Source organism: Mesocricetus auratus, unplaced genomic scaffold, assembly GCF_017639785.1.
Source record: "Mesocricetus auratus isolate SY011 unplaced genomic scaffold, BCM_Maur_2.0 Super-Scaffold_100004, whole genome shotgun sequence".
NCBI lineage: Eukaryota > Metazoa > Chordata > Mammalia > Rodentia > Cricetidae > Mesocricetus > Mesocricetus auratus.
Genome location: NW_024429189.1, coordinates 5,870,496 through 6,147,984, shown reverse-complemented (window position 1 = coordinate 6,147,984; position 277,489 = coordinate 5,870,496). Strand labels below are relative to the sequence as shown.

The 277,489-nt window shown below is 52.7% G+C and overlaps 10 protein-coding genes, 1 long non-coding RNA gene and 1 pseudogene across 42 annotated transcripts in view; 4 read left to right on the top strand and 8 right to left on the bottom strand.

The window, feature by feature from the left end:
- Window positions 1-412: 412 nt before the first annotated feature.
- Window positions 413-51,498, bottom strand: Ccdc187 (coiled-coil domain containing 187). Of its 8 annotated transcripts, none has more exons than XM_040745213.1 (26): window positions 51,138-51,498; window positions 50,250-50,755; window positions 45,542-45,640; window positions 43,960-44,052; window positions 37,484-37,600; window positions 35,834-37,008; window positions 35,286-35,380; window positions 28,135-28,706; window positions 27,739-27,880; window positions 24,749-24,861; window positions 19,915-20,012; window positions 19,494-19,607; window positions 18,915-19,054; window positions 18,725-18,798; window positions 13,866-13,972; window positions 13,286-13,479; window positions 12,036-12,117; window positions 11,228-11,374; window positions 10,808-10,938; window positions 8,936-9,078; window positions 7,368-7,456; window positions 7,084-7,153; window positions 5,002-5,132; window positions 4,598-4,692; window positions 4,115-4,191; window positions 413-3,669 (listed from the first exon to the last, which is right to left on the bottom strand). In XM_040745213.1, exons 1-26 carry the CDS (start codon window positions 51,278-51,280, stop codon window positions 1,676-1,678), a joined length of 6,741 nt encoding a protein of 2,246 aa, XP_040601147.1. In that variant the 5' UTR covers window positions 51,281-51,498; the 3' UTR covers window positions 413-1,675. The 8 variants fall into 8 exon arrangements, with proteins under 8 accessions (XP_040601147.1, XP_040601148.1, XP_040601149.1 ...); XM_040745214.1 differs by having other exon boundaries at window positions 413-3,666; XM_040745215.1 differs by having other exon boundaries at window positions 4,613-4,692.
- LOC121140143 lies at window positions 45,925-48,374 on the top strand (annotated as a pseudogene).
- A 20,396-nt stretch (window positions 51,499-71,894) lies between the features above and the next one.
- Gpsm1 (G protein signaling modulator 1) lies at window positions 71,895-98,336 on the top strand. Of its 5 annotated transcripts, XM_005083657.4 has the most exons (14): window positions 71,895-72,035; window positions 79,008-79,229; window positions 80,213-80,348; window positions 80,555-80,697; window positions 81,085-81,208; window positions 81,465-81,580; window positions 82,065-82,220; window positions 83,044-83,152; window positions 84,048-84,171; window positions 89,507-89,577; window positions 90,231-90,410; window positions 94,729-94,885; window positions 95,315-95,526; window positions 96,919-98,336. In XM_005083657.4, exons 1-14 carry the CDS (start codon window positions 71,968-71,970, stop codon window positions 97,126-97,128), a joined length of 2,028 nt encoding a protein of 675 aa, XP_005083714.1. In that variant the 5' UTR covers window positions 71,895-71,967; the 3' UTR covers window positions 97,129-98,336. The 5 variants fall into 5 exon arrangements, with proteins under 5 accessions (XP_005083714.1, XP_040601138.1, XP_012978782.1 ...); XM_040745204.1 differs by lacking the exons at window positions 71,895-72,035; window positions 79,008-79,229 and having other exon boundaries at window positions 80,290-80,348; window positions 80,555-80,701; XM_013123328.3 differs by lacking the exons at window positions 71,895-72,035; window positions 79,008-79,229; window positions 80,213-80,348; ... (4 more) ...; window positions 83,044-83,152; window positions 84,048-84,171 and adding an exon at window positions 86,208-86,423.
- Window positions 98,337-100,309: 1,973 nt separating this feature from the next.
- Window positions 100,310-102,213, bottom strand: Dnlz (DNL-type zinc finger). 2 transcript variants are annotated; one of them, XM_005083655.4, is made up of 3 exons: window positions 101,834-102,156; window positions 101,356-101,495; window positions 100,310-100,570 (listed from the first exon to the last, which is right to left on the bottom strand). In XM_005083655.4, the coding sequence occupies exons 1-3, from the start codon at window positions 102,059-102,061 to the stop codon at window positions 100,417-100,419; spliced, it is 522 nt and encodes a 173-aa protein (XP_005083712.1). In that variant the 5' UTR covers window positions 102,062-102,156; the 3' UTR covers window positions 100,310-100,416. The 2 variants fall into 2 exon arrangements, with proteins under 2 accessions (XP_005083712.1, XP_021090750.1); XM_021235091.2 differs by having other exon boundaries at window positions 100,427-100,570; window positions 101,340-101,495; window positions 101,834-102,213.
- A 26-nt stretch (window positions 102,214-102,239) lies between these two features.
- Card9 (caspase recruitment domain family member 9) lies at window positions 102,240-113,016 on the bottom strand. 9 transcript variants are annotated; one of them, XM_021235088.2, is made up of 13 exons: window positions 111,814-113,011; window positions 110,281-110,551; window positions 109,668-109,805; window positions 108,607-108,911; window positions 108,351-108,530; window positions 108,090-108,233; window positions 107,632-107,757; window positions 106,051-106,242; window positions 105,353-105,394; window positions 104,882-104,930; window positions 103,491-103,564; window positions 102,542-102,621; window positions 102,240-102,466 (listed from the first exon to the last, which is right to left on the bottom strand). In XM_021235088.2, the coding sequence occupies exons 2-13, from the start codon at window positions 110,462-110,464 to the stop codon at window positions 102,367-102,369; spliced, it is 1,614 nt and encodes a 537-aa protein (XP_021090747.1). In that variant the 5' UTR covers window positions 110,465-110,551; window positions 111,814-113,011; the 3' UTR covers window positions 102,240-102,366. The 9 variants fall into 9 exon arrangements, with proteins under 9 accessions (XP_021090747.1, XP_040601144.1, XP_040601143.1 ...); XM_040745210.1 differs by having other exon boundaries at window positions 108,090-108,530; window positions 111,814-113,013; XM_040745209.1 differs by having other exon boundaries at window positions 102,240-102,684; window positions 111,814-113,013.
- Window positions 113,017-113,807: 791 nt separating this feature from the next.
- Snapc4 (small nuclear RNA activating complex polypeptide 4) lies at window positions 113,808-133,489 on the bottom strand. Of its 4 annotated transcripts, none has more exons than XM_013123318.3 (23): window positions 133,364-133,489; window positions 130,892-131,030; window positions 130,424-130,473; window positions 129,265-129,432; window positions 129,045-129,170; window positions 128,476-128,554; window positions 127,920-128,001; window positions 126,830-126,934; window positions 126,682-126,754; window positions 126,181-126,345; window positions 124,834-124,981; window positions 124,482-124,588; window positions 124,235-124,329; window positions 121,920-122,014; window positions 120,690-120,769; window positions 120,074-120,433; window positions 119,003-119,324; window positions 118,648-118,718; window positions 118,296-118,406; window positions 117,531-117,558; window positions 115,711-117,164; window positions 114,698-114,819; window positions 113,808-114,064 (listed from the first exon to the last, which is right to left on the bottom strand). In XM_013123318.3, the coding sequence occupies exons 2-22, from the start codon at window positions 131,019-131,021 to the stop codon at window positions 114,706-114,708; spliced, it is 3,963 nt and encodes a 1,320-aa protein (XP_012978772.1). In that variant the 5' UTR covers window positions 131,022-131,030; window positions 133,364-133,489; the 3' UTR covers window positions 113,808-114,064; window positions 114,698-114,705. The 4 variants fall into 4 exon arrangements, with proteins under 4 accessions (XP_012978772.1, XP_012978771.1, XP_040601135.1 ...); XM_013123317.3 differs by having other exon boundaries at window positions 130,892-131,034; window positions 133,364-133,485; XM_040745201.1 differs by lacking the exon at window positions 133,364-133,489 and adding an exon at window positions 133,224-133,342 and having other exon boundaries at window positions 130,892-131,034.
- Window positions 133,490-135,094: 1,605 nt separating this feature from the next.
- On the bottom strand, window positions 135,095-141,994 carry Entr1 (endosome associated trafficking regulator 1). Of its 4 annotated transcripts, XM_005083650.4 has the most exons (10): window positions 141,817-141,994; window positions 141,584-141,733; window positions 141,155-141,223; window positions 140,304-140,419; window positions 139,651-140,061; window positions 138,823-138,896; window positions 138,324-138,435; window positions 137,910-137,972; window positions 137,574-137,713; window positions 135,095-136,064 (listed from the first exon to the last, which is right to left on the bottom strand). In XM_005083650.4, exons 1-10 carry the CDS (start codon window positions 141,884-141,886, stop codon window positions 135,968-135,970), a joined length of 1,302 nt encoding a protein of 433 aa, XP_005083707.1. In that variant the 5' UTR covers window positions 141,887-141,994; the 3' UTR covers window positions 135,095-135,967. The 4 variants fall into 4 exon arrangements, with proteins under 4 accessions (XP_005083707.1, XP_040601134.1, XP_005083709.1 ...); XM_040745200.1 differs by lacking the exon at window positions 141,155-141,223; XM_005083652.4 differs by lacking the exon at window positions 141,584-141,733 and having other exon boundaries at window positions 141,817-141,993.
- Pmpca (peptidase, mitochondrial processing subunit alpha) lies at window positions 141,991-149,499 on the top strand. 2 transcript variants are annotated; one of them, XM_005083649.4, is made up of 13 exons: window positions 141,991-142,100; window positions 142,767-142,969; window positions 143,361-143,440; window positions 143,611-143,693; window positions 144,111-144,205; window positions 144,888-144,988; window positions 145,323-145,586; window positions 145,819-145,911; window positions 145,988-146,106; window positions 146,220-146,310; window positions 146,455-146,517; window positions 147,888-148,032; window positions 149,194-149,499. In XM_005083649.4, exons 1-13 carry the CDS (start codon window positions 142,033-142,035, stop codon window positions 149,361-149,363), a joined length of 1,575 nt encoding a protein of 524 aa, XP_005083706.1. In that variant the 5' UTR covers window positions 141,991-142,032; the 3' UTR covers window positions 149,364-149,499. The 2 variants fall into 2 exon arrangements, with proteins under 2 accessions (XP_005083706.1, XP_012978796.1); XM_013123342.3 differs by lacking the exons at window positions 141,991-142,100; window positions 142,767-142,969 and having other exon boundaries at window positions 143,385-143,440; window positions 144,113-144,205.
- A 1,224-nt stretch (window positions 149,500-150,723) lies between these two features.
- Inpp5e (inositol polyphosphate-5-phosphatase E) lies at window positions 150,724-163,332 on the bottom strand. The gene is made up of 10 exons (XM_040745199.1): window positions 161,747-163,332; window positions 156,541-156,664; window positions 156,003-156,100; window positions 155,214-155,338; window positions 154,662-154,781; window positions 154,269-154,376; window positions 153,613-153,774; window positions 153,432-153,547; window positions 152,742-152,878; window positions 150,724-152,272 (listed from the first exon to the last, which is right to left on the bottom strand). The coding sequence occupies exons 1-10, from the start codon at window positions 162,541-162,543 to the stop codon at window positions 152,140-152,142; spliced, it is 1,920 nt and encodes a 639-aa protein (XP_040601133.1). The 5' UTR covers window positions 162,544-163,332; the 3' UTR covers window positions 150,724-152,139.
- A 187-nt stretch (window positions 163,333-163,519) lies between these two features.
- On the bottom strand, window positions 163,520-200,232 carry Sec16a (SEC16 homolog A, endoplasmic reticulum export factor). 5 transcript variants are annotated; one of them, XM_013123301.3, is made up of 32 exons: window positions 200,080-200,231; window positions 194,133-196,693; window positions 192,999-193,436; window positions 190,380-190,516; window positions 187,522-187,619; window positions 186,097-186,220; window positions 184,903-185,101; window positions 184,588-184,762; window positions 183,921-184,063; window positions 183,376-183,437; window positions 183,128-183,266; window positions 182,500-182,745; window positions 180,993-181,090; window positions 180,640-180,721; window positions 180,336-180,453; window positions 180,054-180,165; window positions 179,786-179,891; window positions 178,686-178,826; window positions 177,732-177,845; window positions 177,336-177,519; window positions 175,722-175,967; window positions 175,094-175,176; window positions 172,991-173,143; window positions 170,867-170,944; window positions 170,375-170,431; window positions 170,121-170,232; window positions 169,672-169,809; window positions 169,365-169,429; window positions 168,710-168,784; window positions 167,929-167,988; window positions 166,921-166,998; window positions 163,520-165,073 (listed from the first exon to the last, which is right to left on the bottom strand). In XM_013123301.3, exons 2-32 carry the CDS (start codon window positions 196,623-196,625, stop codon window positions 165,005-165,007), a joined length of 6,423 nt encoding a protein of 2,140 aa, XP_012978755.1. In that variant the 5' UTR covers window positions 196,626-196,693; window positions 200,080-200,231; the 3' UTR covers window positions 163,520-165,004. The 5 variants fall into 5 exon arrangements, with proteins under 5 accessions (XP_012978755.1, XP_012978752.1, XP_005083704.1 ...); XM_013123298.3 differs by having other exon boundaries at window positions 192,999-196,693; XM_005083647.4 differs by lacking the exon at window positions 167,929-167,988 and having other exon boundaries at window positions 192,999-196,693.
- Window positions 200,233-211,229: 10,997 nt separating this feature from the next.
- On the bottom strand, window positions 211,230-258,927 carry Notch1 (notch receptor 1). Its single transcript, XM_005083646.4, is given in 36 exon segments — window positions 211,230-213,870; window positions 213,872-214,069; window positions 214,071-214,355; window positions 215,485-215,582; window positions 215,680-215,827; window positions 217,276-217,571; window positions 218,776-218,941; window positions 219,035-219,122; window positions 219,341-219,557; window positions 220,457-220,605; window positions 221,765-222,166; window positions 222,372-222,943; window positions 223,784-223,896; window positions 223,981-224,238; window positions 224,435-224,567; window positions 225,008-225,192; window positions 225,325-225,478; window positions 226,279-226,480; window positions 227,047-227,275; window positions 227,934-228,086; window positions 228,364-228,483; window positions 230,230-230,343; window positions 230,536-230,681; window positions 231,148-231,340; window positions 232,079-232,189; window positions 232,268-232,501; window positions 232,792-232,905; window positions 233,644-233,757; window positions 234,023-234,208; window positions 234,310-234,465; window positions 235,066-235,299; window positions 235,797-235,919; window positions 238,735-239,073; window positions 239,636-239,898; window positions 256,995-257,073; window positions 258,619-258,927. Coding segments are annotated over 36 exon segments (7,599 nt in total). The 5' UTR covers window positions 258,680-258,927; the 3' UTR covers window positions 211,230-212,904.
- Window positions 258,928-271,790: 12,863 nt separating this feature from the next.
- Window positions 271,791-277,489, top strand: part of LOC121140327 — a 6,361-nt gene continuing 662 nt past the window's right edge. The window contains exons 1-2 of the long non-coding RNA XR_005877104.1: window positions 271,791-271,991; window positions 277,001-277,489. The exon at window positions 277,001-277,489 is cut by the window's right edge and continues 662 nt beyond it. This is a non-coding gene — a long non-coding RNA (uncharacterized LOC121140327). The remainder of the gene's footprint in view (window positions 271,992-277,000) is intronic.

Sequence of the window (277,489 nt, the reverse complement as noted above, 5' to 3'; positions counted from 1 at the left end):
GCTTTTATGTGAGAAATTTCCCACGATCACTGAACTAATCACCAACTCATTGACCCAGCCTTTTCCTGGAGCATAAACCAACGTCATTGGCACAGACTATTCATAAGCATAGTTTGTTTTTTAAGATTTATTTATTATGAATATAACATCCTGCCTCCTTGTACATCTGCAGGCCAGAAGAGGGCACCAGATCTCATTACGGATGGTTGTGAGCCACCATGTGGTTGCTGGGAATTGAACTCAGGACCACTGGAAGAGCAGTCAGTGCTCTTAACCTCTGAGCCATCTCTCCAGCCCCATAAGCATAGTTTTTAAGGATTAAAATGAGATGAGGAAGACTGAGGGAAAGAAGGGGAGTGGGGGAGTGAGGGAGAAAGAGCAGGGTGGAGGATGGATATAGTCAAGCACATGATGCACTTGGCAGACATTGTCTTTATGAGATCCAGCAAGATAGTGAATATACATCAATAAACAGGAAATTAAAACAAAGTTAGTAAAGGATTGGTGATGGATTAGATATGCATACCCATGTATATACAAATATGCATACACTGCATATTTGTGCACACATACCGATTTAAGACACAGAAAGCAAATTCTAGGAGTTCCAACCATGTATGTGAGCCCCATCCCATGAGATCCTGCTCAAGCCCGATTCAAAAAACAGATTCAAAACTGCTTCTTCTGGAAGATTTCGGGGTTTGTATAAAAGCCACAAACTTTTGGGGTGTGTGACAGCTCATGTCTATAATCCTAGTACTTGGGAGGCTGAGGCAGAGATATTTACGTGAGTTCAAAGCTAACCTGGGTTATAGAGCAAAACCCAGTCACACACAAGCATGTACACACAGTGACCCTTCCCTGGGGCACCGAAGACAAGGAGACAGAAAGCTGCACAAATAAGATGCATCAGGACACTGCCACCTGCACGGGGCATCCAGACAGAGGACTCTGTGTGGCTTCCAGCACAAGATCTTAGAATCCCTAAAGACAGCCCGTTCCTGGTCACTCAGGGTCCCAGAAAATCCTCTGAGGAGCTAAGAAAGCAGAGAAGTTTTCACTGTTGTCTGAGGTTGCTAGGGGCTGGGGTTACTAAGGGTTACTAGGAGTGAATAGCAGGCAACCTTTCTCCATCAGGAACACACCAGAGTCCATTGAGGGAGGTGAAGGTGACGCCTGACCCAAGTCACTGCTTTAGTGGCCTGTCCTCACCCTTACACCCCCCCCAAATTGTTCTGTTCTCCTGGGGGACTGACTACAGGAGCCCATCCCCGGCTCCTCATCTCCACGGGATGAACAAATGTCCCTCAGTCACAAGCAATCTGTTGGAAACAGAGACATAGCAAGATCCAGACAGGACTGAAGAGATAGCTCAGTTGATTAAGCACTTGCAAGTATGAGGACTTACAATCAGTTCCCAGAACCTATGTTCAAAAAACAACAAATTGGACACAGACGGCTCAGCCTGTAAAGGCTCTTGCCATACAAACCTCATGAGCTGAGTTTGATCCCTAGAACCCACTGCAGAAGGAACCAATTCCCCAAAGTTGTCCTGTAACCTCTGCACAGGGACCATGGCATGTGCACACACACACACACACACACACACACACACACACACACACACACACACACGTCAGGTATCTGTGAGTTCCTATCATTTCGGAGCACACTCCTAGGGGCTGTCTTCAGGGGCCAGCCCTGAAAGTGCAGCCAGAGAGTCACACAGGATCCTCCTGCTAAGCTGGGTAGACACCATATCCACTGGCCCAGCATCTCTTGTCCCTGAAAAATCAGCACAGGCACCAGAGGTAGGGTCAAAAGCCCAGTTTCTCCTACAGAGCTGCTGCCTGTCCAACAAACCCTGGAGCTTGTGCCGGCCCTGTGTCCAGCAGCTCTGGCCTTCCCTCTCCTTCTCACTAGCGTGCTTGAGGGATCCAGCCACCAAGGGCACTGGGTCTGGGGGTGGGCTTTCAGAGGGTGTACCCCAGGAGGGTGACGATGTGGCTGCCCTTCTGTCTATGAGGTGTTCTATTCCTTGCCGGTGCTCTGCATCCTCCAAACACTGCCTTGCTTCCCAGGGTCCACTTTGACTGCCTGGGGCGTCCTCAAGATTCTCTCTGGTCACACAAGCCACTGGGGGTGGACTCAGGGGTTGGGTGGACAGTCTTGGGGATGTCTCAGGAGCACAATTACTCAAGGGAGATGTTGAACTTGAGTCATTCAGGCTTTCATCTTGCCCAGATGCTCCTACACAGTGCCCTGACTCCTGGGGCCCCAGGGAAAGGGCTTCCTCCAGAGCCCCCTCAGATAGGGAGGACATGTCCTCAGCGGTAATGGACAGATCCTCTCCTAGAGTGTCCAGTGAGTCACCTGGAAACATGACCTCCTCAGGTGGGGAAGGGAAGTCTTCTGAGCTGGGGCTGGGCTCGTTGATGTCACTCTTTGCTTGCGGAGTAGGTGGTGGTAGAGGGAGTTGAGTGTCCCCGCAGATAGAGGACGGAAGGTCCCTACTGCCGTAAGATAGCTCCTCATCCACGGGGGACAGTATTTCAGTCAGGAAGCCATCTACGTACGAGGGACTGGCTACCTCTGTGACAAGGGGAGTTGTGTCCTCAGAAGGAACATTCAGGGTCATAGGGGCCCTAGGATCAGGCAAGGCCTGTAAGGGCTTCCTTTCTATGGATGGACTAGTATCAACATCCCGGGGTTCCTCCTGGCAGCCAGCTGAGGCCTCAGGAGGCATGTTTCCTTTACTTAGACCTGCCCTTTCAGTGGTGGGAGTGTCCACAGGAAAGGACAGTGGCAGAGTTGGGTCACTGGTAGAAGGGTTCTGGGGTGGGAGCATTGCAGAGGTGGTCACAGGGGACATCTGCCCGGTTTTCCCTGTGTTCAATGTACCCGTCAGGCTCCTGCTGGATCTGGAAGGGTCTTGTTCTTCCCCAGGCCCCAGGGAGGGAAGAGTGGTACAGGGGCCTCCACTGCCTCCCGTGTCCAATGAACCATTTGCAGGCAAGGAGCTCCCCGAGGGTGGCCCAACACCAGGACTAGGTTCTTCAAGAGTCTCCTCATTGTTCTCATCCCAAATTTGGCTGGAGGACTCTGACAACTCTGACCCCAGTCTTGGAGATGGGACACGTGGGAATGACGACGGCCAGCCTGCCTGAAGGAAGTCGTACCCTGGCTCTGAGCCTGGTGCCACAGCTGCGTCCTCGGAGAAGCCACTCAGGAGTCTGGCCCCACCGTCTCCCAGTCTCTGCAGGGTCACTTGACCTACATCCCCAGAAACACCCTCCAGCTGAGGGAGTCCCTGGTGGAGGCCCCAGAATGAAGGCAGGCCAGGCTCCTCCCAGGAGTCATGAGCAGAAAGCTCCCTAGACCAACCGGGGTCTGCATGCAGGGAGGCTTCAGCTTCCCCGTTAGACAGGGATGCGGAACTGCTAGAAAGCTGGACGAGGGTGGCTGTGGCTCTCTGAAACTCCTGGAGAGACGGACAGGAAAGGCCATTTGATGAGCCCGCCGAGGGGGTGAGGGAGAAGGCAGGGGCTTCCGAGGACCCAGAACAGCCACTAGAAGCAAACTCAGAACACGCGTCCACGGCAGGCTGGGACAGAGGACTGTTTAGGTGCCAGGCAGGCCACGCTTCTTCCTCACTGGCCACAGGAGCTGCTGAGATGGATTGAATTAGGGAGTGGCTCACAGCTGCCGCACCCTACATGGTAGACTATCCCAGAAGCCGCCCCCAAACTGGAAAGATGTTCCAACAGAAGACATTAACGGGGTGATGACACCAGTTACAGCTGGTACAGTGTGCTTAGTCCTTTGATAACCCCTAGGTTATTGCAGACTTGTGGGTCACATGTGGCTGTGTGTCTGGACTGAGCCTACACCACCTCAGCTGTTGTTAGATCTGGTGGTTGGCTCTCTTTGGCTTGTTTTGAAGTTTTAGACTCAGCCTGCAGCCCCAGGGGAAGGGGTCACCCAAGGCAGTGTGGAGGACAGGGCAATGTGCCTTCAGAAAAGCCTCACTTTGGTATAAGAACTGGTTTTGGATAGTCTCTAAGTGAAGACTTAATGGCCTTTGAATGACCTTGGGGTGGGGTGGGAGCCTCACCTGGGGAAGCAGCCTCCTGGTCAGCTTCCGGGTGGGTGGAGGGGATGTCTAGGTTCTCCTGTGGACAAGCTTCTCTCCTGCAAGCACATGGTGAAGGAGTCTGGCCTTCCAGATGCCCTTGCCCTGGGGCTCACAGCCAACGACCCCCATGTCACACTCTTATGAACAGTCCTGCCAGTCACCCACCATTACAAGTGACCACTGTTACACAGGGTTCCTTGGGACACGGTGGGGGATGGGGAGAGGCATCTGACCACCTGGATCAGGTAGCAGATGGGGACACTTCCAGACACCTGTGTCCCCCAGTGGCATTTTGGCCCTGCATTGGGCAACAACTTTGATACCAAGAGGGAGTCAGAGCTAGTGGTGTACAACTGGGCGCAGTCTAGGAGGGGTGAGGGAAGGGTCTAGGCACTGAGAAGTCCCGGATACTGACTGAGACTGTCTCCGTTCCTCAGCGCTTATCCCACCCACGCTCCACACCTCTGCTGCTCTGACCTCCAGTGTGCCTCTTCCTGGGGTTCCTCCCTGGGGCTTCTGGAAACAGCCAGCCCTTGACTTGTTCTGTTCTCAGCTACCTGCAAGAAACACATTAGAAAAGTAAGATATCTATTAGAGCCCCTCCCACCTCCTCCGCTGGGAATCACAGACTGTGCTTTCAGAGACTCATTCAAGGACCCCAAAGATGCCAATCATCAAACACTTCCTCTCACCCCGGAAAGACTTTCTTTCTGCCCAAGCATTGAATATGAGGTGAAACCTGTGGAACCTGCAACTTGCAGAACCATATGAACGGCCTGGAATGCCCTCTGAGTCCTCATCTGGAGGCCGCACAGCAGGCCAATGCCCCCATAGCCTGCAGACAGCACATGGCTGCACCAACTCACTCTGGCTTCCTCGGGACAAGGACCATCTCCGCTTAGGGACTGCCCACACTGTCCATGCAAGCTCCAAGCATGAAGGTCTGTAGGCTGCCTCTCCATTGCCCAGGCTGCACTGGGCTTGTTCTGTAGGTGGCCTGTGGGACAAACAGACTGTGAATGCTGGCGTGTACAGGTGTGGTGGGGTGGGGGTGGGGTGGGGAGCAGTGGTTCCCAGGAAAAATATCTGAAAGTCCAAAGTGGATGCAAGACTTGGCTGTGACATTTGATTCGTGTGAGGACCTAAAAGATGGGATTATATGTTTCCCAAATTATCCTGTTGGATAGTCAGTGATATGAAGTCCTGAGAGAGGGGGAAAAAGTCATTTTAATTCATAGCCCTATTGTCAGGTTGATGGCACACACCTTTAGCACAAGTGCTTGGGAGGTAGAGGCATGCTGATCTCTGTGGGTTCCAGGCCAACCTGGTTTGCATAGCGAGACCCTTGTCTCAGAAAACAAACAAAATCTGCACAGCCCCCTTTCCCTCCTTTGGGGACTTGCCACCAGTGGCTGGGAAGCCTTGCAGAGCTGTTCCTTTCCTTGTCACAGCACTTTGCTGAGGTCCCCTACACTGTGAGGGGCACTGGCACTAGGGAAGGCTGGCCTTGGACATGGCGTGGTCCTCCATAGCAAGCTAAAAGACTAGCCAAGGGAGCACAAAGCAGGGCACAGCAGCCGGGTTACACCTCCATATTCCTAGGTCTGAGTCCGGCATGGACCCTGGTAGTAGACTGTTGGGATCCTGAGGCCCAAGGCCACAGAGATGTGGTGCCTTAATCTGCCATCCAGAGCCTGAAATGAAGGCTGAGGTGGCAGGGCCACTGCAGGAAGGACCTTGGACTTCTCTAATGGCCACGCTGGGGTACTCCCAAGAACCTCGAGGAGCCATCTTCTGACTAGGGAGCACCAAGAACTGGGCCAGACAGGTGCATCCTGGACCATCACTAGCAAACTGCGCCATCTCGGTCCAAGTGCTTCAGTTCTCGGGCCCCAGCCTCTTCCCCTGCAGGATGAGCATGCTCATCTCAAGAGATGACAGGGTCCCTCTGAGTGTGGTGTGAGCACTGGCTGGCTTCAGTATATGTCAGCTAGTACACACATGGCCACAGCGTGCAGTCACAGAGAGTGACATGAATGGTGAGGGGTATCAGGCCTAACAAATGTCCACAGAGCCCTGAACAACAGCCAACAGAGGCATGACTCCAGCAGAATGGAAGGCTATGGAAATGGGCTCTGCCTGCCCCCTGCTCACCATCACCCTTGGACCCCTGGGAACCCCATTGGTCCCAGCTCTCCTGGGTAGTCCCAGCACACTGGGAAGGCCTTGCTCCTTCCTACCCTGACGAACGTGGAATTCACTTTCTCCAGCCCCAGATGTGAAGAATGCCTTGGTATCTGACAAGACTTGGCATCCCTCCTGCTTCTAAGGGTAGATGTTGAGCAAGGAATGCAGAGGTGGAGCTTCGGTGGAGCTTCTGAACCCAGGACTGTGACCCAGGGGTGGGGAACTCAGAGGTAGCATCAACCCACCAAGAGCCAGCCAGGTCATGCCAGTCCCTCAATGTCAGCCCCAGGGCAGCCCACAGAGTAAGAAGTAAATTCCCCCACCCCCTGAAAATCAGGGGTTCTGCCCTCAGAGAGGCCTCAGGGCCAACTGCATGGATCAGAAGAATCTGATATGTGTCAAACTGTGGTGTCCACTAATGAGGATGCTTCTGTCGGTGCTGATTTCTAGGCTCTCAGAAATGTCTAGATAAACCAAGCTGCAGCTGAAATGGCCAGACCAAGTATTGTCTTTAATGTCCCCAGAGGAGCGGACGAATCATCTCCTACAGGCAATGGAGTCGGCCAGTCTTCTAGCCATGAAGAAGTCTGTGGTCATGGCAGGGGGCCATGAACATCCATCCTCTTCTACTTTCCCTGGGGACCTCCCTGTCCCTGCTTGACCGCTGGACACCAGCCTTGGACAGGGTCCACTGGATGTGGGGGAAACTCCTGGAAAGATCCACAGAGGGATGGCACACAGACTGTTTCCGGGGATATTACCTGGAGGAGGCAGTTCCTTAGCCTCCAGTGGCTTCAACTGAGAGCCTGGGCTATCATCTTTCTTGATGACCTGTGTCAACAAGAGAGAAGGAGACATATACCAAAGAGTACAGGAGCCACCTGGGGACAGAATTCCAAGGACTAGGATGACCAGGGGCCACCAGCACCACGGGAACTAGTACACGGGCACCTAGGAATCCCGACCAGGATCAAGTTGGCAGAATGGTAGGGAGGTTCCCCAAGCCAGCAGGACTCGGGAAAGGGGCTTGCCAAAAGTTGCATACAGGGAAGGCTGGATGTTTCTGGTGTTCAGGGTCCAGGGAACTTGAATGCAGCAGACCGGGGGAAGAGACACAAGGCTGTTTCCCAGGCTCTGAAAGACACAATTGCTGGGGTCACTCACACTGACCAGCCTGTGTAGAACCCGACACTTAGGAGGCATCTCAAAGTTGGCTTCTTTGGAGGTGAGGGTTCCTACTGCTGTCCCCTCTCTAAGGACCAGAGTTCCACATAGCCCCGAGCCCCCACACTGCTCCCAACACTCTCTCCTCCGCATCTGCCTCATGTTCTGGTCATAATGATGTCTGGTCCTCTGTCCCTGTGCCCAGACCTCTTCAGCATCCCCAACTGGAGTGTCTGAGGGGGGCCAGCTCCATCCTGTGTCCCCCAGACTGTGTGCCTAGGTAGTCTGGGGTCTACAAACACTGTGCTCAAGCCATAACCTGCAAACCCGGGCATGAGCTCACATTTGTAAGACAGCCCTTGCAGACATAATTAAGAATCTCTAGACAAGCTCATCTTAGAGTTGGGCAGGTTCTAACTCTAAAACAGATGGGGGCTGGGCGGTGGTGGCGCACGCCTTTAATCCCAGCACTTGGGAGGCAGAGGCAGGTGGATCTCTGAGTTCGAGGCTGGGCTGGACCGATAGCCTCCAAAACAATACAGAGAAACCCTGTCTCGTAAAAACCAAAAACCAAAACAAAACAAAACAAAAAAAAAAACAGATGGGAGAGGAATTGGACACGGGGGAAAAGAGACAGGCACAGGGAGGCAGAGACTGGAGACAACCTTAGATCTGGGGACGTTTGGAGCCAAAAGGAGCTAGAAGAACCCTGCCCTGGAGTCTTTGGAGAGTATATAGATTTCTCGTTTCTGGTCTTCAAAATGCGAGAGCGTACATTTGTTTGAGCTATCCAGTTTACAGAACTCTATTGTGTGGCAGCCTCCAGAAATGAATACGTCATTGATCTCATCATAGGGAGGAGACTGAGGTAAAGGAGGGGAGGAAGATGGTGGAGGAAGAATGGAGCCCAGGCTGACTGGGCTGATGGAGGCAGAGAGTGCTGAAGGCAGCACCCTCATCTCCTGGATTCTTCCTGGTGGGACACAGAGCAAAGATGCCAGGCCGTGGTGAGATGGGGACAGCCAGGAATCACGTTAGACTGCTTTCTGCTAATGTTTCTTGCCTGGCAGCGGGGGGACATGGCCAGGCCTTGCTCCTCTAACAGGTTTGTGTTCTGGTCTGCCTGTGCACAGTCCCAGGCCTGCACAGAGTGGCAGGTCACATTAGCTCTGAGCAACTGCACCTGCCAGGAGCCCTCTGCAGCCTGTCTGGTCAGTTCCCCGGGGTGCCCTATGTCTCCAAGTGTTTCCAGGGGCAGGCCTCCTGCAACTCTGCTGCAGCTCAGATGTGCCCAGGGAGGCCTGGGTAGCCCAGGTCACACACCGGTCTGGTAGCCTGGTATGCGGGACTGTCTCACCCCAAGCTTAAAGCTGTCCCCATAGAAGTCTGCGGCCAACTGATCGAGTGATTGGTTTTTTTTGGCTGGTCATTGCCACTGCCCTGAACTACCTTGGCTGTCAGGTCCACTCCTCACAGGTAGGTGTCCAGTCCCAGGTGTGACAATTGCCCACTTCACCCTCGGAGGCTGCAGGTGCTCATCTGCAACTGAAGTCGTCTGGGGAGGGGTCACTTCCTTTTGCTCAGGGGAGAGGCTGCAGGACAATACACGGTAAAACAGATGTGAATGGACACCCAGCTGTTCCGCCCATCACTGACCACAACACTCAGCAGGCCCTTATCCCCAGAACTACCTTGAGCTACATACAGGGCCAGCTGTGGCCAGTGGCCAAGCAGAAGACAGGGTCCTGGCCCCTCTTCACTCAGCAGCTTCCCAAGCAGGGCCTGTGCCTCAGATAGAGCAGTTGCTATGGGACATGGGTGGGGGCCTAGAAGCTTCTTCTGACCCTTTACCTTGTTGGTTGGGCCCACCACCATGTGGGTACCTCTTAGTACGCTGGGGAAACTCTAGAGGTTCAAAAGGCAGGGCTATGTCTGGGGCAGCTTCTGAGTCCTAGCACTTTTGCTAACAGCAAGTGCTCTGGGTCAGTTCATGGCCAGGGACAGGCATGCTACCCTGACCCAACCTTCACTGTGCTGACAGGCACACAGAGGAGGGCACCGAGGGACTGTTCTTGCCAATGCTGGTGAGAGGTCCCAGAGAAAGCTCTAGAAGATTCCCTCTCTTGCAGACCAGCCTGAAGCAGATGATTCATAAAGGTGGGCTCATTCAATACCCACCCCCACTCTCAAGATGGAGGGAGGGAGCCCAGGAACTAATAGCTAGGGTCTGGGTGATAGTGGGCGCCTGGGGGAGAGGGGACTGCCAGGATGAGAACCACCTCCAGATCATCACCCCCCTAAAGTGCTGCTAAGTGTTTTCTGTTGTGGAATGTTTATTTAACCACGTAAAGGCGTGTCACATTTGTTTATGCGGTATTTGTCTAATGATGCACAGATGTGTCGCTTTTGTTTATGCTGCATTGTTAATGCTTTGCCTGCCTAAGGCATCTGATTGGTCTAATAAAAAAAGCTGAATTGTCACTGGCTAGGCAGTAGAGGGATAGGTGGGGCTGGTGGGCAGAGAGAAGAGGATGGAAGGAGAAAGAAAGGGAGACACACCAGCCAGCCAGCTGCTAGCCAGACACAGAGGAAGCGGGAAAAGCAGGACCTACAGAATGAAAGAAAGGTAAAAAGCCCCGAGGCAGAACATAGATGAAGAGAAGCAGGTTAAATTAAGTTATAAGAGCTAGGAGGACAAGCATAAGAAAAGGCCAAGCGTCCATAGCTAACAATAAGTATCCGTGTCATGATTTGGGGCAATGATCTGAGAAAGCCTGCTCACAGTTTCCAGCATGGGGAAGCCAGGGCAGTCCTGATGGGAAAAGCCCTGCTGCTGCTGCTGCTGCTGCTGCTTCCAGCAGTTTGTGAACAAGGGACACCCTTCACATCCCTCATCTGAGCATGGGCAGGAACCTTACTCCCTTTCACTGCAAAAGGCCTTAGCGGCCAGGACTCAGAGAGAGCCCAGTTGCTGCTGGCCATAGAACAACCCCTATAGTAGTCTCAGAGGCTGCCATGGTCACACACATGTTTTCTGCTGCCCTAAGTCAGGCTGTTTGTGTACTGTCACTGCATACCCCACAGAAGTGCTCTAGGAAACTCCATGTGCCCATATCCCTCAGCCGCAGAGCCAGTAACCGGCTGCTGTTTGCCTTCCCTGGGGCTCAGGGTGGGCCTGGTCCTCCCATGCCCTTCTGTCCTCCCGTCCTCCTGGGAGCAGCTGAGTGAAATGAAATTGCCCAGCAGAAAGTAAATACATGAAAGGCTTCTTGTGGCAAGCGCCAGGGGCAGCTCCCCTCACTCAAACCCTCACCCACTCACTTTGCAGCTTCGGCGCTCTCAGAGATTTCCTGGGGATGGTAGCCTTGGGGGCTTCCAGGTCTGTGTCCCTCTATTTTCTGATTTGTGTCTGAGACCCCGCCCCGAGTGACCTTGATGCTGGGGCTGGAACTCTAGGAAAAACAGCACAGGGCAAGCCTGGTTTGACCACATTCAGCTAGTCCCCTCTTCAAAACAGCAGGAGGCTGGTGCACAAGGCTGTGGCCACCGCAGGACAGTCTCAGCCCTGTGGACAGCATACTCCCTCAGGAGTGGACAGCTGCTGGAGCAAGCTGTCCTGTCCCTTATCAGCCTACTGACGGGGCTAGCAGACAAAAGACAGAGCTGGCATTTCTGCCCAAAGTTGCCCAGAATGACAGGTGTGACACAGAGGGGCCAGGTGAAGACGCTGGGAGTGCCCACCTGCAGCAGCCGGGTTCGAGCCTGGAGCTCCTGCTGCAAGTGGGCCACAGACCTCTGCACATCGAGGACACACTGCTGATGCTGCAGGAGCTGCTTCCTGCCATGGTGCAGCGACAAGGACACCTTCCTCAGGGACTGGATTTCCCTCTGAAGTTCCAGAGGACAAGTAGCTTAGCCAGGAGAGGACATCCAGGGGTCTCTGCCTCTCATGCTGCCTGGCCTCCTGTCCCCTCCACAGGCCTTTTGCCTGGCCCTCCCTGCTCAGCCTCTTAGCTACTGATTTCCTCTGAGTTTGGTCAGGTGGCACCAGCAGGATGCAGGAGGGAAGCTGGGGTACTTATGTACCAATTGACTTCCATATGGAGTGTTTCCCCCTCCCCGCCTCTCTCTCCCTCCCTCCTCCCTCTCTCTCTCCCTCCCTCCCTCCCTCCCTCCCTCCCTCCCTCTCTCTCTCTTTCTCTCTCTGTGTTGGTCACTGCTTCTATAACACTGCTTTATTATAAAAAGCTCCCCCCAAGACCTAGGAAGCAGGCACTGCTGATCAGTGGGGACTTGAAGCTCCCAGAGGCTAAGCTACTTGTTGAGGGCCACAGATAGCAGGAGGCTAAGCTTGGTTTACATCCAGGGCCCTGTGCCACCCCAGACTGTAGTCCTCTGATCATGGGCTCTTCCAGGCACCATACGGTTCTAAGCGTCACTGAGGGGTGGAAAGAACTCAAGGATGTTCTGTGGCACAGGGGTGTTCTGGTCCCCCAACTGGAAGGGCTGCAGGCCTGTTCCTGTGTGACCATTCCTTGCCCATGCCTACCCGTTCCTTCTCAAGTCTGCTGAGGGCTTGTTGTTGCTTTTCCCGCAGAGTAGCCTGTGCTGCTCCACGCCCCACAAGACACCTAGGGGAGGGAAAAAGCCACATAGAGCTTTGAGAGTCTACTAAGATAGAGAGGAAGAGGCACAAAGCAGGGTCAGGACAGTCCCAGCAGCCAGATACACCTGGACACCCCCACAGAGCAGAGTCTGGGGGCCCCGGGGTGGGGCTGGGCTGCCACTCCTCCCTCCCACCACCCACATTTATGATTGTCTTATGGTCTAGGCCTCGAAGGCCTGAGATGGCAGAGTCTCCCGCCTGCAGACCACATCCAGGCAAAGGGTTCTCCGCTGACACCGAGGACTAATCCACCCTTAGCATGTCATGCCCAGGCCGGTATTGGGCTATGAATAGAGACACCCTTGGAGGCCGGCCTGAGCTGTCTCCACGTACACGGCTCACTTATGTGGAAGTCCTATATCTAAGAAGTCACACTAAGGTGTTGGGGAAGTCCTATGTCAATAAAGCACTGTTGAGCCAATAGGAATCTAGATAGGTGGAACTAGGAGTCCAGGAGAACTCTGGGAAGGAGAAACACAGAGAGTTGAGATGTAACGCCATGGGGTAGGAAGCCTGGAAACTTCTCCGGTAAGAGACATACTTAGATTAACAATTATGGGGTAATTACTTAAGTCAGAGCTAGCCAGTAAGAAACAAGCAAGGCCAACAGCTTCATAATTAATATAGCCTCCTGTGTGTTTAGTTGGGACTGATGCGGCTCTAGAACCAGGCTGGCAGGAAGGCTTCTCTCAAGGAAAAAGCCTCCCTTTACACTAAGGAAAGTTCTCAACATTTATAATAGCAAAAAGTTGGACACACACTAAGGGTCTGTGATTGGGGACAGGACAAGGGAATGCTGATGACCTGCACCACGTGCTGGCAGTTACACGGTGACGTGAGGCTTTCTTGCAGGCAACAGCATGTGAGGCACAAACCCCCAGCAACACCTGGGACACACTGGACACACTGCAGACATCACAGAGGCAGGGACAGTGGCTGTTTGTTTGTTTGTTTATTTGTTTGTGTTTGGGGTGTGGTTTTGTCTGGGACACTTTACTGTCTTACCTAAATATCTACAAATGCCTATCACAGCCTAGATCACTACAGCCATCTTCCTCCGTCTGTGCCCGGGCGTGGTGGGGGGGGGCACACCTACAGGGGTGGAGCAGAGCCAGCCACAAGCATGAGCTCACCCAATCTGATGCTCCAGGCAGGTCAACTCCGCACGGGCTTTTTCCTCCAGCGCCAACTCGCGCAGTCGGAGCACAGCAGTCTGGTGCTGTGCACGCAGCTCTTCGTCCCTCAGACTCTGCTCCAGCATCGCCATAGTGAAGCGGTGGAAGGTTCTGGACCTTTCTGTTCCTGGCTCTGGTCTTGTTATGCTCCACTGCAGAGACAGACCAGCCCAGTCTTGTCACTACTGGATCCTCTCAAGGGCTGGGAGCTTCCTGACTGTAAGCTCTTGTAGGGCAGGCAGAGTCCTCACCATCCTGGACTCATGCCCACCCCAAGCTAGGCAGGACACTTGTTTATACCCTGCAGAGTTTTAGCAAGGTAGGCTGGGCTGTGTATTGTGTATTGTGCCTAAAAATCCCTGTTGTCACGCAGGCCCTCAGCTATCACCCAGGGTGGGAGGGACTAGCTAGGGTGGCTACCAGCTGCCAGGATGGACAATGGGATGGCAGAGTGACCCTCCCAAGACCAGGGCCAGTATGGACACACTACCCACCACCAGTATCATGTAGCCTTAAAACCAAGCCGCATTCTTCGTACCTTGTAGGCAGGTCTGTCTGAAGGGTAGAACTTGGCGAGAGCCACCTGGGAGTGAGCTGGGTCCTGCTGCTCTGGCTCCGAGAGAGAAAGCAGGCCTTGACTGGGTCCTGAGGGAACCAGTGACATGTGCTTAGGGCTTTTCCTGCAGGAGGGCCTCACAAATGAAGTATGTCTGAGGCAGGAAAGGCTCACACTCCACCTCTGACACAGCCTCACACCAGATCTCAAGACAATGCTGAAAGGGCCTGGTGGCTTCTTGTTTCCTAAACTGAGGTTCTGAAATGGGACCCACAGTTGTACACAGGACCAGACCAAACATAAGGTGCTCAAGATAACAGCCCTTACTCTGGAAGAAGGAGACCCTGAGGCCAGATGGGGAAAGGATGTCCTGAGTCAGGCACCCAGCAGGGACAGGAACATAGAGCCCAGACTCCTGGCTAACCTAGCTCCCTTGCTGCTGTCCCCTGTCCACCGCCCTGATATGATGGGTTTCATAGAGTAGGCCCACTACCCTCTGGACAGACTTTCCCTGTGTAACAGCCCTGACTGTCCTAGAACTCACTCTGTTCAAGGCGGGCCTTGAGCTCAAAAAGATCTGCCCACCTCTACCTCTCAAGTGCTTGGATCAAAGGCATATGCCACCACGCCTGGCCCAAGAAGGCTTTTTTAGTTAAAAATAATTAAAGAATATTTTTTGACATCCCACCAAAAAAGGACAAAAGGAACTAGACTCACCACCGTATCTGAAAGTGTGTGTTTTACACAGACAGACATACATTCTCACACATATGAAAGAGCATTTTTGAGACACTTGATACCAACAAGGAGGTTAGACCAACAATGACAACATCCCAAGAGACCAAGGCTTCAGCACAGGGAGGACAAGCTGGGGTAGGCAGACCCCCAGCAGAGGAGACAGAACTGAGTCTGGGAGACAGCTAGGGTTGATGGAATGGTATGTTAGAGAGGAAGCCACAGAGAGAACCCCATGGTTCTAGTACTAAACATCTCTGATTTGCAAGTGAGAACTTATGGTTTAGCACAGGTTAAAAAGCATTCACTGGGCTGGAGAGATGGCTCAGCGGTTAAGAACACTGGCTGCTCTTCCAGAGAGGTCCTGAGTTCAATTCTCAGCACTACTTCTAACACTCCTCATTTTTCTGGGAAAATCTGTATTTCTGGCTGACATCATTCCTGTGTCCCTCACCTGATTTTTGAGATACACATCTACCAGTAACAAAAACAAAAGGAAACTCATTTATATATTCAAGAACATCTTCACTCTGGTTTTTGTTTCTTACATACTCTTCCCTGGTCATAGCATTTGAGTACACTTATTTTTTAAATAGGGTTTTACTATGTAGCCCTGACTGGCCTCCTGAACATAACACCAGTAGCACGACACTGAGATTGACAATTAATAAATGGGACCTCCTGAAACTGAGAAGCTTCTGTAAGGCAAAAGACACAGTCAGCAAGTGGCAGCCTACAGAATGGGAAAAGACATTCACCAACCCCACATCTGGCAGAGGGCTGATTTCCAAAATATACAAAGAACTCAAGAAGCTAGTCACCAAAACACCAAATAACCCAATTACAATGTGGGGTACAGGGCTGGAGAGATGACTCAGAGGTTAAGAGCACTCGCTGCTCTTCTAGAGGTCCTGAGTTCGATTTCCAGCAACCACATGGTGGCTCACAACCATCTGCAATGAGATCTGGTGTCATCTTCTGACCTGCAGGAATATATGCAGGCAGAACACTGTATACATAATAAACAAATCTTTTTTAAAAAGTGGGGTACAGAACTAAATAGAGAATTCTCAATAGAGGAATCTAAAATGGCTGAAAGACTCATAAGAAAGTGCTCACCATCCTTAGCCATCAGGGAAATGCAAATCAAAACAACTCTGAGATACCAAAGTATTCTTACTCCTGTCAGAATAGCTAAAATCAAAAACACCAATGACAGTTTATGCTGGAGAGGATGTGGAGAAAGGGGAACACTCCTCCACTGCTGGTGGGAGTGCAAACTCATATAGCCACTTTGGAAATCAATATGGCGGTTCCTCAGGAAAATGGGAATCAGTCTACCACAAGATCCAGCAATTCCACTCTTAGGCATATACCCAAAAGATGCACATTCATACAACAAGGACATCTGTTCAATCATGTTCATAGCAGCACTATTTGTAATAGCCAGAACATGAAAGCAACCTAGATGCCCCTCAACTGAAGAATGGATGGAGGAAATGTGGTACATCTACACAATAGATTACTACTCAGCAGAAAAAAAAACAGTGGAGTCTTGAAACTCCCAGGCACATGGATGGAACTAGAAGAATCCATCCTGAGTGAGGCAACCCAGTCACAAAAAGACAAACATGGTATGTACACACTCATATATGGATTTTAGACATAGAACCAAGGATTACCAGCCTACAATCCACACCACCAGAGAAACTGGGAAACAAGGGGGACCCTAAGAGAAACATACATGATCTCCAGGAGAAGGGGAAAGGGACAAGATCTCCTGAACTAATTGGGACCATGGGGGGAGGGGAGAGGGAGTTAGGAGAAAGAGAAGGGGAGAAGAGGAGGAAAGAGAAGGACATGAGGGAGCAGGAAGATAGACTCAGGGGAAGAATAGAGGAGAGCAAGAAAAGAGATACCATACTAGAGGGAGCCATTATAGGTTTAAAGAGAAATCTGGCACAAAGGAAATGTGCAGAGATCTACAAGGTTGACCCCAACTAACAATCTAAGCAATAATGGAGAGGCTACATTAAATGCCCTTCCCCGATAATGAGATTGATGACTATCTTATATGCCATGCTAGAGCCTTCATCCAGTAGCTGATGGAAGCAGAGGCAGACACCCATAGCTAAACGCTGAACTGAACTCCTGGAATCCAGTTGCAGAGAGGGAGGAGTGATGAGCAAAGGGGTCAAGACCAGGCTGGAGAAACCCACAGAAACAGCTGACCTGAACAAGGAGGAGCTCATGAACCCCAGACTAACAGCTGGGAAACCAACATAGGACTGTTCCAGACCCCCTGAACATGGATGTCAGTTTGGAGGTCTTAGCAATCTATGGGGCCTCTAGTAGTGGATCAGTATTTATCCTTAGTACACAAATGGACTTTGAGAGCCCACTCCACATAGAGGGATACTCTCTCAGCCTAGGCACACTGGGGAGGGTCTAGCCCCTGCTCCAAATGATATGACAGGCTTTGAAGATCCCCCATGGAAGGCCTCACCCTCCCTGGGGAGCAGAAAGGGGGATGGGATAGGGGTCAGTGGGAGGCAGCTGAGGAGAGGAGTAAGAGGGAACTGGGATTGACATGTAAAACAAGTTTGTTTCTAATTTAAATTTTTTAAAAAAGTAGAAAAACAGAAACAGTGGCTATATAGTAGGACCCTGTCTAGAAAAACAAAGGGGGGGAGTTTAATCTAGGCAGGGGGGCAAAGGGGGTTATGGGGAGGATACACATATAACCTCAGCACTTGGGAAGCTGAAGTGGAATGGCTCTTAGGAGTTAGAGGTCAGCTTGGGTTACAGGGCTCCCGGCCAGTCTGGGTTACAGAGTGAGACTCTGTATCAAGAAATCAGACCAAAATTTAACCCAAAATTGGGAGGCAGAAAAAGAAAATAAAAGATAGCTGGAACAAGAAAAATGAGCATCAAAGTGAATAACTTAAACCTAATTCTGAGGGTAAGCCCATCCCCTAGGAACAGGGTAAGCAACTCAATTAGAAGGCAGAGGCTGGACTTAACAGGAGCGTCATATTGTCCACAAGTAACACTCCTCAAATGCAAAGACACAAACAGAAAGGAAGAGTGTGGCGAGGGCCATGCTCTTTTTTTCTAGTCACAGGAAAGCTGTGCAAATGTCAACGGAGGTTTTGGAGGTGATGTGCATGCCCTGCCCTCCAAATTCAATCCCTGGCATAGCATAAACCAGGCACAATGGTGCCCATTTATAGCCCCAGCACTTGGGAGGCATAGGCAGGAGGGTCAGACATTTCAGGTAACCTTCAGTTACAGGTGAGTTCCAGGCCAGACTAGGAGACCCTAGGTGAGATGCTAGCATAGAAATCCCCCGGCCCCCCCAAACTAAACTTACATACAAAGTGGACTCCAGGACAAAACTCATTGCAGAAATGTCCCATATCAAAAGGGTCAATTCATCAAGAGCTCATTGGAAATCCTAAATATTTATGTGTCACAGCACTAATCGAACTGCCCAGGGCTCTAGACAAGCCCACAAGCTGACATTTCAGTAGTGCACCCACCCCCACCTCAACCCCCACCCCCTCCCCCCACCCCCACCCCTGCAATAGGTAGATAGGAGGCAGAAAAGCCACAAGCATGGAGTAGATCTGACCAATTCTGTCACCAACTGGTCTACCTGGCATTGCGGAATGTTCCACCCAACAGAGCATGTGGCATATCCCAGCAAAAGCTTGAATGGGGAGATAATAAAAACTCTACAAATGTACTTTATGAGCCGGGCGTTGGTGGCACACGCCTTTAATCCCAGCACTCGGGAGGCAGAGGCAGGCGGATCTCTGTGAGTTTGAGGCCAGCCTGGCCTACAGAGCGAGTTCCAGGACAGCCTCCAAAGCCACAGAGAAACCCTGTCTCGAAAAACCAAAATAAACAAAACAAACAAAAAAAAACAAATGTACTTTATGACCACCAGAAATGGACAGAGGGGCCAAGCTTTCCAGGGAAACGGCCGCATCAGGCTGGGGGTGAATCTGTAGGCTGGTGTGACTAGCTCCTTGAGGCTTTCCACCACTGCCCTTATCCCTGTTCAACCCCTAACCTGCCAGCACATCACATAGGACACTCACCTGCAGAAGATGCCCTTGCTTCCTCAGGAGGCTCCAAGGACCCCGTGCTGTCTCTCTGCGGGGAGGGTGGTGATCTGAAGGGTCAGGAAAACCACCAGAGGCCACTGTCATTGCCAGCACCTGAAACCTGGATTTAAGCCTGCCCTCCTCTACCCTGTGGAGTCCCATCTGGCCCCAGCCTTGGCCTCACCTGGATCTGGTTGTCATTGTGTTAAGAGAGAGTGTGTTTGGCTCTAGGCCACCACACATCTGCTGCTGTTCCAGCCTCGAAGCCTTTTCTGGCTTTTGCTGGGCTTCGGGTTTCTCCATCTTCTGCTGTGAGGAAACAGTCTGATGTTGCAGAGAGTGAGAGAGGAGGTTTCACAGCTGGGTCCCAGGGTCGGGCAAGAGAGACATACTGGGGTTTGTATATCTCACACGCCACAGGTCATAAGCTTTGGGCTCCAACAGAGACCCTGCTGCTCATCCTAACAGGCCCCAGATCGGGATGAGTGCAAGGTAAACACCCCAATCCGTGACCCAGCTCTGGAACCAGCCATGGGCACCTCAATGTAGGTATCCCCAGGACATAAGTGACCAAAGCATCCGATCCCTTCAAACAAGTCCACAGCCCCCAGTTTACGTGGCTCTGCGCTCCCTCCTAGACTGGTGAAGCCCTCCGTATCCATGGGGAGACACCCACTTTAGAAGGGTCAGGCTGGGTGGGGGGAAGGGACACAGGGCAGGGGTGGCACACCCATTCACGCCCGAGAAGGGGCGTCCCTCTGACCTTCAGCTGGTGTTTGAAGAGAAGTGCATCCAGTGTCATCTGCATCTCCCATACCTCATGCTCTGCCTGCTGCCGCAGAAGGGCGAGCGCCTGCTCCTGCTTCTGCTGGTCCAGCTGTCATGAGAACCCACACCCGGGGTTCACCTGTGTCTTGCTGGCAACAGACTCTGAGGATCACCCTGGTAGCTCCCATGCCTGGGCAGGGCCTGTCCCTTTTAGCAACCAGCTACTCTTTCTATTGGGGCTTCCCTATCCAGACTGAGGGACAGGGGTAAGGGCTGCTTCTCAACCCTGGGTTCTGTGTGTTTGGAGCCTTCTATTCAGCACTGGGGGCAGAGCCTGCTCACAGCTAATCTCCAAACAGAAGAAGCCTAAAGGGGACACAGCTGTCACTGGCCTGCTGTCATAGGGCAGGACATACCTTCAGTGATTCGAGAAAGCTCAAGGATTTCAGCTGGAAATTGGTCAGGTGCCCTTCATGCAGGCCTCCAGAATGTGGCCCCTTGGGCTCCTGCTGACCTGCAGACCACGGAGGAGGGCACCTGAGCGGCAGATAGGCTCTGAGCCTCTCTCCTGGTTGAGCCTCAGCACTCACAGCTTCTTGGCCTGCAAGGAAACTGAGGCCAGAGGCCGGGAGGGAAGGCCCGCAACACAAGCACTGTGCTGGTATCCAACCCTTCAAGAACGACCCCTTCCCTGCAGCCCTTCGGGAGAGCATGGCTGCCACGTGGCTGGCTAACCTCCCTCAAGTTCACTCTGGCTACCATTCATTCCAGAAGCAAAAATCAAGTTAGTATAGGTGATAGGGCCCACCAGACAGACCCAGGTCCCAGTCTCAGATCTGATCTGCACTTTCTAGATGACCCTGAACAAATGACTGGCCAACCAGAGCCTCTGGGGAACCCGGCTTCCCCAGCCTGAAAGCCACTATTGTTGCCCATGGCGTTTAGGTGGGTATGCGCTACAGTGAGGTGAGTTGAGGGTGCTTCTTGGAATTCTGGGGTGCTCCCCTTCAGTTACAAAGTCCCCAAGGGTAGCTGAGGGGGCTTCTTTTCTTTCTGATGGCTCCCCAGAGCCAAGGCTCTGCACACTGTTGGTGTTCCCTGCTCTGTGGGGAAGAGGAGAATCCAGGGCTTGGCTGTGTCTCCCTCTTGACCCATCCTCTACCTTAACCTCAGCCTCATTTCTTCTAAGAGTTAGCTGTTGGAGGAAGGCTCATGATGTTTGGCTTGGACCATCTAGCCTGGATGAGAGGGCCTTCCTGACGGCCCTTGATGGCCCTCGGCCACCGACTGGTCATGAAACAGAATGGCAGTCCTCTGCCTAAGAAGAGCCGTCTTTCCTGGCAGACTACACATCATCATGGACAGAGAAGCTCAGGGACTTGGAGTGGGAGCAGATGTAAAGCTGTGACAGCAGCTACACAGTCCTGGGCATTACCAATGACAAAAAAAAATTCTGGGGGTAGCAGGTTGCAGCCTTAGGACATACACTGAGCACTTGGGTACTCTTGGGGGGCCCCATATAATTGGGCACAACTCTTGGGTTGACTGAGTTCCTTTGCAGGAAAAGAGGGCTTCACTGCTATGTCCAGGCTCTCAAGAAGACTGAGGACAGAGCAGATGTCAGTGCTCCGCCACCTTCCACACACACTAAAGACTGAAGCCTCAGGCCTCTAAGCAGGTGCCAGCCCCCGTCACCCTTCCACAGACTCTAAAGATCGAAGCCCAAAGCTTCTAAGCCTTGCATCTGAGGGGGTAGCTCCTGGTCCTCTTGGCCATGTCAGTGCCCCCAAAGGTCACAGCTGCATGTCCCTGTGACCCAGAAGAAAACTAGGTCAGCCCCCAGCTGGGATCACCATATACAGAGAACGACCCTGCCTTAATCCCTAACTCCTCTCAAAAAACAGGGAAAAGCCCCTGGAATTCAGCACCCTCCAAAGCCAGCACTGTGAACCCAGTGAGCTGACCTCATGAGAGCCCGGCGGCTGCAGCCTGTAGGTAGGAAGGATGATGAATGCAGAGTGCTTAGACTGTGGGGTTCCTCTGCCCCCAGGGGAGACCTGCTAAGCCAGAGAGTAGAGCTTTGCTTCCAGAGAAGCAGCAGAAGGCACAGTTGGTGTTTAACTTTGCACATTTAGAGGAGAAAAATGGGGACCCAAGTTTGACCTTAAAACCCTTGTATTAAAAAAGAAAAAAAAAACCTGGGTGTGGTGGCACTCCCACGTAATCCCAATGTTTCAGTGAGGAAGAGAAGCAAAGCCTGGGCTCACCAGACAGACAGCCTAACCTGTGTTCCAGGCTCCAGCCAGAGAGAGACTCTGTCTCAAAAACAAGGTGGGGGTGTTGCCTTCTGGCCTCTACATATGTATGCTCAAGTGCACACGCACGCGTGCGCCCGCGCGCGCACGTGTACACACACACACACACACACACACACACACAGTGCATAAAAAGCTAACTCTTGGGGGGAGGGCACGGGAGGAGGGGAGGGAATGGGAAAGGGACCTGGAACTGACTTGTGAAGCAACCTCGTTTCTTATCTAAATTTAAACTGGAAAATAAAAGAAAAAGAAAAAAGAAAAAAAAAAGCTAACTCTTCTGTTCCGCCTCATCACAGGCCCAAGTCTTGACCGTCACATACGTCTGACAGCTTCCACACATCCCTCATTAACAAACATTCCACCGAGCAGGGACGTCTAGGTACTGAAGTCCAGAAAGTTTTGCTGGACTGCGGGGCTTGTATACACTAGTGGCTAGAATTGAAGGTCTCGCTCTCATTGCTGTTTCTGTGACCGACCAACACTTCTGCTCAGGGAATGGCAAATGGGACTGAGGGATAAGACAGGGCAACCCCCCCCCAACACACACACACTTGTAAGGAAAGAGCCACACCCTTGGGGGAGATGGCCATCTTGTGACCAGGAATTACTCTTGACTCTCACACAACAGCAGACCCTGCTTAGTCTGGAGGAAGAGAGTGTATAAACCCAGCCAGGGGTGGCCAGAGCCCAGGGAGTCTCGCTGACTCTCTCTGGACTACACTTTCTGCGGAGAGATAGGACTTTCCTCTGGTTTAAATGCTCCTTCTCAAATTCATGTAGACATTTAGTAGCCATGGTAACAGGGTTAGAAGGTAAGGCTTCTAAATGGTGAAGGCTTGTCCCTAGAGTGGCAAAGTCTAACCACTAAAGCCAGGAATGGACTTATTATAAAAGGAAGGGCTGGTGTGTGAGGATAGTGCATTAGGTGTTTGCCTTGGGTTCCATCTCCGGTACCCCATAAGCAGGCTCTGGTGGCACAAACCTGTAATCCCATCTCTTGGGAAAGAGACAGGAGAAGCAGAGGTTCAAGGCTATCCTTAGCTACACAGTGGGTTAAGTAAAGGCTATCCTTAGCTACACCTTCTGAACTATGAGCCCACACCTCCCTGTCCATCCTAAGTTCAGGCTGTTAGAGCAGCCACTCAGAAACAGGCTGGAGATCCATGTAATACTGTCAACTTGGCAGGCTCTGGAATCATCCAGGAGACAAGCCTCTCGGCAAATCTGTGGATTTATCCAGAGTAGACTGAAGTGAAATCTGTGGGTCACAACATCCCACGGGCTCAGGTTCTGCACCGAACACCAGCATCCGTACCCTTTGCTTCCTCCCTGCCGATGCTATGTGGTCTGCTGCCTCGATTTCCACTAGGGCTTAATTCTAGTCCAGGCAAGTAACTGAAAAACCAACCAGGGCTGGCCAGGGATCTCCACAAATGCACTTCCTGCCCCTCATCTCCTGGTGCCCCTAAAATGTAGATTTTGCTGGGATAGAGGCTTGAGCTCTGATCGATGTCAAGTATGAAGTCACACTTAGTCAGTGTGGCAGGAGTAAAAGGTTCATGGACCACTGAGGTTTTGCTGTAGTCCTGGAGCCTAGGAGAGTTGGCAGCTGTTGCCTGAATCCCCCTAAGGGAGAAAGGTCGTGCCCTGTCCCACCCCCCAGAGGCCAGGAGCCTCTACCTGCTGGATCTCACATGGTATAGAGCTGGTGGCCCCACAACACACTCTCCTCTCTCTCTCTCTCTCTCTCTCTCTCTCTCTCTCTCTCTCTCTCTCTCTCTCTCTCTCTCTCTCTCTCTCTCTCTCTCCCTCTCCGTCTCCCTCTCCCCCCCCCTCAGCTCATACATAAGTGCTAACTCACACCTACCAGGTATGTCCAAGGCTCTGAGCCCAGTCTGAGACATTTCCCACCCACCTGGCTGGCTCTACCCTGCTGGGAAAGCCTTGATGCCTGTCCTACAATCCTCTGGGGCTACTCAGTCTGACTAAGGGTCCTGAGCAGAGCTAAGGCTCACATTTACTCTTAATGTTTCTCCAAGCCAGGCGTGATCACTTTATTGTTGCTGTTTGGTTTGGTTTCATTGTGCAGTACTGGGGTTCGAACCCACAGCCTCATATATGCTAGACAAGCACTTTATGTTTGAGCTATATCCCAGCATTGTTACCCTATTTTATGTGTGTGTTTATTTTTGTGTTTTCTTTGTTGTTATTTGTCTGTTTGTTAGCTCTCACAGTGTATCCCAGGCTGCCCTGGAATTTTGTATTTCCCAGGCTGGCCTTGAATGTGTGATTCTCTTCCCTCCTCCTGAGTGCTGGGCTTACGGGTTATCTTACTACCGTATTCAAAACCTGCTTTATGAGGAAAATAAGCAAATAGTAAAGAAATAGTGAACCGAGTCCCAGTCTTGTTCAAACATGGTACCTATCTCCTTGCCATGCTGGGCAGGAAGCTTCTCCCCACAGCCTACAGACTCCTAGCAGGATGTACCCCCGAGGGCAGGTAGGCTCCCCCAAAGAATCTGTGACTTCTGTGGTCAGCAAGAGAATGCCTCATACCCTCTCTAGGTGCCCGCTCTTCAGCCCTGAGTGCCCTTAGCTGAAACCTAGGAACAAGGACACTTAAGTATCAAAGAAAAGGCAGAACCTGGGCTGACAGGCATAAGGAAGGAAAGCAGAGTGTCACCACTGGGCTACAGCTATTCTGGAGACCAGCGATGACATACATCATGACAGGCGCAACAGGAGCGGAGTAGGCGGCGGGGGCTGGAGAGCCTCAAAACACTTTAATACTGACACGTGGCTGCCGTCCACATAGAAAAAGGCCTCTGCCCTGCAAGACCAAGCTCAAGCTAGGCAGTGGAAGAGGCCCATGGGAGGACCCCCTGGCCACCCGACCAGCCAGCCCAGGGCCTATCTGCGGGCTCGCCCTTACCGCAGCTATGGGTGGTCCAGGGCGTTACCAAGCCTGCCTTTTTGGCTTCTGGCATCTTCTCCTGGCAAAGGGAGTCACAGGCGGGGGCTGGTGCTGCTGGCACCCCAAGTGAGCTAGAAGACAATGAGTATATGATGAGTGAAGTCAGCATCAGGATGGGGGGAAAGGGGTGAAAAGTACCGTAACTCAGCAGGAATCTGGGCTCCCACAGCCTCCAGCAGCCCTAAGATCCAGGCAGTGTGGTTAGGAGACAGACCTGAGGGCTTAAGGTCTGGCTCCATTAGCCAAGCATAGCCACAATACAATGTGTGCATACATGAGTGCATGCGTGTGTGCGCGTACGTGCATGTGTGTGCTAGTTCCATCATCACCATTTCTGAGGTGGGCTCCCAGCCCCATGTGCCAATGCAGCTACCCTCGGTCGACCTTGTCGGGTGATTGAGGACACCACCCACAAGGCTATGTGGGATGAGATGACACTCCACAATCCCACCTCAATGCACCGCGACTCTGCATTGCAGCTGTGCCTGTGATGCAGAGCTGGGCCATCAGGGGAGAGGCAGAGCCCCAACTAAGGACTCTAATTCTCTATACTCCACATGGTCCCAGGCAGCTGCCTCCCTGAGACAGACGGGAAAGGCCTCTACCCAGGTCAAAGCAGCCGCCAGTGGGCAGCGAGCTGCCTGGTCCAGGTGGGTGCGCAGCAGCTGCAGGGATTAGAAGGCTTTGAAGCACAGAGGGCGAGGATGCAAATTGGCTGGTGTGGGCGGTGAGCACAGCCTCAGCTCATTCAGCCGGCTCTCCCCGAGGCGCCATCTGTTCCTGGACAGAGCGGCCTGGACTCCACCTGAATCACCAGGAATATCACCCATGCCTGGGTCCAGCAGCCCTCGGGGCCCACAGGTCTGTCTCCAGCCTTCTTCAGGTCAGGGGCTGGGCAGGGCTAGGCTATGGTATGGCCACACCCAACCCCTGCCTGGAGCTAAGGTCTTTCTGAACATACGAACATACGTTACGGGAACACAGACACACGAAGAGTTTCCAGGAAGCAGGAGCAATGGGGGCGGAGTTAAGTGTGAAGATAGGTGGGGCCAAGTCCCATGGGTAGCCGGCTAGAACCTGAACCCCTAGTGCCCTGAAAGTGAGAAGACAGTGACTGACGGGCTGTGGTGGAGGAGAGGGTCCCGCCCAGACTCAGCCTGAGAAGTTCAGGCCCTGGATGGTGCACCTGAGGGGAACAGACGGAAAACCACAGGCCTGGAGCAGGAAGGCAGACTTTGATCCTCAAAAGCAAACTGGCAGGACCACCTGGCTGTGGCCTACTACGTAATGGGACCAGCAAGCCTCCTCTCATTAGCAGAGGAAAACCTCAGCACAATGCTGCCCCCTACTGGTCATTATGAGTCAATGACGACACAGGCCTTACAATCCAGGAAACACCAATTCCATCAAAAAGTTCATTAGGAAAAAAAAAAAGTTCATTAGGGGAGGAACGGGTTTCCTGGTGAGGTGGCAGGGAAGGCGTCGGGAAAGAAGTGTCCCAGCTCCAGGAGGAGCAGGGGTCGGGGGCTGGGGAGGTTACGTAGCCTTTCGCTGTAGGTGAATGCGCTCAGCAACCTCTCCTGGGGTGAAGAGGAAGGATGAGCTTGCTCAAGATAAACAGAGCTGAGATTTGATGTAAACATCCCCCCCCCCGCCCCTCCACCCCACTCCCACCCCGGCCCAGAGCTGGGCCAGAAGTGGAGAAGCCACCTGCACACCACAGCTACCTTAACCACAGCCGCCTTCACGGTCTGTTCTCCCTGCTCTGAGTGTGTGGCAACCCCTCTCACCCACGCACAGCCTCTCCTCACATGAGAGGGGCTATCCTCTGAGACAGCTAACCAGCTGCCGAGCGGAAGACAGCTCAGCCTGTGGTTAGCAGTATAACACAGAGCCTGCGCCTGGGGACCACGCCGAGGTCAGAGGTTATTCTGGTGAGCTCTGTCAAAGTATAGACACAGGGCCAGCTGAGTCCTGGTGGCAGGGGCCTCCCAGCCTCCTCCAGAAGGTGCACCCTCTGTTCCGGCCACAACTCCGCAGAAAGGCTGTACAGGCTGCAGTTACCTGCCTAGGGTGCTGCAGTCTAAGGACAGCAGAATGAGGAGGACGTGGTTTGGTCCCTCGGGTGGGTAGCGCACTGCACAAAAAGTCAGGAGGAGGAGGCCTGGGGAGGGGGTGTTGGGGACCACAGAGCTTCTAACGCTGCGGAGGCCCAGGTGAGAGAGAACAGTAGGCAGGCGAGGGAAGATATTTGGGAGGCAGAGCAAGTTTTCAGGAGAGGTGACCAAACATACTTCCAAGCGCTGGAAACAGAAACCATAGCTGCGGATGGAGGAAGCCGTTAGCTTTCTGGTGGGCAATTGCTGAGGGTCAGCTGCAAAGTCCCTACAGGACAAAAGCCTCCTGGGCCCTGCCCAGCCTTGCATTCAGTGGGGGCCACTAAGGGCCCAGTGTGGTGGGGGCAGGATGGGCCCTTCTACGAACAGGAAGGAAACAGGGTGAGATGGGTGGGAGGGTCGCGAAAACTACAGAGGGGACATGGTAAGCTCCTGTGCGGATTGCACTGAGAAAAGGCTGGGGCCAGGGCTAGGGACAAAGAAGATACAGGGATAAGTCCTGAGAAGTCCTGTGACAGTGAACCCAGACAGGCTGATGAACCATGTCCTCAGACAGTCAACCTGGCGGCAGTCAATGAGGAAAAGCTAAGACAAGCATCTCCCACGGACTGTGGGCCAGCGCAAAGGAATGTCTGATGGTGAGCATGCCTCCCTGACCAGCGAGCAGCTGAGGCCAGAGGTAAACCAGATGTGTGAGGAGAACCAGTGTCACTCTTCACCTGGCCTGATGCACCCAGACTCCTGTCTGTGGGCCCTGGGCTAATACCATGACCCTCCACGGGAGATGAGAGAGGCAGACCTAACGGCCACAGCACAACGAACTAGACTCACCTCCTCATGGAGGCACCGAGGGCCTGGAGGGTAGCCATCTCTCTCTGCAGCTTCTTCTCCAGCTCCCGGGCGCCATGACTTGATGAGCCAGCAGGGCAAGGTTGCGTGTGAGACATTGAGACAGGGGCGCTGGAGACGGGACCTGCAGAGAGAGCATGGAGGTCTTTCTGACCTTCTTGCCCCTTGGGAAGGTACGGCGGGCAGGCAGCAGGCTTTGGGAAGAACCTTACCCCTCCCCCAACATGGGATGAGACAAATATGGCCTGTACTACATGTCACTACTCTCATTGTCTGGGTAGCGCCTACCCTGCCCTCCAGAGATGAAAAGGAATGGGGTCCTGTTGCAACCAGCCCAAGGATCACCCAGCAGGCATGACACCCACTGCCCAGCCCCACCTTGGGGCTGGCTCTCAATGTGGGTCCCCAGGTTCACACTCTGCGGCTCCCGGTTGGGTCTCCACGATAGCATCTCACCGTCCTGGAAGTAGGTGCTGGGGAGAAGGGGTTTGGTCTGCACGCCCACCCTGTCCTGGGAAGTTCCTCTGCCTCCATCAGACACTAAACTTCTGAGGTAAGAGGGAGGAGTGAAAGCGGGGGTGACAGGCTCTGTGCTGGGGCCCAAGGGCAGCATGTCCGAGGCCAGGTCACTAGCTGGTTCCGGCGACGTCGACTTGTGCAGCTTGGTGGTAAGGATGTCAATACGCTGCTTGAGGACATCGGCCATGGTCTCCAGTGCCTGCAGCCTGGCTTGCTTGTACTGGAAGTGCAGGAGGCCCGATGGGCCCAGATGCTCAGTATCCTGGGGGTCCATGTAGATGCACAGCCCCCCGGACATGTCCTGGAGCTTCATGGGGCCAGGAGAGGAAGCGGTAGATGGTAGCAGAGGGGCAGCACTCATGCCGTCCCGGGGGCGTCCAGCGTCCTGGGTCTCAGCACGGTTCCATGGTTTGTTCAAACACAGACAGAAGCTGCAGGGAGAGAAGAGGGGTTGGGAACTCAGCCTCAGCAACACGGTGCAAACACATGCGGGTGAAGCAAGGAGAGACAATGAGGACATCTGTGACAGAGCCAGGGTTCACCGCAGACCGGAGGTCAAGGCGAGGACATCATGTGTCATCAGTAGAACGAGGACCAAGTGTGAGGTACAGAGACATGATGTCAGTCCCTGGGGAATAGTCTGGTGAGTCTTCACACATCAAACACCACATTAACACAATCATCAGCAAGGGGTTTTACCAGAAGCATCAAAGGCCTGGGTGTGAACAGATGTCTGCGTACCCTGTTCACCGCAGCAACACTCCAACAAACAAACGAGGTCCATGATCAGATGATGGACCAGCAACGTGAGGCCCATCCACACAACGGGATGCTTCTCAACTTTAAGCAGGAAGAGAGAATGGTCCCTGCTCTACACCAGGAACGAACCCCAGAGACATCAAGCTAAGTGACATTGGTTACAAAAGGACAAGTCTGACAGGATTCCCCACATCTGAGTTCACCTAGGCCATTAGATCCAGAGAGACAGGTGATGCCAGGGGCTGGCAGGGGCTTCTAGGTTGGTGTCAATGGGGACAGAGGATCTACTGGGGAAGAGGAGATTCTGAGGACGGATGGTGGTAATGACTGCACAGTAATAGCAATGTGCCGTGGCTGTGCGACTAAAAACCGTTCAAGTCGGGCATGGCGGTGTATGTCTGCAACCTCAGCACTAGAGGCTGAAGGAGGAGGACTGTGAATCTGAAACGACATAGTGAGAGCCCTCACTGAAAAACAGAACAAATGCTGGTGTGACACTGCACGCCTTTAGTCCCTCCTAGCACGTGGGAAGCAGAGGCAGGATTGTCCCTGTCAGAGTTGTAGGCCAGACTGTAAGATGCTGTCTCCAAACAAATAACAATAAAAAAAGCTAATCAAGCCGGGCAGTGGTGGCGCACGCCTTTAATCCCAGCACTCGGGAGGCAGAGGCAGGCGGATCTCTGTGAGTTCGAGGCCGGGCTGGACCGACAGCCTCCAAAACAATACAGAGAAACCCTGTCTCGTAAAACCAAAAAAAAAAAAAAAAAAAAAAAAAAAGCTAATCAAAACAAACAAAAAGGAAGTTAGGTGGTGGCAAAGGCCTGAAAACAAAAACAAAACAGTTTCTTAGGAGTCTGAGGCTGGAAGAACAAAGTTTCATACTGGCTGGGCAACTTAATGAGACCCTGTCTCTAAATAAAAGGCTGTTTTGGTTTGTTTGTTGTTGTTTTTAAAGGCTGGAAGGGGCTAAATACCTGTAATCCCGGCACTCAGGAGATAGAGGCAGGTGGATCTTTGTTTGAGGCCAGCCAGGGCATAGTAAGACTCTACCACAAATAATAAACAAACAAAAGCTGGGATGTAGCTCAGTGATAGAGGCTTTGCCCAACAGCCGTGAAGCTCTGGGTTCAATTCCCAACACAGAAGACAAGAGGGAGAGTGTGTGAGACACCAGTGGGAAGAAGCTGGTCAATGGGCTATAGCTGAAGTTATTCTTTTTTTTTTTTTTTGGTTTTTATGAGACAGGGTTTCTCTGTATTGTTTTGGAGGCTGTCGGTCCAGCCCAGCCTCGAACTCACAGAGATCCACCTGCCTCTGCCTCCTGAGTGCTGGGATTAAAGGCGTGCGCCACCACCGCCTGGCATAGCTGAAGTTATTCTAACAGCCCTTAGCATACTGGAAAACACCGAAAAACTTGAAAGAAAGGACGCTGAATATGTTTTATCATACAGAAATTATAAATGTTTGGAGATGGATGCATTTAGCCTAATTTAAATATCGTGCAATGTGTGCGTGTATCAAAACACCACATGTACCCCATCCATCCATATGCACAATTTTTATGTTTTTATGTATTAGTCAAGCATAAACTTAAAACAAAATCCAGATGGATTTAGGATTTTTAAAAAATGGTTATCGTTGTAAATGTTATGCTATGTGTATTTTAGCATAGTTTTTAAAGGTAGGAGTAAAAAGGGCCAGCACGCAGTAAAGGGAGACAAGTCTACAGCTTCCACAGTGATGGGGATACCCCTCTAGCCCTGCAGGAAGCTGAAGGGGCCATGCAGGCTGCTGAGGGCTACCCATGGGTACAATAACTCGCTGGACCTGAGTCCTCCTCCATTTGCAACTAGAGGCTGCTTTAGAAGTTCACAGACACAGGCATCTACGCTGCCCTTCAGACATTATATCTCAAGACATGGCCAGGGAAAGACTAGGCAGGATAGAGGGAGGAGTTGGAGAGAGGAGTCAAGAGGAAGGGGAGAGTGTCTGTCCCATCTGGCCAAGAGTATATATAGAGGGGTAGGAGCAGGGACCAAGGAGATCAGCTCAAAGTTCCTCCCAATGCTAATGCCAAAAAAAAAAAAAAAAAAGCCCACCAATGTCCCTAGGGAGCCTAGAGCAGGACATTCCTGGAAGCAACCTCCTGAGGAGAGCTGCCAATCCCTGCGCCTCCTCCTCCTCACCTTCCTATACTGGCCAAGAGGAGTACCTCAGCAGGCAGCCATGGGTACCTTTGCAGGTGACCAGAATGAAGCCAGGCCGGGAGTGGCTGGCAAAAACCAGAGGTGGAGAAGGGAAAGAGCTGTCTCATTTAGGCGGTGAGGGAAGGGAAGGGAGGGAGCAGGGCGGAGGGGGCTGCGGGGGGGGGGCGGGAGGGGAGGAGGAAGGACAGAAGGGCATGTGGAAGGTGTTGATGCCACTGTGGCAAACAGCTTGGAAGCTCCTTAAAGAACTCCAAAGAGAAATACAGTGCACACAACGCCCCCCCGCGCCCCTCCCCACATCTCTGGAGTGGGCCTCTGGGACCCCAGTGCTGGGCCATGTGTTCCCAGTGGGAGCATGTGGGGCACCAGGTGAAGTCCTCTCCCCGGTACCTGGTGCCAATCATAGTCCCAGATGTTGAAACCTTGAAAGAGTAAGTTCTTCCAAGTCTAAAATCCCGATCCTGAAATATTAAAACTCGGAATGTTGAAACCAAAACCCTGGACGCTCATGTCCTGGAAACCTCAGTTTACGGGGGGGGCGTGAGACGGGGGCAAGGCAGGTGTCGTCATTACTGGGATCCATCTGCTCTCCCCGTGACCATGGCTCCTGCATCTTGCAGGAAGAACGCCTAGAATCCTGGGCCCATATCTGTGCCTGCAAGGGGTTCTCCAAAGACCACTATTTGATCCCCAGTGGGCCAGGAGGGGAGACTCTCAGAGGAAATGGATGGGAGCATGTTCCCCAAGAAGGGAGGCCCTGACAGAAAAACAGCGGCTTCCCACCACGGCTCCAGACTTCCAAACACAGTCCAAGGACAGGATGGTATCATGTCCAGAGACGGCCAGTGTACGCCGTCCACGGTCCGCCCTGTGGCCTCTTTGTCCTCAGTCACAAACCCTTCGCATTTTGCTTTATTTTATTTTATTTTATTTTATTTTTTTGGTTCATTTCCCATGTTTGACTTGTCAGTGCTGTCTCTCATTTGCATTTCAACCCCATTCACATCCTCACAGGGCTACAGACGAAAATCGCACAAAGACTTCTAGAGAGTTCTAATCCATCACTTCTTGGCACTTTTTGCCAGTGTGGCTCGGGAAAGAGCACTCTCAACCACCGACTCTGGGTGCACAAGAAACGCCGAAGCCCCCTTGACCTGAGAGATGTCCTTTCTTCTTTTTTTTTGTTTTTGTTTGTTTGTTTGTTTGTTTGTTTGTTTTTGTTTTTACGAGACAGGGTTTCTCTGTATTGTTTTCGAGGCTGTCAGTGCAGCCCAGCCTCAAACTCACAGAGATCCGCCTGCCTCTGCCTCCCGAGTGCTGGGATTAAAGGTGTGCGCCACCACCGCCCGGCTGAGAGATGACCTTTCTATGCACCCGACTTGCTGAAAGATTAAACTGTTGGTACCCACCCTTTTGCTGGCATCTCTCCTCAGAGGAGAGCTTATCCCTCATCCAGATGATTAAGGTGAGAAATCTGGGTGCCCAGTCATGGGGACAGTGCCGTCTCCTGCCCAGTGCGGTCTGACTGCTCATAGCATTTGCCATGAGGAACCCTGAGCAATACTGAAACTGAGAGCCTGTGTTCCGCTTTTCTATTTTATTGTATAGAGTGTCCTCTGAAATGTTCCACTGTGTGTTTATGTCTCTCAAGTAAATCTCCCTTTGAAATGTCAACACATCTCTTCAAGAATTCAATTTTTTTTGAGTGTGTGTGTTTCCAGAATTTAAATCATTCATGGCGGTAATTTTCAAAGTTTTCCTTTGTGGATTTCAGCGTTTAGGGTTATGCCATTCTGGACTGTTGCCTGGTACAAACCACCGGGTATCATCAGGAGACCTAAGGGCAGGTGCTCAAACAAGTGTGTGCGTGCACACCTGTGATCCCAGGAGCATCATTTTGAGCAGTTGAAAATGAGAACAGCCCGAGTCCACAAGCAACGAATGAAGGAAATGTGAAGAGACCCTGGTGCCTGGCAAGCTACAAAAGAAGAAGCCACAGCTTCAGCTTCCCAACAGAGAGCCTGAGGAAAGGACACTCAGACACCATTGATAGAAGAGTCAGAAGCTACGCCGGGCGGTGGTGACGCACGCCTTTAATCCCAGCACTCGGGAGGCAGAGGCAGGCGGATCTCTGTGAGTTCGAGGCCGGGCTGGACCGACAGCCTCCAAAACAATACAGAGAAACCCTGTCTCGTAAAACCAAAAAAAAAAAAAAAAAAAAAAGAGTCAGAAGCTGCCTTCTATCTAAGGCCTGGGGTGGGGGTGGGGTTAGGGTTGGTGTGGAGCAGGGCTGGGGGCAGCAGCTTACAGTGTGGATCTCCTTTAGGGATGCAGGAGGCAGAAAGGGGACATTTGAACATCACCACGCTCCCATTCTGTGCACTTAAAAACAGGTTAGGGGCAGGCAGAGCGTCTCAGTGGGTAAAAGGCTCTTGCCACATAAGCCTGGCAACCTGAGTTCAATCCTTGGAACCCGTGTGAATGTGACCGGGGTGAGCCACATCCACCAAGTTATCGTCTGGCATCTACAGGCCGCTGTGTGGCATGCATCCCACACCTCCACACACACAATAATAACTAAATACATCTATGTATTAAAAATAGCTTGTTCTGAGCAGTGGTGGCACATGCCTTTAATCCCAGCACTTGGGAGGCAGAGGCAGGGGGATCTCTGTGAGTTCGAGGCCAGCCTGGTCTACAGAGCAAGTTCAGGACAACCACAGCTACACAGAAAAACAAACAGAAACCCCCAAACAAAACAACAACAACAACAAAACAAACAAAGAAAATACAATTTAAAAAAAGGTGAGCTGGAGAGATGGCTCAGTGGTTAAGAGCATTGGCTGTTCTTCCCAAGGACCTGGGTTCAAATCCCAGCAGCCACATGGCAGCTCACAACAGTCTGTAACTCCAGTTTCAGGATCCAACATCCTTACACAGGCATACATGTAGGCATATAAATAAATGAACAGAAGAACAAAAAGTTTCCAGCACTTGGGAGGCAGAGGCAGGCAGATCTCTGTGAGTTCAAGGCCAGCTGGGTCTACAAAGTGAGTTCCAGGACAGCCAGGATTGCTACACAGAGAAACCCTGTACATTTGTTAATAAAGCACTGTTGGCCAATAGGAATCTAGATAGGTGGGACTAGGAGTCCAGGAGGATTCTGGGAAGGAGAAACACAAGAGAGTCAACATGTAACGCCATGGAGTAGGAGCCCGGAACTATTCTCCGGTAAGAGACATACTTAGATTAACAATTATGGGGTAATTACTTAAGTCAGAGCTAGCCAGTAAGAAACAAGCAAGGCCAACAGCTTCATAATTAATACAGTGTCTTGTGTGTTATTTGGGGACTACAATGCGGCAGAGCCCAGGCGGCTGGCGGGGGATAAACCAAAGCAGCTAGCAAAGAAAAAGCTTCTCGTAACAAACCCTGTCGTGAAAAACAAAAAAAACAAGAAACAAACAAACAAAAAGGTTGTTCTGTAGAGAGAGCTGAGTCAGTAACATGCCTGTCATATAAGCATGGATTTAATCTCCAGAATCCACATTAAAAAAAAAACCCAGATGTGGTGGTACACATTTATCATCCCAATGCTACGAGAGCAGAGGCAGGAGAATTCCTGGAGCTCACTGGAGGCCAGCCAGACTACTCTAAACAGGAAGACACAGGTCCCAGTGAGAGACCCTGTCTCAAATACCCAAAGTGGATAGCTCCTGAGAACCAAAATCTGAGGTCTGCACACACACAAACACACATCAACCAGTAAAGCTGTGAGCACACAAAGTACATTTTCATGCGTGCACACACATGTACACAATCGGGTCGCTTCTATTCACAGTGACTGTCTCACCTCAGCAAAACATAGCAGTTTCTCTGCTCTGTAAAGCACTGGAGTAGCCAGGGCCAGGAGAAGGAAGGTCCCCAAGCAGCCACACTGTTAAAAGCAATGTGCAGAGGACCACCAGAGTTCACCCTCCTCTCCTCTCCTCTGAGCTCCCTGTGTTTTCGCCCAGGAAGAGCATTCCTGGCCTCCTCACCCACCTGTCTGGCGCCTCTTGATCCCCACGCACCATGCCAGATGTCACCTTGCTCCACTTCTGCAGTGGTGACCCCAGGCTCCCAGGGGCTTCCAGGCCCTAAAGCAGAGAATGACACATAAGGCCCACAACCTCTATTCAGTTCAGAGTTGGGCTCCAGCCCCTGCCTGGGGCTTCAACCTGGACTCTCAGAGCATTTGAAAGCATTAGGGGTGAAGAGGCGAGTAGGTCCCTCTAGCCCTGTCTACCCATGGAGACGGCATGCAGGAACTCCCCCAAACAACTACACAGGAACCAAGTTCAGCTAGGAACATTCCCCAACATCGCCACCACCCCAGTCAGGGACAAAAAACGCCCCATGCCTAGCCTCTTCTCTCTGGCAAGGCCTCTGTCCCAGGTAAATGCTTACTACAAGCTGCCCAGAGCCAATGCCATCCCATCCCCTGGGCCCAGCGGCACCACCCACCCACCTGTTGGTAGGCAGTAAGGCAGGCAGAGCGTAGCAAAGGACCACAGGCTCAAAGGCTTGGCCAGTCCCCGCCCAGCACATACCCCAGACTGTACGGAACTGGGAACAAAGGTGACGATGCCGGGGCTTCTCCGGGAGACCACAGGGGCGGCCTTGCCAAGGATGGCCTCTCGCTGCTTCCGGTACACCTCCTGCAGCCTCCGGTTCCTCAGCTCCAGAGTATGTGTGGCCAAGGCCTTCTGCTCCATGGCCTGCTGCCGCCGGGCCTGGGCCTTCCGACGGATGAAGTCACGCAAGGACTCAGAGCTGTGTGGCCGGCCCAGAGATTGCTGTGTCCTTGCACAGGGTGGGGGCTCCTGTGTGTCCTGCTCCTTGGCTGGTTTGCTAGGAGGGAGGCCCTGGGAAGGCTCTGGCCAAGCTAGCTTGGCTTTTGAGGGAGGTGGGACAGCACTTTGGCCCTTGCTGTAGGGACTAGATCTCTGTGTACAAAAACTACTCCAGGGCTGATGGAGAGCAGGCTGTGGCTTAGCCACAGAGCCCCATGGACTGGACCCAGGAACCTCCCAGTCTTTACAAGCTGTGGAAGTCCCCTGTGGACAAGTCTGACCATCCAGAGCACTCCAGGGTCGCTGTGAGAAGGGGCTTGGCTTTTTAGGGGAGCTCCCAGACGTCTGGAAGGCAGTGTCCTGTCCCTGAGCTTCCCAAGCCCTCTGTGGACAGGCCTTCCAAGCCAGGGCACTCCAGGGCCGCTGTGAGAAGGAACTTGGCTTTTCTGGGGTGCTTCCAGGCTTCTGGAAGGAGGTGTCTTGCCCCTGTGCTGTCCAGGCCCTCTGTGGACAGGACTCCGGCTCAGCCATGGCTTTCCCCCAGTGTTGCCGACTCGTCAAGTTTCCAGCCCTGTCCAAGGAAGAGCACTTCCTCTCTGTTGCAGTGCAAGCACTCTTTGAGAAGGAGCCCTGCATGTCCCAGGTGCTTTGAGGTCCCTGTTGCCTCTTCCCTGCCAGGTTCTGTGGCTTTGGCTTTGATGATGAGAGCTTCCTTGCCACCCTGGAGTGTCTGGCAAGTTCCAGACCAGCCTGGATTTGCTGTCGCAGGTCTTGTAGGATCTCCATGGCACCTTGGATAGTTGCTGACTGATCATGGGAAGCTAAGCTGGGTGTGTGCTCACAAGCCTGCTGGTCACCGCGGGCACAGGTAGGCTTAGACAACCAGGTGTGGGTGGGTAAGTCCCCAACAGCTGCTGCTTTCTTGTCAGAGCCTGCAAAGACGGACAACGAAGGGGTCTGTGGGCTGTAGGAAAGAACAGACCTGCTCCTCCATTCGGGGGGCATCATGGGGCGACCAGGGAGGCCCTGGCCTTGGCCCCACAAACTCCCTCTCAGCCTCAGCCCTCGTGATCAGCACAATGGAGGACAGGTGCTGTTTTTGCGTGAGCCGCCAGCTCCACGTGTGTTGGTGGGGTGCACACAGAGGGGCAGCAGGCGGCCCCCACGGGAGTGGCCACTGCCATCTGCTCTCTTCACAAAAGCCCAAGTAGTACATCTGCTCCCAAAGCTGAGGAGAGCCTCTCTCTTCAGGCTTGTAAAGGTAATTATTCCCAAATTTCCATCTCTGAAGGAAATCTTCAGAGGCTGCCAAGCTACCACCCTCCCGGGCAGCACATGCATTTCCTCTGTGCCCACCCACTAATGCCACAGCGACACACACCAGGCTAAGGCTGAGGCATGAGGTACCTAAGTCCGTGGCAGGGACCTTGCCCTGGAGCCGGGGGAGGGCAGGAGGGGGCCCAAGCAGCCGCCTCACCAGGGCTTGTCCTTTTCTCCAGGCGTACACACCAGCCAACTCAGAATCTTAAATAGAAAACACACAGCTGGACCATGGCCCTCAGACCACTGGCAAGGATTCATACCGGAGACAACTTGGCATACCCTGCAAGAGCTCATAGGGAAACCTCTCACATCCAAACCCCTGTGGGAACAAAACCAGATGTTCAGTCACTATCCACCATGGGCGAGGGGAATCTCCGGGTGTTTGATGATGAACCCCCAGGATCCTGCCCAATAGAGAGGGTAATAAAAACTGCACCAGCAGCTCCACCCATGAGCCATTCAACACAGCCCAGGCATACAGCCCGCACTCGACCAGGGACAATGACAAGGCCGCAGCCTCAGATGACACCTGCAGCTGGCCACTGAGCCAGGAGCTCACGCCAGGGCCACAACGGCGGCAATGTCACAGCACACACCTTAGCTGAGAGATTAATGTGCTCTGAAGTTGATCAGAGGCACAATAGTGGGACTGGGATCAGAGACGGCTTTAGGCCTCCTAAATAGTACAGAAAAGTAAATGACCAGCATAGCTGAGCTTCCCTGGACAGACACTGTCATACGATAAACATGACTAATGGACAATCTCGGATTGCATCTACCAGTGTCAACACTGATTGGTCATCATGACAACCCCTGTCACAGGGCCCCACAACAAACGGAAGCAGGTCTTTCACCGATGCTCATATATATGCCCATTCCCACGTGCTCACAAGGCTCATTCTTACACACTCACAAGCTGTACTGCTCAGTTTCACACAGACTCACATACACTCATGTACAGGCTTACACAGGCTCACATGCTCTATGGAAGACTGTGTAAGAAAACTGTGGATGTGGCAGAGCACAGAACGCTCTTGCTGGCCGGGCAGTGGTGGCGCACGCCTTTAGTCCCAGCATTCGGGAGGCAGAAGCAGGCGGATCTCTGTGAATTCAAGGCCAGCCTGGTCTGCAGAGCGAGTTCCAGGTCAGCCAGGACTGTTACACAGAGAAACCCTGTTTTAAAAAACAACAACAATGTATGTTCTTTCTACAGAGACAATGTGGACATGCCAGGTACAGGTGCTCCCATCATGTCCTTGCTTTCAAGTGCATTTACTTATCGCAGTTTACACAACTCTTTCCAGAAGGCCACCTCCTGGTACAAACATTCTATACTCTGCCCATCCACAGATCACAGTAAGCTCACAGTTTTCTTACATGGGCTGTCATAGTGCTCACACACAGATTCACACGGTCACATGCTTCCACTCACACAGGTTCACAGCTCACATATGTCCACATCCTCATATGCTCACATGCTCACACACAGGCTCATGCGTTCATATATGCTCATTCACATTAGCATACATACTTACATATTCACACATGCTCATGCGCTCACAAATGTGCACGCACCCATTCACATACACGATTACGCACACAAGCACCATAGACACATGCTTTTGACACAAGTGTGCACACTCACATCCACACACAGGCTGTCTCACACGCATGCTCACACAGACACAGACATACTACTCTGAATCTAGCCAGTTCTGCAAAACTCAGACCACACATGCTGTGTTCCTGGTCACTTCACCCACGCTTCTGCTCAAGGTGACACTATCTGAGGCTTGGGATCACATCTCTGTGTGGGCTCAGCCAGGACTTGCCCTGTTTCCTCTGGGCAGTACATCACCTCTCAGACAATCCAGGGCACTGACCCCTGAGGGCAGTCTATGAGTCAAGTCCTTCACAACACTCCTCCCTCCACCGACCTGACAGTTGTGAATTAAATCAGCAATCTGCCATGGTTTAGAAAAGTAAGTCCCTGGGGACTGGAGAGGTGGCTCAGTAGTTAAGAGCACTGACTGCTCTTCTCCAGGCCTGGCTGTGATCCCAGCATCCACATGGCAGCTCACTAACAGCAGTTTCCAAGAAACTGACGCCAGCTTCTGGCTTTCTTGGGTACCAGGCACTCAAGTGGTACCCAGACATACATGTAAGCAGAATACCCATGCACTTAAATTTTTTAAATAATATTTTTTAATTTAAAAACATATTGAAAAGTAGTTAAATCATGATAGTTGTAAAATATTCACCTATCCAGGCCAAAGAAAAACTAAGTTCTATATTGCACAGACTGAGTATTCTCTTCAGCCCAAAAGAACTCTGCTGTGCTGAGCTGCCTCGAGCCACTCCCGATTCTCCAGGCCTGAAACTGCCTTTCCTGGGCGGAGGATGGGCTGAACCCAGCCACACCCTCCATGGGGACTGCTCCAGGTCATGCTTTTTCTAGGCCCCAGCTGAAAGGAATTGGAGATCTAAAGAGCATTTGTGACATCAGACACGAAGATACTAAGTCTGGAGTTTGCCCAGCTGGTTTAGGTCTTGCTTTGGTCCGGTATTTCCTCACTATCTTCTCTTTCCTCCATTTCGGAATGGTAATATATATCCTGTGCCATTGTATGTTGGAAGTATGTGACTTTTCTCTTTGATCTTGACTTTATAGGGGATGATAATTAAGAGATTGCATGAATCTCAGAAGAGACTTTGAACTTTGGACTTTTAAACAGTAAAGTCTGTGATGGACTATGGGGACTTTTGAAGCTGGACTCTTGAATTTTTAAATGCATTTTGCATTATGATATTGTTACAAGCTTATGGGACCCAGAGAGTAGAATGTAGAGGTTTGAATGTAATTGGTTCCTATAAGCTCATAGGGAGTGGCACTTTCAGAAGATGTGGCCTTCTTGGAGTAGGTGTGACCTTGTTGGAGGAAGTGTGTCACAGAGGGTAGGCTCTGAGGCCTCCTATGCTCAATCTATGCCCAGTGTAACAGTTTACTTCCTGTTGCCTGAAGTTGTTCAAGATGTACAACTCTCATCTCCCTCCCCAGAACCATGTCTGATTGCATGCTGCCATGCTCCTCCATGATGGTAATGAACTAAACCTCTGAAACTGTAAAACAGCCCCAACTAAATGTTTTTCCTTTGTAAGAGTTGCTGTGAGCTGGGTGGCGGCGCACGCCTTTAATCCCAGCACTCAGGAGGCAGAGGCAGGAGGATCTCTGTGAGTTCATGGCCAGCCTGGCCTACAGAGTGAGTCCCAGGACAGGCTCCAAAGCTACACAGAGAAACTCTGTCTGGGGGTTGGGGGGAGTTGCTGTGGTCATGGTGTCTCTTTACAGCAAGAGAAACCCTAGTTAAGACAGCACCCCAGGGGGCTGGAGAGATGGCTCTGGGGTTAAGAGCACTGACTGCTCTTCCAGAGGACTCAGAGTCAATTCCCAGCCCTCACATGGCAGCTCACAAGTATTTCTAACTCAAAGATCTGACACCCTCACGCAGACACAGATGCAGGTAAAATACCAATGCACATAAAATAAAATAAATTACATAAAAAGACAGCATCCCCAAATCAGTTTGAAATCAAATGCATCATGAATCCAGGATGTTTCTGGCTGTGTTTATCCATGTTAGGTCACAAAGATTCATAGCAGCCTCAGTTCTGAACACACAGCATACATACTGTACATGACATCATTTCACACAATTCCAGCAAATACAACCTGAAACACCTCAGCTAGATTCCAGATCACTGCATGTCATAGACTGCAATGATTTTACTATACACATAAAGTTTTCTGTTCTTATAGAGACAAAGTGGTTTTATTATTTAAAAAATGCATTTTCCTATGATCATTCCTCAGTATGTAAGTCTCAAATGGATTATATTTGTTAGAGTGTTTGATTTTTTTTCCAAGACAGGATTTCTCGATGTAGTCCTGGAACTCACTCTGTAGACCAGGCTCGCCTCTAACTCAGAGATTCACCTGCCTCTGCCTCTTGAGTACTGGGATTAAAGGTGTGTGCCACCACTGCCCCAAAGAGTATTTGACCTTTAAAATTGCTATTTGAGTTTCTGACTTGAGTTTCACTTGAAAAACAAATCCTTGAGGTGCTGGAGAGACAGGTCAGTGGTTCACAGCACTGGTTGCTCTTCCAGAGAAACCTGGTTTGTTTCTCAGCACTCACATGGTGGTTTACAACTGCCTGCAAATCCAGTTCCAGGGGATCAGCCAACCTCTTCTAGCTTCCAGAGGTACCAGGCACGTACATGATAAATACACATACATGTGGGTAAGACACTCATATGTAGAATAAACTTTAAAAAACCTGCTAAGTGGACTTTGGTTGGAGATTAGAACAGAAGTCCCAACAATTTCTGAAATAGCCTAAACACATTCATTCTTCGCACATACTTATGTGGAAAATCAATCAGCTCTGAAAAGCCTTGAGGAGGCTTTTGTATCCTGCAGTGTCAAATATTCAGGAAAGATTTAATCCTTTGCGCAAAAATGTGCAAATAAAAAAAGCACAGGTATCCCATTAGTATGCAAAAGTGCTTTTTGTCTTAATAGATGGTTGCATAACTGAATGGAGACAGTTTAAGACATTCTGCTGCAGAACAGGACACCAGGCCAAGAAAGCTTAACACTTGGGCCTCGTAGTCCCAGACATGGGGCTAACCCCAGCTGCTGTTCATCAGTTACGATGAAGGGCAAGTGCCTAGACTTCTCCATCTATAAGAGGGGAATGTTCTAGCAGGCAGATGGGAACACAAGCTGGATTCTGCAGCCTCAGGGAGACGTTGTTTAGCGGGGCAGGCCACATCCAGGCTTCAGTAGGGGTGGAGACGGTTGAGCTTCCCGAGAAGGCATCTCAGTCCACCTGGTCATGCGCTGTCTCTGCCAGGCACTGGGCCAGAGGCCCCACGCAGGGAGGACGGCCCCCACTGGCCTCTCACAGTAATCCAGACTCCCCATTAGCCCACCAGAGAAGCCCTGGTCGATAAATGGGTCCTGATGGGCACATTTTTTTCTTCTGCTGAGCAGTTTAATGGCAATTAATTTTTTTACGGGAGGATTTTTAATCTGTGGAAATGGATGGAGTCCCCAAGTGCCCTGTCAAAGCTCCAGACCGACCTAATCTATGATAAAAAATGCAAAGCGAGGTGATATAATCTGAAATTAAATATCGGGCTTCATTTTCCTTTGGCCCGGATGGATGAATATTTTATAACTATTGTGATTTAATTTTTTGTTAACTACAGCAAATTTCTAATTCATCCAATTCCCAAGTCTTGTGGCTCTGACCCCTGAACTCAAACTCATCTCTCCTTAGCCCAGCTGTGGCTTCGTCACTGACAGAAACTAATGGTCACTACCGTCAGGGTGACACAGTGACTGCTATGATGAATGCAGCCGTGGCATGCCCTCTGACCCCGTGTCAGGCAGACGGCAGGTCATTTTTCAAGCCAGCCATTAAAGCAAGACAACAGGAAGCTGGGGGCAAGGCAGACGATGATGCAGAAGATGTCTGTATTTTGTGCACTTTCACGGGTCCTTCCAGATTCTTGTAGTTTCAGGGTTTCTCCCTTTTGGGTAGTGATCTCCCCACCTGGGAAGTCTTAATTAAGTATTGCTGAGCCCAGGCTGGAACAAAGGGCTCAGGCATGGTCTCAAATACACCTGGCTCTCAAGCAGGGAGCCCAGGTCTCTGCCCGTGTGGCCCTGAGCAGGCTGCCAAACCTCCCTTGGCCTCAGTTTCCACATCTACAAAATGGGAGCCAACCTACCTCACTCTCAGCACACCTCAAAGACATCTGAGACCCTTCCTGGCTCCCTTCCAACAGTCTCAAAATACTCAATCTGCCCTTTCTCTGGGGTACATGGATCCAGCTGGATGGAGGGAGTCCTTCAGTTCACCCCCATAAGCCACAGAGGCAGCACCCTGGCTGGGAGGCTGGGTATCTATGAGCATCCAAGCTCAGGGAAGGGGTGCCCTAGATAGAAGCCCATCAGCCCACCTGCCACCCTCAGGGTCACTGACTAGATCCCCTGAGGACCTGCCATAGAGTTGACAGCCACCTAAGTCAGGGTGGAGCACTTGCAGGAAGCTCACAGAGCCCCATCAAGCACGCTTCCACCTACAACCCTGGATCCCAAATCAGGGAAGACACATCTTCTTCCAGCTACCTGCCGAGAAGGGCAGCCAAGCGTCCTCAACGCACCTCAGACAAGAGGAGAGGCGGGGCTTCCACGGTCCCCCATCTTTCCAGCATGTCTCTGCTCTGAAGAGCAATGGGCTGAGAACATTTGGAGTGTGGTCAAACGGCTTGATGTCCGTCCAGCCTGCAGGAGCTTAAAGGACAGCTCACAGGGCCTGGGGAGTTGTGGGCTTCCCCTTCACAGGAGGGACTCTCAGAGCTCAAGGCCCCCAAGCATCCTTGCATGTGGCAGAGCTAGCAGCCAATGTCCCCAACACAGAATCAAGAGCCTTATGTCACCCTCCCCAGCTGCAATTGCAGACTCTGTGATCCCAAGTAGCAAACCTCACCTCTGCCTCTGGCAGTTCTGCGCAGGACAGATGACTTCGGGATCTCTCTTTTGTAAGAAGCACTTCTGATCCTTTTGATGTTTGTCCTTGGAACTGAGAGAGGAGAGGGGAAGAGAGGGAGCAGAGAGCCTTAATCAGACAACCTGCAAGTAGGCAACATGCTCACCCCAAGGAAATCCAGGTACAGCATCTTTGCCCTGGACATGGCTTCTACCAGGGAAGGAAGATGGAGGCCGGAACTAAAGGGTCCAGTCTCTGACTGACAGACATGGTGACATCACTCTGATGGGGGAGAGCCCCTTCAAAGCCCCACAGCAAGTTTATTGACCAACCACAGTGGACTCATCCATTTGGGAGGCTGAAGCAGAGGCCATTTGGAAAGCCAACCTAAGCTATGTAGAGAGGTCCTGTCTAAACAGGAAAGAGGAAGAGGACTAAAAGGGGAAGAGAGAGGAAGAAGAGAGGCAGGGGGAGGAAGGGGAGAGGGGAGGACATGTCCTGTGGGATTCCTGTGATGTGACATGCCCAGGGTAACCAGATCTAGAGATAGGAAGCAGAATAGAAGCCACAGGGTTTCCTGCATCTCCTGGTCCCAGAAGAAGAGGGAAGGAAAGTGTGACACCAGTGAGCCTGGGAGGGCTGTGACTTCTGCATTCTGAACTTGACCAGTAACCACACTCGTGGTATGGAAGAAGAGATGACTTATCTGACAGCTGATAGAGCAGCATTTCACGAAGGCAGAAGAGAATTTAGAGCAAGGCTCGAGAAGGTCCTGTGTGACCTGCCCATCAGGCAGCTTGGGACCCTACCTACATCTGCCGTTGACTCACAAGCACAAGGCAGGGTGTGCCCCTAATACGCCCATGGCTGTGGCTGCTGTCCAGCAGGTGACGACTGGAGTTCTGCCTTTACTCTAGCTTTGCTAGGGATCTGCCTCTCCCCACTTCCTCCTTCCGTGTGAAACCCTCCTATTCTCCTGAGATGGAGAACCTGGAGGCCCCAAATGCCCAGGGTCTACACGATCTGGGGGAGTCCCAAAGCACCTGTGCGCCTATGCCTCCCCTCCTCCCCACCCTCCTCCTACACAACATCCAGCAGCCCCTGAGCCCAACATCCTCAGACAGGGCGGAGGCTCCTGCCCCTCTCCATCCATGCTCCTTTTCTGCTAATCAGAAGAGTGGGCAAAACCCTAGCTGTCGTGATCTGAGTCTTCTGACCCACCACCCATCTCTCAGCACCCCGGAGCCAGGCAAGGCCATCCTGAGCTCTGCCTTCCAGCTATGAAATGGAACAACAAGCCTCAAGGCTGGCAGGGATCGGGAGGTGTAGGTTCAGAAAGGGGCTGGCCTACAAGGCTGTGGGAAGGACCTGGCCTCTGTACAGAGGCTTGCTGTTGCTAGGAGACAGTCACTGCTTTACATCCCTACCTTGATTCCTTCACTCCGAGAGGCAGAGAATGAGAACACAGGCTCCGGAGAATGGCAGGATGTCACCAAATCTCTGAGTGACCCCTGTCTAGCCAGGGTCCTTTCTGACCATAAGTGTCCTTATTAGCCTCAGGGTCCAAGCTAGAGCCACTCACCTGAAGTATGGCGCTGGGGAAACCTTGAGAGCTCCCGTCCCAGGCTGAAAGGTGCCCTGTCTTTGCTTCTATGTTCAGCTGCATGAAGAAGGTCTGACCCTGGAGAAGAAAGGAAAAAGAGCAGAGTGAAATAATTTCCAGAGTGGAGTTACGGTTTAGAGCCTTTAAATTGTTCCTCTGCTCAACACCTCAGGCCAGAAAACACACCTCACAAGGCCATCGCTTTCTTAACTATGAGCAGAGCCATCTCACGGGCAAACTTTCTCCTTTTTGTACAGTCTGGGGTCCAAGCCCAGGGAATGGTGTCACCCATAGTGGGCACCTCAATTAATACAACTGAGATAATCCTGGGGTCAACAAGATGGTTTAGGGGGTAAAACCACATGGCCAAGTAAGTTTGGTAACCTGAGTTCAATCCACAGAACCCTCATAAAGATGGAAAGAGAGAATAATGTCACAAAGTTGCCCTCTGACGTCCACACACTTGCCATGGCACACATGCCCACCACACACATATATCATGCATACACACAAGATTTTGTTTTTAAAGTTCATCTCCCATAAGCCTATTGCCCAGGTGATTGTACATCTCAAGTGATGGGGATGTCCTTCTGTATATATTTTCTATAATTGGTTGATGAATAAATACTGTTTGACCAATAGCCAGGCAGGCAGGAAGCATAGGCGGGGCGACCAGACCAGGAGAAGGCTGGGGAGAGGAAGGCAGAGGGAGGCCACAGAGAGAGGTCGTGTAGCCCCCAGAGGAGTAACAGGTTTGGGCATTCTCCGATAAGCCAAGACCACATGAAAATACATAGATTGACCGGGCAGTGGTGGCACATGCCTTTAATCCCAGCACTCTGGAGGCAGAGGCAGGCGGATCTCTGTGAGTTCAAGACCAGCCTGGTCTACAGATCGAGTTCCAGCACAGCCTCCAAGGCCACAGAGAAACCCTGTCTCGAAAAACTAAAAAAAAAAAAAATAAAGAAAAGAAAATATATACATTAATAGCTATGGGTTAATAATTAAGAGAGAGCTAGCCATTAAGAAGCCAACAGTTTATAAATTAACATAAGTCTTTGTGTGTTTATTTGGAGTTAATCAGCTGCAGGACCAGGCTGGAAAGAAATACCAGCAACACTCAAGTTGACAAGTGACTTTGGCATAAGCTCAGAAGACCAGAGTACTAATATCAATGTAGATAGTAAAGTCTGTGCTCTTGAGGGTCTGGGTCCTGCAAGGAGTTAGACTTGAGGATGTATGTATTGCATGGCAGCAGAGAGCTCAGCTGCATTTTGTCTTCACCCTTGAGACCGTGTATTAAAAGTGATGAATTATTTAATTTCACAGAAGAAATTCCAAGGCAACCCAGTGTTCAGGCTACAGTATGGGTATCGCTAGCTTTTCAGCCAGGTTTACAGTGAGAATCAGAAGCAAGAAGCAGAGAAGGATTGGAAAAGCCTTATGTACAGTTGGAGCTGAGGATCATCTGGATGAAGATTAATTTCAGGAAAGAGCTGCTGGGGCACCCTGCTTGCAGAGGAACACCCAGACATCAGACACCAATGAAACCAAAGTCCAAGTGGGCCCACTTAACTGCTAAGCTGGTAGCAGACCTTAGCATTGTCCATATGATGCTGGTTGTGAGGCACGTAGGTTGTGAGGCACATAGGTTGTGAGGCACGTAGAACTCAGAGATAATGAGCTTGTGGAGGCTCCTGCTGAGATTTTAAAGCAAATCTTGGGAGGCAAGGTCAAGATCCCTGCAAATGTATTGCCCTTGGAAGGGTGGGGCCTGAAGCTCTGGAGGTGGAGTTTAAGCTGCAAAGATGACCCCGGGAAGTTAGAGATTCCAGGGCAAAGAAGACCCCGGGAAGTTAGAGATTCCAGGGCAAAGAAGACCCCAGGAAGTCGTTAGAGATTCTAGGGCAGCAGACTTACTGAGGAAAGCTGCAGGCAGGTAAGCACAGGCAGCCCAGGAACGGGAACGTGGGGGATGCAGCTCATGTCATGTTCCCATGCGCCCCGAATGCTGGACACAAACCTACACACTACAGGGGCTGGGCAGACAGCTCAGCAGCTAAGAACACTTGCTGTTCTTGCAGAAGATACTGGCTTGGTTCCCAGCTCCTCCTCAGGCAGCTCATACTGATGTGTTTACGTGAGCTCATAACTGTTTATATACTCCAAATCCCTCTTTTGGCCTCCATAGGCACCAGACACACATGTAGTGCACATTCAGATACACAGGCAAAGCACTACATACATTTTAAAAAGACTTTTAAGGTGGCTACCATCTCTTTTACAGCATCACGGCTGCCCTCCGCCCTCTGGTGAAGCCCAAAATCGTCAAAAAGCGGACCAGGAAGTTCACCCAGCACCAGTCAGATGGATGTGTCAAAGTTAGACGAAAATGGCGGAAACCCAGAGGTATTGACAACAGGGTTTGGAGGAGATTCAAGGGCCAGATCCCGATGACCAACATTGGTGACCGGAGCAACAAGGAAACGAAGCACGTGGTGCCTGGCGGCTTCCGGAAGTACCCGGTTCACAACGCCAAGAAGCTGGACGTGCTGCTGGTGTGCAACAAATCTTAGAGTGCTGAGATTGCTGACCGCGTTTCCTCCAAGTACAGAGAAGCCATCGTGGAAAGAGCAGCACAGCTGGTCACCAGAACCGCCGATTCCAACGCCAGGCTTTGCAGCGAAGAAAATGAGCAGACAGCTGGTGTGCGTGTATTACTTGCGCTTGAATAAAATCACAAAACTGAAAAAAAAAAGAAACTTTCACCGGGCATTGGTGACACACGCCTTTAAACCCAGCACTCGGGAGGCAGAGGCAGGTGGATCCCTGTGAGTTCAAGACCAGCCTGGTCTATAGAGTGAGCTCCAGGATAGCCTCCAAAGCCACAGAGAAACCCTGCCTCAAAAAAGAAAAACAAAACAAAACAAAACAAAAAAACTTTTAAAAATTTAAGCTATAGAATATATTTTCCCTGATAGTTTCCATCTCAGTTTGGCCTAATACCTCTTTGATGTTTCTCTGTTCTCTTTTGAAATGGACACATTTAGCTCACATCATTGCATCTTGGGAAAACAAAACTTTCTGCCTGGAGTCTCAAAGGAAAATTTGATAGGGCCTTTTAGCAATTCTAGGACCTTTGAGCTTCTTGAAGATAGGCTAAGTGGGTTTTTGCTCTGAGGTAAGCCTTCAGAGTCCAGGGCAGAATGGTATGGTTTTTTGATATTAAAAGGTCTCAAAATCTCCGGTGTTGAAGGCTTGATCCCAAATCGTGACACTACCTGAGGTGACCAGATGCTAATTCTGGGGATGAGTTAATTCATTGATGGGTTTCTAGACAAACAGGCTAGGGGAGCCTGATGGGAGTATGTCTTTGCAGGGAACATCTCATCCCTGGATCCCTTTATCTTTTTCTCTCCGCTTCCTACTTACTGTGCGATGTGCAGACTGGCTCCGCCACGCCCTGGCATCACGTGTGCCGGTTGTGCTGTGCCGCGGCCCTGTACCATGATGCCCTGCCTCACAGAAACAATGGGCAGAGCCCATTGAAACACAGACCAAAGAAAATCCCCCTCTTCCAGGTTCCTTTTCTCAGATACTTTGTCCTCAGAGAGCTGGCCAGGGCAATCTCAGGGGGAAGGCACGCGGGGACTGGTGATGAGTTTTGTTTCTTCCTCTGTATTTAACTTTCAAAAATAATGACTCCTTGAAAGAAAGTCACAGAAGGACAGTCCTGTGGGATCCCATTTCTGTGAGGTGCACACAGTCATCAAACCCATGGACAGGAAGCAGAAGGTAGGTTCCAGGGTCTGGGGAGGGGATGGGGCTGTTGGGGTTGAGTATGAAGGATGGGTCATGTTAGAGAAGGCTGGTGGTGAGGCTGTATAACAAGGAGCGGATGCCTATAGCAAACAGAACACTTTTAAATGGTGAAGATGGGGCTGGCGAGAGGGCTCTGCAGGTAAAGGTGCTTGCTGCCAAGGCGCAAGAGCGTCTTAAGTTCTAGTCCCTGGATGGATGGTGGAAGGAGAGATCCTAACTCCTACAAGCTGTCCTCTGAGACACACACACACACACACACACACACACACACACACACGAATGAAATGAATTTTTTAAACAGTAAGACAACTAATTTTATGTTATGTACTTTACCATGTTTTTTAAAAAACGAGCTACTGCCTTAGAAAAGAGATCCCTCCCCCACTTAGAGAAACCCCTGAGCCGATGCCTAGCTTCCAGCGTCTCTGACAGGAAGATCCAGAAAACACAACCTGTCTGGCTTGTGGGTAGCAGGTGGGCCCTCCGTCCCACACTGACTTTGCTGGTTGCACCTGATGGCGCCAGGATTGTTTAAATGGCCCCCTAGGGCTGCAGAAACAAACAAGGACACCAGGTCTTTTCTACGCCTCCCACGGGCTCTCTGGGTCTGTTTCCCAAGGCCTCATCCCTCTCATCCCCTTACTGACACCACGATGAACTTTCTTCACACTCACTTCAGCTCGGAAGCCCCACCCCAAGCTGCACTGGCATCCCAGACCTCAAACCTCTTTGGGGACTGTAGGAGCATATGACATGTAGCTCCCATGTCTGTCCCTTGTGCCTCAATCACCACAACCTGGCCTGAAACATCACCTTCTTTCCCACAGCCCATGGTCCGCACCAGCTGGGCAAAGCAACCACTGACCTGGGCAAGTAGTCACTGGAAGAGCGTTTGTCACCTTGGGAGTCTTCCGTCGTAGCATTGTCGAGGAGGTCTTATAGAGGCACGAGGCACTAGAGGGCACAGAGGTACCCAGGGAGGCACAGCTAGCCTGCCACTGTGCCTGGGCTCGAATCTTGTCCCTCAACTGCTCCAGACGAGGATTACTCTTCCTGGGCTGACGCTGGGGCCCCAACACCAGGGGTGGCCTTTCTTTCCAGGGCCCATGGAAAGGTGCACATGATTCATGCCCTCCTGAGGAACCCGAGAACCGACCAGATGACACCGAGCTGTTCACATCCTTGGTGTCCAAGCATGGAGACCACATTGGCAGGCTGCAGGCCTTCATGTGGGGGCCTGGCTCCTTGATATAATCAGACCAGGCCACATAGGGAGCTGACCGAAGAGTACCCAGCTTCTGGGGAAGCACAGGACACCTCAGTGTGGCCAGAAGACCGTCCTTGGCTGCATGCGGATGGAATGCTTCTTCCCTTGGAGAGAGCAACAGCACAGCCAATTAGAGCGGAATCTCAGATGGAGTCCTGTAATCCCCAGAACCCTGTCTCCCTGTTTCGACCTCACAGCTTGGGAAAGACAGGAGGGACCAGAAAATGCCCCTACCATGGGGATGCCCTGGCATTCTCCCTCAGACACTACCCGCAACCTTTTAACGTAGGTACCACAATAAATTCAGTTTATGAATGAGAAAACTGAAGTTAGGAGTGGCCAGGTCAACCCCAAAGGCACAAGCAGGTTTTGGCCAGAGACCCACACACTCAACCCACCTCCCACAAAGATGCCGCCCCTGGGGGAAGGTGACCACACAATGAATAACAGTACTGACAGTCCTGTTCAAGCCCACACAAACACTACCTGGCCTTGGTGCTGGCCTCCTGATGGGCCAATCTCCCTGAGGCCTTGAGGGAGTAGAGACCTTCTTGCTGGCTGTCCCTGGGGCAGGTCTGCAGGGTTACCCTTCGGGAGATGGGCAGCATACCCATGGCCGGGGTTGGCATTGCAGCTGAGGCAGGAGGGTATGGATGGCAAGCCACACCACCAGTGGGTCTGGGTCTAAGAATTTAGTCACATGGTAGCCTATAGGTCTACCACCCAGCACCCATCATGGACAGGCTACTGCCTTGCTCTGGGTACTGTCTAGTATGGGTCCTCTGGTCCTCGGGACAGTCATTGAAGGTGGGTAGGGACAATGAGTATTAGCCTTGGGTAGACAATGGCTGTGGGACTTCCAGATGGGGCTGCTTCTCATGGGTGGGAGAGAATTCCAGGTGGCCCATGACAGCATAATAACCCCGTGTCACTGAGTGACAGCCTGAGGTGTCAACCCCTACTTGTGGCACTAGCAGACATCCAGCTATCCCTGACATTGTAGGGGCTGACATTCAACCGAGACTTCTGGAAGTTAATATGGGGGGAAGGATCGAGGTTCTGTGGTTGGTAAACCCTGTGCTTAGCACAGCTCAAAAGACAAAGGACTTGAATCCCAGCGCGAAGCAGGATAACCTTGGACACCAGGGATCACACCCTACCATGAGGACTGTGGGCACCTCACAGGCTCTTTGCTGCCTCACCTCCTCCCTGTTGACTGGGAAGGGAAGGTGTCGACAAGATTAGGAGTCTTACCAGGTCTGGGCCTTTTCTTCCCAAGCGTCCCCAGAGAACAGAAGACTACAGCAGCAAGAAAAATACCCAAAACTTGACTTTTCTTTCCCTTAATGGTGCTGGAGACAGTTCACAGGGATTGTATGTGTTGGGTGAGCCCCTACCACTGAGCCTGAGACTGTTACTAAATGACCTGATGTAGGGATGGGGTCACAAGTCCCTGAAGACAGTGATCCAAGGACGGAATGCCTGATTGTGAGGGGAGGCCACCCACACCAGTTCCTAGGTGCTCCCTCATAGCCAGGACATTGTGGCACAGAACAGACAGGACCCAGAGTTGAGTCCCAGGGCGCTGGACAGACCTGGTGCAAGCTTTTCCAAGAGAAGAGGAATGAGGCAAGATCCTCTGAACAGATGGGGAACACGGTGAGGTGGGGGGAGTGGGAGCTGGGAAGAAGAGAGGGGGAGAAGAGGAAGAAAGAGTATGTCATGGGGGAACAGGAAAGTTGAGTGGGGGGTAGAATAGGGGGAAGAGGGAATCATAGGTTAGAAGACAGATCAGGCGCCAGTGTGACCTCTAGTGATCTAAAGCAGTAGTGGAGAGACCACCTTGAATGCCCATTCCTGATAATGAACTTGATGTCCATAACCATCCTGGAGCCTTCATCCAGTGAGTGATGGAAGCAGAGGCAAACACCCACAGTTAAACACTGAACTGAACCCAAGGAACCCAGTGACAGAGAGAGAGGAGCGATGAGCAAATTGGCAAAGAATGGTCTGGACCCGTGACCGGGGTCTGATATTGCTGTGGGGCTGAGGCAGGGGGATGTGGAGGGTGAACCCTGCCGCATGGGGGCATAGGTCTACTAGTACAGTATGTGTGTGCTCCTCTTGGCAGTAGTAACTACATGGTTCTGCCCTAACTGCCCTGGCCTAGAGTCAGTCCTGCCTGGGCTCATCTGCTGTCGCGGGCAGACCTGGAGCAGACCCCATCCGTATGTTCCTTGACGACATTTGCAAGAGATCAGTGGTCTATGAGCAGACTGCAGGGTGGCATCAAGTAGCTTTAGATGTCTGGAAAACATGTAGGCTTTCTAGACTTTTCCAAAAACGCTCCAAGAGATGGCAGGTACAACTGACTAGAGAGACAATTAGGATTATACCAGACTGGGGCATGCTAGCCCAAGCCAGGACACAAGGAAGCTGGATCATACCAGGGAATGACCACACCACCCTGGGGCCTTAGAGAGCTCTGGTTTAGAATTCTCTGCTCCAGAGAGCCTCCCCAGAAGGTTCCTTGTAGCCTTTGCTATCCTTTCTCCCACCTTACTGCCTGTAAGAGGGTGGGACAGGGGCAGCCAAGCTCTAGAGGGTTGAACCTTTGTTATCTAACAGTTTCTGCCAAGATTGAAGGAAAGCTTTTAAGCTGTGAGGTAAACAACTCAAAATAGCTCCAGGAAGTTCCTGAAACTGACCAGATTTTCTAGGTTCTTTGCTGCCAGAGTAAGCAATAAAAGACTTCTCTCAGAGATGCCAAGCTTCAAAAAACAGCTGCCTGCAAGAAACAGACACCAGCCGAGCAGTCACTTTTAGACCAGTCACTACGAAAGGACACTTGGCAACCTGTTGAGCTGCTTGCAGACTATGTATTGTACTCCAGTTTCTCAGCTTTTGTAAACTCTCATGAGGTGGCCCTTGGTAATGTAGCTGTCTTTGAGTCATTTCTGCTCCTATAAGTAACCCCAGTAAAACTAATTGGCTCACCGAGCTGGACTTGGTGGTATCCCTACTTTGGTCTGTCGTGGGCTCCCTATCTGGGTAATTAGACTTGTGCTATGTCTCCCCAGGAAAAGTTTTGTTGTTTTGTTCTCCTGGAGGCAGAAGGACAGGGTGGTTCTGAGCCCAGGAGAAGTGTTTCGTCACTGGGTTAGGAGCCCTGCTTCCCACCCACAGGAAGCTTCCTCGGGGCTAAGCTGTCTCCACTAACTGGGGTTTGACTTGTCTGGAAGAAACCGCACCATAAACACAACATTAGCCAGAGTGAGTACTTGACTGTTGCTTCAAACTAAGCTATTAAAACAAATGTCTTCTGAGCAGAAAAATAAAACCCTGTAGGCCGGCTCCCACCCACCCTGTGGGAGCAGTGCCACCATCCTGCAGGCCAGGAGCTCCCGCGTCTCCCATGCCACCCTGCAAGTTTGGCACTCTGCCCTTCCTGGTCTCCCTCGGCCTTGGCATACGTCCTTTCTCCCAGACCATGTTCACCCGCGAGGCTTAGCTGCAGCTCCAAATTGGACCACAGGCCAAGGTCACCAGGGTTCCCTCTTCTGATACCCAGTCCACAGCAGGATAAAACTATACTGTTAAAGCAGCTGGCTGGTCAGAACTGCCCTGTGCCTGACTTAGGGTAACTAGGAGCAAGGCTTTGTGGCCTCTGGGTAAACTACAGCCTAGGAAAAGTATCACACGTGCCAGCAGCATCTCAGTCAACCTAGATATTGCAAGGCCTGGAGGTCTGAGCCCCTCATGACCCTGCCTTACTAAGGCATCATTTCCTCTGCCTCCATCCATGTGAAACACTAGCACAGCTCTGAAGGCCACACACATCCCCATCCTTCCTGCACCCCCCTCACTTCCCTTGGGAGGGTGGTCCCTTCCATCCTACTGAGGGCCTGGGTTCCCCACATTGATCCCACATGGGTGCTACTGGCCAGATCCCTTCTGCCTCCCTCAAAGGACAGGGACTCCTCAGGGATGAGCACAGCCTCGCTAGCAGCCAGCACTGGCCATGTCCCTTTTATATAACATCCACAGAGTCCCCTGCAAGGCTTGGGCACTGTGCTGGCCACTGATGGCTTTGACCTTGCATCATTCTTCGACAGTCTTGTGAAGTCTGTAACAGAGGGACCAAGTCACACGTCTAAGGTCCTGACAGAGTCATAGTCCAGGATACCAAATCCTCTCTACAATCCACCAGAACCCTGTGGCCAACAGCAGCAGCAACCACTGGTGGGAGCACGTAGAACTTCACCCAAGATGAAGGGAAGGGGCGGGAGCATCCAGCAGAATGGTCACATGCCTTCTGTGCAGCAGAAGGGGGCTCCCTCCGGTGACCTCAGACAACCAGACAAGTCGTTTAGAGCTCTCAGCCTAGGCAAGCTCCTTAGTAGGGCTCGTGGGATGCCAGCAATGCACAGATTTCAAGGTGCTCACCTGGTTGGGCATAGAATAATAATTAAAAATATGCTAGAGCCCAGACCGGGACACAGTACATTGTCCGGTTCCTCCATGAACCGTGTAGGCACAGCTAAGAGTGACAACTACTCAACAGCATAGCCCAGGAGGCACTGCCCCCAGTCCCCTGCGACTGAAAAGCACACAGGCTTCAGCCTGCAGCATATGCTATGTTTAGGCTATAGTCTGGGTGGGCAGGTGGCAGCGGGTGGGGAGGGGCTTTCTTCTGGAAACCTGCAATGACTCTAATTAACCCCATTGTTTATTTCTCACCACCTCCTCCCAGGAAAAGCAAACCCAGTGCAGTCAGTGAACCGTGAAGGGGAGCAGGGCACCACACCCACCACCCTGGGGGCCCCTAGGGCTTGATACCTCAGAGCACTCCACAGCAACCTCGACTCAAATCTGGCGTCCTCACGTTGGCATGGCACCCAACTGCCAACATGACCGCCCAGACTGCAGCCTGATCAACAACCCCAGCTGCCACAGCCCTACCCTGAGCACACCATAGAGCTGACGGCCAGGAAAAGGAGCGGAGCCTCTGGCTTCTAACAAGAGCACCTTGCTTTCTGCAGGCCAGAGGAGGTCCCAGCTGGCAATAAGGGGCAGATGGCAGGAACACCCTGTGTGTAAAGCACAGTGCTTTTCCGTGACACACAACACGCACATCATATGCACAGCACACACACACACACACACACACACACACCAGCCAACTCTGTGGCTGGGGGTGGGGGTGTTTGATTTGGGTGCACTTCTAAATCGGGTGAGCCTATCTCTCTAGCCCCACAGCCTGTTCCAACACAGACTGCTCTCCAGGGAAGCCAACTGATCTGAGCCCCAGGGGCCAAAGGCCAAAGGCCACACAGAGGTGGCGGATGCAAGGGTGGAAACTAGTCAGTACAATAGCGATGACCTGGGAAGGGTGCCGCCATTCAGGCGGGCAGATGGGAGTGCTGAAAGGGTGGAGATGAAGCCCATAAGTGGCCTGGACACACACGGCTGTCCTCTCCTCAGCGGGGGCTGGCAGGAAATGCAGGCACAGGTGCAAGGAGCGCTCCTGCATCCGCCTCCTGAGCCCAGTCCTGCAAAGCCCCTCTGCTAGGCGACCAAGAACTGTGACACAGCAGCCCCGATAAAGCTTAGGAGACACTATCCCCGCCCACCTAGGAGGTGGGTGACCGAGGACCCACGCCATAGAGTGAAGGCCCACGAGAAGAGACCCCCCCCACCCACTACCAGCACAAGCCTGTTCAACAGGAAGTGAGGGCCTGCCAGCCCTTCCGTTACTGACCCTCTGCCCTGCCTTCACAGCCAACAACAGCAGTCCCTGCTGAACAGGCCACTGGTAGTCCTCAACTGCTGGGGGCGACAGCAGTTCATCAGCAGGCCACCACCGGGGGCTCTCGGACCTACGTCAACATGTCACCAGGCTCTGGCTCCTTGCTAGTAGCCATGAGGGAAGTCCTGTCACCCACGGTCATACAAGAAAGAACAGAGATCCAGTTTCCATATGACTTCCTGGAATCCACAGCTCTGCTCCTGGGGGCTTGCAATAGGCCAGGTCCTAGCCAGGGAACATACTCTGAAAGGAGCCTGTGTGCACCCCTCCCTGACAGGGCCAGAAGGGGTCTGCGAGGCACAGCTCTGGGTTTCCAGACAGTGCTGCCTTAGTCCTCAACACACAAATCCCATCCCTCCAGCGGGACTTTCAGCCAAGTGCCAAGAGCCCTCCAACTGATTAACAATCTAGTTCAGGGGGCTCCCAACAGTGGGGCCTGAGCCCCGTAAGGAGCAGCTTACCGAATGGAGGGCAAGACTGCTCCAAGTTGGGGAAGCTAAGAAGCCTAAGCCGCCTCCTGTCCACCTCTGCCATTCCCCGATGTGGGGTCCTGCCCCTCCCCCCAGAGACCTGAGGAAGACTGGGCAGGGATCTGCTAGCTCCCCCCCCCCCAGGTACTCACTCACTGGAAGGCCAGTTGGGAAGGGCAAAAGCCTAGGGGCAGGAGGGCGGGCGGGTATCTGAGAGCCCAGGGATGAGGCAAGGAGGAAGGCGGACCTGTACAAGGGTTGCCAGAGAAACCCCGACTCCTCCCCCAAATCCCTGTGTAGCACCTGGGAGGCTAGCTCTGCCGCTGCCCCTTGTGGGCTTGTGGGAAGGGCGTATGTTTACACCCGGTGCTCTCAGCCCGGGAGCGAAGGGAAGGAAGGAATGAGAGAGAGAGAGATGAGAGAGAGAAAGAGTTGGGGAAGGAAGGGTTGTGCGCACACCTGAGGCACCCTCCTCCACCCTCACTGCTCCCCCCGCCCCCCAAGGCTGTGGTGATTTTTCTTCAGCCTGGCCCAGAACTTCCCCCAGGTGGTGACGTTGACTAGGCTCACGGTCTGTCCATGTCGCCCGCTGCAGACATACCCCCAGTCCCTGCCTCTGGCAGCAGCAGCCTGGAGACCTGAAAGCCTGCAGGACCCCAGGATGCTAGCCCACAGCTTCTGAACCATGGATTCAGGCAGACTGAGCAGAACAATCAGGCCTGGAGAGAAGCCAAGGCGATCTTTCAGGAGGGTAGACAGACACACAGGGCCCAAGGGCCCAAGACTCCCGTGTCTAGTAACACCAGACTCAAACCCTGCAAAGCCACTTTTGTAGCTGGAGTGGGCATCCTTGGGGCAGTGACAGGAGGCTGTTGGGATGGCAGGCGACTGGGCTCAGGCTTGCCTTGCCACTTTTAGTCTGAACAGGCTGGGCCTTTGAAGTAAAGAAACTACGTTTTCCCCCCCAGGGCTGTGACCTTTGAACTTTCCACCGGGGTGCTAATGTGTAGGGCATAGCTGTTAACTAGACACCCCACCCCCTCCCCTCACCCCCCCCACCCCCGCCTTAGGGCACCAGACAGCAGCCTGATGGTCCTCTCCAGCTGCAACTTCCAATTATGCCAGCAGGTGGAGCCGAAGGGCACAAAGCATCCCTGCCGCCCTCTTTTGTAAAAAGATGTTTACCTCTCATTCAAAGAGCACTCCAGGAAAGAAAAACTAAAATAAACTTTTATCAAGAAATTCCTCTGGGTGTTCATGAAAATATGGTTTGGGGCAAAGGTTGGGAGATGGCCTTTCCCCTGGGATACACAGGACACTCCTTGTCCCCTAGAAGGAACATGGCAGCGAAGGGGGTAGGAACTCAGGGCTTGGCCCCGCAGCCTGCAGCAAGACCACACTCAAGATTGCTTCTGTCCTAGGCAGGCACTCCTGGAAGTGTGGCTTCTGTAGCCTAGAGTTCTAGGGTTCTGGGGACCTGCCAAGGGTCACGTCAGTCATCATTTAAGACCTGGCCCCAATATCTGAGGTTCGTTTCTGCATGTGGACAGGCCTCGGAGTGTGTGCTGGCCCCAGGAGACGGGGTGACGCTGAAGAGACTCTAGCCAGGCTGAGCATGGCAAACATGGCAGGCCTTGCTCTTACCCCATTCCCTCTGTCTTGCTAAAACAGGAGACTGCATTCCTAAAGCTAGCCCCCATTCCTTTATTTGGCCGTTTCCTCATCCTGAGGCTGAACACCAAGGTCCAGCTACCAAAGTATTGAAATCCAGCAGTCGGAAGCCCCCATTGGGGGCTGAAGAGAGCTCAGCAGTGAAGAGCACTGACTCTCTTCCAGAGGACCAGGGTTCTCTTGCCAGCACCCACATGGAAGCTCACAACTATCTGTAACTCCAGTTGCAGGGAATCTGACAATTTTAAACCAGTGTACATAAAATAAAAAATAATTTATTAAGAGAATCCCTTTTGACTTACCTAATTGACATGCCCAATTAAAATTAAGCACCTCGGGGGCTGGAGAGATGGCTCAGAGGTTAAGAGCACTGGCTAGTCTTCCAGAGGTCTTGAGTTCAATTCCCAGCAACCACATGGTGGCTCACAACCATTTATAATGAGATCCCATACCCTCTTCTGGCAAGCATGCCAGAACACTATGCATAATAAATAAATAAATCTTAAAAAAATTAAGCACCTCATCCTAACACAGGGTTTCCTGTTTATAGTTATAAACCACCATTTCCCTATGGACTACATCTGTCTCCTCTCTATCCTTTGCCCCACTCCCCGAAACAAATGCCCCTCCCATCTCCCTTGTTCCCTTCCCCTACCTTGTCCCCTGTTTCCTGTCTTTGTCTCTTATTCTCTGCCTTTTGTCCCTCCGAGGCAAATAAATCTACTTTGTGCTGAGAACTTAGTCTTGGGGTGTCCTGAGCTGATCCCAACCCCTTACAGACACGTGTTGATTGTGCCTTTTAATGACAGAAAAACACCAAGTCAAGTCCTCTGACCTAAAGGCTAGGGACAGAGGCTATGCTGCTGGTTTCTATGTTAGCTGGACACAAGTCAGAATCATCTGCAAAGAGAGAACCTCTGTAAGATCAGGCTGTAGGCAAGCCTGAAGGGCATTTTTTAAAAATGATGATTGATGTTGTGCGGTGGTGGTGCAGCCTTTAATCCCAGCACTCAGGAGGCAGAGGCAGGCGGATCTCTGGGTTCAGGACCAGCCTGTCTACAGATCAAGTTCCAGAATGGTCAGGGCTACACAGAGAAACCCTGGCTGGAAAAAGCCAATAAACAAATGAGTGGATGATTGTTGTGCGAGGGACCAACTCACTGTGGGCAGTGTCATCCCTGGACAAGTGGTCCTGGGTCTAAAAGAAAGAAAAATGAGCAAGCCGTGAGAAGCAAGCCAGTGAGCAGCACCCTCCATGGCCTCAGCATCAGCTCCTGCCTCCAGGTTCCCATCCAGCTCAAGGTCTTGCCTTGCCTTTGCTTAATAGACTGATTCAATGTATGTGAACTAAATAAATCATTTTTCCCCGTTTCTTTTGGTCATGATGTTCCATCACAGCCATAGGAACCTTAACTAAGACAGAGGCCAATCTGTGAGGAGCCCAAATTCCTGAGGGATATCCTGAGTGATCCCTCACCTCTATCATCATGGGTGAAGTCCCCACACTAGCAAACAAGATGGAGGCACCTCTCAGAGGGTTGCCAGGGTACGCTGGGGCTCATCTGCAGTGCACCCAGGCAACCACCTGTCTCACTTCCAGAAGGTAATGGTCTTTACACCATGTTATGTGACAGAACTTTTCCTGAGGAGATGCAACACACACATATCTTCACCCCAGGGTTTTTGTTTTTTGTTTTTTTATTTTTCAAGACAGGGTTTCTCTGTGTAGCTTTGTAGACCAGACTGGCCTTGAACTCACAGATACCCACCTGCCTCTGCCTCCTGAGTGCTGGGATTAAAGGTGTGCATCACCTCTGCCCTTCTGAACCAATGAGTTTTACTGGGGTTACTTATAGGAATATGTGTAAGGGGTTATTTACAGAAGCAGAAATGACTCGCAGACAGCTGTGTCACCAAAGCCCACCCCAGCACAGGTGACTGCCCACAAAAGCTAGGAAACCTGAAATACACTGCACAGTCTTACAGGCAGCTCAGCGGGTTGGAAAGTGACTCAATTGGTTTAAACTTCTTCCAAGCATCTCGACTTGTCTCAAGTCTTTGCAGCTTGGCTAGGTGGAGAGGAACTCTTGCTTATTGCCTACTCTGGCAGGTAGGGGCCTAGTGAATCTGATCGGTTTCAGGGACTTCCTGAAGCTATTTTAAGTTGTCTACCTTTCTGATTAAGGAGTTTCCTACAGGATGGAACATTTCAGTCTAGGAGGAAACTGTTACACAACATGCCAGCTCTGCAGCTGGGCCACTGGATATGTCAGGACAACTCTAGAGCTGCCCCATGGGCATTAATGTCCATATCACAGACACTGGACAGAAAGAATGATACCACACAGACCTTTGCCAAAGTCAGAAGGCTTTGGGTTCAAAATCACAAGGTTATTTCTTTTAAAAAATTTACTTTATGGGGACTGGAGAGATGGCTCAGTGGTTAAGAGCACTGGCTTTTCTTGCAGAGGTCCTGAGTTTAATTCCCAGCAGCCACGTGGTGGCTCACAACTGTCTAAAGGGGCATCTGATGCTGTCTTTTGGCACAAAGGTGTACCGGTAGGTGGAGCACTCATACATTAAATAAGTAAATTTTAAGAAAAGAGTTTTCTTTATGTGTATGAAATGTTTACATGTATACATGCATAACTGTTGGATCCCCAGAAATTGGGTTATGGATGGTTGTGAGCCACCATGTGGGTGATGGAAATAGAACGCAGGTCCTCTGCAGGTACAGCAGTGCTCTTAACCACTGGGCCATCTGTCCAGCCCCCATAAAGTTATTTCCTTTCATTGATAGACAATGCATCCAGACTACTTGATCTCCTAAGTTTTAAAAGAACTCCATCCTGTACCTCCAGAGACTCCATCCAGACTCTCCTGCTCTGGTCCCTATCATTTTCTCCTTGGCCTGGCCTCCTGCCTCCTTGGCTGCATTGTCTCTGACCTGTAGTTGCAGGGACATGGCTGTCCCTGTGGAGAACCAGAAGCCCAACTGGAGCAGACTTAAGCCTGAATCTCACCATCTCTACAGAACAGCCAATGCCTCTTTCCAAACAAACAGAGTCAAGGGACTCCAGGCTCCAAGTTCAGAGTCCAAAGGCTTGCTTTGATTCCAGAACACTTTTCATGCTTGTTGTGTGACTTGAAGGCTTCAATAGAACAAAGATCCCAGGAGTCCATCTTGACAAAAATGAATGAGTTTACTGGGGTTACTTTCAGGAGTGACTTGGAGCAGGTGGACCTCTAAGGAGGCCTATAAAGATAGCCTAGGCCCCACAAGACCATGTGCAGCCTCTGAGGGAGGGAGTGGTAGCTTGAGTCTCAGGTGAGGGTCTAGTGACCCTCCTCTGTCCTTCCACAAGGGAATGTTAGCAGACTCATCACCATAGACCTACTAATTATACTGTTCTGTTGATTTCGTTTCTATGCCTGGGCCAAAGTCTCCTATGGGTCACAACGGCACCACTGCTTCATAAAGGTGAGTCACCAAGCTCGGAAGAAGCAACCACGCTACAGTAGCTATGCTATCCATCTTCATAATGATCGTATGAACTGTCTTCCCCAAGTCTACCATTGTTCTCCAACCCTCCACCCGCCTGCTCTGTGGTCAGAAGGAATAGGTTTCTAAGCCCCCAGGACTGGGGGCTCACGGGGTTTATAACACTACAGAATCTTCTGATTCGATCCACAATGATTTGTAGCCCTCTACCCCAGACACAGAGCTGGTACTTCATGATCTTTCTGCACTCTAGTCATTCTTGAGGTCCCCATACTTCTCTGAAAAAGCTTCATACTTCCTTTTTGCTATGTTTTCTTTCTAGCTGGCCTCTTAAGTTTTTGTGGGACACCTGGTGGCTTCATGAGCATGGATGTTCTTCTGAGGTCTTCTGTCCCATTCTCCATATGTACATTAGTTAGTTTGGCTAGGTATAGAATTCTGACATGAAGGTATTTCATATGACCTTCCAGCTTCTAGGTTGCTTTTGAGAAATCCAAGGCATACATAAATTAAAAGTCCATGAAAGCTGGACTTGGTGGTGCACACTTGTAGCACAAACACTTAGAAGACAAAGCAAGAAGATTGCTGCAAACTCAAAGTCATACTGATCTACATAGCTGGTTCTAGACTACAGAGTAAGACCCATCTCAAAAAGAGTATCCAGGAAAAACTGTGTAAAATTTATACAGGTCGCATGGATGGCAATAATCAGGACATTAGTACCTGTAACAAGTTGTATACATACGATGATGGAGATGAGAGGACTCTAACACATCAGAGGTGATGCTTACCTGCCAAAAGCCACTTTACAAATGCCATACTTAAGGGTAGGGACCAAAGGGTGTAACCCATGAAGTCACAGAGTTGGCTAATAGAGAATGATATTCCTCCATGGGCAGCCTTGGCAGTCGGCTCACTACCCATAGTGGAACCCTGGTCTTTTGAGGAACTGTGGCATCACTGCAGTGAGGGTTTAGGGGGAGCCTACAGAGCCATACCCCACCTAGCCAAATATTAAAATGCAGCCAACGTAGCATGGTTTGGGACAATGGAGACATTAGCTCCCTTCACATCTCTAATCACCAATCCTGCCGTGGTGATTTATTATTTATGATTTACTAAAGCTTGCCTGAGGACAAAGAAAGAAAAGTTAGCCTCAAGCTATAGAGATCAGGCAGTAGTGGTACCTTTAATCTCAGGACTCAGGATTAAGAGGTAGACAGATCTCTGTTAGTTCAAGGCCACCATAGCCTACATAAGAGTGAAGAGTAACAGAGCTAATGTCTTTGATCCCAGCATCTGGGATCACATACCTTTAATCCCAGAACTCATGAGAAGTATTTAAAGCAGGAACAGGATCAGATCAGGCATTCATTCTCCAGCCACAGGGAGGATAGGAAGACATTGAAGTCTCAGGATTCTCCAGCCACACTGAGGAGAGATTACAGTCTGAGGTTTGGTGGAGCTGGGATTGACTTTCATTCTGAGGTAGAATAAAGGCTAGTGACCAGCTGCTTTGCTTTTCTGATCTCCAACTTAAAGTTTGGGCCCCAATATCTGTGTCTGGGTCTTTTATTTTTCACGTTATATCCTGCCCCTGCTAGAGCAGAACAGATTGGAGAGTGAGAGAGAATGCTGCCCAACAGCCGGATCATGTCCTGCTGCCTGATGCTGCCGTGCTGCTCAGGTTGATATGGCTCCAAGGCATCCTGCAAGCTCTGGTGTGTGCTCGGTCCATCTGGCACACTGCTCTCAAAGCACACCACCACTGCAAGCAGCTGGTACATAGAGCCCTCCCAGAGCTAGGCTTCACACTGCTCTCAAAGCACACCACTGCGAGCAGCTGGTACATAGAGCCCTGCCCAGAGCTAGGCTTCACTCTCCTGCCCCAGCTGTGTAGACATTCTTCTGAGTGTCACATCCACAGGCTTCCTCAATGAGCAATGCTGCAGAGCCAGTTGAACAAGAGGCCTCAGTGACACACACACACTAAGAGGGTGGTGGCCTCAGGTGACAGATCTATGCCTAACACTCACTAGCTATGATGGCTGCAAACTCAGAGACCTTGAGGTCCTGTTCCTTAACAATTCCAGAGCTAGTGGTCAGTAGTGTTGCTGGGCCTCCCCTCTCCAGCCGAAGCCACCTGCTATGGTGACAGAGAAGACTGGCATTTTGGCGACCTGCTCACACTGTAGAGTCAGCACAGCTCACACTAGTGACATGCCCTGACCATTTGCAGATTGGCCGAGGTGTCCAGCTTTGAGCATGAGCTGGCACAGGAAAAGAATCACAGCCCGCCAGGCTTCTGTGTGAGTGGCATGTGGACGTACGAATGTAGCAGGAATGGGTTTGTGTCTATTGTGTCTAGCCCCAGATGGAGAATCACAGCCCAGACTCGGGGCCCACATGAGCAATGAAACCTCATACACTGTGATGGTCTGAATGTATCCCTCAAATTGATGTTGCAAGAAAGCCATTAGAAATTAGATCAGGTCCTGAGGGTGTGGTCCCAGTCTGCCAGGGCCAGTGCTCTTATAAAGAAGAGATACCAGGCGACTGGGGAGATGGCTCAGCCTGTGAGCTCTTTCAGCTTTCCACCTACAGGAGGAGCTCATTTTGTCCCATCTCCCATTCTCTTTGGTCTTTGAAAGTACATAGTTTAAATGCGAACCGGACAGTTTATGGGATATAAGTTCAAGGTTAGTTGGACGACAGAGACCCTGCCTCTAAAATGAAAACCAGGGTTGATGGGTGGTGCAGTGGGAGAAGATACTTGCTGCCTAGCCCGAGGTCCCGAGTTCAATACCCTGAATCTAATCGACAGAAGAGAACCAGCTCCCAAAAGTTGTCCTCTGTGTGCTATGGCGCATGCACACACGCACACATGCATGGGTGTGTACACACACACTGTGTACAAGCCTGTGCGTATGTGTAAATGAATGAATGCGAGTTATTAAAAAAAACCTACAAGTGGCCAGACAGTGGTAGTTCACACCTTTAATCCCAGCACTTGGGAGGCAGTGAGTTCAAGGCCTGCCTAATCTACAGATCGAGTTCCAGGACAAGGCTCCAAAGCTACACAGAGAAACCTTGTCTCAGAAAACAAAAGCAAACAAAAATTCTACAAACAATTTGCTGTTATTTCAGTGGTGCTTCCAGGGGTCAGGGTCAACACCTGCATCCAGTCTGGCCTCCCAGAAAGGAAGCAAAGCTCGATAAGCAGGCACGGTGCCCTCAGCCTCAAAGCAGCTCCACTGGGATCCACATTTTAATTGGTTTAGGTCCTGGGGTGTCTTCCCCTGTGATAAGAACAGCCAGCTCTCCCAAGCTGCAGAATCCCACTATAAGCTTTGGTACCTTGGTCCTGCAGGAAGAACATCTTACTTTGTCACTGTGGTAAAGCCACGACCAAGGTAATTAAAAAAAATAAAGTGTTTAACTGGATTCTTTTAGGGTTAGAGTCCTTGGTGGACGGCAGGAACAGCTGAGAGCTCAGATCTTATCTCTGTCTGCAACCAGGATGCCGAGAGGACACTGGGAATGGCAGAAGTCTTTCAAACCCCCAACCCCGCCCCAGGGACACACCTCCTCCAACAAGGGTATCAATCATTCAAACACATGAGCCTATGGGGCCATTCTCATTCCCCAGCACAATGAGGGAAAAACTGAAGATCAAGCCAGCTGGCCAACTTTGACTTTACTTTGAGAACAGGCTGAAGGAGAGCAGCCAGGGGGCCGCTGTGAAAAGAACAGCCAGAAGCTGGCCACCAGGCCTGGGGTGGGAGAATAGACTCCGGAAAGAAACTCTCTGGAGGTAAGATAGGGTACAAGTCCTCTTTCCTGAAGTCAGCTAGTCAGAAAGACATCGTACAGGGACTCTATAAGGCACACGCAAGAGCTGAGACGTTGTCCGTCTCACTTGACTAGGGGAGAGTGTCCACAGCCAGTCGCACACTGGGGCTTGAGTCTTGGAGGTCCAGGGAGGTATAAGAGGCATCCCAGCTACAATCTGAGAACCTTGTCCCCTCGGCTCCTGCCATGCTGGTCCTGCTAACAGTCCTTCACACATCCCTATGGGTCCCCACCAACCGGAGCATGCCACCCTGTTGTACACCCATCCCAAGCTCCCATCTTGTAGCAGAGTGATCCGCATTCCCAAGCAGCTGGAGCTAGAGCTTACATGAGATTAGAGGGGCAGCTGTGAGAGGACCAAGGGCCAGAGTTTTGTGTTCCCAGAATTTTTCCAGGATCCTGGCCAAAAGACTCCTGTTTCTCAGCCTGGTAGCTCTAGAGGTGTCCAGGATCCCTGAGGGTTTTTTGGTCAAGTAACCCTGGCACCACAGATGAGCTGATAGATGAAGCCCACAGGATGGGGTCTGTGGGCGGGGCTGTAGACTAAGCCATGTAAACAGCTGACTTTGTCCCTTCCTCTGGCAGATGGACGACACTGGAGTGGCCTGCCCTTCCTTCTCTGGTGTACGATCCATCCTGAATGCTTCCCAGCCTGTTCTCACGGTGGCACAACCTAGGGTTTCAAACATCCTGGCCAAGACTTGAGAGACAGCGACAGAGACAGAAACACAGAGGATGCCTGGGTTATCCTCACGCCACAGTTGAAAAGTGATCCCAGTTGTGGCACTAATGCTAAGTCCAGGAATCTGGTCCCCCACAGCTCAGGGGCAGAAGAGACAATAGTTTCTACATTCCATACAGGGCACTGTCCAAACAGAAAGATTGGCTCTATGCTGAGTGAGTGTTTGCACGTCAGCCCCGTGCTGGGAGCTGCTGTAGTCTGGAATGTACAGTTCTGTCCCGCAGAGTCAGGTGGAGTCAGCCTCAGATGCCCCCTCAGGGCCTGGCCGTGCAACCTCAGCAGACACCCACAGGAAGTGCAGAAGATGGCCCCTATTATTTTTGTTCAGACTGGTGAATCTTTGTCCATCTCAGCTGCTGTAACAAAATGCCTCAGACTATACAATCTACAAACAACTCAAGTCTACTTCTTACTGTTCCAGAGGCTGAGAAGTCCAAGTTCAAGATGCTGGCAGATTTGGTGTCTGGCGAGAGCTACTCTCTGCTTCCAACATGCTACTTTCTTGCCGTGCTCACGTGCTGAAAGCTGGAGGGTAAAACGCAAATGACGGCTGCTCCCATGAATGCTTCGGTGGGGTGGCTAAGTTCTACTGATGGGGAGAGATCCCTCCTGACTCAGCCGTATCCCATGAGCCCCACCTCTCCCTTTGTTTTTATTGTATGTGTATGGGTGTTTTTGTCTGCGTGTATGTGTGTGCAATGTGTGTGTGGATTGCCCATGGAGACCAAAAGGGGGCATTGGGCCTCTGAAACTGAAGTCATAGGTGGTTGTGAGCTTCCATGTGGGTGCTGAGAACTGAACCAGGCCCTCTGAAAGAACAGCCAGTAATCTTAACTGCTGAGTTCCTTTTTGTTTGTTTTGTTTTTGAGACAGGGTTTCTCTGTAGCTTTTGGAGGCTGTCCTGGTACTCACTTTGTAGACCAGGCTGGCCTCGAACTCACAGAGTTCCAACTGCCTCTGCCTACCAAGTGCTGGGATTAAAGGTGTGTGCCACCACTGCCTGGCTGCTCCAGGTCCTCTTAATACTGTCAAACCAGGTTATACTGATTTGATCCCAACACGGTTAAAAATAACAGCATTGTGTAAGTGAAAAAAATAAAGAAGAAGAATACATATTGGCAGGTGCTACATGACCCAAGTTCTATGCTAGCCAGTTTGGGTGAGTGGACTGAGTGGCACCTCAGAAGACACTCCCTGCATCTGCGAATGTGACGTACTTGGAGAAAGGTGTTTGCAGATGTGATGAAGGATCTCCAGATAAGATCGTCCTGGATTTGGTTGGCCTTGAATGCAAAGGCATAAGTTCTTGCAAGACACAGGGAGAAGAGAAGGCCACATGGAGGGATGGGGCCTGGGAATGTCTGCAGAGCCCCAGACTGTACCTGATGAAGACAGCTTCTGCTCTGAGTCTCTGAAAGGAGCATGCCCTGGGCAAGCACACATTGTGGGGAGCAGGTCCTGCTGCCATCTAGACCTGGGGCATCTAGCCCCAGCACTGTGGAGACCTAAGTATCTATTTTAAGTCACCCAGTTTGTGGTCCTTGACTTCACCAGTCCTGGAGCAACCTGGAGCCTCTTCCTGGTCACATTTAATGAGCACTTACTATCCCTTACATCACCTTCCTAGTGCCCTCCATCTCAAGGTTGGGGGGGCAGAATAAGAGCTGGGTGGTGCATTTGTGGCCACACCCATAGGAGGGCCAGCGAGACTGTGAAGCTCCCTTCCGCAATCCCGCTTCTAGTAGGCTTCAAGTTTACGCTCCACCATGCCACTTCTAGCCTGGGGGATCCAGAGCCTATATAAGGGAAGAACCTACTGGGTTCTGTTTGCTATGGAGGGACCGTCCAGGATTTGTGGGGAGAGCAGATGCACCTTCCTGACTCTGCTGGGTTTAGGCCCCTGTCAAGTCTTTCCCACCGTATACGCAGGACCAGGAGTATCTGAAACACCCCTGTGAGTGCTACTCCCTGGCACCCTCATGTCACGTGTCTGTGAGGCACCGAGAAGCAGCACACGGACAAGACCCAGGGACTCTGAGGAAGCATGGGCCCACTTCCTGCATGCTCCACCTGCTCCTGCAGGCCCCAGGGACAAGCTGGGTGACAAAGCCCGCCACAGTCAGTGAGTGCTCCAGGAATGCTGTGTGACCAGGTGTCTCATGTTGGATGACAGTGGCATTCAGCCTCACGTGGACCTGTAGCTATTTCCCTGTGTGTGTCTGTGTGTATGTCACCTCCCTGAGGCTCTCATGGGTGGGACAGACGGTTTCCTTCTTGGCTCCTATGGGAAAATAACACAGATCAATCCATCTATCTACTTGCTGCTCCAGTCTCCAAGGCTTTGAGGCCTCCAACGGGACATCAGTGGATGATTCTGCCATGGGAGGATGTGTTCTATCAGGACAGCAAAGAGGAATTCACACTCACATCTAAAAAAACCAAGTCTTTTCTCAGACCATTAAACTTACTTGGAGACCAGGGTAAAACCGAGTACAGTCTCTTCAGTCTAACGTTCTCCCAGCTGAGCTATTTCGGCTGTGCTGAGCACAGTCTCTCACGGGTGAATCTGGCTCTCTCCCTCTTCCCTCTCCTTTCTTCTCCTCTTCTGTCTTCCTGTCTCTCTCACACGTCAGTTTGGAGTACGTGGCAGAGGCTGTATAGGTGCCATTGTCCTCAGTTAGACTTGGACTTGGTACCACAGCCAGGGGCCTCTGGGATGGCCGCAGCCCCCTTAAGGCCCTGTAGAAACAGCTCCGCTGGTGTGTGTGGGGGCGGTGGTGAGGAAGCAGCAGGTGGAAGGCAGGCTTATTCAGATCCACTCTTGATCCAGGTGACAGGTCCCGGACAAGGTGAAGTTTAGGCCTGAGAAACCCTAGGCAGCCGACCTGGAATGAGTCACTACTGCCACCTTGTGCATGTCACAGGCCATCAGGTGACCACAGGAAGTCATCTGGTGTGTGAAGGTGACTGGAGCTGACATGAACCCCTCGGCACTCACCTGACATGGGGAGATGACAAAGCCACCCATCATCAAACCCTTGCCCAGCATCAGTAGGATAGCTACTGGTTATTCCCAAATGGGGACTCATTTTCTTCCCTCAAATGTTCCACGGGGAGGAGATACAGCCATTAGGGATGAGGCAGAATTCTCCATTCAGCTGCTCCAGAGACTTTACAGGTAGGGGTAACCAGGTTCCTAGCTGCATCTGGGCAGGGATGCTGTGGCGGTGCAGGGGTGAGAGGGAGGAGCTCTTTGTCACGCTGAACGGATGTGGGAGGGGTACTCAGAGCTGGCAGGAGACAGGCAGAGATGTGTGTTGATACCCCAAGGGTCCTGCCCCCTGGTCCCTTCTTGTCCTTTTCCATGAGTGCCCCCTAGGTTAGGCCTGTTACTTCATCCCTACCCTTGTCACACTCCACCTCAAAAGGCCCCTGATGGGAGAAGCTACCCTGCCTGTGTGGTGAGTGTAGGCCAGGAGTTCCCCAAGTCCAGTACAGTTGCAATGGTTTCCTGATGCCAGCAGTGCGCATTGCATTCAGGAACCATAAGGGCTACCCAGGCTGGGACAGGTTGGCCCCTTTGCGGGTGACAGAACTGAAACTCAGAGAAAGCAGCTTGTTCCTGGTCAGTAGGGACAGAGGTCCAGGTCTTCCTGACACAGAGCCTGAATCCTCAGCCAGTCCGCTTCAGAGAATCCCTGCAAATCTGGGCTTTCACAACCTGTGCCCCCTACCCCTGCCTCAAGGAAGAAGGAAATTCGTCCTTAGTGAGAACGTTGTGGTCCACACACCCCGTCATCTCCAGAACCCTGTAAGACACGTGCGGAGCTCCACAGGGGCTTGTATGGCTGCAGTATGTCTCTAAGGGTGTCCTAAAGCCAGAAGGAGAGATAAGCCCAGCCTGATAGCGTGTGTTCCACTTGCATATGGTGCCCGTTGGGGGCAGCCAGGAAGTGCCTGCAGTCCAAAGCCCTCTCTGTCTGCTAGGGACGAGGCTGGAGACTTCAGCAACTGTGGGTGGTGCCTGGCCAGCCGCAGCAGCAACCCTGCCTGAGCCAAGTGAGAGCAAGGCCTGGCTCCTGTGGTCTTAGGGGGAGGCGTGGGGACAGCAGCAAGCCCGAGCCTCCTCACCCCAGGCACAGATGGTTCTCATTGCTCCTGCTCCTTCTTTCCTAGGAAAACAAACTAGCTCAGGGCCAACAGACCCGTTTTATCTCGTGTTTGTTTTTGTTGCCCTTTTTCTTTGCCTGAAGCCACTGTACGTGGGCTGAGTCTGCAGGGTCTGTTTATGGTGACCTTGGCATGGTGTCCATCTTCAGGCCTGGGGCCAGGGATGTGGAAAAACTGCCAATGACAGCAGCCATTTTCTGCACCCCTGCTCATCCCTGTACCACCGAGGGTCACAGCTACTTTTCCAAGAATATTGGGATTGGGCTGGAGAGGGGAGCAGAGAGCTAAATGAATTCCAGTTGGGCTGGCTGTCCTGAGGCCTTTGGTGTGTGTCCAGATGGTGTCTGTGGCTGGCTGGCAGTTGGCTGGGGTGAAGGCTCTAAGGCCACTCAAGCATGGATAAAAAAAAGATGACCAAGGGCTCCAGACCCTCAGAGTACTGGGGACTCAGGGGAGGGAGATAGGCCCGTGAATGAGTGCCAGGCTTCCAGGTGGGCCTCTGGTGTTCTACCTGTAGGCTTTCCAAACACTTGCAGTCACAGGTACTGGCAACATGAAGGCTGGTGGTGAAAGCCCTAGGAAGGTAGAGACTTCCCAGGGCCCCCACAGCATAGCATGCATCCCCCTCCCCCAAGCCAGGAAGACATGCATTCTCCTTAGCCCTGGGAGCATCGGCATGACCTGTATGCCACAGAAGTGACAGGAAAGGAACAGGATGTGTGTGTGTGTGTGTGTGTGTGTGTGTGTGTGTGTGTGTGTGTGTGTGTGTGTGTGTGTGTGAAAGGGCACCCAGCATTGCCCTCCCTAAGACTAGGACGCTCCCTGCACTGGACCTCAAAGATGGGCCCCGCCCACCCCTCGGAAGGCGGGACCGCCGCAGTGGTGGCCGGTGGGCGCCTGCCCCTCCCCACCCTCTCTCCGCCTGGCGGCGGTGACATCACGGCTCGGGAGGGAGGGGCGGTGGCACCCCAGCACATCACTTCCTCGGCGCCTCGCCGCGGACGCGCGGACAGGCGGACGGACGCGCGGACAGGCGGGCAGATCGGCGGGCGGACGGCCGCAGCGCGGGGCGGTGCTCGTGCTCGGCGCGTCCCCGACTCATGGCGAGCCCAGCCCCGCCCGCGGCCGACGAGCTCCCGGGCCCGGCCGCCAGGCGCCTCTACTCCAGGTAGTTCGAGGACCGGGATGGGAACGGGGACCCGAGCGGCGGGCGCGGGCGGGAGGCTGCCGGCCCAGAACAAAGGCTGCAGCGGTGGCGCGCAACATGGCCGGGGACGCGCCTCCCTAGCTCTGCGCCGGGAGCGGTGGGGACGCGGGGCCCAAAGATCGGCCCCGCGGCCGAGGGGCTGGGGGGCTGGGTTCTGCCGTCAACCTTATCCCTGTGCCAGAGGGGGTTAGGAAGCGGGCACTCCTCCACCGAGCTCCGCGGGCCCCTGTGTAGCCAGGCATGTCAGGGTTCGTTGCCAGGAGTTCTTCTCTCAAGCCCGAGACTGCCATGACCCGATGCTGGGGTGGCGTGGCCACGACCCAGGCTGTCATGATGGGGGCCCTGCCTTCACTAGCTATCCCCAGCCCCAGGCTAGCAGGACCTGGGCTTGGGCCAGGCAGGTGGGTGTGTGCCTCCTTACAAAGGCACTTGCCTTCCAGGCAGGTTCACAGGTCTGTGTTCTGTGCCCACGCCCACTGGGGATGGCAGGATAGCCCTGCCTCTGGTTGCATGTCTCCCCGGTGACTCCTGCCTAATGAGGCTGTTCCCCGTGAGGTGCTGGTTCCAGATGTGGACCGGGTGCTGCCAGTCCATTCTGGCCTCTCGGGCAGAGCTGGGAGGGCCTGAGTGCTGGGCAGGGTCTAGGCAGGGTCTGCAGACTGTCACCGGCCCTAGAGGAAGGCCTGGCTCTCCCTGATTCCCATCTCTTCTAAGCCTTCCCCCAGTATGGGGCCAACCCTGAAGAAAAAATGTCCCAAGTGAGATGGCTTATCAGCTAGCCGGGCCCTGCCCGGTACCCCCAATATCAAAATGAGGGCTGGTGAAGAGAGCTTGCCCTCCCCCTTCTACTCTGCCCCAGCTCAAAGACAGTGTCCCCATTGTGTGGTGTTGAAGATAAAGCCCTAGCCCTATACTCTGCCTCCTGGTTATGGTGCAAGGTAAGAGGTTTGCTGGCAGTTTCTTCCTAGAGTCCCCTGGGAGTAGAGGCTGTGCAGGGTCACATTTACCTCAGGACCAGCCACCTGTGAGAAGGAGGTGTCTGCCAGGCTGTGTGTGTGTGTGTGTGTGTGTGTGTGTGTGTGTGTGTGTGGAGGGAGGGAGGGAGGGAGGGACAATATTCAGAGCGCAGGTCTCCAAGCTGTGTCAGTTGCCCCCAATTCTCCCTGTGGTGACTCACTAGGCAGAATTCAGGCCCCGGGTAGCTCTCACTGGTTAGGGACAGTATTCAGGATACTGGTTGAGGCCCTGAGCTCAACCTGGCACCCATCCAAGCTGAAACCCAAGCTGAGCTCAGAGGGTTGAGCTGAGACCAGATTTAAGCTGAGCAGCCAAGAGCCTTCCCACAGTGCCTTCCAGGAGGCCCCTGGGCTATTTGGTCTCCATCTAGAGGTCGCAGCCAGGCCTGGACTGCCAGTCTTCTGGCTTTGATAGGCTGGGCAGATGTGGAGCGGGAATTAGAAAGGGATCCGAGAAGAAATGTCTCTACATCAGGCTCAGAAACCTGTGGCTACTGGAACTAAGAAGGAGGAAATCCAAGCGTGCCCTGTCCCCACGTGAACCCCAGGGTGCCCAGGGAAGCTTGCATGTCAGCATGGGAGCCAAGAGCTGTGGTGGCTCAGGTACATGGGTGCCTAGGTGAACTGGATCTAAGAACTCCTGTGGCTCTGCTGGGCTGGTACAGGATGTCTTGGTGGGAGACATTCTCTGCACCCTCCACCTTCCCAGGAGCATCCCCGATGTCACAGGCATCTTACTGGGAGGGTTTGGTCCTTATAACATGGGGCTGAGGAGCTGAGAAGAATGACCAGCGTGCCCTGCTCTATCAGCTCCTCATGGAGTCTAGAGAGGGGCTGACTCAGGAAGGCGGGGCACTGAGCAGTAAGTGTAGGGGAGAGTAGGGAAGCTCTCTGTTGAGAACCCCCGGTCCACTGATGAACAAGTAGCCAGTAAGTCCCTGAAAGTCCTCTTCTGGCTTCCCAGCTCCGGGAGGCAAGCAGCTAAGCGCCGAGTGAGCCTGGGAATGGAGGGTTAGCGGGGCGGCACACGCTGGGCGGCCCTAACTAAAAGTGGCCTGGGTATGGCATCCCTGGGTGTGGGCACGGCCTCTGTGGTCCCCCACTCTACAGCCTCTTTCTGTGTCTTTTCCCTCAGCACTGACCCAGACAGGACCTTTCCCCATCCTAGCCCCAGATATCCCTGCGGATCCTTGGATGGGTGCCTTCCCCTCCAGCAGTTTCCTGCTCCCTTCCAGCCTGCCACTTCTTTCTCTCCCCCTGGGCTGTTGTTGAGGGAACGTCAGTTCAGCTCCCTTCTAGGAGATGCTGAACAGAGGGGGGAGCTGGACAGCTGTGAGAAAGGGTCTCTCAAGCCCTTGGCCAGGGACCAGGGCCAGGTGACTGCTCTTTAGTGAAGGAGGCGGGCAAAGATTCAGGTAGCTAGAACTAGAGTGCTAAGGAGCCAGCCGGTTGTGGGTACCAGAGGACACCAGGGGCCTTACGGGGACGGACAGGTGAGATCAGGAGGCCGGAGGGACACGCGCAGAACGTGGCTGGCGCCTCGGGAGTCAGTTGCTGTGTCAGTGACTGGGATGTGCAGACAGTGCCTGGTTTCTGGTTGCTAAGATCTACTGTTCTTGGCATCTTTAAGTGCAACGGCACAGGGCTGTGACCCTTTTAAAGTCGCTCAGTTGATAACTAGCTTGGGTCAGGGTCTCGGTGTGGAGGAGGGTTAGTTGGGGTGGGCAGTGCCATCCTTTTTTGGTGAGGTGAAGGATTATTGTTTACCTGTTCAGCAATAGGTCTGTCTAGCCAGATGGCAAATCCCAGGAAGAAGTTGCTTACTCCCAATATTGGCGTGGTGTGACCAGTGGAGGACGCTAAGCTCCAAACCCCAAATAACTTTGATCTTGAGCCTCGAGGGCAGGGTTTCAGGTAACCCTTGGAGCAGACAGGTCTTTCAGAGGCCTCAGATAACCCAGCATCTGTTTGTTCAGACTGCTGCAGCCCCCGGGGCATATGGACTCCTCGACAGGTGACAGACAGCAGTTCCTTAAGGGCCTGCAGAGGTGATGTGGGGACACAGAGCTTCCAGCTGCTTCTCTGCTCGCTCAGCCACATCAGGCTGGCTGGACCCAAGAGGGCAGGAGAGGGGGAAAAGCGAAGCAGGAATGTCAATGGAAGGAAGGGCGGCCCAAGAGAGCCCCCCTGGGGGTTCCAGGCTGCACCCTGATACTCTTGGCCAAGGTATTCCAGAAGTGGAGCCCCTGTGCATGCAGAGCCCCAGAGCAGAACTGAGTGATCCGGGGCCTAGAGGCCCTCTCTACTCACCCTGGAGTTTCTGTCTCTGCTAAGAGCCCAAAGTGGTCCCAGGGAGAGCATTACCCTGCTGTCCAGTCTCCTGTGACTGCGGCTGTCCCCTCTCATTCTCATCTCTGGGTGCCATGGCCAAGAGGCCTGTAGCTTGGCTGGAGGGCTTCCGGGGTGGTCTAGGGGAAAAGCCTATGAGAGGCCACCTGTACACTGCCCTCAGGCACTGGAATGTGCTCTGCTCTGTGGGCCTCTGTCCATAGGGGGACATTGGAGCTCCCCTCCATTCTTGGGGTCCCTCCCTTTATCCTGGCAGGGCTGAGAAGGTGTCTGCGAAGTTAGAGGAAAATCCCAATTTCCTTGGAAACGACCTCTGCAGACCCTGTGGCCCTGCACCCTGGTTAGGTGTGGGATCTGGAGCTTACCTTGCAGGGTGGGGGGAGGTTGGCAGCAGACAAGAGTCCCACAGGGTGACGAGGACTCCGTGTTCCAGGTTGGTTGAGTTGCCCCTGCCAGCATCCCGTGCAGAACAAACACCAGGGGCTCAAGAAAATAACGAGGCCAAGTATGAACCTTGTCCAGAGTCCTAGCTTTGTCCAGCCGTGGGACAGGCTCTCCTAGCCGGCCTTCTAGGAGGGAGACTCTGGCTTCTGCCAGCCTCTGCCAGCCGCAGGTGGGGAGCAGAGCTAGACGGGGGGTGGGGTGGGGGACATGACGACGACGGGGACGGACTCTCGTGCACTTGTATCTTTCCTTCTTTCACCGCTAATGTTGCCAGCGGCTGCTATGTGCGGACTTGACACTCTTGACATCCCTGGGTCCTGGGTCTGACCCGCATAAAAGTTTGCCAAAGGACTGCCCCCATGCTCTCTGCCCAGCCCCCAAGGAGGACAGAGGGCAGCAGAGGATTACCTTAGGCTCCCCACCCCACCCCCTCCGCCATAAGTGCTCGTCCATCCAGCCTGAGCTGCCCTTGATCCTCTGATCCACGTCATATTGGGGGAAGAGGGCAGCGCTGTTGAAGAGCTTGGGGACCCCTGTTGCCCAGCCTTGGCACTTGAGATTGGCACATCCCCTGGGACCATGGCCAGAGCTCCGTGATGCAGGCTACCACCATGGAGGGCCAGCCTCTGGCCCTGAGCTTGGCCGAGAAGGCTGTGTGCAAGGTGGTCTATGGTGCCCCTCGGCCCCGCCCACTGCTGCTGCCTGTGGGCCTGGAGCTGTGGCTGTATGTGCAGAAGATGCGGAACCTCCAGAGGAAGAGGTGGGGACCAGGCAGGCGCCCGACTTCAGGGCTGGGTGCCTGGGTGGGTCCGGCATGATTTGAGAGTGTCCTGGACCCGGGGAGGGACAGGAACCCGCAGAGAAAAGGGTGTTAGCTGGGCAAGTGACAGGTGTCAGACATGGATGCTTGGCAATACTCAGGGGTGTCTTGTGGGGAGGGGCTGTTTGTGTCATGGCCCAAGTCGATTCCCCATGGTACAAAGTAGCTGCAGTGATGCCCCTTCTAGCGTATTCTCCAGGGCCTCTCCCAAACCTTTGCTTTCTGGATGCCGAGTCTCTGGGATGGGTGGAATGGCAATCCCCCTAGTCAGTATCAGTAGTACCTCCTGTGTAACAGACTCTTGTGCAGTCCTCTAGAAGGGCACAGAGCAACCACGGGGCAGGGACAGCAAGACCTTAATTAAGAAGCCAGAACTTGGCACTGGCCACAGGACAGAAGATGCCTTGTGGCTGGTTACCACAGTAACCAGGCCTCTGTGGCCAACGTGGCATCTGATGACCTTTCCCAGAGGTCGTGGTAAGGTGGATGCCAGGGAGTTCGGCAGGTATGGATGGGAGTCCCTGACATAACAGGGTAGGTGGATAGCCCTTGGGCAAGGCTACCTGGTCTCAAGGTCACATGTCTGTCCCTGACTCCTGAGAGAAGCTGGGGTCCAGCAAGAAGCCCGTTCTCCCTGATACCTAGTGTGTTTGTAATGTCGTGGATACCCCTTTCTGATTATGTCTCTGTTTAAGAACATCAGACTGAGGCCCCTTCAAATGCCATGCCTGGTCCTCAGCCCTGGTGAGAAATGTCTGGACGGTGTGTCTAGAAGGGACAGGTCTCCACAGCCTCCCTATGGCAGACAGACACCGGCACTGAAGCAGAGCCTTAGCCGGCACAGCGTGGGTGTGTGGCGGGCTGACTGGGTGATAGCCAGAGATGCCCTTGTAAGAAAAGCCCAGACTGGAGCACGGTGCCCACCCATCCTGAGAATTCATGTTCCGTTCCCTGGGGAGAGTGGAGGCACCCCAGCTTCTTAGCCCCTGATCTCATGGTATCAGAGGAGAAGGGCACGGCAGCCAGTGGTTGGCTTCTGGAAAAGGAGGGACCTTGCAAGTGGTGCCTGTACTACAGAGAAGAAGTCATCAGTGCTGTGGGCTTTGGGGTACCAGAGGGACTCGACGCCATGGCCTGGTTCCCAGGGTGTTGGTGTGTGGGCACGGGGAGTGTGGGACTTACAGTGCTCTGAGGCCAGGGATGCAGATACATGGGCCAGCTTCTCAGGAGTGCGTTGACTCCACCCTCTATTCACATAGCACTGTTATCTTGGGAAAGTTCAAGATGCCCCGCTTTCTTGATAACACAGGGTACGGTGGATGTGGCCTTGCGGTTGGTGTCAAAGAACCTTTGGTTAAAATGCTTAGCATTTCTGTCCTTGAGTGTCACCCCTTCTCCACATGGCTCTGCATTGTTGACTGATTCTCTCGTGACACAGAGGAGGGGCCAGCATCTTGGGCAACAAAGCACTTGATGTTGGCTTTAAAATTACTAATTAGGCAGGGTGTTGGTGACACATGCCTTTCATCCCAGCACTTGGGAGGCAGAGGCAGGCAAATCTACACAGTGAGTTCCAGGACAGCCAGAGCCGTTACACAGAGAAACCTTCTCTCAACCAAAAAAAAAAAAAAATCAGGCTGGGCAGTGGTGGTGCACACCTTTAATCCCAGCACTTGGGAGGCAGAGACAGGCAGATCTCTGTGAGTTAAAGGCCAGCCTGGTTTACGAAGCAAGTCCCAGGACAGTCAGGACTGTTACACAGAGAAACCCTGTCTTGGAAAAAAACAAAAAAACAAAAGAACAGAAATTAGAGCTGGGCCCAGTGCTACATACCTGTTATTATAGTTTCTGGGAAAGTCAAGGCAAGAGACTTGCTTGGGCCTGGACAGCATAGAGAGACTCTGACTCAAACAGTAGAGAGAAAAGTGAAGCCAGGCGGTGGTGGCCTTTAATCCCAACACGCCAGAAGCAGAGGCAGACGGATCTCTGTGAGTTCCAGGCCAGTCTAGTCTATATAGTGAGTTCCGGGACAGCCAGGGCTGTTATACAGAGAAACCCTGTCTCAAAAAACAAAACAAGAAAAAGAAAAAACCAAAAATCAAAAAAGGTAGGGGCAGAGGTGAGCTGAACGGCTGGGACACTGCTGGGTCCGGTATTTGCTCTGAGACATGAGTCCTCAACAGGCGTGTCTGTGAACACAGCTGTGATGTGGGCCGCGGCTGCCGAGGGCCATTGTCTCTGTGGTGACCCCAGAGGGTCCCAGGGGCGGTGCTCTGATGGCTCTGACACTCCTTCTTTGCCCAGGATGGAGGCCTCCTGTCTGGAGCTGGCCCTGGAAGGTGAGCGTCTGTGCAAGGCAGGGGACTTCAAGGCAGGTGTGGCCTTCTTTGAAGCTGCTGTGCAGGTGGGCACCGAGGACCTGAAGACCCTGAGTGCCATCTACAGCCAGCTGGGCAATGCCTACTTCTATCTGAAGGAGTATGCCCGGGCCCTGCAGTTCCACAAGCATGACCTCCTGCTGGCGCGGTAAGTACTGGTGGATGGAGGCCCAATGGCACTGGCCTGGTGCCCTGCCCGTGGGGGGATGGGAAGATGCAGGGGAAGATGTAGGTGTCTCACACCCAGCATCTTGGAAAGGGGATCTGGGAACACCTTAGAAGTCTATGTTCAAGTCAAGGTGTGTGTGTGTGTGTGTGTGTGTGTGTGTGTGTCTGTGTGTGTCTGTGTGTCTGTGTGTGTCTGTGTGTCTGTGTGTGTCTGTGTGTCTGTGTGTGTGTGTGTGTGTGTGTGTGTCTGTGTGTCTGTGTGTGTGTGTCTGTGTGTGTGTGTCTGTGTGTGTCTGTATGTCTGTGTGTGTGTCTGTGTGTCTGTGTGTGTCTGTCTCCATGTGTTCTGTCTGGCATCCTGCACCTGCCGTTGTGACCCTTTCTCCCTGAGACGATGTCTGTTCCTCCCATAGCTGTTCCTTTTCTGTGGTTTTGACACTGGGCTTACCCCATCCTTGCCTCGCCATCTTCTCTGTTAGGAGTGGCCTTGCCCCCAGGTGCTCCCTGCTGTCCCTGTGAACTCTGACACCTCAGAGGTTTTATGATCTTCCTCCTGCACACACCTTCTCAAATTCCCACCATTCCTGAGTTTCTGCCCTCCCTCATGTCTCCAGTCTTATCCAGCCTCTGACTCTTGGTTCCTACTGTGTCCTGCAGAACCCTTCCCTTGTCCCACATTCAACCCAGCTCCTTATTGAGGCCTCGAAGCCACCTTGACTCCCTAGACGGGGGGGGGCAGAATCCTCCCAGCCCTGCCCATACTGATAACCCTGCTCACCAGGTAGCCTCATCCTGTCCTCAACATTCTGTCCAGATTTGGTGCCAGTGGCCTGAACAAGGGTTCACTGATGGGTGTAAAGCTAGTTCTCCGTTGTCAGTCCTTCTCCAAGGTTTTTTTGGCCCATGCTCAGCTCAGGGCCCAGCTGGACCCCTCCTGGCTCCTCATTCTTTCCTACCTTCTAGGACCATTGGTGACCGCATGGGCGAGGCCAAGGCCAGCGGGAACTTGGGCAACACCCTCAAGGTCTTAGGCCGATTCGATGAGGCCATCGTCTGCTGCCAGCGACACTTGGACATTGCCCAGGAGCAGGGGGACAAGGTGGGTGGTTGGCCCCTTGGATCATCTGCCCTTCCCATCCCTGCTGGGGCTCTTCACCTCAAACATTAGCAGACAGAGCAATGGGCCTGGCCATCTCTGTCTCCCTCAGGGACCCAGCAGGCCAAGGGACTACACAGCCTGCACCTTGGGGTGGGTTTTCCTGGGGCACTGTAGAGCATGCCCCCATACCTCACTGCTGCCCACAGGTTGGGGAGGCAAGAGCGCTGTACAACATTGGAAATGTGTACCACGCCAAGGGCAAGCAGCTGTCCTGGAATGCAGCCCAGGACCCCGGGCACCTGCCGCCTGATGTCCGTGAGACACTTCACAGGGCCTCTGAGTTCTATGAGTGAGTGCGTGGGGTGGGCGGGCATCGCAGGGTGAGGACTGGTGGGACCGGGGCTTGTCTGAATGCCCCTGCAATCCACAGTCACTTCTTGAACCAACATTGCCAGGCAAGGCACTGGGCAGGATCCAGACAAAAAGCATCCCCACATGCATCCAGTCCTAACGTTTTATGGCCACCCTTCCTCTCCCACACACCTGTCGGGGACTGGTAGGTTTTGACCGGATGCCACTCTGAGGCTCAGGTGTCACTGGAGCCAAGGGAACCCATTCTGAGCCACCCTGTACCCTAGGAGAACCACTCAGTACTTTCCATCCTGGGAGGGGGGGGGTGTAAGCCACTTTCCTGGTGCTGGGAAGGACATTGCTCAGACAGACTTGGTCCCCCTAGGAGGAACCTGTCCCTGGTGAAGGAACTGGGCGATCGGGCAGCCCAGGGCAGGGCCTATGGCAACCTGGGTAACACCCACTACTTACTGGGAAACTTCACTGAAGCTACAACCTTCCACAAAGAGGTGAGCTGGGCCTGGGTGCTGGGGCAGGGACGCTACAACAGGAAACCCTAGGGTCATCCCTCATTGTCCTGAACAGCAGGGCAGCTGGAGTGCCCCGCTGATCTCCCAGCTCCTACTGTATTTGGTCCTGGGGTTCCCATCTGATCTCTTGGACACTCAGACACCAAACCAACGTTGCGGGCAGGGAGGCATCCCTGACTGTGTGTCTAGGGTTCTTGGGCTATGTGATCATCTCTGGACTTGGGTCTGTCTGCAGCGCCTGGCCATCGCCAAGGAGTTTGGAGACAAGGCGGCTGAGAGGAGGGCCTACAGCAACTTGGGCAATGCCCACATATTCTTGGGGCGCTTTGATGTGGCTGCTGAACATTACAAGTAAGTCCCGGGTGCTGTGGATAGCAGGCCACATAGAGTGCCCATCCATCCCAGAAGGCAGCCCTGGGGTGGGTGGGTGGGGTGGGGGCTCACTGATAACTTAGCATTCCCAGGAGCCAGCTGGGGACCTTGGCTGCCCTGAAAAAGGCCAGTGCGTGAAGCTCATGCGTGTCCCCAGCCTGTGCTCCCTGGGGAGAGTGGTGGCCACTGGACGGCACTGAGTTTCCAGGGCCCGATCTGGTGTTGGGCCTACATGCCCATCTCATGGTTCTGAGCTGCGGACACTCAGTCTCGAAACCCCTGTGAAGTGTCATCAGCTCGGAGTGGCCAGTGGCCTCCCAGCTCCTTATCCAGAGGGAACCCATGCACCCACATGCGTCCGGTGCTGTGAACGAAATGCGATGGCCGCCCGAAGAGATGCTTCCCTGAGGAGGGAGGAAGGCACCGCCACCCCCTTAGGGACCGACTTTCTCCCTCTGCACAGGAAGACGCTGCAGCTGTCCCGGCAGCTCAGGGACCAGGCAGTGGAAGCCCAGGCCTGCTACAGCCTGGGCAACACCTACACGCTGCTGCAGGACTATGAGCGCGCCGCTGAGTACCACCTGCGGCATCTGGCCATTGCCCAAGAGCTGGCTGACAGGTGCGTGGGAGCAGGCTGGGACTGGCCCGCAGGGACAGCCTGAGTGTGCATCCCTGCCCCCCTGCTGACTGCAGCATGCTCAGAGCAGCCTCCCACCCAGGCCCTCAGCCCATCCCTCCCTGGGGAACCATTTAAGCAAATAGGTAGGTGCAAGGCCTGAAGACGCTCTTGCAGGACCCGGGGTGGAGGAACATTTTTCCACCACTCAAACCTGTATCCTTCTTCCCGTGGCAACATAAATCCCATGGCCTCCAACTCTGGAATAGCCTTCCATGCAGATCTGCTGCAGCTGGCAAGGTCTCATAGCCACAGGCCTGGGGGCAGCTATAGTGGGGGGTATTCTCCAAGAGCTGCCCTATCCCCGGGGCTTTCTGTCTCAGGGAGGGGTAAATAATGGAGGTGTCCTGGAACTAGATAGAGATAGTAGCCATACAGCAATGGGAACAGCCGAATGTCTCGCAAAATGAACAGTTCATGGCTTACTTGGGACCTGGGCGAGGGAACCTGGAGCAAGCTGCAGGGGGATATTACCTTGCTGGCCACTAGGGGGCGATCCAGCCTTTGAGCAACAACCTGAGGGCCCAATGGACACCTCCACTGGCCCCAGGGTAAACTGGTCACAGACTCAAGTTTATCAAGTTAATTCCTTCGAAAAGAAAGGAAAAAAAAGTGCAGCTGGTTGGCGCTTCTCCTTAAAGGGCCCCCCCAGTGGCAGAGGAGTCGCTGTGCTGTGGAACCTTGTGTAGCAGGGTTGGGAAAGGGTCAGGGACTTGGGGCAACATGTGATCCTGGAAAGCAGGTGTAACTGTCTAACCTTCCACAGGGTGGGAGAGGGCCGGGCGTGCTGGAGCCTGGGGAACGCCTATGTGTCCATGGGGAGCCCGGCACAAGCCTTGACCTTTGCCAAGAAACACCTGCAGATCTCTCAGGAGGTGAGCGGGGCCCACTCCCCTAGGCCTCTGCTGGGGCCTCAGCAGGCTGCCGTCTCCTTGGGCTGCCCCTGTTGGCTTTCCTGAACACTGGGCCCCTGAGAGAAGAATTCCCACTCGTGTGTTCGGGGGGTCAGTGGGTCCATGGGGAAGCAAGGATCTGTTTTCCACCCTTGGAGTGTTGGTGTCCCCTGTGTGGATTCCATCCTCCAACCCCTAATATAATTGGGCCAAGCAGGATTACGGGGGCTGCTGAGAGTAACCTCCTGGAGGTGGACCAGGGAGGCGGAGGTTCTATGTCCAGGAACTCCCTGGACACATCCCTGGGAAGCTGGGTCTCCTCTTTGTTCAGCCCCTCCCTACCTAAGGGTGGGCCCCAAGTCCCCACGGTATCGCAAGGAGCTTCATGGGTGCCCAGGTTCAGGTGGGGTGATAGGATGGCCCAGAGCAGAAGAGATCCCTCCATGGACCCCACACCCCCGTGAGTGTAAGCAGAGATCTCCAAATGAGCTTTGTGGTTCCCTGTGTTCCTCAAATTGGGCTTGCACTGAAGAGGGTCCCACTGGGGGAACCCGAGGCTGGCAGGGCCTAAGAGATGACTGGGCCCCTAGGGTCCAGACAGGCATAGCCCAGGGCAAGGACAAGCTGACCATTCAGAGCATGTCTCCCAAGACCCTGAGCACTTCTGGGTTGGACTATAGGCCATCCGGAACATCTAGGCATAGACCCTCCAGTCAGCTTCTGGCAGTGGGGACTGGCTCTCTAAGAAGTCCAAGGCTCTGAAGTCAGCTCAGGCTGCCCAGCAGGCCAAGGCTGGTGTGCTGGAGCCCGGTCACCAACACTGAAGAGAGCGTGGTCCCAGGCCTCCTGCCTATCTTCCCACCTCTGCTTGCTTCAGATCGGAGACCGAAACGGGGAGCTCACGGCCCGCATGAATATTGCTCAGCTGCAGCTGGCACTGGGCCGGCTGACTAGCCCAGCAGCAGCAGAGAAGCCAGATCTGGCTGGCTATGAAGCACAAGGTGAGTTCCGGTTCCGAGGGCTGGGGTCTGCTTCCTCGCGGGCTCTGGCTTCAGCCTAAGGTACATACAGTCAGAGCAGCGTCTGAGCAGGGACGTGGCAAGAGAGAAACTCGGGAAGTGACACAGGGTTAGATCAATAAGGCTGACTCTTGGTTCAGGACACACAGTAGGTCTGCCAGAAAGGGAGGCACTGACAGCTGCTCAGTAAAGGAAGAGGCTGTACGTCATCTGGGCACCCACTCTTCCCACCCCTGTTGGCCCGGGGGAACTCACAGGGGTGGTAGGGAGACAGGTGGACACAGAGCTGTGTTGCACTGTGATATGGGGAGAGACAGAGTGTCCACAGTTCTGGGGCACAAAATGGACCTCACTGGGGCAAATCGGGGATCAGGGGTATTTTAGTTGTTACTGTTCTGTTGCTGTGAAGAAACACCATGGCTGAGGCAAATCTTACGGAAAAAAAGCATGTGACTGGGAGCTTGCTTACACTTTCAGAGGCTTACAAGAGCATGGTGGCAGGCAGGCGCGTGTGGTGCTGGGGTGGCCGCTAAGTGTACACATCTGATCCAAATGTTGCAGGCAGAGAGAAAATATCTGTCTCTGTCTGTCTGTCTGTCTGTCTGTCTGTCTGTCTCTCTCTCTCTCTCTCTCTCTCTCTCTCTCTCAATATCTCTGTGTGTGTGTGTGTGTGTGTGTGTGTGTGTGTGTGTGTGTGTGTGTGTGTGTGTGTTTTGAGACAGGGTTTCTCTGTGAGGCATTGGCTGCCCTGGAGCTTTCCCTATAGACCAGGCTGGCCTCGAACTCACAGAAATCCGCCTGCCTCTGCCTCCCAAGTACTGGGATTAAAGGTGTGCGCCACCACTGCCCAGCTGGCATGGGCTTTTGAAACCTCAAAGCCCACTCAAAGTGACACACCTTCAATAAGGCCACACCTATTAGTCCTTCCTAAATATTTCTACTACCTAGGGACCAAGCATACAAACGTGAGCGTATGCGGGCTATTCCCCTTCAAGCCATCACACGGGGCATCTGAAAGATGTGGGGCCGAAATGATAGTCAGTACCCCGGAACACCAATGGCAGCAGGATGGTGGCCAGTTCTGCACTCTGCCTGAGACAGTGAGGACCCATGGTCACCTAGAGCCCCTCCCTCCCTGACCCTGGTGGCCCCCCAGGGCTGATAGCAAGAAGTCAGGAAATGGCTCCTTCCCAAGCAGCCAGCAGTCAGCGTGTCTATCATTATGCACTATAGGAGGGGCTCTGGAGGCTGGAGGGAGCCGGTCCGTGCCTGCCTGGAGTACTAATCAGGCAAAGCCACGTCGGTGACCTCATTCAGACCGGTGATTGCCCCATGCAGGTCAGACACACATAGTGAGTGAAAGGACGGAATGTTCCCCACAACGCAAATACGTTAATACGCACAAAGGAGGGACAGGGTGTATGCAGGGTGTATGCTGAGGTGCCTTCTGGAGGCTTATAGGGCTTTAGGGTGGGGGGCAAGCCCCGGCAGGGAGCCAGCTGCCCCTGCTTCTTGAGTTTGCTAGGAATGGAGCCCCAGCTATTCATGGGTGCTTCCCCAGGGGCACCCACCGACTCCAGCCTCTCAGGACACCCAGAAGGGATATTTGCTACCACGAGAGCCCCTGGTGCCTCAAACCTGAGATTTTTCAGCATGACCTGGCCTGGAAATAAGGCTGGGAACAGAAGAGAGGAGCAAAGGCTTCTGGGACCCTCAGTCATTCCGTGTGGCAGGGGACGTGGTGGTGAATGGTGTGTGATGGAATTGTACAGTGTGGGCCCATGGCTGGGGCTTTCCAGGGTAGATAGCTCTGTATAGAGCTCTTAGCACAGCCCCCAGCCTATGTACCCTGAGCAGGGCTGGCCGGCTTCTGGAAAGATTCCCGCAGAGGCAGCCAGCTCCTGGTCCAGACTCTTTCTTCCTCCTCCAAGCTGAGTGAAAAGGGGGGCAAGTCACGAGTGAATGGCTAGGGACAAGGCAGCTCTGTCCTCCCCACGTTGGCCTCTCTGCCCTGCCCTGCAAGCCAGACCCTTCCCAGCTGGGGCCCCCGGAAGTCTCCTCCCCACAGGGCTACTTGCGGCTAACGGCCGGGCCCTGGACACTAGAGAAGAGTCTATGCTCCAACGAGGACATCGGGGAGAGGAATCTGGGGCCCTGAAGTCCTGGGATGCAGCTGCTGAAGGCAGGCCGGCACTGTGAGAGTCTGGGTGTCCCTGAGGGAGACCCCCACTCAGGTGAGCAAGGAATAAGCGGGGTGAGGACGCCAACAGAGAGCTAGACTCAGCTGAGACGCTTGAGAAGGGCTGGCCCTGTCTCCTGTAAACTGACCAGGAGCTAGGCACGTACATACCCAGTGGTTCTAGTTCAGGGGGCTGAGTGGGCTCCCCAAAGGGCACAGACCCAGCAGGGTTGGGCATAGGTGACCTCCTGGGCCTGGGGAATTCATTCTGCTAGGGCTGGAGGGAAGACACAGCCCGGGGAGACGTGGCCTTTACTTGTTAGACTCAGTCTGGTGTGGTATTTACATGTGGGTGTGGCCTGTGGGACTGAAGGACAAGGCATTCATTGTGGGCTTGCAGAAGTGGAGTGATTTGAGTGGGCCACGGGGGGGGGGCGGGGTATGCATTTGGGCTTTGGGCAGTGATTGGTGTGTGTTTTGAACATTGTAGGTGTGATGATGGCCATTGGGCTGGAGGCAGGGAAAGTTTTTCTCTCCTGACTTGACGGGTGTAAACAAGGGACTCCTGCGTAGAAAATAGACCCCTTTACCTTTCCTTGGTGGCGCCTTCTCAGCCAGCAAAGCAGCAGCCGCAGACTGTCCTAGTCAGTGGGGGCAGAGCCCTGCCAGCTTTTCCCTTGCTCAGTGCCTCTGGTTGTGTAGCCGTCTGAGACCCTTACGGCATACTTGGCTATTGTGTCCATGCCATCCAGAACGCAGTGGTATGGGCAGCATGCAGGCAGCGTTTCTGTTTGCCCTTCTGGTGAGCATGCAAGGAGGAAGGGAGGCTAGCCGGGATGCCTGCCAGGCTTGAGGGGCCCGGACTGCCCATGCACACAGTGACATAGTAGAAGCCCTCTGCTCTTGATGGTCTGTAGCCCCCTCTGGGCCCAGCACTGTGCACAGGACAGCTCGCTTTGGGAAATGCGCCGGAGGCCCTTCGCTTCTGGGCCAGGGGTATGCTTTATGCTTGGTGGGTGTCTGAGGGGCAGTGCAGGCTGCCGGCTCTAGCCTTGGCTGTCTACCGTATAGTCCTGTGCCTCAGTGCCCGATCTGGGAGGCAGATAGCAGTAGTGACAGCCAGGCAAATGGCCAGAGTGCTGAATCTGCTGTGCAGATGTGTCTGTAGCTGCTGGGGGCCATGGGGGAGGGCCTTATGGACCCACAGACCCGGTAGACAGCAAGCAGGCCTCTAGCCAGGGCTCGCTGTGTTTCTGGCATGGAGAAGGGCTGACGCGGGTCCACCTGGAAGGTAAAACTACCAGGAGCAGCCACCATGGGCTGGGAATATGGGGTGCTTCCCATTGTAGGGAGGGCTGGGACAAGGAACACACCTAGGTTTGGATCGCTTTCCCTCCGACATAGAGGTCGGGGGCCTTCACAAGACAGCGACTGTCCACCTTGGATCGGTAGGCATGCTGGAGAAGTTTCTAGACCTTGTAGTAGGTGGGGTGAACAGGAAGCTGAAGGAGGGGTTAGGATCTGAGGTCTTAGTGGAAGAGGCTCAGCCAAGGAGGCATGGTCATTAGCAGTGACCGGACCTGACCTTTTTGACTCCAGACAGAAGATTCATTTAACTGGGGCCAGCTGCAGGCTGTGGTTCAGAAGGACTGCCTAGTCTCTGCCACAAGCGTGGATCCACCCATGCAGTGTCACAGTAGAGGGCCCTCTCTGCTCTTCAGAGGACTCATCCCGGTAGTCCTGTGAGGACACACGGCCACCCAGATGTCTCCGTGCCGTCTGCTCATTGTGTGTTCCTTAGGCTTTCTCTCCTAACCTGGGCACGTTGCTGCTGCTGCACCTGTAACTGAATGTGCAGGGGCTGCTTGTGGCTGTGAGGAGCTTGTGTTGAGGGCAGGAGAGACAGCAGGCAGGGCCCTCCTGGGTGCTCAGAGCCTCTCCTCTGTGTGTGTGTGTGTGTGTGTGTGTGTGTGTGTGTGTGTGTGTGTGTGTGTGTATTTGTTTGTGACCTCCCTGTTGCCCTCCCCCCCACCTTACATCCCTCTGGGGGGCTTTTCCTGCCAGGATGTTTTATTTCTGAACCACTCGAGAGCTGGACATGAGGCTGTCTCCCTAAAAGTCCCAGCTTGGACAGGGAATGGAGTCGCCCATGCCCTTCTGATGGCCTTCCCTGTCTCACTGGGCATTTGATAACTCTGCTCTCACTGAGGGCCGGCTGGTGGCAGCTAAAGGCCTCGTGCTGGAGGCCTGCTTGCCTTCACTAATGCCCACTTCTCCCCATCACTTTTGTTTTGGAGACTGTGGCTCAGGATGGCCTCACACTCACTGTGTAGTCAATGACGGCCTTGAATTTGCTGCTCTTGTGAGTGCAGTACTGACCACCCATGATGCAACAGTGGATAGGCCAGAGGGTACTGACCAGTTCCCACACCTGTCCACCGCTGGCGTTCACTCAATAACCCCCCGCAGCAGGACTGACCTGAGCCTATTCCAGCCTGGCTGGTCCACAGTGAGCCCCAGGGACCCAGAGGCTCCTCCTTGCCTCATCCCCATTTACATGCAGGTAAGATAGGGAGATCAGAGCTGGGTGTTGGTGGTGCACGCCTTTAATCCCAGCACTCAGGAGGCAGAGACAGGCGGATCTCTGTGAGTTCGAGGCCAGCCTGGTCTACAAAGCTACACAGAGAAACCCTGACTCAAAAAAAAATTAAATAAATAAAAAGACAGGGAGATCCGGTGTGGCTTCTTGGAAGGGATGCTATGGAATACAGGGCTGCCTTCCAGGAAGAAGGAACAGTACTAGCTAAGTCAGTGGCAAGCACAGGGCATGGCTTGGCAGAGAATCTTCCGTATGTTGGGGGTGGGGCGGACGGAGACACCGAAGCTTCCTCTGCTGCATCCTTCTCAGGGTCAGGTCTGCCCTTAAGCCTTGCCTGTGTTGCCTGATGCCCACAGCCTAGTTAGGAGACTCAGTGGATACTCAGACACTGACCTTCCCTGCCCAGGAGGGGATTTATGAAGTCTGGCCCCGGGGGGCAGTGCTGCTGCATCTTTGGTCTCCCAGGTCCCTTGCTTGGCTAGTGACCTCAAAGCTCAGGGTCGGCACTGGGCTGATGCGTGGCCTGTGATCTCTCCCAGGAGCTAGACCCAAGAGGACACAGAGACTGAGTGCTGAGACCTGGGACCTGCTGCGGCTCCCCCTGGACCGGGTGAGCTGGGATTTGGGCTGGAGGCGGAGGGACGGAGGAACAGATGGCATTGGAGACATGGTCAGCATGTGGGCTCTGGGTTAATGAGCCCGGTGCTCAGTGTTTGCTGAGCTGTCGGCACCCTCTTTGGGTCCTGTGCCCTGGGAGATAAATGTCCCTTCCCCAGCAGCCTGAGGCCCTACACGAGCCCATTTGTCATATCATTGCCCCTTGAGGTGTCCCAGATCTACCCACTGGCATGAGCTTTCCCTGGGTGGCATGTCCTGGGTCCTGTCTGCTCCTTGCCACTCGACTGACTCTGAGGGGTGAACAGCTATTATTGGAGACACTGATGGGTTTTGGCGAACCCCAAATCTGGGGATATTGGTTTGGGTACTATATGGCCCACTGTAGCCTGGTCTCTCTGATCTTCTAGTAGTAAATAGCCTTTGGGGCATAACATGGGTTCAAGGTCAGGGACACCAGGGATCACCTCTGTTGCCTAGCATTAGAAGGCTGTCTGTTCTGTGCCCTCCCTACTTCCTGTTCCATCCCTCAGAGACTGAGTACCTACTGTGTGCATCCATAAAGGTGGGCAGCTGGGTCAACTACTGAGAGGAGACTTTGGTTTCAAATTGCCCTAGCTCATGTCCAACCTGCCTTCCCCTCTCCAGGAGCAGAATGGAGACACCCACCACACAGGGGACTGGAGGGGGCCAGGCAGGGACTCACTCCCCCTCCCCATGAGGAGCAGGAAGTACCAGGAAGGGGCAGATGCCACAGAGAGGAGACCGCGGGAGGGCAGCCACTCTCCGCTGGACAGCGCTGATGTGAGGGTACAGGTGCCTCGTACGGTAGGTGCCTCCTGAGTCGAGGGACAATTGTGAACCCTGAGTCCTCCCTTCCCTCTCTCTGCCCATCCAGCCTGGTAGCCTGGGGTGGGGGCGTCAAGGCTGAGCTGGTTACTCAGGGAGGCAGCGCTGTAAGCTACTGGGCCTCCATCTGGCACTCAGTGGGGTACAGAGCTCATAACTGCACATTGGGGAGCCCCCGTGAGCAGTCTAGGTCAGCCTTCCTGCAGACAGGCTCTGTCTCTGGGCCTCAGTTTCCACCTTTGTCACCAGTCTTCAGATGAGCTCCCCCTGTGTCACAGGCCCCTTCTTTGCCTCTCTGGGCCCCTCAAGACCTGGCTGTACAAGCTAAAGGAGCTGGGCTACACAGCCTACTCCAAGAATGCATTCTGTACCACAGCAGTGACCTTAGAATCTCCGGAGTCCCTGGGCACAGGCCCAGACTCGGGAATCCCAGGCAGGGGCTCCAGTTTAGGAGATCTGCCTCGAGCCCAAGAAGTGGTACAGCCTGCAACCCCTCAGTGTGTCTCAAGAGTCGAAGAGGCCTCCTGGGGAGTCTCCTAAGTTGCAGAATGGTGGCCCTGAGCTGAGTGCTGTGAGAGGTGACTGGAGATGATGGGATGGCCCCAAGCTTGCCCATGGGACAGGTCCCAAGGGAGACTTTAGCACTGGGGACAGTTCAGTGTGGGCATGTGCCCCGTCCCTGGTCTTGGGGAGTGGCGTGATGTGGGGGCCCAGTTGTGCATAACTGTAGAGCCAGGTGTGGAAGGGACAGCAGGGAGGCGCCTGCCACCTGCTCTCTGGGCTTAGCATCCTGATCAAAGCTAGACTGGAGGCCTGGTAGGGGCTGGTGTGGCCCGGCAGGGACCCACAGCACAGCCTGGATGCTCAGATTTCCTGGGAGCACTCAACGTACCTGACAGCACACAGAAATGGTAGCATGGGTAGCCCAATGGCCAGGTACAAGATTGGTGACCAGTGGGTGGGGTAGGTACCCGCTGTGCCTGGGCAGTATCTGCAGGCACTGGGAGCTGGCAAAGGTCCAGAGGCAGAGTCTGTGTCTAGACTTAGGAGTCTCAATGCGGGACACTCAGGTCCTGAGGTTCTTAGGAAGTGGCATGCAACACCCTCCTCCCGCCACAGGTTCAGGCGGCCTGTGCTGCATAGCGGCCTGGAGCCCACCCTTCCTGCCAGGGCGGCTGCCTTCAGCCCCTCTCCAGCCTACTCTGTTCCCATCACAGGGAGGCTTTGGGAAAGGGAACACATAGCCTCTTATCCGTGGGCTTAGAGGAAGGTTGTGGTAGAACCACCGGGCCACCCTGCCAATGTCAAGAGCTGCCCAGGCCAGAGTGGGAGTCCACCTAGGGTGGCCTCAGGAGCAAAGCTTAAGGAAGAGACTGCTTCTCCCAGGGGCCCAGATTTAGCTTTGGAAGGAAGCCCAGGGGCCCAGGGGTTGGGTGGGAAAGGGCTTTCAAATAAGCTGTCCACCCCCACAGCCTTTAGCATGCCCACCCACAGGCCTCGAGGGGTGTGCTCTGCTGAGCTGGGGGGAGCCAGCTCATTGGAGACGGGGAGAGGAAGGGGGAGAGAGAGAGAGAGAGAGAGAGAGAGAGAGAGAGAGAGAGAGAGAGAGAGAGAGAGAGAGAGAGAGAGTGCTCACTTGTGAGTTGCAGCAGTAAGGGTGGATACTGGGAGAACCCAGCCTCCTTCTTTTTCGTGTGTGTGTGTGTGTGTGTGTGTGTGTGTGTGTGTGTGTGTGTGTGTGTGTGTGTGTGTTTTCAAGCACTCGTGAGCTGCAGCAGTGAGGGCGGGAACTGGGAGAGCCCAGCCTTCTCTCTGGCTCCTATTTAAGCATCTGGCGAACACTGTGGGTCCCAGCAGCGGCAGTGAGGAGACGCTTGGCACTTCGAGCAGGTAGTAGCGGCTGTGCCTGGCACCTTGGCATCCTGCCTGGGTTGCACGTGGCCTGGCGCCCATACAGCTCCTGATTGCTGCTGCTGGAGGGAGCCTGTGATCCTGTGTGAGTGTGGGTCCCTGGACATACAGGGACTTTGGTCAGCCAGGGTAGGGGTGGGCTAGGCCAGGTCTGTACACTTCTCTGGGACCTGGGCTTAAACTAAAGCAGTAGAGATTTCAGTCAGACCCCAAGAGGAACTCGGACCTTTGGGAAAGAGTCAGAGACTTAGGCTTTGGGCAGGGGACAGGGGAGCCTTTCACAGTCCTCACAGGACCCTCTCAGATATGGGATCGTGCTCCCGAGGGGTATGGGATGGGGGCAGGGCAGTAAGCATGGGGAGCCCAAGTCTCTGGCCTGGATAATATGGTTCTTGACAGCTCAGGAGTGAGGGCAAGAGGAGTCTCAGATCCAAGCAGGGAAGACTGGAGCTGTGTGTGTGTGTGTGTGTGCGCGCGTGTGTGTGCGTGTGTGTGTGTGTGTAAGACTGGAGCTGTGTGTGTGTGTAAGACTGGAGTTGTGTGTGTGTGTGTGTAAGACTGGAGCTCTGTGTGTGTGTGTGTGTGTGTAAGACTGGAGCTCTGTGTGTGTGCGTGTGTGTGTAAGACTGGAGCTGTGTGTGTGTGTGTGTGTATGTGTAAGACTGGAGCTCTGTGTGTGTGGGGGGTTGCTAAGCAGACCCTTTCTACAGTTCAGCTCGACCCTGCAGGCATCAAGTCCTTCAGACACACCTGTGCAGCCCCTGCTGGCCTTGAGGGGTGCGGGGCTCAGCCCAGGTGCTCCTTGTCATCCGGCTGGGACTGTGTATGTTAGCTTTCCTTTGCTTTGGCTCTGGTTTTTCTCCTGGCTCTGACAGTGTCAGGCTGCAGGGCTTATTTAGGCCGCAGACGGACAAAGCCTGAAGGAGAGCAAGGTCAACCTGAGGACCCAGCTCCAGTAGGGTCTGTCTTCTTTGCCGTGTGACTTCCCTGTCCACAGCTCCCGTGACTGGGTCCACACCGCCTGTGGAGTCCCGAGGCCAGTCCTAAGCTGGGGCTGTCTACCGGGTCTGCTTGTATCCAGATCCCAGTTCTGTTCTTACTCTGTGTGACCTTGGGGAGGCCATACAACCTCTCTGTGCCTGTGCCTGTGTGTGCAGGGCCATCTGAGGCATGGGAAGTGCCTTATGGTAGCAATCTCCCTGCATTCAGAAGCCGTAGCTCTGCGGGATCAGGCCTTCTCAGTCTTTGCTTCCTTGCTCTCTGTGTGGACTTGGGTGAGCAAGGGGCAGGTTCCAGCTTCTTGGAGCAGGGGGGTCTGGCTCCCCATCTCATCCATCGTCAATCTAGGACCCCAGGCCAGTCTTCTGAGACCCAGGCTGCAGAGCAGGCCAAAGTCGTACCCCTTCCCTCCAAGGGATGGTGTAGCCTGTTCCAGTCACCTGATACTCAGGGTTCACAGACCCAAACCTTCCCTTTGGAAGTAGCCTTCCACACCCCCATGACTTGTCTGGGCTCAGGACAGTCATCTCTGACCTAGGCCTTAGACTAGGCCCACACTCAGCTACCCAGACATTGAAGGACAGATCCTGCCATCCAGTCAGCCCAGAACAGACTCCATAAAGTTCTTCCTCTTCGGGAAGGAACTCCTCTGAGAAGTAGGCAGCTTTATTCCCACTCTCAACCCCTGTGGAGGTCCAGCCCTTCGCCCTCACTCACACGGACCCTCTCCCCTCAGCCAGCTCACGGAGGACCTTGGGCTGTTAGTTAGTGTCTTCCCTTGTACACTGGCCCTCACACAGCTGCCGTCTTCCGAGCTTGACACTGGTTTACAGCCTTTTCGTTGTGTGGCCTAAGCCCGGAAAGGCAAGGAGACTCTCACCTCCCACCTGGGTCTCTATGCCCTTGGTGAGAAAACCTAGGATCCTTCCATCATTGCAGCCAGCTTGGCTACTAAGGTCACTTATCTTGTGACAGTCCTGGCTCTGTGCTTGCAGAGGCCTACTCACTAGACATTTGGGGGGTGACAGGATTGGGGGTCAGGCACAGATGAAACGCCGCGTGATGGACAGGGCCCTCTGGGATGGAATGCCGGAGGATTCCTGAAGATGGTGGTTCCTGACCTGGGTCAGCTTGGGGAAAGTCCATGGCTCGGGCTGAGGTAGCAACAAGATCAGGACGTAACTGAGGCTGGCTGAGGGGTGGCAGCCACAGAAGTGGGCACGGGAGACAGGCAGATTTGGGGGCATTATGTCAATGGGGGTGGCGCCCTGGGAGGGTCCTTGAGACCCCAGTCTTGGGAATGTGTGTGGTTAGGCTGGACAACCTTTCCATTGGTCGAGGAGGCTGGGACAATGAGGGCTGAATTGGGGCCTCCCTCCCCATCCAGGGTATTCCCAGGGCCCCGTCTTCTGACGAGGAGTGCTTCTTCGACCTGCTGAGTAAGTTCCAGAGCAGTCGTATGGACGATCAGCGCTGCCCCCTGGAGGAAGGCCAGGCAGGAGCTGCCGAGGCCACAGCTGCCCCCACCCTGGAGGAGAGAGCCGGTGAGTACCGAACCCCGGTGAGCCCACCAGCCAGATCCAGCACTAGTCCTGTGAGCCCCCAGGGATCAAGTCCAGAGGGCAGGAGGGCCAGTTACAAAGTGCCCCCATCACCCAGCGCTCCCTCCACACTTGTCCCCAAAGCTGCATCCTGGGAAGTATGTAATTACCCCGCCCTGAAGAACACGCAGTGTCTATGCATCCCAGCCTTTGAGTGTGTGTGGGAGGCCAAAGCTTTCTCCTGTCAGTTTCTGAAGTCCTGGGAGGCAGGGGTGGGAGGCAGGGCAGGGGCAAGATGGTTAGGAGCAGCCCCAGGCATAGAAGACTTACTGGGGCCATCTTCCCTTGGAGAGAGCTGGGCCAGTCCAAGATGCCAACCAGCATTCCCAGCGGCCCCTCCTCCAGGCCTCACCTTCTGCCCGTCCCTTGCAGCTCAGCCCTCCTCCGTGACAGCTTCACCACAGACTGAGGAGTTCTTTGACCTCATAGCCAGCTCCCAGAGCCGCCGGCTGGACGACCAGAGGGCTAGCGTGGGCAGCCTGCCTGGGCTCCGTATCACTCTCAACAATGTGGGGCACCTCCGAGGCGATGGGGACCCCCAGGAGCCAGGGGATGAGTTTTTCAACATGCTCATCAAGTACCAGGTGGGCCTGCACTCCGGGGGCGGTGGGTGGGGCCTCTTCTAGGCCAGCCTTCTGGTGGCCCCTCTGCCTGTTGCAGTATAGACTCACCCGGTGGGCACACAGCAAGCTCTGGTCTCCCTGGCCCTGTCTGAGGGGGACATAGCAACAAGCTGACTGATGAGGGTGGCACGGGCAGAGTCAGGGACCATGAACAGATAGATGCTCAAGCCTGAAGCCCTCCTCTACCAAGGGGACAAGCACGGTCCGAGGCAGCAACCTCAGCACACTTAGGTGCCCGAGGTCAGCCTGGGTTGCCAGGTCCGCAAATCCAGGGATGCCCACTCCAGCTTCTCTGGGCAGAGGGAGCCGAGGGAATCGGGAGGGAGGGAGAGTTGGGGTGTTAGCCGCGGTTGGCTGGAGCAATGGGGGGCAGGAATGGTTTCTGAAAAAGACCACACATGGTGGGCCCGACAGGTAAGATGGAGCGCCTGGGCTGGTGAAGACAGAACCCGGGTAGGGTTACCCACGGTTGGGCCTCACTGTATGGGATGGGGTGAGGCTGGCGTGCTGCTGACCCGAGCCACCTACCCAAAGCCTGGCAGCAGAGGGTGGGTGGTGGGGCTCACTCTGCAGGCCAGCTGCCCTGCGCCTGGAGCAGCGTGTGCGTGGTGGGGGTTGGTCAGATACAGGAATGATGGGGGCCAGTACTCTACCTCTGCATCAGGCTAAGTTTCCAGATCAATGTTCATTCTCACAGAGGAGACAGAGCCCCAGCAGCATCCAGACAGCCTCCTCTAAGTCAGCTCCTCCTGAGAAGCCCTGCCCACTCCAATACTTGAGCCATCAGCTGCACCGGCTCCGGTCCCTTCTGCTGCAGGCCCTGAAGAAAAACCAACACCTCTCAGACCCCCCCAGCCCCCACATCAGGACAGGCTGAGCCCGTGGCGTTAGCTGATTGACCCAAAGGAGACCCTTGGCGGGTTTGGGGTTGGGTGGTGGTGGTGGTTTCTAAGCAACAGGCTCTGAGCTATATAGCTCCCAGGTCCTCCAAGGGCAGCCCAGAGTTGTGCTAGGCTCCAGGGTAGATTCAGGGGTACAGTCCCTGGATCAACAGGTCCCGGGAGTTGGCCTTAGGGCTGCCCAGAATATATCATCCAGCCCTTTTTGTTGGGTTGGCCAGCCACAGCTCTGGGGAGATGTCATCAGAAGACAATGCCAGAGCAAGGCTGCTATCCCAGAACCAGGGAGGCAAGAGGTGCCTGGAACAGATCCCCCTTGGAGGACACCACTCCTCCCAAACCAGTGTTTGCTGCCCTGTTTTTCAAAAAGCCCGTTGCCCACCCAGTGCCAGGATAGGTCCTCCAAAGGCCCGAGAAATGCAAGGCCATCAACCTACACTATGTGTCTGCCCAGTCCTCCAGGATTGATGACCAGCGCTGCCCACCCCCCGATGTGCTGCCCCGAGGCCCCACCATGCCTGATGAGGATTTCTTCAGCCTTATCCAGAGAGTGCAGGCTAAGCGGATGGATGAACAGCGTGTGGACCTTGCTGGGAGCCCAGAGCAGGAGGCCAGTGTGGGGCTGCACGAGCCCCGGCTGCAGTGCCCACCGGGTGCCAGCTAAGGCCTCACCCCTCCAGCCAGGCATGCCCTGCCCTGGACTCTGGGGATTCAGTTGTCCACAGTGGCCATGGCCCCTTGATAAGCCAAATCTTCCCAAGGCCATGATGGAGAGTCAGTTCAGCCCCTAAACTCTTCCCACCGAGCCAGATGGTGGACACCCAACCCTCAAGGAACCCCCATCCCAGGGTGGAGGGCTCAGGCTGGAGCTGCTATATGGGAAGGGCATGCTTCTGTCCCCATATGGCTCATAGCTTCCTGCAGGCCCTGCCCTGCCCTGCTCCAGGCCGGGCCTTCAGCATGTTGGCCCCAAGCCCCGGTGCTGTCCAGACCCTTCTCCCTCAAGCCCTGCCCTGCCAAATGTGAAATTCTGCCAACTCCCCCAAGCTCCCCGGGGGAGCCTCAATGACTCTTCTGGGGGCTACAGTGGCATGGCATGTTGTGTCCCCCAGCTGGTCCCAGGATGGCTATGCAAGAGGTACACTCTGTGTCTGCCTCACCTTCCCAGGGCAGGCCCTATCCTGGCCTGTCGGTGCCCAACTCTGCTGTGGGAGATTGGCAGCTGTGAAGTCCAGACACCCTGACCAAGTTGTCCCCAGCCTGGCACTTGGCCTTTGAAGCAGGGGGACAAGGCAAGCCTCCAAGCCAAAAACACAGGCCAGGGTGTTGTCCTCGGAGGGCTCGCCCTGCTGGCTGGCAGCAGGTACTCATGAGGGATCTAGATCCCCCAGCCCCCAGGGAGCATCCATCCATTTTACTAGGAAATGGTATCTTGGCCTCATCAAGGGGTCCAGCCGCAATATCTGAGTTGGACACAGGGCGTTGTAGCTGGGGTGGAGATTCAGGCTGGACTGCTGGGGCATCCATGGGACAGACCTTTGGGGACTATGGTCCCAGCTCTTGCCTGCAGGTAGCCCTACTGGAGGGCTCTGTACCACCTTCCAACCCAGGGTCTCTTACCCTGCAGCGTAGGAGGGGCCAGGGTAAGGGAAACTGAAGGATTAGCCCTGGGGACCCAACTTCTGAGAGGCAACAGCACACAGGGCAGGAGCATATCCCAGAGCACAGGGTCTCAGGCGGGACGTAGTGGCCGCCTGCATACTTGAATGTACATGCGTATTTATTGCTCACTCGTGTTTGCCATGTTATGGGTTCTTTCCGACCTGAGAGGTACGTTTTTGTTTTACCCAAAAATAAAAGTCTGCCAAGTGAGAGTGGCTTCTGTTGGAATTTGTGTCAGTCAGCCTTCCCAGGACATGGGCTTGGTTTGCCCAGCGCAGTGCCTTCCAGCATACAAGCCGTTTGTGATCATGAGGAATACTGGAGCCAGGAACTCAATCTCTGCTTTCTCTGCTGGTCTCCATTGCCCCGGCTTTCTAGAGACAGGGCGCAGGAGCCAGGAATGCCACTGCATTGAACACTGAGGACTGGGCCCTTCTGAGCAGTCTTACCCTGACTGGATTAGCTCCAGCCACGGGGCTCCCTTTATCTTAGCAGCTCATATTACTGGGACTGGGTTATGCCAGTCCAAGCAACACAGGAACCTGGGGAGCCTGGCTTGTCCTCGGGGTTCATGTGGTGAGCGGCATCCCATGGAACTCAGGTCCTGATTGGGCCCTTTGGGGAGAGGCCTGACGATAGGCCAGGGGAGGTAGAACACAGGCTAAGATCAATAAAATATCCTAGGGAAGTCACTGGGAGCCTGGAGTGCTGTGGTGGCTCTAGAGGCAGCCGAACTCTCCCAGGCAGGCTGGGATTGCTTCGGTGCTGGGAGGCCAACTTTGGAAGGAGCCATGGGAAGGGAGTATGTTGAGAGGGCCACGTTGCAGGGGAGTCACACCGGAAGCACCGGGCTGGCCGACATGCTAGGATGTTGGGAGGAAGCAGCAGACAGCTTAACTAGCTAGTCAGAACAACTCCAAGCGGCCATGTAATTGGGAGCAGTGGGCCAGGGTGAGTCTGCAGAACAGGGTAGCGGTATGGATGTGCAATAAAGGGTCTGTGTGAAAGGTGAGGGTTAAAAGTGAAACCTCGATGTCCAGGAGAACCTCCCAGAAGGAGGGCTGTGGAGCCCTCCCCAGATGGGGAGCAGCAGCACGCAGAAGGCACACACAGAGATAAGTCCACACCATGGGCTTTGATTTCCCACCCAGATCCAGCTCTGCAGTAGCCATCAGGGACAGCCAGGTCTGGGCTTCCTCAAACTCTGGTCCAGACACCCGAAGGCACCAGGGCAGCCCAGCCAGGCTCCGATGGCCTCCTGCACGCGAAGGCCCACGAGCAGCACAGTCAGTCCCCTCTGACCTCTGTGTCCTCCACAGGGAGCAGGCTGGAGTTGGGGGCCGGCTCTGCCTCTAGGACTGTGACAGCACAAATGGCACGGGAGGCTCTGGGCGGGGATAATAGCAGGGTGTTTGCAGAGGGAAGGACAGGGGGGTAATTGAGAAGAGGCACCGACTGCGCGTGCACCCGGCCTCCCACGGCCTGCAGTGAACTGCTAATCACTAGCTGGGTCCCGGGAGACAGGGCGGCATTGTGTCACTGTCACACTGTCTTCTCCACCCTCCTGTCCCAGGTCTTTCCCTGCCAGATGGGCTGGTGACGGATGCTGAAGGTCACGGGGCCCAGAAACTTCTGCGGAAAGCCAGTCATGGTCTTGCATCTGTTTGCTTTCCGAAACACAGGAACATCCTGAAGGTGTGTCAAACAAAGTTGGGAGATGAAGCACACACCAAGGCAAGCCTGATGGGGCCCTCATCACTGCCACGCATCTCCGCTTAGGCCCCAGCACAGGAAGAAGCATTGAGAGGTGCAGGCAGCTCATGGGGGGGGGCTCTCCTTTACTTCCTCTTCAAGCCTCTGAGCAGTACCCTACGGATCTATGGCCACACTGGGAAGCCTGCTCTGCTACAAAGCCATGCCTCACGGTGGGTTTGACGCTAGCTCACCCAATGGAAGCGACCACCGCTAGCCAGGAGACAGCAGGCAACATAGGAGGAACAGAAACTGCCCAAGGTCACAAGGCTAACTCAGTACCCAGCCCCAGCCTCCCCGGGAGGAGGACTACCACATACAGGGAGGAGGTGACTCCTCTGAAGAGGTAGGATGCTCATGAGGTTGCAGTCCTAGAGCCACAGAGTTGTTCTGACTTCAGAAAAGAAAGACAGGAGCCCGGGCCCAGCACCTGGAGGTGACAGCTGTTTACTGACAAGGAACAGGCCGGGCCTGAGAGGTTCCAGGTGGATGGAGTAGCTTTTGGGAGGCTGGAGTCCACAGCCGCAGAGTGTACAAGTCAGCTCTGTTCGGTCCTGCCGGGAAGAGCGGGGTCCTCGCCCCCTTCTGGGGCGGCAGGTGGTTCGGCAGCCTCCAGAATCAGTTCCAGGGCGCCCTCGCCAGACACTCGGCGAACCTCCTCTCCTCTGGCTGCCAGGATCTCTTCAATGTTCCTGCAAGACAGGAAGGCAGCACTAGCTCTGTGCTGGGCTCCCTCAGGGGCCAGCTTGGCACTGGAACACTTGTCCCAGCACCCGAGTGACAGCGGTACCTCACAGGTACTGATGTACCTTCACCAAATGTGTGTGTTAGCAAGCGCCACCTCGGAAGCCACCTCTCCGCTGCGGTTTGCCATCAGGTGCCTCGGCCCTGCCTCTCACCAGCCATCCCTGCAAGTTCTCTTCTGTTCCTAGGTATCCGAGCTGAGATTTCTAGGTGAACCCTAGAGACCCAGGGCCTGCATGCTTATCTCACAGGCTCTCCTCTGTGGCTCTGCCCATGCTCCTGCCACGCATCCCTCCTCACAGGAGGACACTAAGAAGCCATTAGGCACATCCTCCACACCGGCTCCTGGCCCTCCCCACTGTCCTCCCAAAAGTAGGAACACCACCTGCAGGCTGGCACTCTGTTAGACAGTCTGACACGTACCTGTCAGAGGACAAAGGGCCTTAATTAGAAAGTGGAAAGGCCATTGGACAGATCAGAGGTCAGGCAGTGACAGGCAGAGCCACAGAACTAGACGTGAGATGCCTAGAGGTATAGTTTGCCACATTTGGAGGCTACTCGTGGCTTATTCGAGGTTCAAAATCAACAGCTTCTAGATCCACGTGGAGACTGGGCTGTCCAGGTAGAGGGGTCCCCATGAAACCTGGCAAGGCTCCTGAGCGGGCTCTTGACCCAGGGCCCAGGTTCATAAAGAGCCACAATCCCACTGCCTCCTACCCCCAGCTGAACCTGCCTCTTCCCCTTCAGGTCGGAGAACCAGCCTAGGTTGTCGGCGATGATGTGGTGGTTCTGGCAGCCAGGGCAGGTGACGATCACCACACCTTGGTGATAGGCCAACTTCGAGATGCGCTTGGATGACCGAGTCCCACAGACCTAGCGGGGTTAGAGAGGGCGTCAGGCCAGGTACACACAGGAAAGCCCCCTCCCGAGGGCGGACACCACCGTCAGGGGCAGCCCCAACTCTTTCCCAGATGGTCCCACCTTGGAGAGATCCCAGTCACTCCCTTCCCAGAACGACCACCTTACCCATCACTCAGAAGGCCCTGCCCCTCAAAGATAGCCCCACCCCTTCTCAGCCCGCTCGTGAAGACCCCGCCCCCTCCCTAGCCGAAGGTTACTTCCGTCCCCTTCTCCCAGAACCCCATTCCTTCCGGAAGTCAGCCAGTCCTTTTAGAAGTCGACCAGCGCCAGGTTCTGCCGACCACGCCCACCTTGCAGGTGTAGACGAGCTGGTAGCGGTCCGCCTCCACGCGCCCCAGCGCTGCCCCAGGCCCTGATCCCTGCGCGGAGCTCGAGCTACGCCAGCCCCAGGCCCAGCCCCGTCGTCTCTCCGCAGTCCTCAGGCGAGCCTCTGAATCCCAAAGCCGCCCCGGGCCGGGATTCCGGGTCCGCACACTACGCAGTAGTACAGGCACGCGGCACAGAGCTATCCGCAGCATCCTGCCTGCAGTCCTTGGCCGCCCCTTCTAGCACCGCCCCGTGCGGCTGAGGCTGCATCGGCCATCTTGGAAACGGGCGCCGTGGCCGGAAGCGGCCCTCTTCGGCCTCGGTCGCCGCCGGCGCGCTGCCCTCTGGCGCCCCCTGGCGTCCCCCCGAGTGCACATGCACCTGACAGGCTCGGCTTGGTGGTCATTTTATTTAGTTGCATTTTCCAATACTTGTACAACGCATGTGTAGCGTACAGTAAAAAAAAAATGCAGCATCCCTTCACAATTACACGGATGCTCAGCCTCGGCGCGAGCTGCTAGGAGCCCTCGGTGTCGGTGTTGTCGCTGCCTGTGGTGTTCTCGCGGTCCCCCTCGTCCTGTCGCCAGCTGTTGTGAGCCTTGCGGAGCGCCCGCTTCCTGTGGGACCCGCAGTGTAAGCAGGTGCACGCAGGTGTCCTACCCTCCCAGGCCGTCCTGCCCGCCGCCCTGCACCTGCGGTAGTTCTCGAAGCTCTCCTTGAGGCGCCGCCGCTCCTTCTCCGGGGGCTCGCTGCTGCTGCTGGGCCCCATGCCCTGCAGAAGGAACGGGGCAGGCGGCTGGACACCGTGGACCTTCCCAAGGCCGCCCTGGGACTCCTGCAAGTGTGAAACCGAGCCAGCTGGCAGAACGCCTGATGGACTCCCAAGATGAGTGAGCATGGGGGAACTACCCCTTTAGTCCGGCTGACTGGATGACGTCTTGGTTGAGGAACAATACTGTAACTATGTAAAGGTGTGTTACATTTCTTTGTGTTGCAGGATATTGCTTTACGTAAAGGTGTGGCGTCTTTTGTGTATGCTGCGTTTGTTTAATTACGTGCTGCTGTTTTACCTTGCCTACCTAAGGCACCTAAATGGTCTAAATGAAAAGCCAGACAGAAGAGGGCTAGGTGGGGCTGGTGGTCAGAGAGAGTCAGTAGGGGAGGAACCCAGGTTTGAGAGAGAAGAGAATGAGTGAGAAAGGCCAGACAGACAGACAGACAGACAGACTGACTGACTGACTTACGGAAGCAGGAAGAGTAGGACATGCAGAATGAAAGAAAGGTAAGAAGCCCCGAGGCAGAACGTAGATGAAGAAACGGGTTAAAAAGTTATAACGCCCAGTGGGACAGGCATAAGACCGAGCATTCATAACTAGTAAGTTTCCACATCGTTTGGGAGCTGGTTGGCGACCCAGAGAAAGCCTGCTACACTTTTGTTACTGTATGGGGGCCCTTTCGTGTTGCCCCCACCCCATCCAGCCACCACACATCTAGGGTTCTGTCCATGAAGAGGGGCTCCACTTCATGTACCAGACAGTACCCAAAAGTTCTGTCACACGCATGCACCTTGCGATGCCCAGCTGTCCTCCCCAAGATCAGCCATTGAGTCTGCAAGGCTCTGGGGGCCCCAGTCAGCCTTACATGGGTTTGTGAAAGCTGCTCCTTGCTCTGAGCCACGAAGGGCTGCTCTGGGCTCTCCCTGTCTGCCAGGACACCTGAAAGGAAGAGCCGTGTGTAAGGGGGACCCCATCCAGCATGGCCACCACCTCCCTCTGCTAACAGCCCCACAAGCACTAGCCCAGACCAGCCTCATGGGCTGGGATCCTCACCCAAGTCCAATGGAGTCTGTATTTCCCAGACAGCGACAGGCTGAGCCAGCCCTAGCTGCCAGGAGCACTCAACAGGGCTCCTACCAACACTCACCCACCCATACCTTCCAAGCTAACTGTCACCAAACATACAAGGAAGGGCGGGTAAGAAAGATTCCTGGTCCCCGGGACAGTTTGTTCGGGTATGTCCCAGGCCATGTCCCTGGTGGCTTGGCAACATTTATGTGCCTAGCGGTGAGCTCAGGACCTCTGGAGGTGAGAGCAAGTACGCTGGATTAGCCAGACCAGACTAGGTGGGCAGACCATGGCTCAAGCTATGGACATCAAGAAACAGTTATACCCAAGGCGAACTCAGTACGGAGAGTACGGAGAGCCACCAGCGGACCTGCCCCCTGCCGCTCTCATTTGCGTGGTGCCTGACTCCTGGCCTGCCCTGCCGGGAGCTGGCTGTCCTTGGGTTCTCCTCCGCTTGTGCCCACATGGAACTCAGTGGCCTCAGCCTGGCTCCTGGGGGGGGGGCTGCAGTGGGTGAGCCACCCCCACACTTCTCCATCCACACCACTTGTTCCCCTTTTGCCTTTGGTTAAAGCCTGGGGTGAGGAAGTCCGTCTGACTTCTCACGGGAGCTCTTGGGGCTCCTCCTCCCTGCACCAGACCCCCACCCCCCCACCTCCAGCTACTTCAGGACAGTGCTCTCACCAGCTCCCCCAATTGTCACCCCCAGGACTAATGATCCAACTCTCAGGCCAGAGGAGGGTCCCGTTTGGCAGTCTGCCACCGTGGTTAGCACACCCGTCTCCTCGCCTGCTGCTCTGCCCATAGCGTCCCTTACTTCCTCGTTGATCACCTGGATACTGGCTAGTATACCCCTCTGCAGGGGGGAGGCTGGTAGGGAAGTATGAGCCTAGGCAGGATGGGGGCTCCACGCTCACTGCCCGCCCTCTGAGCCACGGGCCCTGAGACCTAAGCCCCATGTTCAAATCCGATTCCTTATCCTCTAGGTGCGTTAGCCCTTTGCCTCTGCCAATCCCTGCCTCGGTTCCTCCATCCTCGGAGAGGTGGCTACTGAGACAGAGTAAGTCACATGACTTTGTGTGCTAAGGATGGGCCAGGCTTCTGGGGGGGGGATAGGAGACAACAGCCCAGGTGCCTCTGGGCTAGGGAAGGTTCGGGAAGTGCATGGTACCCCCTCCCCCGCCTCACCTTTGTCTGAGAGCTGGGCATCCTCCTCCAGGTCCTGAGGCAGTGAGAGCTTCCAGACAGAGACATGCCACCCAGTTAGGCCATGCTACAAGCCACCATTGTTCTTCCAGGACTAGATAGACGTGGCCGACCCCACTGCCCACTTGACTTCAGCTCCTCAGCTGGTACAGCCATCACTGTCACCCCCTCTGCACAGAGATCCTGAGGGACTCAGTGCCAGCCAGGCCAACAGGCAAAGGGAACCCTAGCAGAAGTTCCTGTCCTAAGAGGCCAGGCTGTGGGCATTGGACGCTGCATCACTTTGCTCACAAACAAAGGCCTCGGGGTTTGGCCGGCACTCTTCCCTCTATCCAACCCAAAATGGGGGAGAAGGGACAGCCCAGCTCGGGTGAACAGGACCATGTGGGGTCAGAGGGAGGTTGCAGGCCAGGGAGAGGCCCACTCTGTGCCCACCCATTGGGTCACACTCACCTCCTGGGAGTTCCTGGGTGAAGTGTCCTCCAGGTCAGAGCTCTGTGGCCACAGAAAAGGGGATTGGTCAGTGGGCTACAGGGTTCTAAGCACCTGGGCAGGGGGTGTGCATGGCATGGTGAGGGCCCCAACCTCTAGGCAGGCCCTGCATGCATCTCAGCCATGCCAACACATCTCTTCAGGACCCTGCCCGAACATCTGCCTTTCTTAATTCTACTCTGCCAAGCCACCTGAAGGTTACTCCTTGGTCAAGGCCACTGTCCTACGCGCTGACTGGACCTTGAGTTGCATGTGTGTCTATCATCGACATGAGGAGCGCCAAAGAGGAAAAAAGAACTCAGGAAGGCCCAGGCATTTTTGGAAGCCACAAGCAGGTCACCAGTCATGCCAGGCTAGGAATGGGGATGCCCCTAGGCTGCATGATCCCTCTTGTAAATCTTTTTTTTTTTTTAAGATTTATTTATTATGTATACAGTATTCTGCCTGCATGCCAGAAGAGGGCGCCAGATCTCATTACAGATGGTTGTGAGCCACCATGTGGTTGCTGGGAACTGAACTCAGGACCTCTGGAAGAGAAGTCAGTGCTCTTAACCTCTGAGCCATCTCTCCAGCCCCCCGGAATCCTGCCCTGGCCCCGTGTCCCCCCCAGCTCACTCACTTCTCAGACCACCCAAGAGAGAGCAGACACAAACACCTACCAGGATGAGCATGTCCAGCTGCTGCTGCTTGAGTCTGCCCTCAGCGGCCACCAACCGGCCCTCGCTCTGGAACAACTGCAGCTGCAACTCGTCTGCCTTCTCACTCAGCTCTCGAACCTGCTTCCGAAGCTCATCTTTGTCCTGAAAGCTCTGGGCACACTGTGCATGCAGCTCCTCCCTCGAGGCCATTGCCTGTGGGGACCCTCAGTTAGAGACCTGGTTGGTGTGCTCTTGCACCCCAGCCTCTACTAAAGGTCCTGAGTGGATGTTTGCCACCCTGCTGTGCAGTTGGAGTTGCTGGACTGGAGGGATTCTCAAAGCAGTCAGGGCTCTCGGTATAAAAGAACAGACTGGGTGGGATGGCACATGCCCAGCATCCGGGAAGCAGAAGCAGGAGCAGTAGCTCAAGATCGTGTTTGGACGTACTTTGAGTTTGAGGACAGGCCACATAAGACACTATCTCAGAACAATCAAAAATAAATAAAATTAATCTAAAAGAAAAACTCCACAAAGAAGCAGCTGAAATTGCCATAACCAACACTCAAGGTAGTTCCTAGGGAAGTCCAACCAAGAAGTCAAAAATTCCTAGTGGATAGTCAGTATGTGTCTCTGTCCCACCCATGTTTTCAAGTTCTGGATACAGTTTGACATCAAGAACATGATCACTGGGCGGTGGTGGCACACGCCTTTAAGCCCAGAACTCGGCTGGTCTACAAAGTGAGTTCCAGGACAGCCAAGATTACACAGAGAAAACCTGTCTCAAAACAAAACCAAACCCAAAAAACAACAAAGAAGAACATGATTGATAGCTGTTCTTAAAATGAACACTATGCTTTTTCTTTTGTTTCCTTGGATACAGTTTCAGTCATTTCCCAAGCTGGCCTAAAATCTACTATGTATCTGAGGATGGCCTTGAATTTCTGATCCTTCTGCCTCTATCTCCAAAGCCTGGGATTACAGGCATGTGCCACCAAAGTTGGCTCAGTTGCTACTACCTTGCTTTCGGTTTTTTGAGACAGAAAGTCCACCGTTGTAGCCCAAACTGGCTTGGAACTCGCTGTGTAATCCAGGCTGACCTTGACTTCACAGTAGTTATTTTGTCTCAGCCTCCACATGCTGGGAATACAGGTATGAGCTACCATGACTAGTACCTCAGCCTATACTAGGGGGCTACCACCAGCTCTTCTACCCAACGCCCTGCCCTCCACCCCCCACCTGTGCAGCTCGCAACTTCCTCTCCTCTGTCGAAGTTTCCAACCCTGACCACCTTCCCCTAACCAGCACAGGGTGCCACTGGGACTCCCCTACTACACCAGCCCTTCCTATGAGAGAGGTAGATGTTCTTGTCTTTGTACAAGAGGCTCCAGGTTCTAGCTTTTAACATTGCCAAGTTACCTCAGGCACAGATAGATAGATAGATAGATAGATAGATAGATAGATAGATAGATAGATAGATAGACAGACAGACAGACAGACAGACAGATAGAGATAATGAGTTGGCCACAGCTCTAAAAGTGTCTACACTGGCACTCCAACACCCCTCTCTGGTTCTCATCTTCCGAACACAAATGCGGCACCTACCTGGTCCCGTTCAATGGAGACTTCCTCCATCTGCTGCAGGATAGCCTCGATCCGGTCCTTGTACATCCTGGCATCCTTGCGCAAGGCCTGGCACTGCAGCTCGAATGTCTCCCTCTCCTCCATGCACTGCAGGAAGCTCGGCTCAGCCTCACCCACTCTCCACTGCTCACCTGGCCCCTGGGCTGGACTCAGGGCAACAGCTTCAGAGCACACAAGATCGGGCTAGCCGGGAAGATGGCCAGGGCCCTGGAATCCCAGGCCGCACACAGCAGGCTAGCCCGGTCTGAGACCATGGCCTCAGCCACCACTGGTCACATTGTAAACGGAAAGGGTGACCCTAGCTGTGGGCATGACACCACTGTGCACCAGGAATCGGTGAAGGGGAGACAGTGGGCTACATCCCAGACCCTCCCTTCCAGATACCCAGCGGGTGCTGCTCGTCCGCCCTGGCCTCTCACCCGGGCGCGCAGGGTCTCAGCCTGGCGGAGGTCCTTGCGTAGGGAGAAGATGGTGCTGGCCTGCTCTTGGTGCTCTTTCAGTGCCTGGCGCCAGTCCTCCTCCAGCACCTGAATGTAGGGGCTGCTCCTGTCCAGCTTCCCCTCCTGCACGTGGCAGAGGACAGCAAGGCTGGCCACCGCAGTTGCACCGGCCGGTGTGCCGAGCTCGAAGCCCCCGCCGCAGCAGTGGGACCTGGTGCGCACCGCCGCCGGTAGCCCTACCTGTACAGAGACCTCCAGCTCCTGCACCCGCGCCTGCAGCAAGGCCTTTTCCTGCTGTAGTTCCCACATCAGCTCCTGGCTAGGCCGCTGCTCCATGGCGTGCCTGAGCTTCAGTGTGTGTTTTCGCTCCACCTTGCAATCATCCTCGGCCTTCATGAGGCTGTGCCTGAGTCGGTCCACCTGTGGGTGGTCCAGTCAGCGGCGGGCGGCCTCCTCCAGACCCCACCCCACCCCCGCTGGTGGGACGAGCGATCACCTCGAGCTGCAGGTCCCGGTTCCGCATGAGCGCCGAGCCCTTCTCCTCACTCAGACACGCGAGGCGCATGGCCAGGCCGTAGTTCTCATCCTTGCAGCGCTTCAGCTCCCGGCTGCTCAGCTCGCACTCTTCCTTGAGGCGCTGCACACGCTCCTGGTGCTTGCGCAGTAGACTGTCCTTCACCCGCAGCTCCTTGATGAAGTCGTCCTTGGAGCTCAGAAGCGCCGTCAGGTCCTGCACCTTCTTCTGCAGCTTCATGACCTCTGTCATCAGCAGCTGCGTCAGGCCTGACTCCCCTGATGCATCTGGGGACCATGCAGTGTCAGATGGGGCCTGTGGCTGCCACCTGCGGACTGCGGACCCTGGGCTTGTCCGTGTCCAGAAGTACGTGCTTGAAGACCAGCAGTTTGAGGGGCAGAGGGAATACTACTGGTCTTCCACAGAGAGAAAGCTGGTGGGCAGGCAGGCTCACTTGGGACTGTGTTCAGGAGGCCCGTCTGCCTTGCTGCCCCTCACAGATGAACTTACAGAGATTCTAACTCGTCACCCAGGACCATTCTCACGCCAGGACTCCAGTTGGCCCTGTCTCTTTTTATGTCTCCTCGAGACAAGGTCTCACTGTGTAGTCCAGGGTGGCCTCTAACCCAGAGATCTGCCTGCCTCTGCCTAGGATTAAAGGTGCATGCCACCATGCCTGGCCCTCTGTCCACTTTTATAATGATCTTCATGAGATGAATGAGGACTGATAGGGTTGTGGCTACTCCATCAGGAGAGGACACCTCTGTCCCCTCTGGAAACTGTAGGATTCTGTCCTTAAGTGATAACTGGGCCCCAAGGAATTGACACTTTACAGAGGGGGGTCACTGCTTCTTAGTGGGAGTAGGAAAAGCACAGAAGGGAGCCCTTGACCCTGAGCACCTGAGAGTCGTCACTGATACCGCTACCCTGATATGCACCATAGGGCTTGTGTCAGGCTCATTCACTCTGATGGAATCGCAGAAGCCAGGACCTGGTGGCACCCGGCTCCACCCACAGCACCAACCCACTCGAGTGCCTCTCACCAATGATCATGGAGAAGACACGTGCTGGCTCCTTGCCCGTGACTTTCCTGTATAACTGAGGGTAGTAGAGTTCCAGACTCTCAAGGAAGGCTACATAGCCCTTGTGGCCTGTCCGCTGCAGGATGTCCAGGAGCACACCTACAGGTGGAAGAGACTGCGTTGAGGCCAAGGTCTGGGTATGCAGAGGCTCTGGGGCCCAGGCGGGACGGTGGATGACTGCTCTGCGTAGAGTCGCCAAGCTGTGGGCCACCCACCCCTCACTTCTGACTGCTCTGCGTAGAGTCGCCAAGCTGTGGGCTCCCCACCCCTCACTTCAGGGCCCTTCCTAGCAGAGGGATCTGAGCCATTGCCTAAGGCATCCTGCAGGTCTCAGTCAAGGCAGAGCAAGGTGACTCTGTCACGGCCTGAACAAGGGTAGGAACTCCCCGTCCCTCCTCTGGGCAGCAGCAGGCAGACATGACAAGAGGAGGCTCTCACGCTTACATCCTACGTGGAGATGGAGCTGGGTGGGGGCAAGACCAGGGTGGCAGAGCGGGTAGCAGCCTCTGGCCAGGTGTCTGTGGGGATCACGAGGGACTAGGGACTGCCCTGCTGGTGTGGGAGCAGCCCTCACCCACTTTCCGCTTGCGGATGACCAGGTTGGGGTCACTGAGCACCTGCTCCTCGTCATCGGGGTTCAGGACTTTGCACTGGCGCAGATAAGGTGTGATTCGTGAGGGGTCAATAACAGAGATGAGCTTCACCCGGAAGCTCTCCAGGGCACTCCAGCACTCGTCGTCATTCTCATAGTCTGACATGTCCTCTGTAGGCTGTGGTCACAGTTAGGGGACAGCAGCTCAGGAAGCGCCCACCTTCTGTTCCCTACTGGGTCTGGAGCCGTCAGCCTACAATAGGACCCAAGCCTGTGAGCGCCAGGTCAGGGCATTGGGCAGGGACATAAGGGACTCACTCTGGGGAAATTTGAGGGGTCAACCTCATCTTAGTTCCACCGATTCTGAGGGATAACAGAGGTGCACTCATAGCCCCTCCTCATGCCACCCTGTCAAGCTCATCTTCCCCAAGCTTTCTTCCTGAGTCACCCGGATGTCAGGGAAAGGACAGGACGGGGTCTAAGAGCGCACTCCTTGTACAATGGCCCCCCCTTAGCTTCTGCCCTTTACCCTAAAGTGCTCTTGAAGCCCCTGAAGGTAGATGAATGTAAGGAGCTTTTGCCATTAGTAGCCATCCTACATGGAACCTCCTTGGGTGGCGTAGGCTCTGGCTGGCTAGTGTCCAGGTTGGGATTGAGAGCCTGGTTGGCTGGAGGCATTCTCACTCTGCCAGGGAGTCAGTCCTATATGTGACTTCCTCATTCTCTGATGGCCCCGTGTCCTTCAAGCCTTCCGTTGTAGCCAGCAGTGATGCAACAGCCCTCTGGCAGCTGCCTGTGGCATGGTGCTATTCTGGGAGGGCAAGTGAGGGTTGGCCATAGGAGCATGTCTTATCTCCTTGCCAGGCTGGGGTACCCTGGAAGGGCAGGCAATGTCATCCACAGTCTCCAGACTTCTGCTGTGACTCCCCTCCAGTTTTCCAGGAGCTGGGTACCGGCAAACCCTGTGCTTTTCTGCTCCAGATGCGTTCTGGCCTCTGGCCACATGCTGGAGATCGGTCAGGCCAGTTGTTGACGGGGGACTACTCACGTGGGGACTACCCACTCCTTCTACCCGTGGACAGGTGAAGTCTTAGTGAGTGGCTTCAATGACTCTAGGACTGAATTAAAGTGACCATAGAGAGTCCGTAGCCCAGTCTCCAGCCCGTAAAGAACGCTGGGACCCTGACCAGAGAAGCTGCCGTCTAGACACGGCCCTGGCAGGGTTACTCTTCAGCAGCCCTTCTCAGCGCCCTGCGGCGCCTTCCTGCTGACCCAGTGGACAGTCCTCAGGACCTTGGGCCCATTGCCTGCCATTCTGGCCCCACAGCCACACAGTCCCGGCTCTGGAGGACTACGCTGCAATGAACAAGGATTAGTCACATAAAGGGTTGAGAATGGAGGCCACCTGGCTGTAGGCGCTGACTGACTCCCGCTCTGGGGTACCTGCTCCAGGATCCCCAGAGTCACCACAAGCTTCCACCCACCTTCCAGGAAGGGTCTGCTAACTGGACTTACCTCAGGGTCTTGTGGGAGCCAGCTGCCAGCTGGAGGCTGCCCGGGCTATGAGCACACCAGAAACTGGGTCTCTGGGAGTGTGGAGATGCTCCTTGACTGAAGGGTGGAGCCATGAGGGAGGCTGTGCACTTCCTGGTGTGTTCTGGCTGACGGCACAGGCCAGCCAGCCCTCCCACAGTCCAGCCCTTGCTGGTCTACCTTCTGATTGGCCCAACAAGGAAGAGAACAGAGGGAAGCAGAAGTGCTCTGGGAACTAAGGAACCCTCCCTGTCTACCCATAAGCCTAGGACTAGGGGCCTGGAGGACAGAGAATCTGAACGTCTGGCGCTATGGATGGGTGGTCCAAGGCCCTTCTGCGTCCAGGCTTCTGAAAGCTGCTTTTCTAGCGTGGCGCTGTGTCTCATGCCTTCACCTACCAACTAGGGACAGTGGTACAGTGTAGGTGCAGCAGGACATGGTCAGGACTACAGGGTAAAGGGTTTAGCTACGATCCTGAGCTCACGGGCTCTGGCCACACCAAAGCTGACAGCCCACACACTCAGTAGAGATACAGTGCCCTTCCTATCCATCATTAGATCACCCTGTACTTCACTCTCCTCCAGGCCATGGGGTCAACTCAGAGCTAGTCCAGGGGTTGCAGAGCCAGTCTGGGCAGCAGGACAAAGCTTGGTGCTATAGACAAAACAGGCTATAGGCAGTTAGAGTCCTCTATGAACTGTGTGCCACAGCCTCTACGTCAGGGTGGCCCTTCGAGTCGGCCTGAGATGGGTGTGGGGACCTGCCAGCCCTGCCCAGCCAGTGAAGCTGTTTGACAGGCGCTGTTGCCTGGCCTTCTGGATGAAGCTGGGGCAAAAGCTCCCAGGGCTGTCGTGGGAAGGGTAGGAAGCTTACACAGAGCAGTGCCCCAGCGGGTCCCTTCCTTTGCAGCTTCTGCTGGCTCCTATGGGGACAGTGGCCCAGAACTCCCAGAAGCAGGCAGTTAGGGGTCCTCTTTAGCCTTTGGGAGCCACACTGCTAGGGATTGTGCTTTGCCTGGGTTTTCTGGATGGCAGAGGGGTTCATGCCTTTGCAGTCACCCCAGGAAAGCCAGCACCAGGCCTTCAAGGCCCTATTACCAACAGTAAAAACACAGATCACGGCCGGGCGGTGGTGGCGCATGCCTTTAATCCCAGCACTCGGGAGGCAGAGGCAGGCGGATCTCTGTGAGTTCGAGGCCAGCCTGGTCTACAAGAGCTAGTTCCAGGACAGCCTCCAAAGCCACAGAGAAACCCTGTCTCAAAAAACCAAAAACCAAACAAACAAACAAACAAAAAAATAGATCATGGTGTCCTCTTAAAGTGTTAATACAAATGTCAAGCTCCCAGTCATAGAGCTGAGATAGGAATCAATAGCACCAAGACACCTGAAAATCTCCGAATCCGGCAGAGTGAAGAAATCTAATGTGGAGGTTAGAGGAGCCGCTAGAGAGGCTGGGCCTGCTGCATGATGTGCTTTATCAGCCTGCAAGCACAGCTTGTGGTTTGTGAATGATGAGCCACCTGCTGGGCTGAAAGGTGACCACCTGTTGACAGCACCAGGACTAGGTTGGTCACATTGACCCTTTTTCTCTGCTTTGGAAATTTCCCACAACAGAGGGTAAAACCCATGTAAGGACCAAATTCTGGAGAGCCAAGGGGTCTGGGACTCCCAGAGAATCTGGTATAATAGTGACTAAGGGAGAGGCAAGTCTCAGTCGGGCCTTGGTTCCATGCCAAAGGCATGCCTACCACCGTGAGGGGAGCGGCTATTGTGGTGACGCTGGTTCAGGGACCTTGCCTGCTGACTTTTTCATGAGATGGGAAGAAGAGTTGTTTCTCCATTCTCTCTGCTCTCTGGGTCTAGGGACTGCATGGGCAGCCAAGGATATGGGAGGCTCTCAGGACTGGCAGACAACCACATCCCCAGATGCTGGTGTGTACCCAGTACCAGAAGACAAAACCACAAAAGGCTGTGCATTGCTTTTAAAGTAAAAAATAGACATTTCCTTTATTCCTTCAACTATGTGAATTTGCATTTTGTAACAGTTAAGCCTGTCATCACATGGTCACTGCTAGCAGAGTCCCTGCTGCTTGCTGCAGACAGGTTAGTCTGAAGGGCTGCAGCTTCCTGGCCTCCGCTTCCTCTTGCAGAGGGCTGTGGGCTTCTGGCCAGGCCTGGGCTCTGCCTCCCGCCTGGTGTAAGAGTGGGTTTCTGGACCCCTTGAGTCCTTGTCCTGAAACACAGGGGTACCCCTTGGTAGTGTTTTTACCCCAGCAGGCCCCAGCACCGAGACAGACCCCGCAGATGGCGCTGCTGAAGAGCAGGGACTAAGCTGGCACTGAAATGTGAGGACAGACGGTACGATTCATGGTGTCTTCACAAGCCAACTAGAGCGTCCTGGACACCGACCCTCACGGTTCCATCCCCTTCCTTGCTTACCCTGACCTGAGCCCAGGGACTCAGCAAGGAAAGCAGGTACAGCCTGGGGTCTGTGGTCAGGGGGATCACACAGGTAACTATGTTCATGGGCTGCATGTGCCACCCCAGAAAAGCAGTTAGAGGGAGCTTCTGAGGAGCTGGTACCCCAGGATGGGAGGGGATAAAACTCAGGCACAGGGGAGTAGTGCCAAGGACTAAAGACATGCTGGGCAACATGGGGCTCCAGGTAGGGGCGGACAGAGGATCAGGGGCATTACGCATTCCAAAAGTGCCTTATTAGCCTTGCCCTGTCCGCGTAAGTCAGCCTTCAGACTCGATACCACTCTCCCCTCCTCAGCTTAGCTGTTCCCAGAGCAGGCAGAGGAAGCCCATGTTCTGGACTGTGCCTCTTCCTGGTTGCAGGGTGGCAGCCTCCACATGGACTCACCTTGCTGCTCATCGCAGCCTCCGTTTCCGGGAATGCCGAGCGTGCCGAGTCCTGAGCACGTCAAGGTCATCGGAAGCATCCAGGTGGGAGGGGGCAGAATCCTCACCAGGACCTGGAGCTCTCTGAAACAATGAAAGGCCGGGTCAGGGAAGACTAGTGACTCCAGTCAGAATCGGCAGGGGACGGGAAAGGGAGGACTGAGGACAGCCCCCACTAGCACCCCAGCCCTCGCACATGCTTCCCCAGAACAGGCTAGCACATGCTTCCCAGAACAGGCACGTGAGAGCAGCTAGGTCCTAGCTTTTTGCAGCTTTGCCCCTCGGGTAGGGTCTCCAGCCATTAGGCAATTCCATGATAACCACTGTCCTACTCTGAGGTGCAGGCCAATGGAGACAGAGACAAGACTATACCCTAGAGATTCTCAGGTCACCCTGGAACTAGGGTAGCACAACCAGGAATGGAGTGACAGTGGTGTGAAGGGTCCGTATATCTAACCCTCGCAGGGGAAGAGGCGTGGTAGGGCTCCCTGGGAGCAGCCAGGGAGGGGAGGGAAATGGGTCCACACATTTTGCCCCTAGGTTCCTATGGGAACAGACTGTCTTGCCAGGCCAGCTCTCCGTGAGCAAGAGATGCCTGGGAGTAATTCTGTACCCATGAGAGCACGAACAGGGGCAACTACTCCCTCCACTGCACCAGGCCCCGCCCCCACACCCCAGGATCATGTGTCAGGCCTGCCTCTCTACCTTGAGTTTGGGTATGTGGTATGTGCGTGGGGTGGGGCTACGTCACAGCAGAAGGCTGTCTCCCTGTTCTGCTACAGCCAGCCCAGGAGAGGCAACTTCTTCTACGAAGCCCTTTCCCAACTGGGCAGACTGGACACGCTTCCTCCTCCTCCAGAAACCCACAGAGTGCTCCCTTGCCCAACTTCCACCTGCCTAGCTCACCACTCCCAGCAAGCCAGACACACAGGCAGGCAAGGCCCTGCAGGCCTTAGCTTGTCACAGCATCCTTACCTGCTCAGGGTCTGCAGCTGCTGGGCTTGCTTGTACTCTGCAGCCCAGACAGTCCAACTGCCTGGCCCTGTCCTTGAGTTCCTGGTCACCGAGGAGGTCTTCACTGTCACTTTCAGAACCAACAGCCATGGCTGCCGACAGGGTAGTGGGGACACTGTTGGGTGGCAGAGTGGCCAGGAGTGCAGGAAGGGAGAAGATAGCCAGGAAACGTGTCTTTAGCAAGAGGTAGGCTGGGTTGTCCTGGAACTGCCTCTGTACCAGCCCCAAGGAAGTTTGTAGGGCTCCAGACTTGGGCTCAGGTTGGGACCCAGCTGCCTGGCTGTCCACCAGAGAGGAAGCTTTCTGCTCCAAGTCCTTTTTATGGAGGAGAAGGCTGGACAATGCTCGCAAGTTGCACAGAGAAGGGGGCTGATAGGGCATCCTGCTCCCTAGTGGGGGTACACAAGCACCTTGGCACCCCTTCAGCCAGGCCAGTGTGGCGGCCTCGCTTTCCTGGGAAAGTAGGCTTAGGTCCAAGGCCTTCTTTTCGGGTCCAGATGCGGCTGGTATTTCCTGGCCCTGAGGACCTTTGGGCGCTGTGTTTGTACTGGCTAGAAGCTGTCCCACGCGAGCAGGAGTCGTGGCAGAGGAAGGTAGCTGCTTTGCTGGTGGTCCTATGGTGTCAGGGGTCATCACCGGCTGGGTGAGGCCCACGGCTTGCACTGGGACAGACAGCAGTTTCTGAGTTGTGAGCACCCAGTTGATAGGCAGGCTGGCCTTGGCTGCCTGGGGCTGCCCACTGGCCTGTGGGCCAAGAGCTGGCGGTAGACTGAGGGGCTGCACAGGCAGCTGAGTGGGGCTGGGGACTGCTGGGAGAAGGGGCAGAACCTTGGGCAAGCCCGGCTGGGATGCGACAGAGGCCTGAGACTGCCCTAGAGTACTCAGAGGGCAGGCTGGGGGGACCTGTCTGGGAGCCAGGGCCAGACTCCTAAAAGCAGCAGGGGTTGCAATCTGGGTCCCTTCGTGGGAAGGATTTAGGGGAATGGTTTGCCGGATGGGGGGCTGCTTGTCTGTGGCTGACATCGCAGCCACCTGCCAGGAGCCAGAAGGACTTGAACTGACCATCACTGGGGCCACAGGGACAGAGAGCTCTACACTGGATGTTGTAGGGCCTGCTACTGGGGAGCCCTGGGGGGCTGGAAGCAGAGGGGGCTGGAGGATCACAGGTGAGGAGATCAGCAACTGGCCGTTGACGGCAGTGAGGGCCTGCGTAGCCTTCTTAGCACGAGACTCACGGAGCCGTTTCTCACGAAGCAGCTCAGACACAGTCTTGGGCTTTGGCCGGGGGCCACCTGGGGCTGCTACAGGAACTTGGAACGAGGTAGCTTCAGTACCGCACGTTCCCAGCCGGGTACGTCCTTTGTGGCTGTCTCTCTTTGTAGTTTGCTGACCCGGCATGCTTGGGAGGAGGCAGCCTAGAGCAAGAGACAACTAGCTTGACAAGAACTTCAGGCTCTTTGCCCACGGACACCAGCAAACCCATGTGTGAAGCTTTAGCTTACCTCATGGGTCCCCAACCTAGGCACTCTGTTCACAGAGAGGGCAGCAGATGGCAGAGACAGCCCAGTCTACATCTAACAAGCTGTGAGGGCCTGGCTCCTAACCCTCTAGCATCCTCAAAACTCAGGTGACACAACATGGTGCCTCGAGCCCTCAGTGGCTGCCCAAATAGTTGCAGGCCCTTCTAGCCTATTCTCGGGTCACTGGCTGTGCTGCTAGAGGCTGTGGCTCAAATGCAGGGCATTTCCCACCATAAGAGAGAAAGATGTGGCAGATGGTACCTGTGCTGTTCTTGGCACTGGAGAATGCCTGTGAAGAGAGAGTCAGCCTGTAGAATCTTTGCGGGATCCCCTGGTTCTTCCCACTCACCGCCCACTCCGACTCTGGGGGCCTCCCATATGCACTGAGCGCAGGGTCCGGACAATTCCTGCTGGTATAGGCTTCCAGCAAAGCTCCACTAAAGCTACCTGGCCAGAGCTCGTCAAGTCTTGGACAGTGTGGGGCTCATGGGCTACGGGCACCAGAGTTCTATTTTGGTTCACTGTCTCCCTAAGTGATAGGATTCCAGGGTGAAGTCTCCCCCAAACAGAACTCATGAGTTTGGTTCCTAGAACAGGTGGTGTTAGTGACTTGCAGAGACCAGGCCTTGCAAATGGCAAGCCTACCCATAGCCTACCTTGCACCTGCCTCAGACTACTCAGGTCTCCTGTAGGGTGGCTCACACAGATACCACCCTAGAGAAGGTATGGTAAGGGATGTTCTGAGGGAGAGCCAACTTTTCTATGGAAATGCCTGGGAACTGCCCCTCCGAGGAAGGGTTGACACTGAACCTGGGGAAGGGATGGGGGAGGATGAACAGTATTTGTTCTCACTCCCTTTTTTGAGATAAGGTCTCATTATGTAGCCTGCCTGGCCTAAAACTTGCTCTGCAGACCAGGTTGGCTTTGAACTCACAGAGATCCGCCTGTTTCTGCCTTCTGAGTGCTGGGATTAAAGGAGTATGCCCCCATACCCAGTGTGACCTTCTTGTTCCCAGTGTCTGTTACCTGCAGAAGATGCGGTTGGGGGTTCTGCGTGCCAGGCTGGAGCAGGGCAGGTGGCTTGGCCTTCCTCTCTCGGACCACCTCCATGCAGCCCGCAGTATCAATCTGCAAGAGCTGAGAGGCCTGAGAATAAGAACCTCCCTGTTCCACCCCGCACTGGGGTCAGGCCCACCGATGGTCAAGGAGATGGAAAGCTGCCCTGACCATGGCTGTTCAGGAGCAGATCCAAACTCCTCAAGCCTCTGAGGGTCCAGGGAGGTCAGGACAGCTTTGCAGCCTCCAGCCTGGACTTGGGCTCCATGCATGCTTCTTCACCAGAGCAGACGAGAGCAGACAGCAGCCTGCGGGGGCTTACCTGAATAAGCAGTGTGAAGACTGGAGTGCTGGTCAGGCGGGCACACTCTAATTGCGTCCTGATGCTGTCAGCTAGAGAGCAAGGGCAGAGCACAAAGGGGCTCCAGTTTTGAAGCTCCCCGAGACAGTCTGGGGCAGGGCAGCCTTAGCTCCACATTACCTTGAAGAGCAGATGGCAGGGCCCCCTAAGCCTCTCCCCACCACCCCAAACCCAGCTGGACTCCTTCGCGGCTTCACCTCTCCAAAGAACCCCAATCAGGCCACTCCCCCATGCTCACCGTGCCACAAGGAGAAGCAATTCCACTGTTTGCTCCCACCCCAGCTCCAGAAAGCTCAAGAAGAGCCCTGGGCAGTACCTTGAGTTTGCACTACTGCAGGCCTCCTAGGAGCTTGTGTGCAGGACAGGTTGATATCACCCACCCAGGGTATCACAGCCAGCAGAAGCCTGTGCTTAAGGAGCCTGCGGTGAAGAGCCTGTCGCTTGCGTCTCAGCTTATACTGGAAAGTTCCATGCCACAGCCGCCGCAGATGGGGCACACTGTCACCAGGGTCAGACTCTGAGTGTGAATTAGGCAGGGGTGGCTGCCTCGGTCCTTCCTTCAGCAGGGTGTGGCTCTGGGTGGCTGGGCGGGTCCTGATCAACTTCAGCATTTTCTCGAGGGGCACCTTCACCACATGCTGCATATCAAAAGAGAGCCTGTGAGGCTGACTGTGGCAGGACCTGGTGCAGATGTAACTGTTCTTTGTGAGACCACACAGCACACACCATGAGCACCACTTGCTATTTGGGAAAGTACTCTGTGGTAAGGCAAGTAAGTGGTCTTCAGGTTGGGCCTGGCTTAGCTCCCTCTCCAAGGGATGCTCTGGCCCACACAGCAGGCAGGACCATGGTTGAGCTGACTGGACCAGCCTTCTAGCAATACCTTGGGTAGGACGGCCTATGCGGCCCACAAGGCTGCCATAGGCACTGCAGAGCTGTGTCCTGCCCAGGCTCCAACTCTGAGGGCAGAGAGGGGACAGGTAGATACATATGACCAGACAAATTGGAGACACTGCACGAGGACACCTTGTGGACTCAGCAGTTGGAGGTGGGGAACTGCCCACTCAGGTGTGCCCTGAAACAGATGTCCTTGCAGCCTTTAAAGCAAATGACTTAGGGACAATGGAGGTTGCATTGTGAAGGCCACTGCTACCGCACAAGTCTGAAAGCAGCCCTAAGCAACACATTACAGTGAACAGGAGGACATGGCTGTAGCCAGATCAAAAACCAAATACCCAACTGTCCAGAGTGCCAGCATTAGTGAGCACTAGGAGCCCAGAGCACCCGCCTTGCTGGCTGGGTCCTCCTTACTTGTTATGTGAGTGTCTGGCGAGTGTAGGAACTGGACCCCTTAGAACAGCGCAGTGGGTTTACAGGGCATCTGCACCTGGCTTATCTGAGGAGTGGAGACGGTGGTGGGACCTTCCTTGTGGTGACTTTGAGTGGCGTCAAGAGTGCAGGAGACAGCACGGTGTGTCGAGGAGCACCCTGCCCCTTCTCTCTGTGACTGGCTGGTGACCGGCCTGGTAGGAACCCACAGGTCAATGTCTGGCACTCTGTACTGTTGAGGAACCAGTGCTCTGCCATGCTCCAGAGAATCTTCCGGCTCCACATCTGAGTCTTCGCTGCTGCTGCTGCCGCCGCCGCCATAGCCCTCACTGCCGTTGCTGTCGCTGCTGCTACTAGAGCTCCACTGGCTACTGTGATGGGGCCTCCGCCCCCGCCTCCTCTGGAGGCGCTGCTTCCTCTGAGGGGAGGGAAGGGCTGCTTCAGGTCTCAGCTACCCAGGCGCTGGAGACAAGCAAGCAGGCTAGCCTTAAGAACACCTCCAGGGGCTGCTGCTGGGGTGTGGCCTCCCCCTGTCCTGGGCCTCGTGAAAAGGGCGTGTATGGCGAGAACCTGTGCTCCCCCACCCCCACCCCGCACCTTGCCTAAGCACTCCCACAGGTATGGGCCTTCCGCCTGAGCAAAGCATACACAGAGCAAGCAAACACATGTCTCACCCTGGCCATTATTTTCCACTTGCTCAGACACTGGGAGCCTGACCGATGGGGCAGTTCAGAAGCTATTCTTGCCCAGTGACCTGCAAAAAACAACCACAATCCAGCCTCTGGAATTGAGGCTAAGTAGCCAGGATGGTCTTCCCTCAGGTGCTTGGCCAGAACACCTGTGTGTGGCAGCATCTGTATCTCAGGGCTGACCAACCCTTGAGGAAGTTCCGGCACACACAGGTAGGAAAGGAAAGTTGCTCCAGGCCCTGGTGTCTGTGCGGCAGAGGGACACCTGCAGGCTGCACTTATGGGGAAGTGTGACAACGGAAGATGCCCCAGAATCATAAGCTTTTTTCTGAGGTGGTATCACTAGTGTCAGCAAGATTTAGCTACAAACACTCGCTCACTACTGCCCTCTAGTAAAAAACTGGGAAATACTGGGTTGGAGAGGTTAAGAGCACTGACTGCTCTTCCAGAGGTCCTGAGTTCAATTCCCAGCAACCACATGTAATGAGATCTGGCGCCCTCTTCTGTCATGCAGGCATACATGAAGGCAGGACACTATGTATATAATAAATACATCTTTAAATAAAAATTTGCGAAATATTGAAAACACCAGTCACAAAAGATTTGACTGAACAGCCCAGAGGCTCCTCTGCACAGGACACCCCTGAAGCAGGACCAGGGTAGCACAGCTCTGACAGTGTTAGGTGACACAATGACTGTATGTATGTGAACATGAGCATGGAGGCCAGGGGTGAATCTTGGGTAATGCTCCTTAATGCTCTCCACCTTGTGTTTTATGTTTGTGTGTGTCATGTGACTTCCAGGATTAAAGGTCTGCACCATTCTGTCTGGCTTCCCAATTACTAGAGTGAATTTCCACTCATTTGTAATGGAGAGCATGGGGGAGCTTGGAGGCATGCTTGTGTAGCCAGAGTAAGGTCCTGGATTCCACCCTTGCACTGGCAGTAAAACAAAAGAGCATTTGCAATTGGGGAGACACTGCCACTTGTCAAGAATGAACACAAGGACAGCAGCCTGAGATATGAAAAAGTGCAGGTCTCCTAATGGGCTGCAAGAATTCACAGTACGCGTGGAGTCAGCGGCAGCGGGAAGGACAGTTCCCAACAACTCACCAGCACCATACTTCTCTATTAACTGGACAGCTCCCAACAACTCACCAACACCATACTTCTCTATTAACTGGGTCAACGGGAAGGACAGTTCCCAACAACTCACCAACACCATACTTCTCTATTAACTGGATCAGCTGCTGCTCTTCTTTTGCGTTCCACCGTCCCTTCTTCAAGCTAAAATGTAATCTCCTGATGTAGCTGAAATAGTGTGGAAGACAGGAGAGTTTAAGACCCCTCTGCTGCTCTTCTGCCTTCTCCAGTGATTGCTTAGAATGACACCATAGGCACATAAATAAATAAAAATAAAGGCAAGCTGGACTTAATTAAACATTTAAAAATTCTTATACTTTAGGGCAGTGGTTTTCAACCTTCCCAATGATGCGACCCTTTAATATAGTTCTTCATGGTATGGTGACTCCCAACCATAAAATTATTATTATTATTATTTTTGGTGTTTTGAGACAGGGTTTCTCTGTGGCTTTGGAGGCTGTCCTGGAACTAGCTCTTGTAGACCAGGTGGGTCTCCAATTCACAGAGATCCGCCTGCCTCTGCCTCCCGAGTGCTGGAATTAAAGGCATGTACCACCAAAATCCAACTCATAAAATTATTTTCTTTTTTTAAAATTTATTTTATATGCATTGATGGAAAGGTATCAGATCCCCTGGAGTTGGGAGTCACAGACAGTTCTGAGCTGCCATGTGGGTGCTGGGAATTGAACTTGGATCCTCTGGAAGAGCAGCAAGCGCTCTTAACCGCTGAGCCATCTCTCCAGTCCCATAAAATTATTTTCATTGCAGCCGGGCGTTGGTGGCGCACGCCTTTAATCCCAGCACTCGGGAGGCAGAGGCAGGCAGATCTCTGTGAGTTCGAGGCCAGCCTGGTCTACAAAGTGAGTTCCAGGACAGCCTCCAAAGCTACAGAGAAACCCTGTCTCAAAAAAAAAAAATTTATTTTCATTGCTACTTCATTAACTGTAATTTTGCTACTCTTATGAATTTTAAAGTAAATATCTGTGTTTTCCAATGGTCTTAGGTGACCCCTGCAAAAGTCATTCAACCCCCAAAAGGGTAATGAGCTACAGATTGAGAACCACTGCTTTGGTGGCTCTGGTAAAGAAGGTAAAGAAAGTCGAAACAAGCCATAGACTGTCATATCCATGCAAATCCTGCATCTGATAGGTGCACTTGCATCTGGAACACATAAAGAACCTTCACAGGTCAGTAATGCAAAGACAAATAATTTAAATCAGCAAGGGACTTTGGCAGATGTTTCTCCAAAGAGATGTACACGTGTAAGAAACCAGCAGGCGAAGCAAGGAGGCTTGGCAGGTAGTCCCAAGGGGCTGCTGTGAGACACTACTGTGAGAGTCTACTTCACAGGCACTTAGAGGGGTGCAGTCACAAGCAGAGACAGTCAGTGACAACAGAACAAATGCTGGGTGGGGTGGGGTGAACATGGAAAGCCTGAACCCTCACATGCTGCTTGTGGAAGCACAGAATAATAGTCACACTTGAATAAAGTCTGGCAGCTCCCCAAAAAGGCAAACACAAGAATCACCGACCCAGGGACATTCCTGAGAGAAATAAGCATGCCTTGATAAACACTTGTCCAAATGGTCTCAATGTTCAAGGCTCCTGTACCTTCTATCCAAATGTACGGAAACCCAGCATCTATCAGAATGCTCCTCCTTGCAAATGCCAGGACTCTAAATTTGTACCCCCATTTTCTTATTGACAATGAACAACGTTCGACAAACATTCTTAACCAGTACAAGAGTTCCTGCATGGGACACTTGAGTTTTGCAGGTAGAGACTACACTACACTATCCCGCATAATGCTGCCTCATGTCTGGTTTCTCGGAAGGCTGTACTCTGCTCCCCAGGAACACTTATTAGCATACTGTTGTTTTCTTTTTGTTTGTTTTAACAGCTGCTTGTACCCCTACATGTATGAAATACTTCACTGTGGTTTTGACTTGCATTCTTGAATTAGTGACTGAGCATCCTTCCATGGGTCTTTTGGCTATTTATGCATGTCTGGAGACATGTCTATTGACCTTTGCCTGTTTGAATGGGATTCTGTGGGGTTGCTGAGTGTAGATTGTAGGGTGATTTACATTAACAAGGTAAAGTGAAACACGTCTGAACAAACCACTGAAAGAAACTAGGGAGGAAGGGATAGAACCCTAGTAACCTGATGGGGACCTCCTCATCAAAATGTGGGAGGACATCAGCAAGAATTGCCACTAGCATTTGACACCTTGTGAACAAGAAATATGAAAGTTCAGCTTCCCAACAGTGCCAACCCTAGTATGCAAAGCTCCTGTAGACACAGCACTTTAGGGCCGCTGTCACCCAGCCTGCCTATAGAAGTGTGACTCAAGCAAGTCGCTCCTTCAGCCAGTGCGGGCAACTCACCGGTCTCTGCACTGGGCATCGCTCCTACCTGGCACCTCTTCCCGGATTTTAAACCAGTCCTGCGCCCCATACTTGGCAACAGCTCGAAGCAACTTCTGCAGAAAGAAGTGAACAAACAGACAATCCTCCACGGGATAGCCATTAGCTTCCCCACCCCGAGGTCTCTCAGCTTAAGAGGGCACATGACTGTACTAAGGACAGCCAGGCAAACTTCCTGGGTACAGTCTTCTCTGGGTGCCAGACTTACAGCATCTTCCTCTGGGGTCCAGAATCCCCTTTTCAGGTTAGGATCCAAACTCTTGGTCCAACGGTAGATCAGTTGCATGGAGTCTCTTCCTTCCATGAAGTAGACAACTGGGAACAGATAAGACTGGGACTCATCCATCTTATGCAGGCAATAAGCAGGCACAGAGGGGCCTCCCGGAAGCTATGGAGAGGAGTTACTCTGGTCATCAGGACTTCTCCCCCCTCCCACCTCTCCCTAGGACAGCTGTAAACTCTTCTACAAGTCTCTGTTTCTAGGCACCTAGGGCCTCAGACCACTAGGGCTTGGAGCAGCTCAAGGGCCTGGAAGATGCCGTTTGGTGTGGTGGGCTTACTCTTGCGGTATGGAATATGGTTCCCAACACGCATCTCCTGGACCAGCTGGGTGAGCATGTGGTCTTCCTCTTCTGTCCACTCTTTGCGTTTCAGGGCTTTGTTGTACTGCTGGAATTTCTGCAGGCACTGGAAGGCACTGCGGCTTGTCTTCCCAAGGCCAAACAGAAACAAATGGGCGTCACTGGGCTTCACCCTGCACATGCAGAGATACCCAGAGCAGCCCCCCAAGAGCTTCCAGGAGACAGGTGTTGCTAATCCCAGAACTTGGGAGTCTGACGCAGAAGTGCTATGAGTTTGAGGTCAGCATGGGCTACATTGTGAGCTTCGGGACAGCCTGGACTATAGAGTGAGACCCTATCTTAAACACAAACAAGAAAAATCCTTGTGACAGCTAACTCAGATGTCCAAACTACACTGCCAATTCCTAGACGGATGATAGGAGGTGCTGTGGAAATGCCTGTCAAAGCCTCTCACAGAATCTCTCTAGCTCTCAAGCTCTAAGGCAGGTTATTTAGAGACTTTGATGGGCCGGGATGAGGACCACACCTCAGGAAGGAACACCCTACAGGTAAGCCACAGCCACATGACACTGCTGCTGCACCTGCCCCGTCACTCATCCCCTCATGGAACGGCTTTTCTAGTAGACTCACTATCTGAGCCAGTCACAGGACTTATGGGGCTGGATGTGGTAGGTGCTCAGCTACGGTTTGCTTCCAGGCCTTTCCCCACAACAAATACCACGCAAAGAAAATGCAATAAATGGTCACATTTTCACCAGACAAGATGGAATTTAAAGTTAAAAAGGTAAAAGGGACAAATGAGTTTCTTCCTTCCCTCCTTTCTTTCTGGTTTTTCGAGACATGGTTTTCTCTGTGTAGCCTTGGCTGTCCTGGAGCTCGCTCTGTAGAACAGGCTGGCCTTGAACTCACTGAGATCCACCTGCCTCTGCCCGCCTCCAGAGTGCTGGGATTAAAAGTATGTGCCACCACCGCCTGGCTCAAATCTTTTTTTTTTTTAAAAAGATTTATTTATTTATTGTGTATACAGTGTTTTGCCTGCATGTATACTAGAAGAGGGCACCAGATCTCTTTACAGATGGTTGTGAGGCACCATGTGGTTGCTGGGAATTGAACTCAGGTCCTCTGGAAGAGCAGCCAGTGATCTTAACCTCTGAGCCATCTCTCCAGCCCTCAAATGACCTTCTTTAAAAGCACAATTTACCAAATAAATTATTTCCTAAAATTGTGTGTACCAAACTATACAGCATGGGACTGACCTCCACCCCAAGCCCAGAAAGAAGCCCATGTCCTCCCAGACTTCCAAGGTTCTCAGGTCCCGGTCCTTACCCCTAGCTCCTCTGCAACCAAATGCCACTCCAAGTGACCATGTGTGGCAGCAATGGCTTTCAGTCGCTCTACCTCCTCTGTGTTCCAGTCTTGCTTGTTGATACTCGGGTGCTCAGAACTCTGCCAGAACTTCTGGATCTCCTCGGCACTACGGCCTCCTTCAAACTGCACCCATGAGAAAGAACAGACTTCAGAGGGGCTGCTGATGCCAAGCATAGTCAAGACATAGCTCCTGGCTGGACTGTCACTGTCTGCCAGCCAGAGGCTTCTGTGTAGTCAAAAGGCACTGAAACTGTTCATCTCAGGAAGGGCACCTTGTTAGTTGGGGAGGGTGCCATGAAGTCCCTTGCAACTTCCAAAAGTGCTAGCATACTTGACTGGAGAGTTTATAGTGGGCTAAGACCCAAGTGAAGGTGAGGCTTAACCACCTAGTTCCAACCCACACTCGGCTTAGAAGTTCTACTGCAGCTGTGGGCGGGCACCCAGGCCTGCCTGACTTACATTGATGTTGGAAATCTTTTCCCAGTCATGGTGGTCCAGCCGGCTCCCCAGCAAAGCTTCCTCTGGCAGCTGGCTAAAGGAAAGGACAAGGAGCTGGTATCATGCGAAGCTTGCAGCTCTTCCCTGGATCCAGAAGGCCCCGGCTTACTTGATGTCCTGGATCTCTTTCTCTGCTTCCTTAATCTGCTTCTCCAGGGTCTGCCTCTCCAAGTCGCTGGAGACGCGGCTCTGTTTCTCGTGTAGGTACTCAAGCCTGCAAGGTAGACAGAGTGGAGCTGTGAGTGAGATGTACCATGTAAGCTGACGCCCTGTTCTCTGAATGCTCTTGTGCAAGTCTCTCAGCTCAAGGTTGGAAAACCTGCACAGGAATGTGCTTTCTTCCTCTCTTGCCTTGGTCCCTTACCACAAAGGAAGTCCTGTTACCACCTCTGGGGCACCCCTACCATCAGAATAGCACCATCTAGGGCAGGAGTTGCTGGGCTGTTTGCAGAGGCAGATGGTAACTGCTTGCATCCCAGAGCATGGCTCCTCTGCCAATCTTGGTTTCCAGGACACAGACATCTCAGGCAAGCCTGACTTAGTTCTGCAGCTACTGCTTCAGCAAACTGCAAGCAGAAGGGGTTGGGAGGGAAGAGCTGGCTCTCTCACACTTCAGGAAAAGCATCATTCTCTTCTCACCATCAGTATTGAGCACACAAGTCCAGAGGTGCCTCGTACCCCGTGGTCCAGTTCTAAGGGACGCATCTGCTCTGGTTACTCTATCCTTAACACTGTCAGCATCATGTGCTCACTTGGCCCTTTGTGATTACTCAGGCACAGCTGACACTCTGCCCCAGAGGACGTCTGTTTCCAGCCACTTATCAAAACAATAATGCCCTTCATTGTGCACTCACATCGGGTACTGCATGATGCCCTTTGGTCCCATGATAAGTACCCATCAACACACTCACAAAGCTGGTTTCACAGACAGGCCCAGAAACCCAGAAAAGAGTATTTGAGAAACTGCCTATGGCATGTAGCTGAACATGGATGCTCACTCTGACCCCCACGCTCTGCATTTGCCCACAACGCCGGGCCACCTTCTTCAGAGCAAAGGATAGACATCGACATCACAGTGCTGGAAGGGCAGCAGGAGAATGAAAAGACAGAGCATGCCACGATGAACCTCCCCAGCCCCACAGGAGCCTGGCTTTCATCTGTGGGGAAGGAAAGCTATGATGGCCCGTCTCTGGACTTACTTCAGCATCTTGGGCTGTAGTAGGCGTTGCAAGCGATCACTCACTACAGACTTCCTGAGCAAGGCTTTCTCCCAGTGCTTCCCTGAAGAGGAAAAAATAGTGATGTGATGTCATAAGACCTTGCCTGCTCCACAGACACACACGTCCACTGAATCCTCTCTACAATCCTAGCCCGCCCCCTGCTTCCTGCTCCAGAAAGGCCGTGGTTACATCTCTGGATGCCACTAGGGCAGCCAGCCAGAACACCTTCCAGCCCATAATTCCACCCTCCACCCAAAGTCTAGCTCAGAGTATCCTTTCAGGGTTAGGTGTTCTGAGAATAGCTAGAGTTGGAAAGGGCTGTGTGTATGGCCCAGCCTGCATCAACTCAGCACTGGAAAGGCAAAGGGTCAAGTTGCCAGTCCCAGTGATCAAGGCCTGCAGGAGCCTGTGAAGCCACAAGAGGGACAGGCATGAGAACCACAGGATATGCCTAGGAGAGGCCAGGCTGTGGGAATGCCCTCTGTGGTTTCTATGGCTACTGGATGCCCACCCAAAAGCCTGTCTGGACTCTTACACTTGGTCACCAAGAGCTGTTCAAAGGCCTTGATTCCCTGGGCAGCCTTCTCTCGTGTGTCTTCATTGGCAGGAGGCCCCTGTTAGAGTATACAGGGTCAGGACATGGCACACTAACCACACTCACCCTCAAGGGTCCCCACGGAGACTCAGAATCTTCCCTGCAGCCTCCCTACATGCTGCTCACATGCAGGGCCAGGCCCAGGATGTCTATATTGCAAGTTACTGCTGAATGAAAAACCCGTGGCTTGATCCCCCCAGCACAAGGAAGTAAGTAGCCAGAGACTCCATGAAGCTGGTAGACATGGGAGGTGATGAGCACTTTCAGATCTATTCTACTGACTTGCTAAATGCTGTAATTCTATTTTAGAGAAACACACCCCAGAGGGCAATGTCAGCTGGAGGCCTTGACCTTCGTTAAAGGATGAGGCAGTTTTAAGGAGGATAGAAAATGCTAACCCAAACATCCAAGGGAACTTACGAGCACTCACAACAGGCTGTGAAGAAGACAGCCCCTTCCTCCCAGGACATTCAACTTTGAGCTGCTAAAGAGGGGTCTTTACTACTTACCACTCCAGTGACCTTGTCCTTGAAGTATGGCTTCATGAAGTGGCCTATGTACATGTATGAGGGCAGGCTTTTGCCATCCTTCACCTTGGAGCATTTGGCCCCAGACAGATCAAACAGTATCTCCTCCTGGAACGAAAGCAAGGCTCTCAGTGGGCGGTGAACAGATCCACTCTGGGCCCTGTTCTGTGGGACACTGAGGGTCAGGAGTGGGCTACTGTACCTGCTGCTCCTGGTTCTGGGCTAGCAGCTGGCTGACCTCTGCCAGCTTCTCCCGAATCACCTCCTGGTAGACCATATTCAGCTGCAGACAGGTCTCAGGGTCTTCAGGAAGAGCTTTGTCCTTGGGGTCCTCCTCATCGTTGCTGGCCTCACTCCACCTTTCTTCTTCCTGGTTAGGAGCCACAATGGCAAATGAAGAGATAGCGACACCCTCCTTGTTGCCACACGCAGGCCCAAGCCCACAAGGGTCACTGAGACAGCCCTAGTACAAGCCCAACGAATGAGGAGGAGTTACACTTGGAAACGGAGCCCACCACCCTCAAGCCGGAGTGTGTGCATCTTTTCAGATCAACATGAGATCTGCTTGTGAAGCATATGCTGGGGTTGGAGGTGGGGGTCCCTGTACCATAGCAAGCAGCTTCTAATTTTGCAACAGACATTTCTGTGAAGCCTGAACTTCGCAGCAAGTTTGTTTTGTCCCCATCCTCAGCACCTCAAGTGTCAGAAATCAGTAAGGAAACTCCCTGAATAGCCTGGGAATGCCAAATGTCCAATGACTACAGAGCTGTGTCAGTCAGTCTATTGAAAAGAGAGTCCTTAAACACTAAGGGACTCGATTCTTGTTTGCTCAGTAAGGAAATAAGCAAACTATAAAGTTTCCCCCAAATAAAATGCCTAAAACAGTCAAAATAATGGCTAGCAACTCTGGTGTGAATAGATCTCTGCCAGGTGCTTCTCTAAGTCATTTATGGTGACCACCGTCTAGACTGGGACACAGAGGCACAGCGGGTAAGATGTGGAGCACGGCCCAGACACGTGCTTTGCTGCCTCCACCTCTGATGTTTTTAGTGTGAGCGCAAGAAAAGCCAGCAGCTATGGTTACCCGCCTGTTAAAAGGGTTACTTCTGCCAATAGTTTCAATTCTGATAATAATTTGTGTTCAGGGATGCAGCTCAGTGGTAGAGTGTGAGCCTCGTATGAATGAACACCTGGATAGCATCCCTAGTACCACACAAGGAACACTTTGTGAGCCTTATTTCACAATAAATGGACATTAGTTGTAGGAAAACCAACAGGGCTGCAAACCAAGCCCTCTTGGGCCAGTTTGGAAGGTAGCAGCAGATATGACCCAGCAGCCCAGCCTAGCAAGCAACAATTACCACGATGGGGGCACCAGCAGCAGTTTCCAAGTCCTCATCAGGCAGGAAATCTGTAAGAAACACAAGCACATGATGTAAGGGTGGGGGCCTGGGTAGCAAGAACATGCTGCAGAGAGGGATGAGCCCTCATGACAGGGCCCCACTGCAGGTTACCCTCTAAGCTCAGGAAAGAAATCCCGGCGTCTGGGCCATGGAGACTACTCAAGCTGACAGGCTGAACTCAGCCCTCCGCTCCCACCAGGATGCCACTGCTGCCTAGAAGGTACCAGGCCAAATGGCAGCATAGGCAGGTATGCACAGCTAGGCCCAAAGACTGAGGGAATGGAAAAACGTTCTTGCTGAGGTAAAAGCGGAGGACAATTTGGGCAAGAAACAGTCTGGCCACAGAGCAGCCCACAGCCTAATATAGCTAAAGGGTACATACACCTGCTCCCGCCATGCCATGCTAGGCCAGGCACATGGGCTCACCTGCGTCAGAGTCTGAACTGAGGCTGGATTCAGAGACCTCCAAATGGACACTGGACGATCCAGGATACAAAATTCTTTCGAGCTCCTGGATCTCCTGCGTTATTTTCTCTCTCTCGGCGTCTATGTCCATGGCTTCAACCTGCCTTCACAGTGTTACGAAACAGGAGAAACTGAGTGTACCTGGGTGTCATCCTCCTTTAGATGCGCACTTGCTGGAGATGGCAAGCGCCTGCTCAAAAGCAGACAATGGGGTACCCAGATGGAGACTCGGGCTCAAGAGAAGCTTAGGGGCACCCTGAGATTAAGTTCCTACAAGCTGACACTTTTACACCCAGGAACTCCCGTTCTTGACTCAACACCTGTCAATACACCCGAAAATGACCCTGCCTTCGTGAGGCTACCATTACCACAGGTAAAAACACAGTCTACCTGTGTGGCCTCTGTACTCTTATGCCCAACCACAGGGAGCTGGTCACCAAATGCAGAAAGTGCAGAGCAAAAGACGTTCAGCCCCTGCGATCCAAACTATGACCACAGCTGCGGATAGCCTGGCTGCACGGCGCTGAACGGTCAGCCTTCAGAGCAAGACTTTGCCTTTTTAGGACATCGCCCGGCACACGGTGCTGCCAGACACTGAGCAAGTGTCTACTGAAGCACAAAGGAGACGTTCTCTTGGGAACATGAAGCAAAATCCGAGACAGAAGGAAACTGGGAGAAGTGAAAGACCATTACAGAAAACGGAAGCTCAGGTGCGTGAGATGGCTTACCAGGTAAAGGTACCTGCCACTAATGACCTGAGTTCAGTCCTAGGAACAACATGGTGGAGAGGCCCTACTCCAGGTTTTCCTCTGACACCTCACTGCACGTATACAAATACGTGGATAAACAAATACAATAATGATAAAAAGCTGGGTGTGAAAGTTGGGTATAGTGGCCGTGTCACACCGTTAATCCCAGCACTCTGGAGGAAAAGGTAAGTGGATGGCTCTCTGAGTTTGAGGCCAGCTTGGTCTACAGAGTGAGTTCCAGGAAAGCCAGGGCTACACAAAGAAACATTGTCTGGGGGTGGTGGTGGGGGTGGTGGTGGAGAGATGGCTCGGTGGTTAAGAGCACTGGCTACTCTTTTAGAGGTCCTGAGTTCAATTCCCAACAACCACATGGTAGATCACAAATCATCTATAGTGGATCTGATGCCCTCTTCTGGCATAAAGGCATACATGCAGACAGCGCAGAAGAATGTGAGCTGGGCATTGGTGGCTCATGCCTTTAATCCCAGCAGGCAGATCTCTGTGAGTGCCAGACCAACCTGGTCTACAAGAGCTAGTTCCAGGACAGTCTCCAAAGCCACAGAGAAACCCTGTCTCCAAAGCAAAAAAAAAAAAAAAAGAAAGAAAAAAAAGAAAAGGAAGTGTGTGTGTCATACACTTTCTTCCTTTCAAGACAGGGTTTCTCTGTGTAACCTGGCTGGCCTCAAACTCTGAGATTCACCTGCCTCTGTCTCTCAAGTGCTGGGAAAGGGTGTGTGCTACCACCGCCTGGTGGCACACACCTTTAATCCTAGCATTTGGGAGGCCAGCAGGCAGACAGATCTCTGGGTTGCGGGTCATTAGTGAGAGCCTGTCTCAAAAGTCAAACATGAAGAGAAAGATCCTGCTCCTGGTTTGACTTTTTCTTCTGGTTTTTCGAGACAGGGTTTCTCTGTGGCTTTGGAGGCTGTCCTGGAACTAGCTCTTGTAGACCAGGCTGGTCTCGAACTACCTGCCTCTGCCTGCCGGGTGCTGGGATTAAAGGCGGGTGCCACCACCGGCCGGCTTGGCTTGACTTCTTACTATTGAGGTAATGACAGGAGCCTTGCCTGGCTGCATCAAAACAAAGTAATTCCCTTCAGCACTGCCGTTCCCGAACAAGAAGCCTTACATCTAACCAAGCATGGTTAGAAGCAGCCAGGTATGCAGACCTAGTTTAAAAACAAACAAACAAACAAACAAACAACACCTCCACTGGACCCCTGGCCTCCAACGAAAAGGCAATGTGTGTTTTGAGGCGGCAGGGATTCCATCTTCCCCCCATCGCGTTGTCCAAGTGAAGGAAGAAAAAGTCACAGGTGTAAGTCCCAAGTTGGGAGCCTCAGGCCGCCCTCACTGACATCACAGGCGCCTTTCTGCCTGTCCCTTCTAAGGGATAACTTGACTCCGGAAAAGGCAGTTGAGGGCCCACGCACCCTGTGTGTGTGGATTCGATTAGCCAGGCTTGACCCCTGGTGCCGCAGAGCATAACGGGGACGAGCAGCGGCTCGAAGCACACAGCACTGTGCAAACCTGCTGTGTCTCACCAGATGCTAGACTTCGGCCGGGCTCGGGATGCTGGCTTTCCGTTCCGGCAAGGTCGTGGCCACGCCGGGCCTCGGTTTCCTCACGCTGCCTCACCCCTCCCGTACACAACGCCTGCTAGCTGCAACCCGCCTGTGCTCACCTTCTAGGCCGCTCTACACACTCCACAGCCAGTTCCCGTCACCCAGGCGACCACACGCACATCACACTTCTGGCGGCCACGGAACTCAGTAGCTCATACCGGAAGTCCCGCCCCAGGCCGCGGCGCAGAGCATGCTGGACGGCTGCTGGGGCGGGGCCCTAGTCAGGAGCTCAGCTTCCTCCAAGTACTCTGGGAGCTGCACGTTTCGTCCCTGGTGTCCTGGGTTTGGGTGCATGGCCAGTGAGTGTGTTGCTAAGAACTGTCTCGCATTTGGCGAACCCAGAGCCCATAGCCTGAGACCGTCTGGCTGTGAACATTCATTCATTCAGGACCTGTCTTAGAGGCCAACACCTCAACAGGGCTGGATAGGGGAATGGGGGGGGGTCTTCCTAGTGTCTAATAATGTGTGAGTGGCAGGAGCAGAGCAAAGGCTTAAGGCACAAGGCCGGTGAAAGTCTGGCTCAGTGACATGCGGGACCTGGGAAAGGCCGTGGCCTTATGGCATACTGAATAGAAGCCAGCTGCCCACACCACTGAGAGTGAGGATAGGGTCCCATTGTGAACCACAAAGAGCTAGAGTCACAAAAGCAGAGACTGGTGGCACAACCCTTTAATCCAGCACTTAGGAGACAGAGGCAGGCAGATCTCTGAGTTCAAGTTCAGCCTGGTTTGCACACAAATTCCAGGACTATGTAGACCCTGTCTCAAACAAAACAGAAACCAGAGTCATGGCAAGTCTGGCCAAGAGTAGGGATTGGCCCGAGTGAGTCTGGGACATTGAAGCAGACCTGTCGGTTTCTGGTATTTAATTTTTCCGTGTACAAGGGAGTCTTGTATAAACAGGCATATTTCACCACACTTGTAACTTTTTTTTTTTTGACACAGGGCCATGCAGAACAGGTTGATCTAGAACTCAAGAGATCTTCTGCCTTTGCTCCATGGTGCTATGAATAAAGGCAAACATCGCCAAGCCTTGCAGTGCTTGTAAAACCCTATTTATGAGCACTTTGCACATAAACCATGAGAATAGTGTATAAGCAACTGCATAGCTCCCACCTTGCTCACTTATAGTGGTAAGGGCAGCCAGAAATCTGCTGAGGATGGTAACACTGCCTCGAGTTCTGTGGTCAAAGGGAACACTACCTCAGTTTCCCTACAAGTCCCTCCACCTTTCTCTTTGGTCTGCTGAGTCAAGACACCAACAGTGAGCTAGGGATGCTACACCCTGGCTTCTAGAAAGCTGTAACTTTCCTTGTGGCTGAGCTAAAGGGCCTAGTAGTTTAGTGTCTTGTCATTCACCCAGCCTCAACACATGCAGCAAAGATGTGGCCTGCCCATCATACTGAGAGTGTAGTGATTCTTGCAATATGCCTGACTCCAGGGATCAGGAACCTGGGGATCTGATAAGCCAGCAATGAAAAAAACACCCTCTTGCCGGGCGTTGGTGGCGCACGCCTTTAATCCCAGCACTGGGGAGGCAGAGGCAGGCAGATCTCTGTAAGTTCGAGACTAGCCTGGACTACCAAGCGAGTTTCAGGACAGCCTCCAAAGCCAGAGAAACCCTGTCTCAAATAACCAAAAAAAAAAAAAAAAAAAAAAAAAAAAGAAAAAAGAAAAAAGAAAAAAAAAACAGAAAAAAACACCCTCTCAAGATGCAGACCTTGAGGTTCAAAGAACAGGGTGCCTCTCAAGCATTATTCCCTAATGAAGCCAGAATGATAAGGCAGTATATATGATCTTCAGGATTTATTTAGACAAGAAAGTTGTCGATCTCAACAGGAGGGGAAAAGGAAAATTAAAAAAAAATCTATAGGAAAATGGTCCCCAAACCCCAGCCCTCAGCCACAGGGTGCTGAATATGCCTTGCTTGTCCTTGAAAAACCAGTCAGTGCTGACTTTCCGGGGTATGTGTGTCCTTAAAATTTCAGTCTAAATCGCACTGTGCACGGCTCACTGATACATAACATGCATCAAAACTGATAGCCCCAAATGGCTTTCCAAAGCTGAAGGCTCACAGCAGTGACTTTCCAAAGCTTTGCAATGTGGAAGAGCTGTGACCTTGGTTGGTTCTAAGGTCCTGGTGGGCGGACAGCATCTAGCAAGTGGTGCTGCTGCCTTACTGAGCCTGACTGCAGGAGCCACCCTGTGAAGGCCACAGTGTCAACCGTCAGCTAGTGAGGCATTGAATGACAGGTAAAAGGCATGAGTCCCTGTACAGGCTGCTCACTCCCACACAGCTCGGTGTTCAGCTTCACAAAGTTGAGGCTGAGCCCGAGTTTATCCTACAGCTAAGTCCAAGAGGATAGGGGAAGTTTCTTACAAAAGTGCTGTTTTTAGCTTTAGTGATTTCTGAAAATTGCTGGATTTTATAAAAATGCCTTCTAGTAAATCAGTGAGTCTATCAACAGTGGGACTTTCCCTGAAGGGCTGCATGTAAACCGTCAGGTGCAGCTGGTGGAAAGTAGTCCCGCATTGCAGGTGGCCAGTGACACTGCTTAGGTCGTGAGATGCTTTGGTGAAGACTGCACAGTTAGGGGCACATTTGGAAGATGAGCTGGTGGCACTGGTGCAGAGGTGGTGGGAACTGGTGGCAGCTAGTGGTTCTCAAGAGTCCGCCTCATCTTTCACTTCAGTAATTCTGTCGATAGACTTTAGGATTTCAGCAACGAGGTTCAGGGTCTCTGCTCCAGACACCAGTTGCCTGAAACAGACAGATACCAGGGCCGTTACTCCAGCTGTGCAAAAGCAGCCAGTGACTGATCTAAAGGGAAGGATGCCAGAGAGAAAGCTCCTGAGATCAAGCAGGGTTTGTTTGGCACACTGGACTTGATGTGGCTGTCCTCAGGCCCATGTGCTTGTGCCCTGGCCAGCTACCCTGGGCCTAGCAGTAGAGCTCGGGAAAGGCAGGTACAGATGGTGGGCTGGAAGCCAGACAAGTTCAGCAGAAACTGATTCTGAAGTTTGGTCTTTGCCTAGGCCAAGGAGGTGGTGCGCTGCTCTCAGTGATGTGGTCAGCAGTCACTGCAAGCCACACGCTACATGAGGGCAACTACCAGGAGGACTACTATGCTTTCGTGTACAGTAGGTCAGAAAATTAAATGCACTCTGACAGGGTTACCAAGCTGCAGCCTTGGTGACTGTTTAATCACCATCAACAATTGACTAGTGCACAGTATGCTCACTGTGGCAGTCTTCTGTGTAAGGGGGAAGCTACTGATCCCCTTTATTCAGAGCTGCAGGGTCTGTAGGTAAAAGAGATGGATTCAAGTTGTGGTATCATCCACATCTTCCAGGTGAGAAGGTTCTCTGGGACAGATTAAAAATAAAAATCTGGGGCTAGTCAGCACGGCGGAGGCAGAGAGGCAGAGGCAGGTGGATCTCTTGTGAGTTCAAGGCCAGCCTGCTCTACAAAGCAAGTTCCAGGACAGGCTCATAAGCTACAAAGAGAAGTCCTGTCTCAAAAACAAACAACAAACAAACAAAAAATCTGGGGCTGGAGAGATGGCTCAGTGGTTAAGAGCACTGGCTGCTCTTCCAGAGGATCTGGGTTCAATTCCTAGCACCCACATAGCAGCTCAGAACTGCCTGTAACTCCAGTTTCAGGGGATCCAACAGGCTTACACAGATGTACATGCAGGCAAAACGTGAATGTATATGAAAATGAAAAATTGCCACTTTTAATCCCAGCATTCAGGAGGCAGAGGCAGGCTTACCTACAGAGTTCCAGGCCAGCCAGGACTATACAGAGAAACACTGTCTCAAAAAACCAAAAATAAATAAAGAAAATAAAGAAATTCTAAACTGGGTATGTTAATGTATCCCTTTAGTCACAGAACTTGAGAGACAAGCAGGGGATCTCTGTAAGGCTGAGGCCAGCCTGATCTACACATAGTTGCAGAGTAGCTAGGGCTACATAGTGAGACTTTGCCTCAAAAAAAAAAAAAAAAAAAAAACAGGCGCACTCCTTTCATCTTAGCACTCCAGGGCAGAGGCAGATGGATCTCTGTGAGTTCAAGGCCAGTCTGGTCCACATACATAGTTCCAGGCCAGCCAGAGCTACACGATGAGACCCTGTCTTCAAAACAAAATAACAACCCTGCTTGACTACCTAGTGTAAACTAGCAGGTCAGCCAGACCACTTAGCCCATTTCCCTTCCTACTCTAGTCAGATGGTACAGCTGGAACATCTGGAGGCCATCCAGGGACTCACTTTATGGATGCATGTGCACTGTTCATAACAACCTGGAGGTTCTGCAAGGCCACATCGGTGTTTTGCTTCACCACTGTAAGGCTGGCACCCTGGCCGGACCGCAGGGTTTCATTCTCTCGTTTGCAAGTGGAGAGCTGTGCCTAGAAGGAGAGTGAGAAGCTAGTGATACGAGGCAATCCAGCAGAAAACCGCTGCAGCACACGCAAGAGGCACAGACGTGCACATGGGGCTGAGCCTGGCTTCATCTACTCACAACAGGTGCTTCTTGCCCTGTAGCCCAGGCTGGCCTTAAACTTAGGACTTTTTGCAAATAGTTAAACTCTTTTCTCTACTTACCTGGAGCAAACTTATTTCCTGTTTCAGCTTCATGACATGATTTTCTGCTTTTACAGCCCGTTTCTGTGGCCCCCAAAAATAAACACAATACACATCACTAAGGCCGTGTTAGTACAGGACACTTAATTCAACAGAGAGCAGTGAGCTATAACCTCCCTTCCTGGTTACTCTGCCCATGGATACCTATCCCTTAGGACCTGGGCTCTGCCTCTGCTCACCAACAGCACCGGGGACCACCCACCCCAAGACACAACCTGTTTACAGTACCAGGGTATGCTGGCCTACCACAGAACACATACTCAGCATAGTGAGAAACTCAGGGTCCAGCTGTGGACTCTGGCAACAGCAGCAAATGCCCTGTCTCAGCAGCTTCGTGCCCCCTGCCCACTACCCCAGAGCAGAGCCCCTCCGTACGGTCATCAGTTCGAGGTTCTGTTCAACTTGCTGGACCACAGATTCCAGGTCATGGAAGTCACTCTCCTCCTTGATCATCTTCGCTTCCAACTTTCGTTCAAGCGTCCTCACCCTCAGTAAAGGAAACACTGAATTGAGTTCTCCAGGCCATTGTCAAGGATGCCTCCACTTTAGCCTCATTAACTGGAGAAACCCACTAGAGCCCATGGATGGAGCAGCTGCCTCGGGCAGCCAGCCACAAGGCGGCAAGGACCTCCAGCCATCGCTGTTCCATGTTCCCAGTGGAAGGCACAGATACCATTTTCTCAAGCTCAGCCAACCAAGACAAAGTTCAGCTGACTTTTGTCTGGTGCTCAAAAAGACTAAAACAACACAAAAGTGTGTTTGCTGCTTTAAGGTTTATGGATGACAAGCAGCTAGGTACCTCATCCCTTGGAACCAAATTCTCTGAATGGTAGAGAAGGTTTGTAAGGTAATTCCTAACTATGAGTTTACATACATTTCTGTTTGAGTTTCAGAGAAGCTCTGAACCTCATTTAGCTTTCTTCTGAGCTTAGAATTTTCATCTTTCAGCTGTAGAGAAAAAAAAATCCTCATTAGACTGTGGAACATACTTCTGTTCTGGAATATTTTCTATGGTCAAGTCTGAAGGTCAGCCTTATGCATTCAAGGCAGGGCTGAATGGAGACACATCCCATTTGTCCATGAAATATCTTTCTGAGTCAGCATCTCCTGTAGCCAGGTTGCCCTCTAACTTGTTCCTATATAGCCAAGGAAGGCCTTGAACTCCTGTTCCTCCTGCCTTCACTTTCCAAGTGCTGGGATGATAGCTGTGAACTACCACGCCCAGCTTAAGAACTTCAATAACTCAGGTCTTTGGAATCATTCTCCAGAGAAGATAACTATGGAGACAGACTTGACTATTTCTAGGTGACTAGTTTAAAAACCTTCCTTCATGTAGTACATTCAGTAGGACATCCCCGGGCAAACATGTCCGGTGGACCATTTATGCCTAGTTCATGCCTGCCTGTCTCTGAGCTCACCACAGCACTACTTCTCAGCCCGCTATACTAACAGCACAACCAAAACCAACCACCGGGGGGAAACGTTCTCCATGGAGAAATTCCATTTTCTTCCTGATTTTTCAGGACCCAGGACCTCCCAAGTGCTAGGAAAGATGTCACTACTGAGCTGTATCTCTAGGCCCCTCTCTCTATGGGGACATTCCACAGCATTAAACCCAGGCCATCCAAGAAGTCGACGACGCAGCTTTTCTGGAGAACACTGCTCAGCTGTGTGGGCTCGGTGTCGCACTGCCCGCACTTACTGCTTCATAACTTATCTGCAGCGTCCGAAGGTGTCTGTCTCCCAGGGACTCTCCATGAGCTGCAAAGTCTACATTAGGACTCCCAGCTGGTGATGCTGGGGAGACCCTGGAGTCAGTGTCACTCAGTGTCCATGGGGGCAAAGACTCAGGACCTGCCAGCTCCGACGCATTGGAAAAAAAGGAAAGGTAGGTGCCACAGGGCGATGGATTCTCTGTGGCCCTAGAGGAATGAGTCTGCTCCACGGTGGATGGCAAGTAGGCTCCATTCCATCCATCTTCTTCCTCATCCTCCACCAGGTTGCTGGCTCTCGTTGGGTCTTCAAAAAACGGTTGCTGATATTCCAGGCCATACCCCACAGGCTGGGGGACAGGGTTGCTGTGGTCTAATCCCAGCGGGTGCCTCGAGGCGTCCTAAAAACAGTGGAGATAAACACTGCGAACTGCAAGCCCACGCTCAGCCTTCTTTGTGCTCAGTTTGCACAAAGAAGGCCCATTTCATCTACCAAAAGGGCCAAGCGGCTGCTCCACCCACAGTCTCTCCATCAGCAGCCACAGCTGTCCCGCTGTGCGCCCCACACTCAAATATCTGTCTCCAAAGCTGTAAGTTAGAAGAGATGTCATCTAAGGCAACCACCGGCAGCTTCCAGATGTACCTTCGGGTAAATTCGACTGTTGCTAGTGTCTTCTTTTGACAGGCTGAGATTCTTGGTCTTCAGAAACTCTTTGAAGGAAAATGGATTGGCTTCTTCAAGGTCTTCAAGTTTGTCACCTGAAATAATGGACACCGCAGAGACTGTTAAAGGGTCCAGCAACATCTTGTGCTACCATTACATTTCAACTATGACTCAGAGAACGCTACAAACAAGAAAGCTGCCCATAGAGGGTGGAGAACAGGCCTGCTTTGGCATGCTGTCACCCCTTGACCTCCCCTAGGCACCCCTTGCCAACTTAAAAAAACAAAACAACAACAACAAAAACTGTGCCAAAGATCAAATCCAGGGTCCTGAACACATTTGGACAACTGGTCTACCACTGAAGCTCCCCAGTGAATTTTGACTTCACACATTCAGTGTGGGCTAAAGGTTACTCCTGTAGGAGATTCAAAGCTTCCGGGATGTCACAGTGCCCAGAGCTACTCCATGCCATCCCTTCCTCTGACCTTTTCTCCGGGTACCCTAGTTGGCCAGCCTCTACCTTCCTCCACACCTACCACATTCCAGTTACTTATGTGAGTCCCTTCCAGGTGCCAGCTTGAGTAAAGTGGGTTCTTGTGACTTGTGTCTTGCTGGCTCCGTAGGGCCCTTTGACAACGCGCTCCACCTCCCAGGCACCCCTGACATCTTAGGTTATTTCGCCCTCACACCCAGTCTCCAATCCTTGGGCTTCTACCTCCACCGATTGTTTGGGCTCCAGGTACAACCATTTAAACCCTGTCATTCTGACTGTCCATGGCCTGGCACCGTGTCTGAGGAAGAGGACAAGAAGAATCACTGAGCTACTCTACCTCCAAAGCGCGTCTCATGGGCTCCCGACGGACCTTGCTTAGTACATTTCCCCTTTCCATAGCCAAAATCTGCAAAGAGACACTGTCAGCTCACCGTAATCACAGCGAGCCTTATGACTGCAGCATTTGTTCAGGGAGGTGAAGACAGCAGACCGTCTGACTCCCACTGACTGGCCCTGGTCTTGGACTAGGAGTGTGTCTCCTAAAGCTGGGCACAGTAAACTACACACCCGGGCGCGCTCACGGCGTAACTGCAGGTGGAACGCAGACCCACTAATCCAGCCCTGGCTTCTCCCAATCCAGTGGGCTGAAGTGGTCTCCGAGCTCCACTGGACACTGAGCTTCCTGCCTTGGGGCGGGCAGGCGGGCTGTGGGGAGGGCTCCCCACGCTGCCCAGCTCCGCACAGCGGCCGGCGCCCCGACTCTCACCTGTGTCTCCTACCGAAGCCAGCACCGGGCTGGGCACATAGCACATAAACGTCGGCCGAAAGCCGAAGAAGTGGGGGTGCAGGTCCCCGCCATGGGGGCGCTCACAGTCTAGCTGGGGGAGACAAGACCGGCGCTCATAGAACGCAGGAGCTGTAAGCGACAACGAGAGCGGCTTCACCGCGGGCCGCCTCCGCCCGCGCCCCCCGGCCCAGCCCCGGCCGTGCGCCGCTTACCGTCGGGAACCACAAGGCTCCGGGTCCTCGATAGTGGGGGCGCGCCCGGCCGCCGCGCGTAGCCCGACATCGCCGCGCCCTAACCCGGCCGCGACCCCATGGCCCACCGCGGCGCTGCCAGCTTATGCCCGACCCGGCACGGCCGGCCGGAAGCCAGCGCCGAACGCCACGGGGCGGGGTCGGAAACGGAAGTGACCGCAGAAGCGCGGCGGCGCGATGGCGACGGCGGTGTGGGCGGCCGCGCGGTTGCTTCGGGGCTCTGCGGCTCGGTGCGCGCGGCCCAGGTAAACTGAGGCGCGTCCGGGCACGAAGAAGTGGGGGCTTGGGGGGTGGGGACCGGGCACCCTAGGGAACTGGAAGAGGAGAATGGGCCCTGGAGCAGAGCGCAGGCGCCTTGGGCCTGGAGAACGAGCCGGGAACTGGAAGCTAGTTAGAGAGGGGTTGGTAGAGTCAGCCTGCTGGGGCCTTCCAGACCCAAGGCGGAACTCTTGAGGAACAGGACTGGCTCAGCCTGCTGTCCAGAATGGACAGTGAAGACCCAAAGACCTGAGACCGGAGAGATGGCTCAGCAGTTAAGCGCACTGACTGTTTCCTCTTGGTTTGGTTACCAGCACCCACATGATGGCTCACAATTTACATAACTCCACTTCCAGGGGATCCAACAACACCCTCTTCTGACCTCCTTGGACACCAGGCATGCACATATATACGTACAGGCCAAACACTCAAACACATAAAATAAGGACCAATATTTATTTTTCTGTTAAAAAGGAGCCAAAGGCTTCAAGTAGCTTGTCTGAAATCCTATGGCAGAACCTGCACCTCCATCGCTCTTACACATTCTGTTGAGGCCATGGAGTAATGGGCCCTGTTGACTCTCATTCGCCCACATGTGGTGCACATGAGTGGTCACCACTGGCTCGTGTAACTGGCTGGTTGCTCTGCTATAGGTTTGGACCTCCTGCACACAGACGGTTCAGCAGTGGCGCCACGTACCCCAACATCCCCCTCTCTTCTCCCTTACCCGGAGTGCCCAAGCCTGTCTTTGCTACAGTTGATGGACAGGAAAAGTTTGAAACCAAAGTTTCCACGCTGGACAATGGGCTTCGTGTGGCATCTCAAAATAAGTTTGGACAATTCTGTACTGTAGGAAGTAAGTTCTACAGGCATGCTGAAGGTGGGCTCTCCATTTTGACAGCTGTAATTAGTATGTCCATCATGGACTACTCACAGGGAAAGCTTGTTAATTTTGAAAACTTATCCAAGATGCCAACGATGGCCATATTTGGAGATGTTATGTAAGGTATGCCTCTCCCCCCCATTTTACTTTTCTGTAATTCTAGACGTTTCCATTATGTATAGGATAGGATTCCATAAACATTAACTTTTGTGTGTCTGTAAGACCATCACCAAGGATAACTTGTGTTCATTACCCCCATGTAATAGTGACTGGCCAAGTTATAACTGTGGTTTTGAAAATTTTCTGTTGATTAAATATGTTTTGAATATCTGTTATAACCTGTCAATTTTCTTCTTATTACCAGTTCTTATTAATTCAGGATCACGATATGAAGCGAAATATCTTAGTGGAATTGCTCATTTTTTGGAAAAATTGGCATTTTCGGTTAGTGTCTGATTTGTGGTTTTTATAACCTCAGTTTTTCTCATTTTAGAACTTGTATTAGTTAATTCAGTTATGAAGTTGCTAATTTTGTGTGTTTGAAAGCAGAAGTAAACTCTTCTTAGTATTTCTTGGGTTTTGGAGTGCATACTTAAGCTTTCTTATTTTTACAGTCTACCGCTCGATTTGAAAGCAAAGATGAAATTCTGCTTACGCTGGAAAAGCATGGTGGTATCTGTGACTGCCAGACCTCAAGGTATTTTATGTCCATGTAGAACTGTCCTCTTTGTCTTTGGTCATAGAGCCCCTAGAGTCAGAGAGGCTGCAAAGATTAACAGCAGGCCTGATGGAGTGCGGGGACAGAAGGCATGCCATGCTTGTTTCTTCCCTGACATCCTTTTAACTTGTAATTGTCCAGGTCTTGACCTGTGAGGAATATGCTAAGCTAGGCAGCAGGCCCTGACAGCTGTTATAAGCTGGGCATGTTTCCATGTGAAGCCAGTCTTCATCTGGACCAGCTGGTTATTTAGCCAGGCTGGGGAAGCCTGGAGAGATTCCTTCTGTGGGGAGAGGGAGAACCAACTCTGGTTCCACAGTATCTATGAAAAGCATCACCGTGGGCAGTTATGGCTTCTCTGGTGTAAACCTGCCATTGTGGCTTATTTCCTTGCAGAGACACTACCATGTACGCTGTGTCTGCTGACAGCAAAGGCTTGGACACTGTGGTGGGCCTGCTGGCTGATGTGGTTCTGCACCCCTGCCTGACAGGTGTGGCTCTGTGGTTGGGTGGTTAGGGGAAGCTTTGGAAGGGCTGTAACTGAGGGAAAGCACTGTTGGAGCTGGAGACTTGTTATGTCAGTCATTAGAAGGAGTGCCAGAGTTTAAACAAGTCCTTTGGTCATACTTCCATACCCCTCTCTAAAAACCTTAAAGGGTTTCCTGAAATTCTGTTTCAGAATTGCCTTTCATCCTATGTGTAAACACCTAATGTCATCCATGCCTACAGAAGTTTCCCTTGCATGGTCTCCATTATTACCTGGTCTTGCAAATGGCAGGACTTGGAGATTCCTGTTAGGAGGATCCCGGAGAGAACAGCTGCCCTTTGTTCCATTTCATAGCAACCTGGCCTCTTCGGCTGAGGAATGAAGCCCTGACTCAGTTGGTGTCTGTTTCCTAAGTGCCGTCACATCCACCTTGTGTTGTCACGGGTGTGTTTTGGAACAGACAGCAGGTGAGGCAGCTGAGCTTGGAGCAGGTCCAAGGGGCTGCAAAACAGACCAGGACAAGAGGCTGGGGTCCCTAATATTCACCTTGCATGCTCCCTTTCATACACAGGTGCTCTAAGGCTTTCCCTAGGAGGTGATTAGAGCACTGCCAGGCTTAGCTGCTCAGGGTTAATGCTGCCTTCTACCTTGTTGGTTGAGACCAAACACTTGCTGGATTCTTGCAGATGAAGAAATTGAAATGACGAGGATGGCTGTCCAGTTTGAGCTTGAGGACCTGAACATGAGACCTGACCCAGAGCCACTGCTCACGGAGATGATTCATGAAGTAAAATAGGAGCCCACATGTGCCTCTCCCTGCTGTTGGCCTTGCAGGTGGCGAGGTTTACAGAACAGGCTTAGCTTCTTAGTTGGTTTTTTGGGGTTTTTCTGTTTTTGTTTTGAGATAGTTGCTATACTATTCAGGTTTGGTCTTGAAATCATAATCTCCGGCCTCAGTCTTCTGAGTGCTAATTATAGGCATGTGCCACCCCTCAAACAGACCATAGATAATGTCCAGTCTTTTTGTCACAGATGTGGCTGTAGGCCATGTTGGGGAGTCCTGCCTCAGGGTACCTGATTTTTCTTTCTCACTTTTGTTTATTCCTTCCTGCCTGCCTCAGGCTGCTTTTAGGGAGAACACAGTGGGCCTGCACCGGTTTTGCCCTGCAGAAAACATAGCAAAGATTGATCGAGAGGTGTTACATTCCTACCTGAAGAACTACTACACCCCCGACCGCATGGTGCTTGCCGGAGTGGGAGTGGAGCATGAGCACCTGGTGGAATGTGCCAGAAAGTACCTCCTGGGAGCTCAGCCTGCCTGGGGAGCTACTGGGTCTGTGGATGTTGACAGATCAGTAGCACAGTACACTGGGGGGATCATCAAGGTAACTCAGCAAGAAGGCGGTCAGGGCCTGCGCTGTGTATCCTCTGGATGTGTGCTTTGATGGATGTGTGGGCCTCCCTTTAGTGTGCAGTCCAGCACCGTGACAGCATAAGATTGTCCCTTGTTCAAGACAAGAAGTGACAGGGCTAAGGTCACCTGGTGTCTGGTTGGATGTGGCTGTTTGCTTAATGGGCGTTTGCCAGTCTTGCTGACATGTGTCTGGTTGGTTACAGGTGGAGAGAGACATGTCCAATGTCAGCCTTGGCCCAACCCCAATTCCTGAGCTCACGCACATCATGGTGGGACTAGAGAGCTGTTCCTTCCTGGTGAGTCGAGGTATAGGCCAGGTGCGTCAGTAGGGCCAAGCCACTGTGGCTGACTATTATGCCTTGTATTCCACAGGAGGATGACTTCATCCCCTTTGCTGTGCTGAATATGATGATGGGAGGAGGGGGTTCCTTCTCAGCTGGAGGGCCTGGCAAAGGCATGTTCTCCAGGCTCTACCTCAACGTGCTCAATCGGTGGGTGCTGCTGGCTTACTGCTGCTGTCCCTGTGCTGCTGTGAGCATGGACTGTGCTGACACCTTCCAGCCATCCTGTGGCATTCACCCAGATACACTATATCCCCTCACAGGCACCACTGGATGTACAATGCAACCTCCTACCACCACAGCTATGAAGACACAGGCCTCCTATGTATTCATGCCAGTGCAGACCCGAGGCAGGTAAAGGCAGCGCTCATGTCTGTACAGCCTTCAGTCCTCACTCCAGTACACTGCGAAGCAGCACCGCAGCTCTGGGTGCAGTGGCGGGGTGTGTGTGAAGTCAGCAGGCCCGTGGTTCCCACTCTCATCTCATGTCCTTTGTAGGTTCGAGAAATGGTGGAAATCATCACAAAGGAGTTTATCTTGATGGGCAGAACAGTGGATTTGGTAAGACCTGGAACATCTCTTGCACTCTGATCCACCCACCCAGGTCACACACCTGAAGGGACCACAGGCTGAGCTATTCCACTGTGGAGCCGGTGCTCCCCTGGGTGGTGTTTTGTAGAATGACCACGAGTTAATGCAGCATTGTACAAGATGAGCAATAAGGTGGGGTCTTTTCTAGACCTTTCTTTGGCACCATTTTATGTTGGAATCCAAGTTTATTATTGTTTTTTTCTTCAAGATAGGATTTGTCTGTGTAGCCCTGGCTGCCCTGGAACTCACTCTGTAGACCAGGCTGGCCTCCAACTCAGATCTGCCTGTCTCTGCCTCCTGAGTGCTGGGATTAATGGTGAGGGCCACCACGCCTAGCTTTAGTTTTTGGTATCTTCGTATTTAGAACTTCCTGGGGCAGAGCTGAAAGCAAGGTGATTTTACACGTGTCAGTGGCAGGTGTGCGCAGTGGGAGCGCAGGGGATGAGGTGGAGCATGTATTTGGCCTCTCTGGAGTCTCCATAATGCAAGTTTTCTTATGTGACCACATGCCACATACTGTCTTTATGGAAAAAAGACAACATTGTTGAAAAAAATTAAAATATGCTTAAAAATTAAAAGCATAGGAAGGCAAGGTAATGCATATGCATGCCTGTCATTCCAACTGTCTCGCAGGAAGTCATGAGTTCAAGGCCAGCCTAAGGTAATGCATAAAACAAACCAAAGTCTGGGGGTAAGATCAGTGGTAGAGAGCTTGCTAGGTATGCTCAAGGCCCCCCAGCACAGCCAGAATTAATGGTTTGTTTTTCCAAATAGAGCTTGATAAAGTGCTTTCTACTAATGTCAAATCTATTTGAGAAAATTTACAATATTAAGTATTTGCCTGAAATTGTACAAGTGACAACTTGTGTTAAGACAACTATCATAAGATAACCAGGCTGGCCTCAAACTTGTGGTCTTTCTGCACCCCACCTTTTCCTGGATGTTAGCCTTACAGGAGAGTGTTGACACACCCTGTTTGGTCCATTTGTGGTCCTGATTCTTTGGTGCCACATTTGAAGTCCACACCTAGCCAGAGGTTCAGCTGTTGATTCTGCTACCTCCTCAGCTCCAGGGGCTGGTGGCCTGGGTCCTGTGTAGCCAAGTGTGACTTCCTGGTGCATGTTGCATTCCTGTGATTCAAACAGGCGACAGAGATTGGGCATGTGTCTGTCTCAGGTGTGATGAAGACCTTTCCAGTTGAGTTCCTCCCATGCTCAGGAGGTGTGTCAGACTGCGAACAGCATCTCCACTCTGCTCATCTTTGGGCACATGGGGTGTGTTCAGGTCAGGCCCTCCGCCAGCTTGAGCCAGCTATCAGTGACTGGTGGTGTTGACCTCAGGTGGAGCTAGAACGGGCCAAGACACAGCTGATGTCCATGCTCATGATGAACCTGGAGTCCAGGCCTGTGATCTTCGAGGACGTGGGGAGGCAGGTGTTGGCTACACATTCAAGAAAGCTGCCTCACGAGCTATGCACGCTCATTCGTGAGTACACACAAAAGCCTGGGTTGGGTTATTTGAGACTATATTCTAGAGCAGATAGACAGATGGTCTGCCACATCACAGATTCTGCCTTCTCCAACAATCTGGCAGGGAAGTCCTCTGGGTAGAGCTTGGACTCTGTTCTCAGTTCCATACTGTACTAACTAGGCTTCTTACCCTTGGGAAGTAGGCGGTGCTGGAGCAGCATCAGTGAGTTGGACGCAGCTGGTTGCAGGCTCTGCCTTGTGGCTCTGGCAGTGCCTCTCATGGCTTATGTTTAATTTGCCTGCAATCTTCTGGATTTGGTTGTGAAGCTTGGTACAGGACTGTAGGTGGAGGCAGCTTGAGTACTGTTACCTGTCCTCAAGACACCTAAACCCATCTGCTGGGCTTTTTGCAGCCCTGGGGGAAATAGTCTGGACTTTTTCTTTTCTTCAGAGTGGAAAACAAAGTGGACTTTTGACAGCTCACTGTCTAAACTTGATGGGGTGGCTGTGCCCTCCACTGTCAGATTGTTTTTAAGTCTCATACTCACAGCTCAGATTGTCCTCAAACTGTAGATCTCCCCGCTCAGCCTCCTGAGTGTGCATCACTCTGTCTGGCCGCCCTCATGTCTGAAAATAGTTTTTGCTGCTGCCGCTTAGGGGATTTGAGACAGGGTCTTGTGTAGCCCAGGCTAGTGTTGATTCTGATCCTCCTGCCTCTGCCTCCAAAGTGCTGGGATTACAGGTACATACCACTCCACTCAGCTTGGAAATAGTTTTAAGGGCCAGGTGTTGGTGGCGCACACCTTTAATCCCAGGACTCGGGAGGCAGAGGCAGGCGGATCTCTGTGAGTTCAAGACCAGCCTGGTCTACCGAGCGAGTTCCAGGACAGAGTCCAGAACAATACAGAGAGAAACTCTCAAAAAACCAAAAAAAAAAAAAAAAAAAAAGGAAATAGTTTTAAGCCACTGTGGTAGCCCACCTAATGGAAACTTCCTCTGACTTTGCCCTGACTCACCCTTGGTGGGTTCAGCTGCAGCTGAGCTGGGTCTCAGCAAACCCCACCTGCACCCCAGTGGTGGTGTAACTCAGGGCTCCTCAGCCTGCCTTTGTGCGGTGCACACAGCCTGAGATGGAGACTCTGCTCTTTTCCTTACTGTTTTTTGCTCTCCCTTGTAGGCAATGTGAAGCCAGAAGATATCAAGAGGGTTGCTTCCAAGATGCTCCATGGGAAGCCTGCTGTAGCCGCCCTGGGTGATTTGACTGACCTGCCCACCTATGAGCACATCCAGACAGCGCTGGCCAGCAGAGATGGGCGCCTGCCTAGGACATACCGACTCTTCCGGTAGAGCCCCTACGGGCAGGCTTCAGAGTGCTTCTGTGCGTGTTATTGTTATTGTGGGCACTGCATAAGGATGGCTAGCTCTGTAAGCCGTGCCAACAGTGAGATGGAAAACTTGAATGAAAGTTACTGTTGCTATTGCACCCGTGTGTCTCTCAACACAAATGGCTTGGCCTTCCTTCATCTAACAAGTGTTCTTTACTGAGTGCTGTCTGGCCACTAGAGATTCTGGAGCAACGAAGGCTGGGGAGTAAGGCACAGACTTGAGGTCAGAAGTTTAGAAGCTCCAGGGTTCCAAGGAGACAAAGTATTGAAACATAAAGCATACAGGATCACCCATACTCACTCTTTCCCTTTAAACAGGATCTTACAACACAGTCCTGACTGGTCCAGAACTCAGTATGTAGACACCAAGCTGGCCTCAACACAGAGATTCTCTTGCCTCTGCTTCCCAAGTGCTAGGATTATAGGCATGTGCCACCACACCTGGCCTGCTCATTTTTTAAAAAAGATTTATTTATTACACATACAGCGTTCTGCCTGCATGTATGCCTGCACGACATCTTATGGATGATTGTGAGCCATGTGGTTGCTGAGAATTGAACTCAGGATCCCTGGAAAAGCAGCCAGTGCTCTTAACCACTGAGCCATCTCTTCAGCTCCCTGAGCTGCTCGTTTTTAAAACTAAGTTTCTGAACAAGTCTGATGGTATTTCACAGCCCTCTTTGGTTTTGTTTTTTGAGATGGGGGTCTTAGCCCTCCCTAGCTCACCTGTAACTTATAGATGAAGCTGGCCTCACAGTGATCTTTCTTTAGCCACAATTACTGGGTGCCCAGGTATGAGTCACCATGCCAGACTCAGTTATCCACAAAGCCCAGTTTCTAGTTTCCCACCTCATTTTCACTAGTTTCAGTGTTTAACTTTGCAGCTCAAATTCCATCTAAACATAATGGCTGTCTAAATGAAAATGCTCATCACTGCACTTTGCTCCCAACCCCCAGGATCTGATGTTCTTCATCTCAGGTCAAACTGGGGATGTTCAGGATTACCTACCTGTCTTTTCTAAAGGGCCAGAGAATGTCCACAAAGCACCAAAGGCAGTGTGGTGCACGCCTTTAATCCTAGCAGGAGGCAGAGGCAAGAGGATCTCTGTGGGTTTGAGGCTAGCCTGGTCTCATCTACAGAGACAATTCCAGGATGGGCAAGTCTACACAAAGAAATCGTACGATCCCTCTCCCTCCCCAAATAAGAGAGAAAAAGCACCAAACCTTACTCAAATCAGGAGTAGTGGAGGCAGCTAAGGCAGAAAGGTCACAGGTTCCAAGGCAGCTGGGGGCGTTAGGGGGAACACAACACAGACACAACAGACATTTCAAGCTTCATTACCACAAGTCTTCCCAATAGGAATTTGCAGTTCACTGATTGGTCATTCTGGCACTTTTCATGTACATTTAAGTAGTTTAGTAAAGCAGGAAGGTCTGGCTTTGCTGACATACCACATTCTAGAAGCTGATGGTGGCAGGGCTTATCTCATTTTGTTATCTTGTTTTATCATGGTTCACTGGGGTCTTAAGTAGTCACTGTTTCCAGCTGTTGCCACTTCTGGCTGTGAGCAGGGACAACACCTAGCAGGACCTGGGTTGGGGCTGAGTAGCAAGTGACTAAATTTGCTGCCTTTGCTGGGTGGTGGTGGCACACACCTTTAAAACCCTAACACTCAGGAAGCTGGGGCAGGTCTGAGACTAGCCTGTCTACAAGACAAATTCCAGGAGAGCCAGCGCTGTTCTACAGAAACCCTGTCTTTAAAAAGAAAAAAAATGCCTTTTGACTTCCATTACCCTTTAAAAACCCGGAGTTGTCTCAGGCTCTGGGATGCATGCACACTGCTCCCTCCAAGGGTCAGTCTTTGGCCAGAAAGAGCTCACGATTGAATATATGCATTTATTTAAAAATATAAATATGGAAAAATAAATTATTCACAAGACTAGAGTGGATGCCCCTAGGTGTCTGTACATTCAAGGCTTTGTCTTTCAGGGATGGGGTAAGATTAAAAGCAATGATGAGTTCTAAGCCTTCAAAGGGTGAAGCCCAGCAAGGTGCTACTTGATGATACCACTTCTAATGCCATTCTGGGGCTAGCAGCACCACAGCAATGGTCTGAAGCTCCCAAAACCATGAGCTGATACAGCTGTAGAGAGGAGAGGGAGCCTGGAGCTAGTATGTAGAACCCCTAAACCTGCCGAAATGTCAGAGGGGCACATTCTAGAAGTGACTTTGGATTCTGAATTCTAGGCCTTGGCTAGTTTTAGGGCCATTGCAAGTCTAAGCTACCAGAGGTTTCCTGGTTCCTCCCAGGAGGAAAGGGGCTGCTAGGACACAGATCTATAACCTGGGCTCTGGCATCAGAACAGGAACAAAGGGGGTTGAAGAGGTTGCAGTGTTCAAGGATGAAGATGAGACTTTCCGCAGGGAGGGTGTGGGACTGCTTAGGGCAAGCCTCACTGTCTACTGCTTCTGTGTGCAACTGCTGCTTGGTGACTACATGCCCCACTCAGAACAAATCCCTGCCATGTGCCTGTGGGAACATGACATAACAGGCCTGCTCTGAAATAAGCATAGCCCGGCCACAGCCCACTGCTGTCCTGAGGGGTGGGGTCTGTAGTGAGAGCAGGAGAGCCCCTTGCCATGGTTTATTAGACCCCAACATGGCAAGAGGCACCAAAGAACAAGCCCAGTCTCTTTCCAGTGTCCTTGGTCCCCGAGCTGCAGTACTGGTCTGACTTCACGATACAGTGCAGACAGCACTGGAGCTCTGATTCTTCATTGTTTGCTGTTTCTGAAGTTCTTTGGAAATCCGTCTTTTAATTCCTATCAAGTACAGTTCTCGATCAAACTTGCCAGCAGCTAATGGGATGCTGTGGAAAAGAGATCTGTTATATGAGCTGGCTTCAACTTCACCCAGCTGCACACCTGCGGAGCCCCACTGTCCATCCCCTCTAGGCTGCCCTGTCCCCAACCACAACGCTGGGTGTGGAAGTGCCAAAAAAGGTGAAGTTATGCTCCAGAAGCTTACTCAACCCCAGGGAACCTGAGGTCACAGAACAAGCTGCTGCTTCATGTAACCCCAAAGGTTACCAACCTGAGGATAACAGGGAAACCCTGAGAACTACTAGGACCTAGGCTCAGATGAAAGCAACTTCACATTAACCTAGGGCTTGTTGGCACCCCATCTGTCTGGTGTGTTACAGCATGAAACAGTGATGTTCCTCCACACCTAAGCCTGTCGCCCCTCCCAAAAAATCATCCCATTCACAACTGGCAAGAGTTTCCAAAGCCCAGCCAGCTCTGAGGGGTTAGCAGCTCTGAGGGTAAGCAGGGACTTACTTGTCTCTCCCTGGCCTCACTTTCACCCGGAACAGGCCATACACAGGACGGTGGTCTGAAGTCTTGAGCCCAGGGCAAGAGGAATACTTCATGGGACAGATGTCACCCTTGTGGCGGCTTTTGTATAAGACTCGGTCCTTGAGATGGTGAAGCAGGAGCAGAGACTGTGGGCCATTCTGCTGCAGGTACCTCTGCAGCAAGGTAGGGCCTGCAGCCCTGGCCTATCTGTGTTTCAGTTAGGGAGTCCTCCCCACTGAATCTTGCCCTCTGATTAGGAATCTAACGACCTGTGTGGATAGCATCTGTTCCCTTCTAGTCCTCTGAAAGCAGTGGGGAACTGCCTTGCCCCATGACGTCCTGTGGGGTCACCAGGTACTACTGTGTACCGGAAAGAGCCAAGGACTGGTGGAGAAGCCAGGCCAGAGTGCATGTGTCTCCTGTGTGTTCTCTCCTAGTACCAGGCAGATGATCCCAGGTGTGAATTCAACTATAGCCTGCTTGGAGGGATGGCTTGCTTAGCCCTGTAATATACTCAGAGACTACCCTCCACCCCCGGTAAGCTGTGAGCATGCAGTCACTGGCCTCAGACCTGGAGCTGAGTTTTTGGCTGTCTAACCTGGCTGGTTGACGACACACGGTTTGACATGAACCGTGATTGGCAGGAGTCCGAGGGCGGGCTGAGTTACATACCGTGTAAGAAGGTGTCCTCTGCTTAGAGGTGCTGTCGTAAGTGTCCTTCCCAATGTCAAACTTGTAGGATGGGAGAAAGTGGATTTCTGCCTCCTCGAAGCCCCTGAAGATGGACCCTGCAACACAGGAGAGTTCAGGGAGGGCCTGCCACATCTCAGGCACTACTCCCCAGGCCACTCACCTTTCTTCATCTCCTGGGTGAGCTGGTCATGCTGCAGGAGTGCCAGCACATCCACCTCTGGGTCTTGCTTCAGGAAGGCTTCTACAGCTGCTCGTCCACCACTCAGGCGGAAGTTGAAGTCCCCAAACCAGAACACCTCATCAAACCGGGTAGTGACATCCCCTGAGCACATGTGGGAGAATACATTGGTGCTGGCCTCCCCTCACCTGCTATGATCTGCTGACAGGTGGATGTGTTCTAGGCCAAGGAGAGGTCCTTTGTCTGGGTCCCCTTCCCCTCAGAATCACAGCTGGGTAGCAGCTCCCCCAGGAAGAGGCTAGTGGTGGGAACAGCCAAGGCCAGCAGCTGCAGAGGGTTGGGAAGACACCTGTGGAGTCCAGGTACGAAGGACAGCCTCGATGCACACGGCAGGCTAGCCATATCCTATCAGTGCCTCACACTCGGTGAGGGCCAGGAAGTGGTCAGCAGTGAGGACTGGTGGACACTGATGGCCCTGGGCAAGCCACTGGACCGGGTAGGCTCCCATCTGCCCAGCTGTAAACCTAGTGGCTATTTCAGTAGTGAGGACTTCTTGATTTGGTTTCTGCTAAGCTGCCAGGGGACAAGGGACAGAAACAGCCATGGGCTGGAGTACCTTGTGCAGCTGTAGCCCTCACCTGCACTAGAGCGGTAGGGGTTTGTGTCTGGCACATTCCGGGGCAGGGCCAGGGCCTGGATGGTTCTGCTGTAGTCCAGCAGCCGCTCGGCTACCTTCCCGTCTCCAGCTATGAGACAAACAAGAGACACCTGAGATGCTGTGAAAAGCCTGCCCCAGACACTGCCCCCCACCCTGACTCTTCCCCGCTATTACCCAGCTGCCTTGCTGTGGGGCTCTGCCTCAGAGCACTATGGTTGACAGAAGTCAGTGTCCAAGTGTCAGGCCCTGCCCAGGCAGAGCCCACCATTACTAGCCCAGAGTGACTGGCATCCCACCCGGACAGAGGCCTGTGAGGAGAGGAAGCTGTTCACAAGTCAGTGTCAGGCCCCGTGGCTGGGTGGGAAACACTTACAGGTGAAGTGAGACGTGATGAACAGGAAGGAAGTGCCAAAAAAGGTGAAGCTGACGCCCAGGGCCCCCTTGGTCTTGATCTGAGACACGATGCGTGTAGTTACTGTGGAGCACTCGACCTCTGCAGGGACAGGAATGGGGTTCAGGGCCTTCACCAACACAGCTACGGTAGGTGTGCTTGTGTGTATTTTCAGACATGGGAACCTCAAAGGCTGGACCCCAGCCAGGCACGAAGTGCACGTTTGGCGGAGAGGTTGCGGTTTGCTTTGAGGGGACCCCCGTGTGGACAGGCCCACTTGTTACTAGCGCCGGCATATGGAGGTACCTAGAGTCCTGGGAGCAGTAGATACAGAAGTCATGGCAAGGGCCAGCAAGCTGTCAATCCTCGAGACCTGGGTCTGGTCCCTAGAACTCATGGTGGAAGGAGAACTGACTCTTGCAGGTTGCCCTCTGACCTCCACATGTGCTCTGTGGTTCCGCACACACAGGGGAAGAGAGGGAGAGGGAGAGACGGAGAGGAGTGGTGGGGGAGAAGCCCCATGATGGTACCCACCTGAGCAGAACCAGATGAGGTCCCTGCGAATAAACAGGGACATGTAGAGGACCCCATGCGCTGCCGACGACAGCAGCACATACTGAGGGCCCAGTGTCTCCTGCAGGCGTGTCTCCCACTCCCGCCTGTGGGGAGGAGGCAGGTTGTATGAGAGCATGGCCTTTAGAGAAAGGTGGTCTTCCAGCCCCACCCTCCCCCAGAGAAGCCCTGGAAGCATTGCTAGAGGACCCCACAGCTGGGTTAATGACATCATCGTGCACTGTGAGACCCTTCAGGTTGGCTGCAGGCCCAAGGCCTCGATCTGATGGCATGTGCAGACTTCCAGTTTCACCTGAGACCCACATGAGTTGTCAGAGATCCGTGGGCTGACAGGAATGGGCCCCATCACTACTTGGGGGCTCTGAGGACAGGTTCCCTTCCCCAGAGCATACAAGGCCGGCTGTTCTCCTCACAGGCCAGGGAGCCCTATGAGAGGCAGTGAGGAGCACACAGCTGTGGGGCCACTTCCCAGGGAAACCAGTCGGGAGGCCACAGGGTATGTGGCCAGAACCGCGGTAGCCCAGAGCTTCTGGATGAACCAGGCATCTTAGCTGCTTCTGTGCTCCCTTGGTCAACTGCCTGAGACACTACCGACTTCAGTGAGGCATGGAGGCTGCTCATCTAGTCCACACTGTTTCAGTTGCAAACGAGGGTCTCCGGTCCCACCCTTCAGGCTTACAGACCTACATCAGTGAACTGTCCACACAGAATGCTGCAGGCTCCAATACTGGAGGCTGTGTGCTGTCTCACCTGTCAGAGCAGCCCTCCTGAACTCCAATGACATACAAGTCCTGAGTGTAGTCGGCCTCAGCGGGGAGCAGAAACTCATCCAGGCTCGCTGGGAGCTCCTGCAGTGAAGAGCCACAGAACAGTCAAAGCTCCCTCAGGTCTGGGGGTAGAAGCTGAAGAGCAAGGCCCCGCACAGTCATGAGGAGGTGGTCACAGAGCAGCCTCTCTTCAAAGGGAAGCTGTGCACAGCTTTGGGCCTGGTCTCTCAGGGAACCTTGACACGTCAGGTATTTCAGTTTCCCTCACTTGCCACCTCCCAGCCTGGGGCCCCTCCTTACCGGGGACCCTAGACTGTGTGCCACACCACGTGGTTTGACGAGCCCCCCAGGTGCATGCCCAACCCTGGTCCTTCACGAGGACTCACAGAGGCGGAGGTAGCTCGCTTGCCTATCTACGCCCGCGCTGTGAGCAGGGCGCTGTGCTGGGGGCCTCTCGGGATAGGTTCCCCATGGACATGGAGCCCAGCTGCATCTGCCTTACCTCACCGTGACCCTCTCACCTTCTGGCCCTGCATGTTCCAGGTAGCCACAAAGAGAGCCATGTTCCGGTCTGGGAAGTACCTGGCCAGCTCGTCTGCTCCTAGCAGGGCCCCACTGGCCATGAGACTTCCCTCCAGATAGCTCCTGAAAAATGAAGACACAAGTGAGCAGCCAGTCTTAGGGATGCCAAAGCAACCCAGAAGCCCCTTCGCTCAGGACAGGTGCCTACAAGTTATGGGAGCCTTGAGGACAACACTGACCATACCAGGTATCGGTGTCACCCCTGGAGTTGGGGATTTCCTCAGCTGGAGTATAGCACCACTTTCATGACAACACAATATGGCATTCATCTCCCCGATTTCAGTCCGTCTCCAGAGTTCAGTGGAATGAAGCCACCGTCCCTGACAAGCTGAGATACAGTCCTAACTGTGAGGAATCTCTTGACCTATGCAGGACACACGTGTGCACCATGTGCTACAGGGCCTGCCCAACCGTCCTGTGCAGGGATACTGGACATATACAGTCCTGGGGATGACTGGGTCTCAGCCATATCACTCAGCCCCATTGCCACAGAACAGAAATAAGAAAGCCCTAGAGAGAAACGATGGGTGTGGTTATGTGCCCAGAAAGACGCGCTTATTATCTCAATCTCAATGAACAGGCCAAGTCCATGGACAGAGACGGACAGTTAAGAGCACTGACTGCTCTTCCTGAGGACCTGGGTTCAATTCTCAGCACTCACATGGCAGCTCACAACTGTCTATAACTAGCTCCAAGGGATTTGACAACCTCACACAGACAAACATGCAGGCAAAACACTAGTGCACATGAAATATAAATAAATAAAGCATTAAAAATATCTGAGGGCTGGAGAGATAACTTAGAGGTTAAGAGCACTGACTGCTCTTCCAGAGGTTCTAAGTTCAATTCCCAGCAACCACATGATGGTTCACAACCATCTGTAATGAGATCTGTTGCCCTCCTCTGCCCTGCAGGCAGAATACTGTATACATAATACTTACATTTAAAAAACATAGAGCCGGGCATTGGTGGCGCACGCCTTTAATCCCAGCACTCGGGAGGCAGAGGCAGGCGGATCTCTGTGAGTTCGAGACCGGGCTGGACCGATAGCCTCCAAAACAATACAGAGAAACCCTGTCTCGTAAAAACCAAAAAAAAAAAAAAAAAAACCCATAAAAACAGAAAACATAAAAATAACCCCTGAACCTCACAAGATTCTTTTCATGTACTGAGAAGTATTAGATTTGTTTGCATTATTCTCCAGACCTTTAAAAAATGAAGTTCTGGTAGGCAATGGCGGCCCATGCCTTCAGCACTCAGGAGGCAAAGGCAAGGGGATCTCTGTGAGTTCAAGGCCAGCTTGGTCGACAAAGTGAGTTCTAGGACTGCCTGGGCTGTTACATAGAGAAATCCTGTCTTGAAAAACCAAAAACCAACCAAATAAAAACAACAACAAAAAACCCCAAATTATTTTACTTGTATGAGTCTTTTATCTGCATGTGTGTATGTGCACCCTAGAACTAGAGTTATGATTGTGAGTCACCATGTGGGTACTGGGAACCGAACCCAGGTCCTCTACAAGAACAGCTAGTGCTCTCAACTGCTAAGCCATCTCTCTAACCACCCCACCCCTACTTTCGATGATGCAAGAGATGGAACCCAGGTCTTCATGCATGCTAAGCAAGCCTTCTACCACTGAGCTATATCTGGGACTTTTTCAGTTTGTTTGGTTGTGGTTTTTTTTGTTGTTTGTTTGATTTTGCTTTGTTTTGAGACAAGGTATTGCTGTGCTCAGACTGACCTTCACCTGGAGATCTTCTGTTTCTGTCTCCCAGTAGCTGGGATGAAGGAATGCTCCACAATGCTTGCCCTACCTTACTGTTTTTGCCAAACTTGCTAAGAATGCATGAACAAAACCATGTTCCTCTGAAGATCAAATTATAACCACGTCTCTAAGAACAATGGCTTGAGCCCCACCAGGCAGAGCCTCATAATGGTACAGATCTGTACACTTCAGGAGGGAGACTGGGCTGTCAGAGCCAGGGACCTTCTTGATCTTACCTCTGAGCTGATGAGTCAAAGTCACCAATGTGTTAGCTGGGTCCAAACACCAGTCAGGGTGGAGCAAATTCCCAATCATGTATAATTAGGAAGGGACCACTGAGCAAAAGGTAGACACAGGCTAGTCTTTCAGTCACCAGCTCTAAGTCCCATGTCCTTCCTTAGAGGCTGACTCTGCTTCCTCTAAACTGGGGAGTCACACAGTTTGTCCAGGTGGCTACAGAACATGACTGGATGGCTGCAGGGTAAAAGCTCACTGCTGTGCCCAGCCTTAGGAAGCACAGTTTCCTTCCAACCATTTAGGAAAGGGCATCCCAGCTCTTCTGCGGAAAAGTGGCATGGAAGTCTTTAGTTCCTGGAGATAGGTATTTGTGAGCTCAAGGCCAGCCTGGTCCACATAGTGAGAACTACACACACACACACACACACACACACAGTGGCAGGTTAGGGTGGTGAGAGGACTCAGTAGGTAGAGGTAGCTTGCCACCAACCAGATGGTATAAGTTTGAGTCTCAGGACCTACATGGCAGAAAAGAACCAACTCCCCCAAACTGGAGTTGTAAGGTATGAGGCAGAACTGGACAAAGCCCCTTGCTGTGGAATCATCTTTTTATACACTGTGAAGATGTCTCTGCCAAGGCACCTTCTGATTGGTTTAATAAAGAGCTGAATGGCCAATAGCTAGGCAGGAGAGGACACGTGGGACTTCCAGGCAGAGAGAAGGAAGAGATGAATCTCGGCGTGGAAGAGACGCCAGAGGAGATGGAGAGGAAACGGGAAATGCAAGAGGAGTGGAAGAAGCCGTGAGCCACACGGCAGCATATAGATTTATAGAAATGGCTTAATTTAAGTTATTAGAGCTAATTAGAAAACAAGCCTAGGCTAATGCCGAGCTTTCATAATTAATAATAAGTGTGCCATGATTTGGGGGCTGGTGGTTCAAGAAAGCCTACTACAACCCCTCCTCCATCACTTGCCAGTGATGCAACAGGGGCCCATGGATACCACTCAATCCTATGGATTGCAAGTAATAATGCTTTGAATGTGGTAGAAACCATACCCTTTAAAAAGACCCTTGGGACGGGAGAGATGGCTCAGTGGTTAAGAGTGCTTGCTGCTCTTCCAGAGGATCCAAGTTTGGTACCCAGACAGTTCACAACTGCCTGTAACTCAGCTCTGTGGAATCCCAACACTTCTGCTCTCCGCAGGCACCTGTACACACACACACACACACACACACACACACACACACACACACACACACACACACGCCCTACACCTAATTAAAAATAAAACTATTGCTGGCCTACTGATAACTAGAGGTGCTAGAAGGGCACTAGGATGTGTGAAGGAGGAGCCAGGCTTGGTAAAGAGGTGTGGCATAGAGGGCCTTACCTGCAGGGCTGCCTACAGGTTCTGGGAGTAAGGCCTACCTTCAGCAACTAACGGTGACAGAATGGTGCCCCCACCAGGACCCTCAGAATGAGGCTCTCTTTAGAAGTGGTCTGTGCAGATACAAGTACTGTAGCATCTCCAGAAGAGGGCCCTGGAGTTATCGTGGCTGGGAAACTTAGAAGTGACCACCTGGAGCCGGGCGTTGGTGGCGCACGCCTTTAATCCCAGCACTCGGGAGGCAGAGGCAAGTGGATCTCTGTGAGTTCGAGGCCAGCCTGGTCTACAAGAGCTAGTTCTAGGACAGCCTCCAAAGCCACAGAGAAACCCTGTCTCGAAAAACCAAAAAAAAAAAAGAAGTGACCACCTGGAGATATAGGCAGAAGCTATCCTTGCCAGAGATCATATCTCTCTCTGAGGAAAGGAAGGTTCCTTTGGCCCTTTAGATCGAAGCAGTCCTGTTGACACTCCATTTGATTTCTGCCTCAAGTTCTCTTGTATGAAACCTTCGAACCCATAGTCACCTGTTTAGGAAGCTTCTGGAAATAGGAGCTATCTCTATCTAGATTCTCCCTGTTCTCACTTTCCACCCACCTTTCCTTTGTCCTACAAAATGGTTGTGGGAGAGACAGAGGCAGGATGCATCTTACAGGCCAAGAACAAGCACCCAGAGGGGACCAGCTTGGGAAAGGAGGCTTCAGATTTGGATAGGCCATGCTCTGGTCCTACGCACCTAATAGTGGTTGTGGCTCCTGGACTTAGGAGAGGGGAGTCAGCTCTGGGAAGTCATGGACAGAAAGGTCTCATCTTGGGGTATACCCAGGCTCTTTTCAGTATAAGTTCATACAAGTTAATTGCTGGAGTCAGAAAGGCCAAGAATAAGAAACAGAGGTCCTGTACATTCTTGGGATGTTGTATGCTCACTGGACATCAGGAAGGCCCCACCACAGACACTGGGACCCTGTGACTCTAGGAGTGTGGAAGCTTTCCTAAGGGCAAGGTAAACTAGTCAAGCCTGGGGCTTGTTCCTGCAAGTGGCCCCTTGGAAGTCACTTGGTCCAGTAGGTTAACTGGTGTCTAAATGTCCTGGTAAAATGCTGATCTGTAGCTCAAAGTGTGAGGAACAGTACTCAACCCTTCTTCAGGCATCACTATGAGGCCCCTGAGTACTCCTCATGGGCAGTGGTTAAATAACAGTACAGCTAAAGAAATCTGTGACCCTCCACACGGGAAAAGGGGGGGGGTGGACCAATTCAGATACTAACTGAGAAAGTTTTCAGTAGGATGCATGGAAGCACAAACTACAGGAGCAATGACAGTGTGATTGGGTGTGTTCCCATCTGCCTACATAAGGAATGAGGCATAATGATCTACTTTTATGGGTTCGCAGTGTCTGGATGACATTGAGCCACAAAGGTAAGGTTCTGGAATAATATAGACAGGAGGAGAAAGGCACGATGTCTGAGAGGAAACGGGAGTCCTGCCTTACTTTCCATTTCCAGGTCTTCGGCGTTCCCTATGCCGATCCATTCACATGGCCCGCACAGCTTGTCGTCTTCATTTATCTACTTGTATAGATAGCGGCTCCCTATGTAGCTCAAGCTGGATTTGAACTTATATTATCCTACCTCTACCTTTCAAGTGCTGGGATTACAAGCATGAGCCACCATGCCTATGTCCTTGGCCTGAATAGACAAGAGGCCTCTGGATGACAGCCCCAGAACTCCCTGCCACTCCCTCCAAGAATCCTACCTGCTTCTGATGTCCTTGGTGCGGATGGGGGCCAGAAGGCTGAAGGAGGATCTGGCTGAGTGAATGGAGTGGTCATCACCAGCCAGGGGGCTCCGGGGCCTGCTGGAGCCCAGGCTGCTGTGGGCCCTGACCAGCCTGGTCTGCATGCGGAGCTTGTAGTCAGCATGTTCAGGGTCAACCTTGTTTGCTGTCCTCAGGGAGTTGGAGGCTATGTTGAGGTCCATGGCTGGTGGTGTGTGTGCATCATGCAAACTTGCCAGCTTGGGGGAGCCCCCGCCTGGGCTTGTCCCTCTGTGCAGGAGGTCCAAGGAGGTGCTGATCATTCCAGGGAGACAGTCACTCCACAAGGATGGACTGCCTCCCTCACTGCCTGTGGCCCTTCTGGTCTTAGGAATCTCCTGCAAGGAAGCGCTGAGGCAGGGCAGGGGCCGACTGCAGGCAGGAGACTGGGTGTCAGAGTCCTGCGTGGAGACTCTGCAGGGGCTGGCCCCATTCTGGACTGTCAGATCCTCCTGACTTCCTGGGAAACGCCTTCTTCTCCAGCCCTTATCATCCAGGGACAGGGTTCTCTCCAACTTGGGTCTCATAGGTAGCTGTGGGTTCTGGTTGCTTGGTTTTGCTGGAATGCTGAAAGGAGGCGTGGGGTTTGCCTCTGAACCCTGAGGCTCAGTGGCTGGTAGGGAGCCTGCTGCTGGGGTGAGGTTCTTGTCTGTGTTTGGAAGCTGTCCCTGGAGCATTCTGCCCTCCAGCTGCCCAGGTGCCTCCATGTGACGTAGGCAAGCTGACTTGGACGGCATAGTCTGGACCAGGCCAGCCTTCGCCCACTCAGTCTGGCCCTCCTAAGGAAAGGGATCCTCTCTGGGAGGTAAGCAAGCAACTTATGTTGTCAAGGATGCACGTCAGAGGTCACCAGATGGATGCCAAGAAAATTCGGGTGGCTCCCTTTGTGGCATGGGGCGGTCCTTTTGGAGCAGGGCCTGTGGCTGCATGGCTGGAGTCCTGAGGAAATTCGGAAAATCTCTGAGTCTCTTAGCTCCCTGAAGTCAGCTTGTTGGTCTTAGAGCGATCTCGTAGGAACAGCACCAGGGAATCGGAGCTGCAGACGCCGGCCCCACACCCTGGGTGAGCCCTCCACCCTACCGTGGCAGATAGGGCAGCGCGCTGGGCGTCCTAGGCTCACCTGTGCCCTTCGTTCGGTTGCAGACCCGCTGCCGGCGCCTGGTCTGATTCAGCGGGGGCCGGCGCTGGGGGAGGTGGGGCTAGCCCAGTCACGGTGGCGGCTGGAACAACGACTGCTGCCCCGTGCCCAAGCCCCCGCCCAGGGTTCGCCACAGCTCAGCCTAGTGGTCACCCTGGCCCAGGCCCCGCTCTGTGGTTGCCCTGCGAACCGCCCGGTTCACGATCACACCGCCGCCCACAGCGGCCCCTGGCGGCTTGGAGGACCACACCCGGTGCCTGGAAGTCACACCCCCACATGAGGCCATCCTCTGTCCCTCTGAGGCTGTAACCCCTCCAGACAGACCATGGCCAATCTGACAGTAGCCCAAAGCTCTGGCCACACTTAAAAATCTCACTGGCCTGCCCCTCAAAACACAAAGGAAGGGGCTGGAGAGATGACTCAGAGGTTAAGAGCACTGACTGCTCTTCCAGAGGTCTTGAGTTCAATTCCCAGCAACCACATGGTGGCTCACAACCATCTACAATTCGATCTGGTGTATATGTAATAAATAAATCTTTAAAAAAATTTAAAAGAAACACAAAGGAAGCCATAAATGAAGTTACTTGAGAGCCCAAAATATTTTATTTAACAATTTGAACTTAGGAAAAATAGCAGCTCCCAGGGAGGAAGCTTCTTGAATCAAAAGTGGTTGGCAGTCACCACAGAGCCTGGGCATGGCTGCACCAGAGGCAAGGGTCCTGCCTGGTCCCAGCAAGGACACAAGTTGCTATTGACCCACAGGGACAGGCCTTTCTTAGTGACAGAACAGGAGGGTCTGGGCACACTAATCTATGGAACATTCTGGAAACCATTCTGTGAGTCTTTCCTAGATGATGCAGTGAACCAGAAAACCAGGCAGAGCTGTACTAATTTCACATTCTACAATTTCTAAATTTAATACCAAACAAACCATTTATGTTTCCTACCCAAATTACCTGATTTTGATAAATATTTAAAAATCTCTTTCCCCTCCTCTTTAAAGTAAAAGGATAGTTTTAGGAACAGTCAGTGAAGCCTTAAAGCTCTGAGTTTGAAGGTAGCGGCAGCTCCTTAAAGAGTGATGTGACTGAGCCAGTGAGTAGCTGCTGAAGGCCCCTGATGGGCTTTGGGGCAGAGACGTCAGGTTCCAGAGTGTCTGCTAGGACCCTGTAAGTCACTCCAAGATACCACCTAGTCCTTAAAAGTGTCTACACAGGTGACAGTGAGTCAACTGGGGGGGCCCCAGACAGACCCTTCTCTAGGAGGGCAGTACCCGGCAGCACGCAGCCAGGTTTTGACCTGGTTGGTCAGTCAGATCAGCAGCTTCAGATCAGCAGCTCCCGGGCTCTCCCCAGTGACTGGGCCACGAGGGTTAGCTGTGAGCAGCAGAACCCACCCAGCCCTAATCAGGCCACAGAAAATGGCGTGAGGCTGGGGATTTCTCGGAGACATGCCCTGGTAATGGCTTCCCTCCCAGCCTGTGAGCCACCGCCATCTGGTGGCCCTAGATGTAGGAGCTGGTGTGGACTCCCTGGTTCACAGGACAGGGCAGAGCTGCCCAAATGTAGCTGGGGCTCCTCTTAGGTCAGGCAGTCCAGTAGAGTCAAGGCTCCTCTCCAGGTACGCACTCACTCCTCTCTCAGCATCCTAAGGAAGCCTGGCTGGTTTGCACCATTTCTTGGGTGAGCAAGGCCCTGATTTCCAAGAAACTGTGCTCTCCTGTGGAGAAGCCCCATGTAATCTCACTTCAGGGATATTCTCAAGTGACTCAAACTATTATATCCTTAATTTGTATAAAGCGACTAAGAAAGAAACATTTTCTTTCACATAAAAGACTTGAATCAGATTCATTCTATCCAGCATCTGAAAGGAACCATGGAATCAATTTCTCAGTAATTCATATTCATGGGCTGCAAGGAGGGAGACACACAGTATGGCCGGCTCTGGGTTACTGCCATGTCCATCTGGGATGCACGAGACCTGAGGCAGCTAGTTTGGTTCTTGGTGGAGAACAGTTATCTAGTCATCTCAGGGTTCCAACTACAAATCCAGCGGCAATCCTAGTTCAGTGCTGTGTATTTTCTTTGGCCAATCCTCCCTGGCCTTGAATTCCCCGAGGTGACAGGAGCCTGGAATAAAAGGAACAACAATGACCCACATGTGTCTATACCCAGGGGCTGTGCAGCAGGGTGAGTCTACAGGGTAAGCACACAGATCACTGAAAATGGGTGAGACTTCCTGTTGGTGCCAAGTTTCTGCTACTCAGCATTTCCACAGCACTGCAGACATGCTTTGCCCATTCTGTCACAGTCTTGTCAAGGACACGAGGGCTGAGGCTAGCTACAGAGCTGGGCCAGCTAAGGCTTCGGTGAGTCCAAAAGTGGACAGTGGCCTATGGTCTTCTGTTGCTGCAAAGCACAGGGATGCCCCATGCCAGGAGAGAACACTGACATATATTTTTCCTCCCTCACAAGACCTCACTGGGACCAAATCTAAGGAATCTAGAAGAGCTGCTTAACTACAAGGTTAAAAGAAAACTGAGATCTTGTAGTTGAAAATAAAGACATAAATGGTGACTGGGATACAGCAACCTGCACATGACCGGGATCTTCACACAGGAGGTATCAGAATCCTCAAGAGGACTATAGAGAGTGACCATGGCTAGAGAGTGGGCTGAGAACATCACATTCAGAATGTTAAGGTACCTGCCCAGGTAACTCATTTTTGAGCCCTTCCTGGCTGCAAGGAATTATTACTTCTCAATAGATTTTGCATGACATACATACACACACAAAAATAAAAATACAATAAAATAAATAATCAAGGGCTAGAGAGACGGCTCAGTGGTTAAAAACAATGGATGTTTTTCCAGAGGACTGGTGTTCAATTCCCAACAACCTATGAAAACTCACAAGTGTCTGTAACTCCAGTTCCAGGAGATTTGATGCCTTCCTCTGGTATCTGTAGGTACCAGGTATGCACACAGCTCAAACATACATGCAGCAAAACTCATACACAAAAATAAACAATAAACTTTGTTTGCTTATCCTTTTATAAAAAAGAAAGAAAACAAAACCACAAGATGCATACCCCAGGGCTGGGGATGTAACTCAGTTTGCAGAGTACTTGTTTAGCATGTATGAGTACCTGGCTCAAGAGTACTCTCCCTAACAGTAGTTAGACTACACTTCTCCATATGCGCATCCCAGACTCTTCCTGGCAGAAGTACCTAGGGCAATGACTGAGGGAAGGGCTGTACAGATCCTTGGGGAAAAATGCCATTCCACTCTTCAGAGACACAGAACGAGGACAGCAGGCACCAGAAAATGACATTACCACTTCTGATCTGAAGAAAATTCCCATCTGAAGACTGCACCCAGCAAACTCTCAACCCAGCACCTAGGGAAGAGCCAAAGGGTCTTCCAGAGTCAACTGCTGAAGCCTGAAGCTACTAGACAGTGTGTCACCCAGACAGAGGGGTTAATCAGGAATCAAAAATGAAAGTTTCCAAACCAGGGGTCTCCTTGATAGAGCTGCTCTCAAGGAGAAGAGGCAGGAGGGAGAGCAGAGGACGGGGCTAGGACCTGTGGCTAACTGGCATAGTCATACATTCTGTGCAGGAATGGGAGGCTGGCCTCAGCCCATAGCAAGGAACAGAAAGAAAAGCCCTGAACCTGAAGAGCCTGACGCAGTGAGAGGAACACGAGGCAAGGGGAGGATGCAGGTTAAGTCAAGTAAGAGGGAAAATCTACAAGGGGGGGGGGTACAGGACTTGGAGAGGGACTGGAGGCCACATCTCTGCCCTGTGGTTGTGTAAAGAATAGCCAAGGACCTACAAAGTGAGTTCTAGGACAGCCAAGGTTATACAGAGAAACCCTGTCTCAAAAAAGCAAAAACAAAAAGAAGAGCCAGGGAACAAGAGACTCACGGAGCAGGCAAGCTGGGGCTGTGGGGAACAAAGGCAAGTGTCACTCACCTGCACCAACTGAGCGGGGTTGGAAAAGGGCACAGACCCGCCTGGAGTGGCCCCTGCAGGACAGTGATCTCCAGGAGCCTGTGAAGCATAGAGAAGGACCTCAGCAAGCCAGTGTTCCATACACAACAGTTGCTGTCCCGGACGTAGACAAAAGCCACACCTCAGAAAGGACCAACAATGTGCCAAATAGGCCGCAGAGAGACAGCTCTGACAACACTGCTTTTCATTACTGGATGGCTTGTTACAGAATAGCCAAAGTCAAAGCACCATGCAGTAAATTAATCTGAACAACATGCAGACAATGAACGCAGAACACTGAGATTTCATTAGTGCTGGTCAAGCAGTTAGGAGTCCTGGACAGCGTGCTTGCTCTACAGCCAATAGACAGCCAGAAATGTCCCCCTAAGACTTTCTGTTGAAAGCTACTGACACAGCCTGGCTCCAAAACAGAAGGCAAAGAAGCATTCCTTGTCTCCTCTAGATTAGTCACATAATGGCCACACTCCCACTGGCTGCAAACAGACTTCCTCAAGCCTTATCAGCAAGAAGAAATCTTTTTTCCCAAATGGTGTAACTCAGGAGATGCTGACACTATGGCTGGGGTCAGGCCGATTTCACAAGGGGCAGTTAGGAAGTTCACCTGAGCATTCTGAACCCCGTGAGGTGAGTTTACCACCACTGTATCTACAGTATCATAAACCCAGGTTCTTTAATAAAGGAAAACTGTTTTTTGTTTTTGTTTTTTGAGACAGGTTTTCTCTGCCCTGGTACTCGCTCTGTAGACCAGGCTGGCCTTGAACTCACAGAGATCCACCTGCCTCTGCCTTCCGAGTGCTGGGATTAAAGGCGTGTACCACCACAGCCCGGCTAGAAAACTTTATCTTTGCCCATATGGTGCTTGGGTAAGACAAGGGGTTAGTGACAAAGTGAAGAGGATAAGACTCTCTAAGGGACATAGGGGCTACATAGCCAGCCCCGTGGAAGGAGGGAGCTACCAGCCACAGGTACCTGATGGAAATGCCGGCTCACTTCCTGTGAGAGCGAGCTCAGAGAGCTACAGCGGGAGAGCTACGGAACAGCAAAGACACACACAGACACAGACGTGAAGATCAGCATGCGCCACTGCCCCAAGCTGCCAGCTGGGTTCAGAAGCTTTATGATGCCATTAGAGTCAGTGTCACTCAAATGAAGACAGCCAGGGGAGCTTCAAATGCCCTCCACAGCTTTGGTAAGAAACCATCATTACCTGGGGGTGGGGAAAATCTGTCTAGCCCACAGCCCACAAGAGCTTCACTTTGTGATACCCCAAAATTCTTCAATGCTCAGGCTACGCTGAGGGAGACCTGGCTAGGGGATGATGATGCTGGGAGCTCAGAGCCCCTGAGCAAAAGTATTAACAAGTTAATGTTTTTCTGTGGATAAAACACATTAAGTGTTCAGCTTTGTACTTGCTTTTTCTACTCACTCACACACATTTCTAAGGAGAGAAGTCACCAGGCAATACCCTGAGCTGGCTGAGCCTCCATTCCAGGCCACAATACCCCACCACACCCACACATGACCACACACACATGCACATGCACACACTCATGCACATGCACACACATGCCCCCACTTTCTCACCCATGCACACACATAAGACAGTGCCCATACCACACGCGCACACACACACACACACACACACGTGCTCAAACGCACGCGCACATATGCGCGCACGCGCGCACGCGCACACGCACGCACGCACGCACGCACGCACGCACTGCACCCATATAGCAGTGGTATGCCCTACCTCTCCTCCCTGGGAGCCATCTAGCTTGGAGGGTGAGAGTTCAGGTGCACGGGGCAATGCTGCAGAGCTTATCATCTGTTGAGGAAATATGAAATGTGACAACTCTGAAATTCCAAAGAGTCTACGATTGTATACTAGGCAAAAGAAAACTACCTGCTCCTGTAACACAGGTCTAGATTTCTCTGACACGCCCAGGAGCCTTTGTGAGGGGCCACACAGAAGGTGTTTTTCCCGGGATCCCACTGTCCTGCCTGGAGTAGTTAGTTCTGTGTGCACCCCACATCGCTGCCCTCCATCTTTTATGGAGGCAGTGAGAAACCATGGGGTCCAGATCAGGCAGGCTTTCCTAATAACATGGATTCATTTGCTCTCTTTGCACAGAGACCCACTTTTTTACTTTTAGTACTAGTTAATTCTCTGATTTTTAAAAAAACTTTGGTAAAATATGTTCAGTGCAGAAATCAATACCCACACCATGTCAAAGCAAGAAGTTTTCCATCTTTCCAAACTGAACCTTGACTGCTTTCCTCAGACCCTGCACCCGCCTGCTATTCTCTCTACCAAACAAATGTAGACCAGACACTGATTTGCAGAGGAGAAAGGAATCCTAAAGGGCACAGGGAACCTCTCTTTTTTTCCACTGCACTGTGCATACCTTGGGTTCCAGGGTGGGCTCTGCCTTAGACTGAGCCCCATCTGCAGGATGCGACTCCTCTGCATCTGTGAATGAGTAGGCATGAGGTCATCACCCCATCCCAATCTCTGGGATATTCTGTACAATAATCCACATGCAAGGATTCAACCTGGATCCTCAGAGAAGAAAGGTCAATTGCCAAAGAAGTGCATGCAAGCCTCTGGTCCTTTGTACCTTGGCCCAGTCATTCTTGTAAGGAAGCCTGGGGTTAGAGGCTCATAGACAAAGACTATGGGGAGAAACAGGGTAGCACATGGGTTGCACCTACCTGGGTTTGGTATGAACAAGTTAGAAGGGATTGGGAGCGGGGCAAGTGGAGCAAAGAAATCCGAAGGAGCAAGAGCTGGCTCACTCCGCTGTGTCCCACTTGGGTTTAGAACATCCACATAGCGAGCTCTGGACCCACCTACCAATGAGAGGGGGCGTCAAATTCAGTTGAACACTAAGCAACCTACAACATCCATAATATTGGGTTCCCACTGAGTAAGAAGAGCAATGAGGGTCCACCAGAGAGGAGACCTCAGCAGAATTACCTATTGGACTTGGCTTCCTTTCCACCCAGTCAACACAGGCTACATATTTTACTAATGGGAAGCTTTAATCTCTCAAGGGTAGAAATGTACTCTCTCCAGAATGGACAGTGTGAGTACCGTGATAGCTGGATGCCATAGCACACCGTTCTACCCTGACACCTCTGATTTCTGCTGCAGCTATTACCTGCTTTTCTAGAAAACATGTTCACGGAGGCCGTAGGTGGTCCTGTAGGCCCAGTGGGAGCCGCCTGGGGAACCCTGGGGAACGATGTTGGAGGTGGGGGTGGAGCCTTCTTCTGCAGAGGGAGAGACAGCTCAGCAATGCCTTTAACATGATGCAGACCAGTGAGGACTCTCCAAATGGAGGCACAATGCCAGGTGACAAGGAGTAAAGCAGGCACCCTTCCCCTCGCACTGGGACCTAAAGGCACTGCTTACCTCCTCCTCTGGTTCATTCAAATTCACCCACTGGTTTTTCTTTTCATCCCAAACAATCTGCCAAAATTAAAAAACAAAAACAAAAACAAAAACAAAAATCAGCCCAGCAGTGGTGATGCACACTTTTAATCCCAGCACTCAGGTAGCAGAGGCAGGCGAATCTCTGAGTTCGAGGCCAGCCTGATCTACAGAACAAGTGCCAGGACAGACTCCAAAGTTACACAGAGAAACCCATCTCAAAAAAAAAAAAAAAAATCAGTAGAATGAAACTACAAAGAATTGGAATCTGATTTAAGTATTTTACAACTTCAGAAAACGTCAGAAAATGTCAGCTCCTTCAGGTCTGTCCTGAATCCTAAGATATTACACTATCTATCAACCAGTGACAGGCCAGCATTACCTACCACCCACCCCACCAAGCACTCAGTGACAGGCAATCATTACTAACTACCCATCTCTACCATGCAACTGCCATGCCTGGACAATACTCACTGATTTGTTTTTGTCATCTGGTAGATAAGCTTCAGTCCTTTTCTTCCCAGGCAGCCAACGTGAGAACCAGGACTCACTCTAAATAAAATCAAGAATATGAGGACACTTCCCAGGGATAGGAGCCTGACACAATAAGGAAAGCATTATGCGATGCCATTTATAACAGTGTCCTGCGAAGCCACATCCACAGAGATGGGATGTTGACAGAGGACAAGAGTTGGGGAGTCAGTGATCATGGGGACAGAGGGTCAGTTTGGACAATGAGGATGAGCCCATCTGGGATGCTCTGACCACGAAAGTCAGAGAGGCTCTGCTGTGCAATGATCTGTACACTTCCACAGTGCTGGGGATGAGACTCAGGACTCCTCAAATGCCAGGTATGCACTTTACTACTGGGCAATACCCCATAACCCTAAGCAATCTTTTTACGAGACAGTATCTCACTATGTAGATCTGGCTGTCATGGAACTCACAGAGACCACCTGCCTCTGCCTCCTGGGTGCTGGGATTAAAGGTGTGTGTGCCTCACGTGGTTGATAAGTGTTATCTTTAATAAACAAACAAAGGATGACAATATGCCACCTACACCCATTCTATAGAAGCATTCCATATCCAAGTCTTGACAAAGTGAATGAGCATTAGGCTCTTCCCACCACAGGAGTAGAAGTTGTTGAGCAGTCAGGATGGCCTCCACACAAAACCACTCCTCCAGTAGATAGAGAATCTTATGTCTTTACTGTTCTAGACTGTTGTATTAAAAGGAAAAGAGAGAAGCCAGGCATTGGTGGCACATGCCTTTAATCCCAGCACTAGGGAGGCAGAGGCAGGCGGATCTCTGTGAGTTCGAGGCCAGCCTGGTCTACAGAGCTAGTTCCAGGACAACCTCCAAAACAATACAGAGAAACCCTGTCTCAAAAAAAAAAAAAAAAAAAAAAAAGAGAGAGAGAACAGTAGTACAGAGCCCATATTCTATTCCTCCTGGAATCCACCTCTCCTAAGAGATAGCTCTTTATGTAGACTGAACAGTAGCCATGGATCAGTGATAGTGTTTACCCAGTATGTATGGGCCTTGGGTTCATTTCCAGTACAACAAAAAAGCTAAAAATAAATGGAGCATGAGCCCAGCTTATAATTTATATACTTTGTTTTGGCATATTTTTTGTTTGTTTTTCTCTCTTTTAGGCAGGATCTTACTTTGTAGCCCTGGGAACTCTCTAGCAGAGCAGGCTGGCCTCAAAGTTAGAGAGACTGAGTGTTTGGATTAAAGGCATGCACCACCATACCAGGCATGACCTTCTTCTTAAAATTACATGTCCTCTATAAGAGTAGTACATACTATTAACTGCTGAGTCATCTCTCTAATCCTTAAAATTACCTTGGGCTCCTTTTTATTTTATTTTTCTCCCCTGTACTAGGGACTGAACCCCAGGCATTGTGCTTATTTTCAAAAAAATTGCCTTGGGGGCAAGGGGGGCAATGGACTCATATGCATATACCCACCTCACATGCACATGTAATTTAAAAATTATATAAAATCTTTTATGAAAGTGAAGAACTGTACTTTTTGTTAAGACATCATCAAGAACAAAATGGTGGTCTACAGATTGGGAGGGATTGTGCACCACACGGTCATTCAACAAAGGACCTGTATCCACCATGCAGGGACTCTCATTAATCACTGAAACAACAGTTCAGAATGGAGAAAGGTCAGAACAAGTACAAGATAAAGGAGCACTTGCGGCTAAGCTTGTGCAAAGGTGCTCAGCTTTGCTGGTAACATCAGGAATTGCATGTTGCCCTATTCTGGTTGCACTAGATCTTGTCTGTTATGGACTGGCTATGAGAGAATCTCTAGAAGGCCTGGGTGTGTGTGTCCTCACCAACATGGGTGTGTGTGCGCACACATGCACATACACAGACACACACATACACACACACATTCAGAGAGGGTAAGTCTTGTCTAACTGCTATATGCTTTACACACTCAAATTCACGTATGCTACATCTTGGGAAAAGAATTTACAAATGAAAGAAAGCTGCTTCAGGGCATTGAACCTCCCTCCCTCCCTCCAGTGCCTGTCCCACCTCTCTGCCCACTAGACAAGTAGCAGCACTGTGTTATACCTTCTTGGGCTCCTTGGGCTCCTTTTTGACAGCTTGTGCAGCTTTCTTCCCTTCTGAAGTAGATGTCAGAGACAGAGCAGGTGTTGGGGGACTGGAGCTGCCATGATCCCACACTGGGGAGGTCTCCAAGTCCTGTGCTGTTCTGGAGGAACCCTGTCACAAGGCAAGATGAAAACTAGCTCTCCTGGAGCTCCTTGTGAGGAACTGAAGGGGGCCAAGGCAGAATATCCCACTGGTACCTCCCTGGTGGGGCAGAAAACTAGTGGGAACAGAGAAGAGGGATATGATAGCATCCTAGCTGGGCATTCAAAACATCCTGCTTGCTAGAGAAATGCCAACCACACCTAACAAGCACTTAGCAGGGAGCATCACAGTGTTCCAGGAGATGGAGCACATGCATGCCCTAGGGTAGGGCTGGTCGGAGCTGGGCCAGGTACCTTTAGAAAAATACCACAATGTAAAATACCCTCTCCTTGGAGTTAAGGTGCTTGTAGCTCAAGCTTGACAACCTGAGTTTGACCCCAGAACCCATATGAATGTAGAAGGAGAGCATAACCTCCACAGTTTCTCCTGACCTCTATGGGTGAACCGTGGCATATGTACACCTACCCATATAAAAACTCCCATACACACATATATATAATAATGTTAAAAAATAAAGCTGGGCTGTGGTGGTGCTTGCCTTTAATCCCACCACTTGGGAGGCAGAGGCAGGTGAATCTCTGTGAGTTCGAGGCCAGCCTGGTCTAAAGAGGGAGTTCCAAGACAACCTCCAAAACAATACAGAGAAACCCTGTCCCAAAAAACAAACAAACAAACAAGCAAGCAAACAAATAGATAAATAAATAAATAAATAAATAAATAAAATAAAATAAAGGGGCTGGAGTGATGGCTCAGTTATTAAAGAGAAGAGTGCTTCTTGCTCTTACAAAGGACTAGAGTTCAGTTCTCACCACTCACATCCAGAAGTCCACCAACACCTGTAACTCCAGCTCCAGGAGATCCCATGCCCTCCTCTGCCCTCCACAGACAAATAAAAATAAAGTTAAGTGAAGCCCCCCCATACTCTGTGCCCATTACTTTTTAGGAACACACTATCTCTGAAATGATAGAGGAAGCGCCTACTGAAGGAACATCCATCAAGGACAGGGTATCTGTAAAGAGACTTCCAGAATGTACTATCTGTCCCTCTTGGTTGAGAGCACACAGAAGAGTAATCTGTACAAAACCTTGTGTGCTTCAATAACTGCAATTTCAGGGAAATCAAGATGTTAGGTTCTGTTGTACAAAGGTGGGAAATCAGGAAGGTTTTCTATCTTTGAAAATTAAATCTGGAGCTTGTAAAAGACTTGCTTTTATGCCGGGTGTTGGTGGCGCATGCCTTTAATCCCAGCATTTGGGAGGCAGAGGCAGGTGGATCTATGTGAGTTCAAGGCCAGCCTGGTTTATAAGAGCTAGTTCCAGGACAGCCTCCAAAACAATACAGAGAAACGCTGTCTCGAAAAACCAAAAAAAAAAAAAAAAAAAAAAAGAAGACCTGGCTTTACACCACTCAATTCTCTCTTTTGCCTCTTTCCCACCATTTTCACCAACTAATTTTTTTGGGGGGGGGGGGTATTTCAAGACAGGGTTTCTCTGTATTGTTTTGGAGGCTGTCCTGGAACTCGCTCTGTAGACCAGGCTGGCCTCGAACTCACAGAGATCCGCCTGCCTCTGCCTCCCGAGTAGCATGCGCCACCACCCACCACCACCTCAGCGAGTTAAAGTAGCTTTTAAAATGAACTGTTTGTATGTGTTTGGGGGGACTTGTGTGTTACATCACTTGTGTGGAGGTCAGAAGGGTAACTTGTAGGAGTTGGTTTTCTCTGTCTCTCACATGAAAATGAGCTCAGGTCATCAGGCTTGGTGGCAAGCACTCCTACCAACTGAGCCATCTCCCTGGCCCCAGCTACAATGATTTTAAAAATACTTTCTCTTTAAGAATCCAATTTAAAAATAATCTCCTTACCTTCATTACCTTTCTGTTTCAGGCTAAGAACAAGGAGTCAAAGTATCTACTCAACAAACACACAGAAAACAGTTACAACAAGGTATGGGAAGTACCGGGTCAGCCAAGTTCCCACCAAACTCCTGTTCATTGAGCTCTGCAGGTAAGTATCTGGCAGGTGAGTCCCGTGGCACCATTCCTGTCAAAACAAAAAGAATGACTGGGTCGGAGCTGCTGCCATGAGTCAAGAGAGAAGCGGTGCACTGGCAAGGCTCAGACCGAGAACAAACTAATTACCAGGCTTGGCCACCAGTGTTCCTTTCTAATACCGAAAGGAAGGTTTTCCTAAATGTTTGGCATCTGCTTTGTTCCTTAGAAGCAAGCCTGTTTTGTTTTCTTCAGATAGTCAGACAGGCACAGGGTCCATTAAATTTGACATCAGAGAAACATCTGCCATCTCTACCTGTGTAACCCAAGGGACTTAGTAGAGCAGTAAGACAGGCCCTGCAAATGCCCAGGGCCATCCTATTATACTCTAAATGGGCAGCTGGGCTTCAAATGGTAGCATATAGCCAAGCTACAACAGAAACTAGCATTACTGTGTCACTGCACTAAGACTTAATTCATTCAGTTTGGAATTCTAGCACTTCTGGTCCACATAATTTCTTCTGCCAGCTACTTCCTTTAACAGCAAGACCAACTAGCTCTGCTCTCAGGACAGCTTCTATCCCTCAGCAGACATACCTGGGTCTGGGCTTCTGGCCTCCTGGAGTGGAGGCCCACTTTCCTGGAGACATAGTGCAGTGGGTGGCAGGGCAGACCCAGGGTGCAGCACTGCAGGATCAGGTTTAGAGGAGTCTGGGAAGCCAAGTGTGGAGCCTGGGGGTCCATAGGAAGTACCCAGCTCTGTGGAGCCCCGGGATGTTGGCACTGGGAACATTGGCACCCTGGTGAGGTGAGCTGGCTGGCCATCAGGGAATGTCTGTGGAGCTTCAGGGAACAGTGAAGAAGAGGAAACCTAAGGTCACTGAGGCTGACTGATCCCAGGCAGGCAATGGCTGGCACGTCACAAAAACATTATCTACAAGCTGTTCTGCATAGCCACAACTTCTTTTATAACAAGGTAGCTGAAAACAGCACCTACCAGTGGTCTAGGAAAAAGCAGAACATTCATGTCCTAGGAGCCCAAGGGCAGGATGGTGCACTGATGCCCATCAGCAGATGTGATATGGGGCACATGCTACAACCTTTATCAAATGGCCCCTAGCACAGTGCTACTTCGGGGGTGTGCTCTCCCATTGTCAGGGGCAAACAGACCACTTATGCATACAGGTATCCACACAGTGCAACTCTTGAGCGAGTCCTCTCTGCCAGCTCAACACTGGGCACAAGGGTACATGCCTGTGATCCCAAAATCTCAGAAGGCTCAGATGGGATTTTTTGTTGTTGTTGTTGTTTTTGTTTTTTGTTTTTCAAGACAGGGTTTCTCTGTATTGCTTTGGAGGCTGTCCTGGAACTAGCTCTGTAGACCAGGCTGGCCTCGAACTCACAGATATCCGCCTGCCTCTGCCTCTCAATTGCTGGGATTAAAGGTGTGTGCTACCACTGCCCGGCTTCAGATGGGAATTTACAAACCACAAGTTCAAGACCGCCCTGGACAAGAGAATGAGATTCCTATCTCCCAAAACAAGAACCCTGATGCAGGGAATGATCTAGAAGAAGGAAAACAGGCACTGAGGGTAGTAATTCCAGGATTGCGACAGGAAACCTATAGGAGTGGGAGTGACTATTCAGTGGGGAGGGAAGGCCACAGGGTGGAGGGCAGCCACAGTCTGTGTCAGGAGTAGCTAGAACACCAGGTGGGAGGGGAGGGAGCTTTGGAATAGACGGTATCAGGGATGACCTACTTGTCCTCAGGCAAGCTGGGGACACCTGCAAAGCAAGGCAGAATGGGACAGGTGGGCAGAAAAGGTCTTGCCCGACCAGGAAAGAGCTTCAAGAAACGAGTGAGAGGTCTAGACCCCACTTCCTGGAGGAAAGGGGTAACCCTTCCCAAGATAAGAAAGATGGGGAGAAGCAGTGGCACTCATTCTGACAGAGCTGTGAGACTCCACAGGAAGCAAGCAGCTGAACGGCAGCTGGAGCCAGTCAAGGGCCGGGCCGTGGAGCACAAGCATCAGTGACATCAGCAGAAGAGCACCTAAAGGTCTGCAACCTCACATGCTCACCACAGGGGAAGCAGAAAGGAGGAGGAAGCCCAAAGGTCACAACCACGGTGGCACACTGCCTCAACTCTGGCAGCAAAGCACTATTCCAAAGCAGACATCAGTGAGCAAGACATGGGTGTTGTGATCCCACCTGTGGGCAGTAGCTGCACGCCGTGTGTCAAGGGCTCAGTGCTTGGCATCAGTAGAGGGTTGTCGGCCCTCAGCCCTGCCTGCTGGCTGAGTCCTGGGCCATCCAAGTGCTCTACCTCAGAGCCTGGTGTGATGCGACACTGCTGGGGGTCAGTTCCATCCGGGTTCCACAGCACAGTGCCCTCCTATAGGAAACACAGTCAAACTGCAGCCCATGCTCAACAGTACATGTGGACCCCAGTGCATTCTCCAGTGCCCTTTTGGTAACAAGGAAACTCCCACACTATGTGTACTTCAGAAGTCACAGTGCCACCATCAAATACTTCAGCGTGAAAACAACAGGGCATAAACCTATCATCAAATACCTCCAGGGAAAGTCCTAGGACAAAAGGCACACCTGGATTTGCCTCTCCACGTGCCGCAGCTGCACCAACCAGGCAGGCTCCACAAAGGACTCCTCCTCTGGCTTCTCCTTCAGTTGAGGATCGAAGAGGCGTAACTGGGAAGCCATCTAGACCAAAGGCAACAGAGGTCCTTGTTACAGATGGATGGCACCAACAAAACTGTCCCCAAGTGCAAGACACTTGCTTAGAGCTGAAGGAGGTCATGTGTGGGTTGTGCAAGTTGGGTGGTCAGAGTGAGCCCAGGGTGGAGGTCACATTTGTATGGATCAGCAGGCCTGTCCCAGTGCTCAGCAGACCAAGGTGGGTACAGCTCTTTGATGGCGCCTTTGAAGGATTTGAGTGGATCCAGATGAACCAAATTTAGCCTTGTTAAGTTGTGACTATTAAAGCTGGAGGTCAGGGCATGAGCCTCCTTTATCTGAATATTTCTACAGTAATGAATTTTTTAAATATCCCATGGATATATTTTTAGGAATGGAGCTGTTAGGGAGGGGATACTTTGACATGCCATGTACTGGGACCTGTTTAGAGTGGCTATGGGCTTTCTGCACCTGAACTGGAGGCTGATCAAACTAACAAGAAAAGAAATGGCTGGCAGAGGGGCAACTAGGACTCAGACCTAGACTCTGACTGACAAGTATGCACTTTTAACTTCAAGTGAAAGCACTGTAGATGCAGGTTCCCTGGATATATATATAGATGAATCTTTTCATCTTGAAGCTTATGGTTGAATTTCTGCATGGGCGCAGGGTACCTGTAGAGTTCCTATATTAATTCCTCAAAGCCAAAACAGCCACCCAAGAGCACTGAAGTATCTAAGGTAGGTTCTGGGTGTCACTCTATTGAGTACCACTCACCACAACCCCACCACCAAGCCCAGCAAGATGAAGCCTGAGTCTTCCCAGAGTTGGCACAATGCCAACAGGAAGGTACCAAAAGATCCTTACCTGAATCAACTGGCTAATCAACACCAGAGAGTATGCACCAGGCTGTGTCAAGATACTCTTGGCTATCACTTCACAGTAGTGGAAGGCCTGTGTGGCTAGGCCCATTTCAGCCAGGCGGCACAAGTAGATGAACTTAAACACCTGAAATGACAAGTACACCATCACAGTGCTGGAACTCCTATCAAGTGCACTGTCCCAATCCTGGGGCCGCCCATTACTCCTGAGATCTTAGGTGCTGTGCACCACAGCAGCCTGTGCAGGGCCAAAGCTGACACCTGCACTCCTCATAACACCTCTGATACAGCTAGCAGTTCAAGATCTGATGTCCTGGAGCTGCCAGACATCCAGACAACTGTCTTTGGCATGGGCAAACTATATATTTATTTAGTGGGTTTTGTTTTTGTTGTTGTTCTTTGTTTTCTGAGACAGGGTACCACTATGTAGCCCTGGCTGTCCTGGAACTCTGTATACCAGGCTGACCTTGAACCACAGAGATCCGACTGCCTCTGTCTCCTGAGTGTTGGGATTAAAGGCATGCACCCCATCCCCACCCCCGGCACCATGGACACACTGTAAATATTCCTTGCTAACACACACATAGGCACACACACACACACACACACAGGCACGCACGCACGCATGCACGTGCACACACACACACATATGCATATATTGGGTAAAATCATACAATCTCATTTAAAAATACCTTATATATTCCAGGTGGTGGTGGTGCATACCTTTAATCCCGGTACTCAGGAGGCAGAGACAGGCAGATCTCTGTGAGTTCGAGCCAGCCTGGTCTACAGAGCGAGTTCCAAAGCTACAGAGAAACCCTGTCTCGAAAAACCAAACCTAACTAAACCAAACAAAACCTTATATATAAAAGGTCTTGAAACCTAGTCTGAAATATTAAGAACAAAAATATAAATAAAAATTCTCTATTCAATATACCATTTTGATAAACTTATATTCAAGGTGTCAAAAAACAAACAAAAAACCACAAAACAAAATACCTCATCATTACTTTTGTGAGAATTCAAACCCTAACCAAGCAAGCACTGGTGAGCACTGGCCACCACCCCCGCACAGCCCCTGCTCACCTGGAAGTTAGGTAATGAGCAGGTGTGCACCCCAAGAGACTGAGCATACTCATAAGCCTCCGTCCTTTGAATAGCTTCATTGGTGGCAAACTTGAAAAATGGCAAACTGTGGAAGAAGTGAATTATTCCTTTTGAAAAGTGGCCAATTACTGGTATCACCAACCTCGGAGCAGGTCATCCCAAGCATTTCCCATCATGTGGCAGAGATGCACAACTGGCCATTTCCAAATTAACTAAGGACAGTTGCTATGTTGACTTGATTCCTTACCTGTGATTTGAGCCTATCAAGACAAGTTTTGTGGTTTTCTTTGTGTAAACCCCAAATCCAACCTGGGCCATCAGGTAGCAGAAGTGCGCAGCATCCAGGAGGCCTTTTGATGCTGAAGAGAAAGAGCAGCCACACCTCATCAGTCCTGGGAGACTCTCCAGGGACGGTGTCATAGAACATCAGACTTACTAAGATCTGCCATGTCTCTTATGGGTCCTGGCACACAGCCATTCTCTGGGTCTACCACATGACAGCTAAAGGCCCACCTCACATCTAACTCACCTAGAGTATCGCCCATCGTAGCCATGGTCCTAGACTCAACGTCCATGTTGTTGTTCAGGTTGGATAAAACCATTGCAAGATGCGGCCTCCAATCTCCCCATTTCTCATCTCCACAACACTACAATGAGAACACCAAACAAATCCTTATCCTTCAGAGACTGTCACCTTTAATTTCCTGATGGCCAAGCCCAATGAGAAAGCAAGACAAGAAACACAGGTTTCAGACAGAGCCCATGGTCAAAGTCTTTAGCATGCACAAATCCCACAGGGCCTCCACTCATGTCCTGGAGACCTGCACACTCACCGTGGATGCAGCTGGCATCCGTCCAGACATAAGCTGGTAGACAGTCTGTAGAGGGTCATTGATTGGAAGACTGTTGGCAAACCTATGTGTACAGAGAATGGGGAGATCTCTGGCTCAGTTACAAGAAACCACAGCCCACGCTCAGCCCTTTATCAACTGTCAGAATGAAGAGCTTACTGAGGTTTTACAGAAAATATTAAACACTAAGCAATAAAGAATTAAAACTCCTTCAACAGTATAACCCAAGAAGAGTCAAGGAAGCCTATGACTCCACAGCTGAAAGCCCTACAGCAGAGGATAGATCCTTGAGTGCCAAAGTCAGGTTATACAACTATATAGGGGTGCTAGCTCACCTGGTCATTACACGGGCATGTGTCCGGCTGTCCATCTTACTTGCAAGTAGCAGAGCGTGACCCCATAAGCCATTTTTCATGGCAGACTCCAGAGCATCCTGCAATGCATTTCAGGGCTCATGAGAATGATCAGATTGTTGCTTACTATTAGACCAGGCAGAACCACATGTTGTCATGCACACACACCCAAAAAAGGACAAATATGGCAAGTCAAAAGACAAATAGTTTATAGATGACAGTCCAGCCTTGTCCTTCTGCCCTTTCCCTCTAGTGAGTACCTAGTATTTTTATTCTCCCTTCTGTGTGAGGAGGCAGCACACACAACATGAGGAATGCAATATCAGCATGGGTTCCCTGTCCAGGTGACATAGGCTGCCTCGAATACACTCCCCAAACAAACAGCATCCTCGGTTTAGTCTCCCTTCACCCCAAATAGTCTGTGGTACAACTGAGCACTTTTGACAAGGAGGCAAAATCTTACCAATAGAAGTAAAATATTCACAAAAACCAATAGGGTCTATGATTCCAACCATCTGTGAAACATCCATATTAAAATCTCAAGGACCACATAAGAGTTTTTTCTGAGTGTGGGAGCACACGCTTATAGTCTCAACTACCCAGGAAACAGAGAGAAAACCACCATTTGAGCCCACAAGTTCAAGGCCTGCCTGGGTAACATAGCAAGACTGTTTCAAAAAATAAGCTTTCTAGTGAGGTGTGGTGGCGCACACCTGTAGTCACAGAACTTCAGGAACTGGACGCTACCCTGGGCCACAACCTTTTTAAGTTGGAGTGTATTTGAGAGTATATGCTTATCATGCCCATGATTCAGTTCAGTTCTTAGATCCAAACCAGACTAAAACCATGAACTTCCTAAGTAGATCATAATGAAGGACAGAGAACTAGGCCTATCAGATGTCCTTGACACAGAATTCCATGAGCCAGTATGAAGTGGCTCCCACTCTAAGCACATCCTCTGCCCCAATGTGCATGCTTTTAGCACTTTTTTTTTTTTTTTTTTGGTTTTTCAAGACAGGGTTTCTCCATATGTAGCCCTGGCTGTCCTGGAATTCACTCTGTAGACCAGGCTGGCCTTGAACTCATAGATACCCCTACCTCTGCCTCCTAAGTGCTGGGATTAAAGGTGTGTGCCACCACCGCCCAGCTACTTTCAACACTCTTGTGCACACTGTCAGCCTGAGGTATATAAAACCTGTCTTAACCAAAATACACAGGATTGGCCTGAAACTTCAGTCTTTAAGATGACTTCATCCCAGGACTCTGCACACAGATGAGCATACATCCTCTCTAAATGACTAAACTGAGCTGGCCGGATTTCCACATGGGCCCTTCTCAGAGAAAACTCTACTAATACCTCCAGAGATGTCAGGCATAGGGCCAGATATCATCCCTAAACAGCACTTGCCCCAGTTGCCTCCTGGAGGAGGTTGGTCTTTTCCCTGGGCCAACAGACAGACACCAGAAGACACACTGCAGGGCTGCCTACCTTCTTGCGGCCATATAGTAAGAGCTCACGGAACCGCTCAATCTCCTTCTCCAGCACACTGGTGGTCGCCGTCTGACTGTCTGTGAGAAATGAGAGCTGGGCCTCCCCTGACTCCTCCTCTTCCACTTGCTCCACGGCTTCATTAGTAAAATCTATCAAGTTTGCCTCGTTGGGTGACTTCCCAGGAAGCCACACAGTTCTGTGGTCTCGTAACAAAAGCTCTGCAATGTCTGTTCCCACCACGGTCTACAGGGTCAGATGGGAAGCAGTGTAAGATTTTATTAGAAACAGGGTTTCTAGCCAGATGATAAGAAATTCCCATGCTGTCAGAGCCTGGCCAGGTCTGCACAGGTAGCACATGTTAGACGTCAGGAAAGAAGTCTGATTTTCCATGTGGGCAGGGACACACTGATTTTCAGTCTCCCATAAGGGCTGAGGTGTCAGTTCACCACAAATCTTACAACACCTCCCTTTCCTCCTACTTTCCCAGGTTGCTGCCATGATGCTCTTCCTGAGGAAGCACTGTACGGCAAGCCTGACACTGCCCACAGCTTAGGAAAGGAATAGGAAACAGATTCTGAGACTAAAGGCAATCAGGGAGAACACTGAAGAGTAAAAGAGAACATACCCCATTCTGTCTGCATAGCAGAATAATGAAATTCCAAAGAAGACTAGCAGACTCTTTGTCAATTAAACTGTCATTCTGCAAACATTTTGTCGCTTTGTTCTGTGCAAAGTTAATAACATCTACTTTGTGGGTATCATCTCTGGGGAAAGAATGAACACTCAGTGAATGGTGGTTCCAGAACTGTGAGCCAAACTCAGCAGCTGCCATTATTCCATTTTGTCAAGAGACATCGCAACAGGGAGCCTTACTTTCCAAGGGGTCCTGGGAAGGAGCGCATCTCTTCCTGCTCAGGTGTGTGCTGCAGCAAGGTCTGCAATGAGAGGGCCAAAGCAGCTCACATATACAGTCAGAACCACCAGCAGACTGAGTTACAGAGCCAATCCGGGGACCACGGTCATCCCTCCATCCACAGGGTGAAGGTACTTGGTACCATTATATGAGCATGCATGAACTACAATGGAGGTTTTCAAATTTTAAACAGAAAAATTTATTTGGGTCTTGACAAATGTGACAAGAGAGGCTTCTGAAGCTACAGAGAAAGTGTGCCCTAGTCTCATTCCATTACTAAAAAACAAAACAAAACAAAAAATCCACTGTCAAAACATGAAAGAAGGCAGAAAAGCACATACAATCAACCCATATCTAACAACCACAGCACCTACTTAAAGTGCTGAGTTTAGAAGAGCAGTCTCTAAATAATGAAACAAAAGTCCTATAGGCCTAAGCTTCCCAGGAAGGCACACTTCCCAAGGCTTTCCAAGGGGTACAGAGGGCGCCATGGGGCCATGCCTACCTCCAAGCTGTGGATCTCCACCAGTGCAGGCTGTCCCTCTGAAGGCAGGTTGGGAATCACTTTAAGGAGCTGACCACCAGGACCAAACCTGGCATAGACATGAGGCACCGTAAATTTCTCAGGAGAGGTCGGTCTTGATGGAACTGAAGTTAAATAAACAGGAAGAAAAACAATAAGCTAGCTGGCCATGTCTAACAGCTTCTGCACCAGATTCCCAGCTCAGGCTTCCTGCCCAAGCTCCCTGCCCAGCTCAACTGCAGGCTGACTGTCACAGAGCACCCAAGAGCAAAAGAGCTGAGCAACTCATACACAAAAACTGTTTCTCACTGACTGGTGCTTCAAACAGAAGAGTCCTCAGCTACACCTTTCGGGAGGAAGTCAAATGGGATACTGGCACAAATCAGAACAAGAGTCTCTCAAGGGGAACCGGGAGTTCCAAGACTGCTCGCCCACAAAGCCAGTGTGGGAACATAGAGAAGGCTTGACTAGACTCTAAGTTACACATTAACAATGCACAGTGGTCAAACAGACAGCTCTCAGATCAGGGCCAGCTCTGGCCTGTACCAACAAGCCATGACAGTCAGGCATGACAGTGGGCACAGCGTGCAGAGGGACTCCCTTGTTCAAATTCAACTTGGTGGATTCAATCTGAACTGCTGAGACGCACCTTGCTCCACAGCAGCCCAGGAGGTGTCTGCAGGATAGCTGTACTCTGGAAAACCGTGGGCACCGCTGAAATTGTTGTCATAGGTGCCATAGGCATAGTCACCATGAAATGAGCCTGGGGCATGAGGGGCTTCAAAGGAACCGCCAGTCACATTGTGGCTTCTGTAAATCTGGCTCTTGGAAAGAAATCAAGCAGAGAAAGTGAGTTCCCATGAGCGCCAGAGAGACTGTGGATACACTGTTACAACTAGGCAGAGACAAAGCTGTGGCTAAGACTTAATTAACACTCTTCCCCCTAGCGAGCCGCCCAGCATACCTGGTGTGAGTGGGAGCTGAGGCTGCTTCGGCGGCTGGGCAGGCTGTGAGCACTGCGCAGGCTCCGAGCAGAGTGCTCGCTGTGAATGCTGCGCCTGTCTACTTCTTCTCCATAGGGGTCCCTGTGGAGCTCAGTGTCATCATCGAAGCTCCCCGTGAAACGAGGATCATATCTCCAGTGATCATCACATTTCTCAGGCCTAGAGTAAACAGGGACAAGGCTGGGAACTGGAAGGGCAACTCCCTGGAACACCACATAACTACCCAGGAACTTCCTAAGGTTGCAGTTAGTCCTCACTGCTCACTGCCCTCCCCTTGTCCCTCTATCCTGAGGCTATCTTCATCCTTAAGAATGCTAGCAATAATTGGCAACACCAGCAGAGACAGCTGATCTGAATGAGGGGGGAGCTCTTGGACCCCAGACCGACAGCTGGGAGGCCAGCATGGGACTGATCCAGACCCCCTGAATGTGAGTGTCAGTGAGGAGGCCTGGGCAACCTATGGGGCCCTGGGCAGTGGATCAGTGTTTATCCCTGGAATACAAACAGACATCATGTGTCCATAGCACAAAGAGGGATGCTCTCTCAGCCTGGACTCTTAGGGGAGTGTCTGGACCCTGCCCTGAGTGAAATGGCAGACTCTAGATATCCCCTATGTGGAAGGAAATGGTGATAGGGTGGGAGGCTGGGGGGAATGGGGGAGGGGTGCGGGAGGAGGGGAGGGAGAGGGAACTGGGATTGACATGTAAAACAAGCTATTTAAAATGAAAATAATAATAATAAATAAATAAGAAAGAAAAAAAAAAGAATGCTAGCAATAGCTAAACCTGCAGGTCTGGCACAAGAAACCAAATCCTAGGTTCGGATGCAGGTGATGTTAGAGAACACACTGCAGGTGCAACTTGAAGGTGGTTCCTTCCCTGGGCTATGGGCAGGATGGAGATGAGACACTGAAGAAAGGAGGCAGATTTAAGGTCCTCCCAGAGCCACTGGGAAGGAACACATTTGAGCCAGTTCTTCTCTCAATAGGCCAGAGGGGGGGTCTAGGGAGGGATGGCCAATACTTCCTCTTTCAGATACTAAGAGGTTACTTCCCAGAAGCCCAGAACTATAGGTGATTACTCCCAAAGACAGGAGCAAGCAAGAGCACACCTCAGCTTCCTCCAACTTCCTTCAGACATGTACATTTCACCAACCTGTCACTGTGAGCATGGCTTTCCTTCCTGTATGAGTCATGCTCAGAGTCATACCAGTATCTCCGGTCCCAGGTTCGAGGATCCCTGAAGCGAGACCCATAGTAACGATCCCAGCGGCCTGGGTCTGTAAGTGAAGAGTGAAGAGATGAGAGCAGCAGCAACACACAGAAGACCCACCCAGCTGCTCCGGAGCAGGTGGATTTCAGGACTAAAGGACAGGCATGGCCTAGAGAATGAGTCCCGATCCGGACAGGCCAGCTGCCTCCTGTGCATGAGGTGGCAGTCACTGGCTGTTCTCTCAATACACGTATTTGGATGAAAAAAAAGGAAAGCCACTACAAGAGTTCTATATGAAGTACTTTTTCACTTTTTTTGGTTTGTTTTGAGATGTGAGGGATAAAACTTAAGGCTTTAAGAATAGTCAAGTGTCAGGTGTGTATCTAGGTACCACAGTTACAGCCCCAGCCTTGACAATACTTTTTAATAGTTAATCTCAACTACAAATTATATTAATTATTGTCCTAACATGATTCAGGATATATTTTAAGATTGATTTATTTCTGTGTGTACTGGTGTTTTGCCTGCATGTTTGTCTGTGTGAAGGTGCCAGATCCGCTGGGACTAGAGTTACAGATGTTGTGAGCTGCCATGTGGGTGCTGGGAGTTGAAGCCAGGTCCTCTGGAAGAGCAGCAAGTCAGTGCTCTAACAGCTGAGCTAACTCTCCAGCTTGTGTTTCAGGATATTTTAAGAAATAATTTCATTAAAAGCTAACTCTAAAAAGAAATATTAATATTATAAACAAACATTTTAGGGGACTGTGTACAACACTCCTGTTTTAAATTAATGCGAATGTTTAAGGGGCAGAGAAGCCCTGGGAGGCATAAGGAAACACCATGTAGACATGTTAAGGGACTGCAGGCCTTGTGGTACAGCAGCATACAGCAGGGTTGCTAAGGGAACTCATAGCTTTTCCCAGGACATGTTTTGTGGAAGGTAAGTATGGAGGCTTGTGAAGTAACTAGAACTGCCACAATGGACATGCTACATCCGTCACCAAGGAGCGAGCATCAGTACATATGGCTTTTGAGCATTCAAGTGTGACGGTGTGACTGGGGAACCAGTCTTACATTCCACCACAGCCTCATTAGTTCATACTTGAGTAGTTACAAGTGGACCAGAAAGTCTCAGAACTAGTCACTATCCTTCACGGCAATACAATAGACACCATGATGTGGGTACAATGTGACTCTTCAATGAAGTTGTCAAAATGATCACTCTCAGATGCTAAGAATTCTCAATTACTTTGGCCAGTGAAAGGAAGAGTGATCTTGATTCACCTGCCAGGCCATGACTTGTACATGGCTGCATGATCACAGGCAGTGGTAGGACAGTTCCCTGCGAATGGCTACAATTTCTAAACATACCTCCATAATCATATTGGCTGGAGTAATAATTTGCATAGTAATCACTCTGACTGCTCCATCCACTCTTAGAATTATAGTATCCTTCAGGATACCCTGGCCTGGGGGTGGAAAAAAAAAGAGCTGTTAAATATAGTATCTGTTTCTTAAAATGCAGTGAGAAATTAGCCAACCCCCAAAAAGCACACTCAGGCATTCATAAAAGCTCCTCAGCCATGGAAAATTCACAGATTAAAAGCAGAAAAAAAGATGAGACTACGGACTCTCCACCCTGTAGCTACCTGAAATTGAGCTCCTCAAAAGTTGTATTCGGCAAAAGGATTGATTCCTCTTGTGTTTCAGTGCTGCATCCTAACAAGTTTTTATGTCATACTAAGCAGAAACAACAAGCACTAAGCCCAGAACTAACCTAAAATTCCTACTGCTTTTCTTTTTTGTTTGTTTTTGAGACAAGTCTCACTGTATAGCTTAGGCTGGTTTTAAACTCATGACAGTCCTCCTGCCTCTGCCTCCACAGTAATGGGATTACAGTTGTGAGCAACAAGAAAATGGTAATTTTAACAGCCTTTAGGGAAGGTCACTAGCTGTCTGTGTTCAGCATGGCCTTAGAGGAGCAGATCTGTGAGGTGGGCTGGGGCCAGCAGATCAATAAGGAGTTAGCCTCTTCTATGCCCAATAGACTGAACCATGCCCCAACTCACTATGGAGAAGGTGAGATTCACTCAAAGGAGTGCTTCTGGTACTCTGGGATTCTCAACAGCAGTAAACATTGTCCTTTAATTTTCTGATACCCTTTGGGGAAACTACTCAGCTGAGCTTAGTTGTTTGGCTAGTGTAGCAACTGCTCACCCAGCTGCCCAGCCACAGAAATATCACCAGCCTAGCCTTAAGGTTTCATTCAGGTTGGCCACTCCAGACTTTCATCTGCATGGCAATGGCTATAAAAAACATCTCGATAATACAGAGCAAGATCAAGAGCATGCCACGACCTCAACTGCTCTCACCAACTTAGCTACACTCAATTCAGGAAGAACATAGCCACACACATGAGAAATGTGTTCCACCTCAAGCAGCTCCGACAGTGACCTTATCTTCCTAACACTGAGTATCACATCGACACTAAGTGTCCACACACATAGACAGAGGAGACAAAAGAACAGACTTCCTGCAGGCTGTGACAAATGAGGGTTGAAGACACTCAGAGGACCTCAAGAGCTGAAGGGAAAGCTGCAGTCATGGTGACAAATCACAAGAGCGGTGACTTGACCTGGCCTGAGGCTCTGTGTCATACAGTCACTCTTAGAAGTTAATTTTTTTGTTTTGTTTCTTGTTTTTTTCAAGACAGGGTTTCTCTGTGTAGTTTTGGCTGCCCTGGAACTTGCTCTGTAGACCAGACTGTCCTCAAATTCAAGAGTTCCGCCTGCCTCTACCTTCCAACTGCTAAGATTAAAGGTGTGAGCCACCACTGCCTGCCACTGTAAGTTAATTCTTAAATGAAACTGCAGGCAGACATGTGAAAGACAAAATGACACAGTGGGAAGACACACTCTGGCTCTGGTCCACATGTTCTCTCTCCTGCACTCCAGCAAACAGATTCACGTGCCTCTTGTCTTCTCCCAGACTTTGAATCAAAAAGCTAAGCTGGATGAGTCCAAATGCTACTTGCAATCTAAGATCCCAAGAATCTTCTCACAATCAAGTGTCTACCTTTCTCTTTGTCTCTGCCCATTTCTTGTATGTGTATGTGTATGTGTATGTGCATGTGCATGTGCATGTATATGTGTATGTGTATTAGGGATCAAACACAGAGCCTCACATCTATCAGGCAGGTACTCCAGAATTCACCTAAGCTTCAGTATTTATTTCATAAAGACCAAGAATGATGCAGGCCTGCACACAGATCAGAGTGTACTTTTTGAGCAAGGTATACTAGGGCTAGCTAAATGGACAAAGGTTCACATGCAAAATAGTCTGTTTTCACACAAGTCACCAAATGCCTCCAAGAACCTGCCTACAGAAAATTCTGAAAGCAATTGCACATATAACCTTAGTAGCTGGGAGCTGCTAAGCAAAAGAATGACACATCCTTTGTAGCAAAGCCAGCTACCATGAGCACCTACTTCTGGGTTTGACTAAGCAGGACAACTGCAGGAACTGAGGTAGCAGAGTCCACAGTGACCAAGGCCCATACCCCGCTATTTTGTGCAATGGTCTGGAGTGGACACAAGATCAAAAGCAGGCTCTGGACAACTGATAATGCAGATGGAACTTTGACCTGGCTCACAGACTTACTCAGAGGGCACAAGGTCAGGGTTCTTTCCAAATCTCCTGTGACTACAAAAGAGAGACATGGATAGCCAGTGTAGAAACTATACAAGTTTGAGGGAGCAGGTGGGGGTGGTGGGCCAAGCAAAGTGGGCAGAGCCAGGCACAGACCACAGTTTCCAGTCCCTGTATTATAGAGCACTTGATGGATCTATGGATTGTGCCATCATTGTGATCAATGTTCTCAAGGCTTTGAGAACATCTACAGCAGTCTAAGAGCTCTAACCATGCACCATCAAACTGCCAGCAGAATGGGTGTGGTGTGCTTTTGCCAGGAACCCATCGACTAGCATCTACTTCTTAACAGCCTTGCATAGGGTTTGGCCTAGCTAGGGTTTGAGGACAAAAGCTAATTAACAGCTCTGCTAGGGCTGCAAGTGGCAGTGTGCTTAGTTCCTGTTTGCTCATGCTGACTAAAAGGGCTTGTAGAATTCTCTACAGATAAAGAATTATTCTAATCACTAAGTTACATCAGAGCCAGCAATACAAACAACTGAGTATGAGAGTAAAGCAGCCGCATGGGACGCAGCTCCCACCTGGGAGTGAGCTGGTCGGAATAGTGACTTGCTCGGGAGCTGGGCCGCTCAGGCTCCGAATAGCGATGGTTTTCGGCATAAGCAGATGCTGAGCTGTCACAGGGCCTGTATCGAGGCTCATACAGGCCATAGATATCCTGTGAAAAAAGAAGTTTAGGGGATTGTTAGACTCTATGAAGAGCAGACATTGAGTGACCAGGACTAGCTCTATGTGTTTCAGATGCCCACTCTCCAAGAGCCGTATGGTGAGTAGGATCCTCTCATGAGAACAAAGCCTACAGTGCAGTCCACATCAACAGGCAGCCAGCAGACTCTCCCTAAAGCCCTTCAGGGTTTACTTCCTCCTACAGTCTTAAACATGAAGTCTATATGAGCTGACAACACAAATGTGCACCAGCCATCACCTCACTGAAGCAACAGGACCAGGGACCCATGTGAATGAACCCTACATTTACCGGTTTTTAAAGCCTCACAAAGAGATCTCATCGCTTGTTTATTTAGGAGGTTTCTGGTTTTTTGTTGTTGTTGCTTTGAGACAGAGTCTTATACTTAAGCCTAAACTGGCCTGAAATTCACTATGTAGCTCACACCGGTCACAAGGTCACAAACTTGTAGAATCCACCTTTATTAGCCTTCCCAGTCTTAGAATTATAGGCAAGAACCATCATACCTGTCTTTAAAAAATTATGTCTGATTCTGATAAGGATTTTAGCCCTCTTATTAACAAAAACCATGGCCTCTGCTCTATCTCTGAAAAAAGGCCCCATAAGACAGGTAGAGGTCTGAAGAGAGATGAGGTGATATGAGCATGAATCACAGCTCATCCTCCATGTGCAGAAACCTTATGTCTGCCTTCAGCTGACAGGTAACATAAAATCATGGGAAACGGTTCTGACTACTGAGCACCACAGCAATAAGGAGGCATGGATACACCCTCACAGAAGAGCTGTGAGGCTTGGGGTTCCCAAGGAGCCTGCAACCTATCTGTTCCTCCACCTCCTCTGCAGCCTAAGGTCAGGCCACAAAGCTAAATTCCCTCATACAGAAATAATAGCTATGGCTCCTCTTCTAGAATCTAGAATTTACTAGTCTTGAGGGCACATATGTAACTGTTCACACATGTATATCTGATGGCGCATCAGGCTGACGAGAAGGTATAAGACAGTGGCTATGACAGCTTCTGGCCCAGCTGCTACAATAAGGCTCTTTCTGACCTATCTTCCTGTACAGTGCCAGTGCCAACTGTTCTCAGACCACACAAGAATTTAACACCACCTGGCCCCAAACACTGGAGGACTTGGGTCTTTCACCTTTCTGTAACACAATCCACTTACCTTGAGTAATGAAGAGTCTGAGCCAGAAGTAAGGAAAAGCTAACAGTGATCAAGCATGTTTACAGACAACACCATTTTAAATTACTGCAGGATTAAGCAGAACCTAAGCAGCAGTTGTAAGCTTGCAGGAGGCAGGAAGGAATTTGGGGACCCTCCTATTCTGCTCTTACTCTGCAGGGTCACTGGTGTGTAGCTGAGAAGTTTAGGGTCCCTCACCTCTTTTTGTTACTGCACATGGATAATCTAACCTTTTCCCTCTAAGATTTTATTCTCAAGGGAGGATATAAAAGACTTCTAAAGTTATTCCTGTCATAGGAATTATTCGTGAAAGGTACCAGCAAATTGGCCGACCTGATTTTGATCCTGAAACCTACACGGTGGAAGGTGAAAACCAACTCCTGAAAGTTGTCTCCAGACCTTTTGCATAACGTGGCATGTGTGTGACCACATGCAAATGCATACACACATACAAATGCACAGAAATAAATGTTTTAAAAATCTATAAAAGAGGGGCTGGAGAGATGGCTCAGCGGTTAAGAGCACTGGCTGCTCTTCCAGAGGACCTGAGTTCAATTCCCAGCAACCACATGGCAGCTCACAGCTGTCTGTAACTCCAGTTCCAGCAGATCTGGAACCCTCACACAGACATATATGCAGGCAAAACATCAATGCACATAAAATAAAGATAAATAATTTTAAAAATATACATATAGTTGGATATAGTGGCACACACTGGTTATTCCACAACTCAGGTAGTGGAGGCAGGAGGATAAGAACTTTAAGATTTCAAGGTCATCCTTAGTTACATATGAGGCTAGCTAGGGCTAAATGAAGCCTGTTAAACACAAAAACAAAATCACCACATACAAAAGTGAGGCTGAGGCAAAAGGATTTTAAGTTCACTCCTAGCTCGGGAGACACAGGGACACATTTCATCAAAGCACAGCAACAACAGCAAAAAAACAAACAACCCACACAATTTACCAAAGGCTAACCTATTCCCACACAGCACTGTAACTGTAACAAGCACATGAATGCTATTGGGAACATGGCACTCTTTATCAATGAGATATTGGGCTATACAAAAACTACACTGGTATTACAAGCAATCCACCATATTAATCTGACAACCCTCTGAAAGAAGACCTTCATCCGTGGACAGGGAAGACATTTTTCAGGGACACCACATGGGTCTGAAGACAGGCCATTCTTGAAAGAAACAGCATCAGAGGAGAAAAGGGGACAAAGTGAGCAAAGAAAGATGGTTAAATGTTAGCACTCTTACCTGGTAGTACAGGGAAGCCGTCCCAGGATCTGATGGGTATGGTGAAGGGTACTGAGACTGGTAAGCATCATACAGGGGTCTATAATAGTAGTAGGATGCCAAGTCTTGAGGTACTGGGCCAAAAGCATTGGGAGGTGGTGGTTGTAGCCAGGGCTGCTCTGACCGTACAGCTGCTTGGTTGGAGTTGGTAGACGTAACCGATGCATTGGAGGCCTGAGGTGGCTGAGACAGCAGCTGCTGGCCCATGTTGACTGGAGCTGGACTTGCTGCTGGCTGGGCCAAGCTTTCAGATTGTCCTTGTGTGGGTGGGCTTTCTGGATTTGGAGGCTCGGGACACGCGGCTTGGGGCACTTGTGGGGGAGAATTCTGTGGCTGAGGAGGTACCAGCTCTTTCTGGGCTCTTTCTAGGCTATACTGGTCCTGGGCATCTTTTGTTACCTGCTGGTAGAAATGATCCTGATTATGCAGCCCAGGCCCAGATTGTCTGGGATGATTGGCAAGAGCCTGCTGAAGAGCTGAGCCATCTGAATGAGATGGGCTATATATTTTCACAGGGTTTTCCAAAGTTCTATTTAATGTGAAGTCTAGGGCACCAACAGCTTCTTCCTGATTACTGGAGTGATTTGCCTTATTACTATTAGGTACCAAGGTGCTGTTTGCAGGTGGAACTAGCATCACACTTGTACTTCCAGCAGGGCTATTAACAAACTCAGAAGGACCCTTTTCTGCATTAGGATTCTGACTTTTAGGAAATGAGTTCTTTGGAATTGGAGGGGATAGCCGCTGAACCAACAAACTGGCAGGCTGGCTAGCAATCATTTCAGAAGACCCAGAACCTCGAGGGACACTGTTAGACAAAGATAAGCCAATGACAGCATTGGTTGGAACTCCAGACAAAGCAGCATGTTCTTCAGGATCACCACTGAGAGCCCGACTGCTGCTCACTATGGATTTCTCCCCCACCACAGCATCTCCCCAGGACTGATTCTTCTCATTAGGATTCAGTGAGGACACAGGAAAATTAATGGGCTGAGCCAAATTATAGCTTTGATCAGGCTGGGCAATCAGGACAGGTTGATTGTGCAAAGATTCAGTGGGCGGTGAGGACAGCAAACTCGCATAACCAGAACTTGCCTGCAATGGAAGGGCCTCCTCTTCTCCCACCTTGGGAGGGTTCTCAAGGTTCTCAGAAGCACCAGGAGGGTCTTGGTTCTGCAAGGGTGGAATAGGTCCTGGTTTCCGTGACTGTTGCCCAGTCATTCCCTTTTCTTGATGATGAGTAACTTCTGAAGGTTTTGGTTTTACAGGGACATAAAGTGCAGGAGCAGCAGGGGCTAGCAGGACATTGCCACCAAAATCTGGTAGCTCATTTTGTGCCCACAGAGTTGTTGCTGGGCTCTCACACTTTACAGGCCCCTGGGCCCTGGTGGAGAGCCTCTTCTCAGGCACTGGGCGCACAGTATCCAAGGGTGGCCCTGCTGTGTGTGAAACCAGGTGTGCAGCCTCCCCAGTGGTGCTAAGAGGCAGGGGGCAGGCCTGAGGTGCACACAGTGTCTCCATGTTGTCTGGTGGCTGTTCCAGGTTCCCTGGGGTGGCATCAGGTGGTACAGCCGTTGCCTTGTGCTTCTTTGGGAGGTCCCGGGTCCCTCTCACTTCAACCACCATGTTGGCACGATCTGCTTCAACTGGTTTCACTCCAACCAAGTGGGATTTTACTGGTTCAAAAGAACTATTTGCACTTGTCTGGAATACTCCTGTGGGTTTTGGAGGGCTTGGGGTTGAGGGTTGGGACAGGCTGCTGCAGTAATTTTGGCTCCTGGTCACCTCATCTGTCTCACCTCCAACAGGAGAAGAATCAATTTGCTTAAAAAAACTCCCTGAAGTATCATCTTCAAGTTTTCCAACCTCTTGCTGAATGAATGTGCCTACCAATTCTTGGGGTCTGGCTGACCCAGGAGGACTTTTGTGGCTGTGGCTGCTGTAGCTGGATGACACACTGTCAGGTCGTGCAGGATGCATTGGTATGTCAGGAGCCTCAAGATTTAGCCCCCCACCTCTGGTGAGGCCCACAGTAACAGGCCTAGAGACAGGCGGTCCAGAAAGGGGTCCATGTCGGAATTGATCGCTCAGGGAAGAGGGATCCACATTCAGGGTCTCACGTGGTAAAACTTCTTGATTCTGAACAAATTCTAAGTTCTCAACATTTTCACACTGTGCCCCACTAGCACAGTGGGTCCCAGCACTGGAAGTATCCCCCCACATAGCGCTAGCAGGGGTCATAGTGGTCTGTCTGTCATGCCGGATGCCCAAAGACTGAGAAAAATAAGGTTGGCCATCTCCTTCCTGAGCAGCCTCACTGCTAGGGCCTTTGAGAAAGGCCTGGTAGACACCACCAGTTCCATGTACAGGTGGTGGTGGATGGCCCAATCTGGGGGTAGAAGAGAAACCATCCAAGTCCAATCTGTCATCAAGGCCTGCCTTTTCAGATGAGAGATTCTCCTCATTTTCTGTCTCCTCCCCTTGAAAAAACATCGAGAGAGCTCCAGAGGCTGTGTCTTGCAGGGCATTGTTAGCTGCAGGCTCCAAGGGACGGTGCACCTGGTTTTCAGGGCTATTTCCCTGAGTGAAGGGATTCACATGGGCAGGGTCTAGCAGATGTTCTTGATTCACTCCTGGCTTCTGCCTGAACTCTGGGCTTGCCCACATATTCCCAACTCTGGAATTCTGTTCAAAAGTATGTTTAGGGGGGAAACTACTCAATGAGGGATTTTTACTTTGCTGGTGAACCACCTCATTCCCTTCGCCACTGGCCAAGGATGCTGAAGTAGACATTAGTGGAACATGGGGTTCATGGCCAGGCCCCTGATACAAACTAGATGGAGAGGGGAAATGGGGCAAGCTGGTAGCCTGGGGCCCCATGTTCTGAACAGGTCCCTCCAGGCGGGGTGAGTGATGCTGATAGGAGAGCTGAGGACCTCCCTGTACTGGCCCCCACTGACCCGGCATCTGTGGCTGAGGGAAGAAAGGAGATGCTGCGTGGGCCACAGCACCATCATGTGGGGTGTGCCTATTCATGGGTTGGTCAGGTCCAGAACCACTGTCATTCAGATGGACCCCATGAGGCTGCTCAGGACCCACTCCTGGAATGTAGTGAGGTGGATATGGCGGCATCTGTACTTCAGGTCCTGAGCTGGAACCAATTTCAGCACTCCTGCTCATCTCCAGCCCAGGCAGTGCAGAAGGGGTAGATGCAGGGGGAAATGGGTTGGTATCTGCTCTGGGCTGTGACAGAGCTCCTGACAGAGGCTCATGACGTCCTGTGGAACTATCCCCAGCATTTGTGGGAGGCACAGGCAAACCAGGCCACTGAGAAAAAGCAGAAAGGGCTGGGCCAGGCAAATTGGGCAGGCTACTTTTGGATGAACTGCCTATTGGTACGTTTTGAAGAGTCTGTCTATTAAAAGCAAACGGATCCGTTACTGGCTGTAATGGGCGTGTTATGGGAGCCACTGGGGCATTATTGGCTGGCCTCCTGTAAGGGCTGTTGGCCCAGAACATGCTCCGAGGATTCCCAGCTGGGGGTGGTCCAGCCACACCAGCTGGGGCTGCCTGAGGTGGTGGCTGCATGCTGAGGTCTTTCCTTCAAGGAGATGCTGCTTACAGAGGAGGCAGGTGGAGCTTTTCTTTAATTTGTGCTAAAAAAGAAAACAGAAGAGGAATATAAAACCTACAGATTCACAGTCCTGGCTGTAATCAATAAAACTATGAAACTAAAAAGACTAAATGTGATTTTAACCATTTCTTCCCATCCCACCCCACATTGTTAGGGATAAGAAACAACCTTATCACCAGTCTGACACACACTACTAGATTTCCTTAGTCCTTGACACTTCTCTAAGCTGCAACTATCACATCCAGAAAGAGCCAATTCCACTATCAAGAAAAAAAATACATATTATGCTTTTTGTTTTGTTTGTTTGTTTTTTGGTTTTTCTAGACAGGGTTTCTCTGCGGCTTTGGAGGCTGTCCTGGAATTAGTTCTTGTAGACCAAGCTGGTCTGAACTCACAGAGATCCTCCTGCCTCTGCCTCCTGAGTGCTGGCATTAAAGGCGTGCACCACCAGCGCCAGGCTATATCATGATTTTTGCAATGTTAATTTTAAGTCTACAAAAGAAGACTTTACATTTCCTAAAATAGTTATAAAGTTACTAAATATGTTTACCCCACCAAGTGAAATGTCTAAGGTTGTCCTCTGAAACCAGTGAAACAAAGTTGCCTCTGACCACTGAAGTTGTAACAAGGCTGCCACAGAAAAGTCCAAGAAAATTTACAGCAGCTTTGCTAGACTCACATTTCTAACAGGCGGATCCCAACAAAATCCCAACAAACCTCAGAGAAAGGAGCTGGGGGGGGGGGGCAAGATCCTCACCAGCACTTTTTGTTTTTGAACAAGGCACAGTTCAAGTCTGGCACCTTGAAAGCCCTTTTCTTTTGTCATACCTTCTTCCTGGCACCACCCTCAAGGAAAAAAAAATGTTTAGCTAATCCACAGAAAAACAAAGCAAAGGCAGTTTAATTCACAGATGTACACTTTGTCCTTGAACATCTTTCTGATTCTCAGATTAAAATAAAAACACTGATGTATTTTAAGTAAAGCCATTTACAAAAGGTCTCTAATCCCTACCTAAATGTTAGTTCTATTTAACTCAGTTCCATTACTGTCTACATATACTCCTTTCTATGTCAATAGAGATTCCTATCCAACTGATTAGAACCTTCATATGGACTAGAAGTAATGCCAGGAGTTCATTAGGCTCTTCTTGTCTTAAGTTAGAAACAACATTGCTGTTTCACCTTACACAAACCAAAAGTAGGAGAGCTGCTGCCCCATCCCTATTTATCTGACCAGTTGCAGAACTACTATGGACACAATAGCATGGATCTGGACCCAGCCTGGACACAAAGACTCCCATGTTCCTCCTGAAACCTGGTTAGCAAGTGTAATAGGCAAGAATTTCAAACACCCCAAACAACTAAAAACAAACAAAAACTAAATACAATACACTGTACAGGGCTGATGCATCAGGTATCAGTAGGTTGGGTATACATTGAGCAGCTCAGGGCAACTACCTCTCTCTGCAACCAGTTTCTGCATCCACAAAATTAGTTTCTTTTTCCTAAAGTTTCTTCTAAATTTACTCTTAAGATTCTACCCATAGATTCTTCTTAAAAGGGTCTAGTCCCTGTTGCTGCCTATCAGAATCTAAATTTATACTTTTGTTTGTAAGAAACTTGGAATTACTTTCTCAATTGCAATAGACTAGGAACTGTTTTATGAGCTAACACTATCACCTACAAAGAAAACCCCCAGCTCCCATGCCCAGAGCTTTTCACAATATGCCTGTTTCAGGTGGAACAATCTTGTGACTTGAACATTATTCTTTTTGGGGGGGGAGGGGGGAGGGTTGAGACAGGGTTTCTCTTTGTTGTCCTGCCTGTCCTGGAACTAGCTCTTGTAAACCAAACTGGCCTCGAACTCACAGGGATTCACCTACCTCTACCTACTAAGTGCTGGGATTAAAGGTGTACACCATCACAGGCCGGGGACATTATTATTTTACTTTTGTTTACCCACCAACGGAAAGATAATGAACTGCGTATCATTTATCTCGGGATTATAGACACTTTTATTCTCTTCAGCCAGTTATCTCCTTTTCAAAGAAGCACCTGTTTCAGAGAGTCCTATGGGTCTCAAAGGTGCTTTATTCCTAAACCCAGCTCTGCAGCTCAACTGCCTCATATCTACATACATATCCCCACAAGACATTCCAATATGACTCTGTGTAACTGGGGTAACTAAAACACATCCCCTCCTCTCACTGCCACTGACTTAACAGCTGTAAATGTTAAACCACAGGGGCACTCCCCTCAAAATAGTAATGAGTTTCACTCTGCCAACAATTTCCTCCATGGTGACTGCTGGTGATACACTTATCGGATAAACAAGACAAACACCTCTTTTCTAAGTCCAAATCTGAGCCCCAGCCTTTAGAATGTTGAAGAAAGCATCCACAGAAGAAGGGCTATCCACCAAGTGAGGAAGACACACGGAGGACACAATGACATTCACAAACGGTTACAGAAGCAAAACAGAATATCAAACTCTTCACAGCATCTCAGAAAAAAATTCCAAGGGCAATTTGGAGATTTACTCAGGTAAATGCCACCAGGAGTAATAGCTCAAGGAAGAAGAACCAATTTCTGCTTTGCCCCTTATTTGCAAAACATAAGCACTGAAACCCTAGGAAAGACTTCGTGGAGAAAAAGTGCAAGGAGATTGCACAGAGCTGCAACTTGCAGAAGGACCCGCAGGGACAGTAATCCGTGAGTCTGCTGTTTCTTACTGCCATATTCAGGATGGAAGACGTCTATAGTTAACACATTTGAAAGGAGATCTCCACCAGAGTACGACCACTCTACAAGTCACTTAAAAATGTGTGTAAGCAAAGCAGCCAGAGTTGATGCTACAGGACTTAGTGTCTGGACGCTCCACGGCCATGCCGACATCCTTCTACACCTTGACAGAAAACAATTCACGACCTCCTTTCCTGCTCCGCCAGCCAAGGGATTACAAATAAATGCTGCTACTCCCTGGTTCAAATCAAAATGTGTCCCATCAACAGCTCTGCGGAGGCAACGAGAATCAAAAAGCTTCAGTACCCAGCAAAAGTCATGCTCGGCAATTTCCTGCACCTTCCTTCGTTTTAAAGAAGTTGCAGGTTTCTCCTGAGGCGTCACAGTCTGGCCAGGCTAACACCTTTCCCAGTGGCCGCCCAGTTCCCGCAGTCCAGACGGGCAATCGCGGGCCCCCCTGACAAGCCGCCAAGGCGACGCGGTCCATGGCCTGTCCGGTGTCTCAGCACCGGGCGGCCCGGTACTGTAGTTCTCCCCAGACCTGGCGGCGTCTCTTGAGATGCGCTCGCCACTCCGGGCTAGGCCCGGTGCTCCAGCGCCTACCCGGCCTCCACAGCCTCGCCCGCCCACGGGCCTCCGCCGTGATCCACACGCTCAAGCCCTCACCCGCGCAGCTGCAGCTGGCCTCTCAGGCGTCGCGGACTGAAACCCAGCCGGCGACAGCGGCGGCAGTAGGGGGAACTACCGCGTACTCAGCAGCAGCCGCAGCCATCTTGGCACATCCGGCTCCGGTCGCCGCCGCCGACGTGTCCGACGGCTACGTCAGCGCGCGCCACGCCCCTGGATCGCCCCGCCTCTCGCCTTCGTCCCGTCTTTCGCTGCCTCACCTCCTTGCCCCGCCCCCACTGTCCTGCCCCCTTGGCATTGCTCCGAACCGGTTCGTCAGCGCCTCGATCTCGCCACGCCCCTTTTTGACTCCGTCCCCTCCCGTCCAGTTTTGCGCTCCTTCATCATTTTGTCCCGCCCCATGGCCCCACCCCTTTACTTTAGCGCTCCCTTTTCGTCATGCCCCTCCTGACTCCGCCCCTCGGCCTCGTCCAGTCTTTAGCCGCCTCATTCCCTCGCCCCACCCCCATAGGTCCCGCCCCTCGCGTCAGTCCTTCACAGCTACACCCCCGTGGCCCCGCCCCTCACCCACCTGCCGGGTCCCGAGCGCGGGCCCCGCCTCCCGGCGTCTCCCTGGTTACGCCAGTTCTGTCCTGCAGGCTTCCCGTTTTAGGATTTGACAAGACGGGGTTATTCCATTGAGACCCCCGGGGAGAAACAGTCTGGAAAGGCCGAAGCCGGCAGCTCTACTGAGTCCAAAGCCCCAGCGGGCCCTGCTGCCCTCCCCCTCCCCATTTTTCCGTTGGGTACCCCTGGACGCCGAGGGATGATTGCGCGTGCGTCACCCTGCTCACGCGAGTGGCTCGGCTGTCGCCTTCCACGGGTTGAACCAGCGCGTGCGCCGGGCCGCATCCGTTGCTTGGTTACGGGTTTCACCTGCAGCCGGCCGGGTGCAGTTCGCCCGGCTGCTGTTTTGGTCTGGAGCTGGCGGGAGCGCTCATGGCGCCCGCCGGCCTCTGCCAAGGGAGAGGAGCCGGAGCCAGATGGCTCGGTCCTCTAACCTCCCTCACGGCTCCTCCGGGTGGGACGCGGCCTCAAGCCCCGGGCTGAGCGCTGGACGGACCTCTTAGATGGTCCCGGGACATCCGCAGGTCAGGCTTGCGTCTGTAGGTGCAGAGGCTCCCTGGAAAAGGTGGGTGCTGTCGTCTAGGAAGTGACCAGGCCCGGCCCCCTCACCTGTATTCCAGAGGGCACGAAGGTGCCGCGCCTGCCAGGCAGCCTGGCCAGTGGCGGACCCAGGAGAAGGAGGGAGTGTGGTGGAGCTGGCCAGCTCTCAGCCACGCAAGCAGAGCCGCGAGCTCCGAAGGCCAGTTTCAGCCCGTCTGACGTGGCACTTTGTGGGTCACTTTGTAAAGCTAACATTTGTCTTTCGAGGGCCAGGTTCCCAACCTCTTTCAACACAGGAGAACACATGGTAAACTTAGTCCTAGGTTCCTAAGGAGGAGCAGCAACCCCAGCCCCAGGATGGCTAGAGCTACAAGATAATAGAAAGGCCTTGTCAAATAAATAAATAAATAGATGCAGGGTCCTCACCCTTCAGGCTCCCAAGGGTAGGGATGTTAGAGAGGCAACTGGATTGACTGTCTCTCTCCAGCTGTTCTAACTTCCTGTCCTAAGGTAGAGACAGGACTCACTGCCTGTAGGCAGGCTGGTGTCCTGCAGCCAAGCGAATCTGGCTTCTTGAGCAACACAAATTCCAGCTTAAGGCCCAATCTGCACCCACACGTCCTGCTTTGCTGGCTGTAACCTGTCTGGGCATCGGGAGAGCCACTGGACAGTCTGAGGACTGGAATGGAGTACTTCTAATGTGTATGCTGAGGCAGCAGGCACAGACTGGGGTGACTCCCGTGCCTAGGGGTGCTTCCACAGTCACCGTGGGTACTCCTGCTTATGCCTCTCCCCTTCGCCTGGGGACTTCTCATCCATTTAGAAGTTTGGCACAGTGTCTCCAGCTCCCGTCAGGCCCACAGAGCTGGCTTCTGATACGAGCTGTTAGAGTCTATGCTGCACTGCAGAGCGCGCGGGGACTCCATGCATAGAGGCCATGTCAGAAATTCCCTACCCTTTCTTTTTTTCTTTCAAGACGGGGTTTGTCTGTGTAACAGCCCTGGCTGTCCTGGAACTCACTCTGAAGACCAGGCTGGCCTCGGACTCGCTGAGATCCACCTGCCTCTGCCTCCCGAGTGCTGAGATTAAAGGCGTGCTTCACCGCCAATGCCCGGCTTCCCTGCCCTTTCTGTCCCGATGATCAGCAGTTGGTGACATTATGTTGTCTGTATCTCCACCCAATCAGCCTCTCCCCATAGCTGTACTGACTGATGTGGTGGCCCCTGGGCGGTTACATGTGGCTGGTTCACTCTGGGCCGGGCTGTGAACGTGAAGCACACTAGATAGGTAAGAATTCATAGTGACTCATGGGTGAGTGTTCATCGTGTGTTGAAACAGCAGTATTCTGGGTATGTTGGGCTGAATACACCCCTTTTTAAAAATTATATGTTTTTTCTTTAATGTAACTAGGAAATATACAATTCCACATGTGGCTAGAAATACATCCCCCCTCGGCAGTGGTGGCCGAAATGGTGTGTATTTGGTGTCCCTAGTCTGGGGTTTTCGGCCTCCTCGAGTCAGGAGGCCGTGTGGTGGCGTTGGCTCCATTGTGACACTGAGTGCTCGAGAAAGAGGTGAAGAGAGGGTTAGCTCCTGGCCTCCAGCCTCTGTCCCTCAGACCTGCTGGATGAGGTAGACTGTGCCTGCTCTGGGATACCGTGGTCAGCCCCTGACTGGCCCTTAGCATGGATGCAGAACCTGGAGGGGAGAGAGGATAAGTGTCCAGGATCCAGAGCTCCCTGAGTAGTCCCAGCCAAAAGCACGTGAGGGCCACCGGGGTAGAAAGAGCTGAATGGGAGGGCTTCCTGGAGGAAGAGTAGGTGACAGGTGAGGATGACAGGGAAGCAGAAACAGCTGTGATTTAGAGTTGTGTGCCATTTTGCTTTCAGGCCCTATAATGTGTAGGCTTCTACCAGTGTGACCCCTAGGCTACCAGTGTGACCCCTAGGCTACTAGTGTGACCCCTAGGTTACCAGTATGATCCCTAGGCTACCAGTGTGACCCCTAGGCTACCAGTGTGACCCCTAGGCTACTAGTGTGACCCCTAGGTTACCAGTGTGACCCCTAGGCTACCAGTGTGACCCCTAGGCTACTAGTGTGACCCCTAGGTTACCAGTATGACCCCCTAGGCTACCAGTGTGACCCCTAGGCTACCAGTGTGACCCCTAGGCTACCAGTGTGACCACTAGGCTACCAGTGTGACCCCTAGGCTGCCAGTGTGACCCCTAGGCTGCCAGTGTGACCCCTAGGCTGCCAGTGTGACCCCTAGGCTGCCAGTGTGACCCCTAGGCTGCCAGTGTGACCCCTAGGCTACCAGTGTGACCCCTAGGCTACCAGTGTGACCCCTAGGCTATCATGGCTACCATGTTACCAGTGGGAGAGAGATCCTTTCTGGAAGGTTGAGGCCTGGCCCCCGAAGGTAGGCGACATGAAAAGAAGTTCAGGCCAGCCTCTCCTTTTCGGCAGCCCTGCTTCCCATCCATAGTGTCACAGGCACTCTGGGTACTCACTGCAGGTGGGAATGAAGGCTGACCTATGGACAGAAGGTGCCAGCCAAAGGAGCCCTGGCCACTGTATTCCTGTTCTGGACTGCAGAGAATGGGGTCTGCAGCCCCTCCTCACCATAGTGCCCACCTGGCTGGTAGAGCATAGATAAAATGGCTTGAGCAATTGTTGGGTAGTTATGTACAACTGTAATGCAAGATTCTAGGAGCCATGGGGGCTGGAGAGATGCATCAGTGGTTAAGAGTACTGGCTGCTCTTCCAGAGGTGTTGAGTTCAATTCCCAGCAACCACATGGCATGCAAGTGTACATCCAGATGCATAAAATAATCTAAAAAATGTTTAAAAGAATATTTTTTAAAAAAGGTTCTAGAAGCCAGAGATTCCAGGGTATTAGACACCTGCATTTCCTCCCCTTCCTTGAAGACTTCTGGAACCATCTTCATAGGTAACAAGGGCTCAGAATCTACAGTAGGCCACTCCCTGCCTCCTTTCAGATGTGGTACATGTTAGCTTCCCTGTAGCCTTCTGGTTGGCCTTATGGCTTCACTTTCATGTCTTCTGAGTCCTGAAATGTGAAGTGTCTCAGGGGGCATTCTTAGATCACAGAGCTACCATATAAGGTAACACTCAGGTAATGGGGGTGAAGTAGAAAACACGATGTTGACGTCACACTAGCCCAGGGCCCAGACAGAGCAGGAGCAAAGACGGTGCAGAGCCCCTGCTATGCTCCAGGCACAGGATCGGGAGTGGGACAGATAAGCCCGCCCTCTGTCCTGCAGTGGGTGTGGACACGAGAGAGCTGTGTGGGGCAATGGTCAGAGCAGGGACAGGAGCTCTTTGGGTGGAAGGGACAGTCTGGGTAGAGCTTCTGTATGGCAAGGAAAGGGATCCTTGGGTGTGGCCCTGTAGGCCCCCCAAGGGATATTTGCCATGGGATATTATGAAGTAGGGAGGTCCTGGGGGCTTTCCAGCTCGGTTTGACCTGCTCCAGAGGCAGCCTTGGGCATCCCAGGCAAGGGTGGGCTTTATGGAGCAAATGTCGATCCCACCCTACATGAAGCCTCTGGACAGAAACTGAACTCTCTGGCTGCAACTGCTTCTTTGTCCCCGGGGCAGCACCAGCACAGCAGCAAAATGTGAATCTGAAACCTGAGTGGTGATTTGCATTGGGTGGGTGGACTCCCTAGGAGTCTGGGCAGGGAAGGGACTAGGGTCTTGAGATAGTCAGGAGGAATTCCAGTGTACAAAGGGTGCCATGTGCCAAATTGGTTGTGGTCAGGGATCCTGGACAAATGACCTGCCAAACCCCTCTTTCTCTCTGAGCATCCATTCCTGTTTTTGAAGTAACTGCCCTGGGCAACATGGCTGGATGGATTGCTTACATTCTTTCTACAGGAGGTGACCTCTCTCGTGGATCTGGGAGTCACTTGGCCCTGGCTCTAGTGAACTTGAATAATGTACATGCCTCTTTGAGCTTCAGTTTCCTTGTTTGCAACATGAATAATGTCCTGGGATGGGCACAAATGCCGTTTAGAGGACATCCTGAGGGCCAGAGGAGCACTGTGGAACACTGCCAGCAGAGGGAGGCAGAGAGCCATCTATAAATCTGACCAGACAGTGAGGGCTCTTTCCAGCCTTCCTCACTTTAGTTGGGTGCTGCAAATGCCCCCACACAGCCCTCTCTGAGAGAAGTCTTTATTTCTGGGTTCACTGAGGGTTGTGGGCTTGCCGAAGACATCAGGCGCTGCATAAGTGCTCCCTGAGTTGAGCACAGTGGAGTCTTAAAAGATGATGGCTCTCCAAGCTCTGAGAACCGGCAGTCCTCAACCATACGGGAGCCAGTAACAATGCTGTTAAGATGTAGGAAAGGACCTTGTCCTGTGCCATCCCTTCTACACAGCCTGCTGTAGCTAAACCCAGTGACCTTTTCCCTTCCCTTTTCCAGATTAGGAAGACTGAGTTTGGGGGGTAGTAAATAAGTAACTTAGGTCAGGCTTGTTTCTCAGTGCCAGCTTCAGTAAGAAGGGATGTTTACCCATGCAGAGGACTCTCATAAGAAACACAATAAATACAGTGTTAAATATAGAGTTATAGAAATTGCATGGTGCTTTAGAGAATGAACCTCCCAAGCAGTGGGACCCAAAACTAAGCCATGAGGTCAAGGTGGTGTGAAGGCATCAAACCTTGCGTGACATGTGCACATAAAAGCCCAGCATCACACATTCTGGGCTGCTGGAAACCTGGTGTTGCCATCTCACCATAAGGATGATGACCAGTGACTGCTCTTAAAATCCAATGGTGATGTCAAGGGCAATGCTGTTTCTCGGTCCTTACCATGCTCCAGACAGAGTTCCAGTTCTATGTTTATGGCTAAGCCATCCACACACAGGCCTCAGAGGCAGTACCTCACACGAGAGGACACTGGGGATCTTCTATCCCAAAGCTGCCAGGTAGAACATGAAAACACCAACCAGGAGGGTGACCTAGATCCACACCATCTTTAAGGTATATATGCAGAGCATAGAGCCACCCCATCTTGAAATAGAGGTCCTTTGGAGAGGTTCCACACACCTCTTTTGTTATTTATTTTATCTGCTTTGGTGTTTTGCTTTCATTTATGTCTGAATGAGGGTCTTGGATCTCCTGGAACTGGAGTTACAGACAGTTGTGAGCTGCCATGTGGGTGCTGGGAATTGAACCCTGGTACTCTGGAAGAGCAATCAGTGCTCTTAATTACTGAGCCATCTCTCAACCCCCCATACCCTTCTTTAGAGATTCACAGTACACACAGCCCATTCAGGGTTGGGGATCCTGTAGTAAAAGAATCCCATTTCCCCTAACTCCTATCTCTGGGTTTCTCATGGCCACTGTTTTTTTTTTTGTTTGTTTGTTTGTTTGTTTGTTTTGGTACCATACTAAGTAGCACTGTTCAAGTGCTGTGTCAAAATACCTTTGCAGGAAAATATATCGTGTGTTATGCCAAGAACCTCTCATGGGACTTTTCTCAGGAGTACTGTCCCCTCTTCCAGAAGCCCGTGTATGCAGCTGAGGATTGGCCTGGGCCACCACAGCTCTACAGGGTGTGGAGTCACATGGTAAAAATCATTTCCCCATGGCTAGTTGGTTCCTGGAGCTGCACAAGGATGTCAGCACTCAATCATTTGTGGTTGCAGGTGTATCCCTGCTGCCTTGGCTGGGTCTGTGGCACCGTGGGTCCCTCTTTGTACTGGACAGAGGGATGCAGCGCTACAGTCGGGGCCCTCTCTGACAACAAGGAAGAAAACACCAGTGTGGCAGTCTCTCCTCACCTCCTTTGTCTATTTGTTTACTTATTTATAGACAGGCTCTGGTCTTGAGTGCCTGCTCCTCCCGTCTTCACCTGCCAAATGCTCCCAGCACTACATCTGGCTCCATGGATCCTTTATCCGTACTGGTGGCAAAGGTTTTGAAGTCTAAATCTTCCTGTCTGGTGTGACATTTTGAGTCCTGTGTGGTCCCCGAGCACCTTTGGTGTGACCAGTCCAACCCTGGGTTTCAGACACAGTGCAAATAATGGTGATATCAGTGGGTAAGGGTGCCTGTTGCAAACTGGACAACCCAAGTTCAATCCCTGGGACTCACCTGGCAGAGGGAGAGAACTGACTCACACTAGTTGTCCTCTGACCTCTACATGTGTGGCATGTGTGAGTACACGTGCATAAAATAAATAAATACAAATAATAATAAAAAGAATGTGAACTCGGTCTTTTTAGTACTTTGCTTATGTTGACTGCTGGTTAAGTGGTAACTGCGGCTCCAATGGATGAACCCAGATGTATTATTGAAATAAACTCACCTGCTCCTTTGTACTTTTTTGAAGGGTCATGAAGTGTTTTAAATGGCCTATGTGGGGCTGGAGAGATGGCTCAGAGGTTAAGAGCACTGACTGCTCTTCCAGAGGTACTGAGTTCAATTCCCAGCAACCACATGGTGGCTCACAACCACCTGTCACCAGATCTAGTCCCTTCTTCTGGCCTACATGCAGACAGAAAACTGTATACATAACAAATAAACCTTTTAAGTGGCCTATGTGGCTTTCTGTTGGCTTGGGCTTCTCTGAATCACTTCTTCAAAAGGATGGGACCCCCATATACCCCAAACTACACAGGCGGGAAAAGGAAAGACACTTGGGGGGAGAGGGAGGAATGAGGGGCTCATTTTTCAGGGGGTGGGAGGAGGAGTTTTGTGTTTTTTTCTTTTCCTTTTTGGTTTTTTGTTTTGTTTTTTTTTTTTTTTTTGGTTTTACGAGACAGGGTTTCTCTGCATTGTTTTGGAGGCTGTCGGTCCAGCCTGGCCTCAAACTCACAGAGATCTGCCTGCCTCTGCCTCCTGAGTGCTGGGATTAAAGGAATGTGCCTGCAGGGAGATGTCAGGACCCACTGTCCTGCATTCCCACTAAACAAGGGAGACTAGAAGACTCCTTTTCCTCTCTGGGCTGCATAGCTGCTGAGTGTTCCATTTAGTCCTTAAATTGTGTGGTGTGTGTGTGTGTGTGTGTGTGTGTGTTTGTGGAAAGGTCAGAGGGTGTCTTTCTCGTTCTCCATCTTGGTTTTTTAGTTTGTTTTTAAGACAGAGACTATTAGCTTTGGGCTTTCCTGGCACTCGAAATGTAGACCAGGCTGGCCTGGAACTCAGAGATTCGATTTCTTCTGCCTCCTGATGCTGTGGTTAAAAGTTCTTGCCACCATGCCCAAGTCCACCCTGTTTTCTGAAGCAGGGTCTTTCACTGGACCTGCTGTTCTGCTGATTGGTTAGGCCAATGGCTCCAGGATCCTGTCCCCCTCTCCACTCCATCAGGTGGTTACAGATATGTGGTCATGCCAGGTTTTCATGTGCTGGGGATCCAAACTCAGGTCTTGGTGCTAGTGCAGCAGGAATTTTTACTATCTGGTCATCTCCCCAGCCCTTGATTTTTAGTTTTTGTTTTTGAGACAGGGTCTCTCACTGGGACCTGGGGCTCATTGATTAGCCAAGGCTAGCTAGCCAGTGAGCCCCAGGAATCCACCTGTCTCCACCTCCCCACCTCGATGGTGCTGCTGAGATCACAGAGCTTTGCCATACCCGGCTTTTTTATATGGACTCAAACCCAGGTGCTCAGGTTTACACTATACGCACTTTATTGACAATATCTCCCCAGTCAATTTATTGATTACTTTATTCAGACCTGGAGATGGAATCTGGAGTGCTGTGCATAGTAAACAAATTCTCTGCTACTGGGCTACATCCCTCGCCCTTAATATTGTTTTACATTTTTTGTTTCTGATTACCTTAGGGGCAGATAGATGCTCCTTAAAAGCACTGGGCTGAGTTGAGTGTGGTACACACTAGAAACCCAACACTTGGGAAAATGAGGCAGGGGTATGGTAGGTTTGAGGCCAACTTGGGATACACACAAGATCCTGTCACAAAATAAGAGAGAACTTTCCGTTGTGTCGGTGAGGATAAACTTAAACTTCCTCTGTTGCTGGATTTCTTTGCTAGTTTTAGTAGACTCACAGTAGTGGAATTCTAGCATTGACAGGTACGAGGCCTTCACAGAACCTTGCAGGCTCCACCTCTTAGACAGGGCTGGAATATCCATCATGTCAACTCAAACTTGCAGCCATCAGACAGTCATACCAATTTCCCTGGTCTCAGGAATGGCCACTCCGTTTTCTGCTTCTGTGGCTTTAATTACTGAGGACATTTCATAAAAATGGAATCATGGTCACTTGTGAGGCTTCTTTCGCCGAGCCCAATGTCCTCCTACATTTTAGTGGGTCTTAGTGCTTTGTTCCGTTTAATGGCTGAAAACTATTTCACTACATGTTTATTAGGGTGCATACAGAGAAAAAGTGGACCATATGGTGCACACAGTTGTGGGGTTAACAAGTCCCCACAGCTACACCTGGCAAGCTGGAGACCCTGGTCTGTTAATGACCCAAGTTCTAGAGATCTAAGAACAGGCAGTCTTTCTGTGGGAGTCTGAAGGCAGGAGAGGACTCATGTTCTACCACAGCAGGCAGGGGTCCCCACTCCCTTGACTCCTCACTGGCTAGAGAAGATTTGCCCAAATGGGTGAGGCCCCTGCTTTGTCTGTGGATGCAAATGTTATCACCCCAAACCCAGTTCAAATGTGTGCCCAACAGCCAGCCATCTCAATGTGGACAGACCATGTCTATCGTCCGACAGACACTGGGCTGCACATGCAATTGTGGATGATGCAGTAGAGAGGCCTGCCAGGCCCTTTCCACTGTCATTTCCATTTCAGGGTGGAATTCTAGGGGAGAATTCAGGCGCACACCTTCCCCTTGAGAGCGAGAATTAAACGACTTACCATAATCCTGTCTGTGAGCACCTCTTCTGGGACCCCTGGCCTCTCTGCTATCACAATGTGCAACCATGGGCCCAGGACAGGACATCTGAACTTGTTGGAGTCACATTTGTCCTCAGATGGCCAGACTCTGAGAAGGCACTGCACTCTCCCTGGTCACTTCGGTTAGAGGCTCCTGGTATGCCCCGAGGTGTGGGTCAAGTGAAGAGGACCAGGCAGGAAGAGAGACAATCCACACCTTACTATGCTGATTTCTTCTCAGGGCTAGCATGCCTTTGTAGCACTCAGCCTCTTGGGATCACAGTTCTTTCCAGACTTACCTTGCCATGTCACACGCTGCCCTGCTCTGTTGGTTCTTCAGTCCCCTTTGCTCCCTCTTAGGTCTTGGGTGCTTGTCCCAAGACCCCCTCTCCATGTTCCCTTCTGTCTGCTGCAGGGACTCTTTGGCTAGATGAATGTTGCTAAAACTCCTTCCGGGGGAGGGGGGGAACGCCTACCCCTCCTCCTAAGGTCCTAATGACAGTGCTAGGAACCATTCCACCAAAGTTGACCCTAGGCACCAATGGATCTACTGGACTGATATACAGAACATAGGTGAAGGTTACTTTCTGAGTGTGGATGCTTCTCCCTACCCCCAAGGGGGAAAAAGGCTCTGTCTAGCAGAGATAAGGCTTTCTCACGGCCACATAAATGGAGACTCCCTCCCACTAGTCTTCCCAGACTAATACTCTAGTCCTTCCTTGAGGTCATGCACAACAGGCAGTACGGAATGACTGGATCATTAGGTGAAGGTCCTGTGAGAGTCCCATGACCCTCTTAACCCTTTTGGGGGGTGGCGTATAAGCAGTCAACAGGGCTCAACTGGGATGACCTTTTGCAAACTTGAAGATGATGGAGGTTTTTGGGCTCAGAGGATAGCCATATACCACAATGAAAGGTGCGTTGACTCCTCTGCAGCTGACAGAGATGACATCAAATGCACATCCCTCTAAGGGGATTGCATCAACTCTTGTGGCAACTGTCTTCCACCTTGATGCCCTGGGCTGTGAAGTCTCTGGGAAGGGAATATCCCTGTGAACTTCTTTATTATTGCTGTGTAAGAGAGGGTTCTGATTTTAGTTATCTCAGTGCTGGGTGGCCCTTGCTCTGCCACCCAGCCCACAAAGTGAGCAAAACAACACTCCAGTTTAGCAAAATCTGGATGACCATCAGCATCACTTTTATTGCAAATTAGTTAACAAAAAAGATGAAAAAATACATCATTTTCATTACCTACAGTTTTACATGTAGATAACATTTTTTAAAAAGTTTTCTTTTTTCTGTAAACTACACTTTATTTTATAAAACACGGTAAGAATCAACATCTTAGGATGTGTCTGGTCATACCTATTAAGAATGACACAGACACTGCAGCCCCCCAGCCCCAAGCCAGGAGGAGCTGCCCTGAGGAGGTGGGCACCTGCCCCTGAGCGAGCCTCCAGCACACAGTAGCTGGGAGAGGGCTTGGTGGACGGCGGATGGGCCATCCCGGGTTGTGCTCTTAGGAGCTACTGGTTCAGCAGCTGCAGGTCATGAGGCCTGGGTCACACTGAGCTGAGCCACATTCTGACATTCCTCATCAGCTTGACACAGGACAGACTTGTTCCTTTAGATTTTTTAAACAAAATCCACCTTTAAACATGTATTTACAGATACTTACTCTGCCACAGGCTTATACTTGATACTGCAAGAATCTGCTGTGAGCACGGCCCTGAACCAGGAGGGAGGTCCCAGAAGCAGGCTCCACCCACATTCCACCACACTCTCGGGCAGTTAGGGGATCAGACAGCACAGGCCAGATTTCCTTGAGGTCTCAATGCAGGCTACTCTGGCGAGTCTACAATGCACATTGGAGCCCTTCAGCAGTCAGGTCTCAGGAGCCCAGGCAGGCCAGGGACAGTCCAAACTCAGTTGAATTTGGACGATGCTGTTCAAGGAGTGATGCCGGGGCCCCACAGGGAAAAGTCCAGGCAGTGTCTTTCTCCAGGAGGTGGGGTTACTCCACACGGCCCCAGGAGGCACCACATCCTGCATGGCTCACTGGCTCAAGATGTCAGGAAGGGGACAGTGGGGCAGGGCAAGAGGGGTGGGGAGGGGAGTACTCCCAAAGCCCATGAACACTACTAGGGAACACTGAAGCCTGAAGATTCATGGCTGGTACTGGGTAACACACTCTCTGAACATGCCAAGGACACCTCTTTTAAACCCAAGCTGGCGGTTTTAGAAAATGTCTAAACCACATCATTTTACTTGCTTCCTGTTTTAGATACAAAACTAATCTATGAGCCCAAGGTGTGAAGGTCTTGGCCTCTCTCTCAGCACATCTACAAATCCCAGGTCACCCTGGGAGGAGGGCGGCGGCTGTAGGGTGGCAGGCCTCTGGGTAGATGGGAATTTCTGGCAATGGCAGGTCCCAGCTTCCCTTCTGTCATGGTTTCTTTCTTGATTTTGGAAAGAAGCAATCAATAAATAAACAGCATTTACAAATCATGAATCCTTGTTCATATTTTACAAACGCACAGGGAACTTCACCCTGACCACGGAAATCAAGGCTCTGAGAACTAGTTTATTTTCTTGGAACAGATACGTTTTTCCCTAGTGCCATAGAAAACAATACATATAAATAAAAAGGCAGTGTTTCTGTGGAAAATAAAAGTACATAAATAAATACTAAAAAAATGGAAATTCTTGTCCTCTTATTTTGTATAAAAACATTTTTTTTAAAGAAGCTCCTTTGGTCGCCCCTGCATCCTGGAGCACTGGAAACGACTCCCAACAGGGCTTGGGAACGGAAGCTGGGGTCCGGCATCCCGCATCACTGTTTACTTAAATGCCTCTGGAATGTGGGTGATCTGGGACGGCATGCTGGTGGGCGGGCTGGAGATGCCCTCGGACCAATCAGAGATGTTGGAATGCGGGGAGGAGCTGGACCACTGGTCAGGGGACTCGGGGGACGGGGTGAGGAAGGGGTGCTCTGGCACCTGCAGCTGGTGGCTGGGAGTGTTGTCCACAGGTGAGGATGAGTAACTGTGCTGGGAAGGAGGGGTCAGGAACTGGGTAGTGGTCATGGGCGGGACCATCGAGGATGGCAGGGATGTGGGCAGGGCCTGGCTCTCCTGGGGCAGAATGGTGTGCTGCACAGGCAGACTGCCGGGGCCCAGTGGCTGTACATCCGCCTGGCTGTGCTCCCCACCCAGGAAGCTCCGGCCCAGGTGCCCACTGGCTGCTGAGCTCACACTGAGGTGTGGCTGCGATGGTGGCTGCAGGTTCTGAGGCTGGATTTGTAAGTTCTGCGGCTGCACCTGCTGGGTCTGCACCAGATGGGGCTGTGTAGCCAGCCGTGTGTTGGGCAAGCCCTGGTAGATCATTGGGGACAAGGTATTGGTGGAAAGGCTGCTGTGTAGTGGGCCCATCATGCCGTGCTGGAGGCCAGCTGCCTGTGTGCTCAGCGTGCCCGATGCCACACCAGGCCGTAGTGGGTTGTACTGGCTGGGCACCATGCCGTTCTGCAGCCGGGGGAGCCACTCACACTGGCCATTCAAGCTTGTAGGCGCGCCCACGGTGAAATTCATAGCCCCTGTGCCATTGGTACTCAGCACCGTGCTGGCACTGGAGGCCACAGGCAGGTGGGAGAGGCGTGGGGGTGGCGGCTCAAAGGCCAGCCGGCTGCTCCCAGCCAGTGCCGCCATCTCAGGCTTGGCTGCCACATTCAAGTGGCTGATGCCCAGGTGGGTGTCAGGCATCCCAGGAAGGTGGCTGAGAGGCATGGATGGGGACTGCTGGAAGGGGGGAGGGGAGGAGGGGTGGCGAGGCCACATCTGACAAGTAGCCATGAGGTGACTCAAGGGAGTCCACAGGCGACAGCATGCTCGAGCTGTCCAACAGGCAGCCCTTGCCATCCTGGGACTTCTTCCTCCGAGCTTTGAGGTCCTTAGCTTCCTTGCTGCCACAGGCCAGCCCTTTGGTGCTGGGCTTGCGGGCCTTTTTTGCCTTGTGTGGCAGACTTGAGGTTGCCCAGGTAGCCATTGGGTGAGCAGAGTGTGGGAGACAGGGTGGGCGTGCCACCCAGGGCAGTGCCGTGCAGCTGTGGGCTGCGCACCAGGTTGTACTCATCCAGCAGCCGCACGATGTCGTGGTGCATGCGCTCCTGCGCGATGTCCCGTGGCAGGCGGTCCATGTGATCTGTGATGTCCCGGTTGGCAAAGTGGTCCAGCAGCACCTTGGCAGTCTCATAGCTGCCCTCACGGGCGGCCAGGAACAGGGGAGTCTCCTCCTGTAGGACACAGACAGGGGGCCTATGAGGGAGCCGGGCCTGGTATAGGACCTGCTGAGTCAGTCACAATGGATAGCCTGGGAGGAGGAGCTAGGGAAGCGGCGGCGGTTCCTCTTCCTCTTTCCACAGTGGGTGAGACCTATCTAGACCTAAACATCCTACACTACCAGGTTTGTGGAGGGGAGGGTTGTAGCGGGGCCTCCCTAAGTTACCCAAGATGGCCTAGTGCCAGGATTACAGGCTATCTTGGATAACATAACACCACACCTGGCTGGACCTGAGTCCTGTTTTAGAGAACCTAGATATATCGCCTCATCCCCCAGAGAAGTTCTGTGGGACCCTCCATGCTAAATCCACGGGGCTTCCCCTGTGTGGGGTCAGACTGCCAGAACCCCAATGAACCTGGGGCTGTTTATCCTCCTCCCCAAATTGCAGGTGCAAAATACTGCAATTTTGGGACTCAGGAACCTTTAAGGCTAATCAGTGGACACAGGGAAGGCATTTCCTGACCAAAGGGTTACCAGTGGCCATGGCCTCTCAGCTCCTTCCGGCTCTGCTCTGCCTAATAGACATAACCATACACCTCTCTGTGAGGCGTATGAAAGGCCTAGGAACCTAGAGAGCCGTCTACCAGGCTCTGATTCTCTTTATGACCACTGGCCCACCCTGGACCTGGGAGAACCTGTGTCCAATAACAACCCCCTGTGCCTGATGCCTGTTGCATTTCCCGACCTGCAGTGGAGTTGGGAAGGGAAGCACAGACTCTGCACTTCAAGTAACTAAACATAGTCTTAAAGCAGTAAGTTTCCCTTACCCCAAAAGAGGGAGGATGCTAGTGGTGGGCCACACAGACCTGGCCCACCCAAGCCCCTTGGCCAATCCTGAGCCCCTAGAGTCATCATATCCCTCAAGGACAAAGGGGAACACAGAGCAAGGTTCAAGAAACGGTGACATAGGACATCAATTGCCACCTCATCCTGTCTCCCCTGCAAGGGTGGGCTACCTTATGTGCTGTTGTCCCAGCCCCCACACTTGGGAGGTGTCAGAAGAATTAGCCGTGTCCCAGACATGCTAACACTCTAAGTGGTCCCCACCAGGCCCCTGTGGCTAGGGCCATCCTTTTGCTTACCTTGTTGTTCTGCATGTCTTTGTTGGCTCCGTTCTTCAGGAGCACAACTGCAGCGTCCACATTGTTAACTGCCGCTGCCCAGTGCAAGGCCGACTTGCCTGGAAAGGAAGCAAGGAGAGAAGAGAGTAGGCGGGGGCCAGACAGACCGTGGAGGGGTTTGACGTTCTCGGAAGCTGGGCTGTAGCTTAGGCCTACCTAGGTCATCCACAGCATTGACGTCTGCATGCGAGTTGATGAGGTCCTCCAGCATGCCCTCCACGGCCAGGCGTGCAGCCAGGATCAATGGGGTTGTGCCGTCATGCATGCGGGCATCCAGATCTGTGGCTCGGTTCCGGAGCAGGATCTGGAAGGCAGGGAGGGATTCAGTCAGAGTGATCCAAACACAAGCTGGTATCGCCAGGAACCAATGCCTACCTAGACTGGGCCTAGGGGTTCCCATGACTCAGATGAACCCCTGAGAAATGGGGTGCCATGGAGCTACATTCAATGTGCAGGAGGAGCTAGAGTTCCTACCCGAGCCCCGGGAGACACCGACAGCCCATCGTGACCACATGCGGCCTCATCTTACGGTCATGGCTACCAGAAACACCTCTAGGTTAAAGGGGTCAAGCTTCTGCCATGCGTGGGGGGACAGAAGGGAGGGGAACCATTAGCAGCCCACAACCATACACGGAACTGCTGAGCTGCCCTGCTTGAGTCACAAGGGGGAGGAATGGGATGGTGACCTGCGTAGGGACTCAGCACTGCCTAGATTCCTGCAGAGCAGACACAGGTCTGTCTGTGCAAGCAAAGCAGGCCGTGTGTACCTGCCCCAGGCTCATCTTATCCTGTGGCTGACTGCAGTCTCCCTTTGCTATTTTGAAACAGGGTCTTTCTATAAAGACCAGGCTCGCCTTGTGCTTACAATCCTCTCAGATTCTATTGTGCCGGGATAACAGGTGTGCATGGCCATGTCTGGCTTAATTCCTTCTGCAGACCGACAATATGTTGCTTGAGTTAAGAAATGATTAAATGGGGACTGGAGAGATGGCTCAGCGGTTAGGAGCACTGGATGCTCTTCCAGGGGACCCTGGTTCAATTCCCAGCAACCACACAGCAGCTCACAGCTGTCTGTAACTCTAGTTCAAGGGGATCCGGCCTGCTCACACAGACATATATGCAAGCAAAACACCAATACACATAAAATAAAAATAAATAAACTATTAAAAAAAGAAATGATTAAATGGCAAGCTTTTTGATGCCTGGTCTATGCCCCATTAGAGCCTGCTCCAGGGCAGCCCAGAGATGGGACCTGGTAGCCAGGGTCAATGGCTGCCAGCATGCAGGAGCAGCTACTAGGGATGGTCCCTGGAGACCCAGGCAGCTAAATCTCTAAATCCACCCTGGCTGGCTTTAGGCTTCCAGGCAAAAGCCAGGACCAGCAGCTTCTAAAGCTCTCTTCCTGCCGCCATGGGCTATGCCTGCAGCCACAGATGAATGGGGTGGGACTAGGTTGCAAAAGCTACAGCACTTGGGCTGACCATAGCCTTTAGACTGAAGCATCTTACTGAGGGCAGGGAAGCCCTGCCTCACTCTGTAGGTTCCTTAGAACCACCTGCAGCCAGCTTGCCCAGAGAACACGAGTGGGCCTTGATACCCTTTGTAACCTGGACTTCCTTCACTGGGCAGTTCCGGTAAAGGTGCCAGCTGTCCCTGCCCAGTCACACTTGGAATTAGGGCTTTCAGGGCCCATGCCAGCCAGACCACTGCCCCAGATAGGGTAACTGGCCCCAAGGATGCAGTGCTGCCTACCTGGAAGACGCCCTGAGCATCTGCAGAAACAGCTGCGTGCAACGGGGTGCGCCCCATGTTGTCCTGGATGTTAGCATCTGCACTGGCCTCCAGCAAGCGCTTGGCAGCATCCGAACGAGAGTATCTGGCAGCCAGGTGCAGGGCGGTCTCCCCTGTGCGGTCGGTCTGGTTGTGCAGGCTGGCACCCTGGTAGATGAAGTCGGAGATGACGGCAGGTGCATCTTCTTCTTCTTCGCCGTTGCCTGTCTCGAGGCCCCCTCCGCTGCAGGAGGCGATCATGAGTGGTGTGAAGCCATCTGCAGAGAGGAGAGACAGGGGTGAGCATGGAAGGGGCGGTGTCAGCCTCAGGGAGGGTCAGTACCCAGCCATGTCCACGGCAGCCCTGCCAAAGCCTTCAGGCCAAGGGACAGCTGTGTAGACAGATAAGTAGTGGCTACTGGGGTCTGTTGAAGTCACCCTGAGCTGGCCTAGTGTAGCTACCAACCTGAAGAGATGGGGTGATGAGGACCCCTCCAAGTTTTACTTCCTGGTCTGCCCAAGGTACCCTTCATTGAGGACCCATCCAGGAAAAAGAAGAAAAATGAACTTAAAAAGTCACCATTGGGCTGCCAAGCCTGCCAACCTGAGTTTGATCCCTGGGACCCACACGGAGGGAAGAGAGAACCAAGTCATGTAAGTTGTCCTCTGACCTCCATGTGTGCACTATCTCACTCAAATGAATAAATGCTTAAAAATATAGTAACACGAGGGCTAGAGAGATAGCTCAATAGTTAGAGCACTGGCTGCTCTTCCAGAGGACCTGGGTTCAATCCCAGCACCCATGCAGCCGCTCACAACAACCTGCAACTCTAGTTCCAGAGGATCCAGTGGCCTCTTCTGGCTTCCATAGGCACTAGGCATGCACATGGTACACAGGCATATGTGTAGGCAGAACCATGCGCATAAAATAATATATAAACACACATATATTTTATACACATATATGCATATAGTTTTCAAAGTCAACACTTTAGCTAGTCACGGGGATCACACCTATAATCCCAGCACAACGGAAGCCAAAACAGAAGAATCATATTTGGGGTTAGCCTGGCCTACAGAGTAAGACCCTGACTCAAAAAATAAAGGGAAAGCTGGGTGTTGGTGGCGCACGCCTTTAATCCCAGCACTGGGGAGCAGAGGCAGGTGGATCTCTCTGAGTTCGAGGCCAGCCTGGTCTACAGAGCGAGTTCCAGGACAGCTTCCAAAACAATACAGAGAAACCCAAAACAAAACAAAACAAACAAATAAAAACAAAGGGAAAAATCAACACTTGAATGTATTACAAAGCAGTATTTCATGGAAAAGTGGACTGTGGGACTGTGGGGGCAGCAGGGGCCTGGAGTTCAGGTAAGGGGAGGGTGCTGCTAGGCAGAGCCATTCAGTGATCCAACCCTGTTCAAGTCCTAATGGCCTTTATGTCTACGCTAGGTGTGTGCGCGTGCGCATCTCCAGTGGCCTTACCAGGTCCTCGGACATTGACATCCATGCAGTCAGCATCCACCTCACCCTGAGGCGGTGTGGGGGCCATGGCAGACATGCGCAGGTCAGCAGCATCCAGGTGCTGCTGGGTCCACTGCCGATGGTCAGTCTGATCATCCAGGTCAGGAACAACCACCGGCTCCTCAAACTGAATTGGGACAGAGTAAGCAAAGCCTCTTCATCATTTGTGGCCCAGGTGGGAAGTGTCGCCCAGGGAAGCCTGGGAGCCTGCTGGACTTACCCGGAACTTCTTGGTCTCCAAGTCTTCGTCCCCCCACTCGTTCTGATTGTCGTCCATCAGGGCACCATCTGAGGCATTCTTCAGGGGCCTGGGTGAGGGGTGGGGAAACTCAGCAGGTGCTCCAGGAAATGCCCTGTAGCCACAGCTCATAATGGCACCCTCCGCATGCAGACGGGCTCAAAGTAAGAATGGGGAGGGATGGGCCCATAGGCTTGCAGGAGCTAAGCACCCGCCCCCCACCCTACCACTCACCCCCAGCCACCCCCCCCCCCGCCCCGACACACAGTGGGAGCGGTATCCACTCACTTGAGGCCAACGGAGTCCTCGCCGAGGGGCTCTCTCCGCTTCTTCTTGCTGGCCTCTGACACTTTGAAGCCCTCAGGGAACCACAGCTGGCCATGCTGCCGCCGGCGCTTGCGGGACAGCAGCACCCCACAGCCCACAAAGAACAGGAGCACGAAGGCAGCGGCTGCCACGTACATGAGGTGCAGCTGCGGGGGCAGCGGAGGCTCCACCGTCTCACCTGCGGGCAGGGGCGGCAGGCAAGCACCCCGCGTCAGGCGTGGTGATGCCGGCGGGGGGCGGCGGACTGGCTCCGCGGCCAGTGTGCCTCTCACCCACTCTCCTCCATCCCGCCCCCCCAAAATAAGGTCATTTTCTACGTGATTAATCAGAATTGCAAACTATCGCTAAATTCTCTCCTGCACCAGCCGATCTGTCTGGAGACAGTGCTCACTTCTCCCCTTCCGAGGAGGAGGATTAGCGAACTTCAAATCGCTGCGCTCGCATTGAGCTGTTAAGACAAAGGATTTAGGGGGATTTTCAAGATACAAACTTCAACACTTCACATGACACCGATCAATTCTTCTCTCTCTCTCTTAAAAAAAATAACAAAAAAATAAAAAAACCCTGTAATGATTTTGAAATAATACCCAACAAAGAAAAATCAGGGGTAAAGAACAGGGAGAAAAAAAAGCTCCTCCACATTTTCTGGTATATGTATACATCTAAGCTCTACCTATGGCTGTCACCATCCACAGGGACAGACGGCCATCAAGAAAGTTCCAGAAAAGCTCTTCCTGAGCTCTGGCTGGCAGCTAGCATAAGGAGTGCGAGGCGGCCTGCCTGAGCCCCCCCCAGACGGACGATCTCTCGACTCCAGCAACCCATCCCTGAAGAAGCAGGGCTGGGGTGTAGGGCACTCACTTAAAATTTGGTTTTAATGAGTATGGGTGTTTTGTCTGCGTGTATGTCTGTGAACCCCATGCATGCCTGGTGCCTGCAGAGGTCAGAAGGTGTTGGATCCCCTGGAATTGGAGTGACGGATAGTCCTAAGACACTGTGTGGGTTCTGAGATTTGAACCCCGGACCTCTGTGAGTGTTCTTTAACAACCAGCCATCTTTCCAACCATGACCACTCACTCTTTACGGCCTCGATCTTGTAGGGGATGTTGAGGGTGCCAAGTGAAGCAAGCGCGCCCAGGAAGGCGGCCACATCGGTGGCACTCTGGAAGCACTGTGACGATGACTGCACACATTGCCGGTTGTCAATCTCCAGGTAGACAATGGAGCTGGGGACACACACATCACACTGACATCAGATACAGCGTAGCATGCTGCCTGCACACCAGCTCCGACTCCCCACCCGTCACCCTGACCCCGAGAGCGTATCTGACAGCAACAGCCCGGCAACACGACCCGGCTCCCTGCAGCCCCAGGGTTTGGACAACTGGACCGGGCTCCTGCAGCCCCAGGGTCTGGCACTCAGCAGGGGTTCTTCCTACTGCCCAACATGCTTCTCAGCCTCGCCCCTTAGGTACCACAGCACCCCTCACTTCACCTCAGAGGAGAGAATGTCCTCAGGCACCCAGGGCACTCTTGGGAGCAGTACCTGGTGCCCCACAGAAGTGCAGGGATGCAGCTATGGGTTAGAGTCCTCAGGACTCCCCCAGGAGAGGCCTGAGACGACAGCAGAAAGTTGAGACTGTCATGCCGGTCGGGTCACCTACTCTCAGGCAAGGCCTCTCAGACATAGGATTCTAATACAGCTTCCAGGCGACAATCCATTTCTAACCTGTACTGCAGTTCCCATGGCAAGGAAACCAGGACTAGAAACTGCTGAGGTCAAGAGACACCAAGGAGCCGCCAGGCTGATGCCCAGCATTTCAAAGAGGAATAGGTGGCCGGCTCCTGGAACCCCCAAATTCAAGGCAAGGGGGCGAGCAGTATTGCAAGGACCACTCCAGTCCTGGCTGGTGCGTCTCTGCCCATTCCCAGGTGGCCCTGTGCGGCACCCATGAGACGCCCTTATCTGTGCCTCCTCACTGCCACCCTCAGCTGCTCAGCCTTCAAGGCTCAGCGACAGTGCCCTTCCGCATTTCCCCACGCGCCTCCTCTGCGGCGTGGACAAGCAGGCTGTAGAGACGGAGGTGAGGTGCAGGCTTGGTCTAGGATGATTTAGCTCCGGGGACCACCCTGGAGGCTCTCACCAGCTTGGTTCTGACTAAACACCTGGTACAGAGTGGAGCCTCAAAACCACAAGCTGGGCAGAGTGAACCCTGCCAGGTACCTAGAGGAGGGGTGGCCTCCGCATTCCAGGTCCTTTTTGGCCATAAAGTAGGGTGAATACTACCTCCCCAGAGTCCACCTCCAGGGCTGAGCTGGTAACAGGGCCCAGGGGCGGACTAGGAAACAGCCCACAGCAGCTGGATCCGGATGGAGCTCACTCACCCTCGGATGTCCATGGGGTCCAGCTCCCTGCGCTGGCGCCCCCCGCTGGCGCTGGGAAGCAGTGACGAGGTGGTCCAACCCGCCGCAGAGCGCTTGATCGGGTGCTTGCGCAGTTCTTCCTCGCGGCCGTAGTAGGGGAAGATCATCTGCTGGCCTTGTGCATCGCGCTTGAAGACCACGTTGGTGTGCAGCACGTGGCTGAGTTCCCGCAGGAAGTGGAAGGAGTTGTTGCGTAGCTGCTCAGGTGGGAGCAGCACCACCAGCACCAGCGTGCCGGCCGCCAGCCGCTCGGGCACGTGCTCTGCACAGTCCAGCCCGTCCCACTCGCACTCGGCGCTGTTGCAGCCCTGGTCGCAATGGCCGTCACTGAAGTGGTCCTTGCAGTACTGGTCGTACAGAGGGCTGAGGGGTACAGGGCGCACTCAGTCACAAGCCAGCCTTGCGGGCCCCACACCCACCCTGACTGGCCCAGACCTGGGAAATATGCTCTGCGACCCCTGTGGGCAGGGGCAGACACTGGCCTCGTGTTCCTGGTTACTTGTTTGGTCCTTCCTCCCGCAGCTGTCTGCTGAGCCCTGGGACCCTGAGGCCACCCAGCCTTACTCACTTGCACTGTCCCTCGGTGCGCTGGCAGTCGAAGCCATCAAAGAGGCAGCCGGCTGAGTTGCACTGGCTGTCACAGTGGCCGTCACTGAAATACTTCCAGCACTGCAAGGACTGCGAGCAGTTCTTCCAGGGGTCGTTGAAGTTGAGGGAGCAGTCGCCGCCGTCCCAGCCACACGCGTGATTATTACACTGCAGGCTGCAGACCTTGTTGCCTGCATCCTCCTGGCACTCGGGCAGCTCGCAGGCCTCCTCAATCTGTGGCGGGGGAATGTCGCGCCCGGCGCCACCTGTGAAGCTGTAGTCCAGGATGTGGCACAGCAGCCCGTTGAACTTGGCAGGGCACAGACAGCGGTAGAAAGGGCTCTCGGATGTGGGCTCACAGGTGCCCTGATTGTAGCAAGGGTTGCTTCCCACACAGGGGCTGCTGGCGGGGAACTGGCACTCGGGGCCAGTGAAGGAGCCCAGGCAAAGGCAGGTGGGACTCCGTGGGCCTGAGATACAAGTACCGCCATTGAGGCAGCGCAAGCTGCCACAAGTGCGGGCATCATTCTCACACGTGGCACCTTCAAAGCCCTGTGGGGAGAGAGGATGGCGCACTGGATCAAGGCGCTAGGGTTCAGGGACACGATGCGCTCCAGCCTAGGCCCAGCTGCATCCCATGAACTATGAAAGGTGTCTGTGTGGCCTTTCCCCAGTGCTAAGACCCGCTAACATCCTCGCCTAGAAAGGTCAGGATTACCACGGGCTTTGAAATGGAGGGATGGCTAAGTGGGTAGAGTCCTAGGACATTTTAGAACCATGAAAAAGCAGGCTGACACCGGTACTTTATATGTGTATGAATTCCTGAGTGTTAACACCCACAGCAAATAATGCACCTCAGTGCCAGCTCTGAGTGTGACCCTCAACACCTTCCATGCAAGGTGGTAACCATAGGAAATGGCAGGCAGGGTGGGGACCTGGCCTCCTGATAAGTTCTCATGCAAACCTAAAACTGCTTCAAGATGAACATTTTTTTAAACATAAGAGGCTGGGCTGGGACTCAGGGGCAGAACATTTGCCCAGCGTGTGTGAGGACCTAAAACCCCAATACAGCGTAGCAGGAAATAAACTTTTTTAAACAAGATCTTGCTCTGTAGTTAAGGTAGCCTTAAACGCAGGGCAATCTTTCAGCCTCAGCCCTAGAGTACTAGAATTACAGGTATGTATGTATCATGCACACTCAAATTTTGTGAATGAACTGGAAGAGTGGGCATGAGGAAGCATGGGGCTTGGTCCCTAGCCCTGGCTAGAAGCCTTCAGGCTAATCCACCTAGGTGAGGATTGGTGTGGGACAGGTCCACCCAATGTGAAATTCAGGGGTTCTGGGACCCTCAGACCTGGATCCTAGCAGCTGCACAGGGCCGGGACACCTACCGCAGGGCACCTGCAGATGAATCCGCGGGCGGTGTTGGAGGCCACGGCACACACACCCCCATTCTTGCATGGTTTGCCCCTGCAACCGTTGATGACCGATTCGCAGCGGCGTCCTGCGTGAGAAGACGGTAAGGAGCCAGCCCTGCTACCACTGCCCGTCCACCCCAGGCACCTGCCCACCTGCCCAAGGCACGCACCAGTGTGGCCAGCCCGGCACTCGCAGTGGAAGTCGTTAACACGCTGCACGCAGTCTTGGGTGCCCCGTGGGTCACAGGGGTTGGAGAGACACTCGTTGACATCACCCTCACAACGCTCCCCGACGAAGCCTGGGGGGCAGGTGCAGCTATAACCACCCACCTGGTCCACACAGGTGCCATTGTTGAAGCACTTGGGGCTTCGGGAGGTGGGGTCGAGGTGGGGATGGCAGTCATCAATATTGATCTCACAGTGTACACCTGCAGAGTGACCAAGGGCACTGTCAGAGGACAGTACTGTCCTGTGTGGCCCAGCACAGCAATCAGTTAGGAGACACCCAGGGAAGGGGGCCCCGTGCCAGCGGAGCCCATCTTCCTACTAAGATTGGCCCCACAAGGCAAGATTGAGTGAGCTCTGGCTGGATCCTAGCCACACCACCCAGGCCCCCACTCTTACCCTGTGTGCCCCTGGGGCAGGAGCACTTGTAAGTGTTGGTCAGATCAATGCAGGTACCCCCATTTTGACAGGGCTGGGAGAGGCACTCGTTGATCTCCTCGGAACAGTTAGATCCGTGATAGCCAGCAACACACTGTAGAAATGACACACACCTCAGCTTAGCTGGAGTCATGGTGTCGTGTCCCCTACCTAGTAGACAGGCTCACACACCTAGTTAGGCCTACACTGGCAGCCCTGAGGAGGGGCTTCACCCAGCAGACCCCAGGTAGGATCTCAGTAAACTAAAGTCACTGTCCAAAGTGGGAAGGGACAACACCTGGTCCCACAGGGGTGAGGTCTTGTAGCACATGTCAGGTAGCATAAAAGCATCTAGGAAAAGAATACCCGAGCCACTGCTTGGCACGGTTTTTCTCCGGCGCATCTGTAATGTGAATGGATCCTGCAGGTGTGACGCCTTGCTCTAACAAGACACTGGGCTCAGTCTGCCATGACACACCAGCTCCCAGCTCAACAGCCCTCCTGCAGCGACACTCATGCGCATACCCTCCCCTCCACCCCAGGGACGGTCCACACCTTGCAGGAAAAGCCACCCAGGTAGTCGGTACAGGTGGCTCCGTTCTGGCACGGGTTAGGTGAGCACTCATCCACCTCATCCTCGCAGTAGCTGCCCGTGTAGCCTGCCTGGCAGTGGCAGTAATGCTTGTCTTCCTCATCCACACAGAGGCCTCCGTGCTGGCACAGGAGGGTGACGTCGATGCCTGTGGGGACAAGATGAGAAGGAGCTGAGGCCTGGGCTGCAGCTTCCAGGGCTACTGTCCACGTCCTCCTGACCCGGTAGGCCTCGCCTGGGTTGAGCCAGGGGCGAGTGCAGACGGGGCTGGGCCGCTCACCTCGTTTCTGTGCGGCCACCTCGCAGGACACACTGAGCACATCGCAGTTGAGGCCAGTCCAGCCGCTACGGCACTCGCAGTGGTACTGCGTGTTGGTCTGCCAGCACTTGCCGCCATTCTTGCAGGGAGCTGAGTCACACCAGCGCACAAGATTCTGAGGACACAGGCGGTGGTCAGCCTCTTCCCCACCCGCCCCGGCTGCCAGGGACACCCTGCTGCCCCGGCCCCGGCCAGCTGAGCAGTACGGTGGTTCTCCACCTTCCTAATGAATGCTGTGACCTTTCAGTTCACAGCCGCTAGTTCCTGATGGTGTGGTGAGCCCGACCATGAAATCATTTCATTGCTGCTTCATAACTGCAGTTCTGCCACTGTTATGAACTGTAATGTAAACATCTAATGTGCAGGATATCCAATTGTGACCCCTGTAGAGGTCGTGACCCCCAGGTGAGAACAACTGGAGTAGGACATTCTCTCCTTCCCTCGCCTATCCCCACATCAGTTCAGAAAGAATGTCACCTAAGAACTCCAGGCACAGAGCTCACAGACACCCCCTGCCCTGGGAGCAGCCTGGGACAGGGTCCCATGTCTCCCTTGCTCTCCTTCAAGGCCCTCTGCAAACCCAGGCCATCCTACTGCCCTCCCTTGGAATCCTCCACCAGAAGTGACCACCGCCCCCCGGGGTGCTTCGGATAAATGGCCATACAGCGCACTCCGCAGAAGCAAGAGCCTGGCATCCCCACCCACCTTTCTCCCTTAGAAACACCCATGTTGGCGTTTTCCCAGATGATGTGGGTCCACTCTGACCCCATAAACCCATGATGAGAATATGAGCACCTGGGAGCCCTCACTGCTTCTGTGTGTCCCTGGCTCTCTGAAGCTAGCATAGCCTAGGGCTGGGCACTGGTCAGCGGAGAGTCCTAGGCCCTCTGGTCACACCCTGCAACCTCAGCTCACCTGGCAGTTGAGGCCAGTGTAACCCTGTGGGCAGGTGCACTTGTAGGTGCCATAGCTGTCTTGGCAGGTGCCACCGTGCAGACAGGGCCGTGAGTCACACTCGTTGACATCGTACTGGCAGTAGCTGCCAGTGAAGCCAGGTGGACACAGGCAGGTGAAGGAGTTGATACCATCCACACAGGTGCCACCATTGAAGCAGGAGCTGGAGGCAGACAGGAAGCAGAGGAGAGTGAGTGTGCTAATGTCCCTGCCTGGAGAAGGCAGCTCTATGCCAGGCTGCATGCAACACTCACATCATGACTAGAGATTTTATAGCATGCAGGTGCATGATGGTTAGAAACAAACAAACAAACAAAAAAAGAAATCAAGGGCAACATCAGAATACTACAGGAAATACATCGCAAATCAGGCATGAGATTGACATTTAACGTTAAGCTTCCTGGCAATCAGAGCAAAGGGGAAATAAGATGAATGACAAAGCTCTTGTTTGGTAGGAGGCTGGTTCACCAATTCCTCTGGATAAACTTCCTTGTTCTAAGTCACTGAAGGTCACAATGGCCCTTTTAGGAGGGACACTGCAGTATAATGAACAATGCTGGATTCAACTCAATAAGAGCTGAATGTCCACCGGGTCTAGGCAAGACACTTGTGTAAGGTACCATGTGTCAGTCACTATGTGTCCTCCACCATGCATCCCTTCCCCTGCCCCACCTCAGCTGGGGCTGGGTCCCATCAGGCTCCCCGTGAGACTAGAAGTCTGGGACCCACCTCTCGGTACAGTCCGGTGTGTTATTCTCGCAGTGGATGCCATTGAAGCCAGCAGGGCAGGTGCACGTGTAGCTGTCCACACAGTCGGTGCAGTTGGCACCATTTCGGCAGGGATTGCTGGCACACTCATTGATGTCCTCCTCACAGAAGGCGCCCTGGAAGCCGGGCAGGCAGTCGCAGAAGGCCATGTTGATGCCATCAGTGCAGGAACCCCCATTGTGGCATGGGTCTGAAGGGACAGACGGATGAGCCTTAGGGTGGCCTCTGGTGACACCAGAGTCAATGGGGCACTCACTCCAGGTTGATCCCAGCTCTGAGTCTGGGCTCTGCTCCACACACATTCCTTCCCTCGGGCCCCAAGGCAGTGGGAAGACAAACTCAGCCAGCTTCACAGACAAGTCACGGGGAAATCCATCCTCCTCCACACACCCTGATGGCGCCGGGCAGACCCCCAATCTCTCTTAAATCTTAGCTTTGACTCAGGATGAGGCAGCCCCAGTGGGTCCTGACAATGGCCAAGTGTCAAGGTTGAGTACAGCCAGGCCCCATAACATCATCGTGAAGTGCCTGGTGCCTCTGTTCCATGTCATTCAACTGGGTTGGGAAATCTATCTATAAAGCCTTTTGGGGCCATTTTGGTCACCCCATGTGAAGTACACGGTGGCGCTCAACAGCCACTTCCTGGCCTGTCCCTCCCTAGCATCTGACCTGTCTCTTGCTAGGCAAGACCGAGATGAGGACACGGCTACCCACAGCCCTGCAGCTGACATCACTGGCTGTTGCTGGCCCCTAGGACTATTCCCACCTCAGATTCAGCAGCTCCCTGTCATGTGTGCCTAAGGGACAGACACCGAAAACTTGGGTGGGCAGAGCTGGGTACCACTTACTGGGCCGGCAGTCATCGATGTCACTCTCACAGTTGCGGCCTGTGTAGCCAGCCTGGCAGAGGCAGCGGTAGCTGCCATTGGTGTTCTGGCAGGAGGCACCGTGGCGACAGGGGCTCTTCACACACTCATTGATGTCAATCTCGCAGGTTTGACCTGTGAGGACAAGATTCAGTTGGTTACCCCTGCAGCTGCCCTCTGGGCCTCTGCCCTAGCTGGACCTCTGGGGAACAGAAGGCTACAAAGTTAAGATGGGAGGGGCCACTCAAGGTTATCTCCTGCTTTTAGAGCTTCTCAGAGCAGGAGGCTCAGCACCTGTGCGGTCATCTCTGGAGACCGGAGCCTACTCCCTCCTGCCCTGGAGCTGGCCGGGGTCCCTTGACTTCCCACCCACCACCCCCGTCCCAGTCTGGTGGGACCAGGCAAGCCTCACCCTGCCAGCCTGTGGGACAGACGCAGGAAAAGCTCTCGTAGTCTTCAGACTCCTTGCACACCCCGCTGTTTTTGCAGGGGCTGGTGGCACATGGGGCCAACACCACCTCACACGTGGCTCCTAAGGAGAAAGACAAATAGTAGAACCCAGTGGGCATGACCCATAGCATCTCCCATATAGAGGGGGTAACAAAAAAAAAAAAGCATAGGCCAGCCAGACTCTGATCCTGGGAGGAGTAATAATCACAAACAGGAAGTTAGAGACAAAGCAGAAACAAGTCTCTGAAGCTACTTTTTTAAAAAAAGTGTATGGTATGTGCATGTGGGTGTGTGAGGGCACGTGGGTGTGCAAGCAGACAGAGACAGATGTCGGGTGTCTTCTATCAACTTTGAGACGGTCTCATTGAACTGGAAGACTGCCATTTCAGCTAGGCAGGCCAGCCAGAAAGCTCTTAGGATACATCAGTCTCTGCTTCCAAACGTTGGGGTAACAGGCATTTAGTAGTGCCCTGTTTTCATGTAACAGGTTTCAAGTTTCCACAGCAAGTACTCTTCCTCCATGCGCCATTCACCTAGCCCCTGAAGCCATCCCATCTCCCAAACACTGCAAGATGAAGCCTGGGCCTTACCCAACCAGAAAAACCTCAAAACAAGACTCAAACTGTTAACAGGTGGTTTTGCCGGGCGAACCCTGGCCTGCTCCCCCATTCCAGGAAAAGGCCTGCCTGCAGCTGATCCTGAGGCTCTAGGGAGTGCATGGGGCAAAGCCTCACACTAGGGAGTGAATCTGATAACCGCCTGGGGGAGCCATGTGCACCCGCTCTCCTTGTGATCGGGTTAGCTTTCCTGTTTATGGCTATGGCTGGCTCCGGAGCTGAGCGAGGAAGCCTTATCTTCCTTGTCTCCCACCATGTCCCCAGCCTGCTGGTGTGAGTCTCCAGGGCCCCTATCTCTATCGGTTTCCACGGTGACCTGGGCAGACAGGAACTTTGACAGAGTTTCCGACAATTGTGCAAAGGGAAGCAGGAAGCAGGCCAGCAGGAAGCAGGTCAGCATGGCTTGACTCCTCCCGCCAGCCCCGATAGCAACAAGACCTAGAGGGACATGGGGTGCGCCCAGCTGCTGACAGCTTCCTCACTGACCAACACAGGAGACAAAATGCAGGCCCTTTAACTTTTGTCAAAAAAAGAAAAAAAAAAAACCACATCCTGGTCACCAGCTGCCAGTCATCATAAAACACTAGCAAGGACCCTCCATCTTCACAGACCCAGCTGGGATGTCCAGAGCCCAGCAGCAACTGCAGCATGAAGCCACAGTATCCAGTGACAGTATTGGGAACTGCAGGGTTTGGGGGACAATGTGGCCATGGCTTTCATGTTCCGTGCTATGCTCCTCTCTCCTGCAGGGGTCCATTTCTCGCCATTCCTCAGGCAGTGCCCATGGCAGGAGCTACTTCTGTTCATCCAAACAGAGGGCTCCTTGTCTCCTCACACAAAGAAGCTGCCATCAAAGGAATCTCGGGCCCAGCCGGCAGAGGAGGGCAGCCAGGCCCCTCAGAGGCACAGGAAAAGTGGACACTGATCCGCGTACTATCCACCAGCCCCCGGGCTTCCCTGGAGGAATCCAGTGCTCATCTCACTCCTGGCCTGCCAGATAAACACCCGGACACACACACCCTGGAGTTTCCTCCCAGGCATCTACGTTTGCTCATCTGGTGACTCTATCCCAAGGCTCCGGCTCAAGTGCTGCAGGACCTAAGGCTCTCAGCAAGGAGCAGAACCTTCTAGAATGCCTGGTGGTCCCGTACACTTTCAGCCCTACTGGCTACCACCAGAGCCCATTACACCCCTTCCTTGGCTGCTTGTACCTGTATAGGGCAGAGGACAGTTGCACTTGTACCCAGCAACGTCATCGATACAGGTCCCCTGGTTCAGGCAGGGGTTGGAGGCACACTCGTTGATGTTGGTCTGGCAGTTTGGGCCTGTAAGAAGGGGAGCGAGAGTGGGCAGGCCTGCACCTCTCCCGTGGGCATTTACCCTGGAGAGCCAGAGGCAAAGCCTGAGCGACACCAACAGTACGTCAGTCAGGTGGACCAAGAGGATGCTGTGGGCTGTACTGGCATGCCCAGGCCACCAGGGAGGACCCATTCTGCCACGCCACCCACGACACTTACCACTGAAGCCTTCTCGGCAGGTGCACACATAGCCACTGGTCATGTCTTTGCAGGTGCCGCCGTTGACACAAGGATCTGACTCACACTCGTTGTTGTTTATGTCACAGTTTGTTCCACTCCATCCAGGGGCACAGTCACACTTGTACCTACACAGAGGACTGTGCTGCAGCCTGGGCTCAGAGCCCTCCTGCTAGACACATCGTCTCCTGGGCCACTCTTGTAAGGTGGGCTGGAGGTACCCACCTTGCCCAAAATGGTGCAAGGGTTCCAGATTGGGACAATGTGAACTTGACAATTTACTGACTTTCTGTGTAAAACTTTAATAGGTTTAATAAAAGACTTTAATAGTCTGTTTATCCATGTCCTGTGCCCCGCCCCCTCCACACCTGTCCTTATCACAGTTATCAGAAGACTGCTTCAGCTACCACAGGTTTTTAGGGTACTTAAGGTCTGTATCTTGAGCTGATGCTGACCAATGAGGACACAGCCCGGGGATGCTGGGAAGATGCTAGGGGCTGACCTCAGGACCACTGGTACCCCGGAGCACCCATCCACCCAGCCTGTGTCTGCCCCAGGCTTCCAGCTGGCACGTCCCAGGCCAGCCTGACGTACCCATTGAGGCCATCCCGGCAAGCCCCGTGGATGCAGGGGTTACTGTTGCACTCGTTAACCTCAGACAGGCACGTGGGGTCGTGGTAGCCCTCAGGGCAGCGGCAGGTGAAGCCAGCGATGCCATCCTCACAGGTACCCCCATTGTGACAGGGGCTGCCTGCACACTCATCAATGTTGACGTTGCACATGCTCCCTGTGGGTGGGGAGGGATTCAGATACCAGGCCTGCCACCCAGAGCCCACCCCTCCTGGAGCTAGACCTTTCTGGGCCTCAGTTTCCCCATGCAGTTCTGAGCTATGGTGAACTGCTCTATGTAGCAAAGAGCCACAGGGTCTCATGTATTCCAGTGTGGCCTCAAGCTCACTAAGAAGCTGGGAATGACCCCAACTTCTGACCCCCTTGCTTTGAATGTCAAAGTGCTGGCGTTACAAAACATACGCCACCGCATCTGGCTTATGAACCCAGGGCTTCATGCACGTTAGGCCAACATCTTACCAACAGGGTCATTCAGCCCAGTGTCACTATAGTCTTGAGACCCATTCTCTCCTGCTGTCCTCCCAGAGTATCTCTGGGACAAACCACTGTCCCTCTGGTTCACAAGACCCCTGGGGCCCAGAGAAGCTAAGGATCCATTCAGATCTAAGGCATCAGAGGCAAAACACATGCCCTAAAGCCTGGCCTCAGAGGTCAGGTCACCACATCACGGCTCACTGGGCCATCAGACCTTATGTGGCCAGGGCCGACACTCACAGGGGACAGAAGGCACGTGGAGGCCATTCAGTCTTTCTGACACCTCCACTGGCTGGCAGCCCAAGAGCCGGGTAGTGGCAATCCAGCTTGTGTCATCCAGCCACTGAACCCCTGCTGACCCCAAGCCTCACTCATCTGACGACTCTAGGGTTAACCTTGACCTCTGACTTCGGCCATTCACCTGTGTAGCCTGGCTCACAGGCACACTCGTAGCCGTCGATCTTGTCCAGACATGTGCCTGAGTCACAGGGGTTGCTGGCACAGTCATCCAGGTTGATCTCACAGTTGGGCCCTAGGGTCAGAGTGACATGCGGTCAGCTTCCAAGACTAGCCTTGCCTTTTCTACCCATTGCCAGTTCTGGCCAGTCACCTGTGGTCCCCTTGAGGCACAAGCAGAGGTAGGAGTTGTCACGGTCCTGGCAGGTGCCCCCGTGGCGGCACGGCTGGCTGTGGCACTCGTTGATGTTGGTCTCGCAGTGATGGCCTGTGTAGCCTGGCTGGCAGAGGCAGGTAAAGGTGGCCACACCATCCTTGCAGGACCCATAGTGGCAGGGGTCAGGGTCACATTCGTCAATGTCCACCTCGCAGTGGGTCCCTGTGTAACCTGGGTCACGGGAAGGGTGGGCACAGTTGAGCCTCAGGGCCATTTACCCCCTCAACACTCAGCTGGCCACACCTTGGGAAACCAGTGTCCAGTGTCACTGCCAGGTCACTGATGGATGTGGAGGTGTCACATGCCCTGGGGTAGTCTCACTCCTCCCGCCTGGAGTCAAAGCGGAGCGAAGCTCCCGATCCCCGGGTGAGATGGCTCCAGACGAAGGCCTCCCCAGTCTCCGGTCCCCCTGCTACAGTCTGGCCCCGTGCCCCTCCCCCGATCCTCGCTGCCTCTCGTACCTTCCGTGCACACACAGGTGTAGGTGTTGGGCCCATCCAGACACTTGGCACCGTTCTTGCAAGGTGTGCTTGCACACTCATCCACGTCATACTGGCACAGGTGCCCGCTGAAGCCTGTGGCCAAGGGAGAGGAGATGGTCACATCTGACTGTATCCTAGCCCCTTGGTTGGTACCCACGAACCCTGCCCACATGGGATCCCTAGAGGGTGCTTTGGCCCAAGGTGCAGCTGACCTCCAGGCTTCTACCCGCCCCTTGCACCCCTGCCCCTCTGATCAAAGCTCCTTGTTCAGCACTGCTCAGTGGCTGCCTCCCTGGCCCAACAGAGGGTCCTTTTTCCCCAAACCGCCTCTGGTTGCTATGGTTACAGCTGCACTAGGCTGTGAATGGGGCTCCCCTGGCTCAACCATGTCTAGGATGGCTGATTTACATCTCAGAAGGCCCGAGGCCTGGTCCAGCCCTGAGGCAGGCGAGACACCTTCCCAAGGCCCCTCCATCCCCTCCCCAGTTCCTCCAAGTCCTTCCCAGCCCTATCGGTCAGATGCCCACACTGTGTCCTCACTCCCCATGACCGTCAAGAGGTGGGCATGGGGAGAGCCAGGCAGGTGGACCCTCCTATCTCAGGAGCACTGCAGCTCCTGTCAGCCTTCCCCCTGTAGTAAATGTCTTCTGGTGCCAGACTCCCTACATCTCAGCGTGGACTCGATGCCCGCTGCTCACTCGGGTGGGCCTTCACCTTTGAGGGAGGCCTGAGAACATCCTGGTCAACTCACAAGGTAAAGGCTTCCCTAAAGTAGTCTGGGAAGAGATCAAGAGGACACACACAGGTCCTGTGGGAAGTAGGTGGCCTCACCTTTGGGGCACTGACACAGGAACTCGTTGATCTTGTCCACGCAGTGGCCATTGTGCAGGCAGGGGCTGCTGGCACACTCGTCCGTGTTGACCTCACAGTACACACCCTCGTAACCTGAGGACGGGAGATGGTAGGACTGAGGACAGCTTTAGTCGGCCCTATTAGAGCCCCCCTCCCCGGCTGAAGACTTGGGACAGAAACGACCCTCCCTCATAAAGCCCTAGTATGCCAGCCCATCTGCTTTGTCCTGGTAACTGAGGCTCAGTTCCCCAGATGCTGCCAACCCTGACTGAAGTCTTACTTGAAGCTACCCAGCCTTGACTCTTGCAAGTCTCCCTGCTGTTGGCAGCCCCGAGGGCGGGAGGCAGCACACACATACCTGGCATACATATACACTGGAACTCCCCAATTTGGTCCAGGCAGGTGGCATCATTCTGACATGGGTTGGAGATGCACTCATTGACATCAATCTCACAGCGGGGGCCCGTGTAGCCCTGTAGACACTGGCACTCAAAGGAACCCAGTGTGTTGAGGCACTTGCCCGCATGCTCACAAGGGTTGGCACCTGGTGGGGGAGGCACAGATGAGGGCTGATCTTGCTGCTGGTTCTCTAGGACAGGTCACACACCCCCGTATGGCAAGCCTTGCCATTGCCTCTGCACCTACCCAGAGCACATTCATCCACGTCCTGGCTGCAGGCTGGCCCCGTGTACCCAGAGGGGCAAGTGCAGATGGCCTTGCCGTTCACAGGATTGGTGTCGCAGTTGGAGCCCTCGTTGCAGGGGTTGCTGATGCATGCGTCGTTGAGGTGGCACAGCAGACCTAGACAGGGGGGCTGTGGTGAGTGGCCATGGCTTTTCCCTGTCCTGGGAATGACTGGCTGCTGCAGCTGGGCCATCCTCACCCAACACCCCGAAAGGGATCTCCGTGACCCACTCAAGCATCCCACAATGCTCAGACCACTGCCAAGTGTCTTGTCACCAGGATGCCTCTGTCTCTGCCTAGCAAGACCCACCCAGTCCTTGCTGAGGTGCCAAAGAGCCACTGCTTTATCTTCTGTTTCTTGTTTGTTTTGTTTTCTGCTTCTCTGAGAGAGGGTCTCTCACATAGTCCAGGCTGGACTCAAGTTTGCTATATAGCCAAAGGAGATCTTGAACTTTTGATCTACCGTTCCCTGAGTGTTAGACTGACAGACATGTACCACTACCCACACAGTTTATTTGGCCCTGGGAGTTGCATCCAGGCCCCCTACGCATGCTAGGCAGGTACTCTACCAACTGAGCCGAATGCCCAGCTCTGCAGCTGTCTGTCTGACCGAAGCTGGTCCCTGCCACCTCACCCACAGTGTCCCAGGTGTGTGTAGCCAGGGATGGTGAGCCAACCAAGCTCGTTTTCTCCTGGGAGACTCTCACACTCACTCACCTGTGCGCCCATGGGGACACTCGCAGTAGAAGGAGGCCACACGATCGTGGCAGGTGGCACCCTGGAAACAGGCGGCGCTGGCACAGTCGTCGATGTTCTCACTGCAGTCCTCGCCAGTCCAGCCGTTGACACACACACAGTTGTAGCCACCATGGGTATTGTGGCAGGTCCCACCATTCTGGCAAGCGTTGGGCATGAGCTGACACTCATCCACATCCTCTGTGCAGTACTGACCTGCGAGGGCCACGGGACCATCAACCTCAAGAGATGCTACGCACTGAGCTCCCGGCCCTGGACTGTGGGCTGCAAGTCACTCTCTCCAGGAAGTCTTCCTAGCTGGCGTGTGCAACCAGCACCCATCACTCCATTCTCCAGCCCAAAGGGCTGTCATCTCATGGCTGTCCTAGTTTACCGTTAACCAGTGAGCCCCCTGAGGACAGCCTTGGTATCCATTCCTGGGTAGCTTGCCCAGAGTGCTAGACTCCTCTCTGGCTCAGTGCTGAGAGTCTGATTCTGGAAGTGTGCTAATAGCCCACGAGAACCCGTGGATGCTGGGCTGTGCTGACCAAGTGGAGGCACAGGAGCTGCCCTGCACCACCAGTCTCCTGGGTCACCCTGGGTCTTCCAGCTCGGGCTTCCCCAGCATAGGACAGAGCTCAGGCCTTCCTATCACTCCACTGTGTGCAGTTGAGTTGGTGGAAGGCTGCCCCGTGGAAGTCCCATGGACATACCTGTCCATTCCGGTGGGCAGCGGCAATTGTAGGTATTCACACCATCCACACAGGCACCCCCGTTCTTGCAGTTGTTTCCTGGACAATCATCCACATTTTCTTCACAGTTCTGGCCAGCAAAGCCTGTGGAACAGGGTCCATCAGGTCAAACCAACCTTAGGGGCCTGCTGGGCTCCAGTGGCTTCAGTTTCTGGCTGGGCCCGCAATGCCCTGCTCAGGACAAGGCATCTATCGAACCCTCCGTGGCCTCCCTGCTCCTGTGTCCACAGGTGACAGATCCTCTCTACAAAGTCGCTGTGTAAAGGGCTGGCTAAACAGACAGGGATCCAGGAATACAGTGTTCCAGAAGGTTCTGCCACAAAGCCACTAACAGAGTTTCTGATGACTACACCCTGGGGTCCTCTACACTAAACCAGTGTGGCAGCCACCAATACCTACAACTGTTGGAGCTGAAATTGGGGCTTGGGAGCACTTTGCTGGAAACCAGAGCGGTGGGACACAGGCAGGCCTGCTGAATCAGGACCTGTGAGCCCTTCTCCTCGGAGCACAACCAGGGCACACGTCTCTCCCCTCACAGGTTAAAGCAGCCCATCTAGCCTGGGGCTGGGCCCCAGAGGTGTGGCCTGCAGCGTGGCCTTCATGAGGGCCTCCTCAGCAGCCAGTTAGCTATTAATCTCCTCAACTCCCGCCGGTTCAATGATCAACCCAGAAAGGCGAGTCTGGCAACAGCCAAACCTGCAGCCAGTTACTAATTAACACCCTCTCTGGGGATGCCTTTGAACCCCTCCTGCCCTTGGAGAACCCACCTATTCGGCTCCTCCTCAAAGATTCCCCTTCCACCCCACCAGCTTGCACCACAGCAAAAAGCTGGAGACTAGGAAAAGTCAACGTGAAGAACAAACGCTTGTCTGGGTGGAGGAAGAGCCCGTCTGGAGCCTAATGCCCACCTAGGGGTCAGCAGGACCAAACACCATGTCTCCCTGCCTGCGCAGAGTTTTATTCTAACACAGGACAAGTTTCAGGGCTAGAACTGAGCCTGGAGGTGCCCTGGGCAGTGCAGAATGATCTCACTGCGGGAGAGGACAAGACAGCTTAAGTCCCACGTGCAGCCTGGCTGGAGCCTCCGCTGCCTATACAGCATCTTCCAGGGAAATAGGGCCTGTGAGAGCATGAGGGAGCCAAGCGGGGCTCAGCAGGTACACAGGAACCAAAGCCACTTCAGTTCCTAGTCAGAGCTCCCAGGGCTGAGTTCTGTCCTGACCTTAGTGCCCTGTATCTCCCTGGGTCATGTGCCCCTCAGGGGACCTGGTACAGGGCTATCCGAGAGACCGAACGGTAGGTATAACTGAGCCCTGACTGAGTCCCTTCAACGGCGACTTGGGCAAATAATTCTCACCTCTCCTTACTCTGAAACAGTCTTCACGCTGGGTACTAGGTGTCCTGTTTTTAGGGGTGACCCAGTCTCCACACATCAACCTCTGAGACCCACCAGTTATGGTAAGTAGACCCCACCCAGCTCTTCCTCCCCTCCTGTCTACCTCCCAGCACCCTGAGTTGACCCACCCCACCCTGCCTAAGGTAGATTGGTGCCGGCTCCACGCACAATCTCCTTGGACAAAGCCGCTTTCTCCCGGCCCACACGACAGACCCACCATTCCAGCCTCTCAGCCCAAGTTCTAACGCCTGAGGTCTTATGTGGCCACAAGAAGGATCTGAACCCACAGCTCTGGGGCCTGCTGAGCATGAAGATTCTGTCCCAGCCCTCCAGAAAGTCTAGCTAGCCACAGAATGTGTATGTAGCTGTCTGTTACCTCCAAGCTTGCCCAATGACTTTCAGGAAATGCACAAGCCAGTGTCTGCACGCAGAGTCTTGAGGCTGGCTCTGCAAGCTCAGGGTAGAAGGGAACTTCCCTTTTTCAGGGGCCCAGGGTTGCAAAGGGGGTGGGGTGACCTGAGGTTATCCCCAGCAACCAAACCTATTCCTATTTTCTGAGCCCATTCTCTCTTCCTCCCAACTGCCCGGTATGTGGCTGAGACGAGGTCTCAAATCTCTGGGTTACCGTCCTTACAGAGGCAGCAGAAAGGACTAGGGCTGGGCCTGCAGGCCCCACCCCTGCAGAGACAGCCAGCCCAGAAGGAAGAGCACTGCTGAGAAAGTGATGAGCAATTCTCAGCCCCTAAAGTCCTTAAGGCCCTACTACTCAACTTGCATCCCCCGAGACAGGGGAAACCCCAGGGACTGCCCACAACAGGCTGCTCTCCTGACATACAGAGACTCACACGTAGGTTCCAGGCAGCTTAGGAATGTTTGTGAAGGCAGGTTAGCCCCAGCCTTGAGAGGCTCAGGGTATAGACAGGGTGTTAGGTGGCCAGGATCAGGGGAGTTTCAGGATGAAGGGAGCATCACGGGAAGTCACCCTGAGCAGAAAGAAGGCTTGGGGCTCATGCACCCAACTGTCAGATCTCAACAGATGGCCCAGACAGAAATGGACTAGAGGGGCCTGAAGTGTGTGGTGCCATTGAGAGGGTCACCTGGCTTCTGGTACCTCTATTTTTTTAAATATGCATTGGTGAGGGAGTCAGAACTACTGGAACTTGGATTACAAACAGTTGTGAGCTGCCATGTGGGTGATGGGAACTGAACCGGGGTCCTCTGGAAGAGCAGCCAGTGCTCCCAATTGCTGAGCCATCTCTCCAGACCTGGTACCTCTATCTTGACCTGCTCTTACACTACTCCTAAAGCTTCCTCCGTGGACACCTGCTCCTGAGAACCATGCCCCGTCTGCCAAGATCTCTGCTGCTGGCCTTCTCCAAATTTCCTCCTATGCTCCCTCCACAAAGGCTGTGATCCCCTTTCTGCGCCCCTCTGGCTTGACAACAGAACACGCACAGGCATAAACATCCAGGTTAGAGGCCAGCATATGGAGATGGGACCTACCTGGCAGACAGGCGCACTCGTGGGTGGTGTCTCCCGTAGGGCGGCAGGTGCCCCCATTCTGGCAGGGTGAGGGGCTGCAGGGCACATAGGGCAGTTCACAGTGGGGACCGGTGTGTGTGGCACGGCAGGCACAGCGATAGGAGCCGATCTCATTGTGGCAGGTGCCTCCGTGGCGGCACAGCCCAGGGGTCTGGCTGCACTCGTTAACATCTTGCCTGCAGGTGGGGCCATGGAAGCCAGCTGGGCAGCCACAGATGTACGAAGACTCAAAGGGCAGGCACTGGCCACCATTGGCACAGGGGTTGGAGGCACATGGGTCGGCTTGCTGACATGACTTTCCTGGAAAGGGGGTGGGGGGAGCGATAAGAAGGTCAGCGGTGGCCAGGGCCTCCCTATGAGCCCATGGAAGATTTGGACATCATGGAGGCACCAACCAGGGATGATTATTAGTACCTGCTGCAAAACATCAACATCTTTCTGCACACAGAGGACTGGGGATTACAAGAGACCGAGTGACCGCCCAAGGACAGAGACAGGAATGGGTAGCCTAAAATTTGTACCTAGCTGTCTCATGGACCCCACATATATAACCGTTGGCAGCTCAAAGCATCCTGGCAAGGAGAGGATGAAACGAGGGCTGCATGAGGACTCCCCCTTTGCTCACGGAATAGTGAGGGTTCGGGGCTTTGCAATAGTGCAGTCAAAAATCAGACAGTTCAGGGCTGGAAAAGGACCAGAGTTCCTGACCAAGATTTTTTCTAGATGGTAGATCCCTGCTTATCTCTGAGCCAGGAGAAGGCGTGGCATACCAGAGTATCTCAAGTCAACGTGGATAGTACGGTAGCCTGGACTATTGTGAGGGTCCCAGCCATGAAGCTCACAGCCTTCTTACAGCCCTTACCTGACCATCCTGGGGGGCAACGGCACTTGTATTCTGTGAGCGTGAGCAGGTCACAGGTGCCCCCGTTGCGGCAGGGGTTGGCTAGGCAGGCATTGTCCAGAGGTGTCAGGCAGAGGGGCCCAGAGAAACCCAGGGGGCAGCTGCAGGCATAATTCACAGTGCCACCGTGGTCCACAACATGGCATGTCCCAGAGTTCTTGCAGGGTGTGCTCAGGCACGGATTGGGGTCCTGGCACCGTTGGCCCACGAAAGGGCCGCTGCAGCTGTTGACAGACATGCAGGGCAGTTAGTTCCCCAGCCCTCCTTACTGTCATGGCCACAGCTATGCCCACCCTGGGCAGCAGGTGCAACTGGAATCAGGTTCTAGAACAGAGGTGCGGTGGCTGCTTGGTGCTTGGGCAGAGGTTCTTGAGATGACGAAATTTCTGGAATGCGAGCCAGTACCTTGGAGGCGCTCACCTCAAAGCAGGTACTTTCACGTACTAAGTGAACTTCACCTCAATAAAAAGAAATAATAACAACTGCTAACTGGGGTCAGGCTAGAGACAAGACCAGCTTGAATTTCAGACCAGGCAGATTTCAAACCTGTGGGTCTATACTTTCAGAGAGCCATGGAGAAGGGGCCCCTGCAGGCCCAGCAGAGTCCCAAGGAGGGGGGGCACTCTGTGAAACTCTCATTTGGGAGGCAGATCTGCTTTTCTCTCCCAGCTTCTGTCATGAATATGCATCATCTGGGTAATAAAAGAGTTCACGGTTCCTTCGACTTTCAAACATCAATAGCACAGTAAACGCGGGAAGCGGAGCAGACTGGAGAGTGTGTGTGCTTTCTTTCTATTCAGTTCCTGCCCCGTAGCAAGGGGGCCATGCCAGGATGCAGGCTGGCGCCCACTCTCTACAACTCAGCTCCCAGACACAGGCTCCTCATAGCATGCTCCGGGCAGCCACGGCACCCCCTCAGGGGACAAATTAAATCTCCAGACACGACTTCTCTGTGCGCCCAGCAGCAGTAGCACTGTTCTCTGAGACTCGATGCAGTGGAGGACAGCTCTCCTCAGCTCTTTGCGGGGCCCTCTGGTGGGCTGAGCCCGCCCCATCTCCACGCAGGTGGGGAGTTCCTGTCTCTGTGCTTAGACTCACCGGTTCCCTGAAGGGACAAGCTCAAGGTCCACCACTGCCCCAGCCACTGCCTTAGCCACCTGCCTGCCATAAATTCCCAGACCCCACGCCTGCCCCACCTCCAGGTCCCACACTCCCAGAGAAGGCTCTGGGAGCAGCCAAGCCAAGCTCTTCCCAGAGGCAAAGGCTCTGAGGCAGAACGTGCTGGCTGACAAAGCAGCCCCCGTGGTGGGGGTCACAGGTTGGTTCTGGGTAGACACAGTCCCTATCAACATAGCCTGCCCACTGGGACAGACTGCCCCTTGATCCCCAAGCCCCCAAAGCGGAGGCTGTGGCCACTCCCCACCTCTAGTACCAGCCTGCTGGTCTCCACTTGCTTCTCAGCTGCTATTTATATAACCAAACCTCCATGTGCATGTGCGAGCGGCCCCAGGAGAGGCCTCCCCACTAAGGGCTGCGGGAGGCAGCTTGGGGCCTGGGGTCAGGTATCTCAGCAGAAGTACTGAGAGGCATCTGTCCTCTCTGAAGCCTTTCATCTGTGTCCACGGCTTGGGTAAGGAGGACACAAAATGGCCACTCCGGCGACCATCTGTTGCCAGAAGCCAAAAGTCTCAAACCAACTGGCTTAAAGAAAACAAATCACCCCCTCCCCCGGGGAGTTAACTCAAGCCTTTGCAATGGCTCCTGCACAGCATGGGAAGTGGTGTGTGTGTGGCAGGGGGAGACATCTGGCTCCTCCTGCATGGGGTACCTCCCCACCAGTGTGACCAGCCACTGAGATCCACACCTGCTTCTCTGGGGCACCTAGGCTCTGGCGCAGCCACACTTAGGGAGGCTAGGAGGCAGACGCTGCTTTTGCTACTCATGGATTCAGTTACCAACCGGCTGGAGAGGCCGCTGGGAGCCTGGGATCTGCAGGCTGAGGCTGGCCCCTAGAAGCAGCCCTCCTCTCTGGATCAATGCCCCTTTGTCGGGCAGAGTTGGCCTCAGCCCACTTTGGAGAAAAGGTTTTTTTTTTTCTTTCCCAGCCACTGGTGAAGCCACAGGGGAGGGGGTGTTGAGGGACAGAGGGAGCACTTCATCTTCAAAGCCAAATGGAGCTGCCGTCCACCCATCCCTGCAGACTAGAGGAGTGGGGGGGGGCTCTTGGCCAGTGAGACCAAGGCTCCAGGAGGCGGGAAGCTTTCCCTGGGTGGGAAAATGGGGCAAGCCCAATGCCATTCTGGGTCTCCAGCCCCCAAGCAACCCCCCTACCCTGGTTACGTTTCTCAAGGTAAAGACACTGAATGTAGCCAAAGGCCCCAGACCTGCTCACAGTCGTTTTCCTATGCAGCCACGGGCTGTGTTCCCTATAACACCCTGAATAGGAACCACAATGGGAGGACTGGGGGAGCCCGCCTAAACGGGACGCACACTCGCCAGCGCGGCTGTGTTCTGCTGGACCAGCAAGGGGGAAAATATGGCCAATAAATCAGGCGCCGGCAGCATGGACAAAGGGCATCAGGGAGCAGGTGCGTCCGTGGAGGGGACAGCTGCTCCTGCTGGGTGCGGCCAGACGCCAACCCCAGCGGGTGGGGCAGGAGCTGGGGAGCCGGTGGCCAGGGACGCTCCTCCGTGGGGGAGTGTGGTGACTGAGAAGGCCCATTGTCCGCCCCACTACCACCCTGGGCTTGGGGACACCACAGTGCAGGCATGTCGCCTAGCTGGGCCTACCAGGGTGAGGCCACTGTCCACCACCACCAACATACCACAGCTGGAAGACCAGCAGGACTACCTGGATAGGACCATCCCTCCGATGCCCGGAGCCAGGTGGCAGGGTCTAGCTCAGGGGCAGCTGGGGAACTGGGGAAGCTCAAAGGCCCTTCTCCTCTGTCTGTGCCCTGCCTGTCTAACCTCTGTGCCACCTAGCCACATTCTTTCCTCACAGCATTCAGATGTCCCAAAGACGATAGGAGGGACCTTGAGGTCACAGCCGGGCTACAGTCAAAGAGCCACGATCTCCAGCATCAGTGGCCATTCGGTCCTCAATGCTGTGGTTGGGAGCAACGAAGGGGCACCTAACCCCCGCCGCATGGGAAGCTGTAGCCAACAGTCTACACTCACTAGGGGGGGGATCCCTAAGCACCAGACCAGGGCCTCCCTGAGAGACCCAGGATGTGCCCTGCTTCCCCTGAGTCACCTCCTGTCCAGGTAGCAGAAGGACCCCTCCAAGACTGAAAGGTGGGACTTCCTCTGGACAGGAGCCTGAACTGTCACCAAGATGAGAACTGCCTGCGCTGTGCAATGCTCTGCCACTGAAGGCTGCCCGCAGTGGGAACCTGGCCATGGCAGGTGCGCCCTCTTTACTTCCTTCTGGAGGCCTCCCTAGGGCACCTACTTCTCCACTTCACTTCTACGCCACACACTCCAAGGCCTGAGGTGTGAGCTGTCCCGCTGTGGCTGGCTGCAGGTGAGTGACAGGCAGGCAGGGGCCCAGGAAGGGGGCGGGCTTCCGCAGATGCAGTGGAGTACAAACGGCCCCTGTGCCTGCCATCCCACAACTGCTGCCTGCGCTTTGTTGGCGGCTTCAGTATTTCCACTGTGCTGGCTCCCACCTCCCTGGCAGCGCTGCTCCATAGAAATGTGATTCCCCAAAGCATCCGGAGGCAGATGTTGCTGTGGCCTCTCACCCGGGACTAATTCTAAATTGTGCTGTTTTCCTTTCCAAACTACATGGCCATCTGCCACCCCCAGGGGACAGATGACAGCTCCTCCACCCCAAAACAAGGAGGGGGCTGAGGGACTGTGGTGGGAGCTTCTGAGCTCCTGCCCTTGATGGGTTTATGGTCAAGTAGGGCTGGGGAAAGGAGTAGAGGTTCTACTAGAGATGACTGGGGGTGGGGGTCTCAACGCTGGGGACCCTTCATTGGCTTCCCAGAACCTAGTGGCCAGAAGACGGTGGGACTTGTGCGACCCTCCCAGCTCTGCTTCAGCTGCTACATAGTGAGATGAAACACTCAGTTTCACAAGACAGCCATGTAAGTGCAAGCACGCAGGTAAGCATGCATGTGCAGGGTAAGAGGTGGCTGTTGAAGTGGGGGGGGCTTTGCAGCAGGCCCCAACAGATCCAAGATGCTGAGGGACTGTCATTCTGGGTATGGCTAGGTTTGATTTACAAAGGTGTGGTCCTGTCCCTCGGGAGACTCATCCATTGCACAGGTAAGAGCACCCATCTGAGGGCTGGAAGGCAGCACAGGCCCCTATCTGAGCACCAAGATCCCTGCTTATTCTTCTCTGGAGCCAGAGGCCTGCAAGGAGGCATCTGATCCCCTGGGCCCAGAGTACACACCAGATCTATGATCCAGAATGAGAGTAGAGGCCGGCCTCCCCATCCAGTGCATTACTGCACACCTCAGTCCCCCAACACCAATGAGAGTATCTGGCGCCAGGTGATGGTGGCGGAGGGAGCCCGTCTTCACCCACCCCTTAGTCTTCTCTACCGTGTCTAGAGCTACACAAGTATAACCGAGACCCTTGGTCTGCAAGCTTCCACTCAACAAGTGGCGGCCATGCGGTTGTACCTCAGGGATGGTTCAATATAGAAATGTAGATTTCTAGGGGCTAGAGAGATGGCTCAAGAGGTTAAGAGCACTGGCTGCTCTTCCAAAGAACCAGGGTTCAATTCCCAGCACCCACACGACACTTTGCAACTGTCTGTAGCTCTAGCTCCAGGTGATCTGACACCCTCATACAGACATATGCAGGCAAAACCCCAAATGTACAGTAAATAAAGGAATCTTGAATGAAAGAAAGAAGGAAGAAAGGAAGGAAGGAAGGAAAGAAAGAAAGAAAGAAAGAAAGAAAGAAAGAAAGAAAGAAAGGTGACTGACTTTGTTCTGTTCAGCTAAAACACAGTAAGGCTGTCTGTCTGCCACGCAGCCTTCCCACAATGGGACCCAAACCAGGGCTACCTCTCACTCAAACAGCCTACCCTGTAAGGTTTTCACAGGGTCAACAATCCCAGCCCCATCCTTGGCAAAACCTTCTGGGAGCAGGAGAGAGGTTCTGGGACCTCAGCCCTTCCCTGAGTAGGGGCCAATCCAAGTCCCCCCAAATCCCAGTGCCTTGCAGAAGGAAGGTACTCACAGAAGGCCGAGCAGTGGCTCAGTGACCTGCTGACTCCCTGGTATTCTCCCTGGTTCAGAAGCAGTCCATCCAAAGTCCAAAAGACAGGAGACCCCCATAAACCACAGCCGCAACCCTTCACTTCCCCCACGGCCCCCAGAGCAAGGAGCACACACCATCCCAGTTTCCTATCGAAGCCGCCCGGATCCAAACACTTACATGAAAATCATTCAGAACACGGGGGTGGGAACAGGCCCCCTTCAGCCCCAAGGTCTCTTGCTTTCATACCCACTGCCAAGCTTCCTTCCCCACCCTGGCTGGATGAGGTATACAAGCATGTGGGTGCCCAGGCAGCCCAAAGCACTGATAGCCTTGTTCTCAATGGGAACAGCAACACGGCTACTTACAGCCAGGACCTGGGACTACATCTATCCCAGCAGGGATGGCAGGCAGGAGTAACTGAACTGTGACCTCCTCCCAGCCCCTGAAGCCCTGCCACCCACTGGCTCCCACAGCAGCAGGAAGGACTGTGGGTAGGCAGAATGTCCTGCACCAAACATCGGCTGCTGCCAAGACTGGAGGGGACAGACGGGGAAAGTGGGTTACAGCTGGGGCAGGTGCAGCGTGTCTACAGGTGCCAGCCAGAGCCGAAACCAGGGCCCAGGGTTTCCAGCTCAAAGAGCCACTCCCAGCACACTCAGCTCTTTTGTCTTTAAATCTTTCCCCCCCAGTTGCATCCTTGGGTGGTTTAAAATATGCTGGAAAAGGAAGCTCAGGAAAAGCGCCCGCTTCCTGGCCTGGCTCAGGGAAGCCCTTTGTGTGGGAGACAGTCGAGGTTGGAACCTGCCCTCCAGGGAAGCCACCTTTCCCACTACAGGGAAAACAATGCCCCTGGCTGCTGCCTGTGCAGGCCCCTTTGAGGGGACCGAAAGGCTTTCTGGGGGAGGGGCCATCAAATAATTTCCTGGAGTTGGTCTGTGGGAAGTGGTGACCCATGGGAGCAGGGGCGGTGGGAGACCCCACCCAACCTGCCCCTTCCACCATTGGTGAAAGCATCACCCAGCAAACTGGGGTCACCAGGAAGCAGAGGTCACTGCCAGGGTGTCAAAAACACCTGCTAAAAGCTCTTGCTTCTACTGGGGACAGTTTCCTGCTTGGGCTTCCCGAAACACAGAGAGCCCCAAGCTTCAGGCGAGGCTAGGAATTTGTTTTCCCTTGGCAGGCTACAATGCCTGCCAGCCACCCTGAGTGGTCCTGGGGACGCACAGGGACAAGGCTCTGTGTATGCAGCACTACCAAGGAAGGCTAGGAAATGGCCGCAGCCAACAACTACAGGCCGCTCTGGTCTGTGCAGCTCAGCCCTGCACCTACAGCTGCTAAGGCTGCGACCAGAGTGAGATGAAGTCAGACACCCCACACTGAGCTCTACGACAAAGCCAGAAGCAGTATGCGACCTGCCCAACCTCTGCTTCCCCAAGTAAATGTAAAGATGATGAGGTGGGGGGGGTGCCCAGGAGCTACTCTGCTTTCCTCCCTAGGTCCAAAAGAGAGGATACACTCTCTCCTGGCTAAACTGGTCCTTGGATGTTAGAAGCTTCACCTCACTCTAGACCCTTACTACAGTCCTAGAGGTGGACTAGGGTCCATTTTACAGATGGGAAGACAAAGGCTTACCAGGTTCTGTACACACACCCCAGATTCTATTATCCATGGTGGACCCTGGCTCAGAGAACAGACACAGGCAGAGCAGAGTAGCAGAGGCTTCTTGGGAAAGCGGGAAAGGTGCCCCTGTGTCCTAAGCTGCCTCTGTCTAGTATGTGGCCCGATCACCTGATCTCCCAGAAAGAAGGGGCAAAGTACACGATGGAGGGGTTTGGCTGCAACAAAACCCCTGGGAAGGTGGCAGGGTCCCCAGTGAGACCCCCAGGAATTGAGAGGCCCCTGCCGCTGCAAGAGAAATCTCAAAACTAGCTTCTCCAAACTCCTCAGGACCCTCCTAGTATAAGGGTCACTTGATGCCATCCCTGTGGCCATCCTTCACAACTGTGGGCCCTGAAGATGCGGCCGTGAAGCCCATGTCCAGCTACCCACTGCGGCAGAGCCACCGGCTGCTGGGCAGACAAAGAGAGACAGACCTTGGCTGCATTCTTCCAGGGACTCCCAGGAAACCCGCCTTCAGTGAATCCTTCAGATGACTGGCTGACGTGCAGACCGCAGCTTTGGTGGGGGCCCAGAGGTCACCCCACCCTTCAAAACTCAGCAGCTCTCACCCCAGTCAAATGTTTCCCAACAAAAAAAAAGAGCTCCCCTGCCAGGGAGGTCCCCACACCCCAACTGAGAGCTAGGCCTCATCTCAATCCTGGTCACAAAAAGTCTCACAGTGTACCGGCCATCCATGAGAAACTCTCGCTCTGCCTCGGGACACAGTAAACTCTAGAGGAGAAGGAGAGCCAATTGAGTATAGCCTGCTCTAGAAGAGGTCCAGAGAAGAGTGGGCGCTCTGAGGGAGGGATCTGAATGGGATCCAGGGTGTCCCAGGGCAGTGGGTCTAGGGCAAGCTTTGGGCTTGCAGGTTCTGGACCCTCTGCCTTTAGACACTGATTCCCCGATGCCTGGCCTCTTATATTTTTGGTTGTCAATCTAGCCTTTAATGGCTGAACCATCTCTCTAGCCTACCTCGCCTCTTCTCAAGCATCAGTTCACTGGCATCCCTGTGACTTCCCAAAGCCTTAGCTGGGGTTGAACAAAACAAAAAGAACATGCTCCCATTAAGTCGGAGTCGTCCAAGGTCAACCCAGCCCTTTCAGCAGCTTCCTGATAACACAGTGAGACCCCAAAGACAAATGAAGCCCAATACACCGGCAGTAAGGCCAGCCAGCACCTTTAGCATCAGTAGCCCCTGGGATCCTCCACTCACCCCAAGGAACGGGGTCCTGTCATATGAAGAGGAAGTGTGAGACTGTAACTGCAGCCAAGTCTATCTGAGTTTTGACCAGGCAGGCACAGGCTAATGGCACAGGGTGCTTGAAGGGGACACGCTGGCTCAGAGGCCACGTCCAGAGTATAGGAGGAGAGGGAATCCCGCCTGCACTGCAGATTCTGAAAACTGTGAGCCAGATCTTAGAAACCTAAGGCTACCAACCTGGCCCCAGGCCTGGCCCAGACCGCCTGGCTTAGCCCAGCTGAACACCACAGACTCCGGGCCATGAAGATAGGATGCAACCATGGCCTGACCTGTCATATCACACAGTCCCTGGGACACAGCCCCACCTGGTCTCGACTATCAGACTCTGAGACAAGAGTTGTGGTCACCCTCGTCTGATCCCCAGAAGAGGAAGTGAGGGAGGAAAGCCCCACATCACAGGACCAACCACTAGAAGCCATGATCAACCAGGACTACACACAGAGATCCACGAAGCAGCAGAGGGTCAAGCGCACAGATAGCATCTCCCCTACCCCAGGCACCTCAGGGCAAGGCACAAACACTGGAAGCCCCGCGTTCCCCCCAAACCTCTCATTTCCAGTAACTGTGCTGTTTCCGCTCACTAAGAATCGAAACCGAGAGGAAATGGTGGGAGGCAGGTCCCCAAGCCTGAGGCTCGAGCTGTGCTCTTCAGACCTGGGGGATCTTTCCAGCTTTTACCACCCACATTGCTTCTCATGCAGAGCAAAGGCCTGAGAGCCTGGAGCGGGCAGGCTGGGATCCCAGTGTGAGCTGCTTCCCCTGGGGTCTCTCTGGGATCTGGCCTACACATCCAGGGTCTACAGGGGACATCACACACCAAGAACTCCATCTGTAAATGTACTTTTATTAAAGTGAGGACACTGGTCCCTGGCTCCATCAGCAAAGTGTTTGCTGAGCAAGCATGAGGACCTAAGGTCAACCCTGGGCACCCACATAAGCCAAGAATGGTGGCACACAATTTGTAATCCTAGCACTGGGGAGGCAGAGACAAGAGGATCCTTGGGACTTGTTGGCCAACCAGTCCCGTTGAATCGGTGAGTTCCAGATTCTCTGAGTGGCCTTTTTATATAGAAATAAGATGGAGTGCAATCGAGGACATCCAGTGCTGACCTCTGACCTCCATACACATGCCAAACACACACAGAAACATACACATAAAATATTGACTCAGGCCGGGAGGTGGTGGCGCACGCCCTTAATCCCAGCCAGCACTAGGGAGGCAGAGGCAGGCGGATCTCTGTGAGTTCGAGGCCAGCCTGGTCTACAGAGTGAGTTCCAGAACAGCCTCCAAAACAATAAAGAGAAACTCTGTCTCGGAAAACAAAACAAAAAAACTGACTCAGCAGGCAAAGCACCTGCTGTGCAAACACAAAGACCTAAGTTCAAATCCCCAGAACCCAGGTAAAAATTTGGGTGTGTTGGCATGTTGCTGTAGCTCCAGCGTCCCAAGGTGAGACGATAGGAAAAGGATCCCTGAAGACCAATGGCTGTCTGTACAGCTGAGCTGACGGGCTTCAGCTTCAGTGAGAAACATCACAAAAAATGAAGGTGGAGGGAGCGTGGCGGAGGAAAGACAGCGGCTGTCAACTTTGTCTCCTCCCATGCACCCTCACACACGAGCACTCACACAAACAACTACAACAGCACACACTCACATACACACACTCACACACACTCACTCACACACACTCACACACTCACACACACGCGCACACACGCACACACATACACTCTCACACACTCACACATACACTCACACTCACACACATACACTCTCACACACACTCACACTCTCACACACTCACACACTCACTCACACACTCTCACACACTCACACACATACACTCTCACACACTCACACACACTCACACACTCACACTCACACTACACTCACACACTCACACTCACACTACACTCACACACACTCACACTCACATAAACAACTACGACAGCACACACACTCACACTCACACACTCACACTCACACACACAGGCGTGCGCACTCGCGATTCTGGACCGTGGGAAAACCTGCTCCAGGGAGCAGGCTGCTGCCCCAGCTTTCTTCCTGAACTTGATTAAACACAGATGTTTCTCTAGGAAAGTCAGTGGCCTCCATGCTGCCTGCGGCTCCCTGGCCTCCCTGTGGCTGGGCGGTGATTCATACAGGGTGACCCACATGTGGTGCGAAGGCAGGAGGACCAGAGCCAAACTATGGCCTCAGTGCCTGAGTACCATCTTGGAGGGACAGTCCTTTGTTCCCCTGCTCAGGCATAAGGACTCTCGGGGGTTGCACAGGGCCCAGTTGCTCACACAAGATTGACAGTGCTTACATCAGGACCTGCCTCCCCAGACCTGTGCTGGAGCTTGGGGGAAGACTGGCCTCTGGCACTACCTGTGGTAGAATTTGCTCAGCAAATTAGCAATGTTGACAGATGACAAGGGGCTCATTTACTTAGTTCAGAAGGACAAGCACTTTAAGCACTTCAGTCGCACCAGGGACACCCAGCCAGGTGACAGGATAAGCCAACACAAGCCCAGTGACAGCTCCTCTTATCTGCCTGTTAGGGCAAGGCTGAAACCAGCATTTGGCCCAGTTCCACAGCTGGAGACAGCCATTCCTACCCGTGCCTCAGAAGTGGATATAACTCACCTGGTGAGTGTCATGCAAAGAAACTGCTTTAAAAGTGTTGGGGGAGGGGGCAGGAAGAAGAGAATTAGCCAAGCTAATTCACTCTAGGGTGTAAATGACAGGAGCACTGGGAGAACCCAGGGGGCAGTTGGGAGGGCCACCTATCCAGAGCTGCTGAAGGGAAGAGCTGCACCAAAAAGGCATGCTCCAGAGGTAAGGTCCTTGGGGAAGAGGCTTCTATTCCTAGAATCATATGGGTCTTGGGAACACTGAGAAAGCAGCCCCCAAATCCCAAGTCCATCCAATCATCCTTAGTCGCTCCACTGGGGACACTCAGAGGTATGGATGGTCAACTCCCACCTGTACTCGCTAGGGAGAGAGTCCTGCAGGAAACATTACACCCCTCTGAGCCCCAGGAACAACTGAGAGGGTAGCCTCCATGTCTAAGGCGAGGGCAGGGCTCTCTCCTCTCACGGAACTTAGTTCCCCGCCCAGGGAACAGTCAGTGCCTATGAGTAGACTAGCAGGTCTACTCAAAGCTCCCAGTCTGCGGAGAGGAAACCACAGCACAAGCCGGAGTGGGGCAGGGTCAGAACTTCCCTCCCTACTGCCCCAGGCTGCCATAGATGCCACCCTGCGGTGGGCCTTACCCAAAGCTACGGAAGGCCTAGCACACTCAGACAAGGCATTCCCCAAGCTTTACCCTTTGGAGACTAAGGCTGACCCCAGCAGCCCACCTTCCCTGGCTCCCATCTCCTCAGCTGGGTGCCTAGGGAGGGGGCTGCCTTGCCTGTCCCAGACCTTAGGGTCCAGAGCTCTCTGAGCACTCAGCAAAGATCCTCTGCCTCCAACGTCCTGCACTGGGCACACAGGCTTCACTAGATCTTCCTTCAGGTTGGAAGGCAAGGTGAAGATGACCGAGTCTGTCATGGGCACTGGGCAATGTGGGGCCTTGGACACACCAGGCCATTATCACTGACTCACACGGGAGCATACCAGGCCCTGCTCAAGGAGCCTATAGTCCCAGGTGGCAGCACAGGCCCAGAGATGTGCATCCTGGCCCCTTAAGGACTTGTCAGGACTCAGAACGGGGCTCATCCTGATGGTGCCAGCAGCTGGAATCTATCCTAAGAGGAATACAGAGCTGGCACCCACAGTGGCACAGGGAGACCCTGACATTATCCATGCTCAGAAAGCAGCACCCAAAGGTCACAGACAGGGTAACTTCATCCACAGGAAACGGAACAGCAGAGGCTCAGGGACAGAGGGCAGCTCGGTGGGTGCCAGGGAGGAGAGGGGGGCTGGCAAGCAGCTGCCTTTGGGGTGATTAAGAGGCTGGAACTGGATAGGTGTGCAGGTTGTGTAATCCATGCCTCCAAGCAAGCTGTATTGTACACTCTCCACGGCTCGAATGGCACATTTTACCAAATGTGTAATCTACCACCCAAAAGCCCCGTCTCCCAGATCAGTCCTCCGAACCTGGGACAGCAGGACAGGGTGGGGTAAGGCCACAAGGAAGACATCCACTGCCCTCCCACACTGACAATCGCTCTCCTCTCCAGTAGGGGTGTCCCCGGCCCGAGGCCAAAATATGCCCCAGCTTGCAGAACTGGCCCTGCCACATGGGATTTTCAATCCCAGGTGCTGCTACCTGTAACAGCCACTCTTACACCTGTAGGTTATCCCTGAGCCCAGCCTAGACACAGCAGAAAAGAGGTTCTGGGGCCCTCTCGTGCATGGGGGGTAAACTGAGACCAGAGTCAAGTTCACCACAACCAGCCGGTCTGAGCCTCCCCGCCAGCAGGTGCCAAGGGCGCGCCCTGCCTGGGAAACAAGGGGGATCAGACACATCCTGACGTAGTCACAACGATGCCCTGAAGCCAGCCGCTCGTTAAAGCTGGTGATGATTCCCCCTCAGCCTCTGGGAAAGGTCTGGAAAGTTCTGGATACGCCTGCACATGAAGGTGAAAGCTGATGCAAGCTGGCCTTTAGGTCCTCCGCCCCCCAGCCTCTTCAGCCTTAGCTTCAGTTTCTCCCACCTATAAACTGGAGATGAAACAAGCAGGGTGGACCAGGCAGGCCCTCAGGGAAAACCCAGCCCACTGCCAGCCACCAAGTTTCCGGGGCTGGCCATGGCAGCCTCGGCTCAGCCAGTGCTGCTACCTTTACGTTTTTGAGGAAAGCAACGTGGATTCCACTCAACTGCAAAGCCACATCCTCTCACTATTTATAGAGGAGACATGAAGCACATCCCTCCTCACACGACACGGCCCAGCCCCTCAGCCCAGCCCGCCACTGCCCTCCGGGCCCTGTCTGACCACAGTGTGTACTACTCCACCACGGGGGCCAGGGGCAAGGACCGCCAGAGCCATCTTCTGCCCAGCGGAGCCTCCACTTTGGACTCTGGCCACGGAACCCTGTGGAGACCCTTCTACTACCCAGCTTCTGGGGATCCCAACAGCCAGCCCTGGTTATCTACGCCCTGCTCAGTTCCTTGAAACAGGGTGCTCCTGTCTGCCCTACCCCACCCTCTTCCTGCTGAGGTCACAGCTCGCTCTCTGTCTCTCTCCTTTTAGCATTATTGTTATTCCTTCAATGGAAAAACTGTTGGCTGCGGGCCAGAGGCAGGGCTACCCACAGAGACACTTTCCTTCATGGAACACCCCGCCTCTACTCAGGTGTTCCAGTACCTGGACATCTCCCCCCTGGTTCCATGACAAGTGAGCTTGTGAGGCTGTTTTGTTACCTGTTTTTCTAACCTCATGTCCTTGAAGGCCAGACATGGCACCGCACAGACAGGCAGGCCTGGGACAGCAGCCTTGGATGGGACCAACCCAAGACAGCAAGTGACTCAACGGAACAGTTAGCAGGGCCAGATGTCAGAAGACACATGACATTATGCTGGGTCCCTCCTCAGCCCACCAATCACTTCCGGCCTCACCCCTGTTTCCTCACCAAGGAGGAGGGAAGTGATGGGCCAGGGATGTGGCTATAACACATACCGTGGAGGAAGGGAGGAAACGGCATCAGCTGAGACACTCTAGGGCCAAGGGTGACTGATCTGGCTGATCTACGGAGAGACTGTCAGGCCATGATGGGACAGGCCCCGCCTGCTATATGTCACATACATGCTGGATGGCGCTTAATGCTGAGTGGTCCTGGCTCAGATCTGGGCTATACCTTGAGTGAAACTAACCCAGAAGTCAGTAGCTGCTATAAAGTGTCTGAAGGAGCAGCGAGACGGCTCAGAGGGTAAAGGTATTCACTATGCAAGCCCAGCTACCTGATGTCGAGCCCCGGAACTCACAGGGGAAGAAGAGAACTGACTCGCAAAATGTTGTCATCTGGCTTCCATACATATGCCTGCTGTGACAGCACAGACACAGCAAGTCCAAAAAAGGAAACCAAAAGAGCCGACAACGGCAGCCATGTCCCAGGCTAGAATCCTCAGAACCAGCCAGCTCACTCCTAAACAGTAATCCACATAGCGCTTTTGGGATGGTGGATTCATTCATTAACCAACTTAATATAGGAGAATGAGGCCCTTGAAACCAGTCTCATGAGCTCACCAGGACAGCATGCAAAGGACACAGACATTCTGCAGTGTCTACCATGCACAGCTCTTCAACACTTATGCACCACCAAGACATCAATCCTGCATCTGCCCCGATGTAAAGATGGTGAGGCTCAGACCTCAAATGTAGGATGTTCCAAGATTATCATCCATCAGCCCAAATTTTTCTGGCTGTTTCACCGATTTCTAAATGCATTCAGAAGATGCCTGCATCACATCTGATTTTGCTCCTGGTGAAGGTGGTCTCTTAGTCTCCCTAACACTATTTTTAAGCTCCCTCAGCTCAGAGCCTGCAGCCCTTTATAAGCTCTTTTGATCAGTGAATTCATGTTTAACCCAAGTGTATAGATCCCCCCCAGCTCTTCAAATGGCAGTTCTTTTCCAGCACTCCCCCTCAGCACACATTGGGTCTACAAGGAAGCTACAGTGAGTTCCACGCTTACCCAAAAGTCTCCAATATCCCACGGCACACAGCAGCTGCCCAGACGGCGGCGCTCAGTCTGCAGGGTGCAAAGTCAGGCCTTTCTACATGATCACGGGCTAGCTAGAACTCAGCGGCACTGAACCTTTTGAGAAGGCACTTGGCACCAAAAGGGTTCACTTTTCAATCCTAAGTCCTGAAACTCCATGTCAAGCATCTTCTGGGGAACTGTCTCTGTCTGGGTAGAAGAGGTAACTCATTGTCCTATGACTCTAGGCCCTTCTCAGAGTAGGCAGCACCAGAAGCCAAAAACCATTTGAGTTCACAGCTAGGTATGACTGAGGTCTACAGGCTCCAAACTTGCCCTGGAGGAAAAGGGGAGGTTTCTTCTTCCTCCCCTCAGCCAGAAGAGATAGACGCCTCTATGAGTGCTGTGGCCAACTCTTGGGTAGGCCTCCCGAGGCTATCCCAAGAAGTGGACAGGGACAGGAATGTAAAAGCCACCAAGGAACAGGGGAGGGGGTCCTCAAGCACCCAAGCCCAGACAGTCAACTAGGTCCCTCCATGGGTTGACTACAAAGTCCCCTACTCTGCGTGGAGAGTCCAGACCTGCGTCTATCACAAGCCCCGCCTAGCTGTAGCCTTGGCCTCCAGCTTTGCGGACCAGAAGTGAGCGTATCTATTCCATTTCATTGGACTTACGGAGTGAGCACAATGGAGCCTCTGTGGAGAGAACTCTGTGGAACTCTGAGCCAAACTGAGGCAAATTTTCCGCCAAGGGGGAATGGCTTTAGGATCCAGTGCAAGACAGAAGGCCTTGGCACCAAGGTGGGATCTGCAAGCAGCACCCCCAAGTTTGGGAGGTGGGAGAGAAAGTGCAGCACCATTCTGCCCTTGGCTTGAAAGGTCTTCACACAGATACTAAGATACAGGCTATTGGTGGGACTGCAGCAAGCAGGCTGCACCCCATGCACGGCTCTACCAGACAGCACGGGTGACTGGCACACAGCAGGCCAGGCTGGGCCCATGGCTTGGTGGGGCTAAGAAGAAGCTGCCCCCACCTTCCTCGGTCTGAAGTAAGCAGAAGGAAGAAGACTTGCAGCCCTGCCCTGCCAGTGAGGCAGGCAGAGCAAGGAGCACAGTGGCGGGGAAGGGGGTTGTGCATTCTGGGAAGCCACGCATAATTAATCACACAGCATTAATCGCCTCCCAACAATAGCTGCTGCCCTTCTACTGAATCCCAGCTGTCGGCCTCTGAATGGAAGGAAATAAGATTTAGGGCATCAAGCGTCCGTGAGGCTTCTGCAGGGGGAAAAAAGGGGCCCCCCAAAAAAAGTAAAAAAAAAGTAGTGTGCATTCATTAGTGTCTGACAGAGGCACAATCGGCTTTGTCCAATAAAACTGCTTAATTGGCTTCAGTACAGGGCGGGCCGGCCAGGGAGGTGGGGCTGCGGCCCACAGGCTGGGTACTGTAGGCAGCGGCACCCGTTGTCAAGGGGATGGGCCCTTCAGCAGTTGGAATGAGGGCGCGCCATGCAGGCTGGAGCCGTTTCTGTCTGCAGCTTCCAGGGGAGGCCTTAGCCTCCAGCACCTTGCTAGTCTCATCAGAGAGGAGCTCAAGTTGAAGGGCACTAGCCCCAGCACTAGCCCCAGCACTAGCCCCAGCCCTAGCCCCAGAGGAGCTGTCCCCTGGCTGGCTGGTCTTCGCAGACAGTCAGGCAGGGATACTTCCCAAAAGGATTTCCCAGCACCAAACAGAACTCCCCACCCCCAAGTCATGCCCATTTCACAGCTGAGGACCTGAGGCTGAGGACCTCTGGCATCCAGTCGGAGGTAGTACTGCAGCTTCAAGGAGAGAAACCAGACTCCAGAGCTTACCCACACCCACCACGCAGGCAGGCGGCAGTGCCAACAAGCACCATTCCAACTCTCCCAACCTCACCTTGAACCCAAGGAGAAAGGAGGGGGTGGGTCTTGTCTTAAAACAGGCACTTTCCACCAGCCAGCGGTGGTGCTCCCACTTGGGAAGCAGAGGCAGGCAGATCTCTTGAGTTAAGGGTCTCTCTACATAGTGAATGCCAGGACTGCCTGAGCTACATAGTGAGACCCTGTCTCAAGAAAGCAAAAACCAGAAACAAACAAACGAAACAACGAAAAAGGGGCAATTTCCTGCTTGGAGGTCTCCTGCCCAGAAGAGGGCTCCCAGGTGTCAGGGGGTTGGGGCTCAGACTCACAGTAAGGGCTCCCAACTGCCCATCAATGACAACGGTTTCTCAAGCATTTTAAATAAGAATTAGGGTACCATGGATTCCCAGGAGCCTGAGGGGGCCCATGGAGGAGTGTGCCAACCTCCAGGGGCCGGAGTAGCTCCACACGCGGCATAATTGCTGGTGATTAAGTAATTGCCAGACTTTGTCCAATAAAAGTCAGCACGTGACCGCACTCAGGCTCTGGGCTGTCTTCCGAAGACAATGGCCCAGTGTTCTGTCCCCAGAAGGCAGGGGCTCTGCTCTGACAAAAGCAACAGGTCCCCTCAGGGGCGGTACTCACACACAGGCTTCAGTGCCGTTGGACACTTCGCACCTCCCTCCATTCAGGCAGGTCCCACTTGGCTGGGAGCATCTCAAGCCTGGGGAAGGGGTCAGAAGAGAGAGGTCAGTCTGGATTCTGAGCAGCTGACTCCTTGTGGTCCTGATGGTGATGGAGACTACTGCCATGGTGCTTGTGTACTGGAGTTACTGGACGTCGGGAGGTGGGGGTGGTGACAATGGGGGTGACAAAGGGGGGGCCCTTCGGGGGTCAGTGTTCTGCTCACACCGTGGTAGTCAGAAAAGGGATAACAAGCTGGCCAGGTGGCAGGTGTACAGCTCCACTCACTCGAAGTGGACAGCAACAGAAAGAACTGAATGACTTGGGACATTCACCCGAACTTCTTACAAACACATCTAAAAGTGGGTGTGGATTAAGAAGCCCAGCAAAGCCCCCGATCAGCCTCCACCCTTGCCTCAGTTCAAACACAAGATACGAGGGGGCTGCAGGAGGGAGGGGGCGGCCACACTCAGCTCCCCCGATCGTGGGAAAAAGCGACAGCTGCGGAGCCCGCCACCCCGCCCTCCAACAAAGCTCCCGCCCGGGAATCAGAGCAGCCCATTGTCGCGCCAGGGCCGCCTCCTGGGGCAGCGGGGCCGCACCCGGAGACCTGCCCCGCCTCCTCCGACACCCAATACCTGTTCGCAGGCATCTCCAGGGGCAGCCCCCGCCGCACCCAGGGAGGGGGTCTTAGAGCCCGCACTTGGAAGGAATTCCACCCTATTCTCGGGAAAGGACTCTTAATCAAGTCCCTCCCACCCTCATCTTAAGGAGCTCTAGAAATTAAGCCCTGGTGTAGGGGACGAGCTGGAGTGTCACATAAAATCCCACTTTTAAGAAAAGGGCAGGCACTTCTCCCCTCCAAGTACTGGGAGACGGATGCAGTTGGTCACTACGAGACTCCTCAGAAGTCCCCCGTTCTGTGAATCCCGCAGGGAAACAGCGCTCCCCCCGCCTCTCGCCCCCCGCAGGTTCGTCTTTGCCAGAGCAGGAGTCCCAAACTTCCAAAGTGAGTGAGTCCCACCCCAACCCTAAGCAGCAAGCCGCCAGCATATAGCCACTCTTTGAAAGTTTGAGTACCGCTAGGGGACAGCGATCCCGAAACTGGGCACTGGGAGTCCAGAGCACATCGCCCCCACCCCGCGCTAAGCAAGGCGAACGCAGTGCCCCAACATCCGCCCGAGCACAGACCAGAGAAAGAAAATAATGGTCCCAAGAAGCAACAGGAAACCAAAACCGATTCGATTCAAATCGAAAAGTAGCAGGCGCAGGCAGTCTGTCCGCCCCCGCGGCGAGCACCAGGCGCGGCTGCCCAAGTGCGAGCCAGGGTTGAGCCTCCCGGGCCCCGATGTCCCAAGGCCCTACTCCGAGCTTCCAACATCTTCGGGCGTTCTGGGTAAAGCGAGTCCACCCGGAAGGGGGGCTGAAGAGAAGGATCCCCCTCAGGAGCTTCCAAGTCCCGTCCGCCCGCTCCGGGTCCCAACTCTGGCAGCTGGTGCCCTCACTCCCATCCACCCAGGGCGCGCGCAAGGCGCAGCCGAAGTTTCCGAAGGGCGCGCGAAGTTGCGGGCTCGCAGGCGCCTACCTCTTGCGGCGAGCGCGGGCAGCAGCGTTAGGCAGAGCAAGGGCGCCAGAAGCCTCGGCATGCCTGCTCGCCCGCTGCCCGCTGCCCGGGCGGCGGCCTCTTGCGGTGGCCGGCGGGGATCGGACGTATACGCTCACCACCGGCGGTCCCGAGGGCGTCCACCCACTGCTGCCCTCTCTTTCCTGGCAGGTGGGCGGCGCTGGGCTCTCAGGGTCTCCCCAGCGCTACTAGGCACCCCGGGTCGTTCCTTCACTGCGCTCGCACCCGCGCTTAGCGCCCGCGCCCTGCGCCCCACGCCCCTGCGCTCCCTCCCGCGGCCGAGGCACTAGTGAGGCTCAGGCCGGGCATGCGCTCCGCCCCCGTGGGGGGCCCGCCCCTGCCCCGCCCATCCCACCGCGCTCCGCCCCCAGTTCCTGAGCACTCAAAGCCCCCTCGTTGTCCCTGTCCCTCCCGGCTCCCTGATGGGCTCTGCGCCTTCTCGGGCTAGAGAGAGAGAGTCCCGAGCCAGGACCCTGTGGTTTGCAAGACAAGGAAGCATGGAAGGGTGTAGAGAATAGGCACTTAGGGACTACTTCTTGTTCGAAAGTTTACGGAGACCAAAAGTTTGAGCTGGGGCTGCGGAAGGATCAGGCTTTGTGTGTCGCCTCCCTCGGGGCCTTTTGGCCAGGATTTGCATTTCAATAGCCGAAGAGATTTAGGCCGAGTAGGAAAGGCGAAGCTGCCACGAGAACCAGGTCCCTCCTGGAGCTAGGTCTGGGCCCTTGGGTAGGAGTTGCTGAAGCCAAGTTTGGGTGATTCCCGGAGCGGGATTTTAGAAGTCGCTCCCTGACGACGTTGGGTGCGTCCCTGGCCCTTGGTCTCGGCTTTAGGCATCTGGATGATTGAGGCCAGGCACCCCTAGCCGTGACTTCCGGAACGCTTGACCTTAGAGGATAGCTGCTTCGCGCCTGCAGCTTCTACAGAAGGAAGCTCGGGGCTCCCCAAGGGAACTCCCCAAAGGACCAGTGCCTCTCTGAACAAATTGCACTCTCGCTCCCCAGAAGGAATCCGCGTCTAGGCGTTCCATGGTCACTCTTTTCACTGGTTCCTGGCTCTGCCCGAGTAAGATAGCCCGGAAAAGTGCAGAATCCCAGTACAATTGACTCATAACCCCAGCGCAGCCTCTCTCGCGCGCTTTTCTTTGACCAGTTATCTCTCTACCTTGGTGCTAGACTTGGACATCCAGTGACAAGCCGATTAGCTCCGGGTGTTCAAGATGCCTTCCTTGTCCCTGTGTAATCAGAGTTCAATGGAATCTGGAATGGACAGCACCTCCCCATCCCTAAACAGGATGGTGAGTGCAACACAGATACAGCCAGCTTACATCGACTCGCCCTAGGAGGCTCCCAGAGCAGGGGAATGCTTAAAGGGGCCTAAAATGCTTGCTGCAACCTGAGACACGAAAGTCCAAGGAATTTGAGAATCCAGAATTTGGAAGGCAGCACTTGCTTAGGGATACAGAAGTGAGCTCATTTCTCCTGCAGCCTTACTCATGGCCCTTGACACATTTGTTTCTAGAGGGTCAATGCAGATCCATTGTCCAGCCCCCTCCCCTGCTCCTTTCAGAAGCTGGCATCAAGTGGTGGTGGTGGGGTATAGCAGCATGGGGTCAGTACCCAGGAGAAAAGGCGCCCAGTGCTGCAGAAATATTTATATAACAGATCTGCAGCTCCAGAGAGCAGTTTCCATAGAAGGAAGGGCTGGCTAGCTGTGCAGAGTTCACAGACTCAAGACTCTGCAAGTGCCTCTTGTGAGATGGGCTCTGAAGGCCTCCGGCTGCTGGGGTGTGTGGCAGCTATATCCCAGCCTTGCCAAGATGGGCCACCCAGCCCAGTTACAAAGAAGGTCTCAGCCTTCTGCCTGAGTCTGGGGAGAGGCATCTCCCTGTCATCTTGCCTGTCCATGGGAGCCTGTGTCTCTTCCACTCTGTCTAGCAATGAGCATGGCTGCACATCAGACCAGCTGACACCAGGCACTTGTTGGCTCTCTTTATAGATGGAGACCAAGCACACAGACAGGAGAGGTGCATATCCTTAGCTACAGAACACTCTTGGACAGCTGGGCCAGAGAGAAGGCCTGGGTGGGGGCAGGGCCGGGGCTGAGTTCTTGGCAAGTGGGTGTGAAGCTGTTGGAGAGAGTAGGCCTCCTCTTCCATGTCTACTGGGAAAAGAGCTTAGAGAGTCAGAAAACCAAAGCTTGGCCAGGCAGGAAAGAAACCCAATGGAAATGAGGAAGGGGTGCCTAGCAAGGCCACCCCAGTGGAAAGTCACTTTTAGCTCCCAGCCCCGGTTCATAATAGGAGCCAAGATAAGTTTCCTGGTCAGGTAAGGCTTCAGAGCCTGGAGTGGGGAGTGGAGAGACAGAGTGGCTAGCAGCCACCTCTTCTCTTGAGGCCCCCCTCAGACAATTGGTACAGAGAGGCCTGTGTTGTCTGCATTGGGCCGGCCCCTCTCCTTCTTTCCTTGGGATGCCTGCAGGAGCATGGTCAGAACTGTATGCCATCCTGAAGACTGCTGGAGTTTCTAAGAGCAGAAGGGTTCCCATGCATGACTCTGGACCCTTCTAAAGCACAGCTGGTCAACACACAGCTGGCCTTTGAGGAGCACCTGCTGTATACTCAGCCTCAGGTGTGTGATGTGTAGACCTGGATCATCGTAATCACCTGCTTCATGAACACAGACCAGCGTGGCCTGTCGGCCTTTGAGGGTATGATGGGCAGCAGAGTCCCGGGAGCACCAGGCTTAGACCTCCCACGCCTGGGTTTCAGGAGCCTTTCCCTCCTGCAGAGCCTCACTTTGGCACTTGCACCCTGCAGGCCCTGGCGGTGTGGGTGCAGGCAAAGAGAGGTTCTCCGGTTCTCAGAGAGGCTCAGACATGTCCCAAGGAGAATAGCTTCAAGTCAGGCTGGCTTAGGGCACACGGCATGTCTTCATGGTGTCCCCCGGTTGGAGTGACAAAGGAGACAGCATGAGGTAGGGGAAAGGAAGGGCAGGATGTGAAGGTGGTCTGTCGTGGTGCGTGTCCTGTCCTGAGGGGAGTGTCAGCAGAACAGGCTGCTACGAGAACATTCCAGATCACCATCCTTGGAATCCATCTGTTTGCAATGCTTAGAGATCCAAGAAGTGCCCAGCCTAGAGGGTGCTTCTTGCTGACCTCTGCATCAGCCACAGCCAGGCTAGTGTATCTGTTGGCCTCTGAGTTGGATCCCTGGATTCTGAATCAGAGCTACTGACTGACTGGCTCATTGTGGGCCTCTCATGCCTCTAGGCCTCAGTTTCCCTCTTACTAAGTGATGTGTAGGTTCCTGTCTACTTGCACCTAAGCACTGCTTTGAACATTTTCCAGAAGTTTGAACCTCTCTCCACATGTGTTTTCAGTGGCCTGAACTGTTGTTGCAGGCAGGCAGGCCGGGGCTGGCTCCCCTGTGACTGGTGTTGGTTCTCCCAGTTGGGCCAGTGTGGAAACACATTCCAGGACCCCTGTCTTGTAAGATGCCCTCCCAGTTCTGGGCCTCCTTCCCTAAACTTTTGCCAGCTAAGCCTTGGTGATACCTTGTCTGCTTGGGTCTCTGAGGAAGGACCTAGCCCCTGCTGGGTCCTGGAACCAAATGCTCAGGAAAGTCTGCTGATTGACCCATAACTAAGGGAGGATGAAGGGAGTGTATAGAGGCCAGCAGAGATGATTCAGGTTTTTTGTTGTTGTTGCTTTGTTTCATTTGTTTGTTTTGTTTTTGGTGCATCTGGCATCCTTAAGACTACTAATGCACTGACCAGTCAGTCATTCAGCAAGAGGCCAGTACCTCCCTGAGCCCATCTACAAGGTTAACAGCTCCTTATGTAGCTGGGAGCCTTAGAAGTCTAAGAAGGAGGAAAAGCATCCCAGAGGCAGGTCCTGATGCTCCCCTACTATGGGGAGGCCCAAGAGTGTGCTGCCCGGGCAAGTCCCTGAGACAGGTACCTAGCTCCCAAGCAGGTGAGCGCCCAAGGCCCACATGAGGTGCACTCAGGCTGCAGGTTTGCCATTGTCGTCCCAGAGATGATAGCCTCAGGCCTGATGACCCATACCCTACCTTCTGATGGAGGTCTGCTGCCTGTAGTTCCCAAACTGTTCAAAGAACAGCCTATGGGCTCCCAAAAATTAGCAGGGGTGGGGTAGAGGAGCATATGCTGAGGAGTGCCTCACTAAAGTTTATCCAGGCCCAGGTATCCACTCAGCTCTTCATATAGGCCAGGATGGAGTCCTTTGGTGGTCATTAGTCACTTCCGGAGAGTCCCAGGGGAACAGTGCCTTCATGTGGGTTAGGATATACTGAGAAGTTGAACAGCCTAGCTCAAATCAGGAGCCTGTAATGGAGGGGGAAAGCCAGCAGAATTGGGAGGCTGAACCCAGAAACTGTACCTCTGGGCAGGGGCTGGGCCCGCAGGAAGCTGTTACCATACTATCCTGCTGATCTGTGTAGGGTTGTGGAGCCTGGCCAGGCCTCAGGGTCTGCCCACACACCCTCAGAATCCCAGGATCCTGGGGCCCAAGAACCCCTGCAGAGCTGGGAGGAGGGGGAGCCTCCACCCTGCCTGGCCCCCTGCCCACTCCAGCTCAGAACTTTCTCCAAAAAGAAAAGGCCCCAGGGGACGAAACTGTGAAGCTCCACCCTTTGGGCTCAGTACCAGCTCAGCCTTCACCAGCCTAGGGGCTGAGTCACTGGAAACGGCGACTCCTTCCTACCATCTCCCTCCTTTTCCCTTCCCTTTCTTTTACTCTTTTTCCTTCCTCTTCTTCTCTTCCTTTTTGGTGACTTAAAATAGCTGGGAAAATTGCCTTTTCAAAAAAAAAGAAAAAAAAAAAGAAAAAGTCCTCTTTAGTTTTTCTGGGACTGGGTGGGCTTCCCACTCAAGTCTCCTGCCCTAGCAGGAATCTGAGGCCCTGAATCCATTCACTGCCCACTCTTGCCCTGGCTGCAATCCTAGAGACCCCCTCCCACACACGGGCTGGCTTCTCACTAGCCTGTGTTTCCTGGAATTTGCTCCGGACACTTTTAGACGCGTTTAGAGCTTCCGTCCTCTAGGCTTGCTTCCCCCACCGCCCCCTCTTTAACAGAAAATGGACCTGGAAATCAGGGTTTGGGTTACAGGGAGAGCTGGGAGCTCTGGTGGTAAAGTAACAGGAGCCTGAACAATAGCAGGTACAGCACATCTGTGAGCTATTTTTGGGTCTCTAGAGAGAAGGGTAAAAAAAAAAAACCAACAATCCTTAAGTAATGCCAGAATTCTTCTATATTTTTGCCTTGACAGTTAAGGGGAAAAAAATTACCCCAAACCAGAGGCACTGCTGAGGGTTGGCGTGGGAATGTTAGTTTAGTCAGTCTTGCTCAGGGCCATTTAAATAAAAAACAGGCACCTCTGTGGCAATGCCAGTCAAATGTGCAAGCATGCTTGGTGCTTCTGGGACAGGTCCCAGGATAGGTGGGGGGGGGTGTTCAAGATCTTAACCTGCTTATCACAAGGAACATCTCACCGGTGACTGTCTGTTGGAATAGTGAAAATTGGTAGAGACAGACCAGTGCTTGTAGACTGGAGCTGGACAGAGAGATTTCTCAGCATCTCCTGGTGCTCAACTCCGAGGCACTGAAGTCTTTGCCACACATAAATCAGAGGAACTGTCACCAGGGTTGGAGGGGGCAGAGCCAACGGCCTGCAGTAGGACTCATATTCCCAGGGGCTCCCAGTGACAGGCGAGGCAGAGCTTCTTAGCCCATCCAGGGGACATGAAAACCCTGGGAACCAGGATACCAGGGCTATGCACATAGGGTCAGGACTCAAGGCTGGTGAGCACGTGCCAGGCACCCGTTGTGCCAAACTGGGTGCTGACAGCAGTTCTGTGAGTTCCCTGTGGAATGGCAGTCTCAGGGGGCCTTTTAGAATTTATTGGTCTTTCCACTCTTCTGTTCTCACCCATGAAAAGAATGCTGCTCCCCATCAACTAAATGTGGGGGCGGGAGGGGGCAGGGGGTGACAGCCCAGGGCCTTTCTAGTGAAGGCCAGTGTGTGTGTATGGGGGGGAGGGGCGTTCCTTGAGTCATTCCTTGATGATCTTGAACTGACTTGAACTGTCCCTCTAAGCTAGGGTGACACTTGGGGACAATGGTAAAGTTGGACTGCTACAAAAAAAACTGACCTGATCAAATCCTCTTGTCTTCAGAGTCCACACTCCGGGGAGTATCTGACCTCCTTTGCTCAAAGCTGGGGGTCCTGAGTTCAGTCACGGCAACATCTGCAGCAAACTTGGAACAGTAAGTCATAGAGCCCCTTCCAGAGAACGGTGAAGCAAAGCAGATGCTGTCTGTACTGAGACCCCCTACGCTCCACCTCCAGAGCCTGGGAGCCTGTGAAGCTGCAAGAGCTTGTGGGGGCAGCACATGGGGTGGGAGTGGGGGGCGGGGAGGAAAGGGGGACTGAGGGAGAGAGTTTGTTGGGCTTCGTAGCACTGTGGGAGGACCACAGAGTCCAGGGAACCTGAACAAGATAAGGGAGCTGCAGGCGGCTTATGGGCAGGCTATAGTAGCCTGTCTCTTTGCCGCTCCATCCATCCACAGCTGTCTTCCCAGGTCAGGGTTTGAAGACCTGATGCCTGGACCAAGAGGCCTCTTACAGACTGGGTCTGAGGAAAAGCCCAAGCACACAACTGTTGTCAAAGGGCTCCAGATCTGAGAGAGAGACACACACACCACACACACATAGAAAGTCAGTCAGGCATCTTGGGAGCGGGGATGGCCTTACAGCATGGTAGTATTCTGTGGGTTCAGAGTCTGCTTTTGAACCTCTTCCTGCTAGCTGGGTTCTGGGCGCTTATAACCAAGACCCTTCTTGGTGGAGCTCCTAGAAGGAAGAAGGAAGACAGAAAACAGGTGTTTCTAGGGCAAAAGGGACCATAAGGGTTTGGAGGTTGGAACAAGGGCGGGAGAGGTGGAGTGCCAGGTGCCACTTGGGGTGTGAGGCCCTAAAGAAGTGAGATGTGGATGGAGACCCAAGAAGGTGAAGGCAAGGGGTGCACACAGCTCTCTGCTGTCCTGTACCCCGTCTGCGCATCTATGGGATGGACCTCCAAGTTGAAGGGACTGAGAGCAATGAGTGCTTGGAGGACTTTGGCCAGGCCAGCCTGGGCCATACAGCATGACCTCACAAAGCCACTCTCCCTAGCTGTACTTTGTTTCTTCCCGACAGAACCCAGCTCTGTATTGTCCCTTGTTCTTGCTCATGGGGTGTTAGGCGTTGACGTGTGTCCCCCAAAGACAGGTTGATTCCCCTGGAATCTGTGTAGCTTTATTTGGAAGAAAAGCCTTTGCAGATGTACTGGGTTAAAGTAAGGACATCAGGCCGGGCGTTGGTGGCACACGCCTTTAATCCCAGCACTCGGGAGGCAGGGGCAGGCGGATCTCTGTGAGTTCGAGGCCAGCCTGGTCTACAGAGCTAGTTCCAGGACAGCCTCCAAAACAATGCAAAGAAACCCTGTCTCGTAAAAACCAAAAAAAAAAAAAAAAAAAAAAAGGACATCAGCATGGCCCTCTGCAAAGCCTGGTGCCTTACGAGAAGAGGGAGAGAAGGCTTCGTGGAGTTGGGTGAGGAGGAGCAATGGAGATACACACTGCCGGGAAAGGTACAGTGGAACCTGCAGGGAGCACCCTGTAGGCGGTGAGGCTCTGCCACGCCTTCATTAAGGCTATTGGACCAGCCATAGTCACACTGCTTGGGATGGAGGCAAGGATCGATACTTGGCTCTCATCCTTATCTTATAGAAAAATGGAGACCAGCCTCGGCTATAAGGAACCCTGCTCAGTGAAGGAGTCAATGAATGAATAATATTATTGTAGTCTCCAGAATTGAGAAACTATACATTTCCATGGTTTCCAGCCACCAAGGTCCTGGTAACTTGCTGTCCTGGAAGCAGACACAAGGCGATGTATTTTCATGCTGTCAAAGTCAGCTCTTGAATGTCCCAGCTTTGTCCAAGGTTGACAGGAATGTGGGGTCAAGGGAGGGAGCTGGGCCTTCCTGAAGTTGCCAGGTACCTGTCTCTTCTGAACCTGAGGCATGGAGACCTCACTTTAGGTAAAACAGCATAATGAGATGTCTTAGTGTCTGCAGATCACTCAGTAGGGCAGCATGCTCTAAGATCTGGGCTTATAAAGGCAAGAGCACTTGAGGTCTGGGCACCATGACTTTCTGAAAACACAGAAGGAATTAAGTGATAGATTATGTCTTTAGTTGATGCGCTGGTCTAACCAACTTTTCCCAAGGAAATAAGACAGCCAGAAGGACTGGTTTGGGTCACAAACATCCTGAGGGGGCTTTAAAGCAGAGAAGGTAGGGCCCAGACCCTATGGGCCTCCATCTCCATCTCTTCTCTGTGAGAAAACCAGTTTAGTGGGGGGGGGTTGTTTTTACTGGTTACGTGTGTATGTGTGGTGTGTGTGTGTGGTGTGTGTGTGTGTATGTGTGTGTGTGTGTGTGTGTGTGTGTGTGTGTGTGTGTGTGTGTACATATAGGTCTCTATTTGACCTTCTGGGGTAGCTAGATGTCCCAGGAACAGAGAGAGATTCCCAAAGGAGCATGTCCACAGAACAGTATGGACAGGGCTAGGCTCTTGGGCCTATAGATCATCTCTTTGAAGCCCAGCTGACTCCCTATTCACTGACTTCCATTGACTATGCACTCATATTTTAAAAACTGGGTTTAATGACTGGAGAGATGGTTCAGAAGTTGAGAATACTTCCTGCTCTTGCCGAGGACCCAGGTTCAGGGCCCAACACCCCTGTGGAGGCTCACATCAGTGAGCCATGGGAAATGGCATCCTCTACTGACCTCCATAGGTGCTATATTCATGTGGTAAGCACGCGCACACAGACAAACACTCATATGGACAAAACTAAAAAGGAATAAATTTTTTTTTGGTTTTTACGAGACGGTTTCTCTGTATTGTTTTCGAGGCTGTCGGTCCAGCCCAGCCTCGAACTCACAGAGATCCACCTGCCTCTGCCTCCCGAGTATTGGGATTAAAGGCGTGCACCACCACCGCCTGGCTATAAATAATGTTTTTAAAAAACTGAATTTACACCAGGAAGTGATGGTTCATTCCTTTAATACCAGCACTGGGTAGGCAGAAGCAGGCAGATCTCTGTGAGTTCTAGGCCAGCCTGGTCTACAGAGTGAGTTCCAGGACAGCCAGTGCTGTTATACTGAGAAACCCTGTCTTGAAAAAAACAAACAAACAAAAACCCAAACTTGAATTTACATTTGCTTTAGAGTGAAAAACTGATTTTTCTCTGCAGAAATAGTTAACTCTGAGGTAGAGATGTAACTCAGTAGTGTGTTTACTTATATGTGTGAAGTCCTAGGGTTTGCCCCAGCACCATATAAAACCACACACACACACACACACACACACACACATACACACACACGGTTGTGCACACTCGTAAACCCAGCACTGGGGAAGCAGAGACAGAACGATTCAGTCTGAGTTCCCCCCAGAAGCCTCCACGAGCCCTGTACCTACTCAGGAGTTTAGGAGCTGGCTCTCTCAGGGTTAGAAGCCAGTCCCGGGCTACGGGCCCTCAGAATGGGGTCTAGCTAGCCGATGGCAGTCCTGCTTTTGGCACCATGGGGTAAGTAAAATAACTGAAGCCTCAGTGTACTGTCCTGATACATCTGTGGTCAGTATTTTCAGTGGACAGCTGAGATGGGGGGACCTGTAACGTTCCCCTTCTCCGCCTCTCTCTCTGTTCAGACTATGTCCAGGGATGGGCTAGGCTGGCCAGCATGAGGACAGGATGAGCGCAGAACCTGTTTACCAGAGCCAGTGCTCAGTCAGGGTATGCGGGAAGGGCCTTGGCCCAAAGTCTGTCAAAATAGTTCTGTGTCCACCCGCTTCCTTGCCAGGCTACTGAGGCCAGTCCACAGCGGCTGTCTCAGGACCATGGGCCCCCTTCCCACCTGGCTGAGTGACACCCCCTCTCCAGTTGAGGACATTTACCCACCCGCCCCTTGCCCACTTCCTCAATCCGCCCAGCTGTAGTCGTGGCTGTGGTTGGTGGCTCCTTAGGGAAACGGCCACCCAGGGCTCTCCCACATGCTGAGCTGTGCCTGTTGCCAGAGTCCTAGGGCCAACAGGTGTTTCCGTACACCCGTGGGCCTGGGAGGACTCAGGGCCTCACCATGGGGTCAGAGGTGCTGGGGGCCCCACAGCCAGACTGCAGGTTTTGTTTGCTCTTAGAAGAAGAAAGCTTCCTCTGTGGCGTGGGGGAGAGCTTGCCCTGAGGTGACTCTCTGCCACCTGTCCCTGCTTAGTGCAGACTGAACTTTTATTCAGTACCAGTCCAGAGCTCAGAGCAGAGGGAAGGTCCCAGGTACTGTGACAGTCAAGGAAGGGGGTGAGATCCAGCTGGATTGCTTGGATTGAGGCTGGGAGACGGGCAACGGGACCCTATCCAGATGTGAACCAGTAGTGACTGAGTACGTCCTGGTGTTCCACCATGCTGGGTGGAAGGTTCAGGGTCTGCAGTGTCATCCTGAAGACAGTGAGTTCCAGGATGCCCTGCTCCTGTGACTGCCGTCACACTTGCCTAGGGTACACAGCAAGCCAGTCCTGGGGGAGTCTTTGGCTCCCTAACCTTGTCCGTCTCAGGAAGGAGGTCACCGTTTTCAGGAGTGCCTTGTATCCTTTGACTTTCCCCAGGAAAGGCTCAGTCAAGAAGGGCAACCCTGAGTGGAAAAGGCAGTGTTGAAGACTGTCCCCCCATGTCACTGACAGGAGAAGCCTGGACCCCAGGCCTGTTCTTCTGGGAGCCAGACTTTGTGGACACGTGCTGTGTGTCCACGTCAACTGGGCCCAGGCTTCCTTTCTCCTGCACTCTCCCATGGGCAGGCCGAGGACATAAACCACCGTGTGTGTTTGCCAGGTGGAGCACATTTAGTCCCAGCTCTCTGAGGCAGAGGCGGACAGGTCTCTGTAAATTCAAGTCCAGCCTGGTATACAGACTGAGTTCTCAGACAGTCAGGGCTACACAGAGAAAGCCTGTCTTGAAAAATAAAACCAAGCCGGGCAAAGATGTTGATGGGGAGGCCGGGCGTTGGTGGCGCATGCCTTTAATCCCAGCACTCAGGAGGCAGAGGCAGGTGGATCTCTGTGAGTTCAAGGTCAGCCTGGTCTACAGAGTGAGTTCCAGGACAGCCTCCAAAACAAAACAAAGAAACCCTGTCTCGGAAAAAACCAAAACAAAACAAAACAAAAACACGATGGTGGTAGCACACCAGCTCCTGGGAGGTGGGGGCAAGAGGATCCAAAATCAAGGTCATCCTTAGCTATATAGTCAGCTCAAAATCAGCCTGAGATATATAAGACTTTGTCTAGAAAGTAAAAATAAAATAAAAGATAAAAGTTTAGATTATTTCAGCCATGTTATCTGACCGCGCCTGCTTGGGAAACATTGCCCAAATTCGAGCTGGACGTGTGGTAATTAACAGAGTAAGGCAGGCACTTCACAGTTTGTCCTTCCTAGTTCACTGAACCCTTTTCCTGATAGACTCTGAGCCCTGACCTCCGTGTGCCCCACCCCCCGCCCACGCTAACCTGCAGTTTGCTATTGAGTGGTCTCGAATAGGTAGTAGACAGCCCCTTACCCCTCCTATCCCCTACTTCCCTAGCATCTCCAACCAAGCTGACAGTCTGAGTGTCAGTGTGGGGAACTCACAGTCTCCTGGCTGGGCCCTGCTCAAGGTATTGGCTCTGAGTACCAGCCCAGGAGTCACACGTCTCAGAGGCCTGCATAGGTGGCTAGGAAGGTCAGCCTGGATGGGAAGTGCCCACAGCAGACTGTTCCTTTGCTCCCTCAAGCCTGGGGACAGCTTCCTATAGGAAGGCAGCCAAGCTGGGCTGGGTTGCTGAAAAGGACTGGGCCACTAAGCCAGGGTCCAGGATAGAGTCAGATGTGAGATGAGCCCACCTCTGCCAGCCTACTGCCTGGTAGGGCTGTGACCTGGGAGTCAGATGACAATGGACTGTGACAACCAGCCCTGACCATCCAGATCCAGGCCGGCCTCTGAGACACGGTAAACAGGAAAACCCAGGCTGGAGGTCCTGGGAGAAAGGAAGGAGCAGGCCAGAGGCATCCCAGTGCTTGTGAAGTCGGCAGGAAACAGTGACTTCCTTGTGCTGTGTCCGCTACCTGGCTGTGCCAGCTGTCAAGACAGCACAACAGCTCTGTCCATGTGGAAGTCTCAGGAGCCCATGCTCTGGACTGCAGAGCAGGGCTGGCTCAATATCACAGACAAAGCCAGAGCCCCTGGTCAGCTCCCTGAGGCTCTGGGGCCCAGACTCAAAGTTCACTCTCCACTCATCATAACCCCACCTCGATTCCTTCAGCATATGCTGGGGCTCTGGTCAAGCCTGCCCCTGTCCCCACCCCACTAGAGCTGTGTGGGGGTAACTGAGGCCCCGTAGGGGAAGGCAGTCAAGGTTACTCTGAGGTTGGTGGCAGATGCCTGCCCGTCTCTGACTGGAGCTTGCTGTGGACGAAAAAGTTCCAGGAGTGCCAGGGCTGGGACCCAGTGGCAGAGTGCTTCCTTAGTATGACCAAGGCCCTGAGTTATGTCTCCAGCAGCACCACTCAACAAACAAAAAGCCCTGGGATATTTTAAGCAGATCCTGAAGACCCAAATCGTCCACCAAAAATATGAGCTTGTCATGTAGGTCTGATAGCGTGAGAACTCCTTGGGCTTGTGCAAGCTGCGCAGTATTAAGGCCTGAGCAGACTGTCAATCCTGAGCCGCTGAGGTCCCCGCCACAGCAAGGGCCAGGCAGCTTTCTCTTTTCACCCAGCTGGTTCCCAGATTCACTCCAGTGACCGTGGGTAGCGACAGGCATTAGAGGCCCAAGCACCATGACCTGTGGGTTCCACTTCTGGGAGTTCCTCCTGAGGAAGCATCGTGGGAGCCAGAAAACTGGCTGCTGTGGGGACCCCTGGAAGTGTTATTTATAACCCCAGACCTGGAAGGGGACCAAATGTGCGGAGCGGGGCGGCGCCACCTAACTAAGCAGTGGGCTGCTGACAGTAACCAGTGACGCCTGCCGAACCACGGAAAGTCCGACGGCGTGGGAAATGCTCACAGTGATGAACTTGGATGGGAAGAGGCAGGCGGAAAGTTGAGCTCTGTGTGCCGCTCCAGCCAAGAAGAGCAGTGGAGTCTGCATTCCAGCTTGTGCCTGAACGCGCAGGAGGGAGGCCACCACCCACCAGCTATTCTGGTGGGAAGCTGCAGCGTTCTGCTCTGGCTGGATTCCGGGTCTGTCTCTGGGTCACTGAGTGGGCTGGGGTGAGTGGGCGGCAGGGCAGAGGGCAGGGTCGTACCACCTGGATCAGCCAATCCCCATCCCTTGGGAAGAGACATCCCTAGGACTTGCCCCAGCTCCTGGGGAAACAAAGCCAGATGTGCTTCAGGGAGGGGAGGGGGGAGCATCCTGAAATGCTCCCACCATATCTCCCAGTCCTCCAGCCCTCATTGTCTGTCTCTACCGTTCCTGCACATTAGCTGAGAAGTGTAGCATCCAAAAGTCTAGGCACAAGCCTAACAGTCAGTCCCTGAGAGTAGACGCAGGTAGAGATTCCAAAGGTGGGTCGGGGGCTGCCGTGATTGTGATGGTAACCCCACTACCGTGGAAATTAGACTAGGAATGGGGAGGGGAGGGACAAGACCAGCTGGCTGAAGGGACTACTGGCACAGTCTGGGGACTACACTCACTGCCTTGGTCAGATGCAGCAGGGCCAGGCAGGGGCTGGATAGCTGTCTTGAGCAACTCCAAGATAGCTCACCCATCTCCACTTCTTTTCTGCTAGCCAAGGTGGGCAGAGGATGGGTCCTTCCTCTCCAACAGCCAGTCCCAGAGGTAGGTTCAGCGCCTGCTCTGGCCCTACAGTATGGGCCTGAGTTGGGTTGGTGCTGTCACGGCCAGAGTATTTTCGCTGTGGTCCTGGGGCCCTGGACTGAGGAAATTAGCCACTTACTTTTCCTGATACATTATCATCACCCTACGAGGCTTGTTTTGAGAATGGGGAAAATGAAGCCAGGCATAGTGTCACACAGGAAGCAGAGGCAGGAGGAACTCTGTGGGTTTGAGGCCAGCAGGTATACATTGTCAGTCCCAGGACAGCCAGAGCTACATAGTGAGACCCTGTCTTGAGGAAAAAAATAAAGGAGTGGTGAAGCTGAGTCTCCTAGAGACTAAAACAGAGACAAACCAGCAGCTTCTTTGGAGTAGTAGCTGCTGTAGTAGAATCAGAACAGTGATTCTTAACCAGTAGGTCACAACCCATTTGGGGGGGTTGAATGGCCCTTTCAAAGAGGTAGCCCAAGACCATCAGAATACACAGATATTTGCATCATGATAACAGTAGCAAAATCACAGTTATGAAGTAGCAGCAAAAATAATTTTATGGTTGGGGCTCACCAGAACATGAGGAACTATGTTAAAGGGTCCGTTAGGAAGGTTGAGAACCTCAGGGGTTCTGAGGATGCTCTGGGGTTTTTGTAACTTTGACATCCACAAAGACATCCTGGGGAAACAAACTGAGCCTCCCTCAGGCCCTATGAGGTACACAAGGTGTAGAACCTAAGGTGTCCTGTGGGAGCCCAGGACCCCCTAGATTTGCCATTCTGGTCTCTGCCTAACCTGAAGAGCCTCTGCCTAACCTGAAGAACTGGGAATGGACACTTCTCGAGAGTCCCAGTAGCCTGTAGGTCAGCCCTGAGCTTCCGGTTTGGAAGGGGATAGGCAGGGGAGCTTCGGGGTCATTTGGGGAGCAGCCATACCAGGCAGGCTTCAGTGCATTCCAGCTTCAGGGATGGTCCAAAGCAAAGGGAAAACATGCTGTAGCCCGGTGGTGTCCAGCCACCAGCAGGGGTGATGTGTCATTTTCACCACTAACCACCTCCGCTCTCCAGGAACTAGGTTAAGTGGGGTAGTTATCTCCTCTCCTTGCTGTGTCAGCTTCCCTGGCTGCTGAGCTGCACAGGGGGTGCTGTGGGGATGACTCCTACAGTTCTTTCCTGAGAGAAAGCCTCCATACCCCTGCTCGGGATCACACCACACATCCTGCTGGATGCCCAGCCCCTACCTGGAGGGTCAGAGGAGCCTCTCCAACATCCTCCGCATGGGAAGCTCTCAGTGCCTTCGGTAAAGTCTCTGTTCCCTCCTGTCCCAGGTCTTCTCACTAGAGACTTGGAGTGGCGCTTGCTTCCTCTCCCAGCTGTTCAGAAGGAACCATTGCAGGTCTCACACACACACACACACACACACACACACACACACACACACACACACACACGCACGCACACACGCACACACGCACGCACACGCACACAGAGAGAGAGAGAGAGAGAGAGAGAGAGAGAGAGAGAGAGAGAGAGAGAGAGAGAGAGAGAGAGAGAGAGAGAGAAATGCAGAGGGGAAGGGAACCAAGTTCTGGTGCAGAGTCCAACAAATTGGTCTGGAGTGCCAGGCTAGACTCAGTAAGAGAAGCCAGTGCCGGGATCATGTACTGTATGAACATCACAAAATCTCCTGGGACAGATAACTACTGGGCAGGAGATAAGAGAATGTGGCCTCTTGGGTGGCACAAATGCTGTATTCGATGAGTAGCTGGCCTGGGGACCATGACGGGTGTTTAGTGTGGGGCAGAGGCAGCTTCTGTGCTCCAGGAATTGTACTCACCATGGCGGGTTCTGAGGTTGAGGTCCACCCCAGGTCCTAGGTCATGAGTCAGGAAGGAAGCCTTAGGGAGCCAGCAGGTCAACAGCTCCTGTGTGTGTATCCACCTGCCAAGCACCTGTGCAGATGAGGAGTCCTGACTCAGTTTCTCCTTCTGAATCATGAGTCTGTGGTGTAGGGAGGGGATGGGTCCTGTTCTGGATATCGCAGGCCTGTGTTTCCCAGGGTATCTTCAGAGGCAGGGACAGCAGGACCAGGCCTATGATATAGGCCCTGAATGGGTCACTGTTTTCCTAAGGCTCTGGTAGATCCAGGCCAAGTCTGGCCTTGGTAACACGGTTTTGGCCTCATCCTGTCCCTGTGGCCCCTTACTCCAGCGCCAACCTTCCTTTCGCCTCATTGTCTCCCTGTGGGTCCAGGGAGCTAAAAGCCAGAGGCAGCCAGGGAAGGAAGAGGGGAGGCCTAGAAGGCCTGAGCCCAAGATGAGCTGGACAGTACTAACACAGAGGTGTCCCCATCATCACCCATTCTCTAGGATCCTTAAACATCGTACATGGAAAGCCATCAGTGCCCATGGTCTGTGGCTCTCTGGAGCCCAGGCCAATTCTAGAGAGGGAGTCCCTGCACCATGTACCCTGCTGACTTTGGAGAGTAGACGTTTTCTTTCTCTCTAGGTTACTGCCTCTGCTGAGTTCCCAGCCTTGGGGGGGGGGGCAGGGGGAGAAAGGCCTAGAGCAGCCCTTGAGAGCTTTGAGTAAGTGCAGACCAGACCAGGAAGGTGTGTGGCCATGTTGGATCCCTAGCCACAGTCACTTCTGCCAGTCATGTCAGCCTAGGTTCTTGCAACCAGCGCTACTCTGCACGTCTCCGTGGTCTGTGGTGGCAGGCATCCTCACACTGGCCATCAGCTTCCACCTCCAAGGCTGCTCAGACCTCTGATGACTACCACGGGTGCCTGGTGGTAGGTGCAGCTCTCTTCCAGCCCTTGCTGTCCCTCACCCTCTGTCCTTTTTCAACACCACAATTGGCTTCTGAGGCCCCCAAGCTCATCCTGCTTATCCCTCGTTCTCAGGCTCTGTCCTTGGAAAGTCCCTACAATTTCATGCCTCAGTTTTCCTCACTCACAGACAGCAGAGCCTGCTGTCCCAGCCCCGAGGATCTCACCTGTGACCTGCCCTTGGTCATAGGCTCACCCCAGAGTGCTCCCTATAGCCAGGCTCAGAGTTCACACCTCAGCCTTGACACCTGGACAGCCACCAAACCTGTCTTATAGATGGGGAAACAGTCCGAGGGTAGGGGCCAACTTGTTGAGCATCACACTAGGAACATATGGCTAGGCAGGGAATAGAATCTGAACTCTTCTCTGCCATGGGTGTAGAGTGGTCACATTCTCTTGAGACAGGAAAGAATAACCCCTCTGTCCAGCTCCCAGGGGAGCCAATCAGGCCAGCATTGCCCTACACAGAGAGGAGGAGAGCATCCAGTCAAGCACTGGTCTAGGCTGGCTACTGTTGGTCATCTGTGAGACTTTGGACACCGGACTGGGGAAGGAGTAAGCCTGGCACTCTTTACCCTAGCCTCTATGTCTTCTACAGAACACCTGTTCCCCGGACAGAGTAAAGTCATGGAGAGGGAAGGCACATCATGCCTGAACTCCTTACTGCCCCCATGGTCTCCTGTCTTCTTCCCAAGTCTCTCCCCTTCCTCATCCTCAGCATGCTCCTGTGGCCTGCCGGTCCCCTATCCTATGATCACCCTATGCAGATTCCAGGATCATGAGTGCCACCTATCCAGCCCATTCTTTTTGTTGCCCCATGCCCATTGCTGCAAACCTGGGGCCAATGTCTAACAGTCTGGCTGTCCTCCCTGGGAATTGGCTCTGGGCTTCTCTGTCTGATATCTCAGGGCCTCTGGCTCCTCTGGTTCAGGAGCATAACAATGCAACCCCATACCCAGTGCCACACAGAAAATCAGAAGCTATAATCCCGCATTCAAACTGAAGTGAGGATCAACAGAGCCAACCTTGGGGTACAGCGGGGTGAGGGGCTTCAGTGTGTAACTAGCCTTACAAGATCCCAGTTAGCAAAGAGCCAGAGTCCTTGGGTAAAGCAAGGTTGTACCCTTGGGAGTCACTGGGCCTTTTTGCCTGCATGTAACTAGGTTCTGAGGTCTTGGTACCTGGTGCCTCCCTACCATCCTGTGGAACCAAATGGGGGAAAGAGCAGCCTCCAGAACTTCAGCCCTCCCATCATGGGCTGTAGAGCTTTGAACTGACCACTAGAGGAAGATGGTAATGCAGACCACACAGCCCACAGGACCGCGGCCAGATACACAAGAGCAGTACCTGCTCATGCCCAGTGAGAATGTTCTCCTTCCTCCCTCCCCATCTCCCCCACTCCCCTGGGCTGACACTAGTTGCCTTCTCAGGAGGGGGTGTTCCATTCATTTCACAGCTGCAGTCACTAAGGCAACAGGGAGAGCAGAGGGCTGCTAAGAGATACACAGGGTAGAACCTGGACCTCTGTGCTCAGCAGGCCTCAGTTACTCCTACTTGGTATGGGAACTTCTCCATCTTCTCTCCTGGCAGGCATGAGTGATGAGGAAACTCAGAAGCTGGGAAGGCACTGCTGGGCTGTCCAGTGCTAGGGTGGCCCTGGAGTCGGGCTCCAGGCAGTCCCATTGGCCCTGGCAACAATCATGGGACACTTGTGCTCCATTCAGTGAGACTCTAGGTATGCAGGCACTCGGGTCACATGACGATCTTGACAGCCTGGCTGTGCAGACTCCATTTCAGCCTTCCCCATAGGGGTGGAAGTGAGAACTGGAAGCTCAGACCAGGAAATAAAAGGGACGGGTCCAGAAGCTATCAGACTTGGCTTTTCATTCCTGTCTCTGCATCTGGTCCAGCACAGCAGGCCACAAAATGTTTGTCATCACTCACCCGTGACTTGTCCTTACATCTGCGAAGCCCGAGTTTGAGAAGACAAGGCTCCTTTGGTCAGCACTGGCCTCTGCCCGCCCAGCACAGCGGTGCTGGATGAAGGAATAACAACTTCATCTTTCCCACCTCCGACTT

Coding starts and splice junctions, on each gene's coding strand:
- Pmpca (XM_005083649.4), top strand. CDS start 142,033: ATGGCGACGGCGGTGTGGGCGGCCGCGCGGTTGCTTCGGGGCTCTGCG. Junction 144,989..145,322: donor TCACGGAGATGATTCATGAA/GTAAAATAGGAG, acceptor TGCCTGCCTCAG/GCTGCTTTTAGGGAGAACAC. Junction 146,311..146,454: donor CCAGTGCAGACCCGAGGCAG/GTAAAGGCAGCG, acceptor TGTCCTTTGTAG/GTTCGAGAAATGGTGGAAAT.
- Gpsm1 (XM_005083657.4), top strand. CDS start 71,968: ATGGCGAGCCCAGCCCCGCCCGCGGCCGACGAGCTCCCGGGCCCGGCC. Junction 80,349..80,554: donor CCCAGGAGCAGGGGGACAAG/GTGGGTGGTTGG, acceptor TGCTGCCCACAG/GTTGGGGAGGCAAGAGCGCT. Junction 83,153..84,047: donor ACCTGCAGATCTCTCAGGAG/GTGAGCGGGGCC, acceptor TGCTTGCTTCAG/ATCGGAGACCGAAACGGGGA.
- Card9 (XM_040745206.1), bottom strand. CDS start 110,464: ATGTCAGACTATGAGAATGACGACGAGTGCTGGAGTGCCCTGGAGAGC. Junction 108,531..108,606: donor ACCGGGACCTGCAGCTCGAG/GTGATCGCTCGT, acceptor GACCACCCACAG/GTGGACCGACTCAGGCACAG. Junction 107,758..108,089: donor CTGAGACCCTGCGCGCCCGG/GTGAGAGGCCAG, acceptor AGCTTCCTGCAG/TGCATGGAGGAGAGGGAGAC.
- Inpp5e (XM_040745199.1), bottom strand. CDS start 162,543: ATGCCGTCCAAGTCAGCTTGCCTACGTCACATGGAGGCACCTGGGCAG. Junction 155,339..156,002: donor CAGGAGGGCTGCTCTGACAG/GTGAGACAGCAC, acceptor TCCTCCCCACAG/GCGGGAGTGGGAGACACGCC. Junction 153,775..154,268: donor CCCCTACCGCTCTAGTGCAG/GTGAGGGCTACA, acceptor ACATGTGCTCAG/GGGATGTCACTACCCGGTTT.
- Sec16a (XM_013123298.3), bottom strand. CDS start 196,625: ATGCAGCCACCACCTCAGGCAGCCCCAGCTGGTGTGGCTGGACCACCC. Junction 177,846..178,685: donor TGATTAGCCAGTTGATTCAG/GTAAGGATCTTT, acceptor CCTTTGGTCTAG/ATGGCTTCCCAGTTACGCCT. Junction 167,989..168,709: donor ATGGCTCCCAGGGAGGAGAG/GTAGGGCATACC, acceptor GCTGTTCCGTAG/CTCTCCCGCTGTAGCTCTCT.
- Snapc4 (XM_013123318.3), bottom strand. CDS start 131,021: ATGGACATAGACGCCGAGAGAGAGAAAATAACGCAGGAGATCCAGGAG. Junction 126,755..126,829: donor AAAGAGATCCAGGACATCAA/GTAAGCCGGGGC, acceptor CCTTTCCTTTAG/CCAGCTGCCAGAGGAAGCTT. Junction 124,589..124,833: donor CCATATTCCATACCGCAAGA/GTAAGCCCACCA, acceptor ATCTGTTCCCAG/TTGTCTACTTCATGGAAGGA.
- Ccdc187 (XM_040745213.1), bottom strand. CDS start 51,280: ATGCCAACCCCGGCCATGGGTATGCTGCCCATCTCCCGAAGGGTAACC. Junction 20,013..24,748: donor CTGGACCACCCATAGCTGCG/GTAAGGGCGAGC, acceptor CGTGGTCTGCAG/GTCAGCAGGAGCCCAAGGGG. Junction 19,608..19,914: donor GCTTTCTCGAATCACTGAAG/GTATGTCCTGCC, acceptor TTCTCATGACAG/CTGGACCAGCAGAAGCAGGA.
- Dnlz (XM_005083655.4), bottom strand. CDS start 102,061: ATGCTGCGGATAGCTCTGTGCCGCGTGCCTGTACTACTGCGTAGTGTG. Junction 101,496..101,833: donor AGCTCGTCTACACCTGCAAG/GTGGGCGTGGTC, acceptor TAACCCCGCTAG/GTCTGTGGGACTCGGTCATC. Junction 100,571..101,355: donor TCCGACCTGAAGGGGAAGAG/GCAGGTTCAGCT, acceptor CCTGTCTTGCAG/GAACATTGAAGAGATCCTGG.
- Entr1 (XM_005083650.4), bottom strand. CDS start 141,886: ATGTCGGGCTACGCGCGGCGGCCGGGCGCGCCCCCACTATCGAGGACC. Junction 140,420..141,154: donor CCATGAGACGCGCTTTGGAG/GTAGAGTAGCTC, acceptor CCATTATTTCAG/GTGACAAACTTGAAGACCTT. Junction 138,897..139,650: donor TGCAGATAAGTTATGAAGCA/GTAAGTGCGGGC, acceptor TTTTCTCTACAG/CTGAAAGATGAAAATTCTAA.